Source organism: Urocampus carinirostris, chromosome 16, assembly GCF_059441175.1.
Source record: "Urocampus carinirostris isolate Australia breed hairy pipefish chromosome 16, RoL_Ucar_1.0, whole genome shotgun sequence".
NCBI lineage: Eukaryota > Metazoa > Chordata > Actinopteri > Syngnathiformes > Syngnathidae > Urocampus > Urocampus carinirostris.
The window spans coordinates 5,490,147-5,754,499 of NC_142364.1; the positions used below are offsets into that span (position 1 = coordinate 5,490,147).

The 264,353-nt window shown below is 40.4% G+C and overlaps 11 protein-coding genes across 12 annotated transcripts; 9 read left to right on the forward strand and 2 right to left on the reverse strand.

Annotated features, from left to right (window-relative positions):
- The first annotated feature begins 6,260 nt into the window (after positions 1-6,260).
- On the forward strand, positions 6,261-28,793 carry fubp3 (far upstream element (FUSE) binding protein 3). The gene is made up of 19 exons (XM_088356201.1): positions 6,261-6,416; positions 9,372-9,483; positions 13,079-13,112; positions 13,195-13,244; positions 13,351-13,422; positions 13,722-13,779; positions 15,374-15,536; positions 15,634-15,732; positions 15,888-15,992; positions 16,133-16,235; positions 16,369-16,469; positions 17,891-18,014; positions 23,026-23,186; positions 24,158-24,231; positions 24,309-24,385; positions 24,957-25,013; positions 25,101-25,154; positions 25,232-25,359; positions 27,261-28,793. Exons 1-19 carry the CDS (start codon positions 6,324-6,326, stop codon positions 27,267-27,269), a joined length of 1,674 nt encoding a protein of 557 aa, XP_088212327.1. The 5' UTR covers positions 6,261-6,323; the 3' UTR covers positions 27,270-28,793.
- A 21,857-nt stretch (positions 28,794-50,650) lies between these two features.
- Positions 50,651-64,777, forward strand: LOC148350053 (PR domain zinc finger protein 12-like). Its single transcript, XM_088356054.1, has 5 exons — positions 50,651-50,957; positions 60,530-60,720; positions 62,645-62,800; positions 64,080-64,212; positions 64,287-64,777. The coding sequence occupies exons 1-5, from the start codon at positions 50,738-50,740 to the stop codon at positions 64,772-64,774; spliced, it is 1,188 nt and encodes a 395-aa protein (XP_088212180.1). The 5' UTR covers positions 50,651-50,737; the 3' UTR covers positions 64,775-64,777.
- A 6,978-nt stretch (positions 64,778-71,755) lies between these two features.
- On the forward strand, positions 71,756-97,289 carry fbxw5 (F-box and WD repeat domain containing 5). The gene is made up of 10 exons (XM_088355373.1): positions 71,756-71,825; positions 76,391-76,586; positions 78,814-78,971; positions 80,593-80,776; positions 80,838-80,986; positions 82,821-83,129; positions 86,404-86,587; positions 86,650-86,797; positions 91,686-91,898; positions 92,917-97,289. Exons 2-10 carry the CDS (start codon positions 76,400-76,402, stop codon positions 93,176-93,178), a joined length of 1,794 nt encoding a protein of 597 aa, XP_088211499.1. The 5' UTR covers positions 71,756-71,825; positions 76,391-76,399; the 3' UTR covers positions 93,179-97,289.
- Positions 76,364-133,075, reverse strand: traf2b (Tnf receptor-associated factor 2b). Of its 2 annotated transcripts, none has more exons than XM_088355375.1 (15): positions 132,615-133,075; positions 127,093-127,304; positions 123,872-123,950; positions 122,503-122,601; positions 113,232-113,393; positions 110,886-110,960; positions 110,738-110,812; positions 106,370-106,576; positions 104,805-105,108; positions 104,581-104,729; positions 99,508-101,981; positions 91,690-91,915; positions 86,576-86,817; positions 78,831-78,987; positions 76,364-76,596 (listed from the first exon to the last, which is right to left on the reverse strand). In XM_088355375.1, exons 2-11 carry the CDS (start codon positions 127,266-127,268, stop codon positions 101,763-101,765), a joined length of 1,545 nt encoding a protein of 514 aa, XP_088211501.1. In that variant the 5' UTR covers positions 127,269-127,304; positions 132,615-133,075; the 3' UTR covers positions 76,364-76,596; positions 78,831-78,987; positions 86,576-86,817; positions 91,690-91,915; positions 99,508-101,762. The 2 variants fall into 2 exon arrangements, with proteins under 2 accessions (XP_088211501.1, XP_088211500.1); XM_088355374.1 differs by having other exon boundaries at positions 91,690-91,918.
- Positions 133,076-133,111: 36 nt separating this feature from the next.
- coq4 (coenzyme Q4 homolog (S. cerevisiae)) lies at positions 133,112-141,733 on the forward strand. Its single transcript, XM_088355975.1, has 7 exons — positions 133,112-133,196; positions 135,404-135,547; positions 136,862-136,958; positions 137,023-137,125; positions 139,185-139,314; positions 139,388-139,481; positions 141,477-141,733. Exons 1-7 carry the CDS (start codon positions 133,112-133,114, stop codon positions 141,625-141,627), a joined length of 804 nt encoding a protein of 267 aa, XP_088212101.1. The 3' UTR covers positions 141,628-141,733.
- A 4,178-nt stretch (positions 141,734-145,911) lies between these two features.
- On the reverse strand, positions 145,912-161,932 carry bspry (B-box and SPRY domain containing). Its single transcript, XM_088355973.1, has 6 exons — positions 161,560-161,932; positions 157,846-157,944; positions 152,827-153,057; positions 152,719-152,744; positions 149,543-149,667; positions 145,912-148,274 (listed from the first exon to the last, which is right to left on the reverse strand). Exons 1-6 carry the CDS (start codon positions 161,869-161,871, stop codon positions 147,739-147,741), a joined length of 1,329 nt encoding a protein of 442 aa, XP_088212099.1. The 5' UTR covers positions 161,872-161,932; the 3' UTR covers positions 145,912-147,738.
- Positions 161,933-164,143: 2,211 nt separating this feature from the next.
- Positions 164,144-178,834, forward strand: zmynd19 (zinc finger, MYND-type containing 19). Its single transcript, XM_088355974.1, has 6 exons — positions 164,144-164,400; positions 170,463-170,522; positions 170,597-170,703; positions 170,805-170,945; positions 173,716-173,896; positions 175,967-178,834. The coding sequence occupies exons 1-6, from the start codon at positions 164,350-164,352 to the stop codon at positions 176,108-176,110; spliced, it is 684 nt and encodes a 227-aa protein (XP_088212100.1). The 5' UTR covers positions 164,144-164,349; the 3' UTR covers positions 176,111-178,834.
- A 1,304-nt stretch (positions 178,835-180,138) lies between these two features.
- Positions 180,139-181,723, forward strand: tmem141 (transmembrane protein 141). The gene is made up of 5 exons (XM_088355990.1): positions 180,139-180,314; positions 180,432-180,498; positions 181,167-181,250; positions 181,317-181,427; positions 181,493-181,723. The coding sequence occupies exons 1-5, from the start codon at positions 180,261-180,263 to the stop codon at positions 181,552-181,554; spliced, it is 378 nt and encodes a 125-aa protein (XP_088212116.1). The 5' UTR covers positions 180,139-180,260; the 3' UTR covers positions 181,555-181,723.
- An 11,241-nt stretch (positions 181,724-192,964) lies between these two features.
- sapcd2 (suppressor APC domain containing 2) lies at positions 192,965-219,194 on the forward strand. The gene is made up of 6 exons (XM_088319875.1): positions 192,965-193,744; positions 202,597-202,730; positions 207,911-208,057; positions 209,230-209,331; positions 213,522-213,632; positions 214,783-219,194. Exons 1-6 carry the CDS (start codon positions 193,087-193,089, stop codon positions 214,909-214,911), a joined length of 1,281 nt encoding a protein of 426 aa, XP_088176001.1. The 5' UTR covers positions 192,965-193,086; the 3' UTR covers positions 214,912-219,194.
- A 9,189-nt stretch (positions 219,195-228,383) lies between these two features.
- hcar2 (hydroxycarboxylic acid receptor 2-) lies at positions 228,384-229,271 on the forward strand. Its single transcript, XM_088319987.1, has one exon. The coding sequence runs from the start codon at positions 228,384-228,386 to the stop codon at positions 229,269-229,271; it is 888 nt and encodes a 295-aa protein (XP_088176113.1).
- A 3,161-nt stretch (positions 229,272-232,432) lies between these two features.
- Positions 232,433-251,201, forward strand: LOC148350062 (PH and SEC7 domain-containing protein 1). The gene is made up of 19 exons (XM_088356283.1): positions 232,433-232,574; positions 237,601-237,699; positions 237,778-237,835; positions 239,559-239,954; positions 241,498-241,582; positions 241,685-241,922; positions 243,897-243,948; positions 244,015-244,397; positions 244,648-244,728; positions 244,805-244,917; positions 246,141-246,199; positions 246,267-246,356; positions 246,425-246,468; positions 246,548-246,708; positions 246,774-246,844; positions 246,952-247,097; positions 247,165-247,309; positions 249,138-249,284; positions 250,367-251,201. Exons 4-19 carry the CDS (start codon positions 239,619-239,621, stop codon positions 250,673-250,675), a joined length of 2,460 nt encoding a protein of 819 aa, XP_088212409.1. The 5' UTR covers positions 232,433-232,574; positions 237,601-237,699; positions 237,778-237,835; positions 239,559-239,618; the 3' UTR covers positions 250,676-251,201.
- Positions 251,202-264,353: the final 13,152 nt, after the last annotated feature.

Below are 264,353 nucleotides of genomic sequence, written 5' to 3' on the forward strand. Positions count from 1 at the left end.
TGCACCACTTATCCTCATTAGGGTCTCGGGGGTGCTGACCATCCCCAGCTATCATCAGGCAGTGGGCAGGGGACACCCTGAACTGACAGGGCACACAGAGACTGTCAACTCGCTCGCTCATTCGCACCGAGGGACAATTTGGACCGGCCAATTGACCGGCCAAAAAACGTTATGACATACTTCGGCTTCAAAAATATTTAGCCAATAGTGACTGATTCACATGTTGACACATTGTTTAAGCAATGAATTTCACAATGCAATCTTATGCAATTTTAAAGGCTGTATTGAAATCAGAGCCAAAAATAAACAACGCAGGATCACTTTTTATGTGTGATTATCACGCGCAAGTGTGCAAAATCTTGAATTGACTTCTGGAAAGAAAAGTCAAACATTTACACTTCTTTCACAATGTCTAAAAATTGACCAAACTCATATACACGGTTTCAATGGTTTTAGGGCTGTAAACTGGTTGCCTCCAAATGACCACTTTTGGAACTGTTTTGACATACCTCTCGAAAAATGTTTAAAATGCAATGCTTAGTTTTTCAGATTGTGATCAAATTTGACAGCATAAGGCTTCAAGCTATTGTCTCACCAGTTCTTCAGCTAAGATGCCCATGCTACACTCATCTGCAGGTATTAGATTTCACCCCCAAAAATCAGGCGTGAATAAAAATCTTCTATTCCTGTGTGTTCCAGCTCAGATTATTTAATGTCAGCAGTGATTACAGTGGAACCTCGCCAGTTCACAGTTCCACTTTTGCGGGTTCAGAGCTTCGCGAGTCTAAAAATATACCTTACCTTCTCAATAAAAGAATTTATTGACCTGAGCAAGCGCGAGCTTATGTCAACTGAGGACACTGTGTGGACACTCTTATTGTGATGGGGAGGGGGAGGCCCTGACACAATGCTTAGTCATGGTGAGTTACCGCTTCGCTCACCCCCGCCTCCTTCAACTCCTCCCACCTCACCCCTTTCTTATGTGGCGCTGTTTATCATGGAGGAACTCGGCGACACGACGTAAGTATATTCTCTTCTGTCACATTTCATCTCAAGTTTGACTTTATTATACCAAAAGCGAGCGGTTGTTTGTACTACCTAAACACGGCTAATTATGTGCGGTTTCGTGTATTTGTTGCAAAAGCCGTTCGATGCCGCTAGCTAAAGTATGTTGTTATTGTCAGAAGGTAGCTCTTTCACTTTTATTTTCATTTTTATTTTTTTTTGTTATAACATGAATTTCACTATATCTCTCTCTACCTGTATTCTATATGGTGTACTGTATACAGGGGGGGTATACTGTATACCTGTATACGTTTTTTTAAGCATTTTTGAAGGGGTGCCGCCACTTCGCGGATTTTCAGTTTTCGCGGGTGGTCTCGGTCCCCATTAACCGCGTTAACCGAGGGATTACTGTATTTCAGTTTGGGACACAACTTCAATGTCTTATTTTTCGATAGAGACCAAAAGGTTCAAGAACACCATTCAATCTACTTTTTTGGATTGGGGTTTTAGGCAAATTGAGCAGAAATGTTAAAGGGCTGATGTGTAAAATGTGGAGGGCTGCTATAAAAAAGGATAAAACAATTATAAATAGTAAAAAAAGAAAAAAAAAAGCCAGCATTTGAGTTTATCTTGAGCTTCCCATCAGCTTTAAGCACATGGTAGCAATATGTCAGTGTATCATACTTCAGTCATGCTAATTTTGGGTGCGGGGAGGGGGATTTGCTGGTCTGCGAACAGCTGGGAATTCCCCTTCGGTGGCTCCCGTTTTCTCCTCCGGCGATGATGAGTTGACCAGAAGCTGACGGGGAAGAGAAACCGATACGGGCAACATGGAAACCTCGACAAACGTCTTGTGCAGGGGAAAAATTTCTAACGTGGTTGCAGCAGCTGCATGGCAGCGATTGTTACGATTTTGTGGTGGACCCAAACGCAGGAAGCATTGCAAGGTGCTCAAAAACTATTGTATTGTATTGAGTATGCATTTGAGTGATTGGTGACATCGTACAGACACTGTTTCCGTACATGTCTGAGGCACGTATTTGCTTCTTTGCAAGCTTTGGGAATGTTAAGGGGGTAATCAGTTGGACTGAACTATCTGACTGTTTTGTCCACGTTCCCATTGTAGCGCCTTATAATCCGGTGCGCCTTATGTATGGAAAATCTCATCTCATTAGCTGCACCGCTTATCCTCAGTAGGGTCGCGGGGGTGCTGGAGCCCATCCCAGCAATCATCGGGCAGTGGGCAGGGGACACCCTGAACTGGTTGCCAGCCAATCGCAGGGCACACGGGGACAGACAACTCACTCGCTCATTCACACCTAGGGACAATTTGGACCGGCCAATTCACCTGAAATGCTTGTTGTTGGAATGTGGGAGGAAACCGGAGTGCCCGGAAGAACCCCACGCAAGCACGGGGAGAAGATACAAACTCTGCACAGGAAGTCTGGAGCTGGATTTGAACCCACGCAGGAGGTTCCCATGACTTGAACTGTGCCGCACATGCGCTAACCACCGCCGTGCTGCTGTATGGAAAATATAGGACCAAAAACTATTTTTGGGGGTGCGCCCTATAACCCGGTGCGCCTTATAGTGCGGAAAATACGGTATATGATTTTTGGAAACGAATAATATGTTTTTGTCATGATTACTCATTCGGGCCACCTGCGGCTGCTCTGTTGGCGTCAACAGCCACGGGACCTGATTGGCTGTTGGACTCTTTTTAAACTCCCGTCGGACCGTCTGCGAACCTATGCTCTCAGCTAGGCAAGCTTTTGTACTCTCCGACACTATCCTGCCCTGTTTCCTGCATGATACCTGTTGCCGACCTATTTTCTGGACCTGCTTTATGCTCCTCCGCCCTGGCCATCGACCTGTTTTTCTCGCTGTCAACGACAACGACAGTGCCACTTCCGCGTTCCTGCTATCTGTTACCCCTGACGGACGATCATCGGATCGCGGATGCAAGCACTGTTCTCTTTCTTAATAAAAACTGAGTAAAACATACGCTATTGGGTCCCGTCTCCGTTCCTGGTCTGTGACAGTTTTTGACGTATAATAGGGAAAATACTGTGATAAAGCTGTTGAAAAATATCATATTCCACACCACGTAATACTCAGTTCGCTGTTTACCCGGGGTCTATTGTAATTGCTGGTTTTCAAAATAAAATGTTTAGTCCTATATTTACTTCAAATTGATGTTTTATCCAAAAACAATGTATTTTCATCCACAATGTGTTTATAGCCAGGGTTGGATAGGGTTACTTTAACTGGATTACTTTCACTTACTTTTGGATTACTCCAATACCAAATATGCTAATAAAAGACAAAAGAAACTAAATATGAATAAAATGATGACTCACAACACGTGGTAAGCTTTCTCTCCTGGCTTTGATCTCTTTGATCTCTGGCAAAACTAACATAAAATCAGGGTTGGGTAGGGTTACTTTAACTGGATTACTTTCAATTACTTTTGGATTACTACAATACCAAATATGCTAATAAAAGACAAAAGAAACAAAATATGAATAAAACGATGACTCACAACACGTGGTAAGCTTTCTATCCTGGCTTTGATCTCTTTGATCTCTTTGATCTCCGGCAAAACTAACATAAAATCAGGGTTGGGTAGGGTTACTTTAACTGGATTACTTTCAATTACTTTTGGATGACTCCAATACCAAATATGCTAATAAAAGACAAAAGAAACTGAATAGGAATAAAATGATGACTCACAACACGTGGTAAGCTTTCTCTCCTGGCTTTGATCTCCGGCAAAACTATTATAAAATCAGGGTTGGGTAGGGTTACTTTAACTGGATTACTTTCAATTACTTTTGGATGACTCCAATACCAAATATGCTAATAAAAGACAAAAGAAACTGAATAGGAATAAAATGATGACTCACAACACGTGGTAAGCTTTCTCTCCTGGCTTTGATCTCACGCAAAACGAACATAAAATCAGGGTTGGGTTACTTTAAATGGATTACTTTCAATTACTTTTGGATGACTACAATACCAAATATGCTAATAAAAGACAAAAGAAACTAAATATGAATAAAATGATGACTCACAACACGTGGTAAGCTTTCTCTCCTGGCTTTGATCTCTTTGATCTCCGGCAAAACTAACATCAAATGCGACAGAAACAAAATGAAAATAAATCCAAACAGCTTGCCAACATCATTTTTGCCATTCCATGTATTCCGTTACTCCCCAAGTCTGCACAAAATTTTGTCATTTTATTCCTATTTAGTTTCTTTTGTCTTTTATTAGCATATTTTGTATTAGAGTAATCCAAAAGTAATTGAAAGTAATCCAGTTAAAGTAACCCTACCCAACCCTGTTTATAGCACAGTGTATCTTCCAGACCACACAGTACCTGACTCCGATCCTCCCTGAGGTTTGGAGACGATTTATGAAGCAGGGGCCCTATTTTGCATAAAAATGGAAGGAAATTTGCTGCAATTTCACCAAGCTTTTTCATCTGTCTGGCTGCTGGCGCTTTCCAGATGTGCGAAGGCAGATGTTTCCACAAACGCGGTAAAGGGGAAAAGGCAATCATGTCAGTTTTATTCTGACGCTTCTTTGGCCAGCAAGTACCGTGTTGGGTGAGGGTTCAAAACCACATTTTTTAATATAATATCAGGAAAAGTTCCTTGTTACTAGAAGCTGTACTATAATCTGAGGTATAGTTGAAATTCTGTTATATATCCATCCATCCATTATCTGCACCGCTTATCCTCAGTAGGGTCACGGGGGTGCTGGAGCCCATCCCAGCCATCTCGGGGCAGTGGGCAGGGGACACCCTGAACTGGTTGCCAGCAAGTCGCAGGGCTCTGTTGCGTACTTGATTAATAGTTCTCAACTGGTCTGAAAATAAAAAATAATTCCTTTTCTCAAATTGATCTCATGAAAGGATTGTGCTGTTTGAGGCAGAGATTGACACGGACCAGGAACGGAGACGGGACCCAATTGCGTTCGTTTACTCAGCTTTATTCAGAACAGGGGTGTCAAACTCATTTTAACTCTGGGGCCACACGATAGAACAAACAATCTGTCGGGGGCCGGACTAGTAGATTAAAGAGAAAGAAAAAGAGAGATAAAGAAATAAGAAAACGAGGGAGGGAAAAGGAGAGAGGGCGGGACAAAGAAAGAGAGGGAGAGAGCGTGAGAAACAAAAGATAAAAAGTCGCGAGAGAGGGGGGAAAAGAAAGGGAGAGGAAGAAAGAAATCCAAAAAGAAATAGAAAGATAGAAGGAGAGAAAAGAAAGCGCAAAGGGTATGAAGAGAGAAAGAGAAAAAGAAAAAAGGAAGTTAGAGCAAAAGAGGATAAAGACACAGAGAGAGAGAGAGAAAGAGAAAAAGAGAGACACAAAAAGTGAAAGAGACAGAGACAAAGTGGGAGAAGAGGGGTGGAAAAGAAAGAGAGAGAGAGAGAGAGAGAAACCGGGCTAAAAATATCGTTGACCTAACAATGCGTGCTCGTTTCTTGGACAAGAGACCGGCATTTCCACACGGGGGCAGATTTAATTTCTTAAACAATTTAACTAAGTGAACTCCATCGAATATGGCCGAATTAGTGTCGCTCGAGTCTCTGTCAAGCCTCCTCTCTCGATCTCCTGCTTCTTCTCTCGGCCCACGTTTTTCCGCAAGCTGGTGTGCCGGCTCCTCCCATGGTCGTGCCAAGGAAGCCCCTACGTGGGGTCCACCCCCTCGCCTCGATGTCTGGAAAAACTCAAAACAGCAGAGCATATATCGAAACAATGCCTGCCGTCCTTCGTCAGAGTCCTGTTATCAAAATTCCACAGCCAAAACATTCCGAATTTGGAACAGCGTGACCTGAAGCCCACTCAGTGAAAATCTTCACTGCTCTCAATAAACTTGTATTCAATTGTATAAAATCTTTCATAGTCAAATGTGTGAAATCCTTCACTATAAAAAGACAATTTTAGTTATGTTTTTGATGTGTGAAATACAATTAAGCTCAGAGTGGAAAATAACGCCCAGGTTTTTAATGTTTTTTGCATATCGTGTCGACATTGGGAATGTTTATCACAGTAGACGATTTAACCACAACAACAAAAATCAGAATTAAAAAATGGGGTTTATATTTTTATATTGCATTTTCGTGTTTTTTTGTTGATTTCTGAATAAGGTGGAAAGGAGGACAATCCAAAAAAAGCACTTCCTGTTTGCGTAGTTTCAATAGTCTCGCGAGATCCCGCCGCTCTCGGAGTTTGGGCTTGGCACATGTGCTCTCCTCCCCAGCTCCCCCTCCCCTCCTCAAGTGAGCCTCTCAGCTGCCGAGGCGAGCGATGATGATGGCGGAGCTGGTTCAGGGACAGGCCTCGGTGTCTCAGCCCGGAACGAAAGATGACTTCGCAGACACGATACGCCGGGTGCGACAGGTAAAACGGCCCCCACCCGCGAGCGACACGGCAACTGTACGGTTCGCCTTCGGGAGGGGGCTTGGACACCCCCCTCCCTCCGTCAACTCCAAACCATTCCTCATGCACCTAGCTAGCTTGCTAGCTAACAACCAGCTAGCCGAGTTAGCGTAGCTAAACCGACAGATTAAGAAGTGCCGAGCCGACTACGCCGCTTACCTCGGCGGACGTAGCGTGACGACGCCGTCCCCTTACCCCCCTCGAAGCTCCGGGAGGGGACTCATTACCCCCACTCGGAAGTTTTCAACTTACCGCAACTTTCGACTAACTTACGTCGACAACCTGTTGTCAAACACCCCTCACCCCCCTACCCCACATACACGCACAAGTTGGGGGCTTTAGCACGTTAGCTCCCCTCCTTTGCCCCAAGACACCGAGCTCACCCTTCCGGCCTCCCCCCGGCGGCTGACAGTCTTTACGGGGGGCTGCGAGTGTCTTGACACGCTGTCAGAAAGTGAGCTCGCCGCGGGCTGGTAAATCCTACCGTGCCCCACTTAAGCTCACACGCTGAGTATAAGACGCTCCATGTCGGGTTAAATTCTCCAAAGTAGGCTGCCCCGTCGACGTGTCATCGTTTTACCCCAAATGTGTGCTTGTTTTTCGGATCCCTCGTCGCGAAAATCCCCAATTGGCGAAGCGAGCTAGCATGATGCTAACGAAGCACGGCTAGCTTTAGCGTGTTTGTTGGGGTCTGTCGCTGGAGTTAGGCCGTGTCATGTAACGTCACCTGCTCCATATAAGCCGCACTCCACGGATTTCGCTCTCCCCGCTGCAATTACTCGAATATCAGGCAAACTACTATTGTGTTTTCCATTGGTGCCTCTTGCGTAAACTTTAACTAGGTCAACGTGGAAGTTGTTAGTAATTTGGATGGGAAATCAATTTGCACGACACTGGCAGGTCATGTTTCTGATAATAATCTTAGGAAACTAGAAAATCCTCATTGCAGATAAAGAATCATGGATATTTTATGGGGTAAAGCGTGCTGCTAAAATGTTTGCCTTTGATTTTTCTTTATCTAGGTAGTCAACCAGAAAAATGCAACAGCTGGGAAAGGCAGTTTCTCAAGGAAGCAACCCTATAATACTACCGATTTGATTCAACAACTAAAATTGATTAATGTGGAGAAGTTGGAGTATTGAAAGTGCGGCAGAAAACTGATTTCAGATTACTTCGTATGGATTAGACAGGAAGCAGAAATTAATGATGTCTTTTGCCATGGATTGAAGTACATAGTGAATTACAGGTAAAGCAGTTGTCTTTATATTAGGAAGTCCCAGGTTTGATTCCCGGCTCCTCCGTGTTGAATGTTGAAATGTTCTTTGGCAATACACTGATCCCCTAATGCCGCTGATAATCATTTTAGTTTTATACAATATTTGATACATAAATCGTATCCATTTGACTGACTCTTCTGTAATCTTCACACTGAAAACAAAAAAGGCAAAGGACAAATACCACATAAACATTCGAGGGTACTTGTTTTGAAACATCAAACGCGCTTCTTCTGAAATGCAGTTATTCGTACAAGTATCCCCCTGAAAAAAATAAAGTTTAGTTACATTCTAATAAACCTAAAAACATTGTTGGCTAGGGGAGGGATAATATGCTTTGGTCACGATTTGATTGTATCACGATACTCAGGTGCCTATGCGTTTTATATCACGATTCTCGATACTTGCGATTCTGCAAGTATTGCGTTTTGATTAAATTGATTGCAATATTTCCATCCGTTCGCCATCCATTACCTGCACCGTTTAGCCTCACTAGGGTCGCGAGCGGTGCCGGAGGTTATTCCAGCTATCAGGCAGGGGACTGGTGGCCAGCCAGTCGCAGGGCACATGGAGACTGGCTAACATGCTAAAGCCCCCAACTTGTCTCCATGGGGCGGCAGTAGCTCAGGAGGTAGAGCGATCGTCTTAGGATTAAGGTATCCCAGTCCGAATCTCTGCTTGTCTGTGTTACATGTCGTAGTGTCCTTGGGTAAGACACTGAACCCCCAATAAGCAGGTTAGCACAGATCACGGCCGCTATAGGGAAATGTGAAGCACAATGTAAAGCGCTTTGGGAAGTCATTGACTTGAAAAGCGCTATATAAATGCAGATCATTTCAGACAGACAACCCAAGGATAATTTGGACCATCCAACTAACCTGAAATGCATGTATTTGGGAGGAAACGGGAGCGCCCGGAAGAAACCTAGCAAGCACGGGGAGAACATGCAAACCCCGCACAGGACAGCTGCTAGCTGGGTTTGAACCCATGACCTCAGAACTGTGTTGCGGACGTGCTAACTGTGTTGCTAGTGCTAACTACCGATAGCGGTTTAAGTTTTCTAAAAAAAACAAAACAAAAAAACAAGCTGCTTAAATCCTACGCTTCTGTGACAATGAACCATGAATGATGTTCAAACAATGCACATTGGTCCGTCAGTCCAGAAGCTGACATTTATCTCAACTGAGACAACAAGAACATACCATGTACACTGCAACAGGTTTACAGCCGCAGAAGGTCATGAACTGAAATGACAACATATAACAAATGTGATCTTTTTAATGATCCTTTTTAAACACTGTAAGATAATGAAAAAAAGCCATTCTAAGTACCGGATATGACATCACAGAATTCGATTCAGCTGAAAATATAATCACAATATCGACATTTTTTTTTTGTGTGTGTGTGGGGCCCACCCCTATTGTTTGCCCTTGCGAGCTTACTTTTAATTAGATATAAATGTAATTGTTTTACATTATTCGTTCCTCCAGCAAATATGGTTTCCGATGACATATCTCTAACCCCTAACATTTTTCCAAGAAGAAACTTGGTTGTAATTGTATTTTTTTTCTGTTAAAATGTCAAGTAGAATGTCAAAAAGACTGTAAGCTCTCTTTGAATTTTTGGGTGATTTTCTCTCCAGATGGCCGCCAAGATGGGAGGAGAGCAGATGCCAAACCTTCACAGTTCCTCGCCTGTCCTTGACCCCTCCCTCTATGGCTTTGGAGGCCAGAAACGTACGATGGACAATGGAGGTAAGTCTCGTCCTCTCTTCGTCGTTTAGCTTGGATCCTGCCATGACTCTAATTGTACGTCATTATTGGGGCTGGTTAGCCTATACAAAAACCATACGGTACCTACCTGTGTCTCAATATGTGAAAATTACTACGCCCAATATTGGGCTTTGTAGATACTTTTTCAGACAAATATTCCACGTAACTTTTGAGTAAGCCATTGACATGGATAACTCAATTCCGTAAAATAAATTCCCTTCTTTGTGTAGAGTCATTTTAGGAAAACGCCCCTTAATAGCAGCATATCGAAATGAAAAGTTCCTCTTTATAAAGCGTCCAATAAAGTCCCACTGATGGTTATTGGTCACCATCAATTGTACTGATACACCAATGTGTGCCCTCATCTAGTCATCCTTATAAATGGTGGTACAATAAAAACCTTTAAATGGACTAGGGCAGGTTCGGTTCATCCTAATTTACAGGGCTGTGAAAAAACATATGCTCGCTTCCTGATATGTGTTTTTTGCAAATTCACCCTCTCAAAAGTTTCAGATCATCAAACCAATTTTGAGATCGCACGGAGACCACCTAAGGAAATACAAGATGCAATTTTGAAATGTTCATTACATTTAAGTCACTAAAAATTAGAAACCTATCCGGCCCCATGTGAAGTAAATGACCCCTGAATGTACTGTCTTTACGACCATTAGACTCTTAGTCATCATGGAAGGGGGATTACCTAATGTGCGGTCCCTTCTCAAGGTACATTTACCTCATGTTGAGGTTTAGTTTTTCCTCGCCCTCATGAAGGCTTAAGATCAGGGGATGGCGTAATAATAGTCGGTAGTTTGCCATAATCTGCAGTCTGTGCAGCCCATTTGAGACTCCTTGTGATATCAAGGGCTATACAAATAAACATTACTTGACGAAACTCATAATAAAGTCTCAGGTTTTCTTCAAATTGTGCAGCGCGCCCTATCACCCCCACTTTCCTTCCATTGAATGCTTTCCGTTTTTTCGTCCGCCATAGCGTTTTGATATTTATGCTACGCGGAAGAACATAGAAACTGAGCAGCGAGAAAATGGAAGATCAGTGGTTTGCAAGTGGAGGAAGCTGGAAAAATGAGCAGTGGATCATCGCTCGAAGCATCACAATTAAAAAAACTTTTCAGACCCCGTTGTGCACATCGCTACGGTGCTCTTTGATTAGTTGCCAAAAAGAGTTTTTTTTAACCCCCCCAAAAAAATGATTCGCATTAATAACAATTTTAGAGAAACCTTGATGATGGACACTTGGCAAGCTTATAGCAGTCTTGAGTATTAAGGTATTTCTATTCTAACATAGGTTCAGAGCCAATTGGGGACAGGTTTGTCAATCTGAGCATTGCTGCACAAGTGTTTGCGGGAGACGCCTATCTCATGCAAGGATATCCAGCCAAGACAGAACCTTGTCTTTTTGTACTTTTGAACCTCTGCTTTGCAGAAGATGAGACAATCCTTAGAATGTAAGCGCGTCAGTAAAGGTTGAAACTAGAAAGACTTGTTTATTTTTCTAGTTGAAGTTGTGTCTATAAGGGGCCTCTGTGTGTTTTTTAAGTAATTCAAAAGGTGGATTTTTTTTTTTAGCAATATTGACATTTTGTGTTTGTATACGCACTTGCTTCAACTTGAATTTCAAAAGCGTAACGAACCCTATGAATTTAAAAGTTGTTTTCTGAAGTGTTCCTGAACTCACATGCTCATCTATCCTTTACATAACGATGAAGCCCTTTGATGCAGCGTCGCCCGAAGGGCCGAATGTAACGTGCAATTGGTGTGGAAACGTAACATTATCCCAGAGATAAAGTTAAAAAAACAAGTTGTAAACCAGAGGTCTGTTCCGAAGCTATACCTAATTTTCTTGTATCCCGGATGTTTCAACCTGTGTTCCAGCATTGTTATAAACAGGGTTGGGTAGGGTTACTTTAACTTGATTACTTTCAATTACTTTTGGATTACTCCAATACCAAATATGCTAATAAAAGACAAAAGAAACTAAATATGAATAAAATGATGACTCACAACACGTGGTAAGTTTTCTCTCCTGGCTTTGATCTCTTTGATCTCCGGCAAAACAAACATAAAATGCGACGGAAACAAAATGAAAATCAATCCAAACAGCTTGCCAACATCATTTTTGCCGTTCTATGTATTCCGTTACTCCCCAAGCCTGCACAACATTTAGTAATTTTATTCATATTTAGTTTCTTTTGTCTTTTATTAGCATATTTGGTATTGGAGTAATCCAAAAGTAATTGAAAGTAATCAAGTTAAAGATACCCTACCCAACCCTGGTTGTAAAAAGTCCAACATGGCGCCACCCTTAATCATGGAGCCTGCTTTAAGCTTTGATGTTTATGTCTTGGCAACCAATAATAGACGTTTGCATTAAAGGTAGTTATACAAGTATGTTGCTAAGTGTTTCATTCCTAGAAGACATGAGTGTGTGCGTCACACAGGATGTAATCCAGTTGTCACGTGGGCCTTAGTTCTTGGTTCATTTTATTCCTTTTTTAAAAAAAAATTTGAGGTGTGAGACACTGCTCCTATTCCGTATGTAAACAGTATGTACTTATGGTTAAGACACCTTCTGTTTTCTGTTTTCGACTTGAAAGAGATAATTACATGCATTTTCCTGTCATGCCCCAATAGACTTTTTTTTTTTATCAGGTTTACCCTTTCCTGATAGTTTTCTCGATTAAATGGATGATTGATAAAAGATTTTTTATTTCAGAACTTGGGTTCAAAATAACATTGAAGAAAATGACTGATGGTGTTTTTCACATACCATTTCAATAAAATGTTTGATTTTTTTCAGGAATGAATATTTCGGCTGTCAAGGCGATATAATCTTACCTCATAAAGAATAATTTTAGTGGCAGCCCCAAAATTGGTCAATATTTCGTTCATTATTTCTTAAACATAACTCCAATGTGTGAGCAGACCAATATTGATTTTTGGAAAAAATGGAAATCTTATTAAAATGTGACTAAGTTGGGTTTGACATTTTGAATTAACGCAACACTCATCTATCATGAAAATATGGAATTTTTTTTTCTTGGGTGAAATTCTGGGAATTTCACTAAATTCTGGTCCAAAATTTGTCTTAAAGACGACAAATTGAGTAATCCCTCAATAATTGTCGAATAATTGTATTAGTTTTTCCACCTCAACTAGCCAATGCTGTACATGAAGACATTCAAATGGCTGACAGGTGGCGTTAGAAAACAGGCTGGAACTAAAAAAAGATATATATTTATATTCTACGCAAAAATAGTTGACTGTTGTAGTGTAAATGCAACCAACATCAAAATTGTGCCACAGTCTGCCTTTCCAAGGCATTTAGTTTCTCCATTTCAGTCACCCTTGTGTCTGATTTCACAACCACCCAGCTTGTATTTATTCATAGCCGCTGTCCCATGTCAAGCGTGAAGCGCTGTGCATTTCCGGAAGATGCCAAATAAGCGTAAAATCGCCCAGAAAACCGTCTACAATGTGGCTGTTCGCATCCTCTGCTGGGTATCCTAAAGTCATTCCTTATATGCTAACTGCCTTTCTGTCCTGTCCGTCTTCACAGTAGGCAATCATCTCAGCGCAATGGTACATCAAAGGTGAGCAGAACAGAGTTCTTGAGATCATTTTTGGTAGACCCCACCCTCTATTCAGACTATTGATCTCGTCATAATATTACAGGGCTCTCACGACAGAAGATTTCAAAGTGCCTGACAAAATGGTGGGATTCAGTAAGTGGGCTTTGACTTCATTACCAATGTTTAGCATGCACTCGTCAGTATTGACGTGGCGCTGTGTCCGCATTTCAACAACACCCTTTTTTTTGTGGTCAAACAGTCATTGGAAAAGGAGGAGAGCAGATTTCGAGAATTCAACTGGAATCTGGCTGTAAGATCCAGATAGCGTCAGGTGAGTTCATGTTCCAAACACCTTAATGTAATCGAGCCACAGCTCAGTCTTCTCTCTCCTAGTGTGGCTTAGTTTTGTTACCATGGTGACTGGCTGCAAAGTTCTTTGTCGGGCAACAATTCTAAAACCCAGCACGAACTGTCGAGTACCCAGACGGGTTATAGGTTGTTTTTGTCATTTTGTTTGAGAGAAAAATGGAGTTTCCATGTCTGTACCTTTTACATTTAAAAAATAAATCAATAAAGTAGAAAATAACAATTGAAGTCAATTGTTGTGCTAATAATTTATCATAATTGCAGACAGTGGCGGCATGTTGGACAGGCCTTGCACGCTGACCGGAAGTCCTGAAAACATTGAGTGAGTCTTCCATCTTTCTTTATCTGCCTCTAAAACATGTTTTTTTTCCATGCTCTAAAGCAGTGGTTCTCAACTGCTCTGACTTCAGGACCCACAGTGCCATCTTAATTACAAGCTGCGGCCCAAATAAAAAATTTTTCCATCAAATTTATCGGATTAAAGGAGAATATATATATATATATTCATCTTAAAAATCAAACAAAATTCGCAGCGAATATGACTTCAAGTTGTAATATTCCTTCAAGTTGTACAATTAGCTGCATTTATAATGAAATCCAAAACTCTTCTTCACTTCAGTAGTTTCAGCCATTTTTAATAAACTCGATCTCGATATGCTCAAACATGGAATTAAGTGCAACTGCTGTTATTTATATATATATATATATATATATATATATATATATATATATATATATATATATATATATATATATATATATATATATATGTAATATACTGTATACAGACGCTGGCCTGCTTACAAACAGACAATTGTTCGAAAGTGAAATTGGTTCGTAAGTTGCTTCAGGGCTATATTTTGTAAGTTGAAGGTTTATATAAGTATGTTTAAGGCTTGTATAAGTAACCTGTATTGTTTTGTACTAAAAAATAAGGATTTAATGAAATAATATGCTCTATAAAGATAAATAAAGTGAAATTTAACTTACTTTTGGAAGATGCGCTTCAACAGTTAGGCGCCTTCTTCCTCCATGGTAAAAAAGTGGCCTAAGGAAAGCGTTCCAACCATTTTCTCAACCGCATCAAACGTGTGACCCACTGAAAACTGGACCTCTTTTGGAAACACTGCTCTAAAGACAGACAAAAACTAAGTGAATGGGGAAATATCATGCAAGACAGTTGTGTCAAACTGCTTTCCCCAAGTTGATGGTTTGAAGGTCATGTTGTAATATGAAAGTTAGACAGTTTGTATTATTTTCCCACTCAATATCACTGCATTCTGTCGTTTCACTAATAACAAGCACTAAAAGCACAACAGAAGACAAAGTACGGAGACTCAGAGTGACCAGAACTCGTCTTATTTCTTTTGTAAAGAAAATGGGAAAAATTAAAGTATAAATAAATATATTTTCTTTCCCTTTCGTCTCAATTCCTTCTTTTCTTTTTCTTTATTTTCCCTTATGTGCTTTTTCCCCTCATTTTTTTTTACTCGTGTTTTTCTTTTTTGCTTCCTCATCTTATTTATAATTCTATATTTTATTCCTTTTTTTTAATATATATTTTTCCCATACTGTCTTTGTGTAAGGCTAGGTAAAATTAGAAGAAAATGGGGTGTTTTTTGCTCACTCTCAGTCTGCGTGATTTGTAGTCTTCCTTGGACTCATTTTCGGGTGCCCGACTCATTACAGCGACATCCAGTGGAACAATATAAAACACTGTCCCTTTAAGATAAGTGAAATGTTTTCATGAGCGCGTTTTATTATTATTATTTTTTCATTATTATTATTATTATTATTTTATTTATTTTTTTGAAAACTCCTTTTGGGCCAACCTCATGCGGACCCTAGCTTCAGCAGCCCCAAATTCAATTGAGTTTGAGACCCCTGATGTAAGAGAATCAACCACTTACACACAGGCAGGCCAAAAGGTTGCTGAATGAGATTGTGGAGCAGTGTCGCTACGGTCCGGGCTTCCACTGCGAAATGGACGGCAACGGCGCCATCCAACAGATGCTAATCCCTGCCAACAAAGTGGGCCTGGTTATCGGCAAAGGGGGAGAAACCATCAAACAGCTGCAGGTATGGACACTTCTTCGCCAATAAGTGAATGAGTAGACTGTCAGTTTCATTTTGTATCTGCCTGGATGTGACCTTTTTTTTCTTTAATACTGCGTAGGAGAGAACAGGGGTGCAAATGATAATGATCCAGGATGACCCCATGCCTACTGGTGCAGACAAACCACTCAGAATAACTGGAGATCCCCACAAAGTACAGGTTGGTTGGAGTTTACTCACAAGTATGGATTTGATAATGTTTCATTATTCATGCTAGCCAACAGCAACCCTAAACGATCACACGCAACAACAAATTCTGCTTTTTTCCAGCTTGATCATTTAATAGAATTTTTTTGTTTCTTGACCTTGTTACAGCAAGCACGGGAACTTGTCTTCAAGCTCATCAGGGATAAGGACCAAGGAGATTTTCGGGTGGGCAGAGCTGACTTTGGATCCAAAATGGGCGGAAGCAGTCTGGATGTAAGACATTTATCAGCATTTCAACACCAGTCTCATGGTCTTTTCTGCTATATTTTCATTTAAAAATTATTAGAAGGTTTTGGAGCTCATTAAAGCTGCAAGCACTGATAGCTTATGTAGATTTTTTTTTATCGCATCAGGTAGTGGTACCTAGATTTGCAGTGGGCATAATCATTGGCAGAAACGGAGAGATGATAAAGAAGATACAGACCGACGCTGGGGTCAGGATCCAGTTCAAGCAAGGTAAGCCCTTATATGGCGATTCTTACTGCAGCCCATATAAAATATGATGCTTCGGTATTTTACTCTCCTGCTCCTTTTGTAGTCTCGCTGAATAGCCTTGCCCTCTGACCTTGCTTGTCCTTTGACCTCCTAGATGACGGAGTCAGCCCTGACCGTGTTGCCCAGGTGATGGGCCAGCCTGACCACTGCCACCACGCCGTGCACCTCATCAACGAGCTGGTTCAAACCGCCCAGGTATACAATGTGTGCCACCCTGTTTGAAAAGTGCATTGAACCTGAAGAAGCAGCTTTGATTGGACACAGGAACCTTGACTAAGACTAAGATGGCACAGTCACTTTTTGCAGTTAAATAAGGTTGTTTATTTAATTCGATTGGTTTTCCAAAGATCCCTATATAATTGGAAATAGACTTTTCATAAAACGTGTATTTTCTTCAGTACAGGGGGCACCCCCAAAAAATAATCGATCATATTTTTCATACATAAAGCTATACTGTGCAAAAATGTGTACATGCATTAATATGTACTGTGGATCAAAGTCGTAAAACAATTTATGCACAGGGAATCAAATCCAATTAGTGGCAGTGAGAGGCTAACATGTTCCCGCCAGTGGTACAGATGACATACGAAAAGGCATGTCATTTGCATAGTGCATTCTGATAGGTTAAACCGTCTCTCCAATTCACCTGTGCGTCAACGACTCCTGTCTAATGTATGCAGTTGTATGGCATTTTGTCGAGTTACTTTGTTTTCTCCATTCGCTGACATTAGTTAGAGAGGAGGAGAAATTGTTGAACCTTTTAAAATCTGCTACAAAAATCTTTTTTCTTTTCACCTTGTGTAAAAAATATTGTGATAACGAGATAGTCTAATGCCTTGACTTGAGTCATTTCTACCACTGGTGGTCTAGCGGTAAAGTGTTACCTCTCTTACCACCACTACTTTGGTTTGATTCCACCTGCACAGAGTGCAATCATTGCTCAAACGAGGAATTACCGTTTGACCTTTTATGGTAACGTCTACCTATCATTATTGTGTGTGTGTGCTTAAAATTTTATCTGTTGAAATCTGGCTATATACAGCGCGCACTGTGTTATAAAGCGCACTTTCAAATTTCTTGACAATTTGGGGTTTATTTGGTTCACCGCAGACTGTAAAAGCTAATTCAGTCAATAAATTTAACTTGTAAATCATGCGACAATTGCTCAATGAACAAAAATTAACATGAGAAAATGTCTAAACCTAAGTTGTTGTTTTTTTAATAGGGATTCAATATCAAATAAAGCTTGAAATCTATAAATACCAACAAGCTTGTTAATTTTAGCAGTAGGTGGAAAATCCAGAATTGACACGAATTTAAAATATTGGTCGATAACAAAAAAAATCCACAATACAATCAGTCAAAAATGAAATGCAACATCCCGGTAGAAAATTCAAAATCTTCAATACTTGACACAAGAATATATTATGGAGCAGACATTTTCATATTACTTGAGTTTATTTTTGTTAGGCAATGTTATTTTTTTCTTTTGTATATGCTATACCAGATATATCCAAAGATATTGGAAATTCTCGTCTCACTTTCACCACTTAAAAAAGAGGATGCCTTACTTAGTCTGTTATTTTTCATGAATTTTATATATTTTTCTCACAAAGGAGCGAGATGGTTTCGGTGGGGTCATGGGACGCCGCAGCCGAAGCGACTGCAACATGGGAGGAGGGCTGCAGGAAGTGACCTATGCTGTACCTGCCGATAAGTGCGGCCTGGTGATCGGCAAAGGTAAAATAATCTATTTAGGTATTTTAAAGAGCGTGATAAGTGGCCTGGGCACAGCTCATAATCGAACTCAACAGATTGCCTTTGCCCTGTCCAGCAGCGTTTTAATAAGCGAGCTCCACTCTGAGCGAAACCGATGTGGGGCTAGCGACCGCCCCCCTCACCCCTCCCCACAGGCTTCATGTATGCAGCACAAGTGGTATTCATTGTGCTCACTAAGGGCTTAATGATGGGGATAATGCGTGTAATGTGACATTAATTGTTAAAGGTGCATAATAACAGCCCTCAATCATGTGGAAGGCCGCCTGGCATCTAATGAGCCTCTTTCAAGCCGATAGAGTGCAGCGAGGGAATGAATAGGAGGAATTAGCTTATTGGCCATTCATGCCCACTCTATTGCCAGCTATTTAAAAGTCATTGACCATTGCATTGGAAGAAAGTGTGTGTGTGTGCGCCCGCGTGCATGTTTGCGTTTCGTCGGCCGTGTGTGCGCGCGCGTGCTGTGATAGTTGAAAGGCGGCGGTGCCTCCAAAAAATAAAAACATGGCAATAGAAATGTCAAGTGGCTTTTGTGCATGTAGCGGACCAAGGGAAACAAATAAACCTGGGCGTTGCGTCGCCCCCTCGGTGCATTAGCATATGAAGGGGGTCAATATGGTGGAGATGGCGGCGGGTCTGGGTGCTGTCAACTGAGCCTTAAAGAGCGCGGTGATTAATATCTTTACGATGCCATATGTAGCCCGTTGCCCCCTGCTTTTGACCCTTTATGCACTCACACAGTCGTTGAACGCTGCTTGATGGACCAAACCACCCACCAACCTGCTCTCCCACATTAAAACGGGTTTAAATTCATTACCGTTTTCCATGCAAAATAAGAGTCCCCTTCTGTTGCATTCTTTCTACGGAAAGCTAGCAAGACAGAATGCCCGACTAAAGTCTGACAGCAATTGGTTTTTACATGCAAAAAATACATGGATTTTATTAGTAACCATATCTCATTTATTCTTAAAACAAAAATAAACCTACTACACAAGCATCTTTTAAAAAATGATGTGATTAGAGCCACAATTATTTCTATTTTTATATTTCATTTTGGTGGCCCACACTGGTAGGGTGTGGTTCTATGGCTGAAAATCCTGAGGCCATCTGTTGCCATTCCTGTCAGTATGGATAAGCCCCCCTCGGGTGTTTAGCCTGTGCCAATTCATAATCATTTTTTTTTTTGTTTCCATTTACATTTTTACCATTTTGTGGGTCTATGTATTAGGCGTTTTGGGTAGTCTGGTGGGGATTAGGAAGGGATGTTATTGTCTTATTGTACTTTGGAAGTTTTTTTATACAGCACTGAGTGGCAATTTATTGCCTTAAAAGTGCTCTACAAGTAAATTTGTTTTGTTTTGTTGTTCAAAATTTAAAGAAATTCTGACGCGGACACAAATCTTTGTCACCATATGGTGTATATAATTTTTTAAATCCCACCTGACCCATCTGTTTACTTTTATTTTAATTTTAAAAAATGTTGACCAGTCAAAAGTGACACAAGCATTTGATTTTTTTGGAGGAAATAAACATTTTTCCTTATTCCATGTGCAACACAATTGCCCAAATCAGCTTCCCTTAAATTTTAACTTTTTTTTGTTTTTGGGGGGTAGAGTATTACTGAAGAAAAGTATTTTGTACTTCTACTAATTAAGGTAATGAATGGTAATCAAATATTTGAAATATATGTAACCAGTAATCCAATTGAGTCCCGTGAAGTTTACCCTAGAACGCTCCACTTGGCTCAGCTTTAGCAGACACAAAAAAAGTTGCAAAAGTCTGTATGGCATTGTGGTAGTTTTCATCTCTCTTCAAGCATGTCCTCTATTCAGGAACAAATCTGTGAATTCTCTTTCAGGAATCGTAAAGAACAATTTAGCAGCCGCTCCCAAAATGGGCGTGGCTCTCCTCAGCAGCACCAGCCGCTAACCAGATCCCCTAAATGCTGTCACCAGTCGCACCTTTTGTTCGCCTCCTTTTCGGACGGACGCACTAAACCAGTCTCATTAATAAAGCTTGTATTATCTGCGCCCAGTCCATGAAATGAATAGTCTGCGTCTTCATCGCTCGCCGCGGTTCGACCGGGCCAGCTCATAATGGCTTCATTAAGGCAGAAGTCGCATTTGCTTGACAATGCATTAATGGCCCATGCGCAGTCTGTTGGCCGTGCAGAAAACTGCTGCGGGAGGCGGATAGCTTTTCATGACTAGCGTTTTTTTTTTTCTTCCACGGGGAGGGAGATGGGTCAGCCCGGGTCATCCGAATGTCAGCCACAAGTGAACAAATGTGTAATTGATGTCAGGACAGCACCCTCGGCCCTTTTCCCTGCATTTGGGAGTGAAGTTGGGTGGTGGCAGTTGTTCGTCACCCCACCGCACCCCCTGCCCCTCGCTACCTCATTCACTCCCTGCTCTCATCTCAGAGTCACGAAAGAAAAGGCGAAAGGAGACAAACGATATCCCGGGAGGAGGATACGCTTCAATTTTGGCCCCTTTTCTCCCGCCGACTGTTACGTTTCTCCCCGCTGATATAATTGCTCTCCCCACACGTCGAGAAGCTGGCAAGCATCGTCCTCCTTTTGTTTACCGATTTGCACGGATGTTAGCAGAGAATGGAGGGAAAGTGGCGAGGCGCATGGCGCTTGCTAGTAAGGTAGCGTCGCAGCGCGTATCCTTCTGTCATGTGACACGACATGATGCCGGAGACGCCGCCCGAGCCCGCTTCTCACGTGGCCTCCTACAAAAGCTGGATTTGCGCAGCTGGTCCCAGGCCCGATTCCTGCTTAATTCCCGTATCTGTTTTTTTGTTTTATTTTCTTCACATGTGCATTTTAAATAACCATATGGACACGTTCACAATCTGCACATGAAACGAGCAACAGATTACACGAGTACGCTCTATTAAAAGCTTATCTGATAAATATTCAATTTTAATCCACATTAGTCCGAAGATATCTGATCCTATTCAATTGCTTTTCTATTTAGCAGTGACACATGAGTAAAAGATGGGGATTGTTGCTTGGATTTATGCAGATCTTGCCCCTTCCGTTAGTTGGAAAAGAATACTTTTTATTCAGTGCCATTGACGGTTAATGACGTCAGACCTCCAATTTCCATTCAAGTAGGCAGTTGGTGAAAAGATTAACAGCCAACACTATATCCATTTATTGGGGGTTTTCAATGACGATTCACAATTTCCTTTTAAAATCATTTTCCTTTAAAATTCACATTAGTAAAATGTTGTCAGTACAAAAGTTATTTGGAACTGGTTTCCTTACTCCCAAGAGCAATCTTGGTCAACAGTGACTAAGAAGTCAAGATACTGCTCAGATTTGAATTACTTTGCAATTAATGTCTTAAATATAGCAAAACATTCAGACATGTTTCCATGTTTCTGATTCTTTATCATTTAAACATCTGAGACGAAAAGGAAAATAAACTGAACAGATAGGGCCCTAAAGACAATATATGAATCCCTTCTGTTGTCCTCATGTCAAAGGACATCTTTGTACTTAAGGGCTGTAACAATTAGTCGACGTAGGCCACAAAAAATTATGATAGAAAAAGTCGACGATGAATTTCACTGTCGACCATTGACAACATTTTTCCAACAGAGAGGCATCTCGACATAATTATAATCTTCTGAAAGTCGCGCTGTGGCCAATAGCCTGTCTGTCTCGTGCAGTAAAATAAATCTACAAAAATGGCAACATCTAACATTTCTAACTTTTGGGAGCATTTCATCCTGGATACGGCCAAAATAAAGACTACCTGCAAATTTTGCAGAGCAAACCTTGCGTATCGTGGCTGTAGATCGGTTACGCAGGAAGCATTTAAAGAGCCCGTCTGACTTAAAATAAAGAATCTCACCTTGGTAAAATTCAACTAACATTTAAGTCGCTACGGTCTTGGTGGACATGCATTGTACATTTTCTATGTCTGTATTTTGTTATATAATAGAGCTTGAGCTTTATACATGATTGTGCCTGACAAACCTATATAGAAATAAATGCTTGCAGTCCAAAGAGCAGACATCAGTTGTAAAAACAGTTTAATTTCAAACCGTTGAGAATCCATAAGTACTTTTGTTAGACATGTTTTATTTTACTGTTCTACAGCTGCTAACGTGTTTCTTCTCGATTCATGACAATTTTAAAAAAATTGTTTCGTTGAATTTAATCCATAGATTATCTGCCTGTCTCTGTATAATGGACGGAGGTTTATTTCTGGATTTGTCTACTGACCAAGCACAGTGCCTAGTTGGTTTTAGTGCATTTTTATTTATTTTTTTGTAAAAAAACGGAGTATGTTTGATAAAAGATGTATTTTTCCTTGTTTATTATCTTATACCATATAATTAAATCAACCTCATGGTAAATTTAAGGGGGGGAATATAATTTCAATAGTTGGTGACTATCGGTCCATCCATTTTCTGTGCCGCTTATCCTCACTATGGTCGCGGGGGTGCTGGAGCCCGTCCCAGCTGACTCCGGCCAGTGAGCATGTACACTTTGAACTGGTTGCCAGCCAGACAACTCACTTGCTCATTCTCACCTAGGGACAATTTGGACCAGCAAATCGATCTAACATCTATGTTTTTGGAATGTGGGAGGAAATCTGAGTGCCCGGAGGAAACCCACGCAGGCACAGGGCAATAAGCAGTAATAGTTGGTGACTAGTCAACTATTAAAATAGCCGTGAGTGGCAGCCCTATTGTACTTGCATGGAAATTTGAATAAAAACATTTAATTTCAAATTCAAAACAATCTTGGAAATGTTGTACAATTTAATTTAGGGAATATTTTTCTGCTTTTAACAACTAAGTGGCTGGTCATTTTGAACTGAGGGGACAACAGGAGCTTATACTTTTTTTTTTTTTTTTTTTTTACAGTAATATGATCTTTGATTTCCTCCACTCTTAGTCGGAATGTTATTCTCTGCTGTCGAGACTTAAAGGCATCTTGTCATTTTTGCAGGTGGTGAAACCATCAAAAACATCAAGGAGCAATCTCGTGCCCACGTGGAGCTGCAGAGAAACCCGCCACCCAACACTGACCCCAACGTCCGCATCTTCTCTATCCGCGGAACCCCGCAGCAGCTGGACAAGGCCCGCCAGCTGATTGACGAAAGAATTGGGGTAGGTGGTAAGGATCGACCGATGGGTTTTTCAGGGCCCTTACCAATTATTGGTATTAAGAGGAGGCCGGATATTCAGTTGCTGTAAAAGCTTAAAATGGTGTAAGAAGTCTTTAATAATGCCAAAAGAAACAAAGATTTGTTGTACATTCAAATGAAATATTGCTAACTCTCCTTTTACTGTAAATTTAAATTTCAACACAACTAACATGACTAATCTTTCACACTAACAGTGCAGGAAATAACATTAGGCTTAGCAGCAAAGCCTGATTTAACTAATTTGATGGTAACTGCTAATCACTTAGCCTTCCACTTCAGTATGCTTTTTATCACTCAATTAAAAACGCAAGCTTGATTGACAAACTCATAAGAGCTTATATAGCATTCTCAACCTGAACGTGCTTCCCTAAAACGAGTTAACTACGCTTTTTACGCTATCTTTTTATCACACACAAGCCTTTGTACCATAGACTTTTTAAAGTCTTAATTATGAGCGGTCTTCACAGGCATGTCTGGACCCAGGAGCTAGCAGAGCTGCCTCGGTTTACTCCACTCTCACGTGATTCTACCTGCTTCAGTGACTCCGCCCCCGGTCGCTTACCAATTAAAGGCGAAGGGTGTAAGTGTGTGAGACGGAAGGCAGGAGAGCGGGAGAGAAAGTCTTGGCTGTATCTTAGCCTAAATAATCGGTCCGTTAAATTAAAAAAATGCTGATAGGCAAATTCCCAGATATTGATGCAGATGATCGATAATCAGTGGACCTGTAGTAGGTGGTCCATGGTGGCCGCTTTCCCCTATATTCATGAGCGCACATGTCACCATTGCAAGGGTGCCGGGGATGACACCAGAGGTTACACACCAAGAATCCATCAAATGGACTTAATGGAGTGCATCAGGGCCCGGCTGTGCCCTTTGACCTAGTCTGTTGGCTTCCTTTTCTGAACACGAGTGTGGTCTCTCTCCTCGCTGCAGGCTCCCGGCCTCGGAGGAAACGGCAGCTTCGGCATGAATCCCTACAACCAAGGAGCGGCCACTCCTCCTCAACAGTAAAGTTTTTTTTTTTTTTTTTCTCTCTATTGTCAGCTCATAAACGCAAGCCTAACTCTCCTCAATCTTCTCACAGCGGCCCTCAAACGTTCATGACTGGAGGATGGGGGACAACTTTCCAGATCTGGCAACCTCCAGGCCAGCAGGATCATAGTGAGTTACAATGAGAGTATTTGTGTTGTGTATTGACTTAAAAATTAATGGACCACCAAGAAATTACCGACTATCGGTAGTCGACACAGTAGTCACAGACCATCAAAAGATTAGGCGAATAATCTTATAATTTTTTCTTAAATCTAGTATGACTGTGATTTAAAAATGTTGCAAATATAATAAATGCAAAAATGAATTCTAGGCTAAAATGCTCCTAAACTTGAGAAGTTTCGGTATGTGTGATGTTGACGCTGTCATTCCTGTATGTTTTTGCTTGAGACAGATGCGATAATCATGTAAACTGCCATACATTTTTGGAGAAAAACATGACTGGCCACAATAGTAGACAACAAAATCGTCGACTTTCTATAGATTTTCCCGACAAAATTGTCATGGTTACAGCCCTACCAGTGGGCTTTAATTATGTGAACACGTGGAAGTTGAATCTGAAAATGACAGGAAAGAAGTGTGTGTACGATTTTCAAACATGAAACATTTTCCTGTGTAGACGCACTTTGACTCATGGAAATAATTGGAAGAGGAGTTGACCATGTTGTCTGTCCGTTTTCAGGTCACAATGGCTCCCAAACGGGCCAGATGGACTGGGAGCAGTATTACAAAAAGCTAGGCAAGTGTGCTAACGCTCACCCACATTATAGAAAGGCTAATGTATCTACGTTCAATTCGGCCCATTCATCAATTCTGCCTATTTCAGGTCAGCAAGGCCAACAAGCCCAAAGCGCTCCTGCAGAATACAACAAAGCCTGGGGTCAGTCCGTGAGCGCCGATGACACATCCTCGCCTCCTTTCTGTGTTCTTTTTTTCATTACTGTTTTTCTTTCTTAGGTCAAACTTCGACTCCTGGATCTCAGCAGGCTTCCAATCCAGACTTCAACGCCTGGGTGGACTTTTATAGGCAGCCCATGGCTTATTTCAACCAGGGCGCCCAGCAGAGTCAAGCCCCAGGCCTTCAGGTGAGACACGCAACATTTTCCGTCACTGGTAGGGTAGATTTTTGAATTTTTTTACCCCTTTTTAAAGACGACAATAGGTAAAATTGAGACATAAAATTAAAAACGGTTGATTTCCAATTGGTTCTATTTTTCCCATATTGCTCCCTGTATTTTTTCCTAAACAAAGAACTTGGTGAGGTTTTATCACAAAACATTGGTTGTAACAGGAATTTAATAAAGGTTGATGAGCATTGTATAAGTATCAACCAACGTGGGGTTTTCTGGTCCAATACTGATTAATAATCAGTATAATAATCAGTGATTATTAGCATTAACAGGAGGCTGATAACTCATACTTGGAGCCAATAGTCATTTGCTGTAAAAGCTTAAAATTTGGAGCTAGAAAATTTTAATAAGAGAAGCAAAGAATATTTGTAATCAATTAAAATAAAACTTTAGTAGTTCTCTAAACCTTTTACAGTAAATACATGTACATTTCAACACAGCTAGCGTGACTAATATTTCACTGAAACCAAAGTATAGGAAATAAGTCATAGCAGCAGCTCTTATAAAGTTATGTAAAACTGAAATATTTCCATGATTTTTTTTACATCAAATGTATAAAAATGTCAATACAACCAACATGACTTAAATTGACTTGAATCAAAAAGTACAAAAAGCAATGGAAATTTCAACGGAGCGCTCCTGTTCTAGAGCTAGATTGAGGAACTAATGTTATGAAAACTGGTAATCGCTCAGCCTTCCACTTTAGCGTGCTTTTTATGCTATCAATCACAAACACACACTTGATTGACTTACTAATGTTATGAAAAGAGCTAATAGATCAGTCTCCACCTGAACGTGCTCCCCTTCCACAAGCGAACTCCACTTTTTACGCTTTCTTTTAATCAAACACACACGCGTTTTTACAACAGACTTTTAAAAATTCAATATTACTAGTGGTCTTGACTCACAAGCATGTCGGTACTCAGGAGTTGGCAGAGTTGGCGCTGTTCACTCAGTTTTAACGTCATTCGTCCTGCTTCAGTGACTCCTCCTTTGATCGCTTATCCAATTAGAACCTGCGGGTTGGGTAGCCTCTGAGAGAGAAGGCAGGAGAGAGAGGGAGCGAGAGAGGCTCTGCTGTATCTGAGCCTAAATAATTGGCTCGTCGAATAAATAAAAACACCAATATCCGTCAAACTTTTAAATGACGGTTGTGTTAATCACCCCGCCTAATAATTGGTCGACCTTTAGCCTTGTACTAAAGCAGGGGTCGGAAACCTTTTAGACCCAAAGACCCTTAAAGTCAAAAAAAGAAATATATATTATTTCTTTTTTTGTTTAGGGCGGAAGAGCCACACCATATATTATTTTACAAAATATAACAAAAACGCCAAACCCAGTTTCCAGACAAAAGCTAATTCTTCAGCAAATTTTATTTCACTGCGTGATGTTTGATCATTTGATAAAATTTATGAAATGATAATCCATGATAATATGTCCCATTTCAACAGATATACGACTTACAGTATCTCGCTCTTGAAGTTACTTAAGTGTTAGCATATTTTTGTCCTAAATAATGCTTTCAAAACGAGGTGCGAGCAAAGTTCTTTTGTAAAACTGTCACAAAATACTGCAAACAAGGATACAAATGTATTTACCCTCGGTGCAGAAGGTGTGGGCGAGGAGGAGTCCTGTGTATAGATTTGCCCATTCTTACCGCTCACCCAATCAAATTGCTCTAGGTGCTTTGCTAGAGCTTTTGGGTAATTAGTTTGTTGTTTGGTTTTATTTGATATCCGAGCCATTCGCTCCCGAACAGTGTACTAAAGCATCCAGAAGTTGAATATAGACTTGGAATAAATCCATCTAACAGGCAAGAGTTTGCAATGATGTTGCATGTTTGTCGTCCCCCTCAGGATCACTAGAAAAGGTCTCAGCGCGGAGGATGAAGACGGCCCTCTTATTTTCCCCCCCATTTTTCTTTTTTTTAGACTTGCAGCGCCTTGAAGACTTTTCTTAGTGGGAAACACTAGCTGTAGAATGGTATTATGATAAAAAAAATATATTTGTAATCAGCAGAACCTTTATTTGTTACTAAATGCTTGTGTACACTGTTATTTGGAAATAGAGCGTGTTATCTGGGATTCTTTTTTTCCTTTTTTTTTTTTTTCTTGGCCAAAATGAAAAGCGCGTGTGTAACATTTCAAAGAGGCAATATATAATCGCTTTTTTGTTTCCTCGATTCCGCTTAGCAGTCTTGAACGCCGTTTTTTTTTTCTTCCAGCGTCTTTTCGATGATATTTTTACATAATTCAGTGAAATGAAACTGTGATGTTTTGTTACAGCGGAATGTCTTTATTTTGTTACATGGTTTTGAGCGAAGAGAGAGGAAAACAAGAAGCAATAGTTCTAATTTAATGGTGCGTCGTATGCTGTTTTGTTTCTCATTCATTGTCGTTTTATTGTACTCGATCACATGCACAAATACACACGGGGGAAAAAGGTGCAATATCTTATTTCACGTTTGATATACAAAGATGGCTTCTCGAATATTTTTGACCGATTTTTTTTTTTTTTAAACTTGTAGTTTTATGATGTTTTTTCCTTTTCTGGAGGATAATTTATTACATGGATTTGATTATATGAGAGGGATGTTTGCCTTTTGCTACCTTGTAAAAGTGTGTATATATTTACATATATGCTCTTGTATTTGACTGTTAATTTAAAAAAAAAAATAATGTTTCTTATAGCCTCTTTCCTGCCACCAGTATTGTAGGAAAATCGTCCCTCTTTGTTTTTTTTTTCCTCTCGGTTCTCGTTTTTCTTCTACTGCTCCAAGATTGTGAATGTGATTGAAATTGGATGTTGCATCTTATGAAGAAATGTTGTTTTCGTGTCAGGGTGTTTATTTTTTTTTTTGTGTGCGTGTTCAAGACTGCTAAGCCTGTTTTTTTTCTCCCCTCCTTGTACGATTATTGCTCGGTTTATGTTTTAAGAAGTGTTATGATCAATGATGAGAAAAAAAAACGTAACGCTCACCTCCTCCGGTACCTCCCGCTACTTCTAATAACTTTTTAATTATTTTTTATTTCTTGGTTGTGTGATCTAATATGAATATTGGACGGTGACTCGTCGTCATGGAGAACCGCTTCTTGTATTAAAGTCATTTCTTAATGAAAAGGGATATATCATTTGGAGAAGAAGAAAAAAATATGTCTAATTATGGTGGGTTTACTTTTGGTGTACAGTTAACCGTGTATTAAAAGAAAAACATCCAAACTACCTTCATTGTGTATTGTTATACCAGTTTTTTGTTTTTCACGCCTGAGAGTACTATTGTGTAAATACAACCATGATAGGCCAACTGTATGTTTTATTAGCAGAAAATCTATTTTCTATATAGCTTGTTGACGGTTCTCTAAAGTCATAATAAATTTTCCGCGAGCCTCTCTTGTGGTCGAAGCTTCCATTTTAGACTGCGTTCGTGTTTGCATGTCGAGGAGGGAACGTTTTCTGTTGCAGAGTTTGTTTCTGTCCTCTTTTACAACAGCAACTAAAACAAGTGGATTCATTCTTCAAGTTGACTCCTTAATGTTCCTGTCAAATTCGCCTAAAGTCCCAATACAAGACGTGTCATTTTCGAGTTAATTTACAACTCGTGACCAATGTTCCCTGTAATTTTCCACAGGTCTGAGCGTTCACACAAAGTCGGTGAGCAACGCTTGAAACAACAGTGAGCAACGGCAATCCCAAGTGTGGCAACTAAGTCATTATCAAATACGTCCAAAACTTGACATTTTGCTGAGTTTCCGGCTATGCAAAATGATTTTTCTCTTTTGAATGAATTGACTCATGTACGATTGCCTACAAACGTCGTTTGTTCTTACAATTCTTTCACAAGATATCCATTTCTTTTTATTTCCTGATATATTTTGTCGCATAATATTAACATTTTTGGGGGCTTATTTAGTCGCTTGTAAGATACAGAACTGAACTAATCACATTTTTTAGTGGAAGTACAATGTTGGCAACAAGATTCACTTGATATAATTGGCAATTATTTGAATGCAACACAAACTTTTTCTTTTTCTTTTTTTTTTTTTTACTTTTTTTTTAAATTCCTTTAAAAAAATCTCATTGTGTTTATTTTTTCTGAGCTGTTACCTTTTTCTTTTTGTTCTCTATTTACTTTTTTTTCCTACATTTCTTTAATTTTTTTCTGGCTTTTTTCTAAATTTTTCCTTCTTTTTTTCTCTTTTCTTTTTTCCCCAGCTTTTCACTACTTTTTCATTTTGGAATTTTTTTCTTTTTTGTTCTATTCCCCCCTTCCTTTGGGTCATTTTGTGCATCATTTTACTTAATATTTGGTCATGTTGGGATTAAAGAAGCAAAAACAACCTGAAGAGCCGTTTAGGACCTTTTAGTGAGCCGAGCCGAAGAAGCCGGTTCTCGACCAACTCTACTAACTTTACTCAACTTCGTTCTACTTCGACTCGACTTCAAAATACCGCATTTAGGACACAACGTCAGGGGAATCTGTGTATTTTTACCTTCATGCACTGTAACTTTGACTTAAGTCGCTTCTTAATGAGTAATTTTGAGCCCTGATTTTTGTGCGCTGGCTAGATTTTCTTGTGCGACCAGTGCGCAATTGCGCACGCGCGCAACTTAGAGGGAACACTGCTCGTGACCAATTCATACTATTGCCCTTGACTGACTTACTGCCACAGCTGTGAGATCGATTAATTGATTGATTGGTTTGATCGACTTTTGGGGGAATCTTGGAGAGCCAAATTTTAATTTCTGCTCCTCCATAGGAGTATGGAATATATATGTATTTTTATATTTTCATATTGGTTGACTATATTTCCTCCCCAACTTAAACTTACAACTGCAACATGTGAATTGACAAATGTTTAACAAATTTTTCTGCTTCTCATCTTTAGTAAGAGTCTTTTTAAAATGATTTACCAGTGGTTGACAAAGTATCTTCCCATACAGCTACAACTGTAAAATGTGAGTTTATTGAAGTTTTTAACTCTTTCGAAATGTTTCTATTTCTGCTTCCCAGCAGGAGTATGTTTTTCAAAATTGTTTTCCAGTGGTTTACATCTTTTCTGCCCTTACAATTACGGCTGCAAAATGTGAGTTAATTGATTAGTCAATTAAATTATTCAGCAACTGTTAAAATTTTGGAATTTTCTCTTACTACTCCTTAGCATGAGAAAAGGTTATTTGTAAAGATTACACATGGGTGGCAAATTTTCTGCTCTTACAACTGCAGCGACAACATGTGAGTTAACTGATTAATTAAGGTAATTGTTTTGGCCAACTGTTCACTTAACTTTCACAAATTTCTATTCTCAGCTTCAGTATAAGTTGTTTGATTTTCATGTGGTTGACAATCTTTCCACCCTCAGAGATACAATTATAATATATTAGTTAATTAATTAGGTAATTAGTGAATGAAATTAATCCGCAAGTGTTTACTTTTTTACAAATTTCTCTTTGCTTCATAGCAGGAGTGAGTTGTTTTTGAAAATAATTTACAAGTGGTTGACATTTTTTTCTGCCCCTTGCTACCACTGCATGCGAGTTAATCGATCAACTGGTCAATGAAATTGTCAACTTTCTGTATTAAGAATTACAAGTTTTGAAATATTTTAAAGATGATTAACAAGTGGTTGACAATGTTTCTGACTTTAAGGATTACAGTTGCAAAATATGAGTTAATTGATCAACGAAATTGATCTGCAACTTTCTATTACAAATTAGGAGTTTGAATTATTTTTTAAAATGATTTACAAGTGGTTGACATTTTTCTGACATTACAGTTACGTCTGCATGTTAGTTAATCAACTAGTCAATAGAATTAATTGTGAACTTTCTCTATTATGAATAACAAGTTAATTATTTTTAGAAATTACAAGTGGTTGACATTTTTCTGCCATTACAGTTATGGCTGCATGTGAGTTAATTAACTAATCAATAGAATTAATTGTCAACTTTCTCTAAGTTTAGAATTATTTTTAGAAATTGTGGTTGACAATGTTTCTTCCCTTAAGAATTACAGTTGCAAAATATGAGTTAATTGATCGATGAAATTAATTTGCAACTTTTTCTTACGAGTTATTAGTTTGAATTATTTTTTTAAAATGATTTGCCAGTGTTTGATATTTTTCTGCCATTAGTTATGGCTGCCAATGAGTTAATCAACTAGTCAATAGAATTAATTGTCAACTTTCCTTATTTCGAATCACAACTTTAGAATTAATTTTCGAAATTATTTACAAGTGGTTGTCAATGTCTCTTGCCTTAAGAATTACAGTTGCAAAATATGAGTTAGTTAATTGATGAATGAAATTAATCTGCAACTTTCTCTTACAAATTACTAGTTTGAATTATTTTTAGGAAATATTTACAAGTGGTTGACATTTTTCTGCCATTAGTTAGGACTGCATGTGAGTTAATTAACTAGTCAATAGAATTGTTAACTTTCTCTATTACGAATAACAAGTTTAGCATTATGTTTAAAAATGATTTACAAGTGGTTGACAATGTCTCTGTCCTTAAGAATTACAGTTGCAAATTGAGTTAATTAATTGATCAATGAAATTAATCTGCTACCTTCTCTTACGAATTACTAGTTTGAATTCTTTTTAAAAATGATTTGCAAGTGGTTGATATTTTTCTGCCATCAGTTATGGCTGCATGTGAGTTAATTAGTCAATAGAATTAATTGTTAACTTTCTCTATTTCGAATCGCAACTTTAGAATTAATTTTGGAAATTATTTACAAGTGGTTGACATTTTTCTGCCATTACAGTTAGGACTGCATGTGAGATAATTAACTAGTCAATAGAATTGTCAACTTCATTACAAATAACAAGTTTTGAATTATTTTTAAAAATGATTTACAAGTAGTTGACATGTTTTTACTATTAGTTACAGCTGCATGTGAGTTAATTAATTAGTCAATGGAATTAATTCTCAACTTTATTTCAAATTACAAGTTTAGAATTATTATTTTTTAATTATTTACAAGTGGTTGACAGTTGCAAAATATGAGTTAATTAATTGATCAATGAAATTAATCTGCAACTTTCTCTTACGAATTACGAGTTAGAATTATTTTTAGAAATTATTTACAAGTTTTTTTTTGTTTTTATATTTATTTACAAGACATTTTTCTGCCATTACAGTAACGGCTGCGAGTTAATTAGTTGATATAATTTATTTTCAACTTTATTTATTTCAAATCACAACTTTAGAATTCATTTTAGAAATTGTTTACAAGTGGTTGACGATGTTTCTGCCCTAATAATTACAGTTGCAAAATATGAGTTAATTAATTGATCAATGAAATTAATCTGCATCTTTCTCTTACCAATTACGAGTTAGAATTATTTTTAGAAATTATTTAAAAGTGGTTGACATTTTTATGACATAACAGTTACGGCTCCATTTGAGTTAATTCACTCGTAATAGAATTGTCAACTTTATGAGGAATTACAAATTTTGAATTATTTTTAAAAATGATTTATAAGTGGTTGACAATAATTCTGTCCTTAAGAATTACAGTTGCAAAATCTGAGTTAATTAATTGATTAATGAAATTAATCTTAATTACGAGTTTGAATTATTTTTAAAAATGATTTACAAGTGGTTGACATTTTTCTGAAATTAGTTACGGCTGCATGTGAGTTAGTCAATAAAATTATTTTTTTACTTTATTTCTAATCACAAGTTTAGAATTATTTTTGGTTGACAACGTTTCTGCTCTTAAGAATTACGGCTGCAAAAGGTGAGTTAATCGATTAATCAATGAAATGAATCTGCAACTGTTCACTTTTAGAACTTTGCGCTCCTCAACAGAACTGCAAGTTTTTCAAGTCACCAGTGGTTGGCTTTCTGCTCTTAGAACATCAACAGGTGAGTTCATTGATTCATTCATCAATTTAATCTGCAACAGATTAATTTTTGCTTCATAACTAGTCTACTATTTCGGAGTCCGACCCCAAAATATCGAATCGGAAGAATCCCCTTTAAAAAGCAATTCTGAGTGCCTCAGGCACCGGCTTGTCCTCGGGGCCCTAATAATAAGTGACACGATCCTCCTGCCTGACCCCTCCCCGCTTTGCCAAGGGGGGGGCACGGCGGGGCCCGTGGCGGCCCCTGCATTGATGCTCTGCAGCTGTTTCCAAATCCTCGCCTTGATTTTGATCCTCTTCCTCTTTTCCCCAAGGACCCTAATGAGCCGGTGGCGCTTTGTGGCCCTCCTCATAACGTTCTTGTCGCAAGCTCATTCCCAGAGCATCAATGAATGCGGACGCTCGAATTAATTCATTGTTAGCCGCTCCGCTACATGGTCTCGGAGCTAATGGGACCATAAGGGCCGTGGAAAAAAGACGGTGAAATGAAAAGGACTCTTTTTAAAAGATTTTAAATGGGGAAGAAAAACATCCCTGGGGATTCATTTGTTCTGCTGAAAATGAGTGAATTTATAGTATTTGGGGTTCGTACGGGCGCTTGAAATCCTTGGCGATGCTTGATTTTTGGGTGAAGCGCTTGTAGAGGTTTAAAATCGTTGCCATGTTTCTTGGAAGTCTCACTCTATGGACTACGCATTAAATGAAGAAAAATAAAAAAAGACTGCTAAAAGAAAATGCCACAGACTGCTCTCTGACACGACAAGGAAAATTGAATCACACACAAGAGTAAAAAGACATTGTTGACACAACCCGTCGCAGTCTTAGAAAAGGTGAACTGAGAAATTCTGTATCTGTGATAAAATTACTGATCCATAAACCCGTGGTTAAGATAATAAAACCTGTTTTAATTATCAGGAATTTTCATTGCATGTCAGAAATGAAATATTATTTTCCCCTGCACCAAAAACAGGTGGTTGTGAAATATTTTCTAGCTTACATTGGGGTCCGGTGGTGCTAGTTGTTGTGGCCGCACGGCGGAGAAAAAACCCTCTTTGCAAAAATCTTTCCATCCCTTTTGTCGCATCTCTCAGCCGAGGGATAGGGAAAAGGAGATCATGGCTTGGTTTTGCCATTTTTGCTGGCTGGGAAGACAAAGCTGTGACTTTCAGCCTTCCTGGTCTCCAGACTCTGCTCTTGAATTTTTATGTGTTTTCAAGGTTTGAAAGAAGCTTGAATTTTGGGCAAAGTGCTTGTAAATTCTTGAAATTGTTGCCATGGTTTTTTGGAAGTCTGACTCAATGGACTACGCTTTAAATGAAGAAAAAGAAAACAGGTCTGCCCCCAAAAAATGGTTTCGTTTTGCCATTGCATCTATCAGGGTTCGTACGGGTGCTTGAAATCTTGAAAATGCTTGAATTTTGATGTGTGTTCAAGATTTGGAAAAAGCTTACATTTTGGGTTAAGTGTTTGTAAATGCTTGACATCTTTGCCATGTTTCTTGGAAGTCTCGGTGGATCAAAAAATGAATAACAGACGTTATTTCTTGAAAAGGATGTTCAGATACGGACCAAACTTCTCTTGAAAAATGTTATGTAAAAAAGATTGTTTTAAAAAATCTGAAATACTGTAATCTGAGGAGAAAAAAATACAAATTCTAAAAAAAAGAAAAAAAGTAATCTATAAAACGACCTAAACATTTTGGAAAACACAATTTTTATTTGGAATGTTTTTTTTTCCCGTAATACAAAAAAATGTCAATAGAAAAAAGTTGCCTTCATTTGGAAATGAGAAAAAAAATTGGTGTCACTATTTATAATCCTTTTAATAAATTCAATAATTTGTATTCATTGTTAAATTTCTAAAGGCATTGGCACTGTTGACCAGTATGTATCAAACGTCTGGGAAAGATTTTAGTATGATACATCACCACTAGATGTCAGGAATGGCTTTGATCTATTATTTGTCCACATATCGAGGAGCCCCTACTTCTTCGTGTTGCCTTCTTTCCTTTATCCAGCGATTGAGAGTGTGTGATTGTTGCTATTGAGTCCATATGACTTATAATATCTAATTCCTTAGCTTCAGCTAACAGTTAGCGTGTAGCCTAAATGTCATTATTAGCCTTGTAAACACTGTGAGACTGGTCAATAACAAAAAACAAGCATGCACTGCAAAGAAATACTTGTCACACAATCCAAGTCATTTATTAGATACATCTAATTATCCATGTAATTTTCTTTAGAAGCATTTCTTGATTACTTTAAGGCTACATGCTAATAGTTAGCTAAAGCAAATTACAGGACACTGCCGATAGAATAAGTAATATGGACTCGATAGCAACAATCTTGTACATTTAACTTATTTTACCTGACAAGGAGTTTTTTGATGAGCGCCTCGGTCCAATCTTTTTGCTTTAATGCATTTATCCAGAACTCGTCTTTTTCTTTGATTAGGAGTGTCCGCTGGGATCCTGTAAAACTTCAACGATCGCTAACAATTTCTTTCTCTGATTCTGGCACACAAACACATGATTACCACCAGGGTTGGGTAGGGTTACTTTAACTGGATTACTTTCAATGACTTTTGGATGACTCCAATACCAAATATGCTAATAAAAGACAAAAGAAAGTAAATATGAATAAAATGATGACTCACAACACGTGGTAAGCTTTCTCTCCTGGCTTTGATCTCTTTGATCTCCGGCAAAACGAACATAAAATGCGACAGAAACAAAATGAAAATAATTTTTGCCGTTCCATGTATTCAGTTACTCCCCAAGCCTGCACAAAATTTAGTCATTTTATTCATATTTAGTTTCTTTTGTCTTTTATTAGCATATTATAGTATAGAATAGACCTTTATTGTCATTGTTACAAAATGGGTTAACATTGTGACAACGATATTGGGCATGACACTCCAGTTTCACACATTCACAGTGAGGTAAAAAAGCCAAGAAGATAAAGGAACAGAGAAGATAAGGTTATAAAATATAAAATATTTGGTATTGGAGTCATCCAAAAGTAATTGAAAGTAATCAAGTTAAAGTTACCCTACCCAACCCTGATGACAACTAGCTGCAACCACTGCTTTCTTTTCCTCTGTCTTCTAACCAAGTCTTGTTTTGCCTCCAGCTTCAGCTGTGTCGTCACCCGTGACGTAGTTTATGAAAGGGTCCGCACGACGCTTTATTAGCTTTTGGTTGCACTTAAATGGGGACCGTTTGCTCCCCCCCAGTTAATCTTTATTGAGTGTCGCCCATTCTGCCGATTTCATGCCTCCCCCTCTTTTCGCCCCCCTCCATATGACGGCAGGCAGGTGTAGCTTGACAGAGGGAAGAATGGCCGTGCAGCATGGGGGTGGGCACCTCTGCTCTCACCTTTGCGTCCGATTATCCGATCCGGACTGCAATGTGCATGCTGAGGCACTTAATCTCATTTTAATGACTCTTGTCAAGCGCGTTTGTGTTTTTGGGTCCTGTTGCACGTTCGATATTTCTCTTTTTTTCATTGCTCTGTTTTATATATGAATTTTAAATCATTTATTACTTGATTTTTTCATGCAATCTAGTTATTTACTAAATGCATACTTTAAATAATTTTTATCTTAAACTCATTTGACTTGTAGTGCCACCAGAGCTAGGGTCCAGTTGAAGGAGGGACTGTCGAGTAATTCTTTAAATTATATTTATTTTATTCCGAATCTAATTCAGTGGTTACCGATTCGGCCAGTAGGTAGCGCTCCCAATATCCCACCTGAATGAATTAGACACAACCTCGTATTGTGTCTAGCATTTATCCTGAAGGAAGCAATACTCTAAAATGATTATCCTTTTAGCTTTATCGATTTTTTTCAGTTCATTGATATGGATAATGAATAATAAGACCGGGAAGAAAATAGTAAAGACACGCAAAAAAATAATGCCCGTGTTTCGATACTTGCAAACTACATTTGTTTACATGACAAGGAATATAAAATCACGCACAAGAATTAAAGGACATTGTTGACACAACCCCTCGCAGTCTTAGAAAAGGTGAACTGAGAAATAAATTCTGTAGCTGTAATAAAATTACTGATCCATAAACCCGTGGTTAAGATAATAAACTAATTATCTGGGATCATTTTCATTGCATGTCAGAAATTAAATTTTATTTTCCCCTGCACCAAAAACAGGTGGTTGTGAAATTTTCTTGCTTACATTTGGGTAAGAAAAAGGAGCACTTGCCGAAGTCTCTCTATCCCTTTTGTCGCATCCCTCAGCCGAGGGATAGGGAAAAGGAGATCATGGCTTGGTTTTGCCATTTTTTTCTGGCAGGGGAGACGAGGCAGTGGCTTTCAGCCTTCCTGGTCTCCATTTACCCTTACAGGTGGCCTTTTTTTTTTCTTTTCTTTTTTTTTAATCTACGCCATGTCGCAAATGGGCTGGGCTGAAATTCTCATAGAAAGCCAAGGTGTAGTTTTCGCGTTCCAGTTTGCCTTATTTCTCTTCGTTGATCCTGCCTATCTTTTGCTACTAGTAGTCCAGGATTTGCATTGAACATATTTTTACAAGGTTGTATGATTCAGTCGCGCAGTAGTTGGCGCATTCGCCTAACACAAGATAGGTCCCCGGTTTGAGACCGTGTTGAAACATAGAAAGGGATGGGTGCCGCCAGGTTGTACTTGCCCAAGACGCACCACGGTGAATGGTGCCCCTGCGACCCTAGTGGTTAAGGGATCATACCTACTACTTACATTTACTTACTGGCCTGATGAGGGATGGGTGCTACCAGGTCATACTTGCCCAAGACACACCACAGGTAATAGTGTTCCTACGACCCCAGTCGTTAAGGGATCCATCCAATTAACCAGTGTTTCTGTAGCGCATTGGTTAAAACATTTGCCTAATATGCAAAAGTCTCCAGTTTGAGACCACCTGGAAAAATTTGTTGGCCTGAAGATTGATGGGCGCCACCAGGTCATACTTGCCCAAGATACACCACAGGTAATGGTGCTCCTACGACCCCAGTCGTTAAAGGATCCAACCAATTAACCAGTGTTTCTGTAATGCATTGGTTAAAACATTTGCTTAATATGCAAAATGTCTCCAGTTTGAAACCAGCTGGAAACATTTGTTGGCCTGAAGATGGATGGGCGCCACCAGGTCGTACCTGCCTAAGATACACCACAGGAAATGGTGCCCCTATGACTCTATTGGATCCTACCCCTACGATTCTAAGGGATCCTACCTACCTAGCCACATTTACTAACTGGCCTGAAGAAGGGTGGGTGCCACCATGTCATACTTGCCCAAGACACACCACGGGAAACGGTGCCCCTGCAACCCTAGTAGTTAAGGGATCCAACCAACAAACCAGTGTTTCCGTCCTGCAGTGGTTAAAACATTTGCGTAACACGCAAAAGTCTCCAGTTTGAGACCAGTTGGAAACATTTGTTGGCCTGAAGATTGATGGGGGCGCCACCTGGCTGTACTTACCCAAGATACACCACAGGAAATGGTGCCCCTACGACCCTAGGCGTAACGGGATCAGACCAACTAACCAGTGTTTCCGGAGTGCAGTGGTTAGAACATTTGCCTAACATACAAAAGGTCTCCAGTTTTAGACTGGTTAGAAACATTTGTTAGATGGGTGCCACCAGGCTGTACTTGCCCAAGACACACCACAGGAAATGGTACCCCTACGAACCTAGTGGATACTACCCCTACAATCATAAGGGATCCTACCTACCTAGCCACATTTACTTACTGGCCTGGAGAGCGGTGGGTGCCACCAGGCCATACTTGCCCAAGACACACCACGGGAAATAGTACCTCTAAGACCCATGTGATTAAGGGATCCAATTAACCAACGGTAGTGCCCTTAATCACAAGAAGTCTCGTAGGGCAGCACAATTAAAGACTACAGACTGTTATGACACCATCCCCTGATCTAGAACCTACATGAGGGCAAGGAAAAGCTCAAAAAATGAAGGGACTGCACATGAGTTCAGCCACCTTCCAGGATGACCAGGCTTCAGTGGATGTAACAAGTCACAAGGTATATATTTTCACTCTAGTATATATTCCTATTTCATAAAGCAACCACAAAAATCTAACATTCTACGCTAACATTTTGCCTCATTTTGTTTCAGATTGATCAACCCACCCCAATAACCACCAGATAAGATCTGAAATTTACCGACATTCAACCTGTGGAATAATCCCGACAGGTGGGTTTTACCCACCCCCCCTGAACAAAACATTCGCTCGCGAGTCTTGCCCATCCAAATGTGTTGCGCCAACGCTTTTGTTCCTCGCCAATCTGCTACTGTTGGGAATTAAATATCAAAATGTACCGTTTACCAAATTGTTCGGATTAGTTATCCGACTCCATTAACCAAACGCAGCCTACATTCACCCTACAATTTATGCACGCTCGTTTCTTGGGGGAAAAGATGAACAGGAAGCTGACATTTCCACACGGGGAGCAGATTTATTTTGTACTCCATCGAAAACGGCCAAATTAGTGACGCTGGAGTCTCTGGGAAGCCTTTTTCTCAAGTCCTTTAGCTTTCTCCTATTGGCCATCTTCTCCCCGCATAATGGCGTGCCGACTCCTCCCATGGGCGCGCCAAGGAAGCCCCCCTGGGGCTCGCCATCCTGTAGATGAGCGTCCCAATGTCTGGGATACTCAAAACAACACCGAGCGTTTCTACGTCATCAGGGCCTTTCTGCGTCAACAGCGTCCGGATGCGCTGATTATCTTATCAGCCGTACGTCCGGTTCCCGCCGTTCCTGTAAACAACATTTTCCACCAGGGTGCCCGGACCTCGCACCACAGCCCAGTCGGTGAATATCTTTTGCATTAAATGTCATTTGTATTCAATCGTACAAAATCCTTTAGAGTCAAATGTATAAAATCCTTCAATCCCTCTCATGGCCTCAGCAGACCACTTAATCGTTAATTTGGCAATCAAGTTTGGGTCTGGTGTTGTTCATTACATCTAAAAGGCAATAAAGTCAAGACTTCCCAAAGCACTTTACAATGTGCTCCACATTTCCCAATAGCGGCCTTGCAGCCATGTAAGGCGCTAACCGGCTTATTGGGGGTATTAGGGGTTCAGTGTCTTACCCAAGGACACTTCGACATGTAACACGGACGAGCCGGGATTCGAACTGGGATCCCTTGATCCCTAGACGAGCGCTCTACCTCCTGAGCCCCATAATATAAGAGTTCATGGGAGTAGTTACCACTCGACGAGTGGCCTTGCCGCCATTGACTTGTCCTATCAGTGGCACTGTTGGGGCTGTATTATTTCTGAGAAAATAGTCACAGAAAACATTGGATTTTCCATATTCTTTGTCATATCGGGACTAAGATAGACTCTAGTACACAGGTGTCAAACAGGCGGCCCGCGGGCCAGATCAGGCCCGTCAAGGGATTGAATCCGGCCCGCGAGACAACACTCAGAGAAGCACAAGAGAAAAACAAGCGGCAGGTTGAAATATGTCAACTTGATGTTGCCAAAGCCAAGTGCCTCCAACAAAGACACTGTACTTGTATTTATTCCTCTCTCTCTCTCTCTGTCTGTCTGTCCCTCTGTCTGTCCGTCTGTCCCTCTGTCTGTCCGTCTGTCCCTCTGTCTGTCCGTCTGTCCCTCTGTCTGTCCGTCTGTCTGTCCGTCTGTCCCTCTGTCTGTCCGTCTGTCCCTCTGTCTGTCCGTCTGTCCCTCTGTCTGTCCGTCTGTCCCTCTGTCTGTCCGTCTGTCCCTCTGTCTGTCCGTCTGTCCCTCTGTCTGTCCGTCTGTCCCTCTGTCTGTCCGTCTGTCCCTCTGTCTGTCCGTCTGTCCCTCTGTCTGTCTGTCTGTCCCTCTGTCTGTCTGTCTGTCCCTCTGTCTGTCTGTCTGTCCCTCTGTCTGTCTGTCTGTCCCTCTGTCTGTCTGTCTGTCCCTCTGTCTGTCTGTCTGTCCCTCTGTCTGTCTGTCCGTCCCTCTGTCTGTCTGTCCGTCCCTCTGTCTGTCTGTCCGTCCCTCTGTCTGTCTGTCCGTCCCTCTGTCTGTCTGTCTGTCCGTCCCTCTGTCTGTCTGTCTGTCCGTCCCTCTGTCTGTCTGTCTGTCCGTCCCTCTGTCTGTCCGTCCCTCTGTCCGTCCGTCCCTCTGTCCGTCCGTCCCTCTGTCTGTGTCTTTTTAACTTCTTTTGCTCCAACTTCCTTTTTTCTCTTTCTCTCTTCCTACCCTTCGCGCTTTCTTTTCTTTTTTCTCTCCTGTCTGTCACAACTTTTTATCTTTTGATTTTCACGCTCTCTCCCTCTCTCTTTTTCTTTCTTTGTCTTGCCCTTTCTCCTTTTCCCTCCCTCTTTCTCTTATTTATTTATCTCTTTTTTTCTTTTTAATCTACTAGTCCGGCCCCCGAGTTAAAATTGAGTTTGACACCCCTGCTCTAGTACAATTGTTCTTCCCATATAATTTGGTGATAAGCAAACCACCATGGAAAATGCTTTCTAATTTGCTTGGTCTTCCCTTTCGACCAATCCATTATCTCCAATAATCGAAATTTACCGACACTCAACCTGTGGAATAATCCCGACAGGTGGGTTTTTTTCCCCGCCCCCCGGAACAAAACATTCGCCCGCGACTGTTCCCCATCCAAATGTGTTGCGCCAACGCTTTTGTTCCTCACCAATCTGTTACTTTTCCACTTGACCTCATTAATGTTCTCGCAAGCGTGCTGGATGGATCCAAATGATATTCATTGAAGCTCCTAATCTATTCCAACACGTTTTGTTGTTCCTAAACTCCAGCAAATCTTTTTTTTTTTCTTCCTTTTTTTGTCTCCCCTACTTCTCCTTCTCTTTGATAGCTTTCCCAGCAGCTCTTTGTAACGCGACAATTAGCGTGCGTCTTTGTGCAATAATTGTCAATCATCCACACCAAATTGATGGGCTTTAAATGGCTGAGAGAAAAGACCCCCCCCTCCCTCGTCGATGGGGCCCTTATAGGAGGGGGGGGGGCTCAAAAACCGGGGTTAATGCATACATTGAGGTTTTTTAATTCCTCTTTAATAAAGAACCCGACCCCGCCTTGATTTTTTAGGGGGGGGGTGATGAATGCCATCAATGTAAATCAATCTAGATCAGAAAGGGAATATAGAGGGGGGGGTCGATATCATCTGGGGGAGGCTCATAAAAAAAGCAGCTGTTTGCTCAGTAATCTTTTTACGTGCCTTGTCACTCACCTTGCTTCTTTTTTTTTGCCATCTATACCTCCATATATGCCCCCCCTCCCTCCTCACTTTTTTCTAATGGGGAGGGGGGTTTGTATTTAAAGAAAAAAAATCCCATTTTTCCTTCCAATCCTCCTTGTAGCCGGTGAAAAGAGGCGTGCATGGATGTCAAATCGTCCTGAAAAGCTCCCCCCCCCCCATGAAAGATTGATTTGCGACACTTTTCATTGGGGGGGTTACATCACAAAAAGTGAGGGGGGTGGGGGGTAGAGGTGGGTATTGTGGCTGTTTTAGAGAACTGGCTCTTTCGGCACGGCTGACTGAAAAGAGACGGCTCTTTTGGTTCCTGAACTGTTCAGTTTTGTTGAAATGGCCCGATGATAATGAATTATAATGCATCAAAATTATTTTAAAAATGTCGGATGTTACTATATTATATATTAGCCTTTATTGGTTCACGAGACAGTGAACTTTATAGTAAGCAACAGAAAGATGACTATGCTCGTATTGATCCTTCACGAGCTCCTTCAGAGAAAAAGAGGGAAGAGAAACACTAAAAGAGAAATATATATATTTAAAGAGAAAGAGATACAAAAAGAGACGAGGAAAGAAAAGGGTAGAGAAGGAGAAACAGAAATAAAAGGAAAGATGGAGAGAAAGAATGACAACTCTAAAAACATAGAGAAAAACAGTGAGGGAAAGGGTGGGTGAGAATAAGAGAAGGAAAGTCTGTGAAATATAGAAACCTAGAAAGAAAAAAAGTGAGTGAGAAAGAGACGAGTGAAAGAAATAGAAATAAACAGAAGGGAAGAGAGAAGGATAGTGAGAAAGAAAGCAAAAATAGATACAGAGAGAGGGGCAGAGAAGGGGGCTGTAAAGGAGAAAGAAAGAGAAGAAAAAGAGTAAGAGAGGGAGAGAGCATTATTGAAAGAGGAAATAAGAGAGAGAAAAATAAAGAGGAAAAAGACAAAGAGAAAAGTAGAGGGAAAGAGACAAGCGAGAGAAGAGGGAGAAAGAAGGATGCAGAGGGGGACAAGAGAGAAAAGATCGAGAGAGAAATATTGAGCGAGAGAGAGAGAGAGAGAGAGAGAGAGAAAATATAGAAGGAAAAAGAAAAGTAAAGGGAAAGAGACAAGCAAGAGAAAAAGAGGGAGAAGGGGAGAGAAAAATAGAAAGCTTGAGGAAAAGGGGGAGAAAGAAGGATACAGAGAGGGGAAAGAGCGAAAAGATCAAGAGAAGTATAGAAAGATTGAGAGAAGAGAAAGCAAGAGAGAGAAATATTGAGAGAGAAAAAGAGAAGGAAAGAAAAGGGTAGTGGAGAAACTGAAATAGAAGGAAAGATGGAAAGAATGACAACTCTAAAAACTTAGAGAGAAAAACAGTGAGAGAAAGAGAGCGAAAGGGTGGGTGAGAATAAGAGAAGGAAAAGCATTGAAATATAGAAACCTAGAGATAAAAAGTGAGTGAGAATGAGACGAGTGAAAGAAATAGAAATAAACAGAAGGGAAGAGAGAGAAGTATAGTGAGAAAGAAAGCAAAAATAGATACAGAGAGGGGAAGAGAAGAGGGCTATTAAGGAGAAAGAAAGAAAAAGAGGGAGAGAGTACTATTGAAAGGAAATAAGAGAGAGAGAGAAAAATATAGAAGGAAAAAGACAAGCGAGAGAAAGAGGTAGAAAGGAGGATGCAGAGGGGGAAAAGAGAAAAGATCAAGAGAAATATAGAAAGATCGAGAGAAGACAAATCAAGAGAGAAATATTGAGAGATAGAAAAAGATAGAGAAAGAAAAGGTTAGTGGAGAAATAGAAGGAAAGATGGAGAAAAAGAATGAGAACTATAACAACTTAGAAAGAAAAACAGTGAGTGAAAGGGTGGGTGGGAATAAGAGAAGGAAAGTCAGTGAAATATAGAAACCTAAAGAAAAAAGTGAGTGAGAAAAAGACGAGTGAAAGAAATGGAAATAATCATGAGGGAAGAGAGGGAAGGATTGTGAGAAAGAGAGTGAGAAAAGAGCAAAAAAAGATACGAGCAAAAAGAGAGGGGAACAGAAGGGACTGTAAAAGAGAAAGAAAGATGAGAAAGAGAATGAAAAAGAGAAGATAAGAGAGAGAGCAATATAGAAAGAGGAAGACAGAAAAAAGAGAGGGAGAGAAATATAGAAAGTTTGAGGGAAAGGAGAAACAAGGATACAGAGGGGAAAAGAGAAAGGATAAATATAGAAAGATTGAGAGGGAGGAAAAGAATAGATATAGAAAGATCAAGAGAAAGCAAGAGTGAGAAATATTGAGAGATAGAGAGGGAGAAAAAGAATATAGAGAGAGAGTGATAGGAGATGGGAATATAGAAAGAGGGAGTGAAAAAGAAAAAAGAGAATATAAAGAGATAGATCCAATGAAAGAGAAACAGAAAGGGAGCATAGGTGAAAAATATAGAAAGAGAAAAAAGAAAGAAAAAACGATATGGATGGATAGAGACAGAAACCAAAAGGAAGAAAAAGAAAAGATAAAGGGAGAAAAGGAGAGAATTTCGAAGAGATTCATCCAGGAGCCGGCTCTCATCACTCAAAGAGCCTGCTCACAAACCCGTCTCGTTTTCGAACGACCCATCCCTAACCCCTAGCGTTCCAACGGAATAAAGATGTCGCGAATAAAACTCGAAAAAGAAAACGAAGAAAAAAATCTCTGCCGAAGCACTCAAAACAGGGGTCCGGTTTCAAAACGTTTGGGGGGGGGGGTGCAGGAGGGACTATTTCTTCCCCACCAAACAACAAAAACGCCATGAATATTAAACCCTTTTACCGCAACAAGTGCAGCCCGTCAAAGCGGCTTTCCGTGGGAACAATGCTGCGTGGGTACCCCCCCCCCCCCTCTTTGCAACCCCCCACCCCATCATCAAACTTTCTCGTGAAATATTTCGAAAGAATCCACGAGCGTGTTTCTATTCTTCCTCTTCCCGCGCGAAATAACATTACAGGCACATGAATAGCAAAAGCTTCACGTGCACGCTCACTCTCTCGCTTTATTGGATTTCTTTTTTAACTTTGAATAAAATAAAATCTAGCTTTTTTTTTAGAACCTCATCAAGTATTCTTTATTGTGATCTAGTAGCATTCGTCGTGAAGATAGAGGCCTTGTATACGCAATTTGAGAACAGCCTCGTAGAAATTTGTGTTCATAGAAAATCAAACGGAAATATTTGAGACGTTTTCCTCAAATCGTCTTATTTTTTGTTTTTGTTTCAAAACATGCATTGTCTTTATCGAAAGAGTAGAAAATATAGTTTAAAAGAGGGATGGGGGGTGTTAAACTAAAATAATAACCTGAAAAAACAGAAAAAAACATTATCCTGACGGGGTTGTGGGGGGTGTTTATTATACAATTCTCTGATTTCCTCCTTTTCTTTCTTTTTCATTCTTTTTCTTTCTGCCTCTCTCTTTTTTTCTCTGAGTCGCTATTTCTCTGTGACTTTCTTTCTCTCTCTGCCTCCTTTTGACATTTATTTATTTCCTTCGTCTTTGTTTCGTTCCTTCTTTCTCTCTCTCTCTCTCTCTCTCTCTCTCTCTTCCCTCTTTTTCTCTCACATTTTCTCTCTCTCTTTCACTTTCTCTTTCCTATACTCTCTTTGTCTCTCTTGTTGTCATTGTCTCTTTCTCTGTCTCTTTTTCCTCTATTTTTCTCTTTATTTTTCTTCTGTTTTTCTCTCTCTCCCCGTTTCATTTATTTTCTCTCTTTTGCTCTCTAAATTTCTCTTGATTTATCTCTTCTCTCCTTTTCTCTTTCTTTCTTATTCTTTTCCTTCTGTCTCTCACTTTTTTTCTTTGAATGTCTCTTTCTCTCTCCGTGACTCTTTCTCTCCCTGCCTCTGTTCGACTCTTTCTATTTCTTTGTATTGCTCTCTCTCTCTCTCTCTCTCTCCTTTCTGACTTTTATCTCATTCTCTCCCTCCTTTTTTATTTAGTTCTTTCTTTGCTTTGTTCCTTTCCTTCTTCTTTCCTTCTGTTTCTATTTCTCTACGCCAATGTCTCTTTCTATCTTTTTTCCTTCCCTTTCGTTGTTTCTTTCTCTTTTTTTTTTCTTTCCCCCTTTCCCTATCCCTCTATCCTTTCTTTCCTTCTCTCTAATCTACGAGTCCGGCCTACAAAATAATGTTTTTTGTATTTTTTACCGCGTGGCCCCCAAACTGAATTTAATTGATTTATCTCTTGATTTTTCTGATTTCTCTCCTTTTCATTCTTTTTCATTCTTTTTCTTTCTGCCTCTTTCACTTTTTTCTCTCTCCGAGTCTCTTTCTCTGTGACTTTTTTTTCTCTCTCTGCCTCTGTTTGACTCTTTCTCTTTCTTCGTATTGCTCTCTCCCTCTCTCACCTTTCTGATTTTTGTCTTTCATTCTCTCCCTTCTTTCTCTTTTTCTCTCTTTCTCTCTCTCTTTCACTCTCTTTCTTTCTCTCTTTCTTTCTCTCTTTTTCTCTCTCTTTCTCTTTTTCTCTTTCCCTCATTACCTTTCTCTTTCTTTCTCTCTTTCTCTCTTTTTCTCTCTCTTTCTCTCTTTTTCTCTTTCCCTTTCCCTCATTCCCTTTTTCTTTCCCTTTCTTTCTTTCTTTCTCTTTCTTTTTCTTTTTTTCCTCTGTCTTTCCCTCCCTTTCTCTTTCTTTCACTCCCTTTCTCTTTATCCTTTCTTTCCTTCTCTCTAATCTACGAGTCCGGCCTCCAAGATGTTTTTATTTTTTACCGTGTGGCCCCCAAACTGAGTTCCACACCCCTGCCCTATCAGGCGCATTTATGAGAACACAGGTTAAGAAAAACTGGGGAAATGGTAGTGTAAAAATAAAAAATTTTTTGAAAACAAATAGAATTTTTAAAAAACTAAAAACAAAACCCCCCGATATATTCACTAATCTGAAAACACGATTCCTTATGAAATAGAAAAATACAAAAAGGAGTGGAAACGAATATTTCGAGAGGGGAAAAAAAATAATAATCTGAAAAATAGTCTGATGATTACCCCTAAAAACAAAGAAATACGATTTCAAAATAAATATCCATAAAAACTGGGAAAATCCGAAAGAGAGGCATTTATGAAAAAGAAAAATCAATGGGCATTCTTCTGTATTTTATTTCCTTAAATATATTTTATATTAGGTTTACTATCATATTTATAAACAAAATGAAAAATAAAGAACTATATTTGAATTTTATTTTGAAGGGGAGGATTTAAAAAGACTGTAAATTCTTTAAATACCGTTTTCATGTTGTTGTTTTTTTTTTTTTAATTTAAAATCATCCCTGTCCACTTACGTTTTCCCATAATGTATGCGTTTTTGGATCATTTCCGGTGTTTTAATTCTTTTTTTTCTACGAGAAAAGCAAAAATAGATACTGCTAAATACAATAAGCAACACTGTATTTCCTGCAGGGTGGAAATTACTCAGAAAGATGCTAAAATGTTTATCTGGTACCTGAAAATCGTTTTTTTTTAACACAAATGATCTTTATTTTTGTTTTACATGTTGTCATGCCGTGAGTAAATAGGTGCCACGTTGTGTTTATAAGGTTATATACATATATATTTAAGCCTTTTAGAAATTTAACTTCAAAAGGAAAAATCAGTTTAATATTGTAAATATTTTAAAAGCATTGGAAACATTAAAGGTAACTTGTTTAATATTTGACCACTAGATGGCACTATGTTGTCTACTGCGAATGAAAACCAGGGCCACAGAGCACAGTGGAGCAGCGAGATGCCAGACAAACATGGCAGCGACTACTCGGTATCTAAAAGAACTCGACCTATGTGTCACGGTTGCCATGGCACCCAATTGGCCCCGCCCGTGTGGCGCCAGCTGCGGCTCATTGATAGATTGGCTTGCCGTCTATTTAAGCTCAGTGCTCTCACTCTTCCTTTGTCAGTCTGTCAAAGAACCTCTGCCGCGCAAGACGTGGGTTTTGACTCGGTCCTGTTTCCTGTTGGTATTCCCTGTCCGGTATTGTTCCCGTTTATTTTTGTCCTGTTTAATATCAGTTTCCACTTTTTGTTCCCGTCTATTTTTGTCGTGTTTTATTTCGATTTTCCTGTTTAATTATCAATCATGTCTGTCCTGTCCGGTATCTACTCCATTTGTCCAATATCGAATCAAGCAATTGGTATCGATCTCGTCGGCCTCTGGCTTCCTATCACTTCACGCCAGACTGCTGTCCAACGTGCATGACTCCCCATTTTCCGTAAAATGAAAGGCTTGTGTGAGAAACGTCACGCGTTTGGGTCCTGATCCTGTTCTGCTTCATGACGCTATGAATATTTCCAAAGATTCACATTGGAATGTGTAGTTATGCCTAATATTTTTTAACTGAATGAAAGTTTGTTTGTACCACTAGGAGGCACTAAATATCTCACTGTCCCTTTAATAATTGTTAGGATCCAGAATGCCACCGTGGACCAAGTGGAAGACCAACACACTTGTACCTCATAATTTGCACCTGAGTTTAAGCAGGAAGTTATTACTTGACTGTGCCAACAGCAAAAGCTGTCAGATCGTTGTTTGCCTTTGATGTTTTAATCAAGTCTCGTCAGTTCGTGTGTCTGCGCTTGGGTCTGCCGGAGCGAACCAAATAAAGAATGTTTGTGTCATGATTGTCCTCCTACAGCATGTGTGTCAAACATACGGCCCACGGGCCAAGTCAGGCCCTTGAATCTGGCTGCGAGATGATGTTGAGAGAAGCACAAGAGAAAAACAAGCTGTGGTTTGAAATATGTGAATTTGGGTTTGCCAAAGCCGGGTGCCACTTGCAAAGACATTGTAGTTGTATACTTCTCTCCCTCTCTTTCTTTATCTTCTCTCTATCTCTTTTCCCTCTTTTTCTCTCGCATTCTCTCTCTATCTCTTTGTGTCTCTATTTGTCTCCTTTTCTTTCCTAGACTCTCTCTCTCTCTCTCTCTCTGTCTCTTTTTTTCCCTGTCTTTCTCTGTCTCTTTTTTCTCTTTTTTTCTCTATTTTTCTTCTGTTTTTTCTCTTTCTCTCTGTCTCACTTATTTTTTCACTTTTGCTCTCTAAATCTCTCTTGATTTATCTATTGATTTCGCTCTGATTTCTCTCCTTTTCTCTTTTTCATTATTTTTCTTTCTGTCCTCACTTTCATTTTTTCTGAGTCTCTTTCTCTGTGACTTTCTGTCTGCCTCTGTTTGATTTTCTTTGTATTGCTCTCCTTTCTGAATTTTGTCTCTCATTCTCTCCTTTCTTTTGTCTGCTCTTTCGCTCTTTCTTTTGCTCTTTTTCGCTTTCTTTTTTTGCTTTTCTTTTGTTTGCTCTTTCGCTCTTTCTTTCGCTCTATTTCTTTCTTCCACTCTTTTTTGCTCTTTCTTTTGCTCTTTCTTGCGCTATTTCTTTTTTCACTCTTTTTCTTTCTCTCGCTCTTTCTTTCCTTTTTTCCTTAAAATGACTTAACTTGACTTATTTCCTTATATCTTTATTTCTCTATGTCAATGTCTCTATCTTTTTTCCTTCTCTCATTCTTTCTTTCATTTTTTTTTCTCCTTCCCCCTGTCCCTTTATCTTTATCCTTTCTTTCCTTCTCTCTAATATACTACTCTGGCCTTCAAGATGTTTTTTTTTTCTTTTTAACCGCGTGGCCCCCAAACTCAACAGAGTTCCACACCCCTGTCCTATCAGCAGGGTTGGGTAGGGGTACTTTAACTGGATTACTTTCAATTATTTTTGGATTACTCCAATACCAAATATGCTAATAAAAGACAAAAGAAACTAAATAGGAATCAAATGACTCCATTTTGTGCAGGCTTGGGGAGTAACGGAATACATGGAACGGCAAAAATGATGTTTGCAAGCTGTTTGGATTTCTTTTCATTTTATGTTCGTTTTGCCGGAGATCAAAGCCAGGAGAGAAAGCTTACCACGTGTTGTGAGTCATCATTTTATTCATATTTAGTCTCTTTTGTCTTTTATTGGTATATTTGTTATTGGAGTAATCCAAAAGTCATTGAAAGTAATCCAGTTCAAGTAATCCTGCCTATCAGGCGCCTTCAGGAGATTTCCCCGCATTGTGGGCAGCCCCAGGCTGCAAGGGGTGTGTCATTAATAAGTCATCAGGATCTCGGGGGCTTGGAGGGGGGCCCCCGACCACTTTAAAGAGACCCTCAGGAGCCCAGACAACACCAGATCTCCCTCGCAGAGGAGAGCCGCACTTTTCTCCTCCTCCTCCTCGACTTCTTCGTCTTTCTCCCGTAAGTTTTTCCTCCTGCAGAATTTCCCCAAGATGGGCTCCGTGCTCCCCGCCGAGGCTTTGGCCCTCAAGACGGGATTTAAATGTCCGTCGCGGGCTTCGCTTTCGGACGTCATCACTTCGGACGTCCTGCACAGTTTTCTCTACGGCCGCTGGAGGAACGTCCTGCAGGGGGGCGACGCTCTGCAGGCCGACCCCGGGTGCACCAGAACCGCCTTCACCGCCGAAGTTCTGGCCCAGTCCTTCGCCGGAGGTAAGCCGCCGTCGCCACCGCGGAGGGAGCGCTTCGCGTGCTTCGAATAGAGGGGAAAATGCAACTCTTCCTCATCTTAGAATTGAAGACAATAAAAAGGAAGTAACATCATTTAAACGAATATCATTTAATAGAATGAAAAGGGAGTCATGAAATAGAATTAAGAAAATAATAGAATAGAATGAAAAGGGAGTCATAGAATAAAGTTAAGAAAAGAATAGAATAGAAGGAAGTCATAGAATAGAGTTAAGAATAGAATAAAAAGGAAGTCATAGAATAGAGTTAAGAATAGAATAAAAAGGAAGTCATAGAATAGAGTTAAGAATAGAATAAAAAGGAAGTCATAGAATAGTTAATAGAATAGAATAAAAAGGAAGTCAGAATAGAGTTAAGAAATAAATATAATAGTTAAGAATAGAATAAAAGAAGTCATAGAATAGAGTTAAGAAATAAATAGAATAGAGTTAAGAATAGAATAGAAAAAAAGGAAGTCATAGAATAGAGTTGAGAATAGAATAAAAGAAGTCATAGAATAGTTAATAGAATAGAATAAAAAGGAAGTCATAGAATAGAGTTAAGAATAGAATAAAAAGGAAGTCATAGAATAGTTAATAGAATAGAATAAAAAGGAAGTCAGAATAGAGTTAAGAAATAAATATAATAGTTAAGAATAGAATAAAAGAAGTCATAGAATAGAGTTAAGAAATAAATAGAATAGAGTTAAGAATAGAATAGAAAAAAAGGAAGTCATAGAATAGAGTTAAGAATAGAATAAAAGAAGTGATAGAATAGTTAATAGAATAGAATAAAAAGGAAGTCATAGAATAGAGTTAAGAAATAAATAGAGTTAAGAATAGAATAGAAAAAAGGAAGTAATAAAGTAGAGTTGAGAATAGAATAAAAGAACTCATAGAATAGAATAAAAAGGAAGTCATAGAATACAGTTAAGAAATAAATAGAATAGAATAAAAAGGAAGTCATAGAATAGAGTTGAGAATAGAATAAAAGAAGTCATAGAATAGTTAATAGAATAGAAAAAAAGGAAGTCATAGAATAGAGTTAAGAAATAAATAGAATAGAGTTAAGAAAAGAATAGAATAAAAAGGAAGTCAGAATAGAGTTAAGAAAAGAATAGAATAAAAAGGAAGTCAGAATAGAGTTAAGAATATAATAAAAGAAGTCATAGAATAGTTAATAGAATAGAATAAAAAGGAAGTCATAGAATAGAGTTAAGAAATAAATAGAATAGAGGTAAGAAAAGAATAGAATAAAAGAAGTCATAGAATAGTTAATAGAAAAGAATAAAAAGGAAGTCATAGAATACAGTTAAGAAATAAATAGAATAGAGTTAAGAAAAGAATAGAATAGAATAAAAAGGAAGTCATAGAATAGAGTTAAGAATAGAATAGAATAAAAAGGAAGTAACATAATTGAAACGAATATCATTTAATAGAATGAAAAGTCCGAAAATAATAGAAAAGAATTGTCTTTCTTGTCATTGATATCAACGCAGTGAAACGAGATTAGACACGGCACTCCAGGGTAAAAACATTTCATATAGAGATTTTGAACCACTTTTAAATAGGAATTCAACTTTTTTTCCCGGCTGCATAGTCAAATAATTTAATTTGTAATAGGACTGTTTGTTTACCTGCTGTTTCGCTTATGACTGTGTTTATTTTCGTATGCATATATTTGATACAAATTGTCGCACGGTGATGATTTACCAGTAGGTGTCGTGGGCATTATCTCTTCTACAACTGTCACTGCATGAGAATATGCACACGTTTATTATATATTATTACTAGATTGTTTTTTTTTTTTTAAATCTTTTTGCACTTTTTTACGTTTTTATTGCACTGAAGAGAGAATCCTTGTCATTTTGTTATACAGTACTTGTATAATGAGAAGAAAGGCCATTCATTCGTTCATTCATTCTTCTATTTATTTTCCCTTTTCCTAAATTAACATTTATTTTTACTTTATTCGCTTTTTTCTATCTTTTTTATTGTACTTTATAATTTATTGGCTCAATTAAATTAATCCATTTTCTGATTTAAAGGCCATTCGTTCATTCAATTATTCAATAATTCTTCTATTTTTTTTCCCTGCTCCTAAATTAACTTTTTTTTTGCTTTATTTGCTTTTTTCTATCTTTTTTGTTGTACTTTATATTTCTATTGGCTCGATTAAATCAATCAATATTCTAATTTGAAGGCCAATCATTCATTCAATTATTCATTCATTCATTCATTCTATTTTTTCCTTGCTCCTAAATTAACATTTTTTTTTAAACTTTATTTACGTTGTTTCTACCTTTTTCATCGTACTTTATTTTTTTGTTGGCTCGATTGAATTAATCGTTTTTCTAAATTAAAGGCCATTCATTCATTCATTCTTCTGCTTTCCCTGCTACTAAATTAACATTTATTTTTGCTTAATTTCCCCTTTTTTCTATCTTTTTATTGTACTTTATATTTTAATTGGCTCAGTTGAATTAATCAATCAATTTTCTAATTTAAAGGCCATTCATTCATTCATTTAATTATTGGTTCATTCATTCTTCTATATTTTCCCGGATCCTAAATTAAAATTTTTTTTTACTTAATTTGATTTTTTTTTTCCATTTTTTGTTGTACTTTATATTTCTATTGGCTCAATTAAATTAATCAATTAATTTTCTAATTTAAAGGCCATTCATTCATTCATTTAATCATTGATTCATTCATTCTTCTATATTTTCCCTGCTCCTAAATGAACATTTGTTTTACTCTGTTTACTTTTTTTTGGTACTTTATATTTTTATTTGATCAATTAGATTAATCAATCAATATCCTAATTTTGCTGTATAGTATTTGTATGAGAATAATGAGAATTTATTTATTTATTCATTCATTCATTCATTCGTCTATTTTTCCCCTGCTCCCAAATCAAAAACATTTTCTTTATTTCCTTTTTTCATCATTTTATTGCACTTTGTATGCTTATTGGGTCAATTAATTAACTTAATTGATTGTTTGCTCTCTTTCCGGGTTGCTGGAGGGAAAATAGACGAAGAAGAATAAGTCATAGTAGAAGAAGTATGTTGATTGCAATTAAAGTATAGAAGAAAAAAACGTTATTACAATAATAATAATCGGTGGAGCATGTAATAATAGAATGCATGAGGTAAGAAATATAAAAAGGGGGGGAAGAGAAGATGAAGAAATCAAGAAAATGTCGCAGAAAGGATTAGATTTGAATAAATAGGTCTCGACAAAGGATATATTTACACTTTATTACAATTTGAGGAGTGGAAAATAGACAAAAAACCATAATGATAGGGGGCAGTCATGGACCAAAGTGATGGGTGCCCGCTGCCTTTAAACTCAAAGAAGTGTAGACAAGAAAAGTAGAAAAAAGGAAGTAAAATTGAAAAACAACGAATAAAAAAACATAAGAGGAAAATAATTCACCCAAATATGTTTAAGAAATAATTTTAAGAAGTTGAATTAAGAGAAGAAGAGAGACCGAATATGAAAACTTTGAAGTTTGAAAGAAAAATATTGCGCCGGATACAAACATGCTTACCTTTTTGCCATTTAAAGGTAGTAGATTTGATGGCAAACTCTATTTAAATATTTTTTTTAAATTACTTGTTTGAAACAGAAAATGAGACACTTCGACAAAAACACAAATCAATAGAGCACAAAGACGTAGTCTCGCTTTGAAATAGAACCAGCCGTAGACTCAAATACTCAAAATAATTTTCCCGTTATTTCAATTTGAAAAAGCAGTCGATTTTATTAAAGCGGTAGGCGTTTATAACGCGTTTTGCGGGTATGTGTTCATTTCTGCCACCCCTATATGCGTGGGGATAAGCTTCCTGCTGGTCCTTTTCCTCACATGGTTAGTCTGTGCCTCGCCATAATCAATATTGTATTTTTATCAATATTTCTCTTTTTTTATTGCATTTTAACCGTTTTGTGTGTGTCTGTGTATGAGGTATTTCACGTTGTTGGTGGGGATAAAGGAGGAGATTTTAGAATAGAATAGAGTTAGAACACCTTTATTGTCATGGCACAAAGAGTCAATATATTGTCTTATATATTTTAATAATATTTAATATTTTATATTCATTGGATTTGATTTATTACAGTTTACAGTAAAAGCTCGTTTACATCAAAGTTAATATACAACGAAAAACCATAATTGTGGTGGTATTTTTTTTCTATCCGAGATAAATCAAGAAATAAAAAGAATATTTTACTACATTTATTATATTTTAGTTCTTAGACTGACACTAAAAACTCAAATTTAATAGAGAAAAAAATAAAAATAAACAAAAATAAAAGAGAAGCAAAGTAAATCGTAAAACCGGAAGTGTTTCACCTTTCATTTGTTTTTAAAAGCTTTATTGAACAAAAGGCATGAACACTTTACAGAAAATTCCAAAATGTTTATTAATAGTCTTCATTTTAACGGCCTTTCATTTAATGGTTTCGTTTTTTCACATTGGAAGGCCAGCTCCAAGTTAATGTGCTTGTATTTTTATTTTAAGATTAATTTAAAGGCGGGGAACAATACTTATACTTCTCCCTCCACTCAGAAAACAACAAAAACAGAAGTCTAAAAGGAGAAAATTAAAATAATTAAGAAACGCTTCTCTTCTACCTATTTTCGCCTTTTCCCCCCCAACCATTTAATTTTAAGTGATTTTTTTCGAGTCCAACACGTTTTAATCAAGAAACGTAATTCTTCACCCTGATAAATCAATGAAAAAGAAACACTTCTTTACTACGGAAACCCCAGAGTGCCAAAATTCAATTCATAAATCAAACACCAATGAATTTAAACAGACTGAAAATGAACATTTAATTAATAAAAAACAGCCCCTAAGAGTAAGATCAAATTAATAAAAAAAAGAGCCTTATGAAACAAGATACTAGGCTATTATATAAATCCCGATTTGCGTTTGTGTGTTCGTATATGGCTTATAGGCGCCAAAAGTGCTGAACCGATTCTTGTGAAAATATACTCGGTAGTATTTTAGGTTACTGTGAGTGTCTTTAGCTAGGTGTCAAGGGGCCCCCAATAAATACCAACAAAATCAATAAACATATGATTTCGTGTACAAACCGCTCTGGAGCTGCCTCAGTCATACTGCTCTTTGGCGCTCCCTAGTGGCTCCCTGGCGCTTTTTCAACAAACCTTACCCAAGTAGAAGGCTTGATAGTGCTAGAACTGTTATCAGACTTTCTTTTTGTAGTATTGTTGCAGCTTTTAACTACAAGGAATGAAAAGTTTGTTGTTTTCTCCATTATTTTGTTTAAAAAAAACAGTCTTTTCGAATGACTTATAAGAAGGAAATTCAGTGATGAAGACATTTTAATACAAATATATTTGATTTATTCATGGAATGCCAGTTTTATTATAAGAATTGTGCTTAAAGTGATACAACATATACAATTTAATTATGATAACATCTTAAATAGGCTTTTCCAGTCTGGGCCTGTTTTATTTTTAAAAGTTGCTTTTACCAATTGAATGATTTTTTTTAAGCCGTTTTTATGAATTGCACGTCCATTTTCTAATTGATTTATGGCACTCTTGGGCTTCCGTAATAACATACATCTGAGCCTCTACAGCACGGGTGTTAAACAGGCGGCCCGCGGGCCAGATCAGGCCCGCTAGGGGATTGAATCCGGCCCGCGAGACAACACTCAGAGAAGCGCAAGAGAAAAACAAGCTGCAGGTTGAAATAGTTCAACCTGATGTTGCCAAAGCCAGGTGCCTCGAACAAAGACACTGCTTGTATTTCTCTTTCTCTTTTTCTCTTTCTCTTTCTCTTTCTATCTCTTCTCTTTCATCTCCTTCCGTCTTTCTATTTCTCTTTGGATTTCTTTCTTCCTCTCCCTTTCTTTTCCCCCTCTCTCACGACTTTTTATCATTTGTTTCTCACGCTCTCTCCCTCTCTCTCTTTCTTTGTCCCTCCCTCTCCATTTCCCTCCCTCTTTCTCTTATTTCTTTCTCTTTTTTCTTTCTCTTTAATCTACTCGTCCGGCCCCCGACAGAATGTTTGTTCTATCGCGTGGCCCCCGAGTTAAAATAAGTTTGACGCCCCTGCTCTGCAGACTCTGCCGCTATGCCGCAAGTGTGGGGAGAGCTGTGCTAGGAATCAAATGGACTGAACTATTTCAAGACAGCGGAGTGTCTCCGACGTTGCATTGTCCACATTTTCATTCGTATTCCTTTTTTAAATATATTTAAGCTAGCGTTTTTTATATTTAAGCCTGTAAGGAGAGTTTTAAAAATGCTATTATTTTTTAGGTGGTTTGGGTGCAATTTTGGTGGTGATTGAGCACCTCTAAAAACGAGCAGATAACGCCCATGGTTGAACCGTCGCGCGGGATGAAATTTGTCCCAACTTGCTTTCCGTCGCCGAAGTCCTTAAACGCGTTAAGTCGCCCCTGAATGAAGCGCATTTAAATTCATTTGGTTAACTTTGCGCGGTGACCTGGGAAAGTGTCTACTTCAAAAAAAAGGAGGGGTGGAAAAAGGGAGAAAAGAAGGGAAAAAGTTTCCCTTTTCTTGCAACTTTCTCCCGGTATTCATCAATCCTCGGACAGTCTCTTTCGCAGCGCTTGGCAGCCTTGTGGGGCTCCATCGTCGTCTCGCTTTTTCTTCTTCTTTCTTTTCTTTAAAAAAAAAAAGAAAACGTTTTGCTGTTGGTCACATAATGCGGCGTGAAGGCTAAATCTAATGCTATTCATGGCGTGTCAGCCATTTAATCGCCTTTCCATTTTTTATGCGCGGATTCCTGAGGCCCTTTCAACAGGGCGCCGCTCCATTCACCGCAAATTTATTGCTACAAACTTCTTAAAAGGATAATGAATTTGGAATTAGCCGTCTCTCTTTTTTTTTTCACCCCCCCCAAGATCTTTTCTCTTTTTTTCCTTTGCTTTTTAATGAATATCACATCTGAAGCGTGACCAATTGCTGGAGTCCGCGCAATGGAGGACCGTTTAACCCTCAGCGGACAAAGCTTTTATTATCATTTTTTGGTGGTGTTGTTGCAGCTTTTAAATACAAGGGAGAGGGGGGAAAAAGTTTCGTTTTTCTCCATTATGATTTTCCTCCTTGTGCGCTTTTGCCGATTTAGGGGGTAAAACTGCTCTCCTGCGTGCGACAAAAACGTTGAATTCGAGCGGATAATCGAATTAAACGGAGGATTTGGGGGCCGGTAAACTCGGAGGGGGATTGGGTGGCTTTTACTTACTTTTATTTTTGAATCGAAATCCAACACGAAATAGAATGATTCTATTATTTTCTTAATTCTATTTTATGACTTCCTTTTCATTCTATTGAATGGTATTCGTTTAAATGATGTTACTTCCTTTTTATTCTATTTTATTCTAAGATGAAAATGGAAATGATGCAAAACTGCAACGGGATATGCTGATAAAGTCCGTTTTTTTTCTGTAATGCAATTAAAAAACGACGAATTGTATTTCTTAATTGGTGTAATGGCCTGTGCATTCCTTTGAGACATTTTGTAATTAAGGGCTACACAAATAAACGCGACTTGACTTATTAATAGTGCTAATTATGGAGAAAACTCATTAGAATATAATCAGGGTTGGGTAGGGTTACTTTAACTGGAATTCTTTCAATTACTTTTGGATGACTCCAATAGCAAATATGCTAATAAAGGACAAAAGAAACTAAATATGAGTAAAATTACTAAATTTTGTGCAGGCTTGGGAAGTAACGGAATACATGGAACGGCAAAAATGATGTTTGGATTTCTTTTCATTTTGTTTCTGTCGCATTTGATGTTCGTTTTGCCGGAGATCAAAGAGATCAAAGCCAGGAGAGAAAGCTTACCACGTGTTGTGAGTCATCATTTTATTCCTATTTAGTTTCTTTTGTCTTTTATTAGCATATTTGGTATTGGAGTCATCCAAAAGTAATTGAAAGTAATCAAGTTAAAGTAACCCTACCCAACACTGAATAAAATAAACAACTATACTAGAAATTATAATGTTTTTTTTTTAAATTGATCCCGTTAATTTCCCGCTATTATTCTTCATTATAAATGGTAAATAGTCTGTATTTCTATAGCGCTTTTTACGTCAATGAAGACCTCCCAAAGCGCTTTACAATGTGCTTCACACTTTACCCATTCACACACACACACACTCACACACCAATAGGGTGTCAGCCATGCAAGGCGCCTACCTGCTTATTGGGGGCGTTAGGGATTCAGTGTCTTGCCCAAGGACACTTCGACATATAACACGGACGAGACGGGAATCGAACCTGCGACCTCTTGATCCCAAGACGAGCGCTCTAAGAAGAATTTTTCCGAGCATTGTTTTTTTTCACATGATAGTCTTTCTCTTTTTTTTCCTCTTCAAAGTCTTTATACTACGTTTGACCCTGGAGTACCGTGTCTAATCTCGTTGCATACAACGTTGATATTAATGACAATAAATACGAATTCTAATTCTAATTCTCACAAGTGTACCAGTGGGCCGTAGGCCATGATCGACATATTATATAATAATAACTAATAATAACAAAAGTCATCATAATAAGAAATAATCATAATAATATTCATAATAACAAAATTTATTATGACACCCGTTACATATATATTAAAATCGGGGTTTTATGGGGTATATTAACAATATTCTATAAAATAAAAAACATAAAATCGGGCAAAAAAGCAGTTTGATATAAAGCATGGAAAAGGAAAAAGCAGTATAATTAACTGCGAACCCAAAACAATATCAAAAATATTAAATTACTCCCAATATTTAACACGATTTGTAATAAATCTATCATATTTTTAATGCATTACAGAAAATAAATAACCAAACATTCTAAGTTCCGGGGACAGTCCTGAAAGTCCCAGTATAAAGAAAAATCTTAAAAGAGAACACAGAATTATAATTAATTTAGAATTCAAATTAAAATGACAATAATCCAATTAATAAGTGCTTCAATTTTTCTATATTGTGAAGAAATGCGTTTATTTCCGGTCAATTATTATATAAACATTATTATTAATTAAAACAAAATGGCATCAAAGCATAGATTGGAATAATAATGTGAATTATACCTATTTTTATATAGTTTTTAAAAAACTTAATGTATTTACGGGCAGATTTTGTCTCATCTATTAAAAAATATATATATCTTTTTAAATGTGTATTTCCCAGTGGAATGGAGTACAATACAAAAACATGCATGCAATAAATATTCTTAATGGATTTTGATATTAAATGATGCACGGATATTAAACATAAAAACACAGTCCAAATGATTCAAATTGGATGATTTAGTTAATTTTTTAACTTAACAACTGCTATTTAAGGTCAACAAAAACATAATGCTAGAAAAAAATCCAAAAATTATTCACTCGGAAAAAGGGAAATTATAATTTAAGGGGCTGTAGTAAATTCATTATCCCAAAGGTGAGAACCACCAGGAAAAGTATGTGTGTGTCTGTGTGTGGAGTCAAACTTCGGAACAATTTACAAGACGAGATTAAACAATGTCCAACTCATTGTTTTCGTTTTTTACAGAGGTGCAAAAATTGTCCAGCCTGGTTCTCCCCAGCGAAGTCATCATCGCGCAGAGCTCCATCCCGGGAGAAGGTCTTGGAATCTTCTCCAAGACGTGGATCAAAGCCGGAACCGAGATGGGCCCCTTCACTGGCAAAGTCCTGTCCCCGGAACACGTGGACCTTCTCAAGAATAACAACCTGATGTGGGAGGTGAGTCTCTTTTAAGGGTCATTTCCAGAGCCAGACCGAGGCATGAGCGACCACTAGGGGGCCCCCGAGAACAGCTAACTTATATTTACATTAAAGTTACATTTATTTGTTTAGCCCTTTATCACAAAAAGTCTTAAAGGCACAGAACGGGAATATTTAAAGCTAAATATGGAAAAAGTAAATATCTAATTTGGTATACATAGAATCAAAATTCCAAATATGATTATATCAATGATAATAATATTGTTATGTAAAATTTATACTGCGGTAAAAAAGAAACTATATGGGAGCTAGCTAAGGGAGCCACACCAAAACTAGATAGCTAGCTAGCAAAGACGCCAAAATTTAGCTTGATGACTATCAGAAAAAGATAAAATATTAGCTCAATTGCTTGCAAAAAAAATAAAAAAGGGAGGTATCTAGCTTGCTAAACAGCAAAAAATGTATGGTGATAGCTAGCTTCAAAGCTAACGTATATTTATATTTAAATATATATAATTTTCGTGTGATCTGTATAAACCACGAAGTGGTCCATCGGATTCTTCCAATGATGCCTTCAAAAAAGCCAGAAAACGCAGCTTCTGAAGAGTAGATGACGCATTCAGGGACAATCTAAAGGAGCGTAAAAGGCAAAAGTTTGGATTTTTCTTTTTCGACATTTTTATGACACAAGCTTTTTCAGATGTTTTTTAACTTTATATTCTGTTGATGAATGAGATGTGTTACCTTCTTTTAGGTGCCTCTGTATATTTACACGATTTAAATAATCTTTTTAGAAACATTTTACCGTTTTTTTCTTCCACTTGTTTAATTAAAACATATTTTTTGTTACTATTACGGTTGCCATGGCGCCCAATTGGCCCCACCCGTGTGGCACCAGTTGCAGCTCGTTGACAGATTGGCTTTCCGTCTATTTAAGCTCAGTGCTCTCATTTTTCCTTTGTCTGTCCGTCAACAAACCTCTGCCCCGCAAGACGTGGGTTTTGACTCGGTCCTGTTCCCTGTTGCTATTTTCGGTCTGGTATTGTTCCTGTTTATTTTTGTCCTGTTTATTATTCTCTCCAGTTTTCGTTCCTGTCTAGTTTGTCCTGTTTTATTTCGATATCCTGTTTCATGATCAATCCTGCCCGTCCCGTCCTGTCCGGTATCGACCCCATCCGTCCGATATCTACTCGGGCAATTGGTATTGATCTCGTTGGTCTCCGGCTTCTGGTCTTTCCACGCCAGACTGCTTCCCAACGTGCATGATTCCCCATTTCCCGTAAAAAAAAAATGCCTGTGTGAGAACGTCACGCGTTTGGGTCCCAATCTAAGGTCATTGTCACGACCAGCACGTAGCGTGGACCCAATCGCGTAACGTTTTCTTACAATTTTATCGAAAGAAAGAGGGAGGGCAGCGCCCGCGATCCGATGCTCACTGGACGCGGGAAGCAAGTCGCTCTCGTACTCGGATTGTGATCCGAAAACGGAAGTGGATCTTGATGGCGGTGTCAAGGACGGAAAAACTGGTCGGTAGCCGGGACTGGGAGAGCAAGGCGTGGGTCGGGGACAAAAAGAGGTCATAAGCCGGGACGGGAGAGCAGACGTGGTCAGGATCGAAACGGGTCGAAGCCGTAGACAGACGGGAGCAAAAACAGGACAGGTGGGAGTCAGGGTCGAAAAAGGCTTGCCTAGTATACAATGAGGTTCGCAGACGGACTGACAACAGGGGATTGACAGGACTGGGTCTAACAGTGACAGGGGAGCCAATAAGAACCCGCGGCGGGTGGCGCCAAATGAGCAGGCACAGCTGAGTCACATCAGTAATCATGACAGTCACAGGAAAAATTCCAGCTACCTGCCTTCCTCTGTGGAGTTTGCATGTTCTCCCCATGAATGACTCATGGCATTTCAACAACTTCATCTATTTATTTTTTAAATCAAGGTGTTCAATGAAGACGGCACAGTGAGATACTTCATCGATGCCAGCCAGGAGGACCAGAGGAGCTGGATGACTTATATCAAGTGCGCCCGCAACGAGCAGGAGCAGAACCTGGAGGTGGTCCAGATTGGCAGCAGCATCTATTACAAAGCTGTGGAGGTAGGAAGACACTTTTGGTTCCATGCTAGCAGATTTTTACTTCGATGAAGCTAAAATTTCATGGACGTATGATCAAGAATAAAGGTGTCGTGGTGGCCATGGCGCCCAATTGGCCACGCCCATGAGTGTCACGGTTGACATGGTGCCGAATTGGCCCCTCCATGTGGCACCAGAGATGGGCTTTCCGTCTATTTAAGCTCAGCGCTCTCACTCTTCCTTTGTCAGCCCGTCAACAAACTTCTAACCCGCAAGACGTGGGTTCTGACTTGGTCATGTTTTCCTGTTGGTATCTCCTGTCCGGTAGTGTTCCCATTTATTTTTGTCCTGTTTAATTTCAGGTTCCAGTTTTGTTTCCATCTGTTTTTGTCTTGTTTGTTATTTTCTCCAGTTTTTGTTCCCGTCTAGTTTCTCCTGTTTATTTTCGATATCCTGATTTGTTATCTATCTTGTCTGTCCCGTCCTGTCCGGTATCGACCCCATCTGTTCGGTATCAACTCGGGCAATTGGAATCGATCTCTGGCTTCCCGTCTTTCCACGCCAGACCGGCTGCCTAAAGTGCATGACTCCCCATATCCCGTAAAATAAAAGGCTCGTGTGAGAACGTCACACGTTTGGGTCCTGATCCTGTTCTGGTCCCTGTAGTCAGGAAATACAGATACAATGGGTGCTTTGCAAGTGGTGCCATCTAGTGGACACATAATGCGATGCAGCTCATTTTTCTCTTGTGCTTCTCTCACCATATAAAAAGGAGGGCGGGACACAGACAGAAAAAGAGAGAGAGTGAGAGAGCGTGAGAAACAAAAGAGATAAAAAGTCGTGGCAGAGGGGGGAAAAGAAAGAGAGGAAGAAATAAATCCAAAGAGAAATAGAAAGACAGAAGGAGAGAAAAGAGAAAAGAAAGAGGGAAGGGTATGAAAAGAGAAAGAGAAAAGGAAAAAAGGAAGTTAGAGCAAAAGAAGTTTAAAAGACGGAGAGAGAGACAAAGAGCAACAAAGGAAGAGAAAAAGAGAGACAGAGAGTGAAAGAGATGGAGACAGAGTGGGGAAAAAAAGGGTGGAAGAGAGTGAGAGAGAGAGAAAGAAATACAAGTACAGTGTCTTTGTTGGAGGCACCTGGCTTTGGCAACATCAAGTTTTCAACTTGCAGCTTGTTTTTCTCTAGCGCTTCTCTGAGTGTTGTCTCGCGGGCCGGATCCATGATCTGGCCTGCGGGCCGCCTGTTTGACACCTGTGGTATAGGACAATAAAGATGAATTTTCTGTCTAAATTTCTGGTTTCAGACTATCCCGCCAGACCAGGAACTTCTAGTGTGGTACGGAAACACTCACAACACCTTCCTAGGCATCCCTGGCGTCCCGGGCACAGACGAAGAACAGCAGCAGCAGCAGCAACCGCAGAAGAAGAGCAGGAACGGTGAGAAAACTTTTCAGTCGAGGTTTTTTCGGCAAAGCCGGAATTCGCGTTCTCACGTATTCGCTGTCTTCCAGATGAAGCCCAATCCTGCGAGTCGTCCTGCTCGCCGCCGTCGTCCTCGTCCGGCATGCATTCGTCGGGTCGCATGCGCTGCGTCATTTGCCACCGCGGTTTCAACTCCCGCAGCAACTTGCGCTCGCACATGCGCATCCACACGTTGGACAAACCTTTCGTTTGCCGCTTCTGCAACCGCCGCTTCAGCCAATCCTCCACGCTCCGAAACCACGTCCGTCTGCACACCGGAGAGCGACCCTACAAGTGCCACGTTTGCCAGAGCGCCTACTCCCAACTGGCCGGCCTGCGGGCGCACCAGAAAAGCGCTCGGCACAAGCCCGCCGCGAACAGCGAAGCGGGCGGGCAGCCGGTCGCCTCGCCGCCGCATCCCCCGCCGCCTCCTCCTCCCACCGCCGCCCAGCAGATGGCGCCGGTGGCCCGCCATCATCATCTTCACCATCACCACCACGTGCCGCTGGTTCACCACATCCCCGCTTTGGTGCTCTGACGAGTAAGAGGTGAGATCGGGCTTACAAAATCCAGCCTGGACAGACAAATTAACTCTATTTGAAGGACCGAGCCCGTAGCGAACCTTTTTGAGGATTCGAAGGTTGATTTTGGCCGACTACCTTTTGCTCACCCGTACAACCGGAACGGAATCCGTGGCAAGGAAAAAGAGCAATGAGAAGAAGTTTAATTTTGGTGCTCTGACGAGTAAGACGGAGATACCCGCGGTAGAGGTGAGATCGGGCTTACAAAATCCAGCCTGGACAGACAAACTCGATTTGAAGGACCGAGCCCGTAGCGAACCTTTTTGAGGATTCGAAGGTTGATTTTGGCCGACTACCTTTTGCTCACCCGTACAACCGGAACGGAATCCGTGGCAAGGAAAAAGAGCAATGAGAAGAAGTTTAATTTTGGTGCTCTGACGAGTAAGACGGAGATACCCGCGGTAGAGGTGAGATCGGGCTTACAAAATCCAGCTTGGACAGACAAATTAACTCTATTTGAAGGACCGAGCCCGTTGCGAACCTTTTTGAGGATTCGAAGGTTGATTTTGGCCGACTACCTTGCGCTCACCCGTACAACCGGAACGGAATCCGTGGCAAGGAAAAAGAGCAATGAGAAGAAGTTTAATTTTAAACTCATGGAACAACCAACGTGACATGGCATTCAACTGGATTTCAATACAAAAAAGTCGTAAACAAGCCTCTAAACTACGGCAACTAGGCACTTTAGCGGGCAATTAAACACATCGCGTGTTGGAGTATTGTATCGACATTTTTGAGGACTCGGCTGGCGCATGACCAAAGACGCGTAAACTATTTCGTCACGTGTTTCCAACATTCTGAAACTTTTGGTCGCTGTCACGGGCAAAAAAACTTTTGTTCTTTCATGATCTAAATCAGGGGTCAGGAATGTATATTAAGAGTCATGAGAATCCTCTCAATGATTTCCCGATTTTCTATAAAACCCCATTAAATAATCCATGTCCACTATTGAGACTCTTAACAATGAAAACCCAGAGAACAAACTGTAAACACTCTAAAATGCCAGTCAAGCACCCGGAGCAATTTGATCAGGTGAGTGGTATGGGCGGGCGGATCTCTGAACACACAGAGCACATCCCTAAATCTATCAGTACTGTTATTGAATTTTCTATAAAACGTCATTAAACATTCCATGTCCACTGTTGAGACTCTTAACAATGAAAACCCAGAGAACAAACTATAAACACTCTAAAATGCCAGTCAAGCACCCGGAGCAATTTGATCGTGTGAGTGGTATGGGCGGGCGGATCTCTGCACACATAGAGCACATCCTTAAAACTATCAGTGTTGTTATTGTTTGCAGAATTTTGTGACATTTTTGCTCTGCACGCACCTTGTTATGAAACCATTATGGCTAAATAGCAACATTCTTAAGTATTTCCCTATATCACACACAGGCTATGGAATGATTCTTAATTCACAGATTTTGTCGCATCATCAAACATAACACAGTGGAATAAAGTAGTTTTGTTAAATTTTGTCTTAAAATATATGTTGTGGCTCTCAAAAAACATAAAAAAAATTAAATATTTTGCTTTCATGGCTTTCAAGGTTCCTGACCCCTGATCTAAATAATCAATGGAATTATTTAAAGATATATTGTTTGCTATATCCGTCAATATTAAAGCCCCAGTGTGTGTTATAAAGTGACCCCTAGTGGTGAGAAAATACACTATCGATTAAAATAATAAGCAAAAACACATGTATTATCTCGAGTGTTTTGTGAAATGTTGCGACACGTTTTAGATAAAAAAATGGTCACTTTAAACTTGTACAGACGGAAACATTGTGTAATACCGAAAGACAAATATCGAAAAGTATCGTAAGCTTCTGTATATCTGTGATGTAAATACATTTGTGCCTCTGGTATTTGAAATAAATATGAAATAAAATGATGCATTGTGGTCCTTATTCTTATGTGAAACACTATAGGACTTTAACCCTCTTATTACCTTGGGGGCGCCGGTGCACCCGTTTGACAAGCGTTAAATTCATTAAATTCATTAAATGTGAAACTGGAGTGCCACGTCCAATTTCGTTGTCACAGTATGTTCAACCCATTTTGTTACAATGACAATAAAGATATATTCTATTCTATTATCGTCACTAAAAGCGAAAATTTAAACAGATCCTTTAAGAAGATAAGACGGGCTTCAGATATATATAACCCTTGATTTGAATGAAATTCAATCAAAGTAGTTCTCCAAAGCCCCCACAAGATAGCAGCAACTTCCCACAATGGATTATCTCTCAGGCATAGGTATCACAGGCATCCACGTGTGGCGACTGTCTAATCACAGGCCAGAAATGATACAGACTGAAGGATTTTATACATTGGACTATAAAGGATTTTATACGATCGAATACAAATTACATTGAATGCAAAAGATATTCACTGACTGGGCTGTGGTGCGAAGTCCGGGCACCCTGGTAGAAAATGTTGTTTACAGGAACGGCGGGAACAGGATGTAAGGCTGATAAGATGATCAGCACATCCAGTCGCAGAAAGGCCCTGATGACGTAGCAACGTTGTTTTGAGTATTCCAGACATCGCGACGCCCAGGGGGGGCTTCCTTGGCACGCCCATGGGAGGAGCCAGCACGCCATTATGTGGGGAGAAGATGACCAATAGGAGAAAGCTAAAGGACTTGCTTCACACAGACTCCAACGTCACTAATTCGACTGTTTTCGATGGAGTACACTTATTTAAAATTTTTAGGGAAAATAAATCTGCCCCCGTGTGGAAATTTCGGCTTCCTGTTCATCTTTTCCCTCGAGAAACGAGTGTGCATAAATTGTTGGGGGGGGAATGTGGGTCGTGTTTGGTTAATGGAGTCAGAAAAGTAATTCGAACAATTTGGTAAACGATACATTTTGATATTTAATTCCCAACAAGACGGAAAAAAAAAATCCACATTCGTTGATATATAAAGAAAGTGTCGCATGACAAAACTTAAGTAAAATATTGAGTGGAGACAATTCAAAATGAACAAAAAAACGATTTTATCAGTTTGGTTCTGTTTCAGAATACACAGCTGGATTTTTTTCATGCACTTTTTTAATCGGAAGAGGAATCAAACAATCCATCATTGATATCCAGGGTTGGGTAGGGTTACTTTAACCGGATTACTTTCAATTACTTTTGGATTACTCCAATTCCAAATATACCAATAAAAGACAAAAGAAACTAGAGATTTGATTAAAGATCAAAGCCAGGAGAGAAAGCTTACCACGTGTTGTGAGTCATCATTTTATTCGTATTCAGTTCATTTTGTCTTTTATTAGCATATTCGGTATTGGAGTAATCCAAAAGTCATTGAAAGTAATCCAGTTAAAGTAACCCTACCCAACCCTGATTTCATGTTAGTTTTGCCGGAGATCAAAGAGATCCAAGCCAGGAGAGAAAGCTTACCACGTGTTGTGAGTCATCATTTTATTCCTATTTAGTTTCTTTTGTCTTTTATTAGCATATTTGGTATTGGAGTCATCCAAAAGTCATTGAAAGTAATCCAGTTCAAGTAACCCTACCCAATCCTGATTTTATAATAGTTTTGCCAGAGATCAAAGAGATCAAAGCCAGGAGAGAAAGCTTACCACGTGTTGTGAGTCATCATTGTATTCATATTTAGTTTCTTTTGTCTTTTATTAGCATATTTGGTATTGGAGTCATCCAAAAGTCATTGAAAGTAATCCGGTTAAAGTAATCCTACTCGACCCTGTTGATATCATCGGAATTTGCGGTGGTTGTCAGCTTTCAGACGTGATCCGACTTCTCTTGGGGAAGTTTCCGGAAAAGTCGTCATGGGAACAAGCATCCGACCGAGACCGAAGAATCAACTGACTTGTTGACGGGTTGTCTTCTGGTCCTGACACACAGTCCATACTTGTTGACCTGCATTAGATTTGATGACATTATACAGACAGAGACAGATGGGTAGATACCATAGATCACAGGTGTCAAAGAGGCGGCCCGCGGGCCAGATCAGGCCCGCTAAGGGATTGAATCTGGCCCGCAAGACAACACTCAGAGAAGTACAAGAGAAAAACAAGCTGCAGGTTGAAAAATGTCCACTTGATGTTGCCAAAGCCAGGTGCCTCTCACAGAGACACTCTACTTGTATTTCTCTCTCTCTTTTCCACCCCTTTTCTCCTACTCTGTCTCTTTTACTCTCTGTGTCTCTCTTTTTTTCTTCCTTTGTTGCTCTTTGTCTCTTTCTCTCTCTCTCTCTCTCTCTCTCTGTGTCTTTTTTAACTTATTTTGCCCTAACTTCCTTTTTTCCTTTTCTCTCTTTTCTCTTTATCTCTTCCTACCCTTTTTTGCTTTCTTTTCTCTTTTCTCTCCTTCTGTCTTTCTATTTCTCTTTGGATTTCTTTCTGTCTCTTTCACTCTCTGTGTCTCTCTCTTTCTCTTCCATTGTTGCTCTTTGTCTCTTTCTCTCTCTGTGTCTTTTTAACTTATTTTGCTCTAACTTCCTTTTTTCCTTTTCTCTCTTTTCTCTTTCTTTCTACCCTTTGCGCTTTCTTTTCTCTTTTCTCTCCTTCTGTCTTTCTATTTCTCTTTGAATTTCTTTTTTTCTCTCTCTCTCTCTCTCTTTCGCTCTCTCTCTTTTCCACCCCTTTTCTCCCACTCTCCATCTCTGTCTCTTTCACTCTCTGTGCCTCTCTCTTTCTTTTCCATTGTTGCTCTTTGTCTCTTTCTTTCTCTCTTTGTGTCTTTTTAACTTCTTTTGCTCTAGCTTCCTTTTTTCCTTTTCTCTCTTTACTCTTTCTCTCTTCCTACTCTTCACGCTTTCTTTTCTCTTTTCCCTCCTTCTGTCTTTATATTTCTCTTTGAATTCCTTTCTCTCTCTCTCTCTCTCTCTCTCTCTTTTCCACCCCTTTTCCCCACTATCTGTCTTTGTCTCTTTGACTCTCTGTGTCTCTCTTTCTTTTCCATTGTTGCTCTTTGTCTCTTTCTTTCTCTGTGTCTTTTTAACTTATTTTGCTCTAACTTCCTTTGTTCCCTTTTTCTCTTTTCTCGTTCTCTCTTCTTACGCGTTGCGCTTTCTTTTCTCTTTTCTCTCCTTCTGTCTTTCTATTTCTCTTTGGATTTCTTTCTTCCTCTCCCTTTCCTCCCCCCTCTTTCAAGACTTTTTATCTTTTGTTTCTCACGCTCTCTCCCTCTTTTTCTTTCTTTGTCCCGCCCTCCTTTTCCCCCCTCTTTCTCTTATTTCTTTATCCCTCTTTTTCTTTCTCTTTAATCTACTAGTCCGGCCCCCGACAGAATGTTTGTTCTATCGTGTGGCCCCAGAGTTAAAATGAGTTTGACACCCCTGACACAGATAGATAGATACTGTAGATACCTTGACAGCGGTTGATTCATCCTGCTGCTGCGGTCTTCTTCTGCGTAGCGCAGCAACAAGCAGCGACCATGTCAACCATATGGCTCAACGCTGCAAGGAAACTCAAGAATTTGCCTCGAAATCCAAGTTAGAAAAACAAAAAACGTAAGAAAAAACCTACCTGAGAAAAGTAGTCAAAGCATAGCGCTTTTTATGATCTTCTCACCTCCAAGCTCGACAGCAATAACTCGGGGATGGCTTTTGGCGCTTCTCTTCAACACTTTATACGTGGCCGAGTCAGTAATTTGAGAATGAGTGCGCAGTATCGGTAACACCGAGGCGCTCAACTTTTCCATTAGGTGTCAACATGAATTTGTTAAAGCCCCAGTGTGTAAAGTTGACCTCTCGATGGCACTGTATTGCCTGATGCAGGGGTCTACCTTTATCAAGCAAAGAGATGATATCTCTATCTATCTATCTATCTATCTCTATCAATCAATCTCTATATCTCTATCTACCTATATCTCTATCTTTCTACAGTATCTATTTTTCTCTCTCTCTCTCTCTCTCTCTATAAAAAATATCTATCTAGACATCTATCTCTCTATCTATCTATATCTATGCCTCTATCTTTCTACAGTATCTATTTTTGTCTCTATCTATCTATCTAGTCTTTTATCTATACCTCTATCTATCTATCTAGACATCTATCTATATCTTTAACTATCTTTCTACAATATCTATTTTCGTCTCTCTATCTATATCCCTATCCATCTATCTATCTATATCTTTAACTATCTTTCTACAATATATATTTTCATCTATCTATCTATCTATATCTCTAACTATCTTTCTACAGTATCTTTTTTTGTCTATCTATCTATCTGTCTATCCATCTATCTAGACATCTATCTATCTCTCTCTCTATATATATCTCTATCTATACCTCTATCTTTCTACAGTATCTATTTTTGTCTCTCTCTCTGTCTCTCTCTCTCTCTATCTATCTAGTCTTCTATCTATCTATCTATCTATCTATCTATCTATCTATATCTTTAACTATCTTTCTACAATATCTATTTTTGTCTCTCTATCTATCTATCTATCTACAGTATCTATTTTTGTCTCTATCTATCTATCTATCTCTATCCGTCTATCTATCTATCTCTATCTGTGTGTCTATCTATCTATCTATATAACTATCTTTCTACAGTATCTATTTTTGTCTCCATCTATCTATATCTATCTATCTATATAACTTTCTATATATCTATCTATCTATCTATCTATCTATCTATCTATCTATCTAGAAATCTATCTAGAAATCTATCCATCTAGAAATCTATCTAGAAATCTATCCATCTAGAAATCTATCTATCTATCTATCTATCTATCTAGAAATCTATCTAGAAATCTATCTATCTATCTATCTATCTAGAAATCTATCTATCTAGAAATCTATCTAGAAATCTATCTATCTAGAAATCTATCTATCTATCTAGAAATCTATCTATCTAGAAATCTATCTAGCTATCCACACTACTCAGGATCCATTCGTCAGGCCTTACGGTCTAATTCTAATCATGTGATCTGTGTTCGACTACCGGGGCTTTATGTCCCCTCTCCACTGTTGTTATTTTCCAGGCGGCTAGCCGCTCGCCAACCCCGGTAAACTCGAACCAAGCAGGTGAGTTTATCCGCGATATTATAACCCGGGGTGATAAACGAAAACTTTGACCGCACCCGAACGAAAATTTAGCGAGGTGTTGCGCGGTTGTCAAAAGCAATTTCCCTCCGTTTAGAGCTAGACGCGAAACGTTAGCTAGCGGCTAATGAGCTTGGTGGCTAATAGAGGGTTAGCGCAAGTTCGACTGGCGTAATGTCGGTGGAGATGCAGTTAAAGTTTTGCTTTTGCTGCGTTTTGAGTGGCGAAATTGGAGTTGGCATTTTTGTTTATTGTTGCAGAATTGTTTAAAGATGGGATCATTTTTTCTGGGGGAAAGACAGCGACCTGTCACGAGTTTCCAGCCTTAGTCAAGAACCTTTACCATGTTAGGTCATTAATGGTTGCACCGGTCGAGCAACGAAGAGATCGTTTCGTTTTGATTGTCTTCCTAAATCATCGTAGGATTGTTTCAAGATCATTTACTCTTGCGCGTGTAGATGCAAGATACAGTTAGAGAAATGTGTATTTAATGGCTGGGTGCAGAGAAGACATTGTTAATCAGAGTATAAAAACGTATTGGTTGAAGCAGGAGTCCCAAACTGGTCCTGAATATAACTCATCAGTGATTTTGTAGGAAGTTTGATTTCAAACTGGCACGAGAAATTATTTGCATGATCGGTGTCTTTATAGGAATTAGATTTAGTTTTAATGTTTTGGTCCCTTCATGGAAATTCACTTCCAACAAGTCATATTTATGTATTTAACCCGTGGTGTTCCACAGGGTTCAGTACTTGACCCCCTTCTTTTTAGCATTGACATGCTTCCATGAGGTGATATTATTCGCAAGTATAATATCAGTTTCCATTGCTACGCAGATGACACTCGACTATATCTTCCGATGGCGGAATCTGCCACACTCAATTGAGGAAACTTGGAGGCCTGCCTCACTGAGATAGAATGGATGTCACTCAACTTCTTGTTCTTTAACTCTAAAAAGACCGAAAATGCTAGTTATTGGTCCAATTAAATGCTGTGACTTGTTCTCAAAAACTGCTCTGAACATTGACAAATGTAATATCACCCAGAGTGACTCAGTCAAAAATTTTGGTGTCATATTTGACCCCGATCTGTCCTTTCAAACACACGTTAAGAATATTACTAGAATAGCTTTTTTCCATCTTCGCAACATTGCTTAAATTCACCCTATGCTGTCTCCGTCGGATGCGGAGATTATAATTCACGCGTCTGTGACCTCCCGTATCGATGACTGTAATGCACTACTCTCCGGTCTCCCGAAGTCCAAAATCAAGAGCCTTCAGCTAGTACAAAATGCTGCAGCGAGGATTTTAACTAAGACAAGAAGGTTTGATCACATGACCCCGATTTTAGCTAACTTGCATTGGCTCCCTGTTCGCTTAGGCAACAGGTATTACATTACAAAACAGCAGAATGACCAACACTTATGACAGGGGGACAGTGAGGGAAGACTGATTGGATGGGTGAGTGGGGCCTGTTGTTAGAAGGGTGATGGCAGAGGGGATCAGGCTTTTCCTTAGGCAGGCACTTTTAAATCTTATTGGCCTTATTGTTGTGGAATTAAGTATTGGTGTGGTGGGTGAGTAATATCCTGGACTATTGTGGTTTCCAGTCAGATGATGGATCTGTTATCCAAGTCTGAGAGATTGGGTGCAGGTAGGCCGATGATTTTTAAGTGATATGTGTGAGTGGATGATTGGATAAAATACATGAGGTTGCCCTTATTTGCTTAATAGCAAGTGAAATGGTTCTGAGATGATTTTAGAGTAATGTTTCGAGAAAAGTTTAGTGTTACCATTGGTTTGAGGTTTACTTGGAAAGTGTAAAGTATTTTTTATTAAGTATGTGTTAACGAGGGCTGCAACTAACGTTTATTTTAATCGATTAATCTGATGATTATTTTTTCAATTATTAGATGAATCAGTATTTAAAAAACACATTAATTTCCTCTTTTCTGGGACAAATAAGATATAGTGCATAAAACAGAATATTCTACAATATTAAACAATAACAAATATCAGTCTCTTTCAAATAACCAACAAAACCCATCAAAATGTATGATACACACCTGCAAATGTACCGTAAATTCCGAACTATAAGCCGCTACTTTTTTCCCTAACTTTCAACCCTGCGGCTTATCCAGTGATGCGGCCAATTTGTCATTTTTCTAACGGCCGCTAGCGGCGCTCGAGTGTTGCTACCATTAATTGCCCTGTCAAAGCTATATTATTATTATTAAAGCTTTGAAAACTCTCTCGGTGTACCGTTTTTCTTTGTAAATATGTGTAACCCATCCAGCTCAGTAGCCTAGATGGTAGTGTGCCCGCTTTGAGACTGGGAGGTCGCTGGTTCGCACCTCGACCGAGACATACCTAATTGGTATAATGGCGACGCCCTCTGTTGGCTGCGGCTGCATCGACTCGCTACAACGGGTCAGGTGTATCGACATTTCGTTCTGTGTACATTGTTACAAAGAATGACAATACAAAGGAAATTATTATTATTATTATTATTATTATTATATGTATTTGCAACTGTATATTTTTGTAATATATTTATTTGTATTTATTTTAGACACTTATTCTGATATGTTTTGCACGGGTGAACGAAAAAGGAGGGGCGGAACAAACGCGGGGTGCCGAGTTTAAGTGGGTACCGCTAAATGTGAGGGACAGACAAGGAAAGAAGAGGGGGTAAAAAGTTGTTTAAAGAAAAAGGAGTTGCGTGAGTAAATGTGTTCATCTGATATATTTTTCCCACCCTTACCTTTGGAAATATACACTTTTTTCCTTGGATTACTTTCAACGGGACCTGGACTCTGCAGGTCTGCATCAAACGTTAAGTACCGGTATTATTTTCCGTTCATTTTGCCGGCTGTGATTTTTGGACTCTGGACTTTAATGAAGGACATTTAGTTTCAATCGCGGGACTTGAAGTCAGGTTTGGGTTAATTTTGTGTTTGTGTTACATTTTTTTTAATGTGGGCGCATGCGGCTTATATACAGGTGCGGCTTGTGTATGTACAAAATCGGTTTTCCTCTTTAAATGTGGTGGGTGCGGCTTATAATCAGGTGCGCTCTATAGTGCGGAATTTACGGTATACTTATTTTTGAATAAAGTGCAAAAATAAGTCTTTGTTGTTTAAAGGACATTAACTTTCAAAACAAGAAAAAAAATGTAACTCTGTAAACCCAGTAACATCCATCCATCCGTCATCTGCACCGCTTATCTTCAGTAGGGTCGGGGGGGGGGTGATGGAGCCCAAACATAGTTTTCAACATTAACAAGGAGAAGTAACCTTTATCACCCTTGCTCACTAGCTCACACACTCTTCCTTTGAGAACGCTGCATTGTAAATCATCCATTTCTATCGATTAGTTGTTGCAGCTCTAGTGTTAACAATGCCCATCTGTGTTCATAGAGCCCTTATGCTTTTTATTCCACTGCGCCTATCTGCTTTAATCTTAATCAGATTTTCAGGGTGGAACACATTTGGTTCAAGGCAAAAGGCTTGGGGGGGAGTGCTAGAGCGAGACATCATGCTCAACCCCACTGTTTTTTTTTTTGTTAGTGTAGCTTAATAATGGTGAGAGTATGAAAAGGCCTGCTTCTGGTAAAGTCCAAACCCCAGGAACAATGAAAATAGGAAGAGTTTATTTGACCAGTCTAAGAAATGCAAGTACTCGCACGTGCATCATAAATTAGCTGATTAAGGCTAAAATTATGACATAAAGCCTGAAGATGGCGGCAGGGATTATCAAACAAAGTTTTAATTTTTGTACAGGTAATATATAGTCGGGGTTCCTGCTTCATTTTAATTTGACAATATATGTGCATTATTTGTTATTGCAACATCCATTGCAGCCTAGTCATCCTGGAAGGGGGATGACCTCATGTGCAGTCCCTTCTCAAGGTTTCTTTATTTTCCTCATCTTGAGGTTTTTGAGTTTCCCCTTGCCCTCATGTAGGTTTTAGATCAGGGGATGGTGTCATAATAGTCTGTGGTTTGCAATAATCTGTGCAGCCCTTTGAGACTCTTTGTGATTAAGGGCGTCATAAATAAACATGACTTGATTTGAGGTTTTTGAGTTTTTCCTTGCCCTCATGTAGGTTTTAGATCAGGTGATGGGTGTCATAATAGTCTGTGGTTTGCAATAATCTGTGGTCTGTGCAGCCCCTTGAGACTCTTTGTGATTAAGGGCTATACAAATAAACAGGACTTGATTTAACTTATTTTGCTTAGAATGAACGTCTACTTTAAAGTTATTGAATGGACCAACAGAGGGTGTCCACCTCAATAGTTTGTTGTTCAGAGGTAATATAAAATTCAAAATATGTTGGATCTGTTTTGTAATTGGAAGGGCAAAACCAGGTACAACAATTTCTATTAGACCTTCAAGTGATCAATTTAGCAGTTCATGGGAAATGGTCTGCATTTCTATAGCGCTTTTCAAGTCAATGAAGACTTCCCAAAGCGCTTTACAATGTGCTTTTTACTTACCCATTCACACACACACTCACGAATATTGACAAGAATTCTGATTCCGCAGGATGTTAGGATGGAGGAAGGCCCCATCCTGCCAGACGTTCTGGTGTTGGAGATCTTCCTGCGCTTGCCGCACGAGGCCGTGCTGAGCGCCGGCCTCGCCTGCCGCCAGTGGCTCGCCGTCTCCAGGGACGAGTTCTTATGGAGGGAGCTCTTCTACTCCTACTACCGCATCCCGCGCGCCGTACCCCGACACCCAGGTCAGAGGCTCTGCATCACAAAATGGAAATCCCACCTTGTTGCCAGAAAATAGTGCTTATTTTTAAGCCCCAGTGTGTAATATTTGACCACTAGATGGCACTGTATTTTCTAATGTGAACAAAAACCAGCAGCAATTGAGCAGAGCGCGAAAGCAGGTTGCTGCCAGACAAACCCGGGGAAGACGTAAATGTTTTTTTTTTCCATGTAGAAGAAATACTTTGATTTTTTGTTTTTATTTTACAAAAATTAACATTGGTATGATAGCTAATGTATTTCTGACAACTATTTAAATGTTCTTTTTACTGAACAAAAGTTTGTTCCTTTACTCCTAGGTGGCACTAAATTTTACCCCGACTTGACTTAAATATTACACACTGTCCCGTTAAGTCACGTGTGTCAAACAGGCGGCCCGCGGGCCAGATCAGGCCCACCAATGGTTTGAATCTGGCCCGCCAGACAACAGTGAGAGAAGTGCTAGAGGAAAATGAGTTTTAAATATTTCCACAGGATGCCACCTAAGCCAGTTAACACTTGCAAAACAACTGTGGTAGTATTTTTCTATTTCTCTCTCACTTTCTTCTTTTTTATTTTTTCTCTCCCTCTCTCTCTTTCTCCTGTCCACTCTCTCTTTTTCTCTTTCTTTTTTTCTCTTCTCTATTTATCTCTCACTCTCCAACTCTTTCTCTTTCATCTCTTTGTAACTTTGGGGGCGGCAGTAGCTCAGGAGGTAGAGCGATCGTTTTAGGATTAAGGGATCCAAGTTCGAAGCCCGGCTTGTCCGTGTTACATGTCGAAGTGTCCTTGGGTAAGACACTGAACCCCCAATACGCAGGTTAGCGCCTTACATGGCTGCACAGGGTTAGGGTTAGGCCGCTACTCGAAAATGTGAAGCACACTGTAAAGCGCTTTGGGAAGTCATTGACTTGAAAAGCGCTATAGAAATGCAGATCATTTCATTAACTTACGCTGTAATTGTCTTTCTTTCTTTCTATTTTTCTTTCCTTCTCACCCTCTCTTTTTTTCTCTCACTGTTACTCTGTCTCCCTTGATCTCCCTATCTGTTTATCGCCCTCTCTTTCCTTCCCCCTCTTTTTCTCCCTCTCTCTTTTTCTAAACTTACTTGTTCGGCCCCCGTGAGATTTTGTATAGCATTTGTGGCCCCCAGCTAAAACGAGTTTGACAGCCCTGCTTTAAGTAATGCATTTTTTTGAGTAGTGAGATCTTTTGATGAGCAAATATCGTATAGGGCAGATTATTTTAAAGGAACATATTGTAATATCTGGCCACTATATGGCACTGTATATTCTAATGTGAACAAAAAACCAGCGCCAAATGTGCACAGTGTAGCAGCAAGTTGCCAGACAAACATGGCGGTGACTACTAGGTATGCATTCCGCTGTGAAAAAGAAATACAAATTTCTCGACCTATAACTATTTATGGGCAGCACGGCGGCGCAGTGGTTAGCGCTTGTGCGGCACAGTTCTAAGGTCATGAGATTGAACCTCCTGTGTGGAGTTTGCATGTTCTCCCTGTGCTTGCGTGGGTTTCCTCCGGGCACTCCAGTTTCCTCCCACATTCCAAAACCATTCATGTTAGGTTCATTGGCCGGTCCAAATTGTCCCTAGGCGTGAATGAGCGAGTGAGATGTCTGTCTCTGTGTGTCCTGCCCACTGCCTGAGCTCCAGCACCCCCGCAACCCTACTGAGGATAAGCGGTGCAGATAATGGATGGATAACTATTTATTAACCACTACTATGGTATAATAGTTCACGCTATTTTAACCATTTTTTTTACTGTATGAAGGTTTTTTTGTACCATTAGGTGGCACAAAATATTACACACTGTCCCTTTATGCATTTTTTACAATCTTTTGTTTCCCTCAACATGTACTGTTTTCCTTTTTATTCATTTCTGAAACTTATACATGCCGTTTTTGGTTCTTTTTTACTGTTTTGTTGATCTGATGGTTTTTTTAACAAGTCTGTCCCTTTTATCTTTCGTTTATTTTTTGCTTCCGATAGTTTGAACATTTTTTTGTTGATTTCTTAACATTTATTTTGTGTGTGTCTTACTTTTTGAGTTTTTTTGTATGTGATTATGTCAGTACTTGTATGATGACATGGATTTCATCTGAGAAATATCCTTAAAAATGCATATAACTCTTAAGATAATGTCAAAATATCATATTTTGGTAGTGTGTTTTGACATTTTGTGTGTTTGCGCAGCCGCCGTGTCGTGGTACCGGGAGTTCAAGCGTCTTTTTGACTGCATCCCGTGCGTGGAGGTGCAAACGCTGAGGGAGCACAGCGACCAGGTGCTCCATCTGGCCTTCTCCCACCGGGGCCATCGCTTCTCCTCGTGTTCCAAAGATTGCACCGTCAAGGTAGGCCGTCGGACTCCTGCAGTATGTCACAAAAAGTGAGTGCACCCCTTATATTTCTGCAGAGATTACATTAGAATGTTTAATTGAACAACACTGAAGAAACATCGCTTTGACACAATGAAAAGAAGTCTGTGTAAGGGGTCATATAGCAGAGTAATTTATTTTTCATCTTAAAAAAACTTCAAATCTAGCCATTGATAGCTAAATCCCTGCCAATAAAAGTGAATATATCCCAAAGACATTACACTCCGTAAATGTCCAAACAAAGCACTGCTTGTTATTTTCCCTCTAAAATACCACTTGACTTATTTCTCTTACTAAGTCTCAGGTATGAATAGGGAGCAGGTGTGTACAATTTGAAGTACTCTGTTATACTGGTCACTGAAACTCTCAAACTGGCACACCGTGGCAAGACACTCTCTGGGGACCTCAAAAATAGAATTGTGGCACTACATAAGGCCCCCCAAGTCCCGTCAGCTTGTGTGTAACTGCTGATGATTAAAGAGCAGGAAGTGACACAGAAAACCTGAAAGTACTATTACCCGGAAGTAGTATTATTTCACTATATTTTTCAACTAAAACACAGTAACTTATGTTTTCACATTCCGGTGTAGAATGAGATGGGTTTTTTTCTGGCCCTTCGTTAAGGAATTTTTTCACTCTATATGATATCAAAAGTATCTCAATTTGCGTCCCCTAATCAAAGTTTGCAGTGTTTTTGCATTATGATTAAGGTCGTAGGTTTTGTTTTGGAATTTGTGGGGACTAGAGGCGAAAGTAGCTTGGGAGGTAGAGCGCTCATCTTGGAACCGAGTTAAGTTATCTCCTCCCAGTTTAAAGTCAAAGTGGAAGCCATTGAACCCCTAAAGGTTCCGATACGCGGGAGGTCTTCAGTAAATGCATACCATTTACCATTTATTCATAAAGGACACCACAAGTTTCTTATCTTGGCAAAAAGGATATCACAATACAGTGGAACCTCGGTTCTCGACCATTATTTGTTCCAGAACCCTGTTCGAAAACCGATTTGTTCGATCACCGAAATCATTTTTCCCATTAAATATAATGTAAATCGTTTTAATCCGTTCCAACACCCTGAATGTTTACCCTGAATGTTTAACGTAAACATAAAACTAGCCCAGGCTAATCGTAGGTTCGCGTTATCGTAATCTTCCGTACGATAGATTACACTAACATGAACGTGTAAAAATAAAAAAATCAGGTTGTTTACAAGTCATTTAGCACCCGGTATCCACAACAAGTGATGAGCGGTTCATTGGAAAGGGGGCTCCGTTCCAACACCCTGAATGTTGGGCTCCGTTCCAACACCCTGAATGTTTACCGTAAACATAAAGCGAACCCAGGCTAATCGTACGTTTACGTTATCGTAATCTTCCATACGAAAGATTACGCTAACATGAACGTACACACTCACGCATTACCGGCGTTCGAGTTTCTCGAAATTTTTGGTCGGACTCCGATTTGTTCGAACTGAGAGGCGTTCGAAAACCGAGGTTCCACTGTAGTTACGGTTTTATCGCCCAGGCCTTGGTCTACACACGTCAGAGACACACTGTAGATTCTGGTCCAACTATAAAACGTGAGCGTGCGTTTTCCGCAGCTTTGGGACACGGAGCGCCACGACGGCAACATCTCGCTGGTGCACAGCTCCAGCATGCGTCAGTTCAACTGGGGCTACACGCAGTTTTCGCAGTTCAACGCGGACGACAGCCTCCTGCTGGTGTCGGGCGTTTACCTGGGCCCCCACAACTCCTCGTCGGGGGAGATCGCCGTCCTCAGCCTGGGTAAGGCCGCTAGGTTTTTCCGGCGCTAGGGCAGCGAGACGATCCACGTGCTCTCTCGCAGATAACTACACTCTGCTGTCACGGGTGAGGAACAAACCCTACGACGTCTTCGGATGCTGGCTGAACGAGACGCATCTGATCTCGGGGAACCTGCACTGGATCGGCAACATGACGTCCTGCTCGGTGCTCTGGCTCAATAAAGCCTTCCAGGTCAGGCTTCCAACTATTTTTCATCGTTTGATTTACTTTTCACCGTGATGTTAAAAAAACGTTGGACTCATTTGCTGCCATTGTCGTCCATTGCCGTCAGTGGCATTTAATGAATCAACTTCGATGACGTCTTAGACCTCTTGAACAATTTGACGTGACCTATGTTTATTTTATTGTTTACTGATGTTGACCACGTTTTGGGTATTGTTACCCAAGGCAACATCTATTGCAGCCTGGTCATTCTGCATGGGGGACGACCCAGGTTTCCCACAAATCCTTGCAAAGTCTTAAAAGGCATCGAATTCATTATTCTATAAATGTTAGGTTCAACCCAACACTTATAACAACAACCTGTATACAAAAAGGACACCAAGACGTGAATTTAACTTACTTGCAAGGAGAGATGACCATAGGCTGTCTATTACAGTCTACTGGACACTCTGAAAAAGTCTATTTTGTCCTCGCCTTTTTATTGTATTAGGAACGCCCTAATTTACATGTTTTGTTCTGCTAAAGGGAGGGAGAGTGACAAAAAAAAACAGTTTGATATCTGTTTAAACTCTTAAATATTACAAATATACATAAATAGTATTATCAATTGTCTACATCCAGGGAGTACGTTTTTTTTTCCAAGCATGTGTTTTTATGATGCCACACTCAAAATTGTTCATCAATATTTCAGTGTCATGTTTTTTTTTTTTTAAAGGTTTTGACACTGGACCAAAAAGTTATTTGGAATTAGTTGATATCTGCCAGTTTTGACTGAGGATTCAGGACCTACTGTTTTCAGATCAGTGGACGGTGTAATTGTGGCCTGTGCAGTCCTTTGACCATTTCTTTTCAATGTAATGAGCCACTGAAGCTACTGACTAGGGCTAAAATGGACAATTATCTTTATAATCGATTTCTAAAAGACACCTTTAGTTACCTCCTCTTAATTGAAATATTTAAATTTTGGACGGATAGAAAAATAGGACAAAACAATAGAAAATTTCATAATGTCAAACAATAATAGTAAAAACAAAAAAATTGTGTTAATTAACTTGACAACAAACAAAATACATACAAATGTTATATCCTTCCAAATATATAAAATAGTTTTTTTCCTACCACCTGAACTAAAGATCAAATATTTGGACTTCTCATACAAAACATAATAGAAATAGCAAAACATTTTGTTTTAGCAAATTAGATTCCCAACATGAAAAGGATACTTAAGACTCTACCCCTTGTGTATAGTTAAACATGTCATTATTATGAATTTTCTTTTTACTTCTTTTCTGTTTTTTTTTTCCTGTAAAAAATTGTTAACTCTGTTTTATGATGAAACAGACAAATGCTAAAAAGTGAAAACTTTATTGTCATATTCGTCTGTAATGATGCAACGTTCAATTTAAAAAAAGGATTTAAAGAAATGTAAGAAAACTTTTTATACAAATGGTCTTGGTGCCTTCTTGATTTTCATTGAATTAACATATATGTTGAGTGGCTCAAGTTACGTGATCTAATTAGTTGCCTACGCTTTTAATAATCAATTTTATCGATTAGTTGTTGCCACCCTACTGTTAAACTGACAGAATGCACCAGCCTATCACAGTCGCGCGCACACACAGTTGGCACTGTCAAAACCCAAACTGTGACAACTCTGATTGGCCACTTCATCGCAAACAAACATGGAACTATAGTTCCTTGAAAGAAAAAAAACGTCACATCCCACTATTTGATTAGATTTGGGTTAATCGTGCAGCCCAAGTGGTAGCCGATTTCCAAAAATGAAATCCCAATTTTGTGGTTCTGTCCAACTCATTCCCCGCGGTCCCGTCTGCCCCGGCAGGATATCGAGTCCGAGAACGTCAACGTGGTGAAGCGCCTCTTCAAAATCCAGAACGTGAACGCCAGCACCATCCGAACAGTCATGGTGGCCCACTGCCGTCGCCACGACAACCCCGACCTGCTGCTGGACTACGATGCCCAGTGCCAGGCCCGGAGGCAGAAAGTCCAGCAACCGAACCAGAACCACCAGCCGCTGCTTTTCGACTTGGGAACTTCCAGCAGCGAGGAAGAGGATGAGGAGGACCTCCCGAGGGACGGCCGATGTCCTGGCACAGGCGCCCCCTACTCTAACCTGGAGCACTTGAAGCAGGTGAGGCACGCTCCGAAGAAAAAAAAAACAAAAAACCCTTGGGGTTTTCCCACAATGTCGTCGAGGCACGAAAATCTCTCTCCTTTTGGCAAAATTTGCTGTTTTCAAGTAAAAGAGGATGACCTCCATGAATTGTGTAGCTCCGAAAAGAACATTTGAGAGGGAGGTATTGTGAGATTTCTTAGACAGTCAATCAGGCGTTTGAGGCTGTGAGTTTGAATTATTGACTGCTGCCCATATGCCAGTAGTATTTGCTCCTTTCCCGATTTCTGAGATCATTGTCCTGTTTTATGATCCAAGAGCGCTTGAGTTTAAGGCCAGAACTAATGGCCGGATGTTTCTACGACAGGATCTTCTGGTATACTCAGAATTCATTATTTCGTCAAACACAGCAAGTTGTCCTGGGCCTGAAGCAGCCCCACACTATCACACTAACACCACCATGCTTTACATTTGCCATCATGTTCCATTTATCAAATGCTGTGTTATTCTCACGCCAGCTGTAATGGGCTGCACAGCTTCCAGAATAGTATAGACTATTACTCATCCACTGATCTAGAAACCTTCATGAGGGCAAGAAAATACTCAAAAGCCTCAGAATGAGAAATTGAAGAAACCTTGAGAAAGGGCTGCAATGTCCACAGACTGTTACTCCAAAAGTCTTGAGGATAATCAAGATGCTTTTTGGCATATGTGAGACAACTCTTTGTATTGTTTTGCGACAGCAGTCGTTTTCGCCTGGGAACTTTTCAATGGATGACATTTTTGGCCAGTATCTTTCTTATTGTGGAGTCACAAACGCTGACCTTAACTGGGCTTCTTTGCTGCCTCGGAACCAGAACAAATTGCTGCGGTTGACGAAATCGTGAATCTTTGCGTTTACTAGAAGATCGTTCTGAAATGTTGAGTATCACATTGAACAATACACATTGTATCACTTGTGGCTTTCATAGATTGCTGAAAAAGAAACTTTGTGGCAACAATGTTACACTATTTGCCTCTGTGACATTAAAGGCTCAAAGGCGCCTTGCGATTTTGGACAGCAAAATGTCTTTTGTTATCCTTGTACACAAAAAAGTGTATTATACTGTATAGTACACAAATGTTACCATGCTTTCAAGTTTATCGACTACTTCAGTTCTTCTTTCAAATCAGAAAGAAATGTCAAAGATGGAATCAGTAGTGAGGGCGGCAGAGGAAATAATAGGTAGTGGCTTCCCGTCCCTGCATAAGCTACATCGAACAAACTAGAAAACGGACACTAAAAATTAGACTATCCCAGTCACCCTAGTACTTTGATTACCTGCCGTCAGGTCGCCGTCTTAAGACTACACGTCTTAAAGAGAGTTTTTACCCTTCCGCTCTTCGCATGTTCAACGAGAAATGATTAGATTATTATGTATAGTATTATTATGCCAATGATGTTCCTCCGACCTACTACTCTAGTCTTGTTATTTACATATTCTATCTTTTTAAACTATTCTATATAATTACTTTGTATTATACACTACAATATTTTTATTACTCTATTCTTTTACATCTATTACCGTAAATTCCGGATTATAGAGCGCCACCACATTTCGAGAGGAAAACCGATTTTGTACTTACACAAGCCGCACCTGTATATAAGCCGCATGCGTCCACATTAAAAAAATGTAATACAAAATTTACCCAGACCCAACTTTAAGTCTTGCGATTGTAACTGAATATCCTTCATTAAAGTACACAGTCCAAAAATCACAGCCGACTAAATGAATGTAAAATGATACCGGTACTTAAGGTTTGATGCAGACCGGCAGAGTCTGGGTCCCGTTGAAAGTAATCCAAAGAAAAAAAGTGTATATTTCCAAAGGTAAGGGTGGGAAAAATATATATCCACTATTGTCCGCCGTGTCCACAAACACGTCTCACCTCTACTCCACTTCCCGTCAGCCCGCGTTTGTTACGCCCCTTCTTTTTAATTCGCCCGTCCGAACTTATCAGAATAAGTGTCCAAAATAAATACAAATAAATACATTACAAAAATATACAGTTGCAAATACATATTATACATGGTTACACATATTTACAAAAAAAGACGGTACACCGAGAGAGTTTTCAAAGCTTTAATAATAATATTATAACTTTCATCCCAAACGGTGCCTGTGACAGGTAGCAACACGCTTGCAACACAGTAAATGTATCTGTTAAAAAACATACCGTACTTGTAAAAATCACGGTAAACTGTCCTCATCTTCCTCCTTACAACTGAAGCCATCAAAGTTGTCTTCCTCAGTGTCAGAAAAAAACTTTGTCATATAGACGTCGTCCCACGCTCCCGCAGCCTCACTCGCGCCGTCACTGTCGTGCCCTCGTCTCCGTCACGGCTTTTCAGAACCCGTTGGTGATGGATTTTTTGATGCTGCCCCACGCTGTCAGGATCCACTGGCAGACTTGCGAAAAAGTTGCCTTTTGCATGCGGCCAGTTTTAGTGAAAGATTTCTCGCCGCTAGTCAAGCTAAGAAGTTGCAGTCTTCCTCGGCGCATATACTCCACCGGTCTAAATCTTACCTTTTGTACTCGTGCTCCGCTGGCGGCCGTTAGAAAAATGACATAAATTGGCCGCATCACTGAATAAGCCACAGGGTTGAAAGTTTGGGGGAAAAGTAGCGGCTTATAGTCCGAAATTTACGGTATATTATCTATTATATTATTATTGAGAGTTTGCGTGTCAAAAGATTTCTTGTATAGATCATGTTTATGGTTTATACTGGCTGAATACAAATACATACAAAAATGGATAAGCTTCCTAATCCTTATATTATGAAGATAATATGGTTTTATTTTTCAGAGGGCAAGTTGTAAATATCTACTATCAATATCAAAGAGAATTTCGGATTCATTTGTAAAAAAGTATTACCTTCTGAGTATTACACCCTTAACTTTGGCGAACATGGATCTTTTCTCTCTTTGGTTATTATTTAAATCCGTATTTTATTTTAATGAACGAGTGTTTTTTCTACTACTAAGAGGTACTAAATAATAATGTTTATTTGAGCCTCCTTCTGGAATGTTGTATTGGCCATGTACAAGTAAATGAAAATCTAGAAACAGGACTTGTAAGTTTAGGGCAAACAGTTTTTGTAATGAGTCATTTATAACAGAAACAGAAAATGAAGTGACCTTTGAAAGTGAGGGTTAGCGTGGTCAGACCCTCGAAAATAAAATACGAGATAGTATTTCCTCCACACCCTTCTCACCTTTTGAACCCCTTACCCCTTTTAATGCCCGGCAGACCCGCAAGAACCTGGACCCGAGCCAGGTGGCCATCGAGAGACAGGTCGCTCAAATGATGGGCCGGGTCCACACGAAAGCGCCGGACTCGGACCTAATGGAGACCTCGGGGTCTGGCGACGGAGAGGACAAAACCTACTTACTGTTTACCACCGGCAGCCTTACGTACTCACCGCATCAGATAGGTGAGCGCTTCTGCCGATCCCCCAGCTCGACGTCCCGGACTCGATGTTCTCATTGGCCGCAGGCATCAAGAGGATCAAGCCGGACCAGATGACCACCAGTGGGCCCGTGCTGGGGGAGGAACGAAGCTCGGAAGAGTTCTTCGACTCGCTGGACCACGTCATCGATATCCACGGCCACATCATCGGGATGGGGCTCTCGCCGGACAACCGGTCAGTATATTCGGCCATGACTGCGGAATTCCAAATACTTAACACGTTTAGGAGACCTTTGGTCCCAATTTCTTCACATTTGATGTCACATTGTATCAACATTCCAAATGAGTACAAATTATTTTCATTATTTTTACGGAAATCGCCAACGTTTCAATATTTATGTCTGAAAGTGACAGGAAACACATTTTTTTGTACTGAACTGCACAATAAAAGGTCTCTCTAATGATAGATCATCCATCCATCCATTATCTGTACCACTTATCCTCAGTAGGGTCACGGGGGTGCTGGAGCCCATCCCAGCTATCTTCTGGCAGTGGGCAGGGGACACCCTGAACTGGTTTCCAGCCAGTCGCAGGGCACACAGGGACAGAGAACTCAACTAGGGACAATTTGGACCGGCCAATTAACCTGACGTGCATGTTTTTGGAATGTGGGAGAAAACTGGAGTGCCCGGAGGAAACCCACGCAAGCACGGGGAGAACATGCAAACTCCACGGAGGAGGTTCAATTTCATGACCTCCGAACTGTGCCGCCCACGCGCTAACCACTGCCTATGGTAGATCATTTTCTTCATATTAATTTGCTCACATATTAATGTTATAATACATATATTTTTAAAATAATAAATATGCTCATTTTAACAATTAAAGACAATTGTTAAATATTTCTTGTTTCCTAAAATTATATAAAACGGAAGATAGCTGGGATGGGCTCCAGCAGCCCCGCGACTCTACTGAGGATAAGCGGTGCAGATGATGGATGGATGGAATATAAATTTACAGATTTTAATTTTGAAGGATGTCTATTATTTTTTTAATTTCTTATTTACCTATATATATATATATATATATATATATATATATATATTTGGGTTTTGCTTTGTTTATCTACAACATAGTTGAAAAAGGAATTTTGATTATTTTAAAAGTCAATACTTTTAAAAATACTTTAAATCATTGAAATTGTATTTAGGAGATGTTAGCTAATTTGATGGATTTTACAATGTAATTGATTATTAATTCTAAAAATTATTCTATGTAAAACAAGAAAAAAAATACACTGAAATGGTTTTTTACTATATTTCAAAAAAATCAGTTATTTTGAGTTATTTTTAAAATTATATTTTTATGTACTTCTTTACTATAATACACAAAAAAAGTCAATACATTAAAAAAATATATTTTTTATTTAGGTCATTTATATAGTTAAAGCCCTAATATTTGACCACTAGATGGCACTGTGTTGTCTGGTGCAAGCAGGGGCCGGTGCCTCGGAACACAGCGTGGCGGCAAGATGCCGGACAAACATGGCACCGTATTAGTAGTATTCAAATCAATGTTAATCTGTTTTTTTTACTGGATGTAAGTTTTAATGTACCACCAGGAGGCACTAAATACTACACACTGTATACGGCATATTGTTTGATAATTTTACAGATTTTAAATTGAGAATTTGCCAATTTATTTTAGAATTAAATCAGATTCAAATGAGAACAATAATGTTACTTTGGATGAGCAAATGTATCTGTCAGTGCAAAAAGAATATGACGTAGCACATCTTTTGTCACTTTTTGCAGTGTTTTGGAATGTACCATTACGCAGGGCATTTCTTGGCATATGACGCTCGGCACAAATTTGCCACTAGAGGGCAACAAAGCAACGTGTACTATTGTCAGGGTTCGTATGGGTGCTTTCAATCCTTAAAAATGCTTCAATTTTAAAGTTGCTTTTTCAAGGTTTGAAAAGTTCTTGAAATTTGGGTGAAGTGCCTGTAATTGTTGCCATGTTTCTCAGCAGTCTTACTCGATAAACAATGAAAAATGAAACAGGGCTGCTTAAAAACGTGGCCGAAACTGGCTTTGCCATTGCGTTTCTTCTTCCCTCGTGATTAAGGGGCCGGTCACACAGCCGTTTGCGGCTGAATCACGGCTAAAATTTTGCGGTTTTTTTTTGCCCGTGGTTGCCCGCGATGGAAAATGCGCAAAATTGGCCAACCCGCTGTTCATCGGTGGTATGCCCGCAAAACAGACGCCGGTGACTGTTCCGCTTCCTCATCGCGTCATTTTCTCGTGTGGACCACGGGTATAAAAGCTCCCGAGCCGGTGTTGTGCCCAAATCCGACTCCTACGCAACACAATCAAACCCCACACCCCCTCGCGTGAACGCGCATTCTGCTGCGATCGCTTTTGACTTTTTCATCCGCGTTAACAAACGCATTTTGTAGAATACGATCGCACTTTATTGTTTAAATAAACGCGTTATATAGACTAGGATCTCCCAATTGTTATAATTAGCTCGCTTTATTGTTTTAATAAGCGTTTTATATAGAATACGATCACTTTTGTTGGAAGCGCAGCAGAATGCGCGGTCACGCGAGGGGGGGAGGATTTACCGTTCGATTACGTTCACAACAAAAACAAAGACGGAATGGTTTAAGTTGTATTACATTCCCAACAAATGCAAGACGAAGTGGTTTTGGTTATATGTTAGCCATTACATTCCCTAAAAGTGAGATAAAACGAGGTAAAAGTGGTTGTAGTAGCGAGGGGATGCAAATATCGGCAGGGATGCATTTCTCGGATAACACCGGGCTGTAGAAATCATAACCGCTCAAGACACAGTCCCGTGAAGATCAAGATTTCAAGCTATGGCATCATTTTTATTTTATTATCTTGAAAAGAAATGTCAAGAAATAAAAATGGATTAAGACGAGGTCACTACGCTGACGGGGATCCATGTTCACCCCCTTGACGTCTCGAGCACAACTGACGTGTGCTCGGCAAATCGCGCTGTATATACGCGGAGAAAGGCGTTTGACTGTCACACGCGTAACACGCTAATTTCACGTAATAACACCGCGATACAGGCGCAGAACATGCTATTACCATGCTCCACCCACGATTACCCGCTGAAACTTCCCGTCCTACCCATGTGTAACCATGCCCTGGCCGCGGCCAGAGCACGTCGTTCCGCGTCATTACCTCGTGTTGACCACGTGTGCGGCACGCGGTTTAACACGTGCTCAAACTTTTGAGCAGCTCAAAACTTTTTCGCGCGGCCAACCGCGTGTGAATTTCCGACCGCGAGTAAAGCACTGCCTTATCTCGTCTATATGGCGGTCTCAAAACGTCCAACAGCGCCCAACAGTGTCTGCTTCATGGCCAGAAATTTCTGGCCGTGGTTCAGCCTCGATACACTCGTGAAAGGCTGTGTACCCGCGCTCTGAAGAATTGAGCAGCGCAAAACTTTTTCGCGCTGCCACCCGCGCGCGAATTTCCGACTGCGTATTAAGCACCGCTGTATCTCGTCTGTATGGCGATCTCAAAGCGTCCAATAGCGTCCGCCTCACAGGCAGAAATTTCTGGCCGTGATTCAGCCGCAAATGTCTGTGTGACCGGCCCCTAACGGTAGTTTTTATTAGTTTGTATGGCAAAATCCTGGGAGGCTGCCGTTGTAATGAAAAAGGGCGAGAAAAGGAGAAATACAAACAATGGGAGTCAGCTCTCTCCAGTCATTTATAGTGACTAGCTTAACTATGATTGTATTTGCTACATGCTACATCTTAACAGGGCAATGGTTAGTGCAATGGTTACCTATCAATTATGGGCCATTTAAATTATGGAGGTAGTGTTTACCAGTGGTAAATTGTCATGGGGAGAACTTCCTGCTACTGAAAATGTAAGCTACATATTACTGAAATGTTTTACCCTACTCTAGAGGTAAGATCAGGCTTAAAAAACCTAGACTCACCTGACCTGGCCCACAGGTATAAAAGCCCAAACCAGCCTGAGCCTGACTAATTTACATGATTTAAGGGACCGAGCCCGAAGCGAACCTGAATTTTCCGATTTTGTTTATTTTGCTTGGCATGCTTGAAAATGTTTGAATTTTAATGTTTTGTTTGCAACCAACTCGGAGGCCAAAGGGGTAGGGCGCCCGCCCCGAGACTGGGAGGTTGCTGGCTCAAGCCTCGTCCGAGTCATACCTAAGACTTACAACATTGGTACTCATTGCCTCCCTGCTAGGCGCTCGGCATTAGGGGTTGGAATTGGGGGGTTTGGTCACCTAATGACTCCCAACACATCAGTTGGGTTGAGCGAGGGGGCTGGGAATCCCCTCCTCTGTATCTATCTCCCAGAAAGAGTCTGAAATGCGAATGTGTTCTTGACTCTAGCCACCTCCCACAAGGGGGATATGGCTCCGGTATATATATATATATTTATTTGTTTTCAAGGGTTTACAAATGCTTGAAATGGTTGCCACGTTCCTCAACAGTCTGACTTGATAAACCACACTATAAATGAAGAAAACTAAATCAACCCTACTAGAAAATGACACAGAAACGCCAGCTCCGCTTTGCCATTGCATTTCTTCTTCCCTTGTGACTAACGGCAGCTGGCATTAGTTTCTTAGGGGTTGTCTTGTGTCGTGTCTACGTGTTACGCCCAAGAAGACAGGCGAAGGTATAAACGTCCTAGGTACTGGAGAAATTGGAAAATTGGCTTTGAAAGTGCTTGAATTTGGCCATGAAAAGGTGTACAAACTCTGATTATGATTATATTTGTGAACCTGAAAACACATGTGAAGATTGCAGCTATATTTCAAGACTTGAAAATATTTTTGTAAATCTGAAATAATACGTGTGTAAATTTTGAGATAACTCTCTCCCTGTATCGCCTACTCATACATGCTCAGCACCAAATAACTGTAGACAGGCAGAAGTCAGTGACTTCCAACAACAGGGCTATGGACTGCTTTTGATTCCAACAGGTTTTTTTCTTATGGTACTGGAGACATTGGAATAATGGCTTTGAAAGTCTAAAAAGTGCTTGAATATGGCCATGAAAAAGGCATAAGAACCCCGTACTGTGCTCGACCGCACGCAGGTACCTGTACGTGAACAGCCGGGCGTGGCCGGCGGGCTGCGTGATCTCGGACCCCATGTCGCCGCCCCCCATCGCAGAGGAGATCGACCTTCACGTGATCGACCTGAAGAGCCTGAGGGAGGAACGGAGAAGCCTGCGGGCCCACCGAGCATTCACGCCCAACGACGAGTGCTTCTTCATCTTCTTGGACGTCAGCAGGGACTTTGTCGCCAGGTGAGTGAGACGCCCACCTGCTATCAGAAAAGACATATACGTGAATGGTTCAATCGCAAGAAAAGGTCTGGGAACTATCTGTCTGGAGTGAGGTCTCAACGATACCCAGATTCTACAAACAGGGGTGACCAACTCATTTGGGGGCCACATGGTAGGAAAAAAAACTCACCGGACTGGACTAGATTAAAGAGAGGAGGGGAACGAGACAGAGAGAAAGATGGAAAGAAAAAAGGAAGAAAATAATAATAATAATAATAATTTCCTTGTATTGTCATTCTGTGTAACAATGTACACAGAACGAAATGTCGATTGCACCTGACCCGTTGTAGCGAGCCGATGCAGCCGCAGCCAACAGAGGGCGCCGCCGACCACTTTTTAAGTCTTAGGAATGACTCGGCCGGGGCGCGAACCACCGACCTCCCAGTCTCAAAGCGGGCGCCTTACCATCTAGGCTAAAGAATAGGAAAATAAGAAAAAAAGGTAAATTGAGAGAGACAAAATAGAAAGAGAACAGAGAGAGTGAGGGAGAACAACAGAGAGAACAAGAGTAGAGAAAGGGTGCAAAAGAGAGACAGAATAAAAAAAGAGAGAAACAAGAGATAGTGAATGAGAGCAAAAGAAAGAAAAAGAGGTATAGGGAACAGAAGAGAATTGGGATGGAGAGAGCAAAAAGAGAAGTAGGGACAGGGACAGAGAAAGAAAAAAAGAGATAGTGAAAGAGAAACAGGGAGACAGAAGTGAGGAAGAGAGTGAAAGAGGGAAAAAAAGAGGGAGAGAGAAAACGATAGTTAGGAAGAGAGAAAAAGAGAAAGATGTTCTAAAGTCGAAGTGTCCTTGGGCAAGACACTGAACCCCTAATGCCCCCAATAAGCAGGTTAGCGCCTTACATGGTTGCACGGCCGCTATTGGGAAATGTGAAGCACACCGTAAAGCGCTTTGGGAAGTCTTGACTTGAAAAGCGCTATAGAAATGCAGATTATTTCATTTCATTTCATGACTGACACGCTTAATTGTGCAGCGGAGCGGAGGACAAACACGGCTACATCTGGGACCGCCACTACAACATCTGCCTGGCTCGTCTGGCCCACGAGGACGTGGTCAACTCGGTGGCCTTCAGTCCCGCCGACCAGGAGCTGCTTTTATCGGCGAGCGACGACGCCACCGTCAAAGTGTGGCGCTCGCCCAGGGCCGTGCGCCTGGCCCGGGACCTCGCCTGCAGACCCGCCCGGACGCACCGCCCCGGACTGCTGGCCTCCTGGCTCCACCGGGGCAAGCCGTGACTGGGGGGTGGGGGGGACGCTGTTGCCTAGTGTGCAGACTTTTGACAGCCGGATGTCTAAAACGGGAGATTTTTCTTTTTAGTTTCCTTCCCCGCCCCTTGAGAGAACCAGATATGTGGGAAAAATGCACACAGATGTAAGAAATATGATTTACCGAATTTCCCGCATTATAGATCCTTTGGTAACCTACGTCACAGTCGGAGCTAGAGGCAAAAGAATACTCTGCGTTGTTCAAAACACTGAAGGAACCAATCCTTCGTATCTGCTATTGGCATGTAAATATTGTGCCAGAATCTGAGAAAAAAATGTTGGTAAATGGAAGTTTTACAGGATTCCAGCGGACACTCCTCAAAGAAAAAGAAGAGAGTTGTGGTTTAAGCCAATAAAGTGAAACGATTGGACCAAGGAACTCATCTAAAACGCTCAAATTTGCAGCATTTCAGGTAAGAGAAATTAAACATTCATGATTGTTGCTTTGAAGTCCCGATTACTCATTATAGCGTCAAAGTATTTTGTTAATTTCTTAGCTTTAGCTAACTCTTTCCGTGTAGCCTAAATGCCATCAAGAGATTCTTCTCCAGAAAAATAACAATACATGAATAATTGAATATGTTTAATATATGACTTGGCTATGTGCCCAACATTTGTTTGCAATGTGTGCTTGTTTTTATCTCCGAGCAGCCGCACGCAGCGTTAAAGCTAACGTTGGCATTTAGGCTACACGCTAAGTTAGCAGAAACTAAGAAAATGAGATATTTTGCCAATATAGTAAGTAATATGGACTTGATAGCAACAATCATAATTGTTTAATTTCTCTTAGCTGATATGAAGTGTGCGCTGCAAACCTAAGCATTTTTGATGAGTGCCTCGGTCTAATCTAAACACAACTCTCTTCTTTTTCTTTCATGAGGGGTGTCCGCTGGGATCCTGCAAAACTTCCATTTACGATCACTAGCATTTTTTGTCTAATTCTGGCACACAAATACACATGACGATAACTAGCACAAACGACAGTTGCCTTTACCTCTATCTCTTACCCAGCACAAGTCTCGTTTTGCCTCCAGCTTTGGCTGTGTCATCGCATTTAATTTAGGTAATTACGCCGTAACATTAAAGCCTTTGAAAATACAAAGCTAAAATGTTAGCGCGTACGATTGTTGACAAATCGTCTCGCCCAAGTTTTTGCCTCCAGGCTAAGCCCCGTCGAACGGATACGTCACAATGGTAACAAACAAATAAAGAGTCAATTAGGCGCAAAAAATGGTCCTTTGTTGTATATCAGGCAGATGGAATTAAAACTACAGTAAGAGCTACTGGTGTATAAACGTAGCACATTTCAGACACTTATGTTATGTTTTAGTGCAATAATTGTCAGAAATGTCACTGACCAAAATCGGAAAAATTGTATGAAACAGGAATCGAACCGTGGCAGTAAGAGCCCAAAAATATAGAAAATAGCTCACCAGTGCTGGGTCATTGTGATTTTCTAGTAAAATGATTTGCCCCTACTTTCAACAAGTAACCAGGTAATGACACAGTAATACCGTGATGTTGTTTTCGAAATGCATATCAAACTCCGTGTCCTTTGCCTAGCTCACAGCTTCAAAAAGGTTGGAGACCCCTGCAATAGACCTCTAGTGATACAGATGACAAACAAAAAGGCACCTCTTATGTCATTACCACAGTATTGACTATTTTTACTCAGGGTGCCAGAAACAAAACAAAAAGTTGTCCGGATTATACAAATAAATGCAAAAAAGCGCAACAAAATACTTTGCTTTAGTTGATGAGGAATTGTACTCAGCGTTTGTTGCATCTTTCAGGACTACTTTGTTTTCTCCATTCTCTAATATTCGTTTTTGTCACGGATTAAATAATTGGATGAGATTTTTTTTTTAAATGCCCTTTTGTATGTCATATGTATCACTGGTGATTAGATATCAGCACTCTTACCGTTGCGACCTGGGTTTGATTCCTGTTTTATACAATGTTTTGCAATTTTGCTCAGCGATGTTTTTACGTTATAAAAACCATGTGTAGTAATCTACACGTATAAATGCTGTACGCATTTCCAATCTTCCGTATTTTGCATTGTATAAGGCGCACTTTCGAATTTCTGGCCAGTTTAGGATTTTTAGGTGCGCCCTATAGTCCAGAAAATACGGTACTAAATTGTGCTTATAAATTTAGCACTTACACTTTAAGTGTCCAATGCACATTTTTGTGGATAAAAAAAAAAATCCTGTGACCATCTAATTTGCTTTACGTTCAAACAAAACACTGTCAACGAGAGGGTCACTGCGCCCTAGTGTAATAGAGGTGCAATTGCACTTGATTATTTGGAAAGTTCAAAAACAAAAAGTTAAAAAAACGTGCCCAGAAGTCAAAGGCACACACGACCCTGTAGATGGAGCCTCACGCCCCCCTAGGGGTGCTCGCCCCAAGATTTGAAAACCACTGGGTTAGTCTCATTTTTGACCCAAGCGTTTTTAGTGTCATAGTTTGGAAATATTTTATATTAACAGGATGAAAACATCACTTGTCTTTGTGTGTTTTGTTTTGTCTTATTTAAATGAATAGTTATTGTTTTATGCAATTAAATTGGGCCTATTTTGTGTGTATTTTAAAAAAAAGGCACAGAACATGCTAATACTATATTATCATTAAACCTCAAAGAGGAGTATACATATTTAAGTATAGATTAAACCAGGGATCGGAAACTTTTTGGATCCAAAGAGCCGTAAAAGCAAAAATATTTGAGGAATAACAAATTAGAGAGCCACACCTTATATTTTCAGACAAGTCAACAGATCTGCCAAACCACTCAATTTTGTCTCCTCTCATTTACTTAAGAGTGTTTAAGCTCATTTTAACCGTCATTTTTGTCCTAAATAATGGTTTACAAACCAGGTGCAAGCAGAGTTTGTTTGTCAAAATGTCACAAAATACTGCAAACGAAAAGTATATCGTGTTCACCTTCGGCGCTGTCTGCACCAAACGAGAAAAAAATAGGAGTGCCATGCGCTGTGTGCAGAGATCCTCCCACCTCTACCGCTCACCCAATCAAATTGCTCCGAGTGGTTTGCTGGCGTTTTCACCTGTTTACAGTTTGTTTGTGGGTTTTAATCGTAAAGTATCTCAACAGTGAACATTCATCGTTTGATGAGCTTCCGTTGAAAGGGTATCTTAGCGACCTGCCAAAATGGGTTAAGTTGGTTTGACACCCAAGACTGTAGACTGTAGTTGAAAAGTGCATATACTGGACTGAACCATTATTTCTCCAATGATGCATCGGCTTTACAGCTACAAAATTGGGATCAATTACCCCCAACTTTGGAACGCCACAGAGAAATGTACTGCTAACAGATTTTATCTCCGAGTCATTTGTACTCATAAAAAGAGCTATACGTTCCCGACCCCATGGATAACACTTTTTGTTTGCATGTCCTCCCTTTGAACCTTACCATATAAAACTCAAATGTTTTGTTTTTCACTAAAAGACCTGATTTGGTATAGAATACAGCAGGCTAATAAAATACATTCTGTATTGAATGTAAATAGTAAACTGCATTTCTATAGCGCTTTAACCAATCACTGAAGACCTCCCAAAGCGCTTTACAATGTACTTCACACTTACCCATCCACACACAGATAGTCAGCCAAGCAGGCGCCTACCTGCTCATTAGGAGCATTACGTATGTACCGTATTATCCGGACTATAAGTCGTGTTTTTTTATTTTTTACAATTTGCGACATATCTTAATGAGGCATTTTAAGATGATGCGGCTTATAATCAGGAGCGTCTTATAGTCTTGGAAATACGCTATGTATGTATGTAAATGTGGAGGACATAACTGCATAAGCAAAGTATTCAAAACACAAATATCGTTCAAGTGTGTCGTGTCATTCAACACTGCTTTGGGTTATTTTCTGTTCGGTGTAACCCAAATTGTCTAAAATGGGTAAAAGTTTATCATTTTGTCTTTTAAAAAAATCCATTAAATATGTTGTGTTTCTGCTCCCTTGTTTAGTTGTGATCCTTGAACTATGAGGATTTTGTTTTTTACCACACTGACATATCCCCTAAATAAATATTCTATGTATTGAAGAACACCCAGTGATTTTTCTTTTAGAAAGACATATTTAATTTTTATACTGTATCAGACGCAAGGCATTTTACTACTAAAATAGTAATTTTTAAAGCCCTAATGTGTAATATTTGATAGATAGATGGCACTGTGTTGTCTAATACGAGTGATATACGGCAGAGTATGAGGGCAGGATGCCAGACAAGCATGGTGCCGACTAAGTGGGGATTCCACATTGTAAAAGAAACATTTCTTGACAAAATATATATATTTTTAATAAACATTAACATTGGTATGATAGTTCATGTATTTTTGTCTAGTTTTTAAATATTTTACAATATTTTTTTGACTGGATGGAAGAAAAGTATGCGCTAAATATTACACACTGTCCCTTTAAGTATTTAAAATATGAAAGACCCAAGAAAAATACATCTTATTTTAAACCACACATGTAAAGTTAACATTAGTATAGCAAAAAAATATCACGAGAACAGACCGTTCGTGGAACTATAAAACACCAAAAATGTTTATCACATTTGAGGTTGTCTAAGAATGATAACTCTTTTTGTTTAATGTATTATTTGACCACAAGATGGCACTTTTATTGTCCAAAGCAAACGAAAACCATGCCACAGAGCGTAGCAGGAAGATGCCAGACAAACATGGCGGCGACCTCTAGGTAGGGATTCCACTACAGTATGTAAAAGTAATACTAATTTCTCGACCTGTTTTTCTTTTAAATATAAAAATGAACATTGGTATGATAGTTCATGTACTTTTACCTAAATATTACACACTGTCCCTTTAATGTTAAAAAAATGTATGGGAAATTTTTATCAAAAAATACTATTTACAATTATTTGCAGGGTTTTGTTTGTCCCAATGTCAAACTGGAGGTCCCGCCTTCGCACAATTAAAATAAAACTAAAACGTGCACAAATTATCAATGAAAAAACCATGCAAAGCAAAAGTTGCTGCATGTCCATGAGGTTAAAGCGACAGTGTCTAATATTTAGTCTGTCTGAAAAAAATATTTCAGTAAAAAAAAAAAGAAAAAAAAAAGAAGATTTAAATACTAATCAAAAATACATGAACTATTGTATGTAAGTTAATTTCTACAAAAAAAAAAAATCTAAGGTCAAAAAATATATTTTACATAGTGGACTCCCTGCCTAAAAGTCGCCGCCATGTTTGTCTGGCATCTTGGTGCTACACTGTGCTCTTGGCACGGTTTTTCGTTTGCATTATACAATAAAGTGCGATTTACTGGTCAAATATTACACACTGTGGCTTTAACCTTTTGAAAACTCGACAAATGTTAAATCATTTACTGTACATTTACGATAACTTTGACTCCGTATTTTTCATTCTGAGGAGGCGGGACTTCCGGTTTAAAGTTTGGGCAAATGAATACCTGCATAAAACTGTTAATCTGTTGGATTTAACTAGAACTGTTATACATTTTATAGATTTTTTTAACATTACCGTTGGGAAAACACGACAAATGTTAAATTATATTGCTTTACGTTTACGATAACTTACTCCTTATTACTCATCTTGTGGGGGCGGGACTTCCGGTTTAACGTCAAAGCAAAATAATTGGACTTATATTTGTTTAGTACACCTTTTTGAGCTTTTTGTAACATTAAAGTTGAAAAAACATGATCAAAGTTTATCTACATACTTTACATTTAGGATAACCTTTACCCCAGTTTTCTTTCTACGTAGGGCGGGACTTCCGGTATAACGTTATTCCACGGCTAAACAAACTGAGGACGGTAGACTAACTTATACCGTATTCTTTAGAAACACTTCTTTGGTTGCGGTGTTTTAAACATTAAATCCGTGAAAACACAACAAATGTTAAATATGTTTGACGATAACTTTTGATATCGTTTTGCGGAGGCGGGACTTCCGGTTAAATGGAAATGACATACAGGTAACGGCAAAAAATAACCGTGAGGACGCTTGAATTTTTATTAATGTGTCTAAAAAGTCTTTGTTTGAGAGCGTTTTTTCCGATGACTAACGTTGCAAAAACACATCAGATGTTGCTTTATGTGTTTTAAATTAACTTGGAATAAGTTTTATTGTAAGTAAAAGTGGCTCTTCCGGGTTCATGATACGACATTAGTCCCGCCAGAAACCATTTAAAATATTTTACCAAGTGAATGTAATAACCACTTCGAAAATAACACGCTATTCGTCAAGTTTCAGTACATTTCATTGTTTTTTCTTTACCTTTCAAGAAGAAACTTCGGTGAGTGTTGACATATGCACCGCGTTTGGAGCAGATTTCGCTTGAATAAGAGCGCCCTCCTGCACTCTTTTTTTATTACTATAAGAAACTCGAACAATCAACACTGCCACCTAGTGTGGTGGATGTTTAATAATACTTTATTCTATCAAGAAAAACAATCAGGTGTTAAGAGCAGGGTTGGGTAGGGTTACTTTAACTGGATTACTTTCAATTACTTTTGGATTACTCCAATACCAAATATGCTAATAAAAAAACAAAAGAAACTAAATATGAATAAAAATGATGACTCACAACACGTGGTAAGCTTTCTCTCCTGGCTTTGATCTCCGGCAAAACGAACATAAAATGCGAAAGAAACAAAATGAAAATAAATCCAAACAGCTTCCCAACATCATTTTTGCCGTTCCATGTATTCTGTTACTGCCCAAGACTGCACAAAATTTAGTAATTTTATTCATATTTAGTTTCTTTTGTCTTTTATTAGCATATTTGGTATTGGAGTAATCCAAAAGTAATTGAAAGTAATCCAGTTAAAGTAACCCTACCCAACCCTGGTTGAGAGCACACTTAACCCTCGTGGCATGCGTTTGCAGTCAGTGTACATTATTTGAACGTGAACTTAAAAGTTAAATAAGCTCAGTCATTTATGATTTTTTTTTTTACTGCAACCAGTCAAAATGTTGTTGCATTAGCCATATCCATACATATATAGTTTTTAATTTATGTATTTATTCTCCTCACCCCATTGGACAGTACATGTCCTTAAAGTGACTATAAAGGAATCTAACTGAAGTGTATATACATATCATTTCTAGGTAAATATTTTATATGGCCTAATTAGAGCTTTGAATTTGTGTAAGACAGGGCTGTCCAAACTTTTTGGAAAGCAGGCCAGATTTATACTGTAAATGTGAGGGCCGACTATTCAGCCTGGCATTATTTAAAGAATCTTTAATAAATTCACCCTCCGTCAAAAGTTTGCAATGCTTGCCGATCAGCGTCGCAACCGCGTAGCTCGCCTTTGTACCATTTTCATTTGAATCGCGAGGTCTTGTGAAAAAGCTCTCTTGTGCCCTTAAAACAGCTTCTAGTTGCTTTACATTTTCACAGAGCTCGTTTGCGGTTTGCTTTTTGTAGTGAGCATGTATAGTCTGGCAGTGCCTCTTGATATTATATTTCTTGAAAACAGCCACAGTCCCTTGGCAAATTAGGCGGACCCAGTTGTTTCAGATTTGGGTGAAAAAAATACACCAATTTCCACTTGTTTTGGAAGCGGCGGCCCCCACAGTCCACTCTGTTTTTTCTTATCTACAGTCGCCATGTCGGAAATTTGGTGGGTTAAAATTCTTACAGAATGCCAAGGGCAAGGTGGCCATAGAGCTACTGCCATCATCTGATGAAATAGGGATTTCTCTTTATTCTTATGTACATCATTTTCTAATACCGCGGTCAACATTGTTGGCAAGACATATATTAATTTTATAACAGAGGCCGCGGGACAGTAAAAATGTGATCACGGGCCTTTACTGACTGGACATGGCTAATATGTGGTGACAATCTTTTTTTTCCAATGAACACTCATTTATTTTTACAATAGCAGTCTCCTTGTAAATTTCAAATTTTGGGCTTCGGCGCCACCACGTGGTGTAACGGGGTAAATACTCAACCTTAATTTGCATGCAATTGACTCCAAGGCACTGAAAAACACCAAAATCCTGGGAAAAGCATTGAAATACACCAAGTTTATTATATACTCAATATTATGAATTATAATGGATGTCTATACGTCCAAATAATGGCACACAGCATGTTGTGTGTATAGTATGTAGTTGGCTCCAAAATCCAATAGCATATAAATCACAGCACAAGGCCAGTTTGAACATCTACATGTTCTCATAACCTGGAGGAAATTTGAGCCCCAAGTGTTGACTTTTCAATGCTCTCTCTTTCGTTAAAATACAAATAACACGAAAATATCTATCTGCATGCCACAAGGGTTAAACACACATTTTAAATAAGCAAATACACAAGTAGTAACACTTTGTGAGTAATATAAGCCATAGTGATGGAGGACCGATCCTGCCATAACCAAACCATATTATATATTATTGTGAGATATGCATTAATACTGTTCTATCGTTATAATATTACCAAACAACTTCTTCACCAAGTCGTCTGTATCTCAGTTAGGGTTCTTGTGACTTCTTTTTGGGTGGAAACTTGCACAGTCTTCACCTCACAAGCCGGTCAGGTCCACGATGGCCTTGATGAAGATGGTGTCGTCGCGCACGTACGGGCTCTTCCCGGCTAACTTTCCGAGCGGGCAGAAGAGCGGGCAGCCGCTGGCGATGTTCATCTCGCCCGCCGGACGCTGGAACGAGGTGGAGGAAACGTCGGGACGGAAAGCGTCGATGATGTGCTCGCGGTTGTTCTGGTCCAGCAGCATCAGTGTCACCTAGGCGGAGACACATTTCAACTTACTGTAATGATTACTGATTGGCTGCTGACCTCTTTTTAAACCCCCGCCTTCCTGTCAACAATTGTCAGTTCGTCTGCAAACCTCAGGTACACGATAGGCAAGCCCTTTTTGACTCCTGACTCAATCCTGCCCTGTTTCCTGTCTGATTCCCGATGCTGACCTCTCCTCTGAACCCGTTTTACGTTTTTGCTCCTCCGTCCCGGCCATCGACCTGTTTTTCCCTCGCTCTCGACACTGCCTTCGCTCGACACGGAAGTGCCACTTCCGCGTTCACAGCGATCTGCTACCCGTGACCGACGATCACCGGATCGTGGGTGCAAGCCCTTTCCTCCTTCTAAATAAAGCTGAGTAAACGAACGTAATTGGGTCCCGTTTCCGGTCCGTGACACTTACCGTATTTGTCTCTGTATAACGCGCATTAACCTAAAAAAGAATTCAAAGTTTGGGTGCACGTTATACACCGGGTTTTACGGTAGTATATTACCGCATTTGTGAATTAATGAATCGGTTGAAAATATTGCTACATTGCAAAACATTGTATGCGACAGGGATTGAACCCGTGTGGCGGCGGTGAGAGCGCATAATCTTAACCATTAGAGCACACCCGTGATATACAGTGCTATCTAATTTCTGTGTTTTTTTTTGCATATTTTTCACTCACAAAGGTTTCAGATCATCAAACCCATTTTAACATCACACAGACACAACCCAAATAAATACAAATTGCAGTTTTGAAATCGTGATTCCAATTATCTGTTGTGGAAAGCGCCCTCTTCTTCCTCATGCCATGAGGCTCTTTAACTCCACCTGGGGCAGTAAAAGCCCACACTATGAAATGAAATGATCTGCATTTATATAGCGCTTTTCAAGTCAATGACTTCCCAAAGCGCTTTACAGTGTGCTTCACATTTCCCAATAGCGGCCTTGTACTGCAGCCATGTAAGACGCTAACCTGCTTATTGGGGGTATTAGGGGTTCAGTGTCTTACCCAAGGACACTTCGACATGTAACACGGACAAGCCGGGATTCGAACTGGGATCCCTTGATCCCAAGACGAGCGCTCTACCTCCTGAGCTCCTGCTGCCCCACATTAAACCCCACCCCCATATTTGCATATTACCCTATTACAGTGTGTATTTTCCGTAGCACTATTTAAACACTATAGCAAAACATTATATTGGGTATTTTTGTATTCTATATCTTTATTTTACTATTTTATTTTAGGATACTGCTGGAAGTGTGAATTTCCCTATGGGATGAATAAAGTATCTATCTATCTATAAATCACAAATCTATTGAAACCTATCTGGTCTTATGTGAAATGGCCCCTTAACCTAATAGCAAGTTGGGCAACCATTGGCAGCGGTAACAGAAATCAAACGGTAATTGGTATTGAGATTTTCACAACGCTGTGGAGGAATTTTGGCCCACTCTTCTTTGCAAAAATGGTTTAAATCTGCCATTTTGGAGGCTTTTCTATCATGAACTGCCCGTTTAAAGTCACACCAAAGCATCTTGATTGGATTTTAATCTTTAAATTGGTTAATCTCCATTTTTATAATTCAGATTTTTGAGCCATTCAGAGGTGGACTTGCTGGTGTGTTTCGAATTGTTGTCCTGCTGCATGAGCCAAGAGCGCAAAAGTTTGGATGGACGTTCTCCCTCAGGATCTTCTGGTAAACAACAGAATTCATTATTTTACGTCAACCGCAGCAAGTTGTCCCGGGCATGAGGTAGCAAAGTGCCACCACCATGCTTTACAGTTGGCCTTGTGTCCTTTTTTCAAAATGGTGCTATTCTTACGCCAGATGTATCGGGCAGCACATTTCCCCAAAAGTTATTTTTTTGACTTATCAGTCCACATAATGTTTCTCCAAAATCATTGAGGATAATCAAGATGCTTTTTGACATATGGGTTCTTTTGTGACAGAAGTAGTTTTTTGCATATGAACTTTCCCATGGATGCCATTTTTGGCCAGTCTCTTTCTTATAGGGTTAGGGTTAGGCCAGCAGTCCTTCAGTTCCTTGGATGTTTTTCGAGGTTCTATGGTAACCTCCTGGATGAGCTGTCCTCACACTCTTGGAGTAATCTTTGTTTGTCTACTCCTGGAAAAGTTTGCCACTGTTCCCAGTTCTCCCCATTTGTAGATAATGTCTCTGACAGTGGTTCGCTGGAGCCTTGATTTCAATGATTTCTTTTCGGATTTCTCCTGGAAGTTCTTTGGATCGTAGCATGTCAATTGTGTTCTCGAGATTTTATAGCCTATTTCCCTTCATCTAACAGATTCAATTTAAATGATTTTTTGACACTTACTTTTATACATAGGGCCAGATAGGCCTTGATTTTTTTGTGTCTTAAATAATAGAATCAACATTTAAAAACTACATTTTGTTTTTCTTTGTGTTGTCTGTGTGATATTAAAATTGGTCTGATGATCTGAAACCTTTGTGAGTGATAAATATATAAAAAAAAACAGAATTTAGGAAGGGGGCAAATACTTTGTCACAGCACTGTAAGGTGAACAATCCAACACTGGGTGTCTGCTGTAAACATCATCATTTTTCTTGGTCCCACCTTCTGGCTGAAGGGCCACTTGAGCAGCGCGTCGCAGCGCCCCCGCATGACCACAAAGAAGAGCGACAGGTGCGTCCCCCGCCCCGTGCCGTCGCCGTTCAGGTACAAGCGCAGGCACATTTTGTATCCGTATTTACTGGAGAAGAAGGCTTGAAAACACACAAGACAGGATCACGCTAGCGCCAATTTCCTAGGATCGCATGATTGCGACGGCGTGGGCTTACCTGGCGAGAACATGGGGGGCGTGCGGCCCGCCACGGCGTCCGCCCTGCGGCGTGCAAAGTCCGAGATCCTCCAGACGAAGATGCCGTCGTAGGTGCAGAACTGCAGTTCCCGCAGCAGCTGCTCCGTCTCGGACAGCTGAAAGTCGCGTGTGGCTAGCGCTCGCTCCAGCTGCTGGACTTTGTTGTTGAGGTTCTCCAGCTTGTCCTGGTCCAGGCGGTGCTGGTGCGAGAAGGCTTCCAAAGTCATCGTGCTACGCTCCACTTCGCGGTTCAGAACGCACACGATGTTCTCCAAGGCGCTCACCTGGACCGGAGTGCATAAAAAAATGAGCCCAGGGTTTGCACACCTTTTCAAGCACTTTTAAGGACTTTCAAAGCCAATTTTCAAGTCAAGTCATGTTTATTTGAATAGCCCTTAATCACAAAGAGTCTCAAAAGGCCGCACAGACCACAGATTATTGCAAACCACAGCCTATAATGACACCATCCCCTGATCTAAAACCTACATGAGGGCAAGGTAAAACTCAAAATCCTCAACATCAGGAAAATGAAAAAACCTTGAGAAGGGACCGCACATGAGGTAATCCCCCTTCCAATGTCTCCAGTTCCATTAAATGAAGAAATCGGGGTGTGAATCATGTATTTTGCAGAGCCACAGATATACCTGCGATTTACATATGCCATTTAATTCTTGTGTGTGCATTTATCATGGTATAAGAAATGTTTAATGCAAAAATAAAAAAATAATATTGGTTACAAATTCAAATAAAACTTTACTAACTCTCTGAAACCATTTTCAACACAACTAACATGAATAATCTTTCCCTTAAACCAAAAACTAACTGTGTAGGAACTAAAAATAGGCTTAACGGAAACTTGTATAAAAGGTACATAAAAACTTGAATATATATTTTTTACATTAAACACTAATGTTATGGTAAGAGCTAATCATTAAGCCTTCCAACTAAAGCATCCTTTTAATGCTCTCCCTCAATCATAAACGCACATGCTTGATTTAAAAACTAATGTTATGATAAGAGCTAATGTAACAGTGTCCACCTGAACGTACTTCCCTAAAACAAGTTAACTACACTCTACGCTATCTCTTAATCACACACTATCATATCACAGGCATGTTGGCACGGGTTAGCTGATCTGCCGCTCTAACCTCATTTTTCTTGCTTCAGTAGCTCTGGCCATGCTCATCCAATCTGAAGGCGCCAGGTGGGTAGCAAGGAGAGAGAATTGTACTGTATATATTGTCTGAGACTTAATAATCGGCGAATAAATAAAAAACGCGGATACCGATTTACGTATATTCCTAAATATCAGTGCCAATAATCGGCACGACCAATTAGCGGACGACCTTTTCTCACAGTAGTCCGGGTGATGTTTGAATATAGCCAAATTTTCTTGTATCCCATTCCTGCTTTGAACTTTTCCACAACTTTCTCCCAGTAACTTCTCCTAGGCACTGTAGATAATATTGTCACTTGGAAGAAAAAAAAACTACATTGTTTCAAAAACTGCGCTAAATGGACATGTAGAGTTGGGAACGGACTCACCTTCTTGTCCAAGAGGACGGGCGGCTCCAGGGACGAGGCTCCCTCCTCAGGAGCCCTGTACAGGCCCAGACCCGAATCCTCCTGCCACTCGCCGTGGGGCCCGGCCTCTGCGCGGGGCCGGCCCACCGACAGGACCGCGGGCAGCAGCAGGCGCAGGTGCTCCATCATGCTGCTGTGCTCGTGCTCGCTCAGCTTGTCCTTGTCCAGCTAAAAGTCAAAATGTAGCGTCCTTAGGACAAACCAAAGCTGCACTATTCAAGCACACAAGCTCTCGATTAGCATGAAGATCCTAGTGATCCTCTCATGCGGGATGCCTCACTCGGACTACACCTGATTACCGTATTTTTCAGACTATTAAACGCGACCAAAAACTACAAATTTGAAAGCGCGCCCCTTAATCCGGTGCACCTTCTATACCAGGAGTGGGGCAAATTACGGCCCGTGGGCCACATGCGGCCTGTCAGGCTTTTGAATCCGGCCCCTCCAAACAAAACTGGTCAAAATTTCATGACAATGGTAAATAAAGTGGTACTAATTAAATCATGTTTTTAATTTGTGCTAACCTTTGTCCCTATTGTGTCTACAACAAAAATATTACTACAGAAATACAACGAAAATACTACAAAATGACGACAAAACAAAACATTAAATTTTGTTCTTAAATACAGGGATCTCATCTTTATTTTGAATAAATATTACAAGCACACTACTACAATGATTCTGTAATACAAAAAACTGCTGAAACAGTCCTCAAAAAATACTACAGTAATATGACAAAAATACCAGAGAAATATGACAGAAATACTGAAAAATAATAGGAATACTACAAAAATGCTATCGTAATACTTCTAAAATACTACTACTTATCTCATCTCATCTCATTAGCTGCACCGCTTATCCTCAGTAGGGTCGCGGGGGTGCTGGAGCCCATCCCAGCAATCATCGGGCAGTGGGCAGGGGACACCCTGAACGGGTTGCCAGCCAATCGCAGGGCACACAGGGACGGACAACTCACTCGCTCATTCACACCTCGGGACAATTTGGACCGGCCAATCCACCTGAAATGCATGTCTTTGGAATGTGGGAGGAAACCGGAGTGCCCGGAGGAAACCCACGCAAGCACGGGGAGAACATACAAACTCCGCACAGGAAGTCTGGTAGCTGGATTTGAACCCACACAGGAGGTTCCCAAGACCTTAGAACTGTGCCGCACACGCGCTAACCACTGCGCCGCCATGCTGCCCTACTACTACTTATAATACTTTAAAATAGGTCAACAAAAGAAAAACACTACAGTAATACTATAATTCAAAAACACTACTAGAGAAATATTACGACAAAAAATACTACAGAAATACTGAAGATGTTCTACAATAACTATACTATGGAAATATTACAAAAATACTAAAGAAATACTACAAAAGTACTACAAAAATAAAACCAAAGTGTTACTAAAAGTATTACAGATATACAACAAATACTTTACGATGCAAATGCTACAAATATATTACTGCAGAAATACTCAGAAAATAAAACTACAGTAATGCTACAAATATACTACAGAATTACAATAAAAATGACTGCATAAATACTAGAAAACAGTAATAAAAATAGTAGCGTAATACTACAAAACTGATTATCAAATGAAATGCCCAAACAGAGACCGAATATATTATTGTTCTTTAATTGGGATCGTTTCAAAATCAAATTGATCAAACTCATTTATTTCAAAAGAAATATACCTTCTAGATGTCCTCATGTACAGTATGTCACAAAAGTGAGTATACCCCTAAAATTTCTGCAGAGATTTCATTATAACCTTTAGTAGAATATCACTGAAGAAACGTCGCTTTAACGAAAAGAAGTATGTAAACAAAGGCCATGGTTTACTGGAAAGATATCCTATGGTCTGATGAGACAAAGATAAATTGATTTGGCTCAGATGGTGTGACAGAAACCAGGTGAGGAGTACAAACGTAGTTGTGTTGTGCCTCAAGTCAAGCATGGTGTTGGGAATGTCATGGTTTGGGGCTGCATAAGTGCAACTGGAATTGGGGAGTCTCATTTCATTAAGGGAAACACAAACTCGAGAATTTCCTGTGAAATACTGGAACAGAGAAGAATCCCCTTCCCTCCAGAAACTAAATCACAGGGAAGTGTTACAGCATGAAAATAATCCCGAATACCCCTTTAAAGCCCCTTTTCCGCAACACGGTTCTGGCTTTTCTCGCCGGCCTCTCTCCAGGTACCTCTTCCATTATAAGTCAGTGCTGCGTTTTGACAAACAACAAGAGTTAGGAACACCGCACCTCGTCAGAAGGCCACGAGGCTGAATTTTGTGCGATAGCCATTATTTCAATGTAGTGTTCGTTGCGGCAAAATACAAACATGCCAACGTAGTGCACCGATCAGTGGTCGGCATTGATGCACGTACCGTATTTTCCGCACTATAGGGCGCACCGGGTTATAGGGCGCACCCCCAAAAAATAGTTTTTGGTCCTATATCTTCCATAGATAGGGCGCACCGGATTATAAGGCGCTACAATGGGAACGTCGACAAAACAGTCAGATGATTCAGTCCAACTGATTACCCCCTTAACATTCCCAAAGCTTGCAAAGAAGCAAATATGTGTCGTAGACACGTGCGGATGCGGTGTCCGTACGATGTCACTTAAATGCGTCATTTCAAATATCATTCGGAAGGTTAAAGTCTTGGGATTCACGAAATGCCAACCATTCCTTAGTTTCTATTTTCTTTTTCGCTCGCAACTTTACTGTGCATATGACAATAAACACTTGGAATTGAGTTGAATTCACTCAACTCATCACAGCAACATCAAGATCGTTCTAAAACAAGATACCGGGAAAATATAAAGCCGCATAACTCACCTAAGTTCTCACGTTCAATAATGATACGCAATCATGGTCTTCTTACAACCGTGAGTGAAGTAAATCCAGGAGAGTAGAATATTTACAAATACAGACTAATGAAACATGTTTCTTTATGGCGTACTGTAGCAAGCTTGCTACGCCATTGCTAAACTCGGCCGATTGAAGGGTTTGTTTTGGGCATCTAGCCAATCCGAGGCTCCGAATAACTTCAGCCAATAGTGATCGATTCAAATGATGATTGACACATTGGTTAGCCAATGAAACGCCGGTATATAAATCCCAGCATACACCGCGGACTTGCTACGCCATTGCTAAACTCGGCCGATTGCAGGGTTTGTTTTGGCCATCTAGCCAATCCGAGGCTCCGAATAACTTCAGCCAATAGTGATCGATTCAAATGATGATTGACACATTGGTTAGCCAATGAAACGCCGGTATATAAATCCCAGCATACACCGCGGACTACTCCACGTTCGGGGTAAAATCGAGTCGGCGGCCGTTGAGTAAGTTGCGAGACCTTGCGAATTTAATATTGAGCCATATATAAGGCGCACTGTGTTATAAGGCGCATGGTCAGCTTTTGAAAAAAATTAAGACTTTTAGGTGCGCCTTATAGTGCGGAAAATACGGTAACGTTTAAAGTCCCCGGTCTGGGGTATAGCACCTCAAATGAGACTAATAACTGGGTACTTTTTTATTATGGAAAACCAAAAAAAGGCTGGGCGAGGCGAGGAAGGCCAGAATCGTGTAGTAAAAAAGGCATAGGATGACCACTGCTTTTCTAATAGGGCTAAGGGTAAAGGGGATGGACTGGCCAAGCATGTCTCCAGATCTAAACCCAATAGAACATCCTCAAGGGGAAGGTGGAGAAGCACAAGATCTTGAATATCCCCCAGCTCACTCATGTTGTCATGGAGCAGTGGAAGAGGACTCCAGTGGCAATTTGTAAGGCTCTGGTAAAATTAATGGCCAGGACGATAAATTTGGTTCTGCAAAATCATAGTGGCCACACAAAATATTGACACTTTAGGAACATTCGCTTAAGGGTGTACTCACTTTTGTTACCACGGCTTTAGCTAATGGCTATATTTGAGTTTTTTGAGGGGGGAAATAAATGGACACCGCTATATGAGCATTACACAGACTACCTTTCATTGTGTCAAAGTGATGTTTCTTCAGTGTTTTCAATTAAACATGATGAAATCTCAGCAGAAATATGAGGGGGTTTCCTCACTTTTGTGACATACTGTAAATAAATGAAAATAAAGGATCCGCCTCCAGGATCGGCCCCCTGGCCAAGTTTTTAACTGCTGCCCCCGACACTGATAAGATTTGAAATGCATACTGTAGAATGACCGAATTTGTGCAATCAGGTCCTTCTTTGTCGTCAACTAATTATGAAAACTGTCCATCGCAATTTAATGTTTTTTGTGCCTGCCCGAGTGTCTCTAATATTGTGTACTGTGGAGGACTTACCACAAATTTGCATCCCACTTCACTGAAAGGGCAGGAACTCTTGGACTTGGCACAGAATCGAAGGTGATCGACGAACTGGCGGAGGAACAGACGTTATTCGATTTGATCAGCAAAATTAGTTTCGTTTCGATTTTGACACACAAGTCACCTTTTCTCTTGGTATTTTCTTTTTCCCGCAGTCTTTGCACTGCAACGGGAACTTGAGACAGACTTCATCGTGAGCCTGGGGTAAAAACAAAGGCAACGTCAGCTTTATACAGGGTTTGTAGATCTTTTTCATGGCCAAATTCAAGGATTATTTAAGCACTTTCAAGGACAATTTTTCAATTTGTCCAATACCATAAAAAAAGAAAAAATTCCGGAGTGAAACATGTATTTTGCAGGGCCACAAACATATCTGTGGTTTAAATATTCAATTTTTAATCTCGCGTGTGCAATTATCAAGGCATACTGTATGATTTTTTTCAGGGTTCTTATAGCTTAAGGCAAGTTAAATTCAAGACTTTTAAATAATTTTTAAATGCCTTTTGAAATCAAGTTGACAAAAAACACAATTGAAACAAACAAAACAATACCATGTAAATTAGAGACAATTTTAAACAAATGTCTTTTTTTAAACTATTTTTTAAATCACATTTTGGTTTAGTTGAAAACTTTCCATATGAAAAAATTGCTTTCTCCAATCTTTTAGACATTGAAAATAATAAATAAAATAGATGGTTACAGTATATCAAGGATCCTCAGCAAAAACTGGTAGTTTACTACTACAGACGCTCCCCTATTTACGACCATTCGACTTACGTAAAACGGTAGATAAGAACATTTTTTCAGGATGTCGAAAAATATCCGGACATTGCTGTAAGTTAGATTTTGTATTGTGTGCACCTTTTTCCAAGTACAGGACATTCCTGAAGTGCTTCTTTCTGCCACTACCAGCGTGTGGTGGCGCTGGGAAAGCTCACCCAGCAACCAGCCCGAAGAAGAAATCCAGCCTCCTCTTCAGAGTTCGCGTGTAAACATTCTATACTGTATCTCCAGCGCGCTAAGAACTTTGACATTTTCGTTGTTTAATATCTCATGCATCCATTCAATATGGTTGGTGTAAAGTGTAATGAAGAGGCGAGCCGTTTCTTTTGAAATGAAAGTGGAATAAGAAAGCTTGATGCGGTTGAGCAAATGGTCGGATCGCTTTTTTTGTCCACTTTTTACCACGGAGGAGGAAGTGGCCTTAATCTTCCAAATGTAAGTTAAACTTGACATTATTTATCTTTAGAGTCAAGTCATGTTTATTTGTGATACACTTAATCACAAGGAGTCTCAAAGGGCTTCACACACCACAGAATGCCTAATGTGTAGCTTTGTTTTTCAGTACTATAATTTATCATTCAGCCTGCTTTTTAACATTATAGAGCATATTATTTTATTAAACTTTTATTTTATGTTTCAGAACAATAAAGGTTACTTATACAAGGCTTAAACATATAAAATATAGCACTGGAGCAACTTATGAACAAATTCAACTTACTAACGATTGTACGGAACCTATCTCGTTCGTAAGTAGGGCAGCATCTGTAATTGCATAGAACTCTTCTGCTACATTCACAAAAAAGGACTTTTGTACTTATTTTTTTAGTTCAAACAAATCATTTGTAGGACTTTCAAAATTTGGATTTATATATTTTAATGCCTGTTAAGGACTTGTTAAATATTACACACTGGGGCTTTAAGTACTTTTGTTACGGACTGAGTATGTTTCGCAAAGTGAACATATTTGTTTTATCTACTGTTATACTACTGCGAACGAGCCTGTTATTGGTTTATATGGATAAAAAGGTTGACTTCATTTTAATTTCCCTAAAAATATTTATTCAGGAATTTATGTCTCTTCTGATCGAGCACTGTGCCTTATTGGTTATAGATTTATGTACAAATCCGCAGTATGTTCAATGAAATAAGTATTTATCATTGTACCATTTTTTTTCTTGTGTTTATCATAATTTGCTCATAATTAGGCGGCACAGGGGATGGGTGGTTAGCGCGCAGCCCCACAGTGCAAAGGTTCAGGGTTCAAGTCTAGCTACCGCACCCTCCCTGTGTGGAGTTTGCATGTTCTCCCAGTGCTTGGGTTTCCTCCGGGCACACCAGTTTCTTCTCACATTGCCAAAACATGCATGTCAGGTTAATTGGCCGGTCCAAATTGTCCCCAAGTATGTAAGTGTGCCCTGTGACTGTCTGGCAACCAGTTCATGGTGTCCCCTGCCCACTCCCCGAGGACAGCTAGGATGGGCTCCAGCACCCCCGCGACCCTACTGAGGATAAGCGGTGCAGAAAATGGATGAATGGATGCTCATAATTAATGAACTTGTTGCTGGATTTAAGAAAAAAACAATAATTATCCGACTATTCGACCATCTTTTCAATAGTCAGTGACTAATCGATTATAAAAATAGTTATTAGTTTCAGCTCTTATCCGAAGGAGTCGATCAAGGCTTACCTTAATATTTTTGAAGCTGCATGAAACTTTGCAGTATTTACAATTGAGGATTCGGGCCTCGCATTCCCTCTCGTTGTGCCGCTCCAACTCCGAGCGCAACAGGGAAATCTGGCAGGCCTCGCACTGCACGCGTTCCAGCTCGCAGGAGCCTTCATGCTGCCTCTGGAACACAGAGCCGATCATTATCGAAGCAGTAACAGCAAAATATCATCCCCAAAGGAAAAAAATAACAATCAGTATCATGACGCCAAGCTACACTATTTAACCAGTCGACACTACTTGTTAGAAAAGACGCTAAGCATCTGTGGTCTATGTGGTGGCAGTGTGATGATTTGGGGCTGCTTTGCTGCCTCATGACCAAGACAAACGCACCCATAAAAGACACCCATGCACGAACCTAAAACTCAATGTACTCGCTGAACTTCAGAAACCCGTACAATCACACCAGCCTGAGCCATGCCACTGATTATAGTTGTCCAATGCTTCCCGGACAAAATGAAGAGGTAGCTTCTTCCCTAAAGCTATCACAATACTCATGGTAATTCAAATCTGCAATGAATTGATATACTTTACACCTCTTTCAGGTCATCTGTTTTTGTCATGTCAAGTCAAGTCACACCCTTAATCACAAAGAGTCTCAAAGGGCTTCACAGACCACAGACTATTGCAAACCACAGACTATTATGACACTATCCCCTGATCTAAAACCAACATGAGGGCAAATAATACACACATACTGTTAACATAAAATATAGGTTATTCATATGCTATTGAATAGAAGTATGTATTAAGCTTAGATTTAAACATTTCCGCTGAGGTTGCAGATCGAATCTCAGGGGGAAGAGCATTCCACAGCACCGGGGTACGTATGGAGAACGCTCCTGAGCCTGCGGATTTCTTCTTGGATCTGTAACAGGGTTTCTTCAGTTTACGGTGAGTTAAACCAAAGTTTTTTTAACACTTTTTAATGCCTGTTGAAATCAAATTTAAGACTAAGTCGAAAAAAATTAAATAAAGAAAGACACAAAACAAAACAAAAAAACAAATATTTCTTGCATTACTTATTAGCCATGGTGAAAGATGTTCGCCGGACAGCCTCTTCTCATTAAATGTAGACTTTACCATGGTCCGAAGTAAACGTCTCTGTCCAAAGTGGCTATGTGTATTGTGGGTAGACCTAAGACACGAGTCTGCTCTGAAAGACCCGACTGAAACCACATTAACGTTTTTATTGTGGTCATGCGATGTTACCACGAAAGTTTATCTATAAACTATAAAAAAAAAAGAGATAAATGTTACAAAATGTTTTTGATTCAAACAAATATAAATCTTATTACATTTTTAAGATGTTCGAAAATTGGATACATTTTAATGCCAATTAAGGCCTAATTTTTAGAATGATGAATTCAATGCCTTTTAAGACTTTTCAAGGATCTGCAGTAACCCTAGGTAAATAACGAATATTTATCATTGATGGCTGTTATCTCAGTTGCTGCCTACTGGGTTTTCATGTCGTGTTCTGTCTTCCATACACCCATCCATCCATTATCTTCCGCTTATCCGGAGTCGGGTCGCGGGGGCAGCAGCCTTAAAAGGGAAGCCCAGACGTCCCTATCCCCAGCCACCTCCTACAGCTCATCCGACGGGATCCCAAGGAGTTCCCAAGCCAGCCGAGAGACGGTCTCTCCAGCGTGTCCTGGGTCGCCCTCGGGGCCTCCTGCCGGTGGGACATGCCTGGAACACCTCCCGAGGGAGGCGTCCAGGAGGCCTCCTTATCAGATGCCCGAGCCACCTTAACTGGCTCCGGAGGAGCAGTGGCTCTACACAGAGTCCCTCCCGGATGACTGAGCTTCTCACCCTATCTCTAAGGGAAAACCCAGACACCCTGCAGAGGAAACTCATTTCGGCCACTTGTATCCGATCGTGTTCTTTCGGTCATAACCCAAAGTTCATGACCATAGGTGAGGGTAGGAACGTAGATCGACCGGTAGATCAAAAGCTTTGCCTTTCGGCTCAGCTTATGAGCAGAATCGGTGACAAAGGGCAGCCCCGGCGGAGTCCAACCCTCACCAAGAACGAATCCGACTTACTGCCAGACTCTGGCACCGGGCATACAGGGACCGCACAGCACGGAAAAAATGCGGTACCCCATACTCCCGAAGCACCCCCCACAGGGCCTCCCGAGGAACACGGTCGAATGCCTTCTCCAAGTCCACAAAACACATGTAGACCGGACAAGCAAACTCCCATGCACCCTCAAGGACCCTGCAGAGTGTGTAGAGCTGGTCCAGTGTTCCACGGCCAGGACGAAAACCACACTGTTCCTCCTGAATCCGTTCTGTCTTGTGTAGTGTAAATTTAGATATATTTTTTTAGCATATTAGTGATTGCATTTAAATTCTTTATTACTTTTTAAATCTTATGTTAGTTTAAATTTCCATAGAAAATCTAAATGTATTCTCATATGGAACATAAATGTTTCAAATCACATCCACTACACAGCATCATCTCCAAACAGAAGAGCAGCTACAGCGACAGACTGCTGTCACACTCTTGTTCCACAGACAGACTGAGGAGATCATTTCTTCCTCATCCCATGAGGCTCTTTAACTCCACCCGGGGGAGTAAAAGCCCATATTAAACCACATCCCCACATTTGCATATTACCCTATTTGTGGATTTTACGTAGCACTATTTAAATACTCTATATCAACACGCTATATTGGGTATTTTTGTATTCTATTTCTTTTATTTTATCATTTTATTTTTCTACAAAAGGATACTGCTGGATGTGTGAATTTCCCTACGGGGATGCATAAAGTATCTATCTATCTATCTATCTATCTATCTATATGACTGATTCTGTCTGAGCTCTCCTGTGTCCCAAGCTAGAGATCTAGAGAAGAGACCCGACCAAGGCTTGATACTTCTTCTGTAGTTTGTTTATGATCCCCTAAAAAACACCAGAATTCTTAAAACCCATGTTTCCCCCTCACGTTAAACAAGTTTTTGCCTTGTAGTTGTTGCGGTTGAGAAATGCTTCAAATATCTTTAACAGCAACAATAAATGTGAGCATTTATCGTGTTCATAAAAATCACAATGAGGCAAAGGTCACACCCAGGAATTGACTTCACGCTAAGCCAGTTAGTTGAATGCAAGGTGTGGTAAGAATGAATACACTTACTCACTAATGCAATGCCAAAAAACTGGCTGTCAGATGTTTTTGTCTTATGCAATTGCAAAATCAAAACAACGCACACACATGTCAATCATTTCGGCATGGGACACTACAAACTTGGGCCAGGTTAATGAAAAAAAAAACAAGGGGAAAGGTGAGGCTTATCTAACAGAAAAAGCAGAGCTCACAAAAGAAGTCACCGTCCCATCGTTGCAGGTAGACTCGCGATATTTCACTAGGGCTGCACGAAAAACCGAAATCTAATCAATATTGCAATGTGACATAGTCTAATAGCAAGACCATGGGGCTTTTTTTCAAGGATTACTAGTTCCATGTGTGTAAGGGAATGAGTGTTCAGCCAATCAGAATTGTCAGTTAGGGTTTTAACAGCCGGGCAAATAAAGTGCAACTGTGTGTTAAGTGGGCGTGACTGTATGAGTGAGCGACTGTGATAGGCTGGTGTATGCTGTCAGTCAAACAGCCGGGGCGGGCGCCACCAAACAACAACTCGAAGCTTTAGCAGCTCGTTACATTGAAAATAAATTCATCAATTATATCGGACTATGAGGAAAGTCGGTGTCACAGAACACTCTACGATTAGTGTTCCCCCCAAGCTGCGCGCGTGCGCAATTGCACACTGCTCGCACATTCTCAGCGCACAAGAAAATCTAGCCAGCGCACAAAAAATGAGGGCTCAAAATTACTAATTAAGAAGCGACTTAAGTCAAAGTTACAGTGCATGAAGGTAAAAATACACGGGTTCCCCCGACGTTGTGTCCTAAATGCCGTATTTTGAAGTCAATGTCCAACGAAGTTGAAAAGTAAAATCAGAAGAGTTTGTCGAGAACAGTCTTCTTCGGCTCGGCTCACTAATTCGGGTCCTAAACGGCTCTTCAGGTTGTTTTTGCTTCTTAAAAATCAACATGGCCAAATATTATGTAGAATTATGCACAAAATGACTTAAAGGAATGGGGGAATAGAACAAAAAAGAAAAAAATACCAAAATGAAAAAGGAGTGAAAAGCTGAGAAAAAAAGAAACAAGAGGAAGAGAAAAAAAGAAGGAAAAATTAAGAAAAAAAAAAGAAAAAAAGAAGAGAAAGAAATGTAGGAAAAAAGTAAATAGAGAACAAAAAGAAAAAAAGTAACAGCACGGAAAAAATAAACACAATGAGATTTTTTTTTTAAAGGAATTTAAAAAAAAAGTAGAAAAAAAACACGGAAAAAAGAAGAAAAAGTTTGTGTTGCATTCAAATAATTTCCAATGATATCAAGTGAATCTTTGTTGCCAACATTGTACTTCCACTAAAAAATTTGATCAAGTACAGTTCTGTATCTTGCGACCGACTAAATAAGCCCCCAAAAATGTTAATATCATGTGACAAAATATATCAGGAAATAAAAAGAAATGGATATCTTGTGAAAGAATTGTAAGAACAAACAACGTTTGTAGGCCGTACAACCTTTGCAATAGTACATGTGTCAATTTATTCAAAGTGAAAAATAATTTTGCATTGCCGGAAACTCAGCAAAATGTAACTTGATGTCAAGTTTTGGACATGTTTGATAATGATTTAGTTGCCACACTTGGGATTGCTGTTGCTCACTGTTGTTTCAAGCGTTGCTCGCCGACTTTGTGTGAACGCTCAGACCCGTAAGGAAAATTACAGGGAACATTGTCTACGATAATCTGTTTCCTCCATTGATGTCATGTTATGTTGGACAGACCCAAATGCAGGCAAAAGGAGATGAAAAAATAGGGATGGGAACATACCCCAACGGAGAGCGTTTATCCAATAACAGATTTAGACTCTCTACTGAGAAGAAAAAGCTGGACAGGGCCTGCCGAGATGGGGAATCGTGTGAGGGAAACTTGAGCAAGATGCCTTGGGGGGGTGAAACTCTTGACAAGGATATTAGAGGAATGTCCTGAGGTAAAAAACCTGGAGAAGACATCGAGGCGAAAGGAATACCTAGAGAGGAGTACTCAGACAACTAAGCAACATAGAGTGGGAGACCAAAGTAATTTTCTGTAGGAAGTGGCTAATTATTATTAAGAACACCTGGAATCGGGGTGAGGGATTGGAAAAAAGGGCAATGCTTCTCTTAGAGAAAGGGAATCCCTGCAGGCACGGAACGGTGACGATTGATAAACTGAGAAAAAAAAAAGAGCGCAAAGTGGGTGCTCCTTGGATTATTATTATTCTGCCTGAGAATCAACAGAACCACATTGGGAGAGAAAGCAATAGCGAGGCTGTAGGTGTGGCCTAGTGTTATTGCTAGGCTAACAACTCTCTTAAGCCATCCCTGCCAAACCTGGCTAGTCATAAACGCCAGATTCATTACCTATGACACTGATGACCTGGAGCTACAACTCGTGGGAAGCCACTAAATTCAGGACGAGTGTATTTTAATCATCGAGGAGACTGGCTAAATCTGAAGAGCCCCTGTGCCTGTGTGCAGCAACCCAGCCGCTCTCTAAATTGCTTTCTTATGACGTACTTTTGTAAAATGACAATAAAAATTTTGTATTCAACTGCAATTCCGTGTTAGTATATTTATACCAATTGGTTGCCATTTTGTTAGTCGTGTACTCTCAGTCAGTAATGACATCATCTCTAGGTAAGTTTGACTTGGAGTGATGAAGGAATGAAATAAGTAAATAAGGGTCAGCAACCCAACAAAGCTCTTCAGAAGAGGTTGGTGTTTTCTTAAGGTTAAAGCATGTCACTATTAGCAAGTACTCAAAAAAACACGACTAACTTAAAAATGCAATTTGCTTTTAAAATCGAAAATTATCAAAATTGCAAAAATGGTCAGAAACACCACAAATAAGTTTTTTTCCCCAAAATCGTGCAGCCCCATTTCTCACTGTGGTCAAAGTTCTCCACTAATTTTTAATTCTAGGACAATTTGGTGTATACCCCCCCAAAAAATTGTTTTGTGCAGGTACAGCCTGGTGGCGCTCATTCCTCTCCGGGCTAACTCCATTAAAAGAAAAAATGGTGTTTTTAAAAATTGACTCTGTGCTTACTTTTGAAAATGTCTTTCAGTTTCATGTTAAGGATTGATTTCAATGACATTCGCGAGAATTTAATGTGTTCAAACAGGTCAAACTAGTGCACATTTTTTGAAAAATGTAAGTGAAAATACAACAAAATACAGACGGACGATAAAAATACGAATCATGTGGAAACATATTTTAGGAATTCGGTTAAATCATCGTTAAACAATTTAAAATAGGGCAGGAATTTAGATGATCAAATCTTCTGACCAAAATAAAGTCTGTTAAATTTAAGCATTTCCAAGGATTTCAAGCACCCGTACGAACCCTGAAGTATTTTTTTTTTTACAAATGGACGTTTATGTGGAGATATAGGGTCTCATACAGAAATGCCAGTATGTTTGTTTGATATACTGTTCTACTGCTGCTAATTTGCTGATTATTGGGGTGTCAAATAGGCGGCCCGCGGGACGAACCAGGCCGGCTAAGGGATTGAATCTGGCTCACGAGACAAATATCGGAGAAGCGCAGGAGAAAAACGAGCTGCAGGTTGAAATATGTCAACTTGATGTTGCCAAAGCCAGGTGCCTCTCACAAATGCTGTACTTGTATTTCTCTCTCTTCCTCCCTTTTTCTCTCACTCTGTATCTCTTTTTCTTTGATCGTCTTTGTCTCTTTTTACCTTCTTTTGCTCTCTCTTTCTCTTGCTGTCCCCTTCTCCCTTTCTCCCCTTCTATTTGGATTTCTTTTTCTCTCGTGTCTCTCACTATCTCTCTCGTCTCTCGTTTCTCTCTCGTGTCTCACGTGCTTCTAACTATCTCATTCGTGTCTCTCTGTCACTCTCTCACTGGTGTCTCTCTCGCTCTCTCTCTCTCTCACTCGTGTTTCTCTCTCGCTCGTGTCTCTCTCTCTCTCTCACTCGTGTTTCTTGCTCTCTCACATGTCTCTCTCTCTCTCTCTCACTCGTGTTTCTCGCTCTCTCACTTGTCTCTCTCTCTCTCACTCGTGTCTCTCTCACTGGTGTCTCTCTCTCTCGCTCTCTCTCTCTCTCTCTCTCTCTCTCACTTGTATTTCTCTCTCTCTCACTCATGTTTCTCGATCTCTCACTCTCTCACTTGTCTCTCTCTCCTACTCTCTCTCGTGTCTCTCTTGCTCTCTCTCTCTCACTTGTATTTCTCTCTCTCTCACTCATGTTTCTCGATCTCTCACTCTCTCACTTGTCTCTCTCTCCTACTCTCTCTCGTGTCTCTCTTGCTCTCTCTCTCCATCTCTCTCTCTCTCACTTGTGTCTCTCTCTCTCTCACTCGTGTTTCCCTCTCTCTCTCTCTCTCTCATCTCTCACTCTCACTCGTGTTTCTCGCACTCTCTCTCACTCGTGTCTCCCTCTCTCTCTCATCTCTCACTCTCACTCGTGTTTCTCGCACTCTCTCTCACTCGCGTCTCACTCGTGTGTCCCTCTCTCTCTCTCGTGTCTCTCTCTCATGTGTTTTTGCACATTATTTCACTCCTTTTTTATAATGCATGATGGGTTTTTTAATACTAGGAGGCGCTAAAAGACACACAATGTCTTTGTTGCACCCCGCATCTTGCACAATTTGCACACACAACTTCCTACCACAAAGCATATACACACAAAAACAGATCTAGAGCGTTATATTTCACATACTAAAAAAGAGAATCAGCCTTCTATCAGCAGGCAAGCTCATCTCTTTTTGTTTTTTTCTGCCTTCGAATATGGCAGGTACTTTCCCAATGAGTTGTTGTGCCGCTTTTGAGCGGGACTTTCCAGGCAAGCATGTTAAGTTTCACTTCCTGTTCCCAGCCGCCGCCTAGCCCTTTCACAACCCGAGCGCCGCTTTGTGCTCCAACGCAATCAAATTTGTTTTGCGAAAATGGACCCTGACCTCTCCTTCTCCCCCCCTCTTTCTTTCTTTCTTTATCTCTTTTTCTTTGTCTTTCTCTCAATCTACCTTTCTCTTTCTCTCTCTTTCTATTTCTTTCCCTGTCTTTCTCTTTCTATTTCTTTCTCTCTCTCTTTCCATGTCTTTCTCTCTCTCTTTCTATTTTATTCTCTCTTTCTCTTCATTTTTGTTCTCTCTCACTTTCTATTTAGTCCTCTCTCTCTTTCTTTCTCCCTCTTTCTATTTTGTTCTCTGTCTCTTTCTTTCTCTTTCTCTATTTTGCTCTCAATTTTGCTTTCTCTCTAGATTAAAGGGGAAGGGAGCGGGAGAAAAACATCGAAAGAGAGAGAGGGGGTAGGGGAAAAAGAAATACAGCTGAAAAAAGTACCAGAAGCAGAGAAAAAGGAGAAAGAGGGGGAAGAAAGAGAGATAGAGGGAAATAGAGAAGAAAATAAGACAGAAAAAAAGAGATGAGAGTTAGAGAAAGGTAATGGACAAAAGTAGAGAGAGAGAAATATATAGAGAGAGAGAAAGAGAGAGACAAAAAGAGAGAGAGAGAGAGAAAGAGAGAGACAAAGAGAGAGAGAGAGAGAGAGAGACAAAGAGAGAGAGAAAAAAAGGGGGAGAAAAAAGGGAAAGAGAGAGAAATTATTGAGAGAGTAGAAATTGAGAGAAAGAGAGGGAAAGAAAGAACAAAAATAAAGAGAAAAAGAATTAACAAGAGTTAACAAGAGAAAGAGAGAAGAGAGAAAAGTGAACAACTGAGACAGAAGAGAAAGAGAGAGAAGGCCAACTGTGACCTTCTGCAGGATCATTATGCAGCAATTTACTGCAGATAAAGTTCTCTCTCTCTCTCTCTTGTTCTCGCTCTTTCTCTTGATTTTTTCCTTTCCCTCTTTCCCTTTTTTCTTACTCTCTCTCCCAGCTTGTGGGTAATAGGGTCCGGCCCAGCCTGGGCCCAACAAACTAACTTGATTTGAAGGAATGAGCCCGAAGAAAACCTGAATTTTACCATTTTATTCGTGAGCAAATGAGTGGTAAATTAAAAAAAATGTCAGGTCGGCGCAAGACTTAATTAACGGTTGACGATTTAAGTCCGACCTGACCCAGATTTCAAGCAGGGTTCAGGCTCGGTCCACCTATGATGTTACATCTACCGGTACGTTAAGGTGCCTGGGCGGATGCTGACCTCGTATTCTTTGATGGATCCTTTCCAGCTGCAGCCAGCGTTGAGACATTTGGCGGGCAGGCTGGCGATTTCTCGGCCGGCCGCGTTGTCCGGAAAGGCCTGGTGAAAAAATGACAACGTGAAAAGGAGAAAGAAAACATTAAAGGAATGGCGTCGAACACGAGGTCCGCAAGCTGGATCGGACCTGCCGAGGATTTGAATCCGCGAGACAATGCTGAGAGAAGCGCAATAGAAAAACGAGCTGTAGTTTTAAAAGTGTCCACTTGATGCCGCCAAAGTGCCATTCGCAAAGCAACAGGAGCACTATTTCTTTCTCTCTATCTTTGTTTCTTCCTCACTATCTCTTAGCTTTCTGTTCTGAGTTTTGCTTAGCTCTTTTCTATCTTTCTTTCTTACATTCTCTTACTTTTTCTTTCTTTTTTCGCTTTCTCTCTAGTTCTCTCTTCCTTTTTGTATTCGTTTTCTGCCTCTTTCTTTCTATTGCTTTTTCTTTCTCTCCCTTATTCTGTTTCTTTCCTCACTATCTCTTAGCTTTGTGTTCTGAGTTTTGCTTAGCTCTTTTCTATCTTTCTTTCTTACATTCTCTTACTTTTTCTTTCTTTTTTCACTTTCTCTCTAGTTCTCTCTTTCTTTTTGTATTTGTTTTCTGGCTCTTTCTTTCTATTGCTTTTTCTTTCTCTCCTCCATCCTGTTTCTTTCCTTCTCTCTTTTTCAATCTAATTTTTTCACCTCACACTTTCTCTATCTTATTCTTTTTAATATCTTATTCTCTTTCACTCTTACTTTATTTGTATGTATTTCTTTCCCTCTCTTTTCTATTTTTTCTCCAATTTCCTTTCTCTTTATATTTCTTCAATTCAATACTGCTTTCTCCATCTCTTTTTTTGTCATTCTTTCCCTCTTTTCTCTTTCTCCCTTCTATCTGTCTTTTTTTCTCACTTTATTTTTCTCTCCCCTTCTCTCTTTCTCCTTTTTTCCTCTTTCTTTTTTTTCTTTCTATATTTCTCACTTTCACTCTTTCTCTCTCTTTTTACTCTTTCTTTATCCTTCATCCTCACACTTTCTCTCTATATATTTTTTCTTCTCCCTCTGCCATTCTCCTTTTTCTCTTTCTTTCTCTCATCCTTCCTCTCCCTACCATCTCTATCTCTCTCTCTCTCTTCTCTCTATTGGTTTATTTATTTCTTTATCTCTTTCTCCGTCCCTCCCTCCCTGCCCTTTTCTGTCTTATTCTTTAATTTACTAGTCCAGCCCCCGCGAGAAGGTTTTTTTTTCCTACCATGTGGCCCTCGAGGTCAAATGAGTTTGCCACCCCTGTATTAAAGTATTTCGATAGATAACAAAGTAGACGACATCCTGTAGTGCTCACCTCCCCAAAGTTGAGGATGGAGGTGGGCTCCTCGTAGATTTTCTCCTGGCGGCAGGCCTCGCAGGGAGTCGGGCCTGAACTAAAATACACAAAGACAAAAAAGAAATCACTAATGAGAAACTATTCTTTCAGTTTTCACCAGTGAGGCAAAAGGCTAAAATCAATGGTCTTGACTGGACTCTAAGAGTGCAGCCTGGTCATTCTGGAAAGGGGGATTACCACATGTGCGGTCCCTTCTCAAGGTTTCTTCATTTTCCTCATGTTGAAGTTTTTGAGTTTTTCCTTGCCCTCATGTAGGGTTTAGATCAGGGGATAGTGTCATAATAGTCAGTGGTTTGCAATCTCTGGTCTGTGCAGCCCTTTGAGACTCCTTGTGATTAAGGGCGTCATAAATAAACATGACTTGATTTGAGATTTTTGAGTTTTTCCTTGCCCTCATGTAGGTTTTAGATCAGGGGATGGTGTCATAATAGTCAGTGGTTTGCAATAATCTGTGGTCTGTGCAGCCCTTTGAGACTCTTTGTGATTAAGGGCGTCATAAATAAACATGACTTGATTTGAGATTTTTGAGTTTTTCCTTGCCCTCATGTAGGTTTTAGATCAGGGGATGGTGTCATAATAGTCTGTGGTTTGCAATAATCTGTGCAGCCCTTTGAGACTCTTTATGATCAAGGGCCAAACAAATGAACATGACTTGACTTAAAGTTTTATGCACTCTGAAATCACTTAAAAATGACCCAACCAGGTCTACCAGTGGCTACTTTAACCCCTTAACGTTCCAACATTCCTTGTGGTACATAATTTTTGTTTACAAATAAACAATCTCATAAAATAATTTTCAGTATTGCCGTTAGCCTCTGACCTTTTGATTGACACCACTCTCGGCCAATAGCCGTTGTTTTCGCGCTACGCTGTCCACATTAGCCCATAGATATCGCCCCTTTTAGCTCTGAAGCCAGTAGAAACGGATTTAAAAGATGATTGACATATTGGTTAGCCAATGGAATTTTGAATAAATCGATATGAAAATGTCCCTACTGTATTCAAATTAGACCCTGAAAAAAGTGTGTGTAACGCCACTCTCGATTCATTTTCACGCAACATTATGATGCGCAAGACTGCACAATCATTTATTGACTTCTGGAAAGAGAAGTCAAACATTTACAACTCTTTCAAAATGTCTAAAAAATGGCTGAGGTAAAATACACCGTTGCAAAGGTTTTAGGGCTGCTAACTGCTCTTCTCCAAATGGTTATCATATGAACCCTAGAAAGGGACTATAAGTAGATATACACTGTGTATTTAAATTAGGCCCCAAAATGAACATGCGTAACGCCACTTGTGATTCATTTTGTCGCACCATTATTACGTGCAAATTTTCACAATCATTGACGTCTGCAAAGAGAAGCAAAACATTTACAACACTTTCAAAATGTCTAAAAAATTGGCCAAAGTAGAATACACAGATGCAAAGGTTTTAGTGCTGTAAACTGGTCGTCTTAAAGGCCTCCTTTGGAAATCTTTGACATACCTTTAGAAAATTGTGTGAAATACACTGTTATGTTTTTGAGATTGTATCAAATTTTGGTGTGTTCCAACTCCGATTACTCAGTGTTAGTAAAACTTCGAGTAATTATTTCAGTTTGGGACAAGATTTCAGTGTGTTACCTTTCAAAAGCGACCAAAACCATCCATATTCTCCAAATGGTTCTAGAACAGAATTCAATTTACTACGGGCATGTCTTAGATTGGGATTTTAGGCGAATTTTACAGGAACGTTAAGAGGTTAAAGCGGTTTTAGGTGGTTGCTGATAGGCAAGTATAAATGGTACTTGAAGTTGTTTTGGTTTTGCTGGTCAGTTTGTTTCGGGATAAAAGAAATTCTAGTCAAGTCATGTTTATTTGTATAGCCCTTGATCACAAGGAGTTTCAAAGGGCTGCACAGACCACAGACTATTGCAAACTACAGACTATTATTACACCATCACCTGATCTAAAACCTACATGAGGGCAAGGAAAAACTCAAAAACCTTAACATGATCTACTATCTCTGTATTTCCCAATATTATTCCAATACATATACAGTGGTAGCCCGGTCCTCAACCGCCTCAATGCGCAACCAAATTGGTGTTCGACCAAAAAATGTGCGCAACAAATGTTTTGATGCTCGACACGGAATTTGATGCCCAAAAGAAAATAACAGCGTCAAAATAGCCAAAAATAACCGAATCGAATGAGATTTGGCGCATAACGAGTGGAGCCGAGATGCACTCGGCAGCGCGGGTTAGCCTAGCTTAAGCGCCACTTCTATCTGGTTGTCAATGAGTGAAGGGGTACGTCATTTTCGAAGTTATTTTTTTCCTAATTGGCGCTTTTGCGTTGCTTTTGAACATGGGTCCCAAGAACAACAGCGATAATGGGAAGGAACATTTTTAACGACAATGACATGCCGCACTTTAGAATAAAAGTGCAAAAGAGGAAGAAGCAGCCGACAACGGACAGGTTTCTTATGAAAAGAGAAAAAGGAAGGCTAAGCAATAACCTTGCCACACCCATTCCTGTATGCCATCACTCCCCTGTTCAAAGGTATGTAACCGATTCAAAATAGTTTATATTTCTTCCTTTTTTACCTTTAATATATTTTATGTACACATGTATGGTCAGTCAAGTCAAGTCATTTTTATTTGTATAGCCCTTAATCACAAAGAGTTTCAAAGGGCTTCACAGGTTATTACACAGACTATTTTTTCAGACTATTATTACACCATCCCCTGATCTGCAACCAACATGAGGGCAAGGAAAAACTCAAAAACCTCAACATGAGGAAAATGAAGAAACCTTGAGAAGGGACTGCACATGTGGCATCCCCCTTTCAGGATTACCAGACATCAAAAGATGTTGCAATCACAAATAATACAGAGATATTGTCCAAGAAAAGTATAGGTTATTCATATGCTATAGAGTAGAAGTGTGTTTTAAGCTTAGATTTAAACATTTCCTCTTAATATTTTAGGTATTTTTTATGGATGGAACGGATTAAAATACTTACCATTGGGAAAAAGAAATTCAGTACTCAACCAAATCGGTACTCAACCAACAACCAGGAACGCATTATGGTCGAGGACCGAGGTACCACTGTATTTTTTTAAAACTTAAAGACTTTCCAAACATGATGCAAACGGTGACTCAAACATGTTCCCCATCCCTGATCTACAGCCTACCTGGTAAGCTGCTTGAAACAGTACACGCAGAAACGGTGACCGCACTGAGCCTGCACGGGCTTCCGGAGGACCTGGAGACACTGCTGACATTTGTATTTATTTTCCATAGGCACCGACAGCACATGGTGGGGAATCCCTGGTAAAGAGGTGACGCTCTCCAACCACACTCGGGACATCCTTCTCCATTAAACTGGAGCTCGGACACTGAGACGCTGTTCAACGACAACAAATAGGTCTTTTAGCAAGGATGTGCATCGTGTGATTATTTGTTTGCGTTAAAGTGGATAACAATTGGTATCTGCAACACAGTCATTTTTTAGAACACATATCTCAGAGGATTGTCATCTGAGGTTTTTGTTTGCTAGGTATTAGCAGATCATGAGGATGATTTTTGGTCTACAGGTCTTACATAACTTTGTTCTATTTCGCGTGCATCATTCCATGCACGCACTATAAATGCATAACTGTCAAGCTCCAGGGCTCCATGCCCTTACAAACTGTCGTATTTTCCCTTACAAAATACTTTTTTTTTTCCAAACGTGTTTATTTATGTAGTTTAACATGATATATTGTACATGTGTTTCGTTATATCATATATATTGTTGATTAACATTTTGTTGTGAGATACTGAGTTGCTCGACATGAATGAGGTTTATTATAAGAAAAAAGTTAAAAAATGAAGCAGCTTGGACGTTCACTGTAGAAAAGAAAAAATACATGCAAATATAATTTTCTTATTCAAATTATCAATTCATTTTCTGCATTAGATAGATAGATAGATAGATAGATAGATAGATAGATAGATACTTTATTCATCCCCGAAGGGAAATTCACATTTCCAGCAGCATCCCTGAGCTGAGAACAGTACAATAATAAAGCCAAAAGAATACAATATACAAATACCCAGTGTGACGTGCAAATGCCCACTGTAGCGTGTTATATAGAGTAACTAAATAGTGCTACACAGAATACATATTGCAGTAAGATTCGGTAATATCCAATGTAGGTGGTGTGGTTTAATGTGGGCCTTTACTCTGCCGGGTGGAGTTAAAGAGCCTCATGGCATGAGGAAGAAAAGATCTCTTCAGTCTGTCCGTAGTACAAGACAGTGACAGCAGTCTGTCGCTGAAACTGCTCTTCTGTCTGGAGATAATGCTGTGTAGTGGATGCGATGGATTGTCCATGATTGACCTCAGCTTTTTCAGTGCTCGTCTCTCAGCTACTGTTGTTAGGCTGTCCAGCTCTTTGCCCACAACAGAGCTCGCTTTCCTAGCCAGTTTATTGAGACGAGAGGCATCCTTCTTCTTGACGCTGCCTCCCCAACACGCTGCCGCATAGAAGAGGGCGCTTGCCACTACTGTCTCGTAGAATATTTTCAGGAGCTTTTTGCAGATGTTGAAGGAGGCCAGCCTTCTGAGGAAGTAAAGTCGGCTTTGCCCTTTCCTACATAGAGCTTCTGTGTTATTAAGTTATTGTTGTTAATATACTGATTAAAGGGATAACCACAAACCTGTCTTTTTTCTTTTTATCCTTTTATACTTCCTTTTTTCCTAAATTCTTTACACAACATAATAATTTGTAATAGAATGCATCAAAGCAAGTGAGCTGTTTGAGAGCCAGCTCTCTTTAATGAGTTGAGCCGAAAAAGCTGGTTCTCTAAAAAGAGACGGACTTCCTTTCACTACACAACTACCACGGAATGATGCACGATGGGGAATCCCCAGGCGGCAGACACATACGCACAGTAGCATCAAACTGCTCGCTTCGTTTGCAACGAAAAAAAAAACGATACCGAGATAGAGGATTCCGCGGCGAACTCGTTTGACTTGATTGATTTGCCGTTTCGTGATAGTCGGTGTATACCGTATGGTACCCACAATTGACAAATTTGCGTTTTTCCGTACGGATTTTCTTGTACGCCGTACACGTCTTTAAATGCATAATAAACATACTTTGTACGCAGGGTTGGGTAGGGTTACTTTAACTTGATTACTTTCAATTACTTTTGGATTACTCTAATACCAAATATGCTAATAAAAGACAAAAGAAACTAAATATGAATAAAATGATGACTCACAATACGTGGTAAGCTTTCTCTCCTGGCTTTGATCTCCGGCAAAATTAACATCAAATGCGACAGAAACAAAATGAAAATCAATCCAAACAGCTCGCCAACATCATTTTTGCCGTTCCATGTATTCCGTTACTCCCCAAGCCTGCACAAAATGTAGTAATTTTATTCATATTTAGTTTCTTTTGTCTTTTATTAGCATATTTGGTATTGGAGTCATCCAAAAGTAATTGAAAGTAATCCAGTTAAAGTAACCCTACCCAACCCTGTTTGTACGGCAAAAATATACAGGTTGACAATGCAAAGGCGGTAATGTGCATCTAAAATAGCATCGGACAAACAGTTTGTCCTAACCGCAGAGGCAACAATGGCTGAACTCATATGAAATCAAGCTGCATTGTATTTGCAACTAGCTGTTGAGATTGACATGTAAAATTAGCACAATTTACAATTGTTTTAACAAAGCCTGATTATCTAAGTGTTGGTTAAGAACCCACATAAAGGACTGAGTCACATGTTCATGTATTGTCTTACAGCGGTCACCAAAAGGGTACGCCCTAAGAACACCCGAGTAGCTGACCTACCCACGGATCTGGTTTAGCACATACAGACGGTCCCCTACTTCCGAACATTCGAGTTACGAAAAACGGTAGATACGAACATGTTTTTCGGGATGTCGAAAAATATCCTGGTGTAAAGTGTAAAGAAGAGGCGAGGCGTTTCATTTGAAATGAAAGTGGAATAAGAAAGCTTGATGCGGTTGGTAAAATTGTCCTAACGCTTTTTTTCGGCCACTTTTTACCACGGAGGAGGAAGTCGCCTAACTCTTGAAGCTCATCTTCCAAAAGTAAGTTCAACTTAACATTATTCATCCTTATAGAGCGTATTATTTTATGAAATGTTTATTTTTTAGTACATAACAATACAAGCTTTAGACCTACTTATACAAACCTTAAACATACGAAACACAGCACTGGAGCAACCTATGAACAAATTCAACTTACGAACGATCGTCTGCAACGTATTTCGTTCCTAAGCAGGGCAGTCTGTACTATAATTCATACCTGAAAATCACTACGAGTGTTTGACTGTTCCTATTTTATCCCCACTTCTGCTAATTACAACCTAGTAACAACATAATAATAACTTAGTAATAATATGATAAAGTTGTTTGAGAACTGCATATCACCACTGCCAGGCTGTACTTGCCCAAGACACACCACACTGGTTAGGGGATCCAACCAAAATAACAGTTAATGACATCTTACAGTCAGGTGATCTGTTTTATAAATAATAGACAGCTATTTTGAGCAACCAGCTCGGTGGCCATGGGGGTAGGGCGCCCGCTCCGAGACTGGGAGGTCGCTGGTTCAAGCCTCGGCCGAGTCATACCTAAGACTTACAACATTGGTACTCATTGCCTCCCTGCTTGGCGCTCGGCATTAGGGGTTGGAATTGGGGGGTTTGGTCACCTAATGACTCCCAAAAGCTGGAGCTGGTCAGAGCTGACCTAAGTGGCTAACTTTAGCGGCTAGCGAGAGAAGCTACTGAAAAAGCCATTAATTTGGGGCGGCAGTGGCTCAGGAGGTAGAGCGCTCGTCTTGGGATCAAGAGATCGCAGTTCGAATCCCGGCTCCTCCGTGTTACATGTCGAAGTGTCCTTGGGTAAGACACTGAACCCCCCAATAAGCAGGTTAGCGCCTTACATGGCTGCACGGCTGCTATTGGGAAATGTGAAGCACACTGTAAAGCGCTTTGGGGAGTCTTGACTTGAAAAGCGCTATATATTTAAAATATATAAATGCAGATCATTTCATTAAATCGATGAATTTTCCAAGATTCAGGAGCCTGAATCATGGATCTCAGCGACGTTCGCCTGAATGACAAGCATAGAACGCGAGTGACACTGAAGGAGCAGGTAAAAATAACAATAGTGGCTGGCAGCAATCCACAGCTTGCAGCCAATGAGTGGCTAGAGAATGAAACAGTGGAGGGGAAAAAGTGCCAGATGCCTGACTCAAGGAACTCAACGACCATCACATGCACAGCTCATTTGTGGGCTTCCGTAGTTATAAATTGGCAACCAAACATATCAGCTTCTTCAGTGTTTTACTTCAATTAATTCCGTATTTTTACACCACTAGGGCACGCTAGATAATGCACAATGGGGCTCTCCAAATTGTACCATACAACCTAATTTTGCAACAAATTTGGCTTCAAGTTTTCTGCTTTGTGACAAAAAATAAATGTGTTTTGGGGGGATATCATGCAAATCTTGCTCCGTGGGGTATTTCATTGTTCTTTCAAAGAATGGAACAGTGAGCAAGAAGAGGATGTTGAGGCAATAAAACAACATTCGTTTAAAAACAGGAACTGTAAAATAGGATACACAGTATATTTACCGTATATACCCACTGCATCCTGTTCTCAACTTTCAAGTTCCCCACTAAAAGTGTATTGTGATCAGTTGCAGAGGTTCAGGGTTCAAGTCCAGCTACCACAACTTCCCCATATGGAGTTTGCATGTTCTCCCAGCATGGGTTTCCTCCGGGCACTCCGGTTTCCTCCCACATTCCAAAAACATGCATGTCAGGGTAATTGGCCGGTCCAAATTGTCCCTAGGCGTGAATAAGTGAGTCAGTTGTCAGTCTCTGGCAGCCAGTTCAGGGTGTCCCCTGCCCGAAGATGGCTGGGATAAGCTCCAGCACCCCTGCGACCCTACTGAGGACAAGCGGTGCAGATAATAATAATGACATGGCTTGCTGATTACACTGCGCATGGTTGGTTGGTTGGATCCCTTAACCATAAGGTCATAGGGGCAAAATTCCCTGTGTTGTGTCGGGCAAGTACAGCCTGATCGCCCCCATCCCTCTCCGGCCACCCGGTCAGCGCATACAGGACAGTTAAAAACACATTCCTGACCCTACTCACAAGTGTCACCCGGTGGTATTTTGGGTCACTGGTCAAATCTAAATAAATGAAACCGGACTCATTCGAGAGAATGTAGGGGATTCAAGTAACGGGTTCAATGTAGCCATATGTTTGAGCAAGCATGCTTTTTACCGAAGTAGCGGAGTAAGAGTAGTTTCTTCTTCACAAATCTACTCAAGTAAAAAGTACAGTCGTTTAAAAATACTCCTAGAAATACAAAATGTCCCAAAACTTAAGTAACTGTAACGGAGAAAATGTAACTCGTTGCTGTCCGCCTCTGTATTAGGACACCTTATCAGAGAGAGTTGCCTAAATGCAAAACACCAATAAATAAATATGTTTTAACCTAAAAACAGCAACATTTATAAGTCCATGTGTGAAAATAACAACCTTAAAGGAGAGTTTAACATAGCAACAGAAGTCGACATGTAGTCTCTCGTTGTCTACCCTATAGCCTCTCCCTTCGTCAACATTTACCTGAAAAACAAAACCAAAAGGGTATAATATAGAATTTACTCACCAAAATTTTCAGCTCGTCTCACTTTTAAACAACTATATTCGGTGAACATAGAATCTCACAGTGACGCAGACCCAGCAACTTTGTCCAACTAAAAAAGTCCACCCACATTCACGGCCACGTCACTTTACTATTGCTCCCCTGTTGAACTGTTTCACTCGAGTTTGTTCTATGGTCGAAAATTCAAACAATATGAAAACTAATTAACAAAAAATATATATCTACGGTTTATAGTTTGAGTGCTAATGTGGTCACCATTGACCAAAAAACCCACTGGACTTTCCGCAGTGACGTCACTGTCGACTTTCGTTTCACGTCACATCACAAGCCCCAAAAAATAAGCGTGATTAAAATATTTATGTTTTCTAGTTTGAATTAATGAACAAAAATAGTGGGATTTCCAGGTGAAGATTTGAAAGATATTTGGATATCCCACAAAATGGTAAGACGAAAGTGCGGCTGCTGAGTTCTCTACGGTGCACTAAAGAGGTGGAACGCGCATGCGCATTGGCGTCAAAACAATGCTGCGAGTGGCCAAATCGCTTCTACGGTTGCGTAAAGGACATTCCAAATTTTTAACGAATGGTATGATTGATTAAGTTTAAATTTTTTTGATTTGTTGGGACGTAATCGAAAAGTTTTTGTACGTCTAAACTTTGGGAACAGAATTTTTTGATTCAGATTTAAATGACACGGCGAGGGTTGGAGAGAAAGGACAGTTTACGAGCTTTATTTTAGTTTATCTTTAGAATAAATGTATCTTTTTCCGCATATCAGTTGTTTTGCAATAATTCTTAAACAATGTTGTGGATTTTTGCACTGTAAGACATTGTGCATCAGTACAAAATACATGTATTTACGTGAAAAACCTGTTTGCTGTGCCTGCAAAGTTCAAATCTGATGCATGAAGAAAATATATAAAAACGATAGAAATATTCTAAAGACATATTGCATTGCCTTTATCGTGTTGCATGTGTCATGAGCATGTGAAGTCCGGTGCAGGCTTTGGGATACTGCATCAAATTTTTGCAACAACAAGGTTTGTAAGGGTGCTTAAAATCCTGGAAAAGGCTTGAAGCTTAATGATGTGTTTTCAAGTATTGGAATGTGTTTGAATTTTAGTCAAAGTACTCGTAAATGCTTGAAATGTTCAAAATGTTTCATAAATCTACTTTAAAATGACACCAGCACTGCTCTCTGATGTCATTGCCTTTATTTTTCCTTTGTGTTTAACACCATCTGGTATTAGTTTGTATAGCTTGTCCTATGAAGCTTCATTGCCCCCTAAGGGCCGCGCCAGAAAGGACAGGTGCATGATACACCTAAATGGAGCACTACGTATCAATTATCAACTTTGCAAAAAATTAGGGTAGTGTTTCACAGTGGTAAGTTGTATTATGAAAAACTTCCTGTAACTGAAAATTTATTCTACGTTTTACCACCTTTTGTTTTACCCGATACATACATTATGTCACGAAAGTGAGTACAACAACACTGAAGAAACATCGCTTTGACGTAATGAAAGGTAGTTTGTGTAAAGCTATTATAGCAGTGTCAATTTATTTTGACCTTCAAAAAATTAAAAATATAGCTGCCAATAACTAAACCCTCTTGCAACAAAAGCGAGTACACCCTAAAGAGAAAGCTCCTGAAGTGTATGGTCTGAGTACCTTCAGGGTGACCCCCCACCTTTTTAATCACTGATGCAATGCTTACAGCACTCCTGTCCCTATCTTTCATAGATATCATTTGGATGTGACGCTGTGCACGTTCACTCTTCTTGGGACGTTCAACACAAACCCTATTGAGACTGCATCCTGATTTTTTTTTAAATGCTGTAGGATCTTGGCCCCTCAGCTCATCTTCGGAAAGTCAGTAATCATCTTGTAGCTTTGGGCAGCCTTATGTAGTGCCACCATTCATTTTTAAGGTCCCCAGAGAGTTCCTTGCCATGGTGTGTCATTTTGGGAGTTTCAGTGACCAGTATGACAGAGTATACATTACTTTTGAACACACCTGCTCTTTATTCATACTTGTGACCAAGTAAGAGAAACATGTCACATGGTATTTTACAGGGAAAATGACGAGCAGTGCTTTGTTTTTGACATGGGGGTGTAGTGTAATTGGGGTGTGTAATTACTTTTTTTTCCAGGGGTTTAGCTTTTATTGGCTATATTTGGAGTTTTTTTAGGGGGGAAAAATAAATTTACTTTGCTGTATAACATTTACAAAGAATTCGCTTCATTGTGTCAAAGCGATGTTTGTCACTTTTGTGACATATTGTGCAAGGGAAGAGATTTGTTTCAAAAACAAATATATTGGTGATTTACTCAAGATCTAATAAAGAAGGTGTATGAACCCTGAACATAAAAGTCAATCCAATGAAAATATATATATACTCTTAATACGTAATCCTTGCACTAATACACAATCCTTGCACGGCCCTTAGGGGGCAATGATGCTTCATAGGACAAGCTATACAAACTAATACCAGATGGCGTTAAACACAACGGAAAAATAAAGGCAATGGCAAAGCGAAGCCATCAGAGAGCAGTGCTGGTGTCCTTTTTAAGCAGACTGGTAAAAAATGGCGAAAATGTAAAGCATTTACAAGAAATTTGACCAAAATTCAAACACATTTCAATCCTTGAAAACACATCATTAAACGTCAAGCCTTTTCCAGGATTTTAAGCCGCTGTACGAACCTTGTTGTTGCAAAAATCTGATGCTGTATCTCAAAGCCTCCACCGAATATGTGCACATTGATATTGTTGCCTTTTCTATCTCTGCAGCGTCTGCAAATCACAGGACCAAGTTGACAGATAGCGGTTATTCTGAAGAATGCTATCCCGGTCACATCCCTACTTCTCCGGTTCAGAAGGCCTTGCTGGCAGTGGGCTCGGGGGTTGCAGCGTTACAAGATCCCTACAGGCACGGTGAGATGAGCCAATATATAAGAAAAAAAAAAAACAAACTAAAAAACGATTTTTGTAGATGAAGTAAGCCGAGAGTAGGTGTGGGTCCCCATGCAAGTTTTGTTATGGAAAGCAGATGTTGCATCTTTTTCGGTTATTGTTCAGTTTGATTTCTGGTTTTAAAAGCACAAAAGAGTTACTCGGAATACAGACGCTCCCCTACTTATGACCATTTGATTTACAAGTCAAGTCACATTTATTTGTATAGCCCTTAATGACAAGAATGTCTCAAAAGACTGCACAGGATTACAATGACCCCATCGCCTGATCTTAAACCAACATGCGGGCAAGGAAAAACTCAAAAACCTCAACATGGGGTAAAACGAAACCATAAGAAGTGGCCCCACAAGCGGTAATCCCCCTTCCAGGATGACCAGGGTGGAATAGATTTAGGATTGAGTCACAGTACACAAACATAGTAAACATCAATAAAAGAGAACACGAGGTAACCTGTTGAAATTTGTAGATAAGAACATTTTTTTCGGGATTTTGAAAAATATCCGGTCCGATTTTGTATTGTGCAGCTTTTTCCGGGTACAGGACATTACTGTAGTGATTCTTTCCGCCGATCCTGGCGTGTGGTGGCGCTGTGATAAGTCACCCAGCATCCACCCAGAAGAAGAAATCTGGCTTCTACTTCCGGGTTCGTGTGTAAACATTCCATACTGTCTATACTATGTCTACTATCTCCAGCGCGCTAAGAACTTTGACATTTTTATTGTTTGATATCTCGTCAATATCCATTTATTATGGTTAGTGTAAAGAAGAAGCGATCCGTTTCTTTTGAAATGAAAGTGTAATAAGAAAGCTTGATGCGGTTGAGAAAATGTTCGCAACGCTTTTTTTCGGGGCACATTTTACCAGAGAGGAGGAAGGCGTCTTACTCTTGAAGCTCGTCTTCCAAAAGTAAGTTAAACTTTTTATTTATCTTTATCGAGCATATATAATAGAGAACATAAATATCGGGACAGTTATAAAGAATAAGGAGGCGGTTATTGTACAGTTTGTCATATGCAATATATATCACATAATGAGTACTTACTGAATACTATTTTTTATTGTAATTATATTATCTCGGGTACCTGGGGTTCGGAGCAAATTCCCATACGTTTCCATCCCTCTCTATGAGGCGATTTCATTTTGTGATCCCCACCTCGGAACAGATCAAGGTCGTATCCCGGAAGTCATTCCACACACTGTCGGATAATCTGTAAAATGCTCTTATGGATATTGTGTTTCTCCCTAAAGTCTAACTTCAAAACCGACCTCCCTCAGATATGGTGGCAGTGCTCGGCGAGACCACAGGCCACATGGCCTTGCTGAATCTAAGGGACCGCATGAGAAATGACCCCGAGGGACTCCAGATTCTCACGTGAGGCGGACGAATTCTATTTTCCAGGAAACAAAAATGAAGTTTTTGGGGATCTGAACCGCAGGGAGAGGCCAAGAATCCGCCTTTCCACGCTCGATTTGCAAAAGATGGCCTCCCTACCCGAGGGAACCTTCGGTCGGGAGTATCTGCGTTTCCTGGAAGACAACGTGAGTAGGCCTGGAAATACCAATTATTTCTACAATCTGTGAATCGCTCGATGATTTTTTCCGATGGATCATCAAAAAACACGTCTTTGAATTCCTCCATTTGATTTAAATCTACAGAATATTCTGTAATAAACAAAAATGAAAACTTCAATTGTCAGTCAAATAGCCTAACAATGAACACAAATACATAGAAAGGTATGCTATACACCTGCTAGTGTGTAAGATACTTTTTGTATGAAGTTCAATAAAAAAAATAAAACATAAAATAAATAATAAGAGGACCTCGTGCATTTTTAACGTTTTTATCCTCTTACACATGCGGTTGAGAAAATGGTCAGAATGGCCGCTATTTTCGGCCAATTTTTACTACGGAGGAGGAAGTTGCCTAACTCTTGAAGCTCATCTTCCAAAAGTAAGTTAAACTTTATCTTTATAGAGCATACTATATACACCGCAATACAGGTTACTTATACAAGCCTTAAACATACTGATACAGTATAAACCTTTTTAATTTGTTTTACTTGCAATGGAAGGAGAAGCCATTCAATTTTGTTATATTTGTATCAAGACAATAAAGGCCATCCTAATGTGTGTATCAAAATCCCTCTGCCAGATTTAAGTGCTATTGCAAGTTTGTCACAAAACCAAGAGTAAGTCACACGACAAAAAGCTAATTGTCATCTGCTGGATTAAAGTGGTACTACAAGCATCTCCACACAGCAGATGATGACATTTGTTGCCAATAAATTTAATCATCAATTTTATCGATTCGTTGTTGCAGCCCTAAACGTGAGTACAGTAGACCCCCGGGCAATGTTCCCATGTAATCTTCCACGGATCGGAGCGTTTACACAAAGTCTGTGAGCGTCACTCGGAATAATGGTGAGCAGGGGCGTTACCAGAGGGGGGCGAAGGTGGGATGTGCCCACCCATAGATACACTCTGCACACCAAAAGAAAGGTGGATGTAGGGAAAATGAAATAGAAGAAGAAAAAGAAAAAATGAAGAAGAAAAAAAAAGTAAAAAGCTGGGGGGAAAGGAGAAGGAAAATGAAAAAATGACATAAAAGAAGCAGGAAAAAATACTTTTTTACTTTTTGATGTTTTTGCCTTTTTCTTATTTTTTTCTTATTTTATGTTTTCCTAGCTTTTTACTTCATTTCTTGCTATTTTTCTTCTTTCTTTCTCTATTTTATTTTTTTCTATTATCTGTTCTTTTTTTTTTTTTAGCTTTTTACATTTTTCTGGCTTTTCCTCCTTTAATTTTTTTCCTTTTCTTTATTGTCTTTTTTTCTTTCCTCCTTTTGTTTCTTCATTTCTAAGCTTTTTATTTCTTTTCATTTGGGTATTTTTTTTTCTTTTTTGCTTTATTCCCCGTCTTTAAAAAGCCTTTCTGCTATTGGTCGACGTCACATGAAATGCTTGTCTGCTATTGGTCACTGCATCATGAAAATTCCGATATACTATTGGCCGAAATCCGACATTCACTTCAATATCTCATGTGCTTCCGGAAGACTTTTGGAATCAGAGATGCAATGCATTATTTTTTTTGTACTGTATTTAATAGCTATGGTTCTGCTACTTTTACACTTTAGTAGACACCTAAAATAAGGCGAGAAGACAATAATGGATTTTAATCTTGCAAGGTGGACAGGGAGAGAAGATAGGGAAATTTCCATCCCCTTTTTAAATGCTCCTCCATGAGCCTCCTCTATTTATTTTATTATCACTGTTGCAAAAGCAGATCAGCCCCAAGGGGTGTAGTCATCAAAGAACATAGCACGATTGGCCATTAGCGACGATGATATAATAGTCTATACGATGAACAACAGTGTGCATTAAAAGTTTAAATAAGGAGCTGGCATCCCATTAAATCTCCTTTGCATTGGTCCAAAATTAAACTAAGGGTCCAGGGAACGTGATGCGAAAGGGAGAGGCAAAATCATGCTAACCATGGAAACGAAGCTTGCGATAACGAAATATTGCTATATCCTGGGGTCTACTGTACTCTTTGTTTCATTCAAGAGACACCGCTTAACTCCTTGATCTCGGACCCCCAGCACGTAACCCCCGACTCGAGGGCCGACGTCAAGTTCGTAGACGACGAGGAACTGGCTTACGTCATGCAGAGGTATCGAGAGGTCCACGACCTGCTGCACACTTTACTGGGAATGCCCACTAATATGCTGGGTGAGCAGAGAACTCAAAAAATGGATTTCCTAACTTCCCCTTGAGGTGAAATTGTAAAATCTACGACTTTTAGGTGAAGTGGCGGTGAAATGGTTCGAGGCGGCTCAGACCGGGCTCCCCATGTGTGCCTTGGGAGCCTTGCTAGGACCTCTTCGACTCAACGCCAGGTACATGTCGCCGTTAAACGGTACAACGTCTACATGGAATAGAATAGAATATACCTTTATTATCATTTTTACAAAATGGGTTGAACACATTGTGACAACAAAATTGGACGATACAGTGCCTAGCGAAAGTATTGACCCCCTCCCAACCTTCCTCCAGAGAACATTTTGTCACATTTCAGGCTTCAAACTTAAAACTGAAAAACTGAAATCAAAAACATGTGAGATACAATCAAGAAGAAAAACGTTTTTTATTATATTTACAACCCCAAAAAAAAACGTATGTGTTTGAGTTTATTCGAGCGAGTCTTAGAATTTCACATACTTGCACGTGCAACAGAAGAATGGGCAAATATTTGTCCCTCAAGATGTGCAAAACCTATAGAGACTCCCCCCATAATAGACTTGCGGCTGTGATCGCAGCGGAAGGAGATTGTACCGTTTCCATAGTTCAATATACTTTCATCAAGACACACACTCTCTTGGATTTATGGACTTTTCTTTTACTACCGTATTTTCCGCACTATAAGGCGCACCTAAAAGCCTTTATTTTTTTTCAAAAGCTGACCATGCGCCTTATAATACAGTGCGCCTTATTTATGGATCAATATTAATTTGTAAAGTCTTGCAACTAACTTGCAGCCGCCGACTAGATTTTCCCCCGAACGCCAAGTAGTCCGCGGTGTATGCTGGGATTTATTTACCGGCGTTTCATTGGCTAACCAATGTGTCAATCATCATTTGAATCAATCACTATTGGCTAAACTTATTTGGAGGTAAAGGGGCGGATCCTTTTTATCATTTACAGGCTGCCATTGGCTTAAACGGCAAAACAAAGCCTGCAATTGGCCGAAAAGGATGAATGCGTATAGCACGTGGCTGACGGCATACAGAAAGCATTTTTTTACTATTTTGTATTTGTAAATATTTTATTCTCCTGGATTTACTAAACTCACGGATATAAGAGGACCACGGCTGCACATTATTATGAACACAACGACTTCGGTGAGCTACTCCGGCTATATATATTATCCCTGTATCTTGTTTCAGACTGAACTCGATGTTTCTGTGATAAGCGGTGCAGATAATGGATGGAATGGAGTGTCTATTTTGGAGTGTCATATATACAGTAAAGTTGTGAGCGAAAAAGAAAATAGAAGCTAAGGAATGGTTGGCATTTTTTGAATCCCAAGACTTTAACCTTCCGAATGATGGAACGATGCATTTGAGTGACATCGTACAGACACCGCATCCGCACGTGTTCTTGACACGTATTTGCGTCTTTGCAAGCTTTGGGAATGTTAAGGGGGTAATCAGTTGGACTGAACTATCTGACTGTTTCGTCGACGTTCCCATTGTAGCGCCTTATAATCCGGTGCGTCTTATGTATGTCAAAAATAGGACCAAAAACGATTTTTTCGGGGTGCGCCCTATAACCCGGTGCGCCTTATAGTGCGGAAAATACGGTAATCATCTACTGAAGAAGCCAGGGCCTTGGTCCAACTCCTCCTGTCAGGATATGTCCTCCTACCTTGTGGCTGGCCCAATTCAGACTGCCCTTGCGAGGTGAGACATGTACCAGTTCTCGGTTCTGGTCCCCAGGGAAGGGCGTACCCCCTGTGGTGGAGTTGTGACGACAACCTTTGATGCACAAATGCAGCCAATGCCCCACTCCCTATCAGTCAGATATCATATCTATGTGATTTACTTAAAACACAGTATTCACTTGACATGTTTTGACATTGTCTGATTTATTTTCTGACATTGCAAAGCGGAATTCTGACTAAACGTTGAATACTCTACATTTCTTAGCACAATACAAAATGTTGAATGAAATTTCTTTTAACGATTGTGTCTCGTATGTTTGTGATTCTTAGAAAACATTTTTAGTTTGTTATCTATAAGTTTGAAACCTTAAATATGACAATATGTCAAAAAATTCCTTGGGGGCCATTACTTTCGCAACATGACGTTGTTTCCCCGGTAACCACTTTCCAGTCGAGTACGGTCACTGGCGACATCTTTGGGCCCCTGGGCGGTGAGGAACGGCCTGCAGGCCCGTTGCGTCCTCTGCGTCTTCTACGAGAGAAGATGGGAGCAGAACTTGGAGGATCTTCGAGAGGAACTCAACATCCAGCCGCCGCCGTAGATGTCCACCTTCATTTATGAACTTGTTGTCTTTCACGTGGGGAATTTTTATGAGCGTTTTTGGAGAAAATGTACATTTTTATTTCATAAAATGGAATCCAAACAAATTATTTTAGAAAAGGTTGTGATTGTCCAACCCTTGTCCTAGCCCACAGGTGTCAAACAGGCGGCCCGCGGGCCAGATCAGGCCCGCTAAGGGATTGAATCCGGCCCGCGGGACAACACTCAGAGAAGCACAAGAGAAAAACAAGCTGCAGGTTGAAATAGGTCGACTTGATGTTGCCAAAGACAGGTGCCTTGAACAAAGACACTACTTGTATTTATTTCTCTCTCTCTCTCTCTCTCTCTCTCCCTTTTCTACCCCTTTTCTCCCACTCTCTGTCTCTGTCTCTTTCACTCTGTGTGTCTCTCTTTTTCTCTTTGTTGTTCTTTGTCTCTTTCTCTCTCAGTGTCTTTTAACCTCTTTTGCTCTAACTTCCTTTTTTCCTTTTCTCTCTTTTCTCTTTCTCTCTTCTGACCCTTCGCGCTTTCTTTTCTCTTTTCTCTCCTGTCATTCTATTTCTCTTTGGATTTCTTTCTTTCTCTCTCTCTCTCTCTCTCTCTCTCTCTCTCTCTCTCTCTCTCTCTCTCTCTCTCTCTCTCTCTGTCTCTCTCTGTCTCTTTTCCACCCCTTTTCTCCCACTCTTTGTCTCTGTCTCTTTCACTCTCTGTGTCTCTTTCTCTTCCGTTGTTGCTCTTTGTCTCTGTCTCTCTCTCTGTGTCTTTTTAACTTCTTTTACTCTAACTTCCTTTTCTCACTTTTCTCTTTCTCTCTTCCTACCCTTTGCACTTTCTTTTCTCTTTTCTCTCCTTCTGTCTTTCTATTTCTCTTTGGATTTCTTTCTTCCTCTCCCTTTCTTTCCCCCTCTCTCACAACTTCTCTTTTTATCTCTTTTGTTTCTCACGCTCTCTCCCTCTCTCTTCTTTTCTCTCCCTCTTTCTCTTATTTCTTTATCTCTCTTTTTCTTTCTGTTTAATCTACTAGTCCGGCCCCCGACAGAATGTTTGTTCTATCTTGTGGCCCCCGAGTTTAAATGAGTTTGACACCCCTGTCCTAGCCCTTGCCTTGTTATGAGACAATACCGCCCCCTTGTGGCTGATTGCTGTCACTATTGAAAAACATTTTTACGATTATTGTTTATAAAGAGAAAGGTCTCTAGTACAAGACCTGGCCTGGAGAGGGATTGGCGACATCAGGCTGTATTTGCCCAAGACACACCACAGGAAATGGTGCCCCTACGTCCCTAATGATTAAGGGTTCTAACCATTTTTCTTGATTATATCATTTTTATAGATTTACGGAATATAAACACGTTTTCACATGCTTTATCAGCAAGTTAGTCCATTTTTTCTCACTTTTTCTATCTCATACAAACAAATCAGTCAGTTATCCTTCGTTATTACGCGGTTTACTTTTTACCGTCTTGCTACTACACCGAATTGCATCGGTAGATATGATCATGTTTTTTTGTGATGTTGAAAAGTATCTGGAAATAGTTGTAGGTTAGATTTTGTATTGTGTGCACCTTTTTCCGAGTACAGGATGTTACTGTAGTGCTTCTTCCAGCCACTACCGGCGTGTGGCGCTGTGAGAGGTCATCCAGCATCTACCCTGAAGAAGAAATCCACTTCCTCCTAGTTTGTGTAAACTTCCTATACTGTATCTCCAGCGCGATATGAATTTTGACATCTTTATTGTTCAATGTCTTGTGCATCCATTCTATATGGTTGGTGTAAAGTGTAAAGAAGAGGCGAGCCGTTTCTTTTGAAATGAAAGTGGAATAAGAAAGCTTGATGCGGTTGAGAAAATGGTTGGATCGCTTTTTCCCGGACACTTTATACCACAAAGGATGAAGTCACCTAACTCTTGAAGCTCATTCTCCAAAAGTAAGTTAAACTCCTCTTTATTTATCTTTGTAGAGCATATTATTTTATAAAACGTTTATTTTTTTGGAACAAAACAATAAAGGTTACTTAAACAAGCCTTAAACATTCTTATATAAATCTTTAACATACAAAATATAGCACTGAAGATACTTACCAACAAATTTATGAACGATCGTCCGATCTCGTTCGTAAGAAGGGCAGCGTCTGTAACCCAGACCTCTTCAACTTTCGAGTGTAAAGAAGAGGCGAGCCGTTTCTTTTGAAATGAAAGTGTGATAAGGAAGCTTGATGCGGTTGAGAAAATGGATTGCTTTTTTTCGACCACTTTTTACCACGGAGCAGGAAGGCGCCTAACTCTTGAAGCTCATCTTCCAAAAGTAAGTTAAACTTAACTTTATCTTTATAGAGCATATTATTTTAAGAAATCTTCATTTTTTAGTACAAAACAATACAAGTTACTCTTTCAAGCCGCAAACATACTTATACAAACCTTAAAGATACTAAATATAGCACATTTTGCGTTGCGTTTCTCACAAGTTTTATTAGAAGAAAGGGAAAGAGGTGCGCCCACGATCCGGGGATTATTGGACGCGGGAAGCAGGTCGCTCTGAACGCGGAAGTGGATCTTCGGTGGCGAGCGCTGGCGCTGTCGGGAACGGAAAAACGGGTCAGTAGCAGGGACAGGAGAGCAAAAACGTGGTCGGAAGCGAGTCGTAAGCCAGGAAAGGAGAGTAGGCATGGTCGAGGACAAAAGATGTCGAAAGCCGGGACGGGAGAGTAGACGTGGTCAGGATCAAAAACGGGTCGAAGCCGGGGGACAGTCAGGAGCAAAAAAAACAGGTGGGAGTCAGGGTCCAGCGCGGTGGTTAGCGCGTGTGCGGCACAGTTCTGAGGTCATGGGTTCAAATCCAGCTACCAACCTTCCTGTGCGGAGTTTGCATGTTCTTCCCGTGCTTGCGTGGGTTTCCTCCCACATTCCAAAAACATGCATGTCAGGTTAATTGGCCGGTCGAAATTGTCCTTAGGTGTGAATGAGCGCGTGAATTGTCAGTCCCTGTGTGCCCTGCAACTGGCTGGCAAGTAGTTCAGGGTGTCCCCTGCCCACTGCCCGAAGATAGCTGGGATGGGCTCCAGCACCCCCGCGACCCTACTGAGGATAAGCGGTGCAGATAATGGATGGATGGAGTCAGGGTCGAAAAAGTCTTGCCTAGTGTTAACTGAGGTTCGCAGACGGACTGACAAAAGGGGACAGATAGGAGTTTAAATAGGGACAGGGAGCCAATCAGAGTCCGAGGCAGTTGGCGGCAAAGGAACGGGCACACCTTTACAAGCTTAAGCATTTGTTAAACGAATGAAAGCACTGTATAAACATTTTAATGAATAATTACAGTACTAAGACAATATAATAATACCATATTTAATGTATAATTTCGGAGGTTGTTATTCATCTAAATTGAGTGAAACACAGTACAAAATATTACTGTTTTTGTCACGGTCGCCGTGGCGACCAGTCTGCCGCGCCCCCGAACTCAAGCTGTAGCAGATCAGCTGATTGCTGGTCTGCTACTTAAGGCTGGGTTGTGGGTTTGGCGGGGCTGGCTCATTACACATTCCCCGGTCTGTTATGCCTTGTCCTGTTTTAGTTTTAAACATTTTCCGTCTGTTATGCCCTGTCCTGTTGAGTTTGTGCCGGAGGAACTCTGTACTGTTCTGTTTTGTCCCGGAGTATTGGGCGACTTTTATTTTGTTAAATAAAACTTATGGATCGTCACGCAATTGAGTTCTCCCTTCCTGCCTCCTGCCTCCGTTCTGGTCCGGTCACCCCTTCCACTCCACCACGCCTCTTGACAGTTTTAACAAATCCAGCTCTTTAAACACAACATAGCATACATTTAATTTCCAGGATTACCCGTTCAAGGAAATGTCATAGTTTTATATTATTTAGGTGGCAATTGTACTAAAAGGAAAAAAATGGAGGAGCACCAAACTGTGAAGACCAGAACAGAGACAGGACCCACTTGCGTGTGTTTCTCTTAGTTTTATTGGGAAGAAGGGAAAGGATAGTACACACGATCCGTAAATCGCTGGTTGCAGGGAGCAGGTTGCTCAGACGCAGAAGTGGTATTTCCGTGGCAAGCGATGGCAGTGTCGAGAGCGGGAAAAAAAACAGATCAGTAGCCGGGACGGGGGAGCAAAAATCATGGTTGAGATCAGAAAAGGGGTCGGAGCCGGGAAACAGACGGGAATCAGAACAGGAGAGTCAGGGTCTTAAAGCTTGCCTAGCGTAAGCTGAGGTTTGCAGACGGACTGACAACCGGTGACAGGCTCAGGTGCCTCGCATCAGGAATCATGACACAAACACGGTAATCATTCTATTTATTTTCTAGAAATAAAACACAACATTTATGAAAATAAACAGTCTTGGCATTAGCTGGATTTAAAAAAGATTGAAATTTGTAGTACATAATAAAAGCAATTAAAACCTTCTCTTCAATTTAAAGCTACACTGATGTTAATCCACCTCATATTCATCATAATTATACATCCAGAGCCATTTTTGTTAAAAATGATAGAAAAACAGGTATTCTAGTCTCACCAATCCTCACAAATGACACCAAATTGCTAACTACGGGAAACCACACAGGACAAAATACATTAATTACGGAAAAAATATCCTCTTATTCTAATCCGTTTAAAGATTAAATATAGACATGAAATTATTTTGACAACAATTGCAGCGCATTTTTCTAGATATATGTTATTTTGGTCGAGATGATTTTCATGAAAACCACAAATCTCCCAGGTCAACAATCAGTGGTGCTTTCAGGGACCAGACACACAGTGGGAAATTTGACATTCATTACAGTCTTTTGCTCTGAATAGCTGCAGATTACCGGGATGACATTCATGTACATACAATAGACCTCGGGATACAGCATCCCCCGTTTTACAATGTTTTCACTTGTGGGAAAATGCTTTATGGCCCCTGTTTACAGCATTTCCCCCACTATACGGCATTAACAACTTCACAGTGTTCATCTGGTTGTAGATTTACCGCTCTAAAATGCCTTTTTGCTATTGGCTGAGATCATATAAAATGCTGGTCTGCTATTGGTTTGTGTCACGGCAATATAAAACTACTGATATGCTATTGGCTGAACTACCTCCCACAATGCCTTTCTCTTCATTCATTTCAGATGTACATCGACGATACAATACAATGGTTTTTATACTGTATTCATAAACTTTGGGTCTCAAGGATTGCAGTGATACTAAAGTGAAAAGAAAAAAAACTGATAACAATGGAAAAAGAGTTTGGAATCCTTAAATAATATGAAGAAGTCATACGAGTGGATCCCCTCTCGAAGTTGCATGGCAGTAACCAATCAGCGATCGGGAATTTCCTTTGATTAAAATAATTTGTTGGAATTGCAAACTCCGAACATAATACCCACATTAAGGTTTTATCATGAAATACACTAATAATTTTTTTCCCTCGTTGTAATCTTTTTGCTTTTATTTATATCCTTCCCGTCGACTTTCTGTTTCCTCCATTGTCTAACATCTCTGGTACTGTGAATAAAAATGGTTTGATAATGAGATTACCGCATGTGTTAACAATGCCCAACAAAATTTTCACTTTCCTATCTTAATTTTACCCTCAGTGATCTAGAGGAAAGGATGGGGGGGGGGGCGTGATTTAATGTGCGTGCTAGCGGTTTTCTTTCATTCTAGGATGAAAATGTTGAAAGTAAGAAAAGGACTGTTTCAAATACAGCACAAATGCCAACCCAAACCCCCCCCAAAAAGGAAGAGTTTATTCGAGCGCATCTAAGAATTTCCCATACTTGCACTAACAACAGAAAGACCTTGACAGAGGCTGCAATAATATTTCAGCCAGAAGATGGCATCAACGAGTAGTTCTGATCAGGGGATGGTGTGATTGTGCAGTACTTTGAGACATTTTGTCATTAAGGGCTATACAAATAAATGTGACTTGACTTCATTAGAATATATAAGTTACATCTTTAAGTAGACACAAAAAAAAAACACTTTTGTTTTAAAATTAAAAATCGCATCGAAATTGCGTTAATTTCTAAAATTGAGCCGCTCTACTTCACACCTTAGAAAGTATCACCGTCGTATCCTGGGGATCTACTGTACATTTTCATATTCTCAGGTGGTGTCAGTGTACTATGGTAATACTCCGATCAGTCACAGCGAACGCCGGCAGCAGAGGACCGCTAAAGTGATGAGTGACACAATGTAAAATGGCGGCGGACTCAGGTTCATAAAAAAGCAACGTGTGACTGAGCCAATCCAGTAAGACGCCAACACACTGCGGTCGTGTCGCCAACCGAAGCAGCGTTTTCTCCCCGGCGTGCCAGAAAGAATACTCGCCGTCGTAGTGGGACAGCACCCAGGATTGCAGGTTGTGCCCCAACCGGGCCTCGTCCCCGGAACCTTTGCGCTGCAGGCCCGCGTAGCAGACGCCCACCTTGAAGGCGGCGCTCCCGCCCACCTCGACGACCCAAGCGCGGGTGCCGGACGAGACGGGAACGGAACCCAGCGCGTTGGGCCAGCAGTCGAATCGCGCCGGCTCGTAGGGCGTTAAATGGCGAGGCTTCTTGTGGAGGAAGGTCAGGGTGCGGCCGTCCTCAGAAATGGACAGGACAGGGTTGGAGGTGCGCTCGTCCAACTTTAAACCGGTCAGGGTGTAGGCTGCAAAAGAGACAAAGTCGTCTTACAGTGTTGGGACTGAAGGACTTTATACATTTGACTATAAAGGATTTTATACGATTGAATACAGGTTACATTTATTGAGTGCAATGAAGATTTTCACCGAGTAGGCTTAAGTTCAATGACAGGTCAGGCTGGTCCAAATGCAGAATATTTTGACTAGGGAATTTTGATAACATGACTCTGACGGAGGACGGCAGGCGATGACGAAAGGCTCAGTTATTGAGTTGGGAAGGTGTGGATGAAAAAGTATTACGTTCTAAAATGTACAAATTAGAAAATATTGAATCATAACATTTCCAAGTGATAGATTTTAAAGAATATTAATGAATTGGTATTTGTCACAGTTGCCATGGCACCCAATTGGCCCCGCCCGTGTGTCACGGTTGCCATGGCGGGAGTCTCACTTCCGCGTCTGAGCAACCTACTCCCCGCGACCAGCGATCTCCGGATCGTGTGTGCACTCCTTTCCCTTCTTCCCAGTAAAAATGTGAGAAACGTTACACGAGTGGGTCCTGTCTTCGTTCTGGTCCTGACAGTATTCTAAAAAAACAATTATGAAATGGCCTGTTGTTCTCAATGTTTTTTAAATTTCAAAAATGGATTTGTATTGAAGGATTTTATATATTCGACTATAAAGGATTTTATACAATTGAATACAAGTTACATTTATTGAGTGCAATGAAGACTTTCACCGAATAGGTTATAGTTCAATGACAGGTCGCGCTGTTCCGAATGCAGAATATTTTGTCTAGTTCTGTTGATGACAGGACACTGACGGAGGACGGCAGGCGATGTTTTGAGAACAAGGCCCTGATGATGTAGAAACGCTCGGTGTTGTTTTTGAGTTTTCCAGACAGCGCGACACCCAGGTTGGGCTTCATTGGGACGCCCATGGGAGGAGTCGGCAACCTATCTTGCGGAAAGACGTGGGCCGAGAGAAAAAGGCTACAGGACTTCAGAGAAAGCTCGAAAGAGACTCAGATGACACTAATTTGACTAATTCGGCCATTTTCGATGGAGTACACTTAGTTAAATTGTTAAAGAAATTAAATCTGCCCCTGTGTGAAAATGTTTTCCATCAAGAAACGAGCACGCATTGTTGGGTGAATGTAGTTTGTGTTTGTTAATGGCGTCTGATAACTCATTCGAACGATTTGGTAAACGATACATTTTAATATTTAAAACTTAACAGTATGTATTTTGGGCTTCTTGGGCTTCCGTAGGAACGGCTAAAATGTCCGACTGACCGTTTGGCTTGTGCAGGATGGCGGTGGCCCACATCCCCCTCAGCAGCGGACTGTCGCTGCATCCAGGCTTCATGTTGAGTTGTTCCGTATCGCAAGGCTGGCCCACTCCTTCCGATTCTTCCACTCTGAAACGCATTTTTGCAACTTGTGAAAAGACTTTGTGTGGCATCCCGTCATAATGGTGAGGATGGACCTTTACGTGTCATTAGCGAACGAAACGGCTTTATGAGACGGCTCTTTAAAGTGAACGATAAGAGCCGGCTCCACAACAATCAGGAGGCGAAAACACTCGCACTTTCTCTTGATCCCGCTGTATGTCTTTCTTTCTCTTTCTCTTGCTTTGTCTCTCTTTTAGTTTCTCTCTTTCTTTCTATCTCTCTCTCTCTCTCTATCTCTCTCTGCCATGCTGTCCATTTCTCTCTCTAACTCCTGTCTTTCTCTCGCTCTCTTTCTCTATATTGTTCTCTGCCTAGGTCTGCATCCCTCTTTCTCTCTTTAGCGCTCTCTCTCTCTCTATCTCTTTCCTTTTATTTTTTCTAATTATCCATCATTACCTCTCTTTCTTTCTCTCTATATTCTTCTATCTCTCCTATCTCTGTTGCCTTCTCTTTTTAATTATGTCTCTCTTTCTTTCTCTCTTTAGCGCTCTCTTTCTCTCTCTCTTTCCTTTTATTTTTTTCTCATTATCCATCATTACCTCTCTTTCTTTCTCTCTACATTCTTCTATCTCTCCTATCTCTGTTGCCTTCTCTTTTTAATTATGTCTCGCTTTCTTTCTCTTACTCTCTCTCTCTCATTCGGTCCCTCTTTCTGTACCTCTCTCTTTTTCTGTATTCCTCCCTTTTTTCATTCTGTCTCTCTTTCTGTACCACGTTCTCTCTTTCTTTTCTTCCCTCTCATTATTTTTCTCTTTCGTTCAGTTGACTTTCTATCGCTTTTTCTCTCTATTTTTCTGTCTTCATCTCTCGTTTTGCTTTCTATTTCTCCGAATTAATCTCGTTCTTTCTTTCTTTCTATTTTTCTTTCTATCCGTCTGTCTGTAGTTCTGCACATATAAATTTGACTTCTTTCTTTCTGTCTGTGTCTGTCTGTACATATAAACTTGACTTCTTTCGTTCTTTCTTTTGTTCTTTCTCTCTTTCGTTCTTTCTCTCTTTCTCACTATTGTGCTCCTTTTTCTCTATATCTTTCTCTCTCCATCTCTTTCAAAGGCGCTCATGACCATTCAATAAGAATGGCTGTCATGAACTGGAACAGGATAAGGACCCAAATGCGTGACGTTTCTCACACAAGCCTTTTATTTTACGGGAAATGGGGAGTCATGCACGGAAGGCAGCAGTCTGGCGAGGAATGATAGGAAGCCGGAGGCCGACGAATTCGATACCAATTACCCGAGCAGATATCGGACAGATGGGATCGATACCGGACAGGATGGGACAGACAGGACAGATATCAAAACAGGATATCGAAAATAAACAGGACAAGCTAAACCGGAACGAAACTGGAAACCGATGTTAAACAACGGGACGGACATGATTGATATCAAAACAGGATATCGAAATTAAACAGGACAAATTAAACGGGAACAATACCAGACAGGAAATACCAACAGGAAATAGGACAGAGTCAAAACCCACGTCTTGCGGGGCAGAGGTTTGTCCACGGACTGACAAAGGAAGAGTGAGAGCACTGAGCTTAAATAGACGGAAAGCCATCCTGTCAACGAGCCGCAGCTGGCGCCACATGGGCGGGGCCAATTGGGCACCATGGCAACCGTGACAGTGGCATCATTTCTGTGTTGTTTACATTATATGAAAATTTGACAGTTTAAATTACATCAATTCAATCTTGTGCAATAGAGGCAAAAATGAATTAATTTGGTTCCTATTGCTTCATAATTATTGGTGGTATATCGTTAAAAACAAACAAATTAAAGAAACGTTAGGGAGCCAAAAGAGCTGGATCTTTTCAGTGAGCTGAGCCAAAAGAGACGGACGGTTCTCCAAAACGTGGAAACACGCTGGGATGTTTTGAGTCCACGTGGGGAGTCTCTGGCCCGCCCATGGGAGGAGTCAGCATGCCCATGGGAGAAGCCGACACTCCAGCTTGGGAAAAAGGCGTTGGCCGGGAAAAAGGAGAGAAGATCGAGGAACAAGAGAGAGAGAGGCTCGACGAAGAGCGACACTTATTCGGCTAATTCGATGGAATTCACTTAGTTCATCCATCCATCCATCCACCCATTATCTGCACCGCTTATCCTCAGTAGGGTCGCGGGGGTGCTGGAGCCCATCCCCAGCTATCTTCGGGCAGTGGGCAGGGGACACCCTGAACTGGTTGCCAGCCAGTTGCAGGGCACACAGTGACAGACAATTCGCTCGCTCAATCACACCTAGGGACAATTTTGACCGGCCAATTAACCTGACATGCATGGTTTTTTTTGGAATGTGGGAGGACACCGGAGTGCCCGGAGGAAACCCACGCAAGCATGGGGAGAACATGCAAACTCCACAAAGGAGGTTTGATCTCTCGACCTCAGAACTGTGCCGCACATGCACTAACCACTGTTCCGCCGTGCTGCCCTTAGTTCATTATTTAAGAAAATGAATCTGCCCCCGTATGGAAATGCCGGTTCAGGTCAAGCTGGTTCAAATGCCGAATATTTTGACTAGGAAATTTTGATAACAGGACTCTGACGGAGGACGGCAGGCGATGTTTTGAGAACAAAGCCCTGATGGCGTAGAAACGCTCGGTGTTGTTTTTGAGTTTTCCAGACATCGTGATGCCCAGGTTAGTCTTCATTGGCACGCCCACGGGAGGAGTCGGCAACCCATCTTGCGGAAAGACGTGGGCCGAGAGAAAAAGGCTAGAGGACTTCAGAGAAGGCTCGACAGAGACTCCGATGACACTTATTTGACTAATTCGGCCATTTTCGATACAGTACACTTTGTTAAATTGTTCATGAAATTAAATCTGCCCCTGTGTGAAAATCTCCGCTATTCTTGTTCATTTTTCCATAAAGAAATGAGCATGCATTGTTAGGCGAATGTAAGTTGTGTTCGGTTAATGGAGTCAGATAACTAATTCGAACAGTTTGGTAAACGATACATTTTTAATGTATTTAATTCCTAACAATGTTATTTCCTATCACCATGTTAATCCATATTCTCCTGTCTTACCTTTCAGCAATCTCCGGGATGCTCATCTAGATGTGGAGACAACCAAAAAACATGTTTTTTTCAATATATTTGGAATATTCTTTGGAATATTTCGATGATCGCCCTCACCGCCAGTTGAGCATCGGTCGCGTGTGTTAGGGTGTGCACCAGACGGGATCGCGTGCGGGCCAGGGTCTCCACGGCCTGGCCCCAGTGGGCCCTCTGGGTGAGGAGGCACTGCTCCACACGCTCCTGCTCCTGCTGGACCTCCTCCAGGAGGCGCTGCTCCTCCTCCTCCAGGGCCTCGCGGGCGGCGCTGACCCGGGCCAACACCCGTTCTCGGGCCGTACTCGCTGCCACCTTAATCGGTTACGGGCATGAACAAGGAGCACTTAGACAGGACAGAATTAAGTTGAGATTTCTCTGAAGATCCCTCCATGTTTAGAATTAACTCATAAACAGGGTTGGGTAGGGTTACTTTAACATTTTTTGGGGAGTATTTCTGTAGTAGTGTTTTTGTATTATAGTATAACTGTATAAGTATTTCTGGAGTATTTACTTTAGTAGTATATTTTGTTCCGTAGCAGTACTTTTGTAGTGTTCCTGTTTTAATATTTTTGTAGTCGTTCTATAGTATGTCTTTGTAGTATTCCTGTATTTTTTGGAGTATATCTGTAGTAGTGTTTTTGTATTATAGTATAACTGTATAAGTATGTTTGTAGTATTTAGAGTATTTTTTCCTTTTTTAGAATGAAAGCAAAGTAACATGAAGTCTCTGGTTACGATTGCTATAATATATATTTATCTTTATAGTATTTTTTAGTCGTAGTATTGTTGTATACACACAACGTGACAACGGGGACAAAGCTGGTTCCAATGCCCCTCCCTTTTTATTTTAAATGTGTAGTACTTTATTTACTTTTATATACAGGGTTGGGTAGGGTTACTTTAACTGGATTACTTTCAATGACTTTTGGATGACTCCAATACCAAATATGCTAATAAAAGACAAAAGAAAGTAAATATGAATCAAATGATGACTCACAACACGTGGTAAGCTTTCTCTCCTGGCTTTGATCTCTTTGATCTCCGGCAAAACGAACATCAAATGCGACAGAAACAAAATGAAAATCAATCCAAACAGCTTGCCGACATCATTTTTGCCGTTCCATGTATTCCATTACTCCCCAAGCCTGCACAAAATTTAGTCATTTTATTCATATTTAGTTTCTCATCTCATCTCATTAGCTGCACCGCTTATCCTCAGTAGGGTCGCGGGGGTGCTGGAGCCCATCCCAGCAATCATTGGGCAGTGGGCAGGGGACACCCTGAACTTGTCGTGTCCAGCATGGTCGCCGTGGCGACCGGCTGGCCCCGACCCCTGGGCACCAGCTGAAGCAGATCGCCTAATTTGCGCGTTTGCTTTTTAAAGGGGGGTTTGGGGTTTTGCGGGTGCTGGCTCATTGCATTTTCTGTCTGCATTTTCCGTTCTGTTTTGCACTGTCCTGTTTTGTTTGATTCGGAGGAAACCTGTGTTTTCACGTTTTGAGTAAAAGCCTGTTTTTGTTCTGTTTTGTCCCTGAGTTTTGGACGACTTTTATTTTGCTAAATAAATTTTTGATCGTCAACGCAATTGAGTTCTCCCTTCCTGCCTCCTGCTTCCTTTCTGGTCCGGTCCTTGTGACAGAACTGGTTGACAGCCAATCGCAGGGCACACAGGGACAGACAACTCATTTTGAGTTTCTTTTGTCTTTTATTAGCATATTTGGTATTGGAGTAATCCAAAAGTCATTGAAAGTAATCCAGTTAAAGTAACCCTACCCAACCCTGCTCATAAACTAACTAACAATCCAGTTAGAATATAGGAGGGATTGGCAACCAGTGGCTTTATGGCGCTCCCTAGTGGCTACCTGGCACTTTTTCAAAAATGTTTGATGATGAAAAATGTCCAGAACGGAGACAGGACCCACTTGCGTTACCTTTCTCTCAGTTTTATTAGAAGAAAGGAAAAGGTTGCACCCACGATCCGGTGATCGCTGGACGCAGGAAGCAGGTCGCTCTGAACGCGGAAGTGGGACTTCTGTGGAGAGCAGTGTTCCCTCTAAGCTCCGCCAGTGCGCAATTGCGCACTGCTCGCAAATTCTCAGCGCACAAGAAAATCGAGCCAGCGTACAAAAATGAGGGCTCAAAATGACTAATTAAGATGCGACTTAAGTCAAAGTTACAGTACATGAAGGTAAAAATACACGGGTTCCCCTGACGTTGTGTCCTAAATGCGGTATTTTGAAGTCGGGTCGAAGTAGACCTAAGTTGAGTAAAGTTAGTAGAGTTTTTCGAGAACCGGCTTCTTCGGCTCGGCTCACTAAAAGGAACCGGCTCTTTCGGGTCCTAAACGGCTCTTCAGGTTGTTTTTGCTTCTTTAATCCCAACATGACCAAATACGATGTAAAATTAGGCACAAAATAACCTAAAGGAAGGGAATGTAGGAAAAAAGTAACTAGAGAACAAAAAGAAAAAAGTAACAGCTCGGAAAAAAATAAACACAATGAGATTTGTTTTAAAGGAATTTTTTAAAAAGTAGAAGAAAAAACACGGAAAAAAGAAGAAAGTTTGTGTTGCATTCAAATAATTTCCAATTATATCAAGTGAATCTTGTTGCTTCCCCTAAAAAATGTGATTAAGTACAGTTCTGTATCTTACAACCGACTAAATAAGCCCCCAAAAATGTTTATATTATGCGACAAAATATATCAGGAAATAAAAAGAAACGGATATCTTGTGAAAGAATTGTAAAAACAAACGACGTTTGTAGGCCGTACAACCTTTGCAATCGTACATGAGTCAATTCATTCAAAAGAGAAAAAATCATTTTGCATTGCCGGAAACTCAGCAACATGTAACTCGATGTCAAGTTTTGGACATGTTTGTTAATGATTTAGTTGCCACACTTGGGATTACCGTTGCTCACTGTTGTTTCAAGCGTTGCTCACCGACTTTGTGTGAACGCTCAGACCCGTAAGGAAAATTACAGGGAACATTGGTGGAGAGCTATGGCGGTGTCGGGAACGAGAAAAAACGGGTCAGTAGCGGGGCAGGAGAGCAAAAACCGTATAAATAAATATTCAGTGAGTGAGTGAGTGAGTGAGTGAGTGAGTGAGTGATAACCAGTCAACAATCCAACCTAACTAACTAATTATCTATGTGAAATTAATTATTCCCTTCTGCCTAATATTTATAAATAGTGAGTGAGTGAGTGAGTGAGTGAGTGAGTGAGTGAGTGAGTGAGTGAGTGAGTGAAAACCAACCAGTATTCCTACTTACCCACCTACCTATCTACCTAACATTAGTAAGTGAGTGAGTGAAAACCAGTCAGCATTCCAACCTACCAAAACTAACTAACTAACACAATGTACAATTAATTATTCCCTTCTGCCTAATATTTATAGTGAGTGAGTGAGTGAGTGAGTGAGTGAGTGAGTGAGTGAGTGAGTGAGTGAGTGAAAACCAGCCAACATTCCTACTTACCCAACTACCTACCTACCTACCTACCTACCTAACAAACACTAGTGAGTGAGTGAGTGAGTGAGTGAGTGAGTGAAAGCCAGTCAGCACTCCAACCTACCAAAACTAACTAACTAACTTCCTTACTAACACAATGTACAATTAATTATTCCCTTCTGCCTAATATTTATAAATAGTGAGTGAGTGAGTGAGTGAGTGAGTAAAACCAGTCAACAATCCAACCTAACTAACTAACTAACTATGTGAAATTAATTATTCCCTTCTGCCTAATATTTATAAATAGTGAGTGAGTGAGTGAGTGAGTGAAAACCAGCCAACATTCTTACTTACCCAACTACCTACCTACCTAACAAACACTAGTGAGTGAGTGAGTGAGTGAGTGAGTGAAAGCCAGTCAGCACTCCAACCTACCAAACCTAACTAACTAACTAACTAACTCTAGTGAGTGAGTGAGTGAGTGAGTGAGTGAAAGCCAGTCAGCACTCCAACCTACCAAAACTAACTAACTAACTAACTAACTAACTAACTAACTAACTAACTAACTCGAGTGAGTGAGTGAGTGAGTGAGTGAGTGAGTGAGTGAGTGAGTGAGTGAGTGAGTGAAAGCCAGTCAGCACTTCAACCTACCAAAACTAACTAACTAACTTCCTAACTAACACAATGTACAATTAATTATTCCCTTCTGCCTAATATTTATAAATAGTGAGTGAGTGAGTGAGTGAGTGAGTGAGTGAGTAAAACCAGTCAACAATCCAACCTAACTAACTAACTAACTATGTGAAATTAATTATTCCCTTCTGCCTAATATTTATAAATAGTGAGTGAGTGAGTGAGTGAGTGAAAACCAGCCAACATTCTTACTTACCCAACTACCTACCTACCTAACAAACACTAGTGAGTGAGTGAGTGAGTGAGTGAGTGAGTGAGTGAGTGAGTGAAAGCCAGTCAGCACTCCAACCTACCAAACCTAACTAACTAACTAACTAACTAACTCTAGTGAGTGAGTGAGTGAGTGAGTGAGTGAAAGCCAGTCAGCACTCCAACCTACCAAAACTAACTAACTAACTAACTAACTAACTCGAGTGAGTGAGTGAGTGAGTGAGTGAGTGAGTGAGTGAGTGAGTGAAAGCCAGTCAGCACTTCAACCTACCAAAACTAACTAACTAACTTCCTAACTAACACAATGTACAATTAATTATTCCCTTCTGCCTAATATTTATAAATAGTGAGTGAGTGAGTGAGTGAGTGAGTGAGTGAGTGAGTGAGTGAGTGAGTGAGTAAAACCAGTCAACAATCCAACCTAACTAACTAACTAACTAACTAACTATGTGAAATTAATTATTCCCTTCTGCCTAATATTTATAAATAGTGAGTGAGTGAGTGAAAACCAGCCAACATTCCTACTTACCCAACTACCTACCTACCTACCTAACAAACACTAGTGAGTGAGTGAGTGAGTGTAAGCCAGTCAGCACTCCAACCTACCAAACCTAACTAACTAACTAACTAACTCTAGTGAGTGAGTGAGTGAGTGAGTGAGCGAGCGAGCGAGCGTATGAGCGCATGAGCGAGTGAATCACAACCAGTCAGCATTCCTACCAACCTGACCGACTCACTAACTCCCACCTGAAGCGTTTGCTCTTTGGCCGTGAGCGTGCGCTCAATGAACCTTTCCATTTTCTGCGCCTGCAGCTGCATTTTCTCACAGGCGTCCACCAGTTGATTCTGTGGGGAAAGGGGTGGGGACCATCAATCATCTGTAAAATGGAAATCCGACCAGAAAATCCTGTCTCTTGATAGGGATTAAAACGGGAAAACAAAACCTAAAGAATCCTGATGGACACCCGTTGCGCTACTGTTCTGCATAAGTAAACAAACTCCGCACGATGCATTGACTGCCGGCCTCCTGGCTCGTTTGGTATGCGCGTACAGTCAATATCAAATCTTTTCACATTGTTTACGAAAGCATCGCAATGTGCGATATAAAGACACACCCAAATATGTAACGTATTTTCCGCACTATAAGGCGCACCTAAAAGCCTTTATTTTTTTCAAAAGCTGACCATGCGCCTTATAATACAGTGCGCCTTATTTATGGATCAATATTAATTCGTAAAGTCTTGCAACTAACTTGCAGCCGCCGACTAGATTTTCCCCTGAACGCCAAGTAGTCCGCGGTGTATGCTGGGATTTATTTACCGGCATTTCATTGGCTAACCAATGTGTCAATCATCATTTGAATCAATCACTATTGGCTAAACTTATTTGGAGGTAAAGGGGCGGATCCTTTTTATCATTTACAGGCTGGCATAGGCTTAAGCTGCAAAACAAAGCCTGCAATTGGACGAAAAAGATGTGTCAATCATCAGTTGAATCGATCACTATTGGCTAAAGTTATTCGGAGGTCAAGGGGCGGATCCTTTTTATCATTTACAGGCTGGCATAGGCTGAAGCGGCAAAACAAATCCTGCAATTGGCCAAAAAAGAATGTGTATAGCACGTGGTTGACGGCATACAGAAAGCATTTTTTACTATACTGTATTTGTAAATATTTTATTCTCCTGGATTTACTAAACTCACGGATATAAGAGGACCACGGCTGCACATTATTATGAACACAACGACTTCGGTGAGCTACTCTGGCTATATATATTATCCCTGTATCTTGTTTCAGACTGAACTCGATGTTTCTGTGATAAGCAGTGCAGATAATGGATGGAATGGAGTGTCTATTTTTAAATTAAACTCAATTCCAAGTGTTTATTGTCATATATACAGTAAAGTTGCGAGCGAAAAAGAAAATAAAAACTAAGGAATGGTTGGCATTTCTTGAATCCCAAGACTTTAATCTTCCGAATGATGGAACGAGGCATTTGAGTGACATCGTACGGACACCGCATCCGCACGTGTTCTCGACACGTATTTGCGTCTTTGCAAGCTTTGGGAATGTTAAGGGGGTTATAAGTTGGACTGAATTATCTGACTGTTTTGTCCACGTTCCCATTGTAGCGCCTTATAATCCGGTGCGCCTTATGTATGGAAAATATAGGACCAAAAACTATTTTTTCGGGGTGCGCCCTATAACCCGGTGCGCCTTATAGTGCGGAAAATACGGTAGTTTGAAACTGTATAAGCATGACTAATAAAATGAACAGTCAATCAATCGAAAATGTTGGGGCTCTATCCTTGTTTGCTCTTTACAAATGAAAATGAATATTTGTCACTTGTCCCTGTTACCTCCTGCCCCTCTTTTTTAAATGTAAATGCAAAAAAGATCGAAATGTTCATCATAAGGTGTTAAATTGCTTTCATTAAATAATTTAGATTGATAATCTTCTTTCTTAATATAAATGTATCATATTTTAAGTGTTTTTTTCATATTCATAATTTGTTTATTTTATTCTTTTATTGTACAAGATATTGTTATTTAATGATTTATTTCACTTATTTTTATTTAAAAAAAAATAGCAGGTGGTAGTATATGTGCCAATACTAGCCTTTTCAGAGTATTGCCACTTGCGATAGTAACCAAAACAAAAGTCAGTTGCCTTCTGGTTAAGCAATTCAATATTATTGTTTCTTTAAAGGTATTTCCTTAACAATATCAGTCATTCTTTCAGAGGAAGGGGACTTAATCTACTAATGGTTTTGGTCTGTGGTATCTGTATTGATAACTAGATAGGATTATATGTTTTATAGAAACAGATATTACTAATATACGGTAATATGTATCCATACATATATCAAACATATATACATACACATACATAGATACATGCATATTCACACACACACACATATACATATATATATATATATATATATATATATATATATATATATATATATATATATATATATATATATATATATATACATATACATATACATATGGGCAGCACGGCGGCGCAGTGGTTAGTGCGTGTGCGGCACAGTTCTGAGGTCGTGGGTTCAAATCCAGCTACCAGCCTTACTGTGCGGAGTTTGCATGTTCTCCCCGTGCTTGCGTGGGCACTCCGGTTTCCTCCCACATTCCAAAGACATGCATTTCAGGTGAATTGTCCCTAGGTGTGACTGAGCGAGTGAGTTGTCTGTCCCCGTGTGCCCTGCGATTGGCTGGCAACCGGTTCAGGGTGTCCCCTGCCCACTGCCCGGAGATGGCTGGCATGGGCTCCAGCCCTCCCGCGACCCTAATAAGGATAAGCGGTACAGCTAATGAGATGAGATTAATATATATATATATATATACATATATGCATACATATACACATGCATACATACATATACATACATATACACATACATACATACATACATATACACATACATACATATATATATATATATATATTTATAAACATGTACATATATATACACATATATATATATACACGCATGTATATATATATATATAGATATATATATATACACACATACATACATACATATATACATACATATATACATATATATATATATATATATATATATATACACACATACATACATATATACATATATATATATATATATATATATATACACACATACATACATATATACATATATATATATATATACACATACATATATATATATATATATATATATATATATATATATATACACATACATATATACATATATACATATATATATATATATATATATATATATATATATATATATATTATATATGCATATACACATACATATATACAGATATATACATACCTATATATTACGACATTTTTTCTGTTTGATTATTTATTTTAGTGAATTTAATGAAGTAATATTACAACAATAGCAAAGTAACAGTAATAACATAGTAACATACCTGTCAATGTAAAAACGGCTCACTTGCTTTGATGCATTATATTAAGAATGATTATGTTAAGAAGAAGTTAAGAAAAAAAGCAAGTATAAAAGGAGAGAATGAAAAAAGACAGGTTTGTGGTTGTCCCTTTAATCGGTATATTAGCAACAATAATTGAATGCAGAAAATGAATTCATAATTTGACTAAGAAAATGTATTATTCTACTTAATTCTATTTGCATGTATTTTTTCCTTTTACAGTGAACGTCCAAGATACTTCATTTTTGAACTTTTTTTATAATAAACCTCATTCATGTCGAGCAACTCGGTGTCTCAAAGCAAAATGTTAATTAACAATATATAAGATATAACGAAACACATGTACAATATAAACATGTTAAAATACATAAATAAACACGTTTGAAAAAAAAAATATGGTGTAAGATTTTTGTATTTTGTAAGGGAAAATGCGACAGTTTGTAAGGGCATGGAGCCCTGGAGCGCGACAGGTATGCAAGACTCACCCGGACCGCGGTGACTCTGTCGGCCAAGGGGGTCACCGAGTGTCCGCGGCAGGGTCCTTCCACGGCACAGCTTCCGCAAATGAGTTTAGAATCGGTCCCGCAGAACCAATCCAGCGCGCACTCATGCTCCACGCAAATCTCGCTCTCCGTGGAGAAAATCCCGGACTCCGTGTCGGAGGCGGTGGCCATGGCGGCGGCAGGTGCCGCGTCGGTCGCGGGCAAGAAGGGCTCCCCCGCCAGGGTTATTTCCTCACCTTTCGAGGTTTTCTTGCCGTCTTTCGTGGCAGGGATGTCGGTCGATTCCTCGGTCATCGTGACAGGTGCGCCGGAGGGACTCAGGTGAGTCTGCCTTGTTCTACAGGTATTGCAGGTGAGCGCTACCCGGAAGTACTTGGACACTTGTCAGCGCTGTCGTGTTTGCAGAGCTAACATGAGGGCAATGTACGGTAATCCCTCAGTTATCGCGGTTAATGGGGACCAAAACCACCCGCGAAAAGTGAAAATCCGCGAAGTAGCGACACTCCTTCAAAAATGCTTGAAAAAAAATTATTATTATTTTTAAATGATTTTATTTTATTATTATTATTTTTTAGACCTGCGAAGCTCTGAACCCGCGAACGTGGAACCACGAAGTAGCAACGCCCCTTCAAAAATGCTTAATTTAAAAAAAAATTTTTTTTATCTTTTTATTTTTTATTATTATTATTTTTTAGACCTGTGAAGTTCTGAACCCGCGAACCTGGAACCACAAATTAGCGACGCCCCTTCAAAAATGCTTAAAAAAAGTAGTATTATTTTTTTTTAATTATTTTATTTTAAGTAGCAATGCCCCTTCAAAAATGCTAAAAAAAAAAAAAAGACATTATATTTAGTATGGAATATTTGTGTATGTTTTGCAGGGGACCCCTGAATATCACATAAAATATCAGTTAAAATATTCACAGATCCACAAAAAATTAATTTGTAAAATACGAAACAATTTTAGCTTTTTACACACTGGACAGATTTTAGGTCAAACAACAAAACAAAATCTCTGAAAATGCAAAACTTTGAAATATAAATTCAAAATATTAACAATTTTGTGCTATTACTAATCCACACCAAAAATTGAGGCTGCATGTGCATTGTTAAAACAGAATGGCAGAATTCCTGTCAGTTTATAGCAGCCCATTACCACAAAAAGATCGTAAATTATTAATAGGACCAGCTCAAAATAGCACAAAGTATGTTTTATCAGCAAGATGGCAACTTTATTTTAGTCATCAAAGTCAAAAACAAAAAAACGCTGCGCTGGATTTCTTCCTTAAAGGTACTGGAAAATGTGAACATTTTCCTTGAAAGTGCTTGAAAAGTATTTGAATTTTTGTTACTATGTTATTACCAGGTTAATTATTGGAAGTAGAAAGAGGAGAAAAGAGAAAAAGGGAGAGAAATAAGAAAAAGAGAAAGAAGAAAGAGAGAGAGGAAAAGAGAAAGAGATCAAGAAGAAAGTAAGAGAGGTGAGAGAAAGAGAATAACAGGAAGATAAAGTGAGAGGAAAAGTGAGAAAAAGTACAAAAGAAAGAAAGAAGGAAAGAAAGAAAGAAGGAAAGAAAGAAAGAAAGAAAGAAAGAAAGAAAGAAAGAAAGAAAGAAAGACGGAAAGAATGACGGAAATAAACACGGAAATAAAGAAACAAAGAAAGATGGAAATAAAGACAGAAACAAAGAAACAAAGAAAGACGGAAAGAAAGAAAGAAAGAAAGAAAGAAAGAAAGAAAGAAAGAAAGAAAGAAAGAAAGAAAGACGGAAATAAAGACAGAAAGAATGACGGAAATAAACACAGAAATAAAGAAACAAAGAAAGATGGAAATAAAGACAGAAACAAAGAAAGACGGAAAGAAAGAAAGAAAGAAAGAAAGAAAGAAAGAAAGAAAGAAAGAAAGAAAGAAAGAAATACAAATCCAGAGAGTTAAAAAAAAGAGAAAGTACGATAAAAAGACAGAGAAAGACAGAAAGAGGAAGAGACAGAAAATGGGAAAGAAAGAGTGGGAGAGAGAAAGAGAAATAAATAAAGAGAAAAACAAAGAGAAAGAAAGAGAAAGATAGAACAAAAGCGAGAGATAAATAAAGAGTGAAAAAAAGAAAAAAAGAGAAAGAACAAGAAAGAAAGAGATAATAGAGAGAAGTAGGAAGCAGGGTTAAGTTGACTCAGTGAACCACATAAAAAAATCATCTTCCTAGAAAAATCACAGTGACGTGGCACTGGTGAGGTTTTTTCAGAACTGTCCTCACGGGGCACCTGGGAGCCCGCGAGCACCAGTTGGGAGACCCCTGATGTAGCCATTTAATGGACATATGTAGTCCACCAGAAAAAAACAACACGTCAGAGAAGCTTTTGAAGCACTACGTCATACATTATGACACCAATTAGAGCGTCAACGTTTACAAAAAATAAAATAAAATAAAAGGCAAATCCCACCCAGTCTTTCAGCCTTTCCCCGCGAAAACTGATGGGATCGGTCACGAGAGTGCTGACGTCATATAGAAATAGGCGGTCCCGAAGTTAGCTTTGCGTTCATTGGACATAAACCAGGAAGTGACTGCTTGGATTGGTCAGTCCGATGAGCGTCCGCATTCACCCCGCCCCATTTCGGAGCTCACCCTCCTCCCCTGCGCCAACGGCGGTTGTCACCCAGGCCGGGCTTGCCGCTGGATAGACGCCACTTAACCCGAACGGGGGCTCCGGGGGCTACCTCCCTCCCCTCGCCGACGACGTTTCACACCGGCTTGGCCCCCTCGCGACACCCTGATGTCGGACTTCAAGCTGGGGATCGTGCGGCTCGGCCGTGTGGCCGGGAAGGTGAGCAGCCATCCCGGGGTTGCCATGTGCAGCCGGGGGGGAGGGCCCCGAGAGCGCTCCGAAAATGGAGGAGTAAACTGTTAAGCGTTTGAATAGACTTACAGGGGAAAGTACGTTTTTAATGTTTTAATTTATTTCCTAGAAGTCATTTTGTCAATTCGGCAACCTCTCGTTTTTAGCTAGCCGCCACCACGCAGTCTCGCGGTAAGATGCTAATGCTAACTAGCATTAGCGGGGGTTGTCGGCGTTTGGGGCTATTGTTTTATTGTTATCCCCAAAATGGCGTGTTTCGCTCGCCGCGACGCTGTAGGCGAGCCGAGGGTTTCTCCATCCCAGCCGGGGGTTTAATGTCGGTCGCGAGGGCTAAAAACCGGAGAAGCGTGGCCACGCTAGCGACCGACATTTGGATTACAAGACGAGGAAGCCATTGCCCGGACGCCGTCTCATATCTTGTCAGATAAATCGGACAAAATAAACCATATAAGTGTTCAATAATGTCCATTTATTTGTATACTACAAGTCAACAAACACTGCATGTTTTATAACGTTAGTTAAAGAGACAGTGAAGTGGCATCATTGAGTACTTTTGGGCCGTCACGTCGCATGAGTTCCGCCCGTGTGTCATGCGGATGACGCGGTTTGTTTCCGTACTCGGCGTGCCCCGGGTGGGCGGGGACCTCTCGGTTACCTGTCACATGGAGTCCCCCCCACTCACGCGAGAAACACCGGTGAGGAGATGGAACGTGACCTGCGGTCGTGCACTAAAAAGTTAACTCGGGAAATATTTATTTGGCGCAGTCGCAACTACATTAAACATCCATCCATTATCTGCACCGCTTATCCTCAGTAGGGTCGCGGGGGTGCTGGAGCTAATCTCAGCCATTGTCAGGCAGTGGGCAGGGGACACAGTAACGAAATGTTTAGAGCAGGGGTAAGGAACTTATGGCTTGCTAGTCTGATATTGTTCTTTTTATGAGTACATCTGGCTCGGAGATGAAATAAAATATATCAAAATGCTCTCCAAATTTGACGCTTCCGAAGACCTTTTAAGACAAATCAGCACTATGTTACAATTGTTCAGTCAAGTGTGTTTACAGGGCACAGTTTCCACTACAGTTGGGAGTCGCGGTGTCTTTTACATGGCACCTCATTAAACAATGTATATTCACTGTTGAGACACTAAAATCAAGATGGCGGCTGCGCATGGATACATGCTCGCGGCTAGCTCTCCAGCTAATCTTCTATTTATTGCCGTTCTCTTGTCTTTTTTGCTTTCACTTTTGGACACATGTGTGGCCAAAAACACTTGCAGTAGGGACGAACTTATTCGGTTGGGTGGGCGTCTAAATTTCGATTTTTCGGGCACTTTTTATACCGCCCATGATATACCGAGCGAACTTCAAAGAGACCCGGCATCCTTGTGGACAACTATTCCTCTTAATAAACGTCGCCGACGGCGCCGTAAAGAAAGGACAAAGAAGCGTGGTTGCCGTGCAGGTAGATGTGTGAAACGTGTGAAGTCCAAGCAGCAAGATGGACGCGAGGATGGACGCGAGGATGTAACTAATTCCACCATTTATTCCTCGCCGGACAACCGACGCTTTAAACTCAGCGCTCACGAGCGGCCACAACGCCGGGAGCTTTTGAAGATCTCGACAAAGACTACAAAGAGTTCAGCTAAGTCAAATGATTCAGCAAAGCTGAAATTTGGTCTGTTAAATATTAGATCGCTTGCTCCAAAAGCTTTACTTGTTGATAACATTATTCGTGATTATAAACTTAACTGTATGGGTCTTTGTGAAACGTGGTTACGCCCGGATGAGCACTTAGCTCTAAATTATGCCTCTCCCCCAGACTACGAGAGTAGTCATATAGCACGCACGCTGAAAAGAGGTGGTGGTGTTGCGCTAATCTCTGAAAAATCGCTCAAATTTAATACACGTACCTCTAATAATTACAAAACGTTTGAGGCTCTTGTGATGCGGTCCCCTCAATTGTCAATTGATGTAATAACTATCTATCGTGCACCTGGGCCATACACAACTTTCTTAGACGAATTTGCTGAACTTTTGTCTGAACTAGTAACCTATGCAGACAAAATTATAATTATGGGAGACTTTAACATTCATATGAACTCCCCACACAGTTCACTTACTATTGCGTTTAGTTCTCTAATTGATGCATTTGGTTTTACCCAACTGGTTGACTTGCCAACCCATAAAAATGGGAACACGCTAGATTTGATTCTGACTCGAGGAGTTTTAACCTCAAACATTATGGTTCTACCGTGTACTACTGTTATCTCTGATCATTATTTAGTGACATTTGAGGTGCTAACTAAATGTAGACTTAATATAGCTGAGGGATTTAGCGGACGCAATATAAGCACTGGCACAGTTTCTGAGCTCTTTGAACTCCTTCCTGGAGCAGTTGCGTCCTTTCCTAAATACAATGGCTCGATTGACTCACTCATGAATGAGTTCAATACCACCCTGACTAGTGTGCTGGATTCAATAGCGCCCATAAAACTAAAATCACGTCCTAAAAGACGCACACCTTGGTTTACTGATGAAACTAGAGCCCTTAAAAAAGAATGCAGGAAATGGGAGAGAAAATGGCGCGCTACCAAGCTTGAGGTTTTCCATCAAACCTGGTGTGACAGCTTGTTAAAGTATAAAGCGGCCCTTGCCTCTGCAAAATCGGCCTACCTTTCGAAGGTGATTGCGTCTCAAAAGAACAACCCCAAAGCCCTTTTTGACACTGTAGCATCGCTTACAAGGCAACAGGCTATCGCAGACAGTTCGACACACTCTGCTCAGGACTTAATGGTCTTCTTCACTAAGAAGATTCAATGCATACAGGAAGAAATTGCAAAAGATATTGTTAGTACCACACGTATTAAAGGACTGAAATTTACAGATGCACGACAGGGTGGCTGCCCTGGGAAAATGGCCGGTTTTAGTGAACTGTCACTTGATGATCTCAAACAAGTGGTGAATGCGGCCAAACCGACAACTTGCCAGTTCGACCCTCTCCCAGGTTCACTTATTAAAAGTCTTTTTAGCGTCCTTGGGCCTTCAGTTCTAAATATTATAAATACATCACTCTCCTCAGGTGTAGTTCCAGCAGCTTTTAAGTCCGCCGTTATTAAACCCACACTGAAACGACCCAACCTTGATCCAGAAATATTAAGTAATTACAGACCTGTGTCAAACCTACCTTTCCTCTCTAAAGTACTCGAAAGAGTAGTGGCACAGCAGCTGAATGCTTTCATATCGGAGAATAACCTTTTTGAATCCATGCAATCTGGATTCAGGGCTAACCACTCTACTGAGACAGCTCTGATCAAGGTAACAAATGATCTCCTAATGTCAATGGATTCTGGCGCTTCATCACTTTTGCTGCTACTGGATCTTAGTGCTGCTTTTGACACAATATCCTACTAGAACGGTTGGAAAAATGGATTGGTCTCTCAGGAGCCGTCCTCTCGTGGTTCAAATCTTACCTCTCAGATAGGACGCACTGTGTTAAATATGGTGAAACGACATCTGAGCCCTTTAATGTTACCTGCGGTGTTCCGCAGGGTTCAGTGCTCGGCCCCCTACTTTTCAACATTTACATGCTTCCATTAGGTGATATTATTCGCAAGTACAATATCAGCTTCCACTGCTACGCAGACGACACTCAACTATATCTTCCGTTGGAGGAATCTTCCACACTAAACTGTGGAAATTTGGAGGCCTGTCTCACTGAGATAAAAGAGTGGATGTCACTCAATTTCTTGCGTCTTAACTCTGAAAAGACCGAAATGTTAGTCATTGGTCCTTCTAAATGCCGGGACTTATTCGCAAAAACTGCTGTGAACATTGACAAATGTCACATCACACAGAGTGACTCAGTTAAAAATTTAGGTGTCATATTTGACCCTGATCTATCCTTTGAGATGCATGTAAAGCAAATTACTAGAACTGCCTTCTTCCATCTTCGCAACATTGCTAAAATCCGTTCAATACTGTCTCAGTCTGATGCGGAAACAATAATTCATGCATTTGTTACCTCCCGTCTCGATTACTGCAATGCACTACTCTCCGGTCTCCCGAAGTCCAGAATCAAGTCTCTTCAGCTAGTACAAAATGCCGCAGCGAGGCTTTTAACTAGGACAAAAAAGTACGATCACATAACACCGATTTTGGCTAACCTGCATTGGCTCCCAGTTAGCCAAAGATGTGACTTCAAAGTTCTCTTAGTATTGTACAAAATCATACATGGACTTGCTCCCTCTTATCTTTCAGATCTGATTTGCCCCTATGTCCCGGTCCGAAGCCTACGATCTGAGAGTGCTGGTCTTCTGGTGATCCCGAGAGCAAAGAAGTCTTCTGCTGGTTCGAGAGCGTTCTCCATCCGGGCACCGGTGCTGTGGAATGCTCTTCCCCCTGAGATTCGATCTGCAACCTCAGTGGAAATGTTTAAATCTAAACTTAAAACTCACTTCTACTCCATTGCATACGAATAACCTACTCCTCTTGTCGGTTGAAAATAGTTTGTGTAATATAGTGTAACAATCTGTGAAGCCCTTTGAGACTCTTCGTGATTTAGGGCTATACAAATAAAAATGACTTGACTTGACTTGACACTTAATGATGAAAACCCATAGAACAAACACCATAAATGCCAGGAAAACACCCAGAGTGATTTGCAATGAGCGATCGAAAGATTGCATCTGAGCTGCCGTCCAAGTTCTGCATTTCTCACACTCAATATGATAACCACAAGGGGGTGATCCATGATCACCTTTTATGTGTCTCAAAGGCAGAACAGGAATCGTATGCCATATGCACTTTATGATGAAAACCCACAGAACAAACTGTCAACACGCGGAGTGATTTGTGATGAGCATTCGAAAGATGGCATCTGAGCTGTCGTCCAAGTTCTGCATTTATCTTTTGTTTCCCTTCAGCCATTGTCAGGTAGTGGGCAGGGGACACCCTGAACTGGTTGCCAGCCAGTCGCAGGGCACAAAGGGACAGACAACTCACTCCAAGGGACAATTTGGACCGGCCAATTGACCTGACATGCATGTTTTTGGAATGTGGGGGGACAGGGAGAACATGCAAACTCCACACAGGGAGGGTACGGTAGCTGGACTTGAACCCTAAACCTTTGCACTGTGGGGCAGCGTGCTTACCACCCATCCGGTGTGCTGCCTAATTATGAGCAAATCATCATAAACACAAGAAAGAAAAGGTACAAAGATAAATACTTATTTCATTGAACATACTGCAGATTTGTACATAAATCGGATCCAAATCCTATTTATAACCAATAAGGCACAGTGCTCGATCAGAAGAGACATAAATTCATAGAAATACACATTTTTAGGAAAATTAAAATTAAGTCAACCTTTATCGGTGTAAACCAATAACAGGCTCGTTCGCAGTAGTATGACAGTCGATAAAACAAATATGTGCACTTTGCGAAGTACACTCCGTCTGTAACAAAAGTACTTTAAGCCCCAGTGTGTAATATCCACTTTCACTTTGTGATGAAAACCCACAGAACAAACTGTTAACACCCATAAATGCCACGGCCTATCACAGACGCGCATCAACATTTACACCCACCCAACACAGCGCCCTCTCTCATCTTTCCCCTGCTGTCTATCAGAACACAATGTACGATACAATGATATCAATGACAATAAAGACAAAATCAATTCAAAGGAGTGAACCAGCAATAACCGAAGCAAAAAGTGGTGAGGGGTGTCTGTAATTACCGGGTAGTACCTGTAGACTGGCCCAGTAAGTCTTCAATGCTTTTTATCCCAGAAATCTTGTAAACACTGTTCACTATGTTGTCAAAGACAGTAAAGACAATTGAAATTGTAGCCAACAGAAAAATATGGATGTAAACTGAACACACTTCACGAATTTATTTCTACAGTACTTAATTACTTTTGAGGTAACTTGCATATGACTCTGTGAAGCCAACCCTTCACTAAACTACAGTCTATATCAAATTTAGGTCTGAAATGCAATCTCACGTGTATGTTCATGTCCTTGCAGACAAAATACACGCTGATTGACGAGCAGGACATCCCTCTAGTAGAAAACTACGCCTTTGAGGTATGGAAGGGACATGGATTCTTTTTTTTTTTCTTTAGTTTTTGCTACGGTTTTTACAACCAATGTCCTCCCAGGCACGCATGGAAGTCGATGCAGACGGCAACGGCGCCAAGATCTTCGCCTACGCTTTCGATATCGGCAAGGGTCGCTGGGCGGGGAGGCCTCTGCATGAACTGCTCTGGTGAGAGTTCTTCTCGGGTGAACTAGAAAAGCACGACGGCTTCGTCAGGCTTATTTTTTTCGCCGTTTCTTTCGTTTACCTGTTAATCTGATTTTCATCAGGGAGAAGCACCGAGGAGGCATCGCCCCGAGTTTCCAAGTCATCCATATCAACTCTGTGACGGTTGACAACAGGCTAGACAACCTGCGACTGGTGCCCGTCGGCTGGAGTCCCAAACCCGAAGAGATTTCCAGCAAGCAAAGGCAAGGATGGGAAGTCACAACAGGGGCTTCGATTTATTGCTAGACATTCCGTAGACCCCGGAATACGACTTTAATCCGTTATAAAGTGGGGATCACCAAGTTAAATTGCTCGATTGCGTGGGGATAGAAACCCATTACTAATGTGTACCTAATAAAAAACCATAACGAAATAGTATTCATTCTGTACTACTTTTGTGTCATATACGTTTAAAGCAGGGTCGGGAACTTATGGCTTGGAAGTCTGATACAGTGGAACCTCGGTTCTCGACCATAATCCGTTCCAGAACCCTGTTCGAAAACCGATTTGGTCGATCACTGAAAATCGTTTTTCCCATTAAAAGTAATGTAAAATCGTTTGAATCCGTTCCAACACCCTAAACATTTACCATGACTGTAAACATGAAGCTAACCCAGGCTAATCGTACGTTCGCAAACGTGTAAAAATACAAAAATCAGGTCGTTTGCACGTCATTTAGCACCGGGGTCTTTACAACACGTGGTGAGCAGTTAAAGGATAAAGAAAATATTTATGAATAGGATTTCTTACCTTTGTGGTGGTCTGCAGAAGCCATGCTCTATTCCTTCGAAAGAAGGGAAACTCGCACCTCTTCTTCATATTTTGCTATAATTTCTTTCTTAAATGCAATAGTTGTACGCACTACTCTTCTTTTTTCACCTGTAGCAACTTTGCTGCTTGCACCGACCTTCTTCCGAGGCATAATTAGGGGTTAAAACACTCCGTTCACCGATATTCAAAACGAAAGCAAAAAGAAGTGCGCGGTCACGTGACAACAGTTCTTCACGAGGGGTGGGGGCAATCTACACCCGTACGCCGCTCAGCATCGCCCCTAGCGTACCGGCATTCGAACTCCGTTTTTTTGAACGAAAAGCGCAGCAAGAATTTCTCGAAATTTTTGGTCGAAAAACGATTTGTTCGAACTGAGAGGTGTTGGAAAACCGAGGTTCCACTGTATTGTTCTTTTCATGAGTACATCTGGCTCTGAGATGAAATAAAATGCTCTCCAAATTCAAAGCTCCCGAAGACATTTTAAGACTATGCAACACTGAGGTAACAATAGGTTCAGTGCAGTGTATTTATAGGGCACAGTTTCCACTACATTTTAGAGTCACGGTGTCTTTATATGGCACCTCATTAAACAATGTATATTCACTGTTGAGACACTTAATGATGAAAACCCATAGAACAAACTGTGAACACCTGTAAATGCCAGCAAAACACCCATAGTGATTTGCGATGAGCGTTCGAAAGATGGCACCTGAGCTGCCGTCCAAGTTCTGCATTTCTTTTTTTCTCCTTTTAGCAACAATCAATATGATAACCACAAGAGGACGATCCATGATCACTTTTTTGTGTCTCAAAGGCAGAACAGGAATCGTATGCCGTATCATTTAATTGCAACTACGCATTTCCGATTTTATTCACTATTTCCGGTATGGCTGAAGTTATTTGTGGGTAAAGGAGGCCGGCCCCTTTTAGCATCTACAGGCTCGTATAGGCTAATGCAGGGTAAAACAAAGCCTGCTGAAATAAATGCGACTATAAGTTAGGTTGGTCCAAGGCAATGGTTCCCAAACTGTTGCAGTCTGGCGCCCCCTTGGCTCCCCAGTGAATTCCTAGCGCTTTGATGGAGGTTTGTTTACCTCTCGGTCCACTTATAGATTCACCTTCTTTGTCTTTTACTTGTAATCCTTTTAGACATGCCGTGTATTTTGATATGTGATCATTTCTAAGGTGCTGGTACGAATTACTTGTTTCCTCTGGACCTAGCGACTACGCGAAAGCAAATTCTGCAAAGGGTGTTTTCTTGTGTTCCAAGCCCGCTTCGTCAAAGTCAAAATAGGTCCAAACAAGTAATGTACCGCCCTTCTTTGGCGCAAGCTTCGTTTCCTTCTCGTCTGTTGACTTTGGGACTATGTTTACGGTGTTCGACAGCCATATTACTCAATAAGCTCACACTGTGGGTGTGGCATGGTGTGGTGCCTGCAAACTTTGCATCGCGTTTATTGTCTTGTGCTGTTAGTAAAACTTGCCTCTGATTGGTCAGCGCTTTTAAAACTCAAACAGTAACAATTGTGGTTGACCAAAACTCCATCAGTCACTACAAAACCTTGAAAAGGAGGCAGTGTTTTGCGGTTTCACGACCGCACTACATTTAAACTTTGGACTTCGGACTACCGCCCCCGTCTTCCTGACTGCCCCCCAGAACTTTCCACCACCCCCAGGGGGGCGGTACCGCCCACTTCGGGAACCACTGGTCTAAGGCCGAGAGAAAATAATTTTACTAGTCTGTTTACTTGTAAACGGGAATTACGGGACTAAACACAGCTAGCAACGTTCAGAGATGCTTTTCGGCGGATTTTTTCGAATATGTCTGCATTAGCATCTGCTTTGGAGTACGTCAATGTTTTATACGGTTGGATTCACTACACTTAGAGAAGCAAGGAGACTTTGGTTGCAAATTATCATCGTATGTGATGGCTGCAAGATGTCTTTGGTCAGCTATCCTGGCTTTAAAGTTTTGGGGTATCTTGTTTCAGAATGATCATGACGAGTATATTTTGAAATGGTCATCATCTAATGGATGCAGAACGTACGGTAACCCCAGCCTCTACTCCAGAGGCTTATAGTCCAGAGCGCCTTATGTATAGGAAAATATGACAAAAGATTATTTTTTGGCTGCATGTGCCTCAAAGTGCAGAAAATACTGTAATTCTATGTTCTTATGTTTCTATTTTTGTTCTCCATCAGGGAGCAATCACTCTACTGGCTGGCTATCCAGCAGGTTCCGGCCGACCCGGTGGAGGAGCAGTACCTGGAGCTGAGCCGCACTCGCTACTACAACGCCAACGGCGAGCTGGTGGAGGAAGAGGAGTGCTCGTGCACCTACTACGAGTGCCACTACCCGCCCTGTTCGCTCATCGAGAGGCGGGTGAGTCTCAACTGTCGATTCACTTTCTCGGGGTTCGCACGGGTGCTTAAAATCTGGGATAATGCTTGAATTTTCATGTTTTTTTCAAGATTGGAAAAATGCTTGAATTTTGGGTGATTTCACGTGCATGCACTAGGGTTTCTTTTATTCTAGGATGAAAATGGTGAAAGTAAGAAAAGGACTTTTTCTAATATATTCCAAATGCCTACCCAAACCCCTAAAACAATGAAAAGGAAGAGTTTATTAGTGTGTATCTAAGAATTTTGCAAACCAAACCAAAACGTAAAACAAATCCACGCACAGCATGCCTTAAAGTGTGCAAAAACAGATGCAGTGCTTGACGATGGGAGGGTTGATGCTTCTCAATCATATAAATGGTAATTAAATGACTAGCTTAACATTGATTATTTTTTGCTAACCGTTTCCTACAAATTTGGCTAAATGCTGGCCTCACCATAGGAATAGTTAACCAGCCATCGCCTGAAAACCTCAGGGACTGCAAGAGCTCTTAAACAAAAGAAGATCGGACAGATAATCTTAATAACGAGTAAAAGCATCTTGCATGTTTTCTCATACAAGTTACAGGATGGGTCTTTTTTTTTTTTTTTTTTGAAGCCATTTTGAGGTTTTTACATGAATTCTTATTTGTAAGGTAGATCTCATGCCATTTGGAAGCTTTACAGTGTATTTTAGGTAAAGTTACATGAAGTTCAAATGTATTTTTATGTTGTCCGGAACGGGGGGAATTCACCAGGATACAGGTTTTGTACGGTGCTTGGACATCTTGAAAATGCTAGAATTTTAAAGTGTTTTCAAGGATCGAAAGTTTTTGGATTTTGAGTAAAATGGTTGTAAATGCTTGGAATTGTTGTCACGGTTCTCAACAAGTCTGTTTAAAATGATGCCCACATTGCTTTCTGATGGATTTGCCGTGTCATTGCTTTTTTTTTTCCCATCTTCCACGATTACCTGGCATTAGTTTGTATAGCATCATGCTATGAAGCGTCATCACCCCCTATGGGTTGTATCCAAGAGGACAGGTGAATGTTACATCCACCAGGTTCGAGAGCATTCTCCATTCTGGCCCTGGTGATGTGGAATGCTCTTCCCCCTGAGATTTGATCTGCAACCTCAGTGGAACTGTTGAAATCTAAGCTTAAAACACACTTCTATTCTATAGCATATGAAAAACCTATGTTATGTTGAAAATATCTGCGTATTATTTGCCCTCATGTAGGTTTTAGATCAGGGGATGGTGTCATAACAGTCTGTGGTTTGCAATAATCTGTGGTCTGTGCAGCCCTTTGAGACTCTTTGTGATTAAGGGCTATACATATAAACATGACTTGGGGTTTTTGAGTTTTTCCTTGCCCTCACGTCGGTTTTAGATCAGGGGATGGTGTACTAATAGTCTGGTGTTCGCAATAATCTCCGGTCTGTGCAGTCCTTTGAGACTCTTTGTGATTAAGAGCCAAACAAATAAACATGACTTGACTTGCGGTTTTTGAGTTTTTCCTTGCCCTATGTAGGTTTTCGATCAGGGGATGCCGTCATAATAGTCTGTGGTCTGTGCAGCCCTTTGAGACTCTTTGTGATTAAGGGCCAAACAAATTAACATGACTTTCCTCATGCTAAGGTTTTTGAGTTTTTCCTTGCCCTCATGTAGGTTTTAGATCAGGGGATGGTGTCATAATAGTCTGTGGTTTGCAATAATCTGTGGTCTGTGCAGCCCTTTGAGACTCTTTGTGATTAAGGGCCAAACAAATAAACATGACTTGCGGTTTTGGAGTTTTTCCTTGCCCCCATGTAGGTTTTCGATCAGGGGATGCCGTCATAATAGTCTGTGGTCTGTGCAGCCCTTTGAGACTCTTTGTGATTAAGGGCATCACAAATTAACATGACTTTCCTCATGCTAAGGTTTTTGAGTTTTTCCTTGCCCTCATGTAGGTTTTAGATCAGGGGATGCTGTCATAATAGTCTGTGGTCTGTGCAGCCCTTTGAGACTCTTTGTGATTAAGGGCGTCACAAATAAACTCGACTTGACTAATGATATGTGACCTGTGTCCGCAGCTCCGGGAGTTCAACATCTGCGGCCGCTGCCAGGTGGCGCGCTACTGCGGCTCACAGTGCCAGCAGAGGGACTGGCCGGCCCACAAAAAGCAGTGCCGGGAGCGCAAGCGGGCCCTGGCGCTCGAATCGGAACCCGAGCGGTGATCGGGAAAAAGGGAAGAGGAAGGCGTAGGAGGGGAAACGTGCGGAGAAGGCGAGAGACTCCAACCTTAAAGACGATGAACGGAAAGACACTGGCTTCCTTTATCCCCCCTCGCTTCTCACACGGACGACGTTTTCTCTCTTTCTGTTGTCGTTTTTTGGGGGGGGTCGGCGACGCCCTCCGAGATGGAACTGCTGCTAAAAAACTCGTACGCGGGAGGCTACGACAAACCGGACCGCGGTAGCCACCTTCTCTGCCGACCGGAACACACTAACAGTATTTTGTCGTACCTTCTGCCAAGGACTTGGTCGGTATGTGCGCGCATCTTCCTAAAGGGGCCATATTCCAATTCAGTTTTGTATCCGACTTGGCATTTTCACTGTTTTGTAAAGGCTGCCAAACCGGCTAGTTGCCCCCCCTCCCTGCGGACGACGGTACGAATTTCTTTTATAGCTCCACATTAATAACTGTTTTTTTTTTTTAAGCATGGTGTTTTGAAACAATGACATCTTTGCACAGGAGCAAAATGGCTTCAGTAGTTTTTTTTTTAAGTCTTAAGAATCGACACTAATGCATAAAAAATGTGATGGTAAAATCGAAAATAGTGTAGTTTTCGCAGTATGTGGCGCACCGGGTTATCAGGCTCTATACATTTACAGCATTTAATAGTGCAATGATTAGCCAATGAGTATCACCGATTAAAATCGCAAAATAGTGTTTTTCGAACCTGGATCTGACCATTTTTACAACTAGATGACGTGCGAAAAGGCAGTGCTTTTTTTTAATTATCTAATGACTCGTGGTGCCAAAAACACTGATTTGCATAGTGCATTCAGTCTCCAACTCTGTTCAATAAATATTGGTACATGAAAGCTTACATTTTGTTGACTTTGTTTCAGTATTTGGCAACGTTATTGACACACAGGTGATGAAACTGTTAAACCTATCAGAATGCACTATGCAAATCTGTGTTCCTGGTACCCTTAGTAAAAGAGTGTTATAAGGATATAAGCTCAGATACGCAAGTAAAAGGCTCTCGTTGAATCTTTGGCCGATTCGGGGGTTTTATACGGTGTGCCTCAAAGTCCGGAAAACACGGTATTTTGGCTTATTTTATTATATAATGACTCGCGGTGCCAAAAACACTGATTTGCATAGTGCATTCAGTCTCCACCTCTCTATTCGATAAGTATACGTACGTAAAAGCTTGTATTGTATTCTGTTGAAAGACTTTCGGTATTTGGCAATGTTATTGACGCACAGGTGAAGACACTGTTTAGAATGCACTATGCAAATCTGTGTTCCTGGTACCCTTGGTAAAAGATGGTGTTATAAGGATTTAAGCTCAGTAATGCAAGTAAAAGGCTCTCGTTAAATCCTTGGCCCATTCGGGGGTTTAATACGGTTGTTCCTCATAGTCCGGAAAATACGTTACTTTGGCTATTTTGGCTTATTTTATTATCTAATGACTCACGGTGCCAAAAACACTGATTTGCATAGTGCATTCAGTCTCCACCTCTTTTCGATAAGTATACGTACGTGAAAGCTTGTATTGTATTCTGTTGAAAGACTTTCGGTATTTGGCAATGTTATTGACGCACAGGTGAAGACACTGTTTAGAATGCACTATGCAAATCCGTGTTCCTGGTACTCTTACTAAAAGATAGTGTTATAAGGATTTAAGCTCAGTAATGCAAGTAAAAGGCTCTTGTTAAATCTTTGGCCGATTCAAGGTTTTTAATACGGTGTGCCTCATAGTCCGGAAATTACGGTACTTTGGCTATTATGCTGTTTAGCGCTATTACATACATTTATGAGAATTCCAGCAATTTATTCAAGAGTGAACTGCTGCGTATGCACATGACCTGTCTTCCTTTATGCCTTCCAACGTTTTCGTCCTGGTTTTTGGTTTAAATCTCTTTCCATTGATGTTTTTTTCTTTGAAATGTTCCCAATACATACGTTCATGAAAAGGCCATTCATGTTTTTAACCTGGAGTTGGAATTTGATTTAGGCCCACAAAATGGAAGGAGGACCTTTTGGTAATCACTTTGCCATTTGAAATGTCTTTTTTTCTCTGTTTACCGTAAAAAGGTTTTGAGAAGATTGGTACTTCAGCAACTCTTAGCGACCGGTACTTTTGGCACGGCTAATTAAAGACGAGCTTTTCTTGAAAAGACGACGGACGCTGTATATTTCTTTCTTTTCGAGAATTGAGTCCCTCTATTGTTGCGTGTGAATGCGATGTCTGGGGGTTATTGTTTTGTCTGAACATATTCTATTAACGGAGCTTTATTTATTTAAAGTATTTGTGAGAAGCTATTTACTGGTGGTGACATTTTGAAGGCAAACCGAAATGAGTTTTTCATTTTTCAAATCTGTTTTTGGTGTTGCAATGGGGTACTACTTTGTTTTTTTGATTCCCTCTCTTTGAGTTGTCTCCACAGAAACACTGTTCACAGAACTCTTCCAAGGTCTAAAAACTTGAATCCCCCATTCTTTCCGTTTGCTTTCAGAGACTCGTTACCGTGTCCCTCACCTCCATGTATTATTTCCGCCTCCTTTTACCCACAATGCATCTGCTTCGTAGTCCGTTTGGGCGGAGACACTCGAGCACGTGTGCCCGGTTGACATGCGACTCATTGATTGTGTATTTTGTATTTTGTGCGCGTGAACGGGTTTTTGCCACTGCACTAAAAATAATAAACTCTGCCTATGTGTTACCGCGTTTGACCCAAAACGGAGTTGATTTTCGATCCCAGCACCCGTTTTTTTTTTAAATTATGAACATGGATCACTTAGAACTTAAGAGCTACAATATGTGAATAAAGTTTGGCAAAAATCGTTGCTTTTCCTATGTAAAATGATGGTAAAATTAAAAAAAATGAACAACACCTCTTTGTATGTGCAGAAGTTTGTTTGAATGTTATCTCCCGTCTTGACGTACTGTAATGCGCTACTCTCAGGTCCCCCAAAAGGTTGCAGATGGTACAGAATGCTGCAGTGAGGTTTTGAGACAAGTTTGATCACATGACTGATTTCAGCTAACCTGCATTGACTTCCTGTTAGCTTAAGATGTGATTTTAAGGTTCTGTTGGTAGGATACAAAATCATACATGGACTTGCTCCCTCATAGCTTTCAGATTTAATTCCCCCTACGTTCCTGTGAGGAGCCTTCACTCAGAAAATGCTGGTCTAGTGATCCCAAGAGCCAAGAAGAAATCCAAAGGTTCAAGAGCGTGCCGGGGAATGCTCTGCCCTCTGGGATTCGATCTGCAACCTCAGTGGAGGTGTTTAAATCCATGCTTAAGACACTTATATTAAATAGCTGATGAGTGATGTTGACCTTGTACTCCAGGGGTGTCAAACAGGCGGCCCGCGGGCCGGATCAGGCCCGCTAAGGGATTGAATCCGGCCCGCGAGACAACGCGGAGGGAAGCGCAAGAGAAAAACAAGCTGACGTTTGAAATATGTCCACTTAATGTTGCCAAAGCCAGGTGCCTCTCACAAAGACGATGTACTTGTATTTATTTCTCTCTCTTTCTCTCTCTCCCTCTCCTCTTTGTCTCTTTCTCCCTCTCTCTCTCTCTCTCTCTCTTTCCTCTTTGTCTCGCTCTCTCACTGTGTCTTTATACCTTATTTTGCTCTCTCTTTTTTCTTTTTCTCTCTTTCTATCTTGCTTTACCCTCCTCTCTTCCTCCCCTTTTTTCTTTCTCTCCTTCTCTTTTCTCTCTTCATTTTTCTTTGGATATCTTTCCAGTCCCTCTCTCACTATTTCTCTTTGTATCTGTTTTGTTTCTCACGTTCTCTCTTTATGTCTCTCTCTTTCTCTCTCTCTCTTTCTTTGTCCCACCCTCTTTCTTTTTCTCTTCCTCTCTTATTTCTTTCTCTCTAATCTACTTGCCCGGCCCCCGAGAGAACGTTTGTTCCATCGTGTGGCCCCCTGCTGTAAAGGGCAAATAGACGTGACTTGACTTGACTGGGTGCAGTACCACCGCCATCCTATAAGCGTCGCCCTAGTCTTGTTCATCCTCCTTTCTCTGTGTTTTGTAAGTGTCCGATAGCATTCAGACACAGTTGGTTAACGTCGGAGAAATTGAATATAATTACAAATATGATTTAACTTCAAACTTCAAATTCTAACACAGAAAAATGGTCAATCTTGGTCTCACTCGCGTGGACGATGAGCTTGTTGCAAAACACCCGGTGAGTGTTTACAATTTAACTCCTCGTTTACTATCGTTTTCCCCCCCAGTGACGTCATGAATGAAAATATGTTTTTATCGCCCTTGGTTTAAAATATTTCATATTTTTGTCTTTTAGGGTTTGCAAAGTTATGCGGCTTGCCAGTCGCACGCTTTTATGAAAGGATGTGGAACCTTCGTTCTTGGTTTGTATGACATTTCCTTTCAAGGCGAATTTAACAAGAAAATTAAAGGGACAGTGTGTAATATTTCGCTTTTTGAGGCGTACTTAAAAAGTTTTGGATTCAATATTTTCTCTGTGTCAGGAACTGAAACAGGATCAGGACCCAAATGCGTGACGTTTCTCACACAAGCCTTTTGTTACGGGAAATGGGAGTCAGGCACGTTAGGCTGGCGTTTGTGTTCCTGCGCATGACTGCCCCGTGTGTGAGAACGTTACGCGTCTGGGTCCACCGTCTGTTCGGGTTTGAACACAAAGGGGTTACAGGTTGCACTGTAAAAAAATAAAAACATAAATAAAGCACATCATTACCAGCAGTCTTGACTTCGGAGTTAGCAGAACTGCCGCTGTTTACTCCGCTAACCTTCCTGCTTCAGAGGCTCCGCCCCCGATTGCTTATCCAATAAGAATGCGCAACGTGAGTAGTAGCTGTGGTAGGAGTAAGAGCAAGAGAGAAAGAGAGAGTCTCCTCTGCGTGAGACTTAATAATCGTCTCGTGGAATGAAAAAAACGCCGATACCGATATCGTCAAACGGCGTCGGGAACAGAAAAGCAGGACAGAAAGAGCCTAAATAACCCAGTTATGAATATATTTAATGAGTTGTGTTTTCTGCAAAATGTCTTCTCTTCCAGGTGCTGTCGGTCTTTTTGTTTTCCAGAAGGTTTTACCAAAGAGACTCGCTTATCCTCTTCAGTGGAACCTGCTCATTTCTATCGGTGATTAGACGTTTACATCTCTAAACGTTTTCTTTTTTTGTTATTTAATAAAAAAATATATTTCAGTGGGGTCCTCCGTGGGCAGCTACGCGGTGACCAGGTGGGAAACGCAAAAATGTTCGGATCTCTGGTTGCTGCTCGAAACGGGAAAAATCCCGGATAGGGGGCCACCGCAGGGTAAGATTCTCGCTCCAGGGGCCAAATGGTTTCTTCCGTGAACCTTCTATTTTTTACTCTTTTAGTGTCCAAACTAGAAGAGCCGACGGGAACTGGGAAGACAAAATATGGCGATGCGATGGATTGAAAGAGGAGTGCTAGCCTACCTCCAAGTATAGAAAAATAAATGAATAAATCCGTTTTAATTATATTTAAAGCCCCAGTGTGTATTGTAACGTATAGCGACCCCTAGTGGTGTAAAAATTCTTCCTTCGTTGTTGTTAGGTTTTACATAATAAAATGTACCGTTTACCAAATTGTTCGACTTGGTTATCTGATTCCATTAACCAAACACAACCTACATTCACCCAGCAATTTATGCGCTTGATGGAAAGGATGAACAAGAAAAGTCGACATTTTCACACGGGGGCAGATTTAATTTCATTAGCTAAGTGAACTCCATCGAAATCGGCCGAATTAGTGTCTCTGGGAAGCCTTCTCTGAAATTCTCCAGCTCTCTCCTCTCGGCCCACGTCTTTCCACGTGATGGTGTCCCGGCTCCTCCCATGGGCGTGCCAGGGAAGCCCCACGTGGGCTCCACATCCAATATGGCTGAATTAGCCGAAATTAGTGTCGCTGGAGTCTCTGTCAAGCCTCCTCTGATGTCCTCCAGCTTTTTTTTTTTTCTCGGCCCACGTCTTTCCGCGAGATGGTGTGCCGGCTCCTCCCATGGGCGTGCCAACGAAGCCCCCTGGGCTCCACCTTCTCGGAGGAGAGCGTCCCGATGTCTGTGGTTCCTCAAAACACCGGAGAGCGTTTATCAAAACAATACCTGCCGTCCTCCGTCATCAGGGCCCCTCCGCGTCTGGATGCGCTGATTATCTTATCAACCCCACGTCAGCTCCCGCCATTCCTGTAAACAACATTTCCTACCAGGCCACTGCTCATTGAACTTAAGCCTACTCGGTGAAAATCTTCATTGCACTCAATAGATGTAACTTGTATTCAATCGTATAAAATCTTTTATAGTCAAATGTATAAAATCCTTCATTGTTCAAAAAAATATCAGATTCAAATAGTAAGTCAAAACATACGATTTTGGGTTTAGAAATGTGTAATTATGGTCCCTTCTCAAGGTTTCCTCATTTACCTCATGTTGTGGTTTTTGAGTTTTTTCCTTGCCTGCATGTAGGTTTTAGATCAGGGGATGGTGTAATCATAGTCTGTGCAGCCCTTTGAGACTCCTTGTGATTAAGGGTGTCACAAATCAACACTGCTTGACTTGACTTAAAGGTGGGATGCGTAGTTTGAGGCGTACTTAAAAAGTTTTGGATTCAATATTTTCTCTGTGTCAGGAACTGAAACAGGATCAGGACCCAAATGCGTGACGTTTCTCACACAAGCCTTTTATTTTACGGGAAATGGGGAGTCACGCACGTTAGGCAGCAGTCTGGCGTGCAGTGATAGGAAGCCAGAGGCTGACGAGATCGATACCAATTGCCCGAGTAGATATCGGACAGATGGGGTCCATACTGGACAGGACGGGACAGGATATCGAAATTAAAGAGGACAAACTAGACGGGAACGAAAACTGGAGAGAATAATAAACAGGACAAAAATAGACGGGAACGAAACTGGAAACCGACATTAAACAGGACATAAAATAAATGGGAACCGGACAGGAAATACCAACACGAAACAGGACCGAGTCAAAACCCACATCTCGCGGGGCAGAGGTTCGTTGACGGGCTGACAAAGGAAGAGTGAGAGCACTGAGCTTAAATAGACGGAAAGCCAATCTGTCAACGAGCCGCAGCTGGTACCACGTGGGCTGGGCCAACTGGGCGCCATGGCAACCTTGACACTGTTAATGATGCCTCACTGAGTTCAAAGAGCCTTCAAATATATATTTCCCCTCTGCGCCTATCTCTTTTTATTTTACTATTACTCTGAGTGTTCTGGCCACGGAGTGCATTACGCTGGGGGTAGGAGAGTGATTATACGCGCTTGCTCGTGATTTTCTTTTATTCCGGGATGAAAATGGTGAAAGTAAGAAAAGGACTGTTTCAAATACAGTCCAAACGCCAACCTGAATTCCCCTCAGAAATAAAAAAAGAGTTTATTCGAGCGCGTCTAAGAAAGACACTAGGTGCATGCGTCATTCAAACAGCTTGTCAGAGGACGCAATGATGATTTCAGCCAAAAGAGGGCGCAGCAAGTAGAATATTTTGGGGTCACAGACACCACCTTCAAATGAAACACTATTGATTGAAATATCAAGCAAAAAACATGAACTATTTCATAAAAATGATTAGCAAGTTTATACAATTTATACAATAACAGAAAGAGAAAAACAGATACGCACAGTGGGAAAAAGTGTATAAAGGCTCTTTGAACTCAGATGGGCATTGTTAACACACAGGAAAAATATTCAATTTAAAACAAAATAAGGACATTTTAAACTACGCACCCCAAATTTAACTTTGTGAAGCATTTTTACAATACTAGGGAGAGTTAGATGTAGTCGGGATAAAAAATGGGTCGTAATCCGGGACGGGAGAGCAGACGTGGTCGTGGTCAAAACAGGTCATTGATGGATTTAAACTGTAAATAATTTATTCTACTGTTGCATACTGTGTTCTATTCTTGCTTAGTGTGTCAGTCTCGCCTAGTTCAATAGTAGTAATATTGTTGATACGATAACATGATGTTGTAAGTCTAAACAGGTGTTGATACGATGAGATGTTGTTGTGAAAAGAGATATCAAACTGTTTTTTTGTCACTCTCTCTCCCTTTAGCAGAAGAAACATGTAAATTAGGGCGTTCCTTATACAATAAAAAGGCAAGGACAAAATAGACTTTTTCAGAGTGTCCAGTAGACTGTAATAGACAGCCTATGGTCATCTCTCCTTGCAAGTAAGTCAAATTCACGTCTCTGTGTCCTTTTTGTATACAGGTTTTTGTTACAAGTGTTGGGTTGAACCTAACAGTCATAGCCGGAACGGGAGAGCAGACGTGGTCGGGATCAAAACAGGTCGTAGCCGGAGACAAACGGGAGCAAAAAACGGGTGGGAGTCAGGGTAAAAAAAAAAAGGCTAGCCTTATATACACAGAGGTTCGCAGACGGACTGACAACAGGGGATTGACAGGACTGGGTTCAAATAGTGAGGATAAACAGATACAGTGAGGGTAAGGGTTTAGTACGCCTCATTTTCATCGCCATCAGATAAGCTTATGATCTGGTATTATTTTGTTGGCTTTGGATTTTTACATAGCGGCGCAAAACTCGTAATCTGCTCCAGAAATCCTTCGATTAGGGAATTTCAGATTTTTATCGTGGATAGAATTAGTGGCCAAGACCTCAAACCTTGTTTGGAAATGAACTCAAAAAAAATAAAAAAGACAGACTCAAACTTTGCCTACAATTTCTATTTTTACGAGAGGATCAAATTAAAACTCAGTGACAAACTCGGAAATCTTTCAGTCTCTCTTGCTTTGCTATTGTGTCATACTAATTTTATATTTAAGATTGTTTTTAGTCAATCTTTTCGATATTTATTTGTGTCAAGAACTGGAACAGGATCAGGACCCAAACGCGTGACGTCCTCACACAAGCCTTTTATGTTACGGGAAATGGGGAGTCATGCATGTGAGGCAGCAGTCTGGCGTGGAAAGACAGGAAGCCAGAGACCGACGAGATCGATTCCAATTGCCCGAGCAGATATCGGACAGATGGGGTCGATACCGGACAGGACGGGACAGACAGGATAGATAATGAAACAGGATATCGAAATAAACAGGACAAACTAGACGGGAACGAAAACTGGAGAGAATAATAAACAGGACAAGAATAGACACAGGAAACTGATATTTAACAGGACAAAATAAACAGGAACAATACCGGACTGGAAACACCAACAGGAAAATAGGACCGAGTCAGAACCCACGTCTTGCGAGGCGGAGCTGTTCGTTGACGAACTGACAAAGGAAGAATGAGAGCACTGAGCTTAAATAGACGGAAAGTCAATCTGTCAATGAGTCGCAGCTGGCGCCACACGGGCGGGGCCAATTGGGCGCCATGGCAACCGTGACACATCGTACCAATACTGCATTAAGACTGCTTACAAATACAAAGAGAAGGAATACATGTTAAATAAAAAGACAGAAAAGTCGCTAAGCTAACTGTTAGCTTTTCTAAGTAGACATACTCACCATCAATTTTTCCCCCAAATCGACTGTGTTTTCGTATTTAAACAGCAAAATAAAACGAAAGTCTAGTATTTTAGTCTCAGGCTGCTTTATTTTGAAGTGAGACGACGTACGATAATGTTCCCATTTATTTTTGTCCTGTTTAAAATCGGTTTCCAGTTTCGTTCTCGTCTAGTTTGTCCTGGCCGGTTACAAGATGGCGGCTGTGCATGGATACATGCTCGCGGCTAGCTCTCCAGCTAATCTTCTATTTATTGCCGTTCTCTTGTCTTTTTTGCTTTCACTTTTGGACACATGTGTGGCCAAAAACACTTACAGTAGGGACGAACTTATTCGGTTGGGTGGGCGTCTAAATTTCGATTTTTCGGGCACTTTTTATACCGCCCATGATATACCGAGCGAACTTCAAAGAGACCCGGCATCCTTGTGGACAACTATTCCTCTTAATAAACGTCGCCGACGGCGCCGTAAAGAAAGGACAAAGAAGCGTGGTTGCCGTGCAGGTAGATGTGTGAAACGTGTGAAGTCCAAGCAGCAAGATGGACGCGAGGATGGACGCGAGGATGTAACTAATTCCACCATTTATTCCTCGCCGGACAACCGACGCTTTAAACTCAGCGCTCACGAGCGGCCACAACGCCGGGAGCTTTTGAAGATCTCGACAAAGACTACAAAGAGTTCAGCTAAGTCAAATGATTCAGCAAAACTGAAATTTGGTCTGTTAAATATTAGATCGCTTGCTCCAAAAGCTTTACTTGTTGATAACATTATTCGTGATTATAAACTTAACTGTATGGGTCTTTGTGAAACGTGGTTACGCCCGGATGAGCACTTAGCTCTAAATTATGCCTCTCCCCCAGACTACGAGAGTAGTCATATAGCACGCACGCTGAAAAGAGGTGGTGGTGTTGCGCTAATCTCTGAAAAATCGCTCAAATTTAATACACGTACCTCTAATAATTACAAAACGTTTGAGGCTCTTGTGATGCGGTCCCCTCAATTGTCAATTGATGTAATAACTATCTATCGTGCACCTGGGCCATACACAACTTTCTTAGACGAATTTGCTGAACTTTTGTCTGAACTAGTAACCTATGCAGACAAAATTATAATTATGGGAGACTTTAACATTCATATGAACTCCCCACACAGTTCACTTACTATTGCGTTTAGTTCTCTAATTGATGCATTTGGTTTTACCCAACTGGTTGACTTGCCAACCCATAAAAATGGGAACACGCTAGATTTGATTCTGACTCGAGGAGTTTTAACCTCAAACATTATGGTTCTACCGTGTACTACTGTTATCTCTGATCATTATTTAGTGACATTTGAGGTGCTAACTAAATGTAGACTTAATATAGCTGAGGGATTTAGCGGACGCAATATAAGCACTGGCACAGTTTCTGAGCTCTTTGAACTCCTTCCTGGAGCAGTTGCGTCCTTTCCTAAATACAATGGCTCGATTGACTCACTCATGAATGAGTTCAATACCACCCTGACTAGTGTGCTGGATTCAATAGCGCCCATAAAACTAAAATCACGTCCTAAAAGACGCACACCTTGGTTTACTGATGAAACTAGAGCCCTTAAAAAAGAATGCAGGAAATGGGAGAGAAAATGGCGCGCTACCAAGCTTGAGGTTTTCCATCAAACCTGGTGTGACAGCTTGTTAAAGTATAAAGCGGCCCTTGCCTCTGCAAAATCGGCCTACCTTTCGAAGGTGATTGCGTCTCAAAAGAACAACCCCAAAGCCCTTTTTGACACTGTAGCATCGCTTACAAGGCAACAGGCTATCGCAGACAGTTCGACACACTCTGCTCAGGACTTAATGGTCTTCTTCACTAAGAAGATTCAATGCATACAGGAAGAAATTGCAAAAGATATTGTTAGTACCACACGTATTAAAGGACTGAAATTTACAGATGCACGACAGGGTGGCTGCCCTGGGAAAATGGCCGGTTTTAGTGAACTGTCACTTGATGATCTCAAACAAGTGGTGAATGCGGCCAAACCGACAACTTGCCAGTTCGACCCTCTCCCAGGTTCACTTATTAAAAGTCTTTTTAGCGTCCTTGGGCCTTCAGTTCTAAATATTATAAATACATCACTCTCCTCAGGTGTAGTTCCAGCAGCTTTTAAGTCCGCCGTTATTAAACCCACACTGAAACGACCCAACCTTGATCCAGAAATATTAAGTAATTACAGACCTGTGTCAAACCTACCTTTCCTCTCTAAAGTACTCGAAAGAGTAGTGGCACAGCAGCTGAATGCTTTCATATCGGAGAATAACCTTTTTGAATCCATGCAATCTGGATTCAGGGCTAACCACTCTACTGAGACAGCTCTGATCAAGGTAACAAATGATCTCCTAATGTCAATGGATTCTGGCGCTTCATCACTTTTGCTGCTACTGGATCTTAGTGCTGCTTTTGACACAATATCCTACTAGAACGGTTGGAAAAATGGATTGGTCTCTCAGGAGCCGTCCTCTCGTGGTTCAAATCTTACCTCTCAGATAGGACGCACTGTGTTAAATATGGTGAAACGACATCTGAGCCCTTTAATGTTACCTGCGGTGTTCCGCAGGGTTCAGTGCTCGGCCCCCTACTTTTCAACATTTACATGCTTCCATTAGGTGATATTATTCGCAAGTACAATATCAGCTTCCACTGCTACGCAGACGACACTCAACTATATCTTCCGTTGGAGGAATCTTCCACACTAAACTGTGGAAATTTGGAGGCCTGTCTCACTGAGATAAAAGAGTGGATGTCACTCAATTTCTTGCGTCTTAACTCTGAAAAGACCGAAATGTTAGTCATTGGTCCTTCTAAATGCCGGGACTTATTCGCAAAAACTGCTGTGAACATTGACAAATGTCACATCACACAGAGTGACTCAGTTAAAAATTTAGGTGTCATATTTGACCCTGATCTATCCTTTGAGATGCATGTAAAGCAAATTACTAGAACTGCCTTCTTCCATCTTCGCAACATTGCTAAAATCCGTTCAATACTGTCTCAGTCTGATGCGGAAACAATAATTCATGCATTTGTTACCTCCCGTCTCGATTACTGCAATGCACTACTCTCCGGTCTCCCGAAGTCCAGAATCAAGTCTCTTCAGCTAGTACAAAATGCCGCAGCGAGGCTTTTAACTAGGACAAAAAAGTACGATCACATAACACCGATTTTGGCTAACCTGCATTGGCTCCCAGTTAGCCAAAGATGTGACTTCAAAGTTCTCTTAGTATTGTACAAAATCATACATGGACTTGCTCCCTCTTATCTTTCAGATCTGATTTGCCCCTATGTCCCGGTCCGAAGCCTACGATCTGAGAGTGCTGGTCTTCTGGTGATCCCGAGAGCAAAGAAGTCTTCTGCTGGTTCGAGAGCGTTCTCCATCCGGGCACCGGTGCTGTGGAATGCTCTTCCCCCTGAGATTCGATCTGCAACCTCAGTGGAAATGTTTAAATCTAAACTTAAAACTCACTTCTACTCCATTGCATACGAATAACCTACTCCTCTTGTCGGTTGAAAATAGTTTGTGTAATATAGTGTAACAATCTGTGAAGCCCTTTGAGACTCTTCGTGATTTAGGGCTATACAAATAAAAATGACTTGACTTGACTTGACTGTTGAATTTCAATTTCCTGTTTCAGTATCAATCCTGTCTCTCTTTTTATTTTTGAGGGGAATTCAGGTTGGCGTTTCGACTGTATTTGAAACAGTCCTTTTCTTACTTTCACCATTTTCATCCCGGAATAAAAGAAAATCACGAGCAAGCGCGTATAATCACTCTCCTACCCCCCTGCCTCCTTTCCTATAGCGTAATGCACTCCGTGGCCAGAACACTCAGAGTAATAGTAAAATAAAAACAGATAGGCGCAGGGGGAAATATATATTTGAAGGCTCTTTGAACTCAGTGAGGCTTTATTAACAGTGTCACGGTTGCCATGGCGCCGAATTGGCCCCACCCAGGTGGTACCAGCCGCGGCTCGTTGACAGATTGGCTTTCCGTCTATTTAAGCTCAGTGCTCTCACTCTTCCTTTGTCAACCCGTCAACAAACCTCTGCCCCGCAAGACGTGGGTTTTGACTCGGTCCAATTTCCTGTTGGTATTTCCTTTCCATTTATTTTTTGTCCTGTTAATGTCGGTTTCCAGTTTCGTTCCCGTCTATTTTTGTCCTGTTTATTATTCTCTCCAGTTTTCGTTCCCATCTAGTTTGTCCTCTTTAATCTCGATATCCTGTCCTGTCCTGTCCGGTATCGACCCCATCTGTCTGATATCTACTCGGGCAAATGTTATCGATCTCGTCGGCCTCTGGCCTTCTATCATTTCACGCCAGACTGCTGCTTACAGTGCATGACTCCCCATTTCCCGTAAAATGAAAGGCTTGTGTGAGAACGTCACGCGTTTGGGTCCTGATCCTGAGACAGTGTTAATAATTCGGGTATAAAATAGGACATCTCGTTGAAATTCCATTGACACTTTGCCTTGGGAAAAAAAACTTCTTTCATCGAATGGTACTACGAAATGCGTGCGCATGACAGCAGAAGAGATCCCGGCCGAGTGTCGGCAGTCGAGCCGTCTAGCTGACCTCGCTTTTGTCACTCGATTTCTGAGATTATATAATATCACACAGAGACAACCCACAGAACTACAAAATGCACTTTTGAAATGTTGATTCCAGTTATTAAGGCACAAAAAATCCAAACCTATGTGAAAAATCAATGGCCCCCCCTGATTTTAGTAACGAGAAATGAAACCATTATGATAATTGGTAATGAGTCTTTCTGTGGAGGAATTTTGGCCCACTCTTCTTTGCAGAATTGTTTCAAATCTGCCATATTGAAGGGTTTTCTAGCATGAACTGCCTGATTAAGGTCACACCACAGCATTTCATCTCATCTCATTAGCTGCACCGCTTATCCTCAGTAGGGTCGCGGGGGTGCTGGAGCCCATCCCAGCAATCATCGGGCAGTGGGCAGGGGACACCCTGAACTGGTTGCCAGCCAATCGCAGGGCACACGGGGACAGACAACTCACTCGCCCATTCACACCTAGGGACAATTTGGACCGGCCGATTCACCTGAAATGCATGTCTTTGGAATGTGGGAGGAAACCGGAGTGCCCGGAGGAAACCCACGCAAGCACGGGGAGAACATACAAACTCCGTACAGTAAGGCCGGGAGATGGATTTGAACCCACGCAGGAGGTTCCCACGAACTCAGAACTGTGCCGCACACGCGCTAACCACTGCGCCGCCGTGCTGCCCACAGCATTTTAATTACATGTAATTTAATAAAAAGCTCGTGTAAGAAACGTCACGCGTTTGGGTCCTGTCTTGACTTTGACTTGGCTACCCCAGAACCTTCAGTTTTTTTTAGCCATTACGAGGTGGACGTGCTGGTGTGTTTTAGATCATTGTCCTGCTGCATGGTCCAAGAACTCTTAGGTTTGAGGGCACAAACTAATTTCTAGACGTTCTCCTTCAGGATCTTCTGGTAAACACCAGAACCACAGCAATTTGTCATTGTCATGAACCGGAACAGGATCAGGACCCAAATGCGTGACGTTTCTCACACAAGCCTTTTATTTTACGGGAAATGGGGAGTCATGCACGTTAGGTAGCGGTCTGGCGTGGAATAATAGGAAGCCAGAGGCCGACGAGATCGATACCAACTGCCCGAGTAGATATTGGCCAGATGGGGTCGATACTGGACAGGACGGGACAGACAGGATTAATAATGAAACAGGATATGGAAATTAAACAGGACAAACTAGACGGGAACGAAAACTGGGGAGAACAATAAACAGGACAAAAACTTCTTTTGTTTCTCACGCTCTCTCCCTCTCTCTCTCTTTTTCTTTCTTTGTCCCGCCTTCTCTCCTTTTCCCTCCCTCTTTCTGTTATTTCTTTATCTCTCTTTTTCTTTCTCTTTAATCTACTAGTCCGGCCCCGGACAAACATGGTGCCGACTTAAGTGAGGATTCCTCGATGGTAAAGGAATACAAATTTCTCGATGAAAAGGAGAAAGAGAGAGACAGACAGAGCGAAAGAATGACAGAGACGAAGAAACAGAGAAAGAAAGAGAGAAATGAAGAGAGATACAGATAAATAGAGAGCAATAGAGAGAGAAAGAGAGAAATAAATTGAGCTAGAACAAGAAAAATAAAAGGAGAAAGAGAATGACAGAAGAAGAAATAGAGAAAGAGAGGAAAAGACCAAGAGAAATAAGTGAAAGGCAGCAACAAAAAAAGAAATAAAGAGAAAAATGAAGAGAAAAGAAGAGACAGAGAGAAAGAGAGAGAGAGAAAGAAATGAAAGAGAATGAAATTGAGCATGAGATAGAAACAAAGAGAGAGAGAGAAAGGAAGACAGAGAGAAAAGAGAGAGAAACAAAGAGGAAAAGAAAGAGAGAAAGAAATGAAATGAAAGAAATGAAAGAAAGAACAAAATTGAGCATGAATGAGAGAAATAAAGAAAGAGACTGACAAGACGAAGAAATAGAGAAAGAGAGAGAAAGAAAGAGAGAAAAAGGAAGACAGAGAGAAACAAGAGAGAAACAAAGAGGGAAAGAAAGAGAGAAAGAGAGAAAGAAATGAAAGAGAGAACACAATTGAGCACGAATGAGAGAAATGAAGAGAGAAAGAGACTGACAGAGGAAGAAATAGAGAAAGAGAGAGAGAAAGAAAGAGAGAAAAAGGAAGACGGAGAGAAAAGAGAGAGAAACAAAGACAGAAATAAACATCAGGTTTCGTTTCTTCATTCCGTTTTGACGCTTTTTCAGTTGTTTTAAACACACTTGGGATCAAGAGGTCGCAGGTTCGATTCCCGGCTCCTCCGTGTTATATGGCGAAGTCTCCTTGGTCAAGACACTGAACCCCTACTGCCCCCGATAAGCATGGCTGATGGTACTATCAGTGTGTGTGAATTGGTAGGTGTAAAGCACATTGTAAAGCGCTTGGGAGGTCTTCATTGACTTGAAAAGCGATGATTTTTTTATGAAAAAAAAAGAACACTGGCATGATAGTTCATGTATTTTTGCCTAGTATTCAAATCGAACGTTTTTTTCTACCACTGGGAGGCTCTTAATATTACACACTGGCCCTTTAATCTGGTCCGACAGATGTGCCCTATAAATAACGTCCCATAATTCATGTCGAAAACAAAGCAACTCAAACTCAACTTTCCACCAATCAGCGCTCGCCTCCGCGTCTCCTCGACCAATCAGCGGGCGGCCAGCGCACGCGCACGTCCATTTGAAGGGCGGTGCTGGAGGAACCATTACAAAAAGTCAACTTTCACTTTGCGGGATTAAACATGAAAAAAAGAGGGAAATGTGAGTTATAGTTTAGAAAATAACGGCTTTTGTGGTTTGGATAAGGAGAGGACTTTTTTTGCAGGGGAAAATAGTCGTCACTCGTGGCGCTTTATGCTAACTGGAAGTCCTCCATAGCAGTCATGGCTTTGATAGCCGCCGGGCAAGGCAGCAACATGAGCAGAACTTCTGCACCCAGAAAAGATCCATATCCCGGGAAAATGCAACCAAAAGATGGAGATTACTCCACGGACGGACTCCCCAAAGCGTTTCTCCACAGCCTGCGGACCTTATTCGACATCCTGGACGACGCCGGTCGCGGCTACGTCCACATCTCCGAGATCGAATCCCGATGGCAGGGCGCCGACACCCGGGAGCTCCCCGGCGGGGTTTTGAGCTGCCTCCGCCGGGTTACTCCACCCCACGGGTGCCTTACTTTCGAACGCTTCGTGGCGGGGCTGCGGTACTCCATGCTCAACCCGGAGAACCGCCGAGGTCGGCTGAAAACGCAGGTGATCGTCCCTCCGCGGCCCGCGGGACCACGGGTGGAGAACAAGGTTCGGCCGCTGGGGCCGAGCAACGCGGGGAACATCCAGATCCAGCGTCCGTCGGGACACCCAGTGTGCGGACCGGTGAGGTATGAGAGACCTGGTCGCAGTCTGGAGAGGATCCCCGCCCCCCAAGAACCTGGTGGGATTTACAGGGGGGAACCGGGTCTCCTTTCCAAAGCGCCCCAGCAGCAGACCCGGGTGAGGTCCATCGAGTCCCTGGCTTTGGAGTCACCACAGGTCCAAGCAACAAGTACGTGCAATAAGAAAGTATTTCCAGTATCGGTGCCGGTATCAGCATTTTTATTGTATCGGTACTCATAAAGCCTTTTTTTTACCATTTTACACTGCCCATGGGCCGTTTGTACGGGTGCTTGAAATCCTTAAATGCTTGAATATTAACATAGGATTGTAAAGTGGGGCAGCACGGCGGCGCAGTGGTTAGCGCATGTGCGGCACAGTTCATGTCATGGGAACCTGTCGTGGGTTCAAATCCAGCTCCAGACTTCCTGTGCGGAGTTTGTATGTTCTCCCCGTGCTTGCGTGGGTTTCCTCCGGGCACTCCGGTTTCCTCCCACATTCCAATGACATGCATTTCAGGTGAATTGGCCGGTCCAAATTGTCCCTAGGTGTAGATGACTGAATGAGTTGTCTGTCCCTGTGTGCCCTGCGATTGGCTGCCAACCAGTTCAGGGTGTCCCCTGCCCACTGCCCGGAGATGGCTGGGATGGGCTCCAGCCCCCCCGCGACCCTAATGAGGATAAGCGGTACGGCTAATGAGATGAGATGAGATTGTAAAGTGCCTGAATCTTGAGTGAAGTAAAATGGTAAATGGCCTGCTTTTATATAGCGCTTTTCAAGTAATTGAAGACTTTTCAAAGTGCTTTACAATGTGCTTCACACTTACCCATTCACACACACACTCACTCACCAATAGCGGCCATGCAAGGCGCCTACCTGCTTATTGGGGGCATTAGGGATTCAGTGTCTTGCCCGAGGATACTTCGACATATAACACGGAGAAGGCGGGAATCAAACCTGCGATCTCTTGATGCCAAGACGAGCGCTCCACCTCCTGAGCTAATGAAGTGCTTGTAAATGCTTGAAATTCTCCCCATGTTTCTCAAGTCTGCTTAAAAATGACATGGACACTGCTCTGTAGTGGGTTTGCTTAACTGTTGCATTTCTTGTTCCTTCGAGATTGATTGCAGCTGGCAGTAGTTTGCACGGCATTGTCCTATGAAGCGTCATCGCCCCCTTAGGGTCAAGTCTCTAGGTCATTTCCATTAAAAGTTGTGATTTTTCTTTTGAATAAATGCCAACGAAATGCTTTCTCCAGCTGCTAGAGGGCAGTGTTGAGTTTGTATAATGTGGTGAGTTGGTTCAGGTGTAAAACTGCACTCACCAGTAAACATATTTGATCTTGAACATGAAAAGCTTTTTTACCCATTGTTAGTAAATAAATCAGAGTTCATACAGGTGCTTGAAATCCTTGAAAAAGCTTGATTTGAAAAGTGCCTGCATTTCGGTTGAAGTGCTTGTCGATGCTTGAAATCGTTGCTCTGTTTCTCTGCAGTCTGACTTGATGGACAACGCATAAAATGATGGGGGGAAAAAAAACCCCCACTTGTAGGTTTTTTTGCCATTGCATTTCTTATTCCCTTGAGATTAACGGCAGCTGGCATTAGATTGTATGGCATTGTTGTATTAGTGCAAAAGGATTAGGTTTCTATTACAGGCCTTTCAAAAAAATGAAGATAGTGCCTCCTAGTGGTAAATTGTAAAGGGAAGAACTTCCTGCAACTGAAAATGTGAGCTACATGTTACAGTGATGCTTACCCAACACATATATGGGGAGAGATTTGTCTCAAAAATATTGACACACATATTGGTAAGATTGTGAGATCAAACCTCCTGTGTGGAGTTTGCATGTTCTCCCTGTGCTTGCGTGGGTTTCGGGCATTACATTTGTTGCAGTTTTTGAGAACAAGTCCCGGTTTTAGTATAGACCAGGGGTGTCAAACTCATTTTAACTCTGGGGCCACACGATAGAACAAACATTCTGTTGGGGGCCGGACGAGTAGATTAAAGAGAATGAAAAAGAGAGATAAAGAAATAAGAGAAAGAGGGAGGGAAAAGGAGGGAGGGTGGGACAAAGAGAGACAAAAGAGATAAAAAAGAGAAGTCATGAGAGAGGGGGAAAGAAAGAGAGCGGAAGAAAGAAATCCAAACAGAAATAGAAAGACAGAAGAAGAGAAAAGAAAGCGCGAAGGGTAAGAGAAAGATAAGAGAGAAAAGGAAAAAAGGAAGTTAGAGCAAAATAAGTTAAAAAGATACAGAGAGAGAAAGAGACAGAGCAACAAAGGAAGAGAAAAAGAGAGACACAGAAAGTTAAAGAGACAGAGAGAGAGAGAGAGAGAGAGAGAAATAGATACCATAGATAGAGAGAGAGAAATAGATACCATAGATAGAGAGAGAGAGAGAGAGAGAAATAGATACCATAGAGAGAGAGAGAGAGAGAGAATACAAGTACAGTGTCTTTGTTCGAGCTTTGGCAACATGTAGTTTACATATTTAAACCTGCAACTCATTTTTCTCTTGTGCTTCTTTGAGTGCTGTCTCACGGGCCGGATTCAATCCCTTAGCGGGCCTGATCTGGCCCGCGGGCCGCCTGTTTGACACCTGTGCTATAGACGATGATCTAACATTTCGGGATTTGTTTTTCAGAAATTAGGCACAAAAAAATGAAGTGACGGCCATCTTTTTATCTCCGTGCCGACTCGGCCTTCTCGCTGGACTGTGGACTGTCACCCCCCCTTATCTTTTCTTCTTTTTTAGAACTTTGATGGCTCATTATCTCACTCGTAGGCCTGCTCGACTCGCGCTAGTTGGCTGTCACACGAGCTCAAATCCACCCATGATTTTCTCCGGGTTAAGTTTGATCGAGGGTGACACTCTCTCACTCGCCGCTAACGTAGGTTTGAGAAGTTTCTCGAGGAAATTTTCCACCCGGCAGCACACGTCGAGTCGCACACAGTCTCTAAAAAAAGAGACCGACACTAGATAAATAGATATACTTTATTCATCCTTGTAGGAAAATTCACACTTCCAGCAGTATCCTTTTGTTGTTTATTAATAGATTAACAGGATGGCCTTGGGGTGCTGTGTTGTAGTTTAGCCACAGCGGAGTGGATGATGTCACACGCTAGGCCAAAAGTTCGACGTCCTTGCAGCAAATGGAAATCTTTGTGCCCAGGGTTACACCAACTCGAGTTAGTCCACCTCCTCTCCGCTTTCAGCAGGCTTTTGTGTCTCTGTCTGTCCTAATAGCGCTGAAGCCGGGTAGCTCCAGGTAGCTCCACGTTAGCGTTCAGGGTGCTAGATGTGAGCCACGTTTCCGTAAAACACAGCAAACTACACTCCCTGTACGCTTTGATGTTTTTCACCAGCACAGCCAGTTCGTCGGTCTTATTGGTAGAGAGTTCACGATTTCCGTTATTACGGACGGTACCGAAGGCTTATAACACCGCTAGCCACTTAGCCTTCACCTTAGCTCCAGCTCTGCATCCACGATAGGGTCCCCTCATCATTTCGGTACAAGAATTCTTCAGGGCAAGTAGTTGATTCCTCGAATAACGATAGAAGTAATCCAAAGTGTAGTTGTCAAACGGGATGAAAAAAAACGAAGATAGAAGCAGACACTTAAAACAATAAATCACAAAAAGAGCGAAATAACACTGAGCTGCTGGAAAGGCTGCCGCTCGCCAAACCACATCGTGAAGTATGCTGACGACACAACAGTGGTGGGCCTCATCAGGGATGACAACGACCTGGCCTACAGAGAGGAGGTGGAGCAGTTGGTGGGCTGGTGCAGGGACAACAGCCTGGTCCTGAATGTCGACAAAACTAAAGAGATCATTGTCGACTTTAGGAAAAACCAGCCCAACCATGCCCCACTTTGCATCAACAACAAGGCTGTGGAGGTTGTCAGCAGTATCAAGTTCCTAGGGGTGCACATTACAAACAAACTCACCTGGTCCGTAAACACTGCATCACTGGTTAAGAGGGCACAGCAGCGCCTGTACTTCCTGCGGAGGATGAGGAGAGCCCACCTGCCCCCACCCTCCCTCATTACATTCTACAGGGGCACCATAGAGAGTATCCTGACCAGCTGTATCTCTGTGTGGTGTGGAGGCTGCAGCGCTACCGACTGGGGTAGTGTGAGGAGGGTAACGAGGACAGCAGAGAAAATAATCGGGACTACACTTCCCTCCATTCAGGACATTGGCCAGAAGCACTGCCTATCCCATGCTAAAAACATTACCGGGGACCCCTCTCACCCCCATCATGGACTGTTCACTCTGCTAGCCTCTGGGAAGAGGTACTGCAGTGTGCGGTGCAGGACCACCAGGCTCCGCAATAGTCTAGTCCCCCTGGCCATTAGACTGTTAAATGGTCAATCTAACATATAGTTAACTTAAATCTAAACGGCTGCTAATCTGACTTTTGCACTACTGGCAGTTTTTTTTATAGCTTGCCACTCCTTGCACATTGCTCTCTGCACTATTGTAATTACAGCGTTATTGTTACAGTGTTAATGTTACTGTGTACCTGACTTGTTAACCTGACTGCCCATATTGCACATCTGGTTAGCTACTCTTCTTGCACTATCGGCACTATGGTAAAATACTACACGTAGCCAAAATACAATACCACATTATTTATATCTGTACATTCAAGGAAACTGTTGGGGGTCAGATGCATCGACATTTCGTTCTGTATACACGTGTACTAGAATGACAATAAAGTAGATCTGAATCTGAATCTGAATCTGGAATGTTATGACACCTACTAGTGCAACATACTATCCATTTTTGTCATGTTTTTTATCTTGTACTTCTCCCAAAACATGTTGAGACTTCATTTGAAAGAATACGAATCTTGTTTCTTTGAAGTACAGTTGACTCCTGGGATTGAACACGTATGATGGGGAGAGAAACCGGTTATAATTAGTTAAAGAGTTTCCAGGTACACTTCAAAAATGCAAATTAAGTAGATTAGATTAGCCATAGCACTCCAGGGTAAACATATTATATTTTAGACTTAAAAGGGATAAATACGATAAAATTTTACGGTTTTACTACCTAAGCTAAGCATAGTCGGGCCTGGTTAGTACTCTGATGGGATACCGCCTGGAAATGCCAGGTGCTGTAAATGGGTCAATTGGTGCACGCTCTGCTGCAACAGCACTGACTGTACCCCCCTGTTACAGTCGGTGAAAATTATTTCCTTAATAAGATCAAATAAAAAATTATTATTATTAACATAGCGATTAGGGCAGCACGGCGGTGCACTGGTTAGCGCGTGTACGGTACAGTTCTGAGGTCATGAGATCGAACCTCCTGTGTGGAGTTTGCATGTTCTCCCCGTGCTTGTGTGGGTTTCCTCCCATATTCCCAAAACATGCATGTCAGGTTAATTGGCCGGTCCAAATTGTCCCTAGGTGAGTGAGATGTCTGTCTCTGTGTGCCCTGCGACTGGCTGGCAACCAGTTCAGGGTGTCCCCTGCCCACTGCCTGAAGATGTGATGGGCTCCAGCACCCCCGCGACCCTACTGAGGATAAGTGGTGGCAGATGATGGATGGATGGATGGACGTAGTGATTAGAGACTGGCTGAAGCTATAATAAAAGTGTTTTAGAACTATTGCAATGAAAAGTAGTGCAATCAAATTAGGAGGAGCAAAAAAGCAAGCTGTATATTTTTAGTTTGGCATGCTTGTTTAGGGTTGTGATACCCTAGGGAACAAACTGAGCCTATTGGTATATAGTAATTACTACTTGCAGTATATTACATAAACACTGATATGATTGAATAACACAAAAAAATAATATAAAGGAAAAATACATTTCAATTTACCTTTGGTTGTAATGTGATTTTACCTGGTCTAGTTGAGTTTATGGGTGGATGAAGAGAGGGGGGCATTAGAATCAAAATTGATTTTTTTTTCCCGCTTGGGAGGATTGTCTTGCACTGAGAAGACGTTGTTGCTTCCATGTGCACCTATTTTGTATTTCTTGATAATTGCAAAGCTTGTTTCCATGGCGATTGTGTTCTTGCTTCTCCCTTTAGCATCACTGCAAACCTTGCAACCCTTAGTGAATGAATGCAGTACAAGAGCTAAAGTATTGTTTCGCAGTAAGTTGTTAAGCCCTTACAGAGCATACAAAATGAACTGACTGGAAAGAAAGAAATGTATTGTGGGAGGTAGTTCTGCCAATATCGGTATTTTCATGATTGGGCACATAAATTTGTTGTGAGTGTCATATAGTGGGGGTAAATACCGTTACCAGGAGTAAAGAACGGCTTATTGCACACCAAATTGTGAAAACATCAAAAGATAGGGACGCCGTAAGATTGGGCGCCTATTCAGGGTTGGGTAGGGTTACTTTAACTGGATTACTCCAATACCAAATATGCTAATAAAAGACAAAAGAAACTAAATCTGAATAAAATGACTCAATTTTGTGCAGGCTTGGGGAGTAACGGAATACATGGAACGGCAAAAATGATGTTTGGATTTCTTTTCATTTTGTTTCTGTCGCATTTTATGTTGCCGGAGATCAAAGAGATCAAAGCCAGGAGAGAAAGCTTACCACGTGTCGTGAGTCATCATTTTATTCCTATTTAGTTTCCTTTGTCTTTTATTAGCATATTTGGTATTGGTGTAATCCAAAAGTAATTGAAAGTAATCAAGTTAAAGTAACCCTACACAACCCTGCGCCTATTGCACTAAATAAAAACGTTTATTTTATGTGGTGTTTTATAAATGCCCACATGGGGTCGCCAGAACGTTCTTTACCTGTTTGTATACCCTCACCATAAAGAATGAAATGATCTGCATTTCTATAGCGCTTTTCAAGTCAAGACTTCCCAAAGCGCTTTACAATGTGCTTCACATTTCCCAATAGCGGCCATGCAGCCATCCAAGGCGCTAACCTGCTTATTGGGGGCATTAGGGGTTCAGTGTCTTACCCAAGGACACTTCGACATGTAACACGGAGGAGCCGGGATTCGAACTGCGATCTCTTGATCCCAAGACGAGCACAGGACCCCAGTATGAACAAAATCAATATATTTTTATGTATCTATTGTGTTTTTGTACAGGAACATACCACTTTTCCTTATAGGGGGCTCAATCAGCAGTTTCGTAAAACATACTCTTAATTGTTATTTATGTTGTAAAATCCCTATTTTTTCACGCAATCTCGTATTTTCCTCAGTTGGCCGGACAGAGCTGCACTTGTCTGTGCCGTAATCTCTTGCACGCTGCCAAACCTTGTAGGATTAATCCAGATTACAGGAGACAGGTCGGGCCTCGCCAAAAGCGGGACAGCTCTGAAATCTCTCACCAGAAAGTCCTGCCAGAATTCACGTTCTCCTGGGGGAAATCATATTCAGATGATATTGTTGGATATCTGCACCAATGGCTACTTTTTTACAATAAAGGAATAAAAGTTTGTATTATTATATGTATTATATATGTATGTATACTTCCTCATGCTATGAGGCTCTTTAACTCCACCCGGGGGAGTAAAAGCCCACATTAAACCCTACCTCCACATTTGCATATTACCCTATTCTTATTACAGTGTGTATTTTCCGTAGCACTATTTAAATACTCTATATCAACACATTATATTGGGTATTTTTGTATTCTATATCTTTTATTTTATTATTTTATTCATCAACACAAGGATACTGCTGCAAGTGTGAATTTCCCTCCGGGGATGAATAAAGTATCCATCTATTATTATGTAAAATAGTATTTATTGTCATTGATATCAACGTTGTGAATGCAACGAGATTAGGGAAAACATGTAAGAAAGATTTCTAAGACAATAAAAATGAAATGCTTTTAGGATAAATAAGCAAAAAAAAAAGGCAAAGCTTAAAGACTGGCCAAAGTTATAAACATAGCATAATGAAGAGAAGTGCAATAACAATTATATTCGAAAATAATCTAATAGGTCACAAGGTATAAATTATTTAATTTGATTTTGATTTTATTCATCTATTTTAGTATTTTTTTAATGATATTTTGTTATATTAAATCCGAGTTATATATTTTATTTATATATTTTACAATATGATTTATATTTTAAATCCATTTGTCCGTTATTTTATCTATTTATTTATTTATTATCTATTGTTTTATATTTGCTGTTTCTTTTACACAGTATATTATACTATACAGTATTGTTTTTTTTTCAATTTAATTTTATTATAAAATGTGTAAGTTATATATATTACAGTTCTACATTTTAACATGTTATTTTTTAAACTAATTTACTCCTTAATTTTTTTAATATATATATTTTTTCAAAGGTTTATTTAAATCGATATTTCGTTACATAAAATGTCATATTTTAGCTATATTATACTTTTTTTCTTAATTCGTTTGATTTATTATTTTGTAAAATGTATAAGTGATGTGTATATATATATATATACTAGTTACACTATATTTTTAATTCATTTTATTTATTTTAATGTATAATATTCAAGATATATATTTTACCTGTATATAGTTCTATATTATATTTTTTTTATTCATTTGATTTGATCTTTTATATACAGTTTGTTTATTAAAATGCATTTTGTGATCACACACACACATTTATTTATGACGCCCTTAATCACAAAAATGTATCAAAGGGCTGCAAAGGATTACAATTACACAATTACCTGATCTTAAACCAATATATTATACTATTTATTCCTTATTTATATTAGTTCTTTCATTTAGACAATTATATTTGTTTTATTACACAAAATACTATATCACTGCTCACGGATCCCTTAAGAGCCAGGGTAGTAGGGGCATCACTACCTGTGGTGTGTCTCAGATACAGCACCTTCCTCATCTGCTCACCGTTGTTTTCGGTGAGCCGGACCTCGAAGGGGAAAAAACCCCCATTCCGTTCAGGCCCAAATACTTTATTTGGGTGTTTCAATTCTAAAACATGATTCTCCTATTTAATGCCAGTTAATAATAAAGCCCACAATCCTTGATCATAAACCTTGTGACGTTTTGCTGTATGCAGGTGCTTCCAAATCCAATTTGCCGAGATCTCAAAGCGAATCGGCTACGGGCTTCAGCGTTGGCTCCAGGCGAAATAACCGCGGTCGAGAGGAGCAAAGGCGCCACACCATCGCTAACGGAGTGGACTACGAAATGGTATGCGCAGATCGAAAATATATGAAATTGAGACGAAATTAAGAGCGCCTGTGTGTACATCCAAGTAATGTTGAAAGGATTTAAATGTTTTTATTTTGGTTACAGATAGCAAAAAATGTTTAACAAAATCTATTACTTATTATGCCCAGTGTCATTTCTTGCCTGAGATTAGTCGGTTGCCACACCTAGATCCCTGTGAGATTCGATTGCGGGTAGTTGCTGCCACCTGTGGATGTTTTGGAGAACTACATTAATTCGATTGGATTTTTTTATTTCGGTTACGATAATTTAAATACAACTAGTAAAATAATAAGTGGGTTTAAACAAAGTCTCAATTTATTTGACTCCATTCTCTCTGTTGCCATTTTTAGACACAGTAAGACCCCAATCTTTTCCTCGTCCGTTGTCATGCTTCGTCACACTTCCTCAGACATTGGGAGACTATCTATCTATCTATCTTATCTATCTTATCTATCTATCTATCTATCTATCTATCATCTATGCATCTAGACATTTATCTCTCTGTCTATCATCTATGCATCTAGACATTAAACTCTCTGTCTATCATCTATGCATCTAGACATTTATCTCTCTAGGCATCTAGACATCCAAATATCTATCTATCTATCTATCTATCTATCTATGCATCTAGACATTTATCTCTCTAGGCATCTAGACATCCAAATATCTATCTATCCAGACATCTATCTATCTCTCTAGGCATCTAGACATTTATCTCTCTAGGCATCTAGACATCCAAATATCTATCTATCCAGACATCTATCTATCTCTCTAGGCATCTAGACATCTAGATAGATAGATATCTAGACATCTATCTATCAATCTTATCTATCTATCGAGAATTCCAGATATCTATCTATCTATCTATCGAGACATCTATCCATCTATCTAGACATCTATCTATCTCTCTAGGCATCTAGACAGATAAATATCGAGACATCTATCGAGACATCCAGATATCTATCGATCTAGACATCTATCTATCTCTCTAGGCATCTAGAGAGATAGATATATAGACATCTATCTATCTAGACATCTATCTATCTAGACATCTATCGAGACATCTGGACATCTATTGAGACATCTGGACATCTATTGAGACATCCAGTTATCTATCTAGACATCTATCTCTAGACATCTTTCCATCTATCTAGACATCTCTCCATCTATCTATCTAGACATCTACCTAGACATCCATCTATCTATTTAGACATCTATCTATGTAGACATCTATGTATCTATCTAGACATCTATATCTACCCTGGTCATATCCCTCAAGAGGGTGCTTTATTCTAGTACAGTTAAAAGAAAGAGTCCCCCGATATCACGCGTGCCCCCTTGACACAGCCCCTGGGGGTGGGTGGCTGCTTTGGTGGGGGGTGTCCCACTATTTCAGAACCACTGCCCTGGGGTTACGATGTCCTCGCCTTACGTCATTTTCCCTTTACGGTGTCGAATACAATGTTTTTTTCTGGCCTTCTTAACAGAATTTGACCACTACACAACATCCAGTCGGGGAAAATACAGTAATCACATTTTTCCTGCCACCTCTCTATCATTGCCTAGCAACCACTCGGGTAAATAATGTGCCCCCCTCCCACCTTCAGCCGGGACAGGTGCCAGCCCACCCCTGATGCTATGAGCGGACTGTACAGTACACCATCACAAAGAAACTGGTGTCACTGGTGAAGTGAAAAGGAGAAAAAAAAACCTCCCTTTTGACCCCCTATTGGCTCCCCCGTTCCCCTCCCACCTCTGTCCTTCCACCCACCCCTCCGCTCCGTCACGCTCCCCCCTTTTTTGCCTTCCACCATTTTTCCACCTTTCCTCGTCCGATCTCTTCTTTCCTCTTTGGCACGGAGTTGACTTTACCTGTGGGTTCGAGGAGAACCGCTCAAACCCCTCTTCCCCTTCTCCCCTTTCTCTTCCTCCTCGTTCCCGCCCCCCCCCCCCTGATCCCTCCCTGCCCCGCTCCCCCTTCCCCTCCATCCGCCCCGATGGTAGCGAGCCGGGTGGGGCCCCGGGCCCCGGAGGAAGCCGGCCCGGCCTGGACGGCTTTGTGGGCCGCGTACACCACCGTTTTTATCCCTCTCAGCAACAGTCTTTACAGCGGAGAGGCCATTTACTTTTTTCTGTGGGTGAGTAGTTGAGTGCTTGTGTTTGGCGTCAAAGTCGAGCGATTTAACTCGAAGTTTACCTCAAAAATGAAAAGTAGATATTAGCTAGCAGGATATGAGCCAAGTCAGGTCATTTTTATTCACTAATCGTGTGCTGTTCAATGTTAATCTGACATGTGTACTACCAGAAAATTGATTTTATGCACCAACTGTTACTAAATTGAACTACAGTAATCCCTCGGTTATGGCGGTTAACGGGGACCGAGACCACCCGCGAAAACTGAAAATCCTCGGAGTAGCGGCGCCCCTTCAAAAATGCTTAAAAACCGTATACGTAGGGCAGCACGGCGGCGCAGTGGTTAGCGCGTGTGCGGCACAGTTCTAAGGTCTTGGGAACCTCCTGTGTGGGTTCAAATCCAGCTACCGGACTTCCTGTGTGGAGTTTGCATGTTCTCCTCGTGCTTGCACTCCGGTTTCCTCCCACATTCCAAAGACATGCATTTCAGGTGGATTGGCCGGTCCAAATTGTCCCTAGGTGCGAATGAGCGAGCGAGTTGTCTGTCCCTGTGTGCCCTGCGATTGGCTGTCAACCAGTTCAGGGTGTCCCCTGCCCGATGATTGCTGGGATGTGCTCCAGCACCCCCGCCACCCTACTGAGGAAACCACACACAATTAGCCGTGTTTCAGGTAGTACAAACAACCCGCTCGCTTTTGGTATAAAAAAGTCAAACTTGAGATGAAATGTGACAGAAGAGTTCCCTCCTTGATAAACTGAGCGCCACATAAGAAGGGGGTGAGGTGGGAGGAGTTAAAGGAGGGGGGGGTGAGCGAAGCGGTAACTCACCATGACTCAGCATTGTGTCAGGGCCTCTCCCTCCCCTTCACAATAAGAGTGTCCACACCGTGTCCTCAGTTGACATAAGCTCGCGCTTGCTCAAGTCAATAAATGCTTTTATTGAGAAGGTAAGATATAATTTTTAGACCCGCGAAGCTCTGAACCCGCAAAAGTGGAACCGCGAACTAGCGAGGTTCCACTGTATATTAAAGCCCAGGTCAGCACTTTCACTGCCGCTACCTGGGTTCGATTCCCGTTGCATTCAATGTTTCGCACTATACAGTATATACCAGCAATGTTTATCAATTTGATCAATCATTGCTTAAATTGTATGGTAACACCAGGATTGGGTAGGGTTACTTTTGCTTAGTATTCTGGTTTTTTTTTTTTAAGTCAACTTGAATAAAATCACATCACGTGGTAAGCTTTCTCTCCTGGCTTTGATCTCTTTGATATCCGGCAAAACGAACCTAAAATGTGACAGAAACAAAATGAAAATACATCCAAACAGCTTGCCGACATCATTTTTGCCGTTCCATGTGTTCCGTTACCCCCCAAGCCTGCACAAAATTGAGTCATTTTATTCATATTTAGTTTCTTTTGTCTTTTATTAGCATATTTGGTATTGGAGTCATCCAAAAGTAATCCAGTTAAAGTAACCCTACCCAACCCTGGGTAACACATACCAATAACTACTGCATGTATTTCCAATCGTATCTGCTGCTGTATACAAGGAGCACCAGGCTATAAGGCTTTCTCTCAAATTTCTGGTCAAATTGGGGTTTCTAGGTGTGCCTTATAGTCCGTAAAATAGGGTAGTAGTTATAACGTGAGGCCCGGTGTGGAACCATAACAGGGCACATAGTGCGACTGAGTGGCTGAATGCCAGCGATGAGGCCAGGAACTGCAGGCACGGACAGCCAGGTCAGCACAACTTTCATAGGCACAGAGGGCCATATTTGAGGTGCTGCCTTTTTAGTCCATTCTTAGGTTGCTGCACGGTTGCCATGACAATGGACTGATGGCTCCCCTCGACATTGTTTAGGATTCAATCGAGATCTGCGGCTTTGGGAGCTTGGCTCTCGAGTCCAGTGATCGGCATGGAGTTTCAGTCCGTGCGGGTTTTAAACTCCTTCAGTTTCATAACGAAAAAGTACTTTTTTTGTTTTCTGTTTAAGGAGTATGAAAAATCTTTGTCCACACATCGAGGAAGTCCCCTTTTCCTCGTGTTGCCTCCTGTATCCAACAAATGAAGTGTGTAGGAGGCCCATATAGCAAGTTTTTTTTCCTTAAAAAGATGACAGTCCCTTATTATTGGACTTGCTCCCTCATTTCTTTCAGATTTAATTTCCCCCTATGTTCCGGTCCGGAGCCTTCGCTCTGAAAATGCTGGTCCACTCGTGATCCCAAGAGCCAAGAAGAAATCTGCAAGTTCAAGAGCGTTCTCCATTCGAGCCCCGTTGCTGTGGAATGCTCTTCCCCCTGAGATTTGATCTGCAACCTCAGTGGGACTGTTTAAATATAAGCTTAAACACACACTTCTATTCTATAGCATATGAAAAACCTATATTTTATGTTAACAATATTTGTGTGTTATTTGCCCTCATGTAGGTTTTAGATCAGGGGATGGTGTCATAATAGTCTGTGGTTTGCAATAATCTATGGTCTGTGCCGCCCTTTGAGACTCTTTGTGATCAAGGACGTCACAAATAAACATGACTTGACTTGACTTTTTCATCATCAAGGCAGAGAGGGATGATGTTTCGTGCACGTCCGCGGTCGTCATGGTGACAGAAATCATTTTAAACATCGGGAGCTGCAAAGTTCATGCATTATTTATGTGGAAGTTCAGTGTTTTTGCAATAAAATGTCATTTTGCGTGTCTATTTATGGAAAGAAAAAAATACAGCACCGAAGTAAAACATGTTTGAAATGCATCCTTCCAAAATAAGTTGTTTTTCTTCGAAGTATCTATTGGAAATGAGTATTTTCAGGAAACTTAAAAATGTTTAACTGTTGTTTACTAAACACTGGTAAAAGAAGCATACATTTGTTTCATATGAAATGTAGGGGTTGAAGCTGTCTTTCTATATGTTCTATGTCTATAAAGCTACAGAACTACATTTTCTGCAGGCCTTCAAAAATGAGTCAAAATGGTAAAAATTCTCTGGCACCAGTTCCTATAAACCAGGATTTCTGTTTTGCAGCTGAAGCAAATGAAGGAGTTGGAGCAGGAGAAGGACTCCTTGCTGGCAGGCTTGGAAGTGGTAGAGCGGGCCAGAGACTGGTACCAGGGGCAGATCCATAACGTCACTGAGAGACAGCGGTTGGTTGGACAGAACTCTCAATGCACGGTATGGGAAGATAAGAGTACCGTATCCGCACTATAAGGCGCACCTAAAAGTATTATTTTTTTTCAAAAGCTGACCATGCGCCTTATAATACAGTGCGCCTTGTATATGGATCAATATTAAGTCGCAAAGTCTTGCAACTAATGCAAGCAGCCGTTGACTAGATTTTCCCCCGAATGCGAAGTCGTCCGCGGTGTATGCTGGGATTTATATACCGGCGTTTCATTGGCTAACCAATGTGTCAATCATCAGTTGAATCGATCACTATTGGCTAAAGTTATTTGGAGGTATAGGGGGCGGATCCTTTTTAGCATTTACAGGCTGGCATAGGCTAAAAGGACAAAACAAACCCTGCAATTGGCCGAAAAAGATGTGTCAATCATCAGTTGAATCGATCACTATTGGCTAAAGTTATTTGGAGGTAAAGGGGGCAAATCCTTTATAGCATTTACAGGCTGGCATAGGCTAAAGGGACAAAACAAAGCCTGCAATTGGCCGAAAAAGATGAATGTGAATAGCAAGTTCGGTTGTCTACGGCATAGAGGAAACATGTTTTACCATTCTGTATTTGTAAATATTTTACTCTCCTGGATTTACTACACTCACAGATATAAGAGGACCATGGTTGCACATTATTATTGAACACAACGACTTCGGTGAGCTACTCCGGCTATATATTTTCCCAGTATCTTGTTTCAGAGTGATATCGATGTTTCTGTGATGGGTCTTTTTTAAAATTAAACTCAATTCCAAGTGTTTATTGTCATATGCACAGTAAAGTTGCGAGCGAAAAAGAAAATAGAAACTAAGGAATGGTTGGCATTTCTTGAATCCCAAGACTTTAACCTTCCGAATGATATTTGGAACGATGCATTTGAGTGACATCGTACGGACACCGCATCCGCAGGTGTTCTCGACACGTATTTGCTTCTTTGCAAGCTTTCGGAATGTTAAGGGGGTAATCAGTTGGACTGAACTATCTGACTGTTTTGTCCACGTTCCCATTGTAGCGCTTTATAATCCGGTGCGCCTTATGTATGGAAGATATAGGACCAAAAACTATTTTTTGGGGGTGCGCCCTATAACCCGGTGCGCCCTATAGTGCGGAAAATACGGTACTCTAAAACCACCGTCCTTTGAGGGAATGCAAGAGTTTTTAAATCTGTTTTGTTCAGGAACTGTTCACTGAGGCCAACCAGAGTCGCATCAACGTTCTTATTCCCAAGTTACAGGAAGTCAACCGGTGCCTCAACGATCTCATTTGCTGTACTGGAATGGTGAGAACTGACACACATACCATTCTTAATCTACATCATCAACATTATAAAATGGCAAAAAATAAATGACAATATATCGTCACACTACATGCATAATTCCCTTTTTTGGACCAAATTGAGATTTCTCCTGAATCAGGATCCCAACAGATAGCTGCTCAAGTCGGTCAACCAATCATATTTCATATAACCAATCCACAGTGCAAGATTACCGTAAATTCTGGACTATAGAGCGCACCTGATTATCAACCGCACCCACTACATTTTAGGATAACCGCTTTTGTACTTACACAAGGCGCACCTGTATATAAGCCGCATGCGCCCACATTAAAACTCGTAACACAATCACAAATTTAACCCAAACCCGACTTTGAGTCCCGCGATTGTAACTGAATATAAAATACACAGTCCAAAAACCACAGCCGGCAAAATGAACGGAAAATAATACCGGTACTTAAGGTTTGAAGGTTTGGTCCGTTTAAAATAATCCAAGGAAAAAAGTGTATATTTCCAAAAATAAGGGCGGGAAAAATATATATCCACTATTGTCGGCCGCGTCCACAAACACGTCTCACCTTTACTCCACTTCCCGTCAGCCCCCATCTGATTCGCCCGTGGAAAACATATCAAAATAAGTCTCTAAAACAAATACATTACAAAAATATACAGTTGCAAATACATATTATATACATGGTTACACATATTTACAAAGACAGACGGTACACCAAGAGAGTTTCCAAAGCTTTAATGATAATATTATATCTTTCATCCCAAACCGTGCCTGTGAAGGGTAGCAAAACGCTACTAGCAACACAGTATATGGTTCTGTTAAAAAAACATACCATACTTGTACTCACGGTAAACCGTCTTCAACTTCCTCATTATAATTGACGTTATCAAAGTCGTCTTCCCCAGTATGGGAAAGAGACTATGTCATATAGACGTCGTCCCACGCTCCCTTATTCAAAAACACGCTAGCAACACACTCGCAAAGTATAGTTTACGTGCAGTAGCTCTGTTTCCTTTTTTATCGGACTCCTCGATTGCATTTAGATTGCCTTTCTTTTTACAATTTGCATGGTGAGGATATTTCTACGCTAATTTAATTTGTGCACAAGCTAAGAAATTGCAGTCTTCCTCGGCACATATATTCCACCGGTATAAATCTTACCTTTTGTACTCGAGCGCCGCTGGCGGCCGTTAGAAAAATTACATGAATTGGCCGCATCACTGAATAAGCCGCAGGGTTGAACGTTTGGGGAAAAAGTAGCGGCTTATAGTCCGGAATTTACGGTACTTTTAAAATTATGATTCGAAAGTACAAAAGTTATTTGTTTTATAACCTCTCGAAGTTATCGAGTGACAGATCACTAAATCGGGAAAAATTCCCCGGACAGCCACCATGTCGCGTATCTCTAGATCTCATCCCTTTAATACGTGATGTATTAACACTGTCTTTAGAAATTTCTTCTTGTATGCGTTGAATCTTCTTATTAAAAAAGACCATAAAGTCATGGGCTGAATGGGTAGAATTATCTGGGATAATCTGTTGCTTCGTTAGCGATGCTACAGTTTCGAAAAGGATTTTGGGGTTATTCTTTTGTGCCGCAATCACCTTCGAAAAATAGGCTGATTTTGCAGAGGCATGGGCCGCTTTATACTTTAACAAGTTGTCACACCAGGTTTGACGGAAAACGGCTATACAAATTTAAAAAATGACTTGACTTAAAGTACAGTACTTTTGTTTTATGCAATGTTGTTTTTCTCGCCACATTTATAGTGGATTGTGTCCTTAATACGGTAGTTCGATAAAGCTGAAAGATTATTTTTAAATCTATGATTTGACATTAGAGAAGTTATTTGTAAAAAACAACCGCTTATAGAATTATTTTATTTGTGAAACAAATGCTTGAGCTTGTAATTTAAGTTTGTTCTTTGGTTTTAATGTAGAATAGATTGTTCAATAGATAAATGTGGAATATGGGTCATTCATAAGCTATAGAATACAAGTATGGCAAGTTCTTTTTTGATTTTCCAGTCAATTGAGAAAATACAGTGGTCTCTTTTCATTGGCCGACATACGAGAAAAAACTTCAAAGAATTTCCAAGTGCTACCACTAGAGGGCCTACTGCTCCCAATACCGGTTATCACATACCTTTTCCCGCCATACAGACTTGATCCCTAGACCCAACCTGTGAGGTTATTATATTGTCTTATTAATAATATAAATAAACTTTTAGGTTAAACTATTATTTAACTGTCTTGTTAGTGATCAGGAAGATGTGTTTTATAGCTATTTAGGATTAACCTGGATGTTTTGAGAGGCCGGGAACGGATTAATTGGTTTTCAGTTATTACGTGTTGGGAAAATTCGCTCGAGATACAAGAATTTCTAGATATGAGGACGATCCAAGAAGAATTAACCTCGTGAGTAGAAGTTGTACTATACAGCACTCCCTCGATGAAGGGCTATACTACAGTAGACCCCAGGATAGGGTTGACCCCATCTTATGATGTTTTCACTTTACGCCGTAGGATAAGATGTCTTTTTGGCTCCTCTTTATGGGATTCCTGCGTTCAAATTATATAAACAATATTTTTGGCCTGCGCAAAAACTTGTAAAGTTCTAATATTGCGATGTTTGAACATATAATGAGTTGCGTCTCTAAGATGCCTGTCTGCTATTGGTCTGCGTCACGACTTTATGAAAATGCCGATATGCTACTGGCTGAACTCCCTCCCACTATGCACTTGTTTTTTTCCATTCAGTTCAGACCTCCCAAGCTCATAAAATCCTTTGTTTGTCAATGATACAATAGAATAGAATATACCTTTATTGTCACTGTTACAAAATGGGTTGAACATATTGTGACAACGAAATTGGATGTGGCACTCCAGTTTCACATTTAACAGTGAGGATAAAAGAAAATAAAGAAGATGAAGGAACAAAGAAGATAAAGGTTATAATTTACACAATACTTACACAAGAAGTGTGGGCATGTAGGATGTTACATACAGTTTTGGGATCGTATTGGTTTCATTTATACGGTCCCAAGGTTTGCCATGACGCTCAGTGAAGAAGCAAAAAACATGATAACCATGGAAACAAAGCTTGCAATTATTTATTTTAAGAAAAAAGGCTCACCTAGCTAAGCTACATTGCCATAGCCTATTGACATTTATGACTATTATGAAAATAATGAGGGAGTTTCCAATTTCAGTATCATTTTGTTGGTTAATTAGAATTACAAGGAACAGCCCTAATACTAACTGCTCTAATTAAGTTAGTTAGTTAGTTAATTAAGTTAGTAAAAAAAACATGTTAAATATGCAGTTTTGTCGCTTTTACCCATTACTTTTCAGCCTGTGATCCATACCCGATTATTCACGATTGATTCAAACGGAATGGCTAATGGATCCAGTTAGTTACAAGCAAGACAAACCTGTCGAAAATGATGAAAGTAAGATTAGCTTTAATGTTGACGCTTTTATCAACTATTACCTTTTAAAGAACTCTAATTAACCATTGAGAAACGATTTCGATCAGTGGTCCCCAAACTACGGCCCGCCTCTACATTTGGTCCGGCCCCCTGAACAATACCAGAAAGCATTTTGATTTTTTTTTCATATATCTGTATTTGTATTTGATAATAAAGTTGGACTCTTGCAATAAAATTTTCCTTAGTTATGAACTATTTTCATTATTAACTATTAGTAACTATTTTATACGGCGCAACAAGGGTTGCTGACTAGTTAAAATGTTATATTTGGGGATTTTGGTGTTGTTTTATAAAGCAGAAAAAGTGAAGTACCAGTATATCACCACTAGATGACGTAGTCTCACAGGTCAGAGAAGGGTGTTTTGGGGCAAGTCTCACGGGATCTCACGTGATTTAATGAGACTAGTTCATTAAATCACTCTTAATGTCAACAAGTAAATGGTGTCGTGTGAGACTGACATTTACCATCTATTTTGCAGGTGAGATGAACAATACATTTTTACATTTAGGCACTCCTGCAATCATCACACTTTTTCTGTTACAAACTGACCCCGGCCCCTCATCAGAGAAGGGAAAAGTTATGTGGCCCCTACAGGAAAAAGTTTGGGGACTCCTGATTTAGATAATAAACAAACGAGAGTCAAATTTTTCTGTTTACATGCTATGAACTTGTCTTTGTTTCATTTTCCCAGTCGTCCTTCCCTTCGAACGGCAGTCAGACGACAGCCACCTCGCAGCTTCCTCATCCGGCTCCTCCACAAGCCATCCTGAGACTGAAGGACCAGAACAGACTCCTCACGCAGGTTCTCCAAGACCTATTGCTCTAATACAGAGATCCCTCGGTTTTTCTCGGTTAACGTGGACCAGAACCACTCGCCGAAAGTGAAAATTCGCAAAGTAGCGGTTAAACTTACCTCGAGATGATGTCATTACCGACCGAGAATATACGACTTTAACAAAATAACCATAATAGATCTACAAATAAAAACACACATAATTAAATGGTCTTTATTGACATTAAACAAAGGTACAACACAATTAAGGAACTTCTCCTTTCAGTGCAAAGAAACAATTTAGAGAGCGGCTGGCTAGCTGCGCACTAGCACCTGGTGTCTTCGATTTTAAACCAGACCTCTGCGATGATTATATTTAAATCGTCCCGAATGTTGCAGTTTCCCACGAGTTGTAGCTACAGGTCATCCATTTCATGGCTAATGAAGTGTGAAATGTGAATTTCCCTACGAGAATGAATAGAGTATCTAGCTATCTAGCTAATGGACCTGGCGTTGGCTTGATACAAGGTCTGCAGCGACGGTTTAGGAGGGTTTTTAGCCTAGCCGTAGCAGTAAGCCGGACTGGCTGTCCAGCTCTTTCTTTCTCCCAGGCGCTGCCCCAATTGCTTCTGGAACCTGATAATAATCCACGTAGCACAGTGATCACCATTTCTTGGCGCATTTTATGAATGAATTTATTTTTAATGTAACGAAACACTAAAATTTTGTACTAGCTCAGCTGTAGCCGTGGACCGCAGTTTGTTTGGTGGGAAGGGGGGGTGGTCGTGTAAACACATTGACTCGTGCCCGCCCGCTGTTTGACTGACGGCATACAGCAGCCTATCACATTCACTTTCAGCAGGGGTGTCAAACTCATTTTAACTCGGGGGGCCACACGATAGAACAAACATTCTGTCGGGGGCCGGACTAGTAGATTAAAGAGAAAGAAATAGAGATAAAGAAATAAGAGAAAGAGGGAGGGAAAAAGAGAGATGGCGGGACAAAGAAAGAAAAATACAAGATACAACCTGCCCTTCACGATAGATGTGTGCTCTCTGAACACAATGAACTATACGTTGATATCAATGACAATAAAGAAACGCGTAGTAGCGAGGAGTCTCTGTACCACGTCTTTGTCTTCAGTCGGCTGATCTTTCCTCCGTTGTGTTGCCCGATGAAGGAGGTGACCGAAAAGAGCGAGCGCATCACCCAGCTGGAGCAGGAGAAGTCAGCGCTGATAAAGCAGCTCTTTGATGCCCGTTCCCGCAGCATGCAGGACACCAGCTCCATGGACTCTACCTTCATCTGACCACTAGGTCCCATGACCTTGTTTACCCGACCTACCATGCACCTTCGACTGCAGTTTGAAACGTCTCCACTCCGCAAGATAATTGTGCACCGCAAGAGGCAGAAACACTCCAATTCCCTGGATTATAATCTTTTTATTTTCTTGACAGGGTTCGTACGGGTGCTTGAAATCCTTGAAAACACTTAAATTGTAATGTTGTGTTTTCAAGAATTGAAAAGTGCTCGAATTTTTGGTGAAGTGCTTGAAATTGTTGCTATGTTTTTCAACAAGTCTGCTTAAAAATGACGCCATCACTGTTATCTGGTCGCTTCACTTTGCCGTTGCATTTCTTCCAACGGCAACTGGTATTAGTTTGTATGGCACTGTCCTTGAAGCCTCATCGGCCCTATGAGACGGGTGCATGATTAAAAATGGCATATATAAATAATAGATCTATTCTTGCCTCGGCAAAACAGATGATTCATGCCAGATTCCTTTTAATGGTACTATAGATTTTGAAAAATATCTTTGGAAAAGGTCTACAAACCCTAAATATTACTCCCAACATACCCAGTTATATGTAAAGTATAAACTTACATTTATATACTCCGGGGATTCAACCTCATTTCAAGATTTCTTTACTAATCTTACCAGTATATCAGTATAATCTACATCGATGGTGCCTTGAGATGCGAGTAAGCGTAGTTTTTGAATTTTTTGAGATACAAGTTGCCAGGGAAAAATGTTTACTGTGACGTTGAACAAAGGCAAGTACCAAAACAATGTTGCTAAATGTATTGCTTAAAGCGACAGTGTGTAATAATTCACCACAAGAGGACGTTGTGGTTTAGAATGGAGAGTGTGATTTTTAAAATGATAAAATGTGGAAGCCCGGAAGATACAAATTAGGACGCCTACTTTTTATTTTCTTGCATGAGATGTAATCATTCAAGCCAGGGACAGGACATGAAAACTGCTGTTAAGCACCCAAAAGACTGATCAAGCTAGAGTGGCTGAAAAAATCAAATAGCTTGAGCTGTTTGGAGCTAGCGTAAGAGGCTAATTTTAGCCGTTAGCATCAGAAGATTATAAAAAGGCCAGTAACAGATTGCAAAAGCAAAGCAGAAATTGTCAAGCCTCGGGACCTTAAATCAAGAACTTTATGGAGAAGCTAACACTAAGCACCCAAAAGACTGATCAAGCTAGAGTGGCTAAAAAAAATCAAATAGCTGGAGCTGTTTCAGAGCTGGCGTAAGAGGCTAATTGTAGCCGTTAGCATGAGAAGATATTAAAAAGGCCAGTAGCAGATTGCAAAAACAAAAGCAGAATTTGTCAAGCCTCAGGACCTTGAATCAAGAACTTCACGGAGAAGCTAACACCTAAGCACCCAAAAGACTGATCAAGCTAGAGTGGCTGAAAAAAATAAAATAGCTGGAGCTGTTTTAGAGCTGGTGTAAGAGGCTAATTTTAGCCGTTAGCATGAGAAGACATTAAAAAGGCCAGTAACAGATTGCAAAAGCAAAGCAGAAATTGTCAAGCCTCGGGACCTTAAATCAAGAACTTCATGGAGAAGCTAACACTAAGCACCCAAAAGACTGATCAAGCTAGAGTGGCTGAAAAAAATCAAATAGCTGGAGCTGTTTCAGAGCTGGCGTAAGAGGCTAATTGTAGCCGTTAGCATGAGAAGATATTAAAAAGGCCAGTAGCAGATTGCAAAAACAAAAGCAGAATTTGTCAAGCCTCAGGACCTTGAATCAAGAACTTCACGGAGAAGCTAACACCTAAGCACCCAAAAGACTGATCAAGCTAGAGTGGCTGAAAAAAATCAAATAGCTGGAGCTGTTTTAGAGCTGGTGTAAGAGGCTAATTTTAGCCGTTAGCATGAGAAGACATTAAAAAGGCCAGTAACAGATTGCAAAAGCAAAGCAGAAATTGTCAAGCCTCGGGACCTTGAATCAAGAACTTCACGGAGAAGCTAACACTAACAAAAGAGGCTAGTGGTAAAACCTAGCCTTAGTGGCCGGAAAAGGAAACAGTGGGAAAAAAAGTGCCTGAATCACAGAACTCTAAGACCATCACATGCAAGATAGTAGCTGTTAAGTGTGACCAGGACAAAATACTTTCACAAAATAGTCATCCAGTCTTCTATCATAGAAAGATGGCAGCCAAACATGTCAGCTTCTCCAAAAGGCAGCTAACGATAGCGGCAAGCCATAACCTGCAGCGGAGTGGCTAGAGAAGGAAACAGTGGGGTAAAAAGTCGAACATGTCTGAATCACGGGGCGATGATTCGAATCAGAATCTTCTTCAAAGAACAAACTCCTCGTATCTTAAGGCACCACAGTAATTACCAGTACTCCCAGTCCAATTCATGTATTACTTTCTTTTTAGTGCATTTTTGGTGTTAAGGGTTGAGATAGAAAGAACTCTGAATATTAAAAAGTTTGAAGGGGACGTGAAATCCTATGGAAAGAGCCCTTATACTCCTCCTTCAAAATTATCCGCGCCACCTTTTGTTTACATTTTCAAAAGTCGACTTTCTTAAGTCTAAGCACTCTCTCAGTATTCCATTTTATAACAGAAATCTCCATTTTTATTTTTAAGATGTTTGTATTCAAGTAGCATGATGGATGTGTTGTTTTTGTGAGATTGGGGAAGCGGAGGTGACAGAAAACGTCTCCACTCCGCAAGATAATTGTGCTCCAATCCCCTGGACTATAATCTTTCCCGACAGGGTTCGTACGGGTGCTTGAAATCCTTGAAAACACTTAGATTGTAATGTTGTGTTTTCAAGAATTGAAAAGTGCTCAAATTTTTGGTGAAGTGCTTGAAATTGTTACCATGTTTTCACGTTGAGGAATGAGGAGGATGTATTCGCATGTTTCAGAATTGTTTTTTCTCTTTATATCACAAAAAAATGCTGTTTTGTGTTTCATGTGACTGCATGATTTGCGATATTGATACTCGGAAGAACAGAAGCTGAACATGTAGCCTTCCGACTGAATTACACAGAAACCAGTTCATCTTTAGTTTGTTTCTGCCAGTAAAACAAAAATAATCATAAGCTATATACAGGAACTGTAAGGTACTACTAGACAGTGTTCCCTCTGCTCGCGCACTGCTCGCACATTCTCGGCGCACAAGAAAATCTAGCCAGCGCACAAAAATCAGGGCTCAAAATTGCTAATTAAGAAGCGACTCAAGTCAAAGTTACAGTGCATGAAGGTAAAAATACACGGGTTCCCCTGACGTTGGGTCCTAAATGCGGTATTTTGAAGTCGAGTCAGAGTAGAACGAAGTTGAGTAAAGTTAGTAGAGTTTGTCGGGGAACCGGCTTCTTCGGCTCGGCTCACTAAAAGGAACCGGCTCTTTCGGGTCCTAAACGGCTCTTCGGGTTGTTTTTGCTTCTTTAATCCCAACATGACCAAATATGATGTAAAATGATGAACAAAATGACTTAAAGGGAAGGAGGAATAGAACAAAAAAGAAAAAAATACCAAAATGAAAAAGTAGTGAAATGCTGAGGAAAAAAAAGAAACAAAAGGAAGAGAAAAAAGAAGGAAAAATTTAGAAAAAAGCCTGAAAAAAAGAAAGAAATGTAGGAAAAAAGTAAACAGAGAACAAAAACAAAAAAGTAACAGCTCGGAAAAAATAAACACAATGACATTTTTTTTAAAGGAATTTAAAAGAGAGAAGAAATACCACGGAAAAAAAGAAGAAAAAGTTTGTGTTGCATTCAAATAATTTCCAATGATATCAAGTGAATCTTGTTGCCAACATTGTACTTCCACTCAAAAATGTGATTAAGTACAGTTCTGTATCTTACAACCGACGAAATAAGCCTCCAAAAAAGCTAATATTATGCGACAAAATATATCAGGAAATAAAAAGAAATGGATATCTTGTGAAAGAATCGTAAGAAGAAACAACGTTTGTAGGCCGTACAACCTTTGCAATCGTACATGAGTCAATTCATTCAAAAGAGAAAAATAATTTTGCATTGCCGGAAACTCAGCAAAATGTAACTTGATGTCAAGTTTTGGACATGTTTGATCATTATCTTGCCACACTTGGGATTATGGTTGCTCACTGTTGTTTCAAGCGAAATTAGAGGGAACATGGCTGCTGGGATACATGCATATAGAATATTTAGTCGCCTTAATGTTCAGGCCAGGGTAATTTCTTGTTTATGCTGCTCAAAGTATGGTACAAAATGTGAGTGACTTTCCCCCTCTTTGCTTCCTTTCACATGTATTTCAACAATAGACGAAGTGTAAAATAATAAAAACGAGGAAACAGGGTGACCAAGTGTCTTTGCATTGTTTTATTATCCAAATGAAGGTGAAGTGCTTACTTTCTGTGAAGCATCTGAGTTTTGAAGAGTTGAAATCTCATTCCAGTCTTTGATGTGCAATCCATCCATTATTTGCAGGGTTGGGTTGGGTAGGGTTACTTTAACTGGATTACTTTCAATGACTTTTGGATGACTCCAATACCAAATATGCTAATCAAAGACAAAAGAAACTAAATATCAATAAAATGACTACATTTTGCGCAGGCTTGGGGAGTAACGGAATACATGAAACGGCAAAAATGATGTTGGCAAGCTGTTTGGATTTATTTTCATTTTGTTTCTGTCACATTTTATGTTAGTTTTGCCGGAGATCAAAGCCAGGAGAGAAAGCTTACCATGTGTTGTGAGTCATCATTTTATTCATATTTAGTTTCTTTTGTCTTTTATTAGCATATTTGGTATTGGAGTCATCCAAAAGTCATTGAAAGTAATCCAGTTAAAGTAACCCTACCCAACGCTGATTATCTGCACCGCTTATCCTCAGTAGGGTCGCGAGGGTGCTGGAGCCCATCCCAGCTGTCTTCGGGCAGTGGGCAGGGGATACCCTGGACTGGTTGCCAGCCAGTCGCAGGGCACACAGACACAGACAACCAACCCGCTCATTTACACCTAAGGGACAATTTAGGACCGGCCAATTAACCTGAAGCACGGGGAGAACATGCAAACTCCACACAGGAGGTTCGATCTCATGACCTCAGAACTATGCCGCACATGCGCTAAACACTGCGCCGCCATGCTGCCCTACTTGAAATATAGAATAGAATAGAATATACCTTTATTGTCATTGTTAAAAAATGGGTTGAACGTATTGTGACAACAAAATTGGATGTGGCACTCCAGTGTCACATTTTACAGTGAGGATAGAAGAGAACAAAGAAGATATAGGAACAAAGAAGATGTTTGTATTGTCCTTGTTGCAGGCTTTGTTTTTCTCCTCAGGGGCGTGTATGAGGGGGTGAGGGACAGACAGAGATGGTCGGATCCAGCTAGGTGGGGGGAGGGGGGAAGCTCTGTACACGTTTGATGTTACTGTACACGCGGTCCAATGTTTTTTCCCCCTGGTTGCACAGTCCACGTTCTGAATGAATTTGGGAAGTACAGTCCTTAAGCATGCCTGATTGAAGTCGCCGGCGACGATAAAAGCTCCGTCGGGGTGTGCAAGCTGCTGTTTATTGATAGCAGCGAGCAGGAGATTTAGCGCTATGCTAACGTTAGCATCCGGTGGAACGTAAACAGCAATCACAAAGACCACAGTTAGCTCTCTCGGTAGGTAGAAGGGTCTACCTGATACTCTTGGTCTCCTTCCATTGACTTCTGCTCTGTAGATCCTCTTCAACATTCGCTCCTCATCTATCCTCTCCATGTGTCCAAACCAACAAAGTACTCTCTTATCAACACGCTTGCTCAGTTCCACTACTACTCCAGTTCTGTCTTTCACAATTTCATTTCTCAACTCGGTTGAGCAGTGTGTGTCAATGATTCTGCTGTTATTGCTATGTTTTATGCTATCTTAATAATAGGACAGTTCATTAAAATGTCTTACATTTTATCACCACTACAACACTAATATGAATCGTTCTTTGCAGATGATAAAGAATAAGACTGTCTTTACGTATCATTTTTAAGAACTCGTGTTTTTTGTGTGTCTATGTGCTCGTTTTGATTCGATTGGAGATCCCAAGTTTTGTAATAACACATCCAGACAGGAGGGGATCTGGGACAATTTCAGATGACCAATAGCAACACAACTTATTTAAAAATGGCAATTTGTCATTATTATGTTGTAACTATGTTATTATTATGTTATTACCAGGCTGTAATTATTAGTGAAAATAGGCTCAGTCAACCACTAAAACCTTTAAGGTATTTTCTGGAATATAAATTGCTCTGAATTAAGTCGCAAAAGACAATAAAATCGTAATACAGAAGGAAAAAACATATTCGTCGCACTGGAGTATAAGTCGCACCCTACAAAAATCCCTGTAAATATGGTGACTTGTATAAGGGCTCAAAGTTATATATATATGTTTTTTGTATGTGTAAGTAAATTACAGGCTCTTGTTTTGCCAAGCCCTGTGAATCTCCATTTTTTTCCTGTTTTTTTGCTCCCGTTTTGACCTGGCCACGATCCGTTTGATTTTGACCACTTCCGTGTTCCGAGCAATCTACTCCCCGCGACCAACTATCTCCGGATCGAGTGTGCGCTCCTTTCTCTTCTCCCCAATAAACTGTAAGTAACGTTACGCGAGTGGGTTCTGCTTCCTATATCCTGTCCTTGGTACCTGACAGCATGTTTTCTAAAAAGAATAGAATAGAATATACCTTTTATTGTCATTGTTACAAAATGCGTTGAACATATTGTGACAACAAATTGGACGTGGCACTCCAGTTTCACATTTAACAGTGAGGATAAAAGAACAATAGTACCATGTTTGATGTATAGAGGCTGTATCATTTGATACTGAATGCCATATCATGGTTTTTATTTACTTTAAAATGCAAATGCAATGACAATAAGGATTTATTTGGTTAACATAGTCTAAGACAGTGTTTTTCAACAAGTGGGCCGGGGCACACTAGTGTGCCCTGAGACCTTGTCTAGTGTGCCGCTGGAATTTGCCCAATTTTATCTTTCCCCCCAAAATCAGGCCATTATTCAGTATTTTTGCTTTCTTCAGACGAGGAACTGTAATAGTCATCCAGATCAGTAGGTGGCAGTAGATTTTTATATACAGTGGAACCTCGGTTTTCGAACGCCTCTCAGTTGGAACAAATTGGAGTCCGACCAAAAATTTCGAGAAATTCTTCCTTCGCTGTTCGGTCAAAAAATCGGAGTTCGAACAACGGTACGCTAGGGTGCGATGCTGAGCGGCGTACAGGTGTTTTTGCCCCTTATTATGCCTCCGAAGAAAGTCAGTGCAAGCAGCAAAGTTGCTACAGGTGAAAAAAGAAAAGTAGTGCGTACAACTATTGCATTTAAGAGAAATAATAGCAAAATATGAAGTGTCGGATCTTGCTAGGGAATACCCTACTGTCCACCTGCGCCTTCTGCTGACCACCACAAAAGTAAGCAATCCTATTCATAATTATTTTCTTTATCCTTTTTTTACACGTTCATGTTAGCGTAATCTTTCGTACGGAAGATTACGATAACGCGAATGTACGATTAGCCTGGGTTAGCTTCATGTTTACGTTAAACATTCAAGGTAAACATTGAGGGTGTTGTAACGCAGCCCCCTTTCCAACGAACCGCTCACCACTTGTTGTGGAGACCCGGGTGCTAAATGACTTGTAAACGACCTGAATTTTTTATTTTTACACGTTCATGTTAGCGTAATCTTTCGTACGGAAGATTACGATAACGTGGACGTACGATTAGCCTGGGTTAGCTTTATGTTTACATTAAACATTCAAGGTAAACATTCAGGGTGTTGGAACGGATTAAAACGATTTACATTATTTTTAATGGGAAAAATGATTTTGGTGATCAAACAAATCGGTTTTCGGACAGGGTTCTGGAACGGATTATGGTCGAGAACCCAGGTTCCACTGTACTAATTATCTGCTTATGAGGTAGCACACTACATTTAATAACTTAACGATTTCCAAATCGAGTGTGCACTCCTTTCTCTTCTCCCCAATAAACTGTGAGTAACGTTACGCGAGTGGGTTCTGCTTCTTATTTCCTGTCAGTGTTCCCTCTAAGCTGCGCACGTGTGCAATTGCGCACTGCTTGCACATTCTCAGCTCACAAAAAAATCTGGCCAACGCACAAAAATCAGGGCTCAAAATTACTAATTAAGAAGCGACTCAAGTCAAAGTTACAGTGCATGAAGGTAAAAATACACGGGTTCCCCTGACGTTGTGTCCTAAATGCGGTATTTTGAAGTCAAGTCAGAGTAGAACGAAGTTGAGTAAAGTTAGTAGAGTTGGCCGAGAACCGGCTTCTTCGGCTTGGCTCACTAAAAGGAACCGGCTCTTTCGGGTCCTAAACAGCTCTTCGGGTTGTTTTTGCTTCTTTCATCCCAACATGACCAAATATTAGGTAAAATTATGCACAAAATGACTTAAAGGAAGGGGGGGATAGAACAAAAAAGTAAATAGAGAACAAAAAGAAATAAGTAACAGCTCGGAAAAAATAAACACAAGGACATTTTTTTAAAGGAATTGAAAAAAAACACGGAAAAAAGAAGAAAAAGTTTGTGTTGCCAACATTGTACTTCCACTAAAAATGTGATTAAAAAGAATTGTAAGAACAAACGACGTTTGTAGGCCATACAACCTTTGCAATCGTACATGAGTCAATTCATTCAAAAGTGAAAAATCATTTTGCATTGCCGGAAACTCAGCAAAATGTCAAGTTTTGGACATGTTTGATCATTAATTATCTTGCCACACTTGGGATTATGGTTGCTCACTGTTGTTTCAAGCGCTGCTCACCGACTGTGTGAACGCTCAGACCCGTGGAAAATTACAGGGAACATTGTTTCCTGTCCTTGGTACCTGACAGCATGTTTTCTAAAAACATGCAATTTTTGGGAGCCAGTGCCGAAATGATTCAAAACCAATTTCCAGCCTGGCGTAACACTCACCAAAATGTTGCGGTGAATTGAATCATGAGCGATTTTTGTGCTCAGTTGCACCAGTTGTTTACCGCCGTCAATTTTCCGTCATGCCCTCCGCATTGCTTGGTTGCATCATTGCCAATTGGTGTCGAATGGAGGATGGCGTGCCGTGGCATGTCGGCCTGGCAGAGCTGCAAAGGCAAAACCCCTCCACCCCGTTCCCCTCCTCTATTTTCATTTTTTCATTGTTTTCACGAGACCCACTTTCACTTCAAATGCCATTTTTTTGGGACATCTCTGCACGGGTGTGGGCACGAGGGCCCTAAAGTAACATGGCGGTTGGCGTCGGACGCTCTGATTGGACGATAGGATCCCAAGAGGGTCCCTCGAGTGTTGGTGGATCCTTCTAAGAAGACTTCATTTTTGGAGGTTCAAGGTGAGAAGACAGAAGTGTCAGCTTAGTTTCAGGTACGTTTCTTTTCTATACATTTTCAACTGAATGCTGTAAAGTGCTGGTGTAACATTTTCATTATAATTTACATTATTGTGTCAAATATTTGTAAAATACTGTACTTTTTCCTGCTTTCGTCACTCATAGTACCATGTTTGAGGCTGTATCATTTGATACTGAATGGGTTTTTATCGACGTTTTAACATTTAATAATAAATTGTGAGGTTATGTACTGCTTTTTAGAGATAGATAGATAGATACTTTATTCATCCCCGAAGGGAAATTCACATTTCCAGCAGCATCCCTGAGCTGAGAACAATACAATAATAAAGCAAAAAGAATACAATATACAAATATCCAATATGACGTGCTAATACCCACTGTAGCGTGTTATATAGAGTATCTAGATCAGGGGTGTCAAACAGGCGCCCCGCGGGCCAAATCAGGCCCGCTAAGGGATTGAAACGCGGCCCGCGAGACAACGCCGAGGGAAGCACAAGAGAAAAACGAGCTGCAGGTTGAAATATGTCCACTTGATTTTGCCAAGCCAGGTGTCTCTCGCAAAGACGCTGTACTGGAGTTGTATTTCTCTCTCTTGCTTTCTTTCTCTTTTTGTCTCTCTTTCTCAATTTGTATCTCTCTCTCTCTCACTCTCTTTTTTTTCTCAATTTGTATCTCTCTCTTTCTCTTTCTTTCTCAATTTGTATCTCTCTCTCTCTCTCTCTCTCTCTCTTTTTTTTTCTCAATTTGTATCTCTCTCTTTCTCTTTCTTTCTCAATTTGTATCTCTCTCTCTCTCCCTTTTTCTCAATTTGCATCTCTCTTTCTCTCTCTCTCTCTCTCCCCTTTTCTCTTTCTTTGTTCCTCTTTGTCTCTTTCTCTCTTGCTTTCCCCTTCTCTCTTTCTCTCCGTTTCTATTTCTCTTTTTTGTTTCTCACGTTCTCTCTCTCTTATTTCTTTCTCTCTTTTTTACATGCGCCTCAATCCACTAGTCTGGCCCCCGAGAGAATGTTTGCTCTATCGTGTGGCCCCTGAGTTAAAATGAGTTTGACACCCCTGATCTAGATAGTGCTACACAGAATACATATTGCAATAAGATTCGGTAATATGCATTTTTTAAGAATTTAGGAAAAAGACCCAAATCAATATCAGTACTACCCCCGCCGCACCCCAAATGTTTTTTTTTGACCTGGAATTAAGGTATTGATTTAATCAATTCATAATTTGTTGATTTTCCCAATTCAGATTTTAAATAGGCTGTTATATAGGGCAGCCGATACGACTGGTTAGTGACCAATGTTGTGAGCTTTAAGAGGTCTGGGGTCGTATCAGAAATCGCTAATCCATAATAATATAATTTTTGACTGAAATCGATAGATCATGTTGTGGCATTACATCACTTCATCATTTTATTTGTTCATTTACTTACATTTATGGTTTTACTGTACATTAAATGTTTTTATACAGATCTTTGAGTTGAAATGAGTTATTCGAAAAAGTCACATACAGATCTACCTACCTAACTACCTAGCTACCTACCTACCTACCTACCAGGGTTGGGTAGGGTTACTTTAACTTGATTACTTTCAATGACTTTTGGATTACTCCAATACCAAATATGCTAATAAAAGACAAAAGAAAGTAAATATGAATCTAATGAGGTTCCACTGTATATTAAAGCCCAGGTCAGCACTTTCACTGCCGCTACCTGGGTTCGATTCCCGTTGCATTCAATGTTTCGCACTATACAGTATATACCAGCAATGTTTATCAATTTGATCAATCATTGCTTAAATTGTATGGTAACACCAGGGTTGGGTAGGGTTACTTTTGCTTAGTATTCTTTTTTTTTTTTTAAGTCAACTTGAATAAAATGATGACTCACATCACGTGGTAAGCTTTCTCTCCTGGCTTTGATCTCTTTGATCTCCGGCAAAACGAAACATAAAATGCGACAGAAACAAAATTAAAATCAATCCAAACAGCTTGCCAACATCATTTTTGCCGTTCCATGTATTCCGTTACTCCCCAAGCCTGCACAAAATTAATTCATTTTATTCATATTTAGTTTCTTTTGTCTTTTATTAGCATATTTGGTTTTGGAGTAATCCAAAAGTAATTAAAAGTAATCCAGTTAAAGTAACCCTACCCAACCCTGCTACCTACCTACCTACCTACCTACCTACCTACCTACCTACCTACCTACCTACCTATCTATCTATCTATCTATCTATCTATCTATCTATCTATCTATCTATCTATCTATCTATCTATCTATCTATCTATCTATCTATCTATCTATCTATCTATCTACCTACCTACCTACCTACCTACCTACCTACCTACCTACCTACCTACCTACCTACCTACCTATCTATCTATCTATCTATCTATCTATCTATCTGACAGCTTTCACTGGTTTACCTCTGCCGCATCATACGGGTGCATGAAGGTAGTGTTTCCCAGTGGTTATTTGTAATAGTAAGAAATTCCTGCAATTAAAAATGTAAGCTACATGTTACTGTCATTTTTACCTCATGAACAAATATATTTGCTAATTAATTAAGGCAAACACACATGTCTTGAAAAATGCTTACACAAGATTAAAAATAGCTTGTGAAAATTGCATACATATTTTTGCCTCTGTCATGGACCAGGAACGGAGACACGACCCAATTGCGTTAGTTTACTCAGCTTTATTTAGAAGGAGGAAAGGGCTTGCACCCATGATCCGATGATCATCGGTCACGGATAGCAGATAGCTGGGAACGCGGAAGTGGCACTTCCGTGTCGAGCGAAAGCAGTGGCGAGAGCGAGAAAAAAACAGGTCGATGGCCGGGACGGAGGAGCAAAAACATAAACGGCAGTGTTCATTTTACTGCTGAAAAGTGATGGGTCCCGGGGACTCACATGCTCAAAAATCTATGGGTCCCAACAGAGATCTATGAAATTTAGTGTTATCGTGGTTGAAATTGTAAATCGGCGACAAATATATCATATAAATCTATATATTCATTCAGTTTTAATCATCACAGTTTATTGGTAATACAAATCAGTTATCACTTCAAATTTTTCAGTTCATATATTCTTTGTGGTTTGCTGTCCCGCCACAGTTGTAATGCCTTCTCAAGGTCCAATCCATTATCATCCTCCTCATAGCGTCACCAGGAATATAATTGAGTCCATTTTGGCAGAAAAGTCCTTTTCTTGCTCGGAGTATTCTTTTGTTTATTTTCTTTTGTCGAATCGTTCGCTTCAAAACACGTGTTTTCCTTGCCGTCGCGGTCTTCTGAAGAATTTCTCCGCCGTTTTTTCGTGCCGGAATTATTGCCGTTGTTACCACTTTCTGTGTTATGTTTCGACTTATTACCGACACTAAAGAAATTACCAATTTTTTGTTGATTTGCACCTAATATCAACTGTTTTTTCGGAGGCATACTTCTCTTTCACTCGACAACCGCAACAACAATGACGTCATCTCGATGCAACGAGATCTTGTTCTCCGAGATCGGTGCGAGACAAAAAAAATGGCGGATCTGCCTGACGAAAAGTTTCTTGTGCAGTAAATCTTGTTAAAAAAAATAATAATTGGGTAATAATAACAATTTGGTGTCAAAAACGTTGCGTCCCGGGGACGCACGTTGATTTGACCCAAAGCGTCCCCAGCAAAAATGATGCATCTAGGACGCAGGGACGCGGGCAAATGAGAACACTGAAACGGGTCCAGAAAGGAGGTTGGTAACGGGAATCAGACAGAAAACAGGGCAGGAAAGAGTCAGGTTTCACAAAAGCTTGCCTACCGTGTAGCGTAGGTTCGCAGACGATCTGACGAATGTTGTCAGGAAGGCGGGGGTTTAAAAAGAGTACAACAGCCAATCAGGGTCCGTGGCTTTTGGCGCCAATGGAGCAGACTCAGGTGCCAGTAATCATGACAGCCTCTGCAAAATATAGGATTTGCAATGGATTTTTCTGTTATTGATACTGTTTAAATTGGAATATTGTATTTGCGAGTCCTTTAAAAAGTGCTTGAATTTGGCAATGAGATAGTTGTGTTAACCCTGTATTCATCGTGATTTCAAAATCAATGAAAAAAATGGACTGTTTTCTCTGTGATTGGAGCAGTTATGGCTTTCCTCTTTCTCAACTCGTCGGCGCTGTTCATCTCCCAGCGGCCCGTCAACGAGACCCCGTCGGTGCAGACGGTGTACGAGGGCTGCCGCGCCCTGCCGGCCGTGCTCATCTGGTATTTGGGCCTGCAGTTCCTCAACATGTTCCTCGGCATCCCCGCCAACCTGATGGTCCTTTGGCTCATCCGCAAGAACAGGGGCGACTCGTCCACCTCGGACATCTTCATCCTGCACTTGGCCGTCCTGGACGTTCTCTTCTGTCTCATCCCGCCGCTGGAGCTGGCCAACATCGTCTTCCTCACCACCAGCAGCACCTGGTACATTTTGCGCTTCTTCTACGGCCTGAAGGACTCGTCGCCGCTCTTCCTCTCCTGCATCTGCCTGGACCGTTACGTGGCGGTGGTGCACCCCGTGTTCTTCACAGAACTTAAGGACCGCCGGCACCGGGCCGGCTTGGCGGCAATAGTTTGGCTGGTCACGCTGGGATACGCCGGCGCCAAATGCGTGGGACGCATCATCAACTTTGAGAAGGTCTTCACCGCCATGATCCTAGCCGCCTTTGTCTTCATGGTGTTTTGCAACATCGCTATCCTGTGGGCGCTGCGCCAGTCTGGGCCCGGCCGAGACGAGATGCACCCGGTGAAGAAGTGGGCCTTCAAGATGGTCCTCGTCATTCTCGCCATCATTGTCTTCAACTACTTTCCTCCAGTGGCTCTTTTCCCCTTCCAGCATTACTTCTCACCTGATGTCTTTCGCTGTTACATCCATTATCTTGCTTTCGGGCTGATGGACTTCAGTAGCAGTATCCAGCCCATGCTCTACCTGTCTAAGGAGAGGGTATCCTGTACAGGTTGCTGCCAAGTCAACATTACGCATCTCCATTAGCTTCTTTGTTGTGATCATAGCTAGAATAAAGCTGCATGATTCTATGATATTTATCACAAACGCCTAAGTTTATGCCAGTTTTGTCAAAAATACTGGCCAGACACAGCCCGTTGGAGGATTTAGTCAAGCCCGGCATACATTCCTGATTTTGTGAAAAACAGAAGCAAGCCTTTATGTCATTTCTATCATATGTAATCATTTTTAAAATGAATTCCAACCAAATGCTCAATCCGGCACTGTCATGATTACCGATGTGAATCACCTGTGCCGCTCATTTGACGCCAACCGCTGCGGGTTCTGATTGGCTCCCTGTCCCTATTAAAAACCCAGTCCTGTCACCCCTTTGTTGTCAGTCCGTCTGCGAACCTCTGTTGACCACGTCTGCTCTCCGTCCCGACTTACGACCTGTTTTTGATCCCGACCACGTCTGCTCTCCCGTCCCGTCTTACGACCCGTTTCTGACCCTGACCACGTTTTTGCTCTCCTGTCCCAGCTATTGATCTGTTTTTTTCATCCCTGACACTGCCATTGCCCGCTACGGAAGATCCACTTCTATTCGGATCACAATCCGATCGCGATTGAAAGTGACTAGCTTCCCTAGACGCGGGAAGCTAGTCACTTTCAATGCTTAATTTGAGCTGAGAAAAAGCCAAACACATTTTTTTACTGATTCTGAATCAAAAATTATCGGTGCGCGTTAAACTCAAATAAAAACAGTATTGAATCAATTAAATCAATCGTTTGAATTAGTGTTTGTATGCTATTTTTGTCACTCCCCAAGTCTGCATGAGGTTCCCGAAGTTAACAAAACTGCAGAAACAGCTAATTTATTTGTTGTTTTGTTTTCGTTTTTTATAAATGCACAGTTGATAAACAGTACTACTAAGTTATTGAGGGAAAAATACAATATGTCAAGGACGGGAACAGGACCCAAATGCGTGACGTTTCTCACACAAGCCGTTTATTTTACGGGAAATGGGGAGTCATGCATGTTAGGCAGCAGTCTGGCCTGGAATTATAGGAAGCCAGAGGCCAATGAGATCGACACCAATTGCCCGAACAGATATCGGACAGATGGGGTTGATACCAGACAGGACGGGACAGACATGATTGATATTAAAACAGGATATCGAAATAAACAGGACAAACTAGAAGGGAATGAAACTGGAAACCGATATTAAACAACAGGACAGACAGGACTAATATCAATACAGGGTATCGAAATTAAACAGGACAAACTAGACGGGAACGAAACTGGAAACCGATATTAAACAGGACAAAATAAACGGGAACCATACCGCACAGGAAATACCAACAGGAAACAGGACCGAGTCAAAACCCACGTCTTGCGGGGCAGAGGTTCGTTGACGGACTGACAAAGGAAGAGCGAGAGTACTGAGCTTCAGTAGACGGAAAGCCAATCTGTCAATGAGCCGCAGCTGGCGCCACACGGGCGGGGCCAATTGGGCGCCATGGCAACCGTGACACAATCGGCATTTTATAGTAAAATCTTACATCCCTTAATTATTATTTAATTTAGGACAAACTTATATGACATTAATTAACTAGTCTGGCCCCAAGTGACCTCCAAGCTAAAATGCTGCTAACCATGTTAACGAGTAATAGAAATTGACCAATGTTATCTTGTTTTTATCCACAGCTCCTGTGCCGTACATCAAGATTGTGTGGATTGTGTTTTTTTGGTGAATAGTTGGAATGTTTTGCATGAATATAAAAAAAATTCAATACTGTATGTGTTTTTGAATTTAATGAATGTTACAGAATTGATTAGATCATATGTTGTGTATTAGTCACAATAAAACTCATTTATTTTGTTTTTGACTGACTTTGAAAAGATAAAATAATAAAAAGGGTGACACATATTGCCAGCTGACATAACAGATCACTGTATTATTTTTTTAGTATTTATTTTTTCTTATTATACTAGACTAATACAACTAAAATAGTTGGATTAATTCTATATATTTTTGTAACTATCATACATTATCTCAAAACGACATTTGGCAGCGAATTTTGCTCATTTTAAGTATTTTCTTGTTTTAAGAAATGAAAACATTTAAACTAAGTTTATTTGATTTTTTGTTTCTTGTTTTAGGTATTGTACATTGTCTATAACTCTCATCCCTCATGTAGATAATTTAGCTCATTTTCAATATAGTATTTATTCTCCACAGCTAAAATAATAACGTGGGCACTAAATGAAAATGAATAAAAAATAATGACTATATTAAAAATAGATTAAGTAAAACAATGATACTTACATAATAAGTGTGAGATAGCCCGCGACCCTAGTGAGGATAAGTGGCGCAGTAAATGGATGGAAGTGTAAGATAATCTACCATATTAAAAGAATCATAAAACCAAAAATATTAGAAAAAAACTCTGAAAAAAACCCTTTTAACCGCAGAGTTATAATTTTTTTCCAGAAAGTTTAACGATAAATGCAGCAATGTATTATGTTCTTTTATATTAAAAAAACATTTTAGGGAAAAACAGAATTGCATTTAAGAAAAACGACAATTCAAATTGGATAATACAGTCATGTTTATTTGTATACTCTTTAATAATAAAAAAAACTCAGGAAATATATATTGATCTTATAAAGCGTCGCTTTTGTTTAAAATTAAAACGAGTTATTTTGGGCGATTGAAAGCAAGTCGCGTGGAGATGACGTCACGAAAGTGACGCACGGTCTACTTTCCCCTCATCGAGTGAGGCTCCAGTGCGCCCCCTGCAGGGCCCAAATACGAACGACCCAAGTGGAGCCACGTAACACAGGCTAACGCGTTTATGGTGCCGCACACTATGACTAAACACCACGCTTTTAAAATTGTTTTTTTCGAGATAACAATTCCGTTCTAAGTAAAACCTCGCAAGGACGCCACTAATGCCGACGGCTGAGCTTCAACCGAAAAGATGCCCGCTTAAATGCTAGGTATGCTAATATTTTTAATCTCAATGCTAATCATGCTAATGATGCTGATGCTAAGTGATGTAGTAAAGTCACTTTCGGGACGTGACGTACATTTTCTCTTATGTTGTGTTGTATTAATTACGAAACTGTATTAAATATGACGCTTTAGACGTCAAAAAAGTGGAATATCGACGATGGAGAAACGTGAAGTGAAATATCGAAAGTGCTTGTTGTTGACGTGGATTAAAAGCGTTTGATATGGACGCTCTAATAAGTGTTTTTGGGGCGGTCAACAACGAGATAGGTTTTATTTAGTCATAAATTGAGTTTTTTTCTTATATAGAAACACCTGTCAAGACTCCAATAAGGTAGCATTGTTCTTTCCAGTGTATTCATGACAGTTCTGTGACTGTTTTTGTTTTTTTCAGCTCTGATGAGTCGCCTCTCCCAGAAAACAAACTGGTTTGAAAACCTGTTAAAAATACGTCTTTCAGTGGCTAAATTTGAACCAATTCTAGTGTTTTAATCCGTCAATATAAGTTATTATTGCTTTCATCATTTTGACAGGTTTGTCATCCTCATTAACTCTACCCAGGTCAAATATAGCAATTCCTTTTAATCTTGAATAGATAGATAGATGGCAGCACGGCGGCGCAGTGGTTAGCGCTTGTGCGGCACAGTTCATGTCATGGGAACCTGTCGTGGGTTCAAATCCAGCTCCAGACTTCCTGTGCGGAGTTTGTATGTTCTCCCCGTGCTTGCGTGGGTTTCCTCCAGGCACTCCGGTTTCCTCCCACGTTCCAAAAACATGCATTTCAGGTGAATTGGCCGGTCCAAATTGTCCCTAGGTGTGAATGAGCGAATGAGTTGTCTGTCCCTGTGTGCCCTGCGATTGGCTGGCAACCAGTTCAGGGTGTCCCCTGCCCGGAGATGGCTGGGATGGGCTCCAGCCCCCCCGCGACCCTAATGAGGATAAGCGGTACAGCTGATGAGATGAGATGAGATGAGATAGATAGATACTTTATTCATCCCCGTAGGGAAATTCACACTTCCAGCAGTATCCTTGTGTTAAAAAAATAAAATAAAAGACTGGGATGTGCTCCAGCCCCCCGCGACCCTAATGAGGATAAGCGGTACGGCTAATGAGATGATATGAGATGAGATATACAATACTAAAATACCCAATATAACGTGTTTATAAAGGGCATTTAAATAGTGTTACAAAAATACACACTGTAATAAAAATAGGGTAATATGCAAATGTAGGGTTGGTGTTAAATGTAGGCTTTTACTCCCCCGGGTGGAGTTAAAGAGCCTCATTGCATGAGGGAAAAATGATCTCCTCAGTCTGTTCTACCAGGGACTTGTTCAAATCTCGAAATGATCAGCGGTCTTGATTCACAGGCATAGATAAAAAAAAAGAGAGAGAGAGAGAGAGAGAGAGAGAGAGAGAGAGAGAGAGAGAGAGAGAGGGATAGATAATGTCTAGATAGATAGATGTCTAGATAGATATATAGATAGATGTCTAGATAGATAGATGTCTAGATAGATTGATGTCAAGATAGATAGATAGATGTCTAGAGAGATAGATGTCTAGATGGATAGATGGATGGATAGATGTCTAGATGGATAGATAGATAGATACTTTATTCATTCCTGTAGGGAAATTCGCACTTCCAGCAGTATCGTTGTGTTGAAAAATAAAATAATAAAATAAAAATATTGAATACAAAAATACCCAATATAACGTTTTGCTATAGAGTATATAAATAGTGCTACAGAAAATACACACTGTAATAAAAATAGGGTAATATGCAAATGTGGAGGTGGGGTTTAGTGTGGCCTTTTACTCCTCCGGGTGGGGTTGAAGAGCCTCATGGCATGAGGGAGAAATGATCTCCTCAGTCTGTCCGTGGAACAAGACTGTGACGGCAGTCTGTCGCTGAAGCTGCTCTTCTGTCTGGAGATGATGCTGTGTAGTGGATGTGATGAATTGTCCATGATTGACTGCAGTTTGTTCAGTGCTCGTCTCTCAGCTACAGTTGTCAGGCTGTCCAGCTCTGTGCCCACAACAGAGCCCGCCTTCCTCACCAGTTTATTAAGACGAGAGGCATCCTTCTTCTTAGCACTGCCTCCCCAACACACTGCCGCATAGAATAGTCGGGTATGGAGAAAAAGGTTGGAAAGTAATAGGTAAAAGCGAAGTAATGTCAAATCTGCCCTAAATATCAACAGTCAAGCAGTCATATGTTCTATAGGTACCGTATTTGATCTTTTTGCTGAAAAACATGGATGTCCACAAATCTAAATTTGTACCAAATTACACTAAACTTTACGAGTCAAGTCATGTTTATTTGTATAGCCCTTAATCACAAAGAGTATTAAATGCCTGCACAGACCACAGATTATTGCAAACCACAGTCTATTATTACACCATTCCCTGATCTTAAACTTACATGAGGGCAAGGAAAAACTCAAAAACCTCAACATGAGGAAAATGAAGAAACATTGAGAAGGGACAGCACATGAGGTCATCCCCCTTCCAGGATGACCAGGCTGCAATGGATGTTGCAATAATAAATAATCCACAGATATTGTCAACATAAAATATAGGTTATTCATATGCTATAGAATAGAAGTGTGATGATGACTGACGGACACAATTGCACTGATTCCATTATGCTGCGATTCAGTTTTATGATACCATATCTGCACTTGTACTTTTAAAGTGTATACTGGGTTATCTATGGGTATTGGGTTTTTATCTATATTCTGATTTTTTTTATGGATCTTTGCATTATTTTTTAACTGTGAATGGATGACTGGATGCTCCAAACGAAGTTTTGTTGTTCTTTGACAATGACAATACATTTTCTGAACAATTGTGTGAAAACAACAATTATTTGTGAACTAAATGGATTATACACAGTCCAAATTGTGGAGGTTATTTTTTAAAATAATTTTAAGCTAAATGTGATCTGTCTTAGACCAGATTTTGCCCAAAATCCAATGTCTAAAAACGTCGCCAGGGACTCACTTTTTGATCAAAATATGACACACGTATACCACATTTTCAAATGTGGGTGCGTCGTTGAAGGTGCCCTTAAAAAGTTCAAGCTAGAATATTTTCTCTATAAAGTAAATGAGTGTTTCAATGCCCAACTGAGTTCAAAGACCCTTTATGATTTTTTTTCACCGCGCCTTTCTGGTTTCATTTTACTTTTATCAGAGCTGTTGTAGGTGTTCGCAACACATCAGGAAGTACGAAAGGGGCGGAGGGGTCGAGAGTTGTTTTATGCTTATGCTCGCGGTTTTCTGTCAGTGTACTATGAAAATGGTGAAAGTAAGAAAAGGACTGTTTCAAATACAGTACAAACACCAACCCAAACCCCACAAAACACGAAAAAAATAAGAGTTTCTTAAAATCTGTCTAAGAAATAGAATAGAATAGAATATACCTTTATTGTCATTGTTACAAAATGGGTTAACATGTTGTGGCAACGAAATTGGGCATGACACTCCAGTTTTACACATTCACAGTGAGGTATGAGCCAAGAAGATAAAGGAACAGAGAAGATAAGGTTATAAATGCAAGCGCCACACAGGCAGCTGATGATAATTTTTGTAGAATATTTTCAAATTTCGGACAGCACCTTTAACAAACCGGCATTTTAGAAAATATAACATGTCAAGATGACATTAAACCAGGTTATGTTACATATTTATACATGACAATTCTTTTCTTTTTCTTTGTCGTGTCTCCCCACAAAGCAAAGACTGGTTTAAAGGAAGTTATTTTAAAGAAATTGAAAATAAAACATTATGAATGCTAAATTTGGACCAATTTTGACGAGTGAAACACAACCACGACTATCTGTGGACTAAATTTAGACAAGCTAATCACAATCCACAACAAGTGTCAGAGCTTTGTTTGGAATTTTAAATGATTACTTATAATTTCATAAAATCTTTTGTGTTTATGGACTAAAAACGAGACTTGATATTTTTTTTCCTCCCCAAATAGCTTTACATTTTTTAAATGTGACAGATACTTCTTTTAAGGATGTTTCAACATCACCATGATTTTAATCCAATAGAAATACTTTTTTAAGTCTTAATTCTCCCTTCCCTCAAAAATGGCTGATATTTTGAAAGAATTACTCTTAAATCCCAATATAATATTTCCACTAATATTGCATTTAATTAATGGCAATTTATAATTTCTAGTTCCTTAACAGCCACTACCAGGCAGCCACTATAGGTTTAAGCCATCATCGAGAGTACCGATAAGAGTTTGACCAGCACAGATATGATACCTGTTATCTTTACATAGCAGCCTTTACTTTTACTTATATGTCTGATTCATGAGATTATCAAAATTTAATTTTAAAAGTGGCTACAAATTAAACATTTTTTAAAAAAATGTTACAATGATAATAATTATAATAAACACAATCGTAATGAGCATTGTAATTTTAAACGAAAATGCATTTTTTTTTTTCTTGTTCTTGATATCTGAAGAGTAAAATATTTTCCATGTAAAGTATGTAATATATTAAACCAGTGTTTTTCAACACTAGTGTGCTGTGAGACCTTGTCTAGTGTGCCGCTGGAATTTGCCCAATTTTATCTTTAAAAAAAATCAGGCCATTATTCAGTATTTTTTGCTATCTTCAGACGAGGAACTGTAATCGTCATCCATATCAGTAGGTGGCAGTATATTTTTATATACTAATTATCTGCTCATGAGGTTAAAGATTGCACTGTAAAAAATAAAAACATAAATAAAGCAAATAATTTTTTTTAATTTTAAGTATCATTCTCTTCTTTTTATATACTAATTTTCTGCTTATGAGGTAGTACAGTGAAATATTTGACATGACTTCATTTTCAAACATTTTAGACGGACTGTGCCTCGGACATTTTTTATAAAAGTGCACGTTGTTCAAAAAGTGTTAAAAAAACTGTATTAAACGATTTTCGAATGATCCCAATTAATCAAACGGGTAAAGAAAATTAAATTGAATCATTTCAATTCTTCTGACTCGGAGTTGACGCAATTCAGGAAAATAGTATTGATGCCCAGCTATACTGGTAAATCTAGTACTTTTTTTTTGTCTCTTAAATTGGACAGAAACCTCCTGGTTTTGCTACATCATGATTACTAGTACCGGTAGTTTTGTTTAAAGGAATGAAGCTGAGCCACTCCCCTCACCTGACCTGTGTATTTTTCAAAATTGAGTGTGTGTGTATGTGTGTGTGCGCATTCCTTTGGGCCCTATGGGTGTAGGCAGAACCTCTTAGATGTCTTTCCCCGTTTGCTAATCGTGCTTTTTCTTCCTCTGTACTACTTTCTCGCGGAAGCAAATTAAAAAATATAATTTCTCCACAAAGGAAACCCTGAGCGAGGCCTACCTGTGAGTGTAAACTCCCGCTGACATGCTGCGAGGTGCAAAGAGAACAGCTGTGCAGCCCGTTTGTGGTGCCAAGCAGGTAATGGAGGAAAGCGGAAATCATTTGCACTGTTGAAAGCATGTAAGAAGCCATGCCTGTCTTCCTGCCTCTCACTAGATGAAAAGCTCACAAGCCGGTTGATTTTACGATGCTGCTTTTTCAAATCCGAGGGTTGGTAAGTAAGATTTATGTTTTTAAAAACTTCTACCCAACATTATGTTTCTTGGTTATTAATTCTGACAAATAGTAGACTATGATAGGATTCTGGCAACACAACCTGCCTTCGTTTTGCCCGTTGTTCGGCTTTTGTCCTAACATGCTGTCAGCATGTTTAAATATTTGCACTTTTCTTAAACTATATGCCAACAGCTATCCTAAGCTTCCATTTGAAATAGTTCACTCTGTTTTCATTATTTTGGTGGGCAAAAATGCAATAGATGTGGACCTGGTATTTGGAGTAGATTTGTTTCTTGAGCAGTGCATATGTGACTAAACTAAGTGACAAAAAGTTTTAGGACATGGGTGGGCAAACTTTTTGAGTCACTTGGCGAATTTGGTTTAAAAAAATTGGCATACCTGCTAAGCCAGGAGGAAAAAAAAAAAGATTGACTTTTGATTACAATTTTTTGAAAAACTCAAAATGCAAGAGCGGTCGCTCATCTCGTCAATTTTTTCAAATATCTTTCTAATTAATATAAATACATGATTTTAAAAAATGTTAACTACAAAGAAATGTAGCCATATATTGGACTGTTGGCCTTGAGTGCAGTACACATTAACGCTTCATGAAAAATATATATTTATTAGTATTACTATAATTACTGTTGTATATATTAGCGGGCCGGATCAAAAAGCCTTTCTCCCCTGTTCTGGTACCTAAAAAACAGCTTTTATTGTGGAACCTTAGTGCTTCATAATTTCATTATACAAATTAAATCGACGTAATTGATTCAAGCCGTTTCAAAAGCATGATGTAATTTCAGACATTCTGTTTTGTAGCCACGAAAAATAGATTATTTGCTTTTCACCATTTTAAATGTCACAAACTTATGAATTAGGCCTGGCGAAATAATCAGATGAACTATTGAATGCCGAAATTGTCGAGGAATTTATTTTGCCAAATCCGGGCTGCCCTCATCATAAACCAAGACAAACATGAACTATAGCCTGATTGAAAGACACCCACTTCTCTTTTCCTCCTGAGGCAGCCCTCATCCAGGGTGTAGCAAACGCACCCTTACAGGAAACGAGAAGTGAGCGCACACAGGAAACGCGGTCGAGGTTTTAGCCGGCCGTCGGTTGCGTGACTTTCAGAGACGCGTAATAAAGGGAAGCTGCGGGAGGAATTAAATCTTAACGGCGGTTGCCAATCTAAAGTCAGCTCCTTGAAGTCCTATCAAAAGAAGAAAAAAAGACTTGGATATATTGAAAAGGGATTTGGTGCACTAAAATGGAAAATCATCACAATGTTTGCCTTTTTACGCCACCATTACAGATTTGAAAAAAATGCATTCAGTGCCCAAAAAACGGGTGTAAAAGACATTAAATTAGTTTAAATTAGTCCTGCTTGATTTAGCTAAATTTGAGTGACTTAAGCATTAACCTAAAAACCTTTTTGAAACACAGCAGTGAGTTTACGTACATAAGTTTCAATTTTGCTCACCCGGTGTTTCCTCGAGTTGCACAACAACTCTGTCAGTCACATGAATAGCGACGATACAAGTCCTCAGTTTATTTCCTCATCTACTGGATTCTGAATAGACATATTTGTCTCTCTGATATAGACACCCTCTCTGTGGGAGCTTCTCATGACTATTTTGATCACAATGGACCTTTTTAAGTGAATCTTTGGTTTTCCGCTGTACCCAGTGTGTGTCACATGTTATCCTTGGCGGCAGATCTGTGAGTGGCACACTACTGCCTGAAGAAGAAGCAAGCTTGGGAGGGGGGAAACGCCGATGGAGGAGGACCGCTTGGGTTCCCGGTGCTCGGATTCGACCTACTCGGACCCCTGGCGGACTCCTGATCACCAACACTCTAACGGAGAGACCAAGGGCAAAGTAGAGGAGACGATATGGTTCATGCGTCCCGTGAGCTGCAACGCTGTGGCCGCCGCGCTCTCTTTTAACTGGGAGAGTCACGACACCATCACGGAGAAGCCGTCTTTTGGAACCTACGCCGGGGATGTTGTGCCGTCGTCAAAGCATGAACACTGTCACGGTGATAAATCTGAGCGCAGAGGAGAAGACGAAGCTGGTGACTCATTTGTGACCTTGACGGGGAATTACTTCAAGGTAGGTTCCCTGGTGTTTTGGGTTGTATCATTTGTGACATGCTTTGTGTGTGTGTTTTTTAACAGTGTGAATTTATTAGAATTCATGAATCAGTGACTTTGGAAAAAAAGTTCATTACATTTAAAAAACAGGTGTTCAAATGGGGGAAATATTAAAATAAATATAGCTTTTAAAGCGGGGGTCGGGAACATTTGGCTCGCGAGCCAGATATGGCTCTTTCTACCTTGGAGATAGAGTAAGGGCCAAAGTAATCATTGCAACTTTCTAATTTTAGTACAAGCGAAGCTGAAGCTACACTGAAAGTTGTTTGTTTGTCAAAAATTAATAAGGCAAAGTTTTAACTACAATTTACACTCCTGTTGTTACACCAATAGACCCCTGTTTCGCCTGTACGTCTCTAAGGAATCCTTTATATGGAAGCTCATTGAATCTTTTATGTTCATTGTTGGGATACTTAATGACAAAAAAAACAACACAAACTGTAAACACCCATAAATGTAAACCAAGCGCCCAGAGCAATTTGATTGGGTGAGCATTAGGGTTGGGCGAATCTCTGCACAACATAGTGCACTATCCTAAATAGTTCCATATTGGTCTAGTATTTTGTGACATTTTTACAAAAGAACTCTGCCCGCACCTTGTTTTGAAATCGTTCTTTACAACAAAAAGGCTAGTCAAAACGAGTCTCCGTGATCTTAACTGCGGGTGGGAGGCAACTTTTAAGTGGTATATTTGTTCATATAGGACACAGGCTCTGGCATATTATTATTTCATATGTTTTATAAACTCATCAAAGGTCACAGAGTGAAATAAAAAATAATTTGCTCAAGATTTAGTTTTTGAAGAGTGGGTTTAATTTTGTCATAAAATATTTGATGTCAATCAAAATATTTCACTTTCATGGCTCTTTGAGTAAAAAAAGTTTCCGACCCCTGTTATTAAGCGGTAAGTGAAACATTTTAAAACAGCTTTCTCTTTTTGTATCTGGCCCTCAAAAGGAAAGTGTGGACACCCTTGTTTTTCAGCAAAAAAGATGAATTACCTGCAGAACATTTGAATGTTTTACTGCTAACATCAACTAGCTGACCACCTTCCTTGAATAGAAAATGGCGGGGGCAAGGGGGAAAAAAAATCAACAATTACAAGTATTTGACATCAGACGATTATTTTTTTAATCACAGTAACTGCAAATGCCATTTTCTTTTCCAAATAGATTTCAGGTATTCTATGTGGTTGAGGTCTGGAGACTAACTTTGACACTCCAAAATAGCACATTTAGTTGAAATAATAATATATATTAAAACCATTTCTAAACTCCAAATATGATACTTTGACTGTTAAAACATTTTTTGCCTGCATTGTGGCGTTCATACTGTGAGTGGGATTATTTGCATCGCCGCCTCAGTTGTTGCACATTCATTATGCAGATGTTGAGGTAGATTTCCAGGCGAATGTACCGGAAAGAGCTCCCGTTTGCCGCCTCTCATATTGCATCCGCAGTCACATGTTGTGCATGATCGATGACCCATGTTGCAATTTTTAGCCATGTGATGCTGCAGCGGGACAGGAGCCCACCTCGCAACAAAGGGAACATTCAACGCATCAGCTCTTAGACAACCGGCAAAATGGTACGCATTATGAAAAGTCGCAATATAGAATTCATATTGTGCTCCGTCTTTACCTGTTGGCGTTTCAAATGAAATCAAAATCTCCATCCATCTGTGACACAGCGGTCGTGTTGAAGTGTGACTCAGAGGAAGACCTCGTCACGGCCGATGCTGTCAGCGGCACTGCTGCGGATTTACGTCCTAAAAATCCACCGAAGGAGGCAGCGGATGTGACGATGACGGGACGAGGCGACTCAGCGGGAGCGCAAACTTCATTTCAAGGTCCAAAGATGGCGGACGAGAGACAAATGTGGAGTGGAAGCGACGCGTCACATCCCGATGAACGCGTCTCCGGCGCTGTGTGAGTGATTAAACGTATAAGCATTGTAAATGCCGTCGAGGCTTGAACTCAAATGGTAAATCTAAAACTGCGTCAACTCTTGAGCTCAATCTTTAAAATTATTGTGATGGCTGACATTCGGGCTGGCCATTAAAATAATATCTTAATTTTATCAATAACTCTGGGCAAGTATTATTTGAATTGATTTTAGTAAACACAATGAACCTTACCTAACATATATTTGAAGAAAGTTTATCGACTGAAAGTAACCTGTGCAAAAAGTACAGAAAACAATAATTTTTTGGGGAAAATCACCATTGAAATATTTTTTAAAATTTGAGTTTATATACCTAGTTATGGATGCATGTGTGAGTGAGTGGTTGTATGTATATGTGTGCCTTGTAGTTGGCTGGCCATCAGTAGAGTGTGTCCACTGCCAGATGTCAGCTAGTGAAAATAAGCGGTTTCAAAAATAATTTAATGAATATTTTATATAAAAACATGTACATTTTCACATGAATGTATAACAAAAAAAAATCACAAAACTTTTTTTTTTTTATCCAGAATAATCTAGAGCAGGGGTCGGCAACCTGTGACACGCTTGCCAGCAGTGGCACACGAGGGGTTAACTAGTGGCACGCGAGTGCATGGCAAAATAATAATGATTTTTTTTTTTTTTTTTTGCTGCATTTTTAACTGAAATCTAGACATTTTCAGTTGCGCGGTGTTGTTTAGAGGCTTTACGGTAGTACCCCTCCTCTTCTGCTCCTGTGTGCGAGTGTGTGTCTAAACAGCGACTCGGAGAAGAAGAGAAATCCGTGTTTTGACCCGGCCACAGAAACACCGGCGCGCGATAAATGAATGAATAGTGACAGCTCCTTCAGCGAAAAATCTCGTTGTTTGACTGACGACTGGGGTCTTCTGCAAAAAATGACTGTGCAGTTTGTGCATTATGCCTCGAGAGCGTTGTACCTCGCACTTCAAGTGTTAAAAGTCATTACGAGATGAAACATGAATTCAAAGAGTAGACATTTAAACACGCTGTGTCCAGGTACGGCGAACAAACACAGACCCTAAGAACCTTTGTCACTGCTAAAAACACTGAATCCAGTTATTGCATTGCTCACTGCATAGCAAAGCACGGAAAAACATTTATATCTGAGACAAAATCAGCTGTTATTTCTATTTCACTTATTTTCAAGTAGGTTTCTGCCTTGTTGCTGTTATTTCAGGTTGTGATATTTTCTGCACTAAGATGCCATTAATGAATGGTATGGTAGCTGTCCATATCAATTGTTTTTGATTGTAGTTTATTGTTGATGAAGAATGGTTGATTCCGATTGATTCCTATGGTAAAAGTTGAAGTCATGGATGTCTACAGGCCTCTCCACATGTTGCTCACATTCATTTTTTAGTTTATTGTGAACAAGAATAGTGGAAGGTAACTTGGTCAGTTATACTATTTCAATGTATATCCATGTTGTATAACTGGACTGGTGTAAAATTACATCTCTTTCGGCTATGAAAAACATTGATCTTGGTGTGGCACACTGATTTACAAGGAAATTTGAAAGTAGCACTCCACACTGAAAAGGTTGCTGACCCCTGATCTAGAGAATCATTAATGTACATTGAACATTTAAACCATGCCCCAGAACTACTCTTAAATGACCTGCCTGGATTTTACAATAATAATAGCAAATTTTATAATTTTGTACTATTTTTTATGCAAAATAATTTTAATTAATTGTATTTATTGTGAAGCCTCACCTGACCTAAAAAAAAGCAGGTTGGAATCTTTACCTGAGTGAACACTTCTCAAAGATAAAAATCTGCGTTAATTTTTAAGTGAATGCATTTGAATTTTGACAGCAATTGCTTTAAAACGAATGTAGTTTATCTCCTATGAAAAATGTTTCAGCATAATAGGTCCCATCATAAATGCAAATCTCTGATGTCTTACAATTAGGATTAATTGAAATGTTTACTTTTTAGGGCGGCGTCTGCTCAGACATGTGAACCTGACAAAAAAGGCCCAACCCTCAAGGTACTTGTTGCAGGAAGTTAAATTTTTTTTGATTGTACAAAGCAAGAAACACAAATGTTGTTGCAGAACAACGGAGTACCCTCGGAACACTCCAAAGACTCGTTCCAGTTAGGAAATCTTCAACTCTCTGATGAGTCAAACCATCTTGTTGCCTCGGCTGTGAACGAGAGGAAAATCAAAAGCAAGCCATCTCAGAAGCAAAGCAAGCATGCCGCCACTTTCGTTTTGGGGGTTTCCGATACGTCAAAAGAAACTCAATTCACGAGCACCGCCAACGGATGTGGGCCGAGACGTGAGGGGAACGGAGAGCCCAGCAGAAACACCGAATCGGCAACCGCGTGCATGAACGGAGGTGACGTGGACAGGGACAAGGCGGTTCGACTCGCCGAACGTCTATTTAAGCTGGATGGGATTCAGCGCATTGATGTTGTCAAGTACCTGGACAAAGAGTAAGTACATATTGACAAAATACTTATTTTAGCAGGTTCAAACTTGTGTAATGAGCCAACCATTGGTGTGGGAAAAACTAAAAGAAAACAAAATTGTTTTAGTTGACATAAATTAAAAAAAAAAAAAATCAAGGATTTTTTCCTCATGTAAAAATTTGGGTTGGTCCAAGTGTCGCACTAACCACCAGCATGCACAAATTATATAAACAAATCAAATTTTATTGAACTGGTTCCTTTTGTATCCATGTAGCAATTCCTTTAGTCGTGCTGTTGGAGAGGAATACCTCAAGTTTTTTGACTTCACTGGGCAAACCCTGGATCAAGCCCTTAGGTGAGCAATAAAATGTCTAGGAACATGTCAAAAAGGCCTGGCGATTGTGTTTATTTTTCTTGTTTTCTTCACTTAGGTCTTTTCTTAAAGTGGTCATCCTGCTGGGCGAGACGCAGGAGCGCGAGCGGGTGCTGCAGCATTTCGCCGGCCGCTTCCATCAGTGTAACCCGGGCTCCTTCTCCACACCGAGTGAGCTTTGATCTTTCAAAATCTTTTCTGTTCCTTTGAAAGGACTCTGTGTAATATTTAGAGCTTCCTAGTGGTAGAAAATAACTTTCATTCAGTAAAAAAACATTGATTTGAATACTAGGCAAAAATACATGAACTTTTATGAAAAATCAAAGCTCGAGAAATTTGCATTTCTTTTACACAGTAGAATCTTTACTGAGAAATTTGTATTTTTTTTTACACTGTAGAATCTTTACCTAAAAGTCGTTGCCAGGTTTGTCTGGAATCTTGCTGCTATGCTGTGTTCTGTGGCACTATTTTTCCTTCGCATTAGATAATACATTGCCATCCAGTGGTAAAATATTACACACTTTAAGTCAGGGGTCTTGAACCTATCGTTAGCAAGCCATATAAGGCCATATGGCTTAGAGATAAAATAGTGCTCATGCAAATTTGATCAATAGTTTTTTATTTCTGATGAGTGCAAATTTGAGTCTAGTTTCCGTATGAGCACTCTACTGTAGTGTGGTTTGGTCCAGTATATAAAGTGCATACTCCCCACTACAGTTTACAGTCAAGGTGTCACACCAACAGACTCATTTTTGGCTCTATTTCATTAAGGAATTCTCCACATGAAAGTTTATTAAACAATTCAGATTCACTGTTAAGACACTTCATGATGAAAACCCACAGAAAAACTAAACGGACAGAAACGCCAGCCAAGCACACAGAGCAATTTGATTGGGTAAGTGGTGGTGGTGGGCGGAACTATGCATACAGCACACTTCTCTGCCCAGCGCGGTCTGCACCAAAGGTACTTGCGTCAGTTTCCTTGTCTCAAGTATTTTGTGACATTTTTACTAAAGAACTCTGCTTGCACCTTGTTTTGAAACCATTATATAAAAAAGGTCAAAATGAGCCTCAATGATCTTTAGTATTGAAGGAGGGAGACAAGTTTAAAGTGGTATATTTGTTGATAGAGAACACAGGCTCTGGCATTATTCTTACTTCATAGTTTTTTCACATCATCTAAAACGCACTCAAAGATTAGATTTTGTCTGCTGAGTCGGTTTGGCGGTTTTGCTGAAATTCGTCTTAAAATATATGGTATGGCGCTCTCCAAAAAATTGTGAATCTTTGGATCAAAAAGGTTCCTGACTCTTGCTTTAAGTAAAGTGGATATTGTTTATTTGTTAGTTTTTTGATAACCCAATTGAATTAGTCTCCCTGTAAACCTTCCTTAGGTGCTGTGCTAGCGGTCACTTGCGCACTGATGCTCCTCAACACGGACCTGCATGGACAGGTAACAGACCGCTTGCGCAGAATTCTAGTTAAACTGTGGCACTGTTAATCAATTTGTGTCTCAATAGAACGTGGGGAAATCCATGTCCTCGTCAAGATTTGTGTCCAACCTGGAGGGCATGAACGACGGAGAGAATTTCAGCAAGGACATGCTAAAAGTTAGGAGTTTTAAAAGTATTTTTATTTTTTGATTTTTTTTTTCATTTTTCTTCATTGTACTCTACAGTGTCTTTACAACTCGATCAAGAGCGAGGCGCTACAATGGGCTGTGTGAGTACTTATGGAAATGAAAATTTAGTGAAACTCTAGTATCCCAATCAACAACACCTAAGGTACATTTATTTATCAGCGATGAGCAGGAGCTGACATCGGCGTTGATGGAGGAGGTGGATGCCCCTCTGCGCTCCAAAAGCAACCCTTTTCAAGACGTCCCTCACGACAAGGCAGCCCCTGTTGTAAAGCAGGGCTTCATCCAGAGGAAACTCCATGCCGATATTGACGGCAAACGCAGTAAGCGACTCATAGAGTTGTTTGAACTTTGGGCTAAAATTGATTCGGTGCGATTATTTTGTCAGCTCCTTGGGGGAAGAGGCGATGGAAAACCTTCTATGGTGTGCTGAAAGGAATGGTACTTTATTTCCAGAAGGTTGGTAAAATTGCTACTAATGATAATGCCTTCAGTTTAAGTACTTAATTGTACATTATTTTCTATGTGGTTACTGCTTTAGTCAATAGTTTTGGCATTTGTGTCAGGATCACAGCAGGGGCGAGCAGCCTACCAGCGAGGAGGTGGTGAGCGTCCATCATTCACTAGCAGAGCCGGCAGCCGACTACACAAAGAAGCCGCACGTCTTCCGATTGCAGACCGCCGACTGGAGGATTTTCCTGTTCCAAGCTTCGTAAGTCTGGCAACAAAACTTGATGCGCTGTCCCAAGGACTCTACGGTGTTCACTTTTGTGCACTAGATCCAAAATGGAGATGATCTCGTGGATCAGCCGCATTAACTTGGTATCTGCACTCCACTCCTCCCCTCCGTTCCCTGCTGCTGTTGGCTCTCAGCGGAGATTCTGTCGACCCATTCTGCCTGCATCGCAGTCGGCGCACACTCTGGTACTCTTGTGTGATATCATATTTGAAGGAATTAACTAGTGCTGTGCTATTTCATTGATTGATCTGAATTCCCAACAATGATACATATGCACATATTTATAGAAAACGATTTTTAAAATTTCTCATTTTTACTAATGGAAAGTTTATTATTCTTAAAAATGAAGTCTGATAAAAATAACTTTTGGATACAGCATAAAGAAAATGAAATGGTTCTCCTATTTAGGTCATGTGAGGCGTTTTTTTGTGATTTATCGGGGACTACTTGAGGTGAATAGACATGTATTGGAATCAGTTTAAAATTAATACTTTTATACCACTCATGTTTAGTCCGATACTGATAATCAAGCCGATACCGGATGCCGATATCAGACACCAATAATGCAGATGGAATCCCTCCTAAGAAATTATATTTTGTTCAGAGATGCCTATAAATACCAAACCAAATTTTTGTTTGAATTTCATTAAAGCCCCAGTGTGTAATTTTTCACCACTAGATGGCACTGTATTGTCTAATGCAAACATAAACCAGTGCCCAGAGCATCATGTAGCAACAAAATGCCAGACAAATATGGCAATGAATTTTAAATAAGGATTCCACCATTTAAAAGAAATACAAATTTATCTTTTACCACAATTAACATTGGTATAATAGTTTTGCTTGAAATCCAAAACAATTTTTATTTTTTTTACTTATTTTTTTTTCTGTTCTACTTGGAACCACTGAATATTACACATTATCCCCTTTAAATTATTGACAAAATATCCACCCTCTGATTCATAGTGCCTTATGTAAAACGGCCACTAGAGGGAAGCAGACACTCGAGTATCATAAATAACTCCAGACTCACTTATTAATTGTACTACGTTTTAAGGAAACATATTTACAGGTCCCTGATAAAACTAAATTGCTATTGCAGTATTGAGAAAAAAATCCATAAAAAAATAACTAATTACGTTCGTAAATTTAAAAAGTAATCGTGTTACTCCCCAGATTACTGACACCCAAAAGTATTGCATTAATCTGAAAGTAACCATTTACTTACAGAGGACCGTATACACTTGTATTGAAGCCAACTCCATAAAACTGCTTAAAAATAGCCACTAACAAAATAAATAAAAGAAAATGTATACACCTTCATATGGAAGCGGTGAACCATTTGTATTTCTTAAGAGCTTGCAAACTAACTTAGTCAAGACACTCTATATCCATATTAATTTTTAGCTTCAAACCACTTGAATATTTCCATATTTCTCCATTTTTGAGTCATGTCCAATACATTTTCTTTTTTTTCTCCAGGCATGTTGTATTGCACAAATAATTTTACAAATAAGAAGACTAAAATCCAGCACTCTTTTACTGTAAATTCTGTGCTCACGTTTGCCCTATTCATTTCATGGTTCCTGTATAAGCTACGTCCTCCTTCCCATGCGCTTCCTAACACTTTCTACTGGTGACACACAACGCATATAAACTGACCCTTTGATTTCAGTATTTTATGTTAGTTATAAGTACAGCTTGGATGTGAGTATATATATTGGGAGAATATCAGTAGGGAGTACTCTGAGCGCCACCATAAAAGTATTCCAGTTGTATAGGTAGATATAAACAGGCCCACACTTTCCAGGTTTTGTTGTGTTGCTGGAGGATTGTACGATGAGGTTGTACGATGCTTCGTCAAAGAATAGAGGACATGGTAATTCCTCATGTGCCTTCCTAAAGCAGCGGAGAAGCGCACCCTATTACAACGAGATTTGAGTTACAGTACTCGTTACAGAGAAGAGTACCTGCAATCTAACACCTTACTCCTATCACTGCTTTTTTTTGTAGGAACGCCAGCTGCAGTCTCACGCGGGAATGCTGGAGTCTTTCAAAACGGACCTGTCGTACCTGGAGCAGAACCCACCGGAGGGCAAAAAGGCGCGAGGCAAGGAGATGGAGGAGCACCGCACCAGGGCCGAGTACTTGCAGCACGAGGTAGCCGCAAGAGGCAACCACCTTGAAAATAACAGTATTTTTTGCAGTATAAAGCCCCCCAAAAGTAGTCTTTTGTGATATGTTTTCATTACCAGGCTCTAAGATGCATGGAATTTGAACTTCAGTTAGGGCTAGGGTTGCCCAACAAAGTACTGTATTTATGCATCAATCGATCAGTCGGAATGTATCACTGATCACAATTGCATAATTTCGGCTGCAACGGGAATCAAACCCGAACTTACGCGGGGAGCACGCCTGAACTTATCCACTAGTACACTGGGGATACAGACGAAACATGAACACGGTTAGGTTTTATCTCTTCACACTATTTTTAGTCACAGTACCAAATTGTTGATGGTATTATTGGGAAATTATTGTCGAACATTAAACCGGTTATTGGCACACAAAAAGTTGGGGACCACTGAAATAATGTCGCAAAGTCTTTACAAAGCAGACGAGATTTTAAATTGAATGTGGAGAAAAGCATCGTAGGAAGTAATTCGGTTTTCCCCAAGGATTTCCAGTAAATCAACGCTGTCTGCCCATATTTGAAACATTTGTCCCGTATAATTAGTTTGAGCTGAGAAAAAGTGAAACAACATTTTATACCAGTATTTAATCACTCTCTGTGTTCTCTTTTCTCTAACATATCTGGTAAAAATATAGTGACATTATGAAATAAGACTCAATGCCTTTCATGGTTCATCTGTATCCCTAGTGGATAGTCTCTGGTGCTCTCCCTGCTGCAATCCGGGTTTCGATTCCCATTTCATCCAATGTTATCCAACTATTAATAACCAACCATGTCACAGAATCTTGGTGGTTAGTATTTTGGTGCTCTTGCGATTGCTATTTGATGCCTGTTGCTAATATTGTTATGCAATTGGTCCTCGCAAAATTGTAACGGCTGATCAATTATCGCACAAGTATGGTAACACATTTCCAATTTGGTTGCATAAAAGGTATACGAGATTAAAAGGAGAATGTTCAAATTTCTGGCTAATTTGGGGCTTTAGGGTGAGACTTATAGTCCGGGAAATATGGTCATTCACAGTCAGTGACGTTTCTCGCGTGTGCCGCAGATATGTCGCTACGAGAGCTACACGCGTGTGCTGGAGGCCTGGAAGGGCATGGAGAAGATGGGCGACGGCACCTTGATGGCCGCCGTCCTCAACTTGTTCGACAAAGCTATGTGCGCGTCTCCCGTGGCCGAAGAAGAGGAAAACCCGGACGAAGGCCGCCTGACCAAGTCCCACTCCAGCCCGTCCCTGGACTTGGATACGGAGCAGCAAAGCGTCGTGAAAATCCGCCGCAACGTCTCCGAAAGATGGACTTACAGGAGAGCGGCGCCTCGCTTGAATAAGAACGGAAAGTTTAACGGCGATAGTTGAGACCCGGTACGAACTGAAACCCGACCACTCTTATCCTTTTGTTTTTGACCTCGTGCACTTTGACAAATTTACCTCAGGGATTCCTAAATTCGAAGAACCGGATTTGTTTGTCGGTGACCAAAAATGTGTGGACCTTGTTGATTTATTCCGTGGAGAACTAGTTCAAATGGGTCGATCTGGTTTGTGACCACTTGGGGGTGCTCGAGTCCAAGTGGATGTGAGGAAGCGGTTACGATTGCACTTATGATTTCAATTTGTTCTATGTTACATCGTCATTTTGCTATTGATTTGTCCATATGAAGCCTTCCTTTATTCTTGTATTCAATGTATCCTATGCTGGAAATGTATTATTTTTAATACATTGAAACATTTGTTCTGGTACCAAACATAATGTTTGTAATCTCGTCACGATATCTGCTTGAAAAGAGTCACATGTAATGTGTCAAAGAAATAGAATGAAGGACTGATATTTTTTTCCTACCGATTTTTTCACCTGTATTAAAATGTTTGTGTAATCTGAAAACAAGTTCTCTGCGTTTGGATCAATTTAGAACTACACTGGTCGATCTAACTTTATCAGGTGAGTGTATTCCGATCAAGTATGTGTAATACAAACATTAGGGTAATTTTTGTTTTCATTCTTTGCAGGGGATTTATTGAGCTCCATAGTACCAGGATAAGAGGACTATACTATGTTTGGCGATAAAGGGGTGATGTGGTAAGTGGAAATACATAATTAAATCAGCAAAAAGAACCTGCCCAAAACAAAGAGGTATTGAAAATAATTGATTTTACTATTTTGCAGTAGATTTTCTCCTCAAACAAATGTAGGGCCTTAGGAGTAGGATAAGATTATAATAAGGATAAGCTACAGCACATACTGATTTTTTTGGTCTGAAAAAAATCCTGCCATATAATTTACTCAATTTATCGAGCAAGATGTAAAATATGTAAAAATATCTTTAAAAAAAAAAGAAAAAAAAAAAGGCAAACATCAGCCAAAATTTCTATTTTTTTTCTAGTCAATAGCTGTGTTATAACAAGTGATGATAATTGCTAATAGAAAGATGCTTTAATACTTAACTACCAAATTAATTTTTTAAACATGCTTATTGATTAAAAGTCCACAACGTAATGCTGCCAGAAAATATTAAAAAAGGGAGTATAACCTGCTGAGAAATATTTGTTTTGTTTGCTTTTTTTGTTATTAAACTTTTTTTTTATCTTTGTTTTTAATGATAATGAATTGTATTATTTTGTATTTGAGATATAAGACTTCTCTCTTTGTCTCTTTTGATTCTGTTTACTAATGAGATTGTTGGTTGTTTTAGATATGATCCCATCATACATTTACCAACTGGTTTTATTACTGAGAACGAATTTCCCCAACTTCCTGGAGTTAGTTTAGGAATCAAGTACAGATCAACTAGCGCGTTATTCATCTGTAAATAGGTTAATGATTAATTTTCCTAAGGCTTTTTTCCCCCTCCTGGCTCTGCACACACTCCCATTTTGTTCCATTCAAGCCGACATGTCGGGTGGCGGCCGACCTCAAGCCCTTAACAATAAGAACAGGATGTCTTGGATAAAGCCCCCCCGATCCCCTCCTCCTTTTCCAAGCTTGTAACACGAAACACATTCCCCACTCTGGAATGTAATGCAGCAATAGGAAACGCAATGAAGAGCAAAGACAATCGCGAGGTGTCCGGAGGTCCGAATGGGATCAAGGCGCATAAGTCTTTTCACAAGACTTTTTTTTTTTGTCGTGGCCGCGGGGGGCTTTTGTTAACGTAATAATGTCGGACTTGAATGGAAGCCTTCTCCATTCACGGACAATCATAACAACAGCTCATTAAGATAAAGTCAGATCGTGCAGATGAAGGTGACTGACGGGCCACCTGAGTGACGGGGGGGCCTCGGGGTTTTCACTGAAAGGTGACCCCGACGAAGAGGAAGGCGGCCATTAGCGTCTTGTTTGGATCGACCCAGCTGATATTTTGCCAACGGGCGGCGGCGGCGGACTCCGCTTTTGGCCTGAGTTGCCGGTTCACGGAGCATCTTTCTGTTGTTGTTGCAGTTTTGTAGGCCTCAGTCAGGCCTGGTTGGGTAATCAAAAAGGCAGGAGCTCAAGTTGGGATCATTAGGGGCGAGTCTGGTATGCTTTTTGCAACACTAAAGAAAAGAAGAATAACCATAAGTGGAGCAAAAGACCTCCATGAAGGATAAACGGTCTGCTGAAGTGATGAAAAGGCAGTTTTTGTTTTTGCTTTTGTCGGACTTGCATGACCTGAGATGACTGTTGCATACAATGTAAGATTTTTTTTTCCCTTAACGTTTGAGGAAAATTATTTAAAAACATTCTATAACAGGGTTCCCACGGATCCTTGAAAAGTCTTTAAAGGCATTAAATCCATCCATTCATCCATTATCTGCACAGCTTACCCTCAGTAGGGTCGCGGGGGTGCTGGACCCCATTCCAGCTATCTTCGGGCAGTGGGCAGGGGACACCCTGAACTGGTTGACAGCCAGTCACAGGGCACACAGGGACAGACAATTTGCTTGCTCATTTACATCTAGGGACAATACAGACCGGCCAGGCATTAAATCCATTATACTAAAAATGAGGCCTCCATTGAAATCATTAAAATGCCCTCAATCCATTTATGAAAGTCTTAAAAATCTAAACACACGAATAAGATTCATATTTGTCTAAACTAAAGAGATATAGAGTAACATTTATCAATTGTCTTACTTAATAATTCACCGATTTACTTTTGTGGCAGACCGCATACAGGAACTATCAAAACGTTGATGTGGTTTCAGTTGGGTTTTTCGGAGCAGACGCATGTCTTAGGTTTACCCGCAATACACATGGAAATTTTGGACGGAGGAGTTTACTTTGGACCAATGTTCCCTGTAATTTTCCACGGGTCTGAGCGATCACACAAAGTCGGTGAGCAACGCTTGAAACAACAGTGAGCAACGGCAATCCCAAGTGTGGCAACTAAATCATTATCAAACATGTTTAAGACTTGATATCAAGTTACGAGTTTCCGGCGATGCAAAATGATTTTTCACTTTTGAATGAATTGACTCATGTACTATTGCAAAGATTGTACGGCCTACAAACACGTTTGTTCTTACAATTCTTTCACAAGACATCCGTTTCTTTTTATTTCCTGAAATATTTTGTCGCATGATATTAACATTTTGGGGGGCTTATTTAGTCGGTTGTAGATACAGAACTGTACTTGATCACATTTTTTTAGTGGAAGTACAATGTTGGCAACAAGATTCACTTGATATCATTGGAAATTATTTGAATGCAACACAAACTTTAAAAAAATCTCATTGTGTTTATTTTTTCCGAGCTGTTACCTTTTTCTTTTTGTTCTCTATTTACTTTTTTCCTTTGTTTTATTTTTCTATTCTTTTTTATGGCTTTTTTCTGAATTTTTCCTTCTTTTTTCTCTTCCTTTTGTTTCTTTTTTTCTCAGCTTTTCACTACTTTTTCATTGTGGTATTTTTTTCTTTTTTGTTCTATTCCCCCTTCCTTTAAGTCATTTTGTGCATACTTTTACATAATATTTGGTCATATAGGGATGAAAGAAGCCAAAACAACATGAAGAGCAGTTTAGGACCCGAACGAGCCGGTTCCTTTTAGTGAGCCGAGCCGAAGAAGCCGGTTCTCGAAAAACTAGTGACTTTACTCAACTTCGTTCTACTTCGACCTTGCCCTCAAAATACCGCATTTGGAAAATGGCGTCAGGGGAACCCGTGTATTTTTACCTTCATGCACTGTAACTTTGACTTAAGTCGCTTCTTAATTAGTAATTTTGAGCCCTCATTTTTGTGCGATTTGTGCGAGAAACAAAAGATAAAAAGTCGTGAGAGAGGTAGAAAAGATTTTCTTGTGCGCTGAGAATGTGCGAGCAGTTTAGAGGAAACACTGCTTTGGACCATGGCAAAGTGTACATTTAATGAAAAGTAGCTGTCGTCATGGCTTAAAATGGTTCCAGGTAATGTGTATATTTGTGTTTCTTTTTTGTTTGTTTTAGATTTGAGTGTTTTTCGTCAACTTGGTCTTAAATTCGATTTCAAAATTTAACTTGCCTTAAACTGCAGGAATCCCGTACAAGGTAAAGACCAACCAACAATACGCTTTTGCCTTGGCAGAGGCATCAAACTCCTAAACTCTTTTTCCCTGACCCAGTCGCAGTGAACACTGGCCACCCCCCACAAACCACCGCACCGATAAACGGCGCCGGCAAACACATTTTTTCTCTCCATTCTGGCTCAACGGCGCTCCGGATGCTCGTTGTCCATCTGCCCGGCACGCTCCACTTGTTACTGCACTTCTCCCACTTTACCACTTGAAAGCTTTTTTCTCTCTAACCCCTCCTGCCGTGGTGTCCACCGAAGCCCCTTGAAAGCTCTCGGTAGCCCACTCAGCCACTTCGCCCGTCCTTGATGACGCCATGTCACGGTAAAAGCCATGTCATCGTTTTTTGGGGGCTAATCACGGTTCATATTTTTTATTTGAATATTTATTTATTTCAAAACTCTCGAATCATTTTCCCAGATAAAACTAACATAACATTTACAATAATATTCAGTGTGAAATAAAAGGTTATAAATGCCAAACCAAGAGACTAAAATAGTCTTTATCGTCATTCATAACAACAATTTGCAACAATATTAGACGTGGCACTCTAGGATAAACGACAAAAACACATAATAAAAACCGAAAAGACAAAAATCAGAGGCCTTTGGTACAAGAAAAAAATAAATAATTGTTTTAATGATCAAATAAAAAATTTTCGGCCATTGACGGTCATGAACGTCAAACAAAATTCAAAGGATAAATAATGTAGCTTTTTTAGTGAAATAGAGAGTAGGATGACGCTTTACACTGAAATACAACGGTGAACAGATCATGAAAGTGTTGTATCTCCTGCTTTAACCAGTACTATTTGTTTGATGTGGGGGAACAGATCTCTACACCAAAAATTAGCCTGAAAATAAATGGGTGCTGCCAGGCTGTATTTGCCTAATACTCACCACAGGAAGTTGTGCCCTAACGAGCTGGGCAGGTTGAGGGATCTACAAACTGATTTACTTTTTTTTTTTACCTGTTTTACTGGTAATGACAGTTATAAGCGTCAAACCTTTTTAAATAGAATTACTAAGATATACATACATACAGCATACACTACCGTATTTATTCATGTGTAAAGCACATTTTTTAAATCTAAAAAATAACTCGTAGTTTGGGTGCTTTTTTACACTTGGTTTAACATATTTGTGTCATTGATCCATTGAAAAATATCACTAATCGGATGCAACGGGAATTGCACTTGGGTCACAGTGTTGAGAGGGCTGAATCCTAACCACTAGATCACTAGTGTTACAGATGACATGCAAAAAGGCATTAGATTTTATCGAGTGATTTCACGCGCTTGCTCGCTATTTTCTTTCATCCTATGATGAAAATGTTGAAAGTAAGAAAAGGATTGTTTCAAATACAGCCCAAATGCCAACCCAAACCCCCCCAAACGGGTAAGGTTAATTTAAGATCTTTGCATGCGCAACAGTAGAAATGAAATGAAATGATCTGCATTTATATAGCGCTTTTCAAGTCAATGACTTCCCAAAGCGCTTTACAATGTGCTCCACATTTCCCAATAGTGGCCTTGCAGCCATGTAAGGCGCTAACCTGCTTATTGGGGGTATTAGGGGTTCAGTGTCTTACCCAAGGACACTTCGACATGTCACAAGTAGGAGCCAGGATTCGAACAGCGATCTTTTGATCCCAAGACGAGCGCTCTACCTCCTGAGCTACTGCCGCCCCTAGAGGCTGCAATGATGATTTAACCCAGAGGATGGCGTCAGCAAGTAGAATTTTGGCGTTACGAACAGCACCTTTAATCATTGCCCCACGTATTCAACAAAGTATGTCATGTGCATGCAGAGTTTGAGCTGAGAAAAAAGAGAAACCAATTTTTTCTCATTTTTATTCAAAATTTAGGGGTCTGCGTTATACACGGGTGCAAACACAGTAGTTAATATTAGAGTTATACCTAGTAGCCTGCTGTATTTTGCTATTTTGACAAAAAGGATCGCCACTCAACAGCTACCTAGCCTGACGTGGTTGGAATAGCGCTCTGCAAGTGTCTTTCTTGAGAGTATCTCCTCATCTCCACCTAAGAACACACTCCTCAGGCGCAACCTGCGAGTTTCTGCCAAGTGCCCGGCTCTGTTTTTGCATCTTCGGACGTCATCTTCGTGTCGCTGCACCTGCTTCCACCTTGCTAATTGTTAACCCGCTGAATGGCTTTTTTGTGACTCACCGCCTACCCCCTCCTCTCCCGGGGTCACCCTATTCGCTCCCTCGGGGCGGTACCTGATACCTGGGCTGATTTTTATCCATTCGGCGTCCAGTGTGTGCTTTGAAAGGTGCGTTTTTCTTGATGTCTCGCAGTCAAACGGCAGCTTCCTGCCTGCAGGGCTCGTCCGTGTGTGTGTTTTAATAGGTTGGCTGCAACACTGGGCACCTGTGTGAACCCTCCGGCCCCTATCTGAAACTCCTTGTGTTTGCTCCTTTGACTGGCACTTTTGTTTCAAAGGTGGAGGAGATGAGATGAGAAGGCTTCTTGAAATCAGAGGAGAGGGGGTGTCGTTCCAGGTTCTTCAGATCTTGTATTCATTGCTAATCCAATTTAGTAGACCCATGTTTAACAGCCAGTTATAATCAAATGCATATAAAATCGAATGCCTTTTTGTATATATAATTTTATCTCAATACCACACATTTTTATTTTTTATTCATGGTACCAGAGAGATATGAAATTATACTAGTACCTCAGGTATGCAACCACTAATTATATGACCTACTAGAATTGCAACACCCATAGGCTGCATATTGATAAATAAGACCGAGATTGAGATATTGACCATCGACAACACATTCACACTTCACGACTGGAAAAAATATAATCGAAAAACAAGAGCAGAATTTGTCTTTATAACATTACAAAACAAATGCAATTAAAAAATGATCTCAGTCAACAAAACTGGAGTCATTTTTTTTTACATCTGTTTTGACAATTGTTTATGAAAGAATTTGATTTTGAATTCATTATAACCGTGATCAGTGGAAAAAAACGATCAATTTTACGTGTATAACCATCAATGGCACAATTATTTAAATTTTCAAATGGAGTAAGATCATCCTATGTGACCATAAGCCTCTTGGTTGATTTTCTGATTACTGTAAAATTCGGACTATAAACCACAACTTATTTTTACACGCTTTCAACCCTGAGGCTTATGCAATGATGCGGCTCATTTATGCATTTTTTCTAACCAGGGGCCCTCAAGCAGTTAAGGTAAGAGCGATACACGTGAAATATATGTGTCAAGGAAGACTCAAGTTTGATGTAACTATGTGCTTTGTGCATGGATAAAACTAGCATGTTCATGGAAAAGGGTTCAATCGAAGGGGAGGGCCAACTACCATATTGGGAATAATTTTACAAGTGTTTATTTTTAAATGGAAACAATGTGGCGAAGAGAACTAATTATGATAAGCAACGTCTAACGAAGCAGAAATATTAAAGGCGAATTCCTATTTATCATTCAGCATTGTTATGCGTTTAGGAGTGAATATTTAACACTGTTGGATTCTATTGATTGTCCTTGATGTAAGGAAGCCATTGAAGACGTAATGGTGAGTAACACCAGTTTTATAGTTTTCGGGTATCGTGTTTCAGACTGATGGTGACGTTTCCAATGATAGTGTGGCATCAAATGAAATTAAATGATCTGCATTAATATAGCGCTTTTCAAGTCAATGACTTCCCAAAGCGCTTTACAATGTGCTCCACATTTCCCAATAGCGGCCTTGTATTGCAGCCATGTAAGACGCTAACCTGCTTATTGGGGGTATTAGGGGTTCAGTGTCTTACCCAAGGACACTTCGACATGTAACACGGACAAGCCGGGATTCTAACTGGGATCCCTTGATCCCAAGACGAGCGCTCTACCTCCTGAGCTACTGCCGCATGACTTATTTCAGTGACTGGTGACATCGTACGGACACGTATTTGTTTTTTAAAAGAACGTTAAGGGTTTAAGGTACCGCATATTATTAAAACGTTTTCTGCCTACTGTCTGTCTTTGTCAGTAGCTCATGTTTCAATGTGGGCACATGTGACTTATAGTCAGGTGCGCCTTATGTATGTATAAAATGATTTTTCCTTTGAAAATGTGCCAGGTGAGGCTTATAATCATGTGTGATCTATAGTCCGAATTTTACGATAGTTTGCTCCTTGTTTGGGTTGGAAGTTGGCCAGGCAGTGGTTTTATGCTCTATCCATTTTGATATTATTCCTCGCACCGTGCTCCGAGAGTTGTGTAAATGTTGCAAAATCGTCTCGTATCCTATTCTTTCTTTGAACTTTTTCACAACTTTATCCTGGACCTGTCTGCTGTGTTCTTTGGTCCTCATAATCTGTTCTCCAGTGTCTGCTTCACAGACCTCTGAGCCCATCACAGAGCAGGTGCATTTAAACTGAGAATTCAATTTTTCTAGGTTTACTTTTCATGAAGAATTGGGTCGAATTGATACAAGTCGCATTTTCCCCTTCTTTTGGACACGAATTTGGCTATCAAAAATGAAGGCTATAAATCTAAAACACTGTTTGGGTCATGATTAACTCGTTCAGTGCTGTTTATGAAGAGTATATTTTTTTTAGCTTAATTTTCATGGAAAGTTGGGTTAAAATGAAACAAGTACCATGTATGATGCTTTTGGACTAAAATTGGGTTATCAACTACTGTGGTGCTAAACCTAAAATAAAGATTGGGTTATGCAGTGTAAATCATACCGGTTAACTCCTTTGTTGCCGTTCATGACAAGAGATTTGATTTTCTAAGTTTCATTTTCATGGAAAGTTGGGTGGATATGAAGCAAATAGCATGTATAACACCTTTGAACCCAAATTGGGTTATAAATTATTGTGGTGCAAAACATATAATACAGTTTGAGTTATGTAGTCCACCATGTACTGGGCAACTCATACACTGCTATCTATGACAAGAATACATTTTATAGGTTTACTTTTCTTGGAAAGTTGGGTCGAATTGAAAAAAGTAGCGTGTATGATGCTTTGAGAATGACTCACATGTGCACTCTTTCTATCATTGTTAGTCATTTAGGTTGACATTGGATCATTCCCAAGTCATAAGGGAACTTCTGGAGTCAGTTGGCTGAACTGAGAGAACAGTATATATATTATTATAACTCTTACATTTCAGTTTTTTCGTTAAATTATAATTTGCTTCCACTTCACAATCGTGTCTCACATGTTTTTGATTCTTAGAAAATATTTTCAGTTTTTTATCTTTAAATTTGAAGCCTGAAATTTGGTTTTATGACACAAAGTCATTGGTCGGGGGGACAATACTTTTGCTATAGACATTGTGTTTCATATCTTTTAAGATACTGCTGACTTTGTAGATCACGGTTTTCAAAGGATTAATATCAAAGCGATCCGCCATTATTTTTTACTCCCCAACATTTCCGATTTATCCCCCGCAAATCGGTTGTAGAATCATGTCCAATCTAGGTCGACAAATTGTTACGCTTCTTTGCCGGGCTGAGTCATTCGGTCCGGTGTCTCTGTCTCGGAGATAAGTGGCGAACTTTCCGGATGACTGGCGAGGGACAAGCGCCGCCTACTCTTTCTTTTTTTCCTCCCAGTGATTGCCGCACACTCCTCGTTGCCTTTTCGCCTGTTTTATTCTGCGGGCCCCTCGTTGTGTTTTTTGAGGTCTTGCCCCGTCATGGTGATGGACACATGCCTTCTGCTTGCCCCTTCCTCCCTCCCTTCAGTCCAGTCCTGTCCTGCCAAGCTTTGTCTTCTCTCAGCTGTTCCGGCCCGGTGCCTATATTGTAGCGGCGGGCTCATTACGGCAAGCACTGTGGCCCTTAGGCTCCTCACTAATAGGCCCACAGAGGGAGGAAGACTTCCGCGTGTGTGGCTTCTCTGCATCAACTGTAACTTTGTCTTTTTGTTCCTTTCAGTCGTCCCACTCGTGATGTTTTTAGATCAGTCCTAGAAGGAGTTATAAAAAAAAAAATCCAGATTATATACTTATATACTAGGAGTCAAAAACGTATGGCCCGTGAGGCAGATTTGGCTCTTTTCATGATTACTGGTAAATCTGGCTTGGAGATAAAATAAGGGCAGTGTTCTGGTTTGCTCGCGTCCCTGCGTCCTAGACACATTATTTTTGCTGGGGACGCGTCGTGTCAAATCAACGTGCGTCAACTTTTTTGACACCAAATTGTCATTATCATTTTTTAACAAAGATTTACCGCACTCCAAACTTTTCGTCAGGCAGATCCGCCATTGTTGTTTTGGTCTTGCGGTTCGAATTTTCGTCTGCACGCCGATCTCGAGTTCGAGTTGTGTAGTGAAAGTCCGTCTCTTTTTAGAGAACCGGCTTTTTCGGCTCAACTCATTAAAGAGCCGGCTCTCAAACGGCTCACTTGCTTTGATGCATTATATTAAGAATGATTAAGTTGTATAAAGAAGTTAAGAAAAAAAGGAAGTATAAAAGGAGAAAATGTGAAAAGACAGGTTTGTGGCAATCTCTTTTAATCAGTATATTACCAACAATAATTTAATGCAGAAAATGTATTATTCTACAGTGAACGTCCAAGCGACTTCATTTTTGAACTTTTTTTGATAATAAACCTCATTCATGTCGAGCAACTCAGTATCTCACAACAAAATGTTCATTAACAATATATATGATATAACGAAACACATGTACAATATAACATGTTAAACTACATAAATAAACATGTTTGAAAAAAACAAAAAATAGTTTTTTTTTGTATTTTGTAAGGGAAAATATGACAGTTTGTAAGGGCGCATGGAGCACACTAAATTTTGGGGAGCCATAGATCTCTGTTGGGACCCATAGATTTTTGAGCATGCGAGTCCCCGGGACCCATCACTTTTCACAGGTCAAATGAACACTGTAAGGGTTGTAGTAAGTTCCTCTTTGACTTTCCCATTCCAAGCTGCATGGGATTTATATACCGGCGTTTAATTTCCTAACCAATGTGTCAATCATCATTTGAATCAGTCACTATTGGCTAAAGTTATTCGGAGGTAAAGGGGGCGGATCCTTTTTATCATTTACAGGCTCGCATAGGCTAAAGGGGCGAAACCAAGCCTGCAATTGGCCGAAAAAGATGAATGCGAATCACACGTTGGGTTGCACTACGGCATAGAGAAAACATTTTCTACTATTCTGTATTTGTAAATATTTGACTCTCCTGGATTTACTACACTTACGGTTCTAAGAAGACCATGGTTACGTATCATTATTGAACGTGATGGCTGCAAGAGAATTTAGGTGAGCTATGCAGATTTATATTTTCCCGGTATCTTGTTTTAGAACGATCTTGATGTTTCTGGGATGAGTCTATTTTTAAACTCAATTCAATTCAAATTGTTTATTGTCATATGCACAGTAAAGAACCCCGTTTCCCTGCACGATAAAATTCTTTCTTTGCTGTCCACACAGTTGCCAGCAAAAAATCAAATGGAAACTAAGAAATGTTTGGCATTTCTTGAATCCCAAGACTTTAACCTTCCGAGTGATATTTGGAACGATGCATTTGAGTGATTGGTGACATCGTACGGACACTTTTTCCGTACATGTCTGAGACACGTATTTGCTTCTTTGCAAGCTTTGGGAATGTTAAGGGGGTAATAAGTTGGACTGAACTATCTGACTGTTTTGTCGACGTTACCATTGTAGCGCCTTATAATCCGGTGCGCCTTATGTATGGGAAATATAGGACCAAAAACTATTTTTTGGGGGTGCGCCCTATAACCCGGTGCGCCTTAAAGTGCGGAAAACACGGTAGTAATATCTACAGTAGTTTTACAGCATGGAACTATAATTTTCCCTCAGTGTTAAATATTGGATGATATTAATTAATACACAACTATTATCCAAATCTCTGCAGTCAGCGGGCACCAGGTGGGCCGACCCCGCTGGACCGTAGCTGGCTAGCTAGCGCAATTTGGTAATGAGTTTGCAAAAAGGCGAAGCAGCTCCACAAACATAAAAGCAGCCGATGCAGAAAATAAGAAGACACCATTAGACAGACGCCCGCGTGCGGGGTCGCTGCTTTCGTCCTTTCAAATCGCTGAAAGCGAGGGCCGATTATCGCCAAGCTAATGATAATAAGAAGACGACTAAAAACCCCTGGAGGACTGCGAATAAAACCCCTGGAAAAAGCACATTTTTCGATTGAAGTCTTATATTTTGCACGTTAAGTAGGAATGCACCGAAATGAAAATTTTGGGCTGAAATCAAAAATTAAAAACACATTAACCTTGGCCGAAAGACAAAAACAGCAGCACTGGAATTAAATACAAAAGAAAAAGATAAATATGGTATTTTCTGGACTATAAATCGCTCCGGATTATGTATTGCACCAGCCAGAGAATGCATAAATAGGAAAGGAAACAAATAGAAGACGCACCTGGAATATAAGTCGCATTTTTGGGGAAATTTCTTTTGATACAATTCAACATCAAAAACGCATGTTAACAATTTCACTCATAGGTTTATTGTGAAAGAAAAATGTTTTATTATATAATAACGTGTTAATAATATCAGACATGAGTCGAACTGGAGTATAATTCGCACCCTCGGCCAAACTATAAAAAACTGCAACTTATAGCCCAGAAACTACAGTAATATAAAATTATAAATAACTGACTGGCTTATTACCACCAGCTGATTTTAAATACCATTACTAAATTTTCAAGAATCAAAAAAGGCATTTTAAAAAATAAATTCTTGTCTGTTAACAAAGAACAAGCTGGGAGATCTTAAATGCAAATGACTCTGGGAAGCTCATTTAAAATAGATTTAAGTTGTTGGTTAAGATAAAAAAAAAATTGCTTGTAGCTGCTACACTGCACAATCAGGCTCTCGCCTTTTTTTAGTACAATTTTTGAGGGCATTTTAGCTTTTAGTAGACAAAGTAAATAGTGACAAGAGAACTGAAGTAGGTGATGTAAGATGATGATGATGGTGTGGTAGTCGGCGCAGTCCGCTGGAACAAACAGGTCACACTTGCATATTCGCTGTCCTAATATAATATTTTTAGTAAATCAAATTCTCCTCGCACACGGCTTGGCACTCACCGGTCTACTTCAGAAATAAACAAATTGAATGTCACACACAAAGTTTTCGTTTATGAAATAAAATGGCTCAACTGTAGCTAGGTTATTTTCGCATGTAAACAAGGGGTCTCCAACCTTTTCGTCTCTAGTACTATGTCCAAATAAGCTTCACTCATTCATGAAAGGGCTACCATTTTTATATGCATTTCTAAAATAGCAATTTATGTTATTACTGTGTTATTACTATGTTATTACTAGGGTAATTAATGGAAGTAAGTTTAAAAAGACTCAAAAAATATTTGACTAGAAAATCCCAATGACCTAGCACTGGAGAGCTATTTTGAGAATTGGTCTGTGGTCCACACAGGTGTTCTTAAGGGGCTACCTGATGCACGCCAGCACCACATTAGAGAGCACTCATCTAAATGTTAGCCGCTAGCTGGAAATTGGCTGAC

What these genes read in the sequence shown, in the direction of transcription:
- coq4 (XM_088355975.1), top strand. Translation starts at nt 133,112, where the DNA reads ATGCGCATTGGCGTCAAAACAATGCTGCGAGTGGCCAAATCGCTTCTA. An exon ending in TTCCAAATTTTTAACGAATG is followed by an intron (nt 133,197 to 135,403) that starts GTATGATTGATT and finishes CTATCTCTGCAG; the next exon opens with CGTCTGCAAATCACAGGACC. An exon ending in CCTCTTCGACTCAACGCCAG is followed by an intron (nt 139,482 to 141,476) that starts GTACATGTCGCC and finishes ACCACTTTCCAG; the next exon opens with TCGAGTACGGTCACTGGCGA.
- zmynd19 (XM_088355974.1), top strand. Translation starts at nt 164,350, where the DNA reads ATGTCGGACTTCAAGCTGGGGATCGTGCGGCTCGGCCGTGTGGCCGGG. An exon ending in TCGGCCGTGTGGCCGGGAAG is followed by an intron (nt 164,401 to 170,462) that starts GTGAGCAGCCAT and finishes ATGTCCTTGCAG; the next exon opens with ACAAAATACACGCTGATTGA. An exon ending in CCTCTGCATGAACTGCTCTG is followed by an intron (nt 170,704 to 170,804) that starts GTGAGAGTTCTT and finishes GATTTTCATCAG; the next exon opens with GGAGAAGCACCGAGGAGGCA.
- fbxw5 (XM_088355373.1), top strand. Translation starts at nt 76,400, where the DNA reads ATGGAGGAAGGCCCCATCCTGCCAGACGTTCTGGTGTTGGAGATCTTC. An exon ending in GATCGCCGTCCTCAGCCTGG is followed by an intron (nt 80,777 to 80,837) that starts GTAAGGCCGCTA and finishes GCTCTCTCGCAG; the next exon opens with ATAACTACACTCTGCTGTCA. An exon ending in GTACTCACCGCATCAGATAG is followed by an intron (nt 86,588 to 86,649) that starts GTGAGCGCTTCT and finishes CATTGGCCGCAG; the next exon opens with GCATCAAGAGGATCAAGCCG.
- bspry (XM_088355973.1), bottom strand. Translation starts at nt 161,871, where the DNA reads ATGACCGAGGAATCGACCGACATCCCTGCCACGAAAGACGGCAAGAAA. An exon ending in CCAAAGAGCAAACGCTTCAG is followed by an intron (nt 153,058 to 157,845) that starts GTGGGAGTTAGT and finishes TAACCGATTAAG; the next exon opens with GTGGCAGCGAGTACGGCCCG. An exon ending in CGACCGATGCTCAACTGGCG is followed by an intron (nt 152,745 to 152,826) that starts GTGAGGGCGATC and finishes CTCCACATCTAG; the next exon opens with ATGAGCATCCCGGAGATTGC.
- tmem141 (XM_088355990.1), top strand. Translation starts at nt 180,261, where the DNA reads ATGGTCAATCTTGGTCTCACTCGCGTGGACGATGAGCTTGTTGCAAAA. An exon ending in ATGTGGAACCTTCGTTCTTG is followed by an intron (nt 180,499 to 181,166) that starts GTTTGTATGACA and finishes CTTCTCTTCCAG; the next exon opens with GTGCTGTCGGTCTTTTTGTT. An exon ending in GAACCTGCTCATTTCTATCG is followed by an intron (nt 181,251 to 181,316) that starts GTGATTAGACGT and finishes AATATATTTCAG; the next exon opens with TGGGGTCCTCCGTGGGCAGC.
- traf2b (XM_088355375.1), bottom strand. Translation starts at nt 127,268, where the DNA reads ATGTCCCGAGTGTGGTTGGAGAGCGTCACCTCTTTACCAGGGATTCCC. An exon ending in TGTTTCAAGCAGCTTACCAG is followed by an intron (nt 123,951 to 127,092) that starts GTAGGCTGTAGA and finishes TGTGTATTTTAG; the next exon opens with TTCAGGCCCGACTCCCTGCG. An exon ending in CCATCCTCAACTTTGGGGAG is followed by an intron (nt 122,602 to 123,871) that starts GTGAGCACTACA and finishes TTTTTTCACCAG; the next exon opens with GCCTTTCCGGACAACGCGGC.
- LOC148350053 (XM_088356054.1), top strand. Translation starts at nt 50,738, where the DNA reads ATGGGCTCCGTGCTCCCCGCCGAGGCTTTGGCCCTCAAGACGGGATTT. An exon ending in TCTATTACAAAGCTGTGGAG is followed by an intron (nt 62,801 to 64,079) that starts GTAGGAAGACAC and finishes TTCTGGTTTCAG; the next exon opens with ACTATCCCGCCAGACCAGGA. An exon ending in GCAGAAGAAGAGCAGGAACG is followed by an intron (nt 64,213 to 64,286) that starts GTGAGAAAACTT and finishes GCTGTCTTCCAG; the next exon opens with ATGAAGCCCAATCCTGCGAG.
- fubp3 (XM_088356201.1), top strand. Translation starts at nt 6,324, where the DNA reads ATGATGATGGCGGAGCTGGTTCAGGGACAGGCCTCGGTGTCTCAGCCC. An exon ending in TGGGCGGAAGCAGTCTGGAT is followed by an intron (nt 15,993 to 16,132) that starts GTAAGACATTTA and finishes TTATCGCATCAG; the next exon opens with GTAGTGGTACCTAGATTTGC. An exon ending in GCGGCCACTCCTCCTCAACA is followed by an intron (nt 24,232 to 24,308) that starts GTAAAGTTTTTT and finishes ATCTTCTCACAG; the next exon opens with CGGCCCTCAAACGTTCATGA.
- hcar2 (XM_088319987.1), top strand. Translation starts at nt 228,384, where the DNA reads ATGGCTTTCCTCTTTCTCAACTCGTCGGCGCTGTTCATCTCCCAGCGG.
- LOC148350062 (XM_088356283.1), top strand. Translation starts at nt 239,619, where the DNA reads ATGGAGGAGGACCGCTTGGGTTCCCGGTGCTCGGATTCGACCTACTCG. An exon ending in GAGGCGCTACAATGGGCTGT is followed by an intron (nt 246,469 to 246,547) that starts GTGAGTACTTAT and finishes TTTATTTATCAG; the next exon opens with CGATGAGCAGGAGCTGACAT. An exon ending in CCGAGTACTTGCAGCACGAG is followed by an intron (nt 249,285 to 250,366) that starts GTAGCCGCAAGA and finishes CGTGTGCCGCAG; the next exon opens with ATATGTCGCTACGAGAGCTA.
- sapcd2 (XM_088319875.1), top strand. Translation starts at nt 193,087, where the DNA reads ATGGCTTTGATAGCCGCCGGGCAAGGCAGCAACATGAGCAGAACTTCT. An exon ending in ACCACAGGTCCAAGCAACAA is followed by an intron (nt 193,745 to 202,596) that starts GTACGTGCAATA and finishes TGCTGTATGCAG; the next exon opens with GTGCTTCCAAATCCAATTTG. An exon ending in GACAGAACTCTCAATGCACG is followed by an intron (nt 208,058 to 209,229) that starts GTATGGGAAGAT and finishes TGTTTTGTTCAG; the next exon opens with GAACTGTTCACTGAGGCCAA.